General features: G+C 36.9%; 5 protein-coding genes across 13 annotated transcripts; 2 read left to right on the plus strand and 3 right to left on the minus strand.

The window, feature by feature from the left end:
- The first annotated feature begins 21,375 nt into the window (after positions 1-21,375).
- Positions 21,376-139,428, plus strand: NKAIN3 (sodium/potassium transporting ATPase interacting 3). Its single transcript, XM_026705896.2, has 6 exons — positions 21,376-21,802; positions 73,435-73,572; positions 75,455-75,535; positions 101,070-101,267; positions 126,983-127,090; positions 137,605-139,428. The coding sequence occupies exons 1-5, from the start codon at positions 21,749-21,751 to the stop codon at positions 127,052-127,054; spliced, it is 543 nt and encodes a 180-aa protein (XP_026561681.1). The 5' UTR covers positions 21,376-21,748; the 3' UTR covers positions 127,055-127,090; positions 137,605-139,428.
- A 6,831-nt stretch (positions 139,429-146,259) lies between these two features.
- Positions 146,260-160,285, minus strand: GGH (gamma-glutamyl hydrolase). The gene is made up of 9 exons (XM_026706158.2): positions 160,065-160,285; positions 156,740-156,851; positions 155,745-155,795; positions 155,044-155,128; positions 154,044-154,182; positions 151,957-152,063; positions 150,952-151,039; positions 149,555-149,692; positions 146,260-148,990 (listed from the first exon to the last, which is right to left on the minus strand). Exons 1-9 carry the CDS (start codon positions 160,189-160,191, stop codon positions 148,869-148,871), a joined length of 969 nt encoding a protein of 322 aa, XP_026561943.1. The 5' UTR covers positions 160,192-160,285; the 3' UTR covers positions 146,260-148,868.
- Positions 160,286-164,189: 3,904 nt separating this feature from the next.
- TTPA (alpha tocopherol transfer protein) lies at positions 164,190-186,867 on the minus strand. Of its 2 annotated transcripts, none has more exons than XM_026706159.2 (5): positions 184,432-186,867; positions 173,036-173,189; positions 169,768-169,961; positions 168,214-168,324; positions 164,190-166,110 (listed from the first exon to the last, which is right to left on the minus strand). In XM_026706159.2, exons 1-5 carry the CDS (start codon positions 184,630-184,632, stop codon positions 165,937-165,939), a joined length of 834 nt encoding a protein of 277 aa, XP_026561944.1. In that variant the 5' UTR covers positions 184,633-186,867; the 3' UTR covers positions 164,190-165,936. The 2 variants fall into 2 exon arrangements, with proteins under 2 accessions (XP_026561944.1, XP_087787433.1); XM_087931307.1 differs by lacking the exon at positions 184,432-186,867 and adding an exon at positions 175,842-176,041.
- Positions 186,868-191,759: 4,892 nt separating this feature from the next.
- On the minus strand, positions 191,760-204,445 carry RNF4 (ring finger protein 4). 5 transcript variants are annotated; one of them, XR_015743216.1, is made up of 3 exons: positions 204,182-204,319; positions 194,042-195,616; positions 192,141-193,125 (listed from the first exon to the last, which is right to left on the minus strand). XR_015743216.1 is itself a non-coding variant. In XM_087931306.1 (3 exons), the coding sequence occupies exon 3, from the start codon at positions 195,567-195,569 to the stop codon at positions 194,712-194,714; it is 858 nt and encodes a 285-aa protein (XP_087787432.1). In that variant the 5' UTR covers positions 195,570-195,616; positions 202,806-202,865; positions 203,698-203,852; the 3' UTR covers positions 192,141-194,711. The 5 variants fall into 5 exon arrangements, 3 of the variants coding, with proteins under 3 accessions (XP_026561939.1, XP_087787432.1, XP_026561940.1); XR_015743215.1 differs by lacking the exon at positions 204,182-204,319 and adding an exon at positions 203,698-203,852; XM_087931306.1 differs by lacking the exon at positions 204,182-204,319 and adding exons at positions 202,806-202,865; positions 203,698-203,852 and having other exon boundaries at positions 192,141-195,616.
- YTHDF3 (YTH N6-methyladenosine RNA binding protein F3) lies at positions 204,062-225,838 on the plus strand. 4 transcript variants are annotated; one of them, XM_087931302.1, is made up of 6 exons: positions 204,062-204,356; positions 205,606-205,630; positions 208,184-208,215; positions 210,387-210,472; positions 213,509-215,113; positions 224,668-225,838. In XM_087931302.1, exons 3-6 carry the CDS (start codon positions 208,197-208,199, stop codon positions 224,689-224,691), a joined length of 1,734 nt encoding a protein of 577 aa, XP_087787428.1. In that variant the 5' UTR covers positions 204,062-204,356; positions 205,606-205,630; positions 208,184-208,196; the 3' UTR covers positions 224,692-225,838. The 4 variants fall into 4 exon arrangements, with proteins under 4 accessions (XP_087787428.1, XP_087787429.1, XP_026561937.1 ...); XM_087931303.1 differs by having other exon boundaries at positions 204,062-204,134; XM_026706152.2 differs by lacking the exon at positions 208,184-208,215.
- Positions 225,839-288,358: the final 62,520 nt, after the last annotated feature.

Below are 288,358 nucleotides of genomic sequence, written 5' to 3' on the forward strand. Positions count from 1 at the left end.
GGATTCCCCTAGTTGTGCCTGTTACTATCCAAATAAAAGAGAACTTTTGAGCAATGTCTGTCTCGGAGTTATTGGTTGGAGTAGAGGTTTGCTGGAATGCTGACATATTGTACATTTAGGACTAGCACTATGTTTTAGATAGAGTTTTTAGATGTGTATATTAATGATTCTTCACAGTTAAAGATATTGCCTTATCATATAGGCATATTTAATATATCTTTTTGCCAATAAATAGCATCCTTTAGATGAACACTTAAGTCTATGTCAAAAAAAGCAAAAAGGGCATGGGATGACACAATTTTAAATATGAAAACAATTGGCAAGAAAATAAAAGGATGTTTGCCCTGTTACATGCCATTTTTGCCTTCACCACTTCCTTGCATTCTGTAGTGTCAAGCTATTGCTTGGATGCATTTGCTGTCATAAGTCACTTACCTATAAAACTTTGCTAAGTTCTTATCACTTCCACTATATGGAAGTATGCAGTGCTGAAGGGTCATCCTCAACAGCCAAGCATTTAAGTGTTGATTTAGTTGATCTGGAGATCTCCCAAAATAAATTATTTTGATGTGGCTACTAGCTTCCCAGTGACAGGAACCCCTGCACTGAGCCAGCTCCTCAATCTTTATTTTTAAAGTTAAGCACTATGACAGCAAGTAGCCAACCAAAAGAGAGAACTTATTCTTCTCACAGAAACTGACCAACTTTTTAAATAAAGAGCAGAGAAAGCACACAATATGGGTAAGGATGGACATTTGCATGCCTGATTTTATAGTCCCCTATTGGGTAGTTAGAAGGAGCGTTTGCCAAAACAACTGGTATAATGAGTATTTTGAAATTGCAGTGGTGAAAACACTTAAGGAAAGTCTAGAAGTATTTCTAAATCTTTGCATTATGTGAACTGTGTTGAGGTGGAAGTGTCCCAGAGAAAGCAGCAATACAAAAATAGGAAGCAGCATAAGATTTTGCATCATGATGCTTTAGCCACCATTCCTTTTTTGATTAGAGGAAATAATATTTGAACAAATATTTTCACTAAGCATGTAATAGAAAATAGAGGCGACTGTAAGATATGTATGTGCACAATAGGCAAAGAAACCACATTATTTGTCTAAGAAATAATTGGTAGAAATTATTGATTTTGTAATTAGAAGGAAAAGCTAACACAATTTTAGAAGCAAATTTTCCAGCAGAATATCTACGTTGTATGGAGCCAGTTAATCTAGGGGTTAAGGCACCAGGCTAGAATCCAAGTGACCATGAGCTCTCGTCTCACCTTATGCCTGACAGTCCAATGGGGTTAATACAAACATAACATTACAAATTGAAGACAATATATGGTAGATTTAGCAAATTGGCCTGACAAGAGTACAACAGTTATTCACTGTGCATGTCTATGAATATACAAGTGTGCATTTGCAAATATGCATACACACATACATGCAGAATGCTTAGGAACACACAGGCTGATACTCCTCATATTTTGGTTTACAAAGCCTATAAGCACCAGTGATATGAGGAGACATGGAAAATATATTTCAAAGTATTCAGAGAATATTGTATTTATATTCCTGATATAACATCCTTGTACTTCTACTTGTTCTCTGAAAGAACTTCCAAATTTTATTCTGGCTGCTCTTTCTAACACTTAGAGCAACATAAAGTGTACTGCACTTTCCTATAACATGGAATTAAAAGACAAAGAGTGTGAAATGACATCTTTTAACAATAGGTTTCTAGGTGATATGGGCACAGATACAAGTCAATAACATCTTCAAGCTTCTCTAGTATATGGAATTTGAACCAGAAAATCTATTTGTCACTAAAGTGTTAAAAGTAGAAGAACATTAGCACTTAAATAGATATATGAGAAGAATAGTATTGTGATGTAAATTATCACTAGCATTAATGGAGAAAATAGATTGAAGTAAAACTACATTGATTAAAAGTGAAAATAATTCTTTATTGCCACAAGGATGGTGATACTTTTCTGCCTGTATGATAAAGTTAACCACTGAATCTTTTTAGCAGTTTTGGAAAGATAAAGGAAAATAGTTGCACTAAATCACCTGTGCTTAGAATTATGACCTTTATTTTATATTTTTAACTGATCCAATTGTTCTGCATTTTATAGCTAGATGTAGAGGACAAAAATGAATTGTTTGTCATCATTGAGCTTAACAGTGAAAATGACTGCCTTATGCAATTGCATTCTTCCATATACTCACATTGTTGGAATAGAGTAACAAGTAGTTTCTTTACAAAAAGCCCAATTTTAGTGCCCAAATTTTATATGTAAAAGAATCCAAATCTTGGTGTCCAAGTAGGCCTGAAAAACATGAGCCATGATCACATAACACCAATGTAATATATAATTTAAGTTATTGGGCTTGGATTGGTGTGACACTGGCATTGAATATAATTGGGGAAAAAAGACCAGAATTATGGAATAGTTCTTTCTTTTTTAAACCTTTCTGTACCACATAGTATAGAACAGCAGATGGCTATAATTGCCCTGTCAACTGGGGAAGTTAATTTATCCCCTCCACCCCAAAATCTTAAAACATATCTATAGTCTCAGATTTCCTTGTGCAGACGCATCATAATAATAATCATGAACACTTATTCCTAAAACAACAAGAACATTAATGCAAGGATGTATTTAATATTTAAACCACTTCTTTATACATCAACTCAAAAATAACTTCCAATGAAATAAGCATGCATGGAATTGGGGTTTTAAAGTCTGATTCATATACCAGGTAAGTATAATTCTACCTGTGCTCAATTCAAGGTAAATGAACAGCACATTGAAAGGATGTTACTTATTCAACAAAGCATCAAACAATTATACTGAATAAACTATTAGTTTCTCCTCCTCTTTGTAGCTGTCTGCTGTTCTCTTCTTCACAAGTCTTTTTTTTAGGTCTTTTTTTTCTCCTAGTTGAGATTTTTCTCATCTTTCAGCCATATCTACAGCACTGTTTAATCCGTTGTCAGATATTATTTTGATCTTCTCAGAGACAATTTTAGCTATCAGTTGCCTGGCAGAAAATGCCACCACAAATTGGTGAATCCTGTCTCAATTCAGAACATGTACATGGTGTTTTTTTTTCATCCAGCAGAAGATAGAAGTGTATAATAATCTAATTTCCTGAAGTAGCAGACAGAACAGCATTGTTATTGATGGCCTCCTCTATTATTTAAGTAGTAGCCTATTACTCTCAAATCTGTTTTTTTCCTAAATGGAGGGTGGGGTGAAATCACCCTTCTTGTTAGTTCCAAATCACTGTATACCATGAGTGATTTTTTCCCATGAGGTACAAAAAGGGGGGAAAGAACAGATGTAACTATTCCATAATTCTGGTCTTTTTTCCAATTATCATCAATGCCAGTGTCACCTGTAAAAGGATGTTGCTTCATGTACAAGAGATGATTGTAGAGCCTGCCAATTACATTAGTAACCCAAGGATTCCTTGGAGTGAATCATGTAAAATGAATGTGAAAACTTCCTGCTTTTGCTCACACATTTGCTAATAGAATGTGTCATTGAGTGTACAAGGTACCTCAGTGTGGAGAAGGCCATGGGAAGGGGGCTAGTGATGGAACAAGCCACCTGCTTAAAACCACCCAAGGGCTTGCCCGACCCACTGAAATACTTCATGCTTCCCATAATTGCTTCTCCCCATCCTGCTGCACCGGGTCATTTTCCTTGTGAAGATCTAGTGAGCTGTGTCTTCTCCAGCTTTTCTGCCATGCAAGATCATAGCCCCCAGAAACTTCCAGTCTCAGTGTGCAAAATGTTTGTACCCTGATGGGGAAGCTGTGGCACAGCGAAATCACACTGCCTCAAAGCTTTCCATCAACATGCAATTATTGGTGTGTGGGACATTCCATTGTCCCATACACCAATAATTAAATTGAAATAAAGTCAACAGTACAGATCTTGTATTTGCATTAAAATATAATTAAAACAATTTTATTGTATTTTTATATTACTGATAATAGCATGCCATGGAATATATTATTTCAAATATTTTAGACTTTCTGCTTTAATACATTTACCAATGTGTACAGCAATCCCTGTTATCTTGACTTCAAATGTTCTTTAAGATTTCAGTACCCAAACTACAATGGGTGTTCTGTGTAATAGCTGTTTAGCCACCTGTCTAATAAATCACAACATTACTGGGCCTATGTTTGTTCTATGTTGACATCTGTAGAATACAAGAAAAAACTGATACATCTGCGCAGACTTTTTGTGTAATAAGAATAAGCTTTGTAATGTTGAGCTTAGCTTTTTCACTCTGAATCACAAAACATATAGCTGTTGAACAAGGACAAATAACCTGTTTTGTGGCGTACCCTCTAGAGTAGGCAATTATTACAGGAGTTAATAATTTTATTTTTCCCATACCAAACAATTCATGATAGTCCAAATCTTGAAGAAGTCAAAATCTGAGCTCAAACTTCCCATCAGACATGCTAACTATTCTTTATATATCTTTGTTCCCTTGTACATGTAATAGGACAAGTCATGCAATTTTACTATTAACCACCTGGAGTTGGAGATCTCATCCATACATTTGGATATTTATAAAAAATAATTCATTCTTCAACATTTAAAGACTAAATTTGCCCTAAGACATGCATGTGTGAAACTCAGATTTGGCCTTCAACCATACCAGGAGGCTTCATGAATACATCAAAAGCAATTGAAGTAAACTGAAGTTAATACTAGATCATATTCAAAGCTCTAATCCCTTAAAAAAAAACACATAAGAATAGAATTTCAAACAATGTGGAAATCAGCTTTTAAAGCAGCTATTGTTTCAATATATACAGACTACATCATATACTGGGCAAAGAAAAAGAAGAATAATTTAGGGTATTCTTATTCCGAATATAGTTTTGTTGCTAAATAGAACTTTGGCAAATATCTATCATAATATTCATGTGTTTTTATTGTTACCATCTGAAATACAACTATACCTTAGAACTCATATTTTAAGATCAATTATGCTGAAAGTTATTCACACAGAAAGCCAGTAATAGAGTAATATGCACTTGTTTTTAAGTCTACTACATTTGAGGAAACAAATATGTAAGGTAAATCCAATTCACATCTATTCTGAGAAGATAGGTATATGAACAAAATGAACTTGCAGCCTAAGCTTTCATGACTTAAAATTCAATCCAGAAGTTTATGAAACAGGCTGATTTTGTAAGATTTGATCAAATTTTCAGTTACAAATAGGAATGGAATTTTTAATATTAAAACAAGCTGATTTTTAACCTCTTGGCAAACTTACAGTCCGGTTCTCATTTCTCATCCCACTTATGTAGAATATCCAGAGTATTTTACAACACATGTAAACTATTGGTTTCTAGCCCTTTCTGTCCATGTAAACTATCATAATACTGGGCAATTTGACCCAATTACTAACCTTGGGTATTAACCTCTGCAAGCCCCTGTCAAAACTAGCTCTGAGGATGATGGAGAGGCTAGGGACCTGAAGCAATGGAATGGTGCTGAATGAGAGAAGGGTATGTTTTAACAAAACTATTGGTTTTTTCTTATTGCAAGTCCAATGTCTGTAACAAAGGAATGGATGAGAAAAAAAGGAATAGTTAGTATCTGTGGCATCTATTTTGAGGCTTCCATTCCCACCTCTTATTGCTTTTAATGGCCTTGAAATGACTATGTGACTCACTCTTGACATGAACTTATCACTAGTGGCTAAAATCCTATCTCAGTCTTGATTCTAGATATGTACCTTTCCCTTACCATTGTGCTGCTAATTTAAAATTTAAAATGTCCAAGATCATATATTTTGTTTTAAGAATGAGGCATTGTTACCCTAATCCTATGTAGCTTTTTCTCTGGTAATATCACACTACTAACTAGGGCATACAAAACATTTGCCAGACCAATACTCGAATACAGCTCATCAGTCTGGAACCCAAATTATGTATCTGATATTAACACAGTTGAGAAAGTCCAGAAATATTTCACAAGAAAAGTTCTATACTTCTCTACTCGTTGCAGAATACCTTATGCCACCAGACTCAAAATTCTAGACCTAGAAGACCTAGAACTATGCTATCTTTGGTTCGATCTAAGCATAGTATATAAAATCATACATTGCGATGTCCTGCTGGTCAATGAATACTTCAGCTTCAATAGAAATAGAATAGAATAGAATAGAATAGAATAGAATACCTTCATTGTCATTGCATTCTACAAATACAATGAAATTTGAAAGCTACTCCAGCACGGTATCCCAAACACCACATCACAATCACACTACAGAGTATTTAAAAATTAAAATAATTAAAATAATAATTAAAAACCTAGTCTAAAACCTATCTAAAACATATAGCAAGTTAGATAGTTTAAAAATGCCACTATATACATAGGGCTAAACCACATATGCATTGTTTGATTCAAGACAATTATTGCCTTGGAAAAGAAACTGTTTCTCAGTCTATTAGTCCTCATTTTAAGACACCTATAACACCTCCCTGATGGTAACAGTTCAAAATATGAAGGTCCAGGATGAGAACGGTCTGTGGAGATTTTTAGTGCTCTAGAGAGGAGTCTGGTCTTCGCAATCTCTTCCAAAGGAGAAAGAGAGCAACCGATGAGCAACCGATGTGCTGTATTTATAACTCTCTGGAGCATCTTCTTATCCACTACAGAGCATCCAGCATACCACACCATTACATAGTATGCCAAAATGCTCTTGATGGTAGAACGGTAAAAAGTAACCAGCAACTTCTCACCCAGATCACTCTTTTTCAGCAGCCTCAGAAAGTGCAGGCGCTGTTGGGCCTTCTTTGCAGTGCCCATAGTATGGACTAACCAAGGAAGGTTGTCAGAAATATGAGTTCCTAGAAATTTAAAACTATGAACTCTTTCCACACAGTCCCCATTGATATATAGTGGGAGAGGCTCTGCTTTGTATCTTCTGAAGTCTATAATCAATTCTTTGGTCTTTTTGATGTTCAGGATGAGGTTATGACTCTTGCACCACAAGACCAGTCTGAGAACCTCTGATCTATAGGCCGTGTCATCTTCTCCTGATATGAGTCCCACCAACGTGGTGTCGTCTGAAAATTTTATTATAGAGTTAGTGGGACAAGAGGGAGTGCAATCGTAGGTGTAGAGTGAATACAAAAGAGGGCTCAGCACACAACCCTGTGGAGAGCCAGTGCTGAGAGCAAGAGTGGAGAAAAAATAGCTGCCAATCCTAACAGTTTGGGGTCTGTTAGTAAGAAAGTCCTTTATCCAACAGCAGATTTGAGAGGAGAGGCCCATTTCCAGCAACTTCTTAATCAGTATATCCAGAATGATGGTATTAAAAGCTGAGCTGTAATCAACGAAAAGCATCCTTACATAGTTCCCACTATGGCCAGATGTTTCAGTGCAACATGGAGAGCCATGGCAATAGCATCCTCTGTGGATCTATTATTCCGATAGGCAAACTGGTATGGGTCAAGGTTTGATGGGAGGCAATCCTGCATATATTTTAAGACCAGTCTTTCAAAACACTTCATAATTATGGGTGTGAGAGCTACTGGTCTATAGTCATTTAAAGTATCAGGAGAGGGAACTGGAATAATAATGGAAGTTCTGAGACAAGATGGAACAATGGCTTGTGTAAGAGAAAGGTTAAAAATATTTGTAAACACACCTGCGAGCTGGTCAGCACATGCTTTGAGTACCTTCCCAGGTACCCCATCAGGGCCAGTGGTCTTTTTCACATTCACTGCTCTAAGCACCTGCTTCATATCATACTCTTGTACTGTGAACAGTTGTGTACCAGTGGTTTGTAGAGGCAGTGTGTTCAAAGACCTATAACATATAGGTAATAATAACATACCTATAACAATACAAGAGCAAACAATAGATACAAACTCAAGGTTAACTGCATCAAACATGATTTCAGGAAATACGACTTCAGTAACAGAGTGGTCCATGTCTGGAATACTCTACCTGACACTGTGGTTTCTTCCCCAAACCCCAAAAACTTTACCTCCTCCGTCCTCCCCCCCCCCCCAAAACTGTGGGGGGGGGCCCGGATCCCCCCCACCCCCCCCCCCCCCCCCCCCCTCCTCTTTTTCTTTATATGTACTCATTTCTTGTATTCATAGCTATGTTTATCCTTATACCTATTATCTTGTAAGCGATTGACAAATCAAATCAAATAAATAAATTAAATAAAATGTGGTTAATCTCACACATAATTATTTAATTATCAGGCTATCTCTAAATAGTTGCACTCGTATTTTGACAATGTTGTTATCTGTAATTATATATCAAATTTTGAGTTGTTACATTTATTTTCAATCAGCTTATATGTTGTTAGCCATTTGGGACACAACCTTGTGAAAAACAACATTCAAATCAGAGGTGGTATTCACCAGTTCTGACAGGTTCTGGAGAACCGCTAGCAGAAATTTTGAGTAGTTCAGAGAACCAGTAACTATCACCTCTGGTTGGCCCCGTTGCCATCTCTTTGCTGCCTTCCAAATCCCAGCTGATTGTCTGAGTCATCTTTTGTTGCCCTACACAGGAGAATGGAGGTGGAAAGCAGGTTAGTGGGGTGGGGACGGAATGGGTATATCCTTCCACTGGAGTGGGGTGGAAATGGGGATTTTATAGTATCCTTCCCTTGCCACACCCACTAAGCCATGCCCACCAAGCCATGCCACACCCATCAAGCCACACTAAGCCCACCAAGCCACGCCCACAGAACTGGTAGTAAAAAAATTGAATACCACCACTGATTCAAATGGTTGTTGTTGATAAGCATTAGCAAGTCTGACCTGAAGGTCAGTCATAACCACAGGACTGGCTTTGCCATAACAGTAAGGATAGCCCATTGTTGATCTGCCTTGTTTGCTTCCCATGTGCCCTACTTTATCCACACCAGAGATACGTGCATTTTGAGGTGGATAAAAGGCTACACTTGGCCTTTGAGTAGTGGGCTGCATCTTCCAAAGTGATCAGGGCAGCATACAGAAGTAAATTAGTGAAGAACAAAAATACATTTGATGTGAATGAATGTATTTACAATTAAAATGCACTTGAATATAGTTAAAATATTTACATTTTTGGTGTGGAACATTTCCAATTATTGAACTATCCAGCCATGACATACTACTCGATAATGGCTTACTGAGCTGGTCCCAGATGAACACCTTAATTCAGAATCTGCTACCAAATCTGCTTATTTGTACAAAGGATATTTCATATGGCTGTTCAAATCTTTGCTTCAAAGCTTCCAGTGAAATTTTTCCGCAAAACAATTGCTCCCTTTCTAACACCAAAGCAAAGGGACCATATTGCTCCCACTACTTTGGTATCCATATGCTTTGAAACTTCTTTTTACAGAGCTTTTACTACAGGATAAGACTGAGAGAAGTTTTCTCTTTTAACAATTCTGAATTACATGTTTATAGACTATGCAGATTTGGCAGAAATTTTAGGAGTTTCTTTAACATGCATTGAAGATAATCCAGCTAGGGTCTTTCTGTTTACTTACATGCTGTCCCTCAGAATATGCAAAGCTTCCCAGTTTTTGCATTATACACCAAAGATCTTACAATTGGACAACTATGTTGTGTGCTGAAGGTGAGAAGAACTGGCCAGTTTTGAAGACCTTTAGTTTACCCTGGAGAGTGTGGAAAGGAAGTTTTTTCCATAACATATACCCAAAGTAGTTCAAGACAAAGTGAATTACTTTCTCAGGGTATATTGTATTATCTTTTCAAGTTGATAAAAGGAATGATGTTGCCTCCATGCACAAATCTCTTAACTGAAGCAAATCTAAATTGTTTTTCAGAGGCCTAGTAATACATGGATAAGTTAACAATAGCTCAAAGTAATGCTGCATCATTTAGAACTGTTATAGTTGTAGAATAATCTATGCTGACAGGGAAAGAATGCAAAGTTTCCTTCAAAGGTTGACATTTAGATGCTAAATAAAAACATGACTTTACATATAGCATTATAAAAAAATTATCTGTAGTATTCCAATGACTTTGAAATAAAACATTTTTGTCGTGGGAGAAACGTTCAGATGGCATAAATTGTTTTCTTTTGTTTGAAAATCTGAGTATCATTTACATGGTTCATGATATACAGGATGAAGAGATACTCAGAGAAGAATTGTGATTATGCATCTTTTCATTTTGCTGCATGTTTACACACACCGCCTTGATGATAAAGCTCCAAAAGACAATAAATCACTAATTATAACTTGCTTTTATTATGGCACAGCCATATATCTACAAAGGGAATTAAATCTAAGTTGTTTAGCATTTTTCTTACACTCTACAAGATTCCACATGTGTCAGTCATATTTCCTTTGCAACAGTATTAGTATAATTAAACACTAATATTTCAGGGAGAAGTATTTAAGACATATATACAACAATTAATGGTCATTCCCCCCTTGCATTTATTTTGAACGTGGTAATTGAGGAATAAGAATTGATTAAGAAAACACTCCCATTTTTCCTGTATCTAATTTGGTACAGTTTATCTGTTAGAATTCAACGTAGGAATAAGGCATAATGCCAGCACTAAAAAAAATAGAGACAATAACTAATGAAAAGGTTAATTGTATCACTAATACATTACAGAATAATATTAAATGGGGATCAGCCCATTACAGACAATTAGGTATCTGTAACTAGGATAGGTTTTTTATCTATGAGTTGACTTGCCCTAGTGTGACTATAGGCCACTGACATTTACTTTGGGGCAGAACAACGACTTCATTCTTTCCCATCTCTCATGCACTGTGAAAGTAGTTTGCTACACACCAGAAGTAGTGTTTTCTGATTTGTGTTGGTTCAAGTGGTATTCTACTTCAGTGGTAGCAAAACTTTTGGACCTCAGAGACTACCAAACTCATAATTTTAAATCCATCGGACTAGAGGCCCTGGGAAAATCCCCCAAAAAGGCTGCAGGAAAATTCCCCACCCCGTTTTCCTACCGATCAATCATTATTTGGTATCACAGGATTCCGTCTCCAGCTCTGTTTTCAGGGGGAGAGAGAGAGAGAGAGAGAGACTTTTGGCAAGGAAAACAGCAGAAGTAGCAGAAGTCTTTCTTTCTCTCCCCCAAAGTCCACCAGAAATGAGTCTTTGTGAGACTTGTCACACTGGTGCAGCCTCTTAGAACAGGGTGCTTTACAGGGTCCCAGAAATTCATTTCTGGTGGACTTTGGGGGAGAGAAAGAAAGACTTTTGTTGCTTTCCTTGCGTGCAGCCAAAAGCAGAAGAAATAAGTGGAAAGAAGCAGCTCAGTGGCCAGGTGAGGCATGTGGGGTGAGTAAGGCAAGTTCTCCCCCTCCACCCTTTCCCCCCTCTCCTCACTACTCTTGTTGTTTGCAACGCAAGCGACTCAAGCCTTGTGTTCCCATGGGCCATGTGGGCAGCATAGCCTTGTGTTCCCGCTCAGCCTGGATTAATTGTTTTGGGGGGTGCTTTAGGGGTGACATTTCTCTGCGGACACCAACATTTTCTTGTGGACCACCAGTGGTCCCTGGCCCACTGGTTGGTGACCACTGTTCTAGTTCACCTGGAGTGCTTCTTTGCATTGGAGGTAAATACTTCCAATCTATTGGTTCTGGTGCATCTGCAGGGTGTCTCCCTCCTTACTTGTCTTTGCCTCTGCCTTCCAGGAGCATTTTATAAAAGTACTGAACTTCTTGTAGCAAATAAGAGGATTTGGTGTCATGTCAAATGACAAGAGGATTTGGTGTAATTCAATAACAACAACAACAACAACAACAACAACAACAACAACAATAATAATAATAATAATAATAGCACCAACAGCAGTGTATCTGTACTCTGATCTCTACTTCTTTCTCATGAGCAGGTCCTTGTTGGATATGGTGATTATTCTGTGTTTCTATGTCAAGTAAATATTGAAAGCCGTGTTCAGTGCTCAGTGTTCAGTTGATATTTTTGAACTTAAAAGATGCAGCAATTGAGTACCATTTAACCTACTTTAAGACACATCTTTCAATTTGAGGCACCATTTATGTTTTTTAAATTGTATCAAAGTAACAGTATTATAATGATACAGGACTGGAGTTACTTTATAAGTCCATATAAAATAAAAACTCCTCAAACATACCTGATATAACAGAAGAACAGGAGGCTGTTGAGTCTTTACTGATTGGCTAGCATTTTCCAGAGTTACAGATAGGAGGTCTTCTAGCACAATGTGGCAATACTAGGATTATATCTAGGACTTCCTGTGTCAAATAACAGACTTCATGGCCTTCCTTATGAAAAACTGAACATGCATGATCATATAAGCCACAAAGAAGTGTTGCAATATCTCAGGCATTGCCACAAAGAAGACGTTGTCAACCTATTCTCCAAAGCATTTGGAAGGAAAGACGAGAAACAATGGATGAAAACTAATCAAGAATAGAAGCAACCTAGAACTAAGAAGAAATTTCCTGACAGAACAATTAATTAATTCCATTAATCAGAGGATTAATTCCATTAATCAGAGGAACAACTTGCTTCTAGAAGCTGTGAATGGTCCAACACTGGAAGTTTTAAAGAAGAGATTGGATAACCATCTGTCTGAAATGGTAGGGTTTTCTCCTGCCTAAGCAGAAAGGACCACCAAGGTCTTTTTCAGCTCCGCTACTCCTGTTCTGTTCTGTTCATGGAAATATGAAATAAGTCTTTAATTAACAAGTAACCTAAACCTAAGTGTTGTGTAAAGGGTTATGCAATGGTTGATTGTCTCTTGGAAACTAGGACGTAAATATTGGCAATATGCAACATTTTAGTTAAGAGCTCTAAAAAGTACTTCAGAGAACAATGAATGCAAACTTAACTACTGCATTTTGTCTTGAGATTCTACAGTAGCTCTGGCAAATGCATCTACTGCAGAGGTATCCTTATGATAGGGAAAATTGGTTATTAACTAGGTTCTTTTGTGGGCTAGTTGAACAATGTAGTTTGGTGATTGTACATTCACTTATTGGTTTTAGTAATATTGATTTTGCAGTTCTTGAACTACAGAGTTCATTCTTTTGATTTAATTAGTTTTGAGACAGCAGAAAAAGAAAACTCTACAGGTTGGTACAGAACTCCTAAGGGCAAACAATATGTCATCATAAGAATGGTTTCTAACTTAACGTCTTTGGCAATAGTGTGGTTATTTTCAGTATTTTAGACTATAGCTAAGGAGCTATGAAAAGAAAAATTCAACAAATGTCATAGTTTCCAACATATAGTAGCAGTTTGACTTAAAAAAAACCTGGGCATAAACAATTAACAAGATGTGAGAAATTGATAGCTGATAAATTATTTAATAAGACCATCTTCTCCAATTTTGGTGCTAAGTTATATTGACTACAGTTCCCAGAATTCCTATCTAAAATGGCCAATGGAGTATATTGGAATTCTGAACATTGAAACATTAATGTATTTGGAAGGTACTAAGGTGGGAAGGAAAACCAAACTTAAAGAAAGCAGGATTTATATTACAAGTGAGGGACCTAATAAACAAGGAATCAGGTGAAAAAAAGAGGTATATAGAGAAACAGCCTACAAACAGATTAATGGTAAAGGGATAGACACCATTTTGGCCAATGAAGTCAATGAGATAAGGATCACTCTGATTATTGTAAAATAGGAATATAACCCATGTCTAAGTAAATAGACAAATCTGTATTTTCCCCCAATAACCACTTTAAAAAGATGTTAATATATCCAGCATAAATGCAAGTTAAATAACTTTTGATTAATTGTGGAATAGATTGTCAGTAAAGCTTTGTTTCTGGCCAGTAATTATTTCTACAATTATTGACTTCTAAGGGTACTGTGGTAGGAGCTTTGCAATAGAGAAGGGAAATTTAGTCCCCTCTTCTAAGCTAATTGCCCCAGGGACCAAACTGTTAGGAACCCCTTGGTCTCCAGTTGTTAGTAAATTATAGATCTCCAGGATGTGGTTGGTGAGCATGCAGACCAGGAATATATTACTGTGGCTTGGCTGAATAGCAGTAGGAATATGGTCCTGATGTAAATATGCCCTTAAAGGCTTCATTTTCCTGCAACAAGCATGATGCCAAGGAATGAAGTCTGCTGTGATTGTTCCTAAGAGTAGAAATTACAGAGATGACTGAATGAGAATGTCTATGCATCAAATTGGGCTACTGTGACCAGCTAGAGCTGCTGTTGGTATACTCATTGCTCCAGGATCTTTATCTCAGGTTGGGTGTTAGAAATCCCCCAACGGAGATATTGGAGTGGAAGCAACCAAAGGGTTGAGAGGACCAGAAGGAAAAAAGTATGCATTGTTAGAATGTTCAGAGGAGGCTTTTAGGTTAGAAATTCATTTTTAAGTCTATATTGGAACTGATCCTATAAGGAACTTAACTGTAAATAATGTTATTAGTTTTAAACAAATAAGTTTAATGAAGATAAACCTATATTTCCATTTCCAAGAAAAATGACAGGGGTTTTTCATTTCATAGTTACATTTCTCTAATCTAAATTATTATTATTTGTGATACAGCACCACAGATGCAGTTATTTATTGAAATAATGTTGCAAATCAGTGTAGTAGGTTGGCTGCATCTACTGCCTTTAATTAACTCATAATCAGGTTTTTGAGGAAAACAGGATAAAATACTAGAACATATATTATTTGCTGTAACATTTACTCAGAAACAAAACCTTACAAAGGGAAAAGGTTTAATGTCATTTGTTTAGTAAACAATCACATATCAAAATGAATGTTAGATGTTTTACTTCCAAATGCCAGTGTTTAATAGAAAATATCAGTTTTCCAGAACAGAATAAGAGATATGTAGTATCATAATGAAAGCTATGATTTGAAATGGGCCTCTAGCTATTTGCTGTTCTTGATAAATGGAGGGGTTTTTTTTATTCCAAGGAAGAGAGAAATAATGGTAAGTACAAATGTAGGCTAATCAAAAGTAATCCAGAATGCCTCAACTCCCTGTGCTGTGCTGTGAAATCTGGTTTCTTTTAGGTAGGCAAGAATGCAGGCATGCTGGAGAATACAAACTGACTGGGCTTGTGGAGAACTGAAATGATAAAAAGGAAATAAAACAAACCCAGTCCACTCAGAGTAACACTTATTATCTAAGCTATGGGTGAAAAGGTAGAGTAATGGAATTAAGGGTTCTGATAATTCTTCCAGCCAATTCTCATCTTTGCCAAGTTATGGCATCTTCTGCCATTTATGAAAAACACTCCTTGTTCTAAACCCCAAGGGAACAACAGAACCTTTGTTTGGTCCATCTGTAATTTCAGTGTTTATACTAAGTGCCAACAACTTTCAAAAAACAAAACAAAAAAACCCAAGATTCTTCTTGTGGGGAAAGTAGGAGGCATGAGTATTAGGTTTATTTGCCATCTTGACCTATATATAAAAAAGGTCGGATAAAAGTCTAATTATCTTCTCCTCGTTACTGTGCCAAATTAAAATTATTTTTGCAATGAATATTTTTAAAATTAAACATCCAATCCAATATTTCACTGCTGTAATAATAGGTGTCACTGAAACTTGATATGTATATATTTACTGAGACTTGGTATATATAACTTTTCAATTCTCAAATCAAGTTAGAGAGACCAAAATGAAGATAGATGCAGTAACTGTGAAGCCAGTTACTCCGTTATATTGCATTTGTTGGATCATTCAGCATTAGTCCAATTACCTTAAAAACAAACTCCATCTACGGCCTACCATATTTTCTACAGAACATTATGATTCAAATCCATTTAAGCAACAGTCTGAAATCTCTTTAATTGGTTTGGATGTTTCAATTGAAAATTATACATTCACAACAGATTGTGCACAGTTTAATATCATATATGTTTATATCTTTATAAATTAATGTTGGAAAACTAATCCAACATTTATTCTTCAAGAAATGCAGTGTGTGTGTGTGTGTGTCTGTACAGTATTTGTAAAATTTCACAGAAATAACTTGATATCTTAATGTTTGTATTTTTTTATCAAGAACATTATACAATAATATTTTTTTGTATTTATTCTCATTCTGGTGACTGTTTTTTGATTGCATGACTTTAGAGAATCACTCTCGTACTTAGAAAATAGATATAATAATCGCAAAAGATATTGAAATAAATGAAGCTCTTCCTTCTCAGGCATAATTTTAGAAAATGTAATGACTCCACATTTTTTAAATTTCCTGCAACTTCATTAAAAAGCTGGTATTCTTGTAAATGTATAGCCCTACATGGACAAATATGACAGATTGAAATAATTAACTTTTTAAGCATAATTTTCCCAATTTCTTGAGAAACCCTTCTCAAATTTTCCCAGACTGAAGAAGTACAGATTTTCTAGTAATCTTGACTATTTTTGTACCTAAACTACCATGTCTACAACAGATGTGTTCAGCAACTTTTCTTAAAGAGTTTGGCAATTTATTCAGTTTACTCATTACAAAACAATTGTTATTAATGTCTTCTCAGATAACCCACTGAATTCAGTAAAGTATTGGTGTAGCAAACAATGAATTGCTCATTAAGTTCCAGAAGTCTCACAGATTACAATTTCAGAGAAGATTCTCCCCCGCCCCCCCTCTCTCTCTAGTTATATAGACCTACACATATAAATACACATAAACATACCATCCATCCATAGAGAGAGAAAGAGAGGGAGACAGAAAGGGGGGGAGGGAAGGAGGGAGTATATATATGTGTGTGAGTGTGTCTGTATAGGATATATGTGTATTTAAATTTACATATATATTACACTTCAGTCCCAGTACCTCTCATCAACGATCCTTCTGAGGACCCGCTGGTAATTCAGCAATATCAGGAAGACTATAGACTTCCAATGATTAAAACAAAGAGCCATGGAAAAAGAAACAATATGATTCTTTTTCCCACATGTCTCTTTGATTTATAGAAATATAATGCTGAAAATATACTTATTTCAGAGTGACATATTGTGTATTACCAGTTTATATTGTCATTTTAAATTAGTGTACTCAAATCTCATTTCAAACTTTATTAAATCTTCAATATTATATAAGGAAAGTTTGAATTATTTTATGAATAATAATTTACATCCTAATAACAATTTGTGGATGCCTTGGAAAAAAATATTTGGCATTTCTGTATCTGTATCTGAATTTCTAAACTTTCAGGTTTTAGAGTTGAACAATTTATAGACAACCAATTCATATATAACAGGGAAAATCTATACTTTTCAAAGAGAACTAATTAATAGTTTTCAAAGATTATTGATAAATTACATTGAAATTTTATGTATTCTTGAAGCAAAATATTTTCATCCCAACAAATGTTCAGGTCATGAATTAAAATGTTTCTATCTCATTGGAGAAATTCCTGATACTTAAAGGGACAATGGCTTAGGCTTCAAGACTCTTATACTATAGGTGAAATTGTTCTCCTTTGTATGCTTAATACAAGTATCTGACCTGGTTGCACTTTGATTCATTTACCTTTGTCAAATTAAATGTGTCATTTAGCTAAGTCATTCTCCCCAGGGGTTTTTCCAAAACTAAATCTGTGAACCTATGATTGCATTAATCCTCCTGAGAGTGATTGCCATGAAAAAAACTATGCTTGCTTCTAATTAGTCAAATGAAGAAGCTAAAAAGAATCCAAATCTCAGACAATGAGAGCAAAGTAGAATAATCATTATTAATTAGGTTAATATTTGGGCAAAGAAATATTGCAGCATCTAATTCATACAATGCATTGAAAGCATAAAAGGAAGATGTAATGTAGAGCCAAAGGTCTACCACACCAGGCATCCTTAATCTGGTGTTCTTTATTTCATTTCCAACATGAAGATTGTTACTAGTCGGAGTGGTTATAGATTTTGTGTGTAAATAGGTCCATTTTACACTCCAAGAAAAAGGAGATATTCCAGACCTGTCTATTTCAGTGTGCTTGAAGAGCAAAGAGACCTTCTGCAGAGTTAAAGAGAAGGTGGTAAATGGTAATAATGAAGAGGGATAAAGCACGAACCGGATCAAACTCATATGACTCCTTTTCTTTTGAAATACTTTACAAAAAGAGCCAAGCTGTTATTTTCTAAACTTTTGATGTTGAGAATCATTTCTGGGAAATAAGCTTATTTAAATAACGTCATAGCTCAGTTTTTGGTGACTCCAATGTGATTGTATGATTTATTTCAATTTGTTGTATAGATATGTGTATAATAAGCAGCAGTCCAAAGCTGGCAGGATAGTGTGAATGTTCTTATTCTTTTCTATGTCCTTTGGATAAAATAGGTCATATGCCATGCTTGTCAGTACCTTACTAGTTCACAAATAATTCATTTGTACATAATTGAGCTGGATATCACGGAGGATTTTCTCCTAGATATATAGATTGGAACATTCAAATCTGATTGTAGCATTCAGCATCCTAATTAAATTACATTTAGAATACATTACTCATTTCCAGAAAGATTATATTTTTTATTAGAAAGAATTAGATTTTGACCTATTTGAAAATATTTCTGTTAACATATTATCTTGTGAGCAGGACATTGGTGACATAAATTATAGAGAGCCATTCTACACATGGTTTAAGATTCAGCATGATAGCAACTTTTGAGCAAATTATTTTCTTGACTGAACCTCTGTTACAAATTCACATGAATAAGGAAGACCTGGAAACAACTACTAACTTTAAGACTATTTAAATGAGAGCCAATATCACATGACTCTTCATAGAACATGCACATTCATGAAGATTTGTGCTTTAGATTTATGCCTTTGCCTTACAGTATGCGCGAGTTGTTGACTTTTTTTCACTATTGCTACTTGGATGTTGTGAGAGATGCCTTTTAATTTGATGATGTTTCCATGAAGAAGCCACATAAAATAATATGAAACAAATAAAATGCATGGTGGTATCCAAAATAATATATAATAATCATATATGATTATTAGGGTTCAGTATGATATGAATAAATACTGCTTAGGAAATATTCAATCAAGAGAGAGAAAGAGGAGCCTCCAAGGGCTTAACAGTCAGAGAAAGAAACTTAGGAAGGACCTGCCCTAATTGGTCAGACAGTTAAAAGTGGCAGTGGAACTTTATACTTTCAGACTGGTAATGACTCTGGTAACAGACTTATAATAAAGTAGAATTAACTCATCTACTTTTCTTTCCTGTCTGGTTTACCTGTAATAGCTGATATCAATCACTGTTTCCTAGGCAACATCTATTCCTGTCATTCCCCCAAGATCATCCACACGTTCTATTACCCAGCCTGTGACCTGTTGGGTCATTGTTTCAGATATATTTATTTAGCTAAATAGAGAAATAGAATGAACACAGGCAGGCATAGAAGCAGTGGGAGATAAGCAACTTCCAACATCCTATCAGTTACCCCATTGACTTTCCTATAGGAAGCCAGGAGACAGCATTGGAAATGGCCATCACATGACCGTGCCATACAATGATGCAGCAGCACTGAAACAACCAGAACTTTGCCCAATAACAAAATCCCATGGGAATCATGGGTCCTGGGCACATTCTATATATCAGCTCATTTGAGATATCTTAATTCAAAAATTGTTGCCCTGATGCATATTGTACAACATTGTATTTTATCATTAAACAGTGTGGTTCCTTTCCCTACCAGTTTGGTATAGTAGTTAAGGTGCTAGCTTACCAAGATATGGTGAGTTCTAGTTCTGCCTTAGGCATGAAAACTGACTGAGTTACTTTGGACCAGTCAAGCAATCTCTCAGCCAATCCCCTACATGGCTATTATGGGGAAAATAGGAAGGGGAAAGTGTATTAGACGTGTTTGCTGCTTGAATTTCTTTTAAGTAATAAAGGCAGAATAAAAATCTAATAAAAAATAATTTTAGCAAGTGAATTGTTGCTATTCAGCTATAGAGATGTCCCAAAAGGAGCAGCAAAGTCCCAAGTGTTCCATTGGCCTTAAGGACATTTTTAAGAGAGATAAAGAGGTCTATTGTCTTCTTGAGTTTGGAAGTATGAGCACTGGGTATACTACACATTTGAAGGAAGCATTTATTTGTTGAGAAAGAAAATCCGTTGCATATTGCTGATGAAAAGAAATTGATCCTGTTCACACACAACATCCCCAAATGTTCATTGTGATTTATTGAAAACATGGATGTGTAGCATACATAGTCTGAAGTATCCATGTGATATGACAAAAATATTTTCTCCTTTCCAACGATGTGTTTAAATTGGTTACTTAAATACAGTAATGCACATTTTGTAGAAATCACACTCTTTCTATTGTTTTGGCTTGACAGCTGGATTTTAGATCAATATGGGGTCAAAATGCTCAAGCAGCATTCAAAGTTGAACGCTTTGTTTTGGCTTTCTTTGCAACTTCAAGACTGCAAGATGGAATCTCAACTCTGCTCAGAGCCTCGATGTTTCTTTCCAAAGTTCTGTTTAAGGAACACACCTGTGATTTCACATTTAATGCAGTTCTGTGACTTTCAAGTTCTTTGTGGAAAAATTCGCTGTTTTCCTAAAATCAGATAAATAGTAAGGAAATAAAGAGATAGTCCTTGTTATTCCCTTACCAGTGAGTATATTTTGTTCCAAGAAAGTGTCTATATGGGCTTCATAGCAAAGATTTGCGCACTACCCTAGCCCCTGCATGGTGCTCTTTGGTTTGCGGTAAGCAAATGCGGTAGGAAATCAATGGCACGCGCGCTAATGTCTGCAAGCGTTGTTTTCCTTTACATTTTCACCGTAGTTCAAGCGGATGGAGAATAACTCTCAGCAAGCTTGTCTCCTTGAAAGCGCTGCTCCTTTGGTGCATCGCCTGAGTTTGGTTCCCGTTAGAATAGTCTGACCACTTGCTTTCACTGACTCATAGCTGCGATTGGCGAGTTCAAGACATTAGTTTGGGGGTTCAGCTTTTCGCCGGGGACTCGCGGAGACCCCGCGCGGCCTTTCGGGCTAGCCCTTTGCCTTCTTCGACTCTCTCCCCCTTTAACTCCCCCCGGCTCACTTTCCTCCAGTGCTAGGCGAGCCGTCGGAAGAAGCCCCTCCCTCTGGCCACGCCTCGGGTGGACTGTCTCGTCGCTCCCCCCTCCGCCGTGCCTCCTTTCAACAAAAGCCCTCTTTTCGCGCCCCCAACGGCACTGAGACGCGTCTCCGCTTTGCCGCTGAGCACGAGGGCGCCCTAAACCCGCCGCCCCTTTTACTTTTCGCTCTTCCCGCGGGAACACCTGCCGGCTGTTCGCAGTCGGGTTCCTGCCAAAGGTCCCTGCAGACCCATTCACGTTTCCTTTCTTCGGCCATTGACAATTCCGAAATCCCGCCCTCCCGCTTGCCGGTTTCACCATTCACAAGTCTCATTCATAGGTTCGCCTGACACCACACGCCGAGACCCACGCGCGCCCACTCCTCTCCCCCTCCCTCCAGCCACACGCCCACCCCTCAGCCTCCCCCTCCAGCTGAGGGACACTAAGCAAGCGGCTGGATGCCTCGCTCCGCTGCCAAGCTGGTCTCATCTCCTTCCCCGGGGCTGAGGCGAAGGAGATTTCCCCCTCCCCGCTTCTAAACAAAGGGGTTTTAACCGGCGCACGAGGCGAGAGCTGCGGGGAGTCGGGGGGCCGTCTGTCCGAATGTGGTGAGAGCTGTGCCTGGCTTGGGCTCGGAGGGAACTGCAGAAACGGGAAAACGGCGCCCCCGGCTCCGGCGAGCTTCTACCATGGGATGCTGCACTGGGCGCTGTACGTTGATCTTCCTTTGCACGCTGCAGCTGGTGAGTAGCAAGACTTGCCCTTCGCCGAGGCGTCGCTGGCTTGGGATCTTTTCCCTTCGCGTCAGCTGGGAGCGTTGCGGAAAGAAACCTCTCGGTTCTGTCCCCTTCCCCCCTGGGTTGGGAAGCGAATTCAAGCCGGTCGCTCTTTGGGATTGACTTGCCCAGGCGTAATGCGGATTGGTGAGCTAGTCCCCCTGGCGCTCCCTGGGCTTTGGAAACACTTCGCCGGGGGGGGGGGGTGTTTCTCTGCCACTGGCTGACAATAATGGGAATCGGTCCCGATTGCATGCAAAAGCGGTTTGCGTGTGTGTGTATGCGCGCGCGCGCGTTGGGGCGGGTGTAGGTGCGCGGGCGATTGCAGGCATGACCTTCTAAGTATGATCAACTTCTTGGAGGCAAAAGGATGTCCTGAAAGCGAGGCAGCGGGCAAGTCCCGTCTGCTCTCCTCCCAAGTCCCCTCTGCCTCTTGGGAGCATCTTCTTTTGGCGACCCATCTAACAGCACGAACCGGTTCCAAACCTTCAGCTAATATTGCTGTTCAGCTGCAGAGATACAGCCAGCTCAAGAGAAGCAAAGAAGACTCAAGTGTTCTGCTGGTCTTAGGGTTGCTTTCCTGGAAGGGAGGGAGCTGTTTGTTGAGCAGCTGCCATTGTCAAATAGACGCGCCCAATTGCTTCCCTCCTCCACCCCTCCTTAGGTCGGATGTGTCAACCTTCTGTGTGTGTGTTCTTATGTGGAGGAAAAGCTTATTTATGGAAAACGGGGCTCTGGCAAAAAGCATTGCACATTATCCAGGAAAGCAAGTTGATCCTTTTCAAATTGAACATATGTTCAAGTGCTCATTGTGACCCTTTGGAAAAGAACATGCATTCATATGATACAACGTATATTTGTGTTCTTTTTCTTTGGATGATGATACTGACCTCCAGGTGGAAGACAGAGTCCTGGGCAATTCCCTGCCCTTCCTCTGCCCCCTCCCATCTCTTGAGTATCACTGAATGTGTCCTACAGCTGCCAGTTGTTTGGATTTTGATCTTCATCCTAATTTAACTTGAAGGCAGCTAAGTATTGATGTGAAGAAGAGGTTTCTTTCCTTTCTAAATTGGTTATTTAAATATTGCACATTTCTGTGGGAATTTCATTCATTATATTTTCTCAGCTTTACAGCTGGGTTTTAGAAGCATTTTTGTGATCAGTATGAGGTCAAGATATTCAAACAGTATTCCAGGATCTAATAATGAATAAAATGACTCTCCGTTTTCTTTTCTTTTCTTTTCTTTTTAAAAGTTCCTTTGAGACTGCAAAGTGATATCTCAATTCTGCTGGTGCTGGAGATACTGAGCTCTGTTAAGAACAGAAGCGTGATTACAAAATATCTGTTGGAGTGTTAGTTTATTTTCCAATTATTTCAGTGTTTTGAGGAGTCTCTTTTGTTTTGTTCACATTTAGAAAAGCAATACAACCAAAGAAAATGAATGACATAATCCCTGTTACTTCATTAATAATAGTGGAGGGATATGAATGTTTTCCTCTGAGTAAAGTCCATTCTAACTACATAGCTTTATTTAAAATGTTGTTGGGTTTCTTCTGAATAAATGGGGCAGGGGCTTACATAGCAAATTTTTCTCATAGCAAATTTTATAAATTAGTGGATTTTCATTGCTTATTTCAACTGATATAAAAAAAATCAGTAAAATTCTTAGGATATAAGACTCCCTGTCATACCAAAAAACTCTAATTTTAAGTTGGTTGTTTGCTTTTAGTGTTTTTAGAATTTCTATTGATTCATAGTTTATGAGCATTTTATGATTTGCTTATTAGTTGTACACCAAAGAGTACAATCTTGAAATATTAGGTTTAGACTGTATGCATTTGGAATTAATTTGGAAAATAAAGAAGCAGGATATTGCAGAAAGCTTTCCTATGGGGATCTTCTAAATTAATATTGTCCAATCTACATCTCTGGAAAGTAAGTTGGTTGGAAAAGGCCTTAGGGGGATTTTGGCATCATACTTGGAACCGGAAGTGGACTTTGCAGTGAATGGCCATGTCCTCTCTTGATTGATCTTTATATATAAGTATACAATTAAGCAGGTGCTGAAGTTGCCTCAGGAGTAATAAAGGGAGATCACCACAATCATATTAAAACAACGGGTGTTCTTTAGCCACAATTTATTGAACAAGTCAAACAATTCCTAATCTTGAAGGAAACCACCATTCCCTTTTTTTGTCCTGTCCCCGCTTTTGACACTGTTCTTTCTTTACACATTTGTGGAGGGCTGGGCAACCAATCATATACCATATCTGATCCTCAGGCTAACTTCTTGTAATCCTGACTCTCATTTCTAAACTTTATTAAAAGGCATCACATTGCTAATAAAACCTATTTAGCTACTCCCTGTGGCCTGCAACTTGTAAGGGAGAAAAGAGGACGATGGGGAAAGAAGAGGGGAAGAAAGCTAATGTGAGAAGCTAACTTTTGACTCTACCTGGTGCTTGATTGTTTCTGTTTCCACACCACTCATATACCCCAAATTCCTGAATAATTTAGAACTAAGGCACTGTGGTCCTCAGCACAAAAAGGATGCCCATCTCTGGGTAAAAATAACCAGGAAGAAATCAGGACGCACACATGCCCTACATCACTATTAACAAATCCCACTAAACCACAATATGTTGTGTTGCATTTAGTAAGTTAACTTAGGCCTGCTATTTTAGCAGAGGAAAGTTTATTCATTAATGTATTAATGGGATTGGTGAACAAAATATAATTTGTTAAAGCAGCAGAAGGCCAGTCAAAAACAAACCATGTTATAGTTTTGTGACATAATATAGGGTTACTGCAAGTGTCAGCTCAGATAAAGGGCAAGTAATAATTATTACAATCATGGCATAAATACAAGATTTTATTAATACTTGCAATATAATCTTATGAATGTTTATTTGGAAATAAATATTTAGTGCATCCTAGTTGTAACTCTTTACATAGTCCAATGGCAGCTCAGTGTGCAATAACCTATTATATAAGTTACTGGATGCACTGAGCCTTATTTCCAAGTGAAGCTTTCCCAGATGGCTATTAATTTCCATGCAAGAAAAAGAGCAATATACTATTCTTATAACAGTTAAGTGTACCATCATGCCTACCGCCCCATCCTATTGTTCCCATTTATTCGTACCTATTTCCTGTATTCTTACTCATGTTTATACTTATACCTATTATCTTGTAAGCAATTGACAAATCAAATAAATCAAATAAATAAATAAAATATAAGTTACTGAATACACTGAGCCTTATTTCCAAGTTAAGCTTTCCCAGATGGCTATTAACTTCCATGCAAGAAAAAGAGCAATATACTATTCTTATAATAACAGTTAAGACTATTTCATGGGAGAGTATCAAAACTCTGAGAATATGACAGGAAGACAGCACAGAAAAACAACTAACTCTTCCTACCTGAACAAAAAATGGTGAACAAACTGTGTTCCTTTCCTTTTTGTGATAGTGTTAATGAGAGTAAAAAATAATTGCATCAACTCTAGGGCTGATATTGTTTCCCCTTTTCCCTTTGAAATCATTTTAATTAATTTATTGTTAATTATTTGGATCCCATACTTTCAAAATACCATCGAGATAAAAAAAAAAACCTATGAAGCAGATGGAACTTATTAATGCATTTTTAGAAGTTCTATTGCTCCACTTGGCAAATATGACCCATCTCAAAATGGTACATCTTACAGAACCGCCTGTGTGTTACTGCTCCTTATCCAAAGTTTTTTCTTTATACCGTAATCATCTGAGTTACCACTAATGATCCAATTATCATGAGAACATGAGGAGATGCTGTCAGGCAATGGTGGGTAGCATAGATGGCATAATAGTTTAAGATGCTCCACCACTATATTCCCATTAACCATGAGAGATTATAATCCTATGAAATGTGAGAAACAGCAGTGAAATCAGTTGTGTTTGGTGTTGCAGAGATGAGTGACAGAAGTAGTTATTTAATTACTATTCTAAATGAAAGCTCAAAGTAGAAGTCTCTAAGTATGTTTTCTTTTTCTTTTGTTTTTAAACAGCTCGTTCTTATAATAAAGCTAGCACACTTATCTGTTGAAAGGAGGCTGGTAGGAATATCTGGTTGGTTTGCAAAGGGTCCCTAACCTAAGAAAGAAACAGAGTACCCTCAGAGACCTTTATACTGCATGACTCCTGCTTGCTGGTAATGTTGGAGAGGGGGAGGAAGGCTGTGTGTGATCCAATGCTGATTTTCTAAAACAGTTATGTGACTTATGCAAACACTCTGTGCCAACTGTATCCTATTTGCATAGTTGACTTCTGAATCCTGATAAAATACTGACAGATATAGTAGGAAAACATCTGCATAGGCAATGCTTCCAAACCCTTACTTCTTGGGCAGTTCCTTCTGTTACTCAAATGAAGAAGCCAGATCTGTCTCAGAGCTATTAACTCCTCTGTTCTCCTTTGTTTAAGCCAAGAGGATAGGTTCTTACGACCTCTGCCTTTCAAATGTTCATTATAGTTCAGGAGTTACTCTAAATGTAATACAGTAGATGACAGAACTGCTAAAATAGTAACCAATTGGATATGGCAAGTTTGCTACTGTTCTCTCTGGTAGGTATTGATGTAAATCAGTTCAGTTTTAATTCTTTTTGCTGTTGAGTATTATGTCTGTCATCTGAAAGATATTTTATAATCAGTTTGAATGTTTTCATTTTATGGATCAGTAATTAAAAATATTAGAAAGCAGTCTAAAAGGTTTGATTCTAAAATTAGAAAGCAGAAGTAGCAAGGGTAGTTTGTAATGAAGCACTAGTTTATAAACAATGCCACATTTCATCAGCCTTTCTTCTAAGGTGATAAAACTGCTACTGCTTGCCTTTCCCAGTAATAGAAATGGTAACACGAAGCCCGGGTTTTTCACACATAGATTATTTTCCTTTTTCATTACTTCAGGATTTGATTGATTCACACATGCAAAATATTAAAACAACAATCAGACAATACCTCCAATAGCACTTTATAATACTTTTGCATTATTTATGCAAAGTGTAATTTCTGTTTATGAGAGTGTACCAATGCTGCATATCAGTATGGTGTTTTGTGTCTTTCTTTTGCTTAGATTATGAAAACAGCACTGAAAGAAGGCAACAATTTGCTTCTTCTAGCATTTCTATTCTGATAAAAATATTATATACTGCCTTAATTATTTCCTGGAATGCTCAGTATTTCTGGTATGATATTGGCAGGCTGTCAGGAATTTTAAGAGTTATCGGTAGAACTATGAAAAGACAGAGTATATATATAACCAATAGAACTGTTGTTGAAATAATTGTTACAACTAGATTTCTTCTAACAGGGTATGCATAAAACTCGATACAAAAGAGAAATTGCAACATATTGCTAAAATTCACAGCAAAATGAGATCTAAATAATATCCATAGTATGAATAAATTGCATTTCCTTTAATTTATATTGTGACATTCACCTGGTTTTAAATAGCAATCATAGGCTAAACATAAAAATACAGATAGTCCTCATTAGTGACTACTTCATACAACAACTCTTTGCAGTTACAATGGTAATGAAAAAGTAACTTTGCAACCAGTCATCACATTTATGACCTTTGCAGATCTTTAAAGCAAATGAAAGCTGAAGTAAAATCATTAACACAGTTGTGGTTTCACTTATCAACCTCTTCACTTAACAATCAAGTTGCCAGTCCCAACTGTGATCACTACACGAGAACTACCTATAGTTTTCAAACCATATGGGTCTTGGCTTGGACCCTCCGCCCGCCTCGGCCAGGTCGGGGAATGCACCATTCCCCCATACCTGCTTTACCCGAGCTTCTGCCTACTTGCCATTCACTTCAGCCGGTTCAGGGAATGCACCATTTTCCCGTTCCAGCCTTGCCTGGAGCCTCCACCCACCTTGGCCGGGTTGGGGAACACGCCATTCCCTGGCTCTGGCCTTTCCTTGGAGCCTCTGCCCACCTTGGCCAGGTCGAGGAACCACCATTCCCCTGCTCTGGTCTTGCCCTAGAGTCTCCACCTGGCTTGGCCAGGTTGAGGAACTGCCATTTCCTGGCTCCAGGCTTGCCCCAGAGCCTTCACCCACCTTGGCAGGTCAGGCAACGTGCCATTGACCAGCTCCAGCCTTGCCCTGGGTCTCTGACCACATGCCATCACTCCCCTCTGGCCTCAAACTATGCCCAAGCCAAAGCAGCTTATTCAGCCTGCGAGGAGGTAGCATGGGCGCAGGAGGCCCAAAGCAGTTTGGGAATGGCCCAGACAGTTCTTCTTACCTGTAAAATGTCCCATCCAGAAAATGCTGCAGTGGAGATCTTGAAGCTACTTCTTCCATCCCTTTCCGAGTCTAGGTCACTCACAGAGACGCTCCATGTGCTCTCTGGGTTGGCAACTTGTCTTCACTGCTGCTCTTGCTGTAGGAGTGTCTTGTGCAGTTCAGTAGCTGTGAGCCACTGCTTTCCTCTAAGTCCCATCTGGAAAGTGCTGCAGCTGAGAGAAATAGCATTCAACATGGCTGCTGCTTCTCTGTGCCATAGCGCTTTCTGAATGGGACTTAGAAGAAAGTGGCAGCTCACAGCTACTAAATTGCACAAGACGCTCTCCCAGTAGTGTGGAGAGAAGCAGCTACTACCCCAGAGTGCAGAGATAGAGGGGAGCAGGCCCTGAAAGGCAGCTTGGTCAGTCTCTCCTCATGTGCGGAAGCCACATTCTGGTGAACCAGTGTGAAATTTTTTGAAATCCACCCTGATTTTTTTGATTTTTTGAATCAAATTGAATCAAATTTTGAATCAAATTTTTTTGAAATCACCTAGAGTTGCTCTGTGAGTGAGATGGGCAATTTCCAAATTTGATAAATGAATAAATATAGACTGGAATACAAATAGCTTAATTTTCCAGTTTAAACAGGATGATACCCTAATAAATGTCTTTTCCTTCAAATCGTTGTGCATCAAATTAAATTAACTTGGAAACAAATTAATCATGTTAAATGGTTCTATGATTAAGCCTGGCATGAAATTGTGAATTTGAGATAAACAGTTAAAGTCTGCCTTTCCCAACGATCTTCCACTGAGCTTAGAAAATGTTCTGCTTTTATTACAGTGAGTTGAAATTCCTTAACACAAAACCGCTAGAGGCAAAAGTTTGTAGTATGAACTTGTTCCGCCTCTCTGCTGTTTATAGTCAAATGTTTGTGATTCTCTTAAGAATCTGTACCATACAGCAATGCCAAATCTTTCTGAAGAGCACCATAAAAATTTCTGCTATCCAGTATGAACTACAAATCTCTGCATAATTTTTAAATTCAAGAATATATTTAATGGCCAGCAACAGAGATAAAAGTCTAGTTTTATGAAACATTTTGAAGAAACAGGGAGATGGCTAAATTTGCTAATAATTTTTGGATTTGGATCATAGAAAGAAAATTAAATCTCTTATTTTTAGATAAATAAGAGATTATAGGCTCTTTTTGTTCTTGCTTACATTTACTTTTATTACATTACTTAAAAGTACTCTTTTGTGGTGTTAGCTATACTGAATGATACTATTTCAAAAATACCTTTTGAATCTTTAAAATGTTGCAACAATTCATTGATTTTACATTTCAGCATAAGAAAGAAGCTTATTGAAATGTGTGAAATCATTCTGCTAAGAGTGGTGTTACCGTTGACCATACGTATCATGCCATACTAGAAATATTCCTCAACTTAGTCCTCAACTTGTGATCACAATTGAGCCCAAAATTCCTAATGCTAAATGAGACAGTTAAGTGAATTTTGCCCCATTTTATAATCTTTCTTGCCACATTTGTTAATTGAATCACTCCAGTTGTAAAGTTAGTAACATGTTCTTTAAGTGAATCCGGCTTCCCCATTGATTTTGCGTAGCAAAAGGTGACCACATGACCAAGGACACTGCAACCATCCTAAATGTGAGTCAGTTGCCAAGCATCTGAATTTTGATCATGTCCCCATGGGAATGCTGCCAAGTGTGAAAAATAGCCGTAAGTCACTTTATTCAGAGCTGTTGTATCTTTGTATTGTCACCAAATATTGTATTGTCACCAAATGAACTGTTGTAAGCCGAGGACTATCAGTGTGTTTTTAAAATACTTTGGAATTGTTATTATTATAGAAAAAGAGAGATTGATATTTATAATTTATCTATCAAGAATGCATAAATAATATTTGCTACATGCAGTAATCCTTGCAATAAACAAATACAATAAAAATAAAACCCCATTCCTAAAGTCCCATATATTCACAATGTTTGGTAAGGTGGTTATTTTGCTAGAATTCTATTAAGTCATGTCAATGTACTATGAATGGGGAAAAATATATTCAAATATTTTGCCAAAATGTGACTAGAAGATAGATAGGCTCTACTTGAATATTTCTGAAGATTAAGTGCTCTCTTACCCAATATTTTCTAATCCTCAGTTATTTAACAATAGTAAACATTTGACTTTATTTTTTTAAAAAAAACCTAGCCTGAAGAAATCATGAATTTTTGAAGAAATGAGGCAAGGAAGCAGTGGACTTAGTTCTGACACTGAAAACATACCTTGCTATGTTCCAAAACTGGTGCTTTATAATATGTTGGATTATAATTCCTGTAATACTGACTTGTTATTCATGTTCGCTGGGAATAATGGGAATTATCAAAGTAGCCTACGAAGCACAGAAGCTATTAGAGTTAGAGAAGATGATTATTAGAAGGCACAAGGCAACCCATAACCCGTTAGGTCATAGTTTTAAGAGATATTTCCTTACCACATTCCTTAATGCCTTCAACAGTGACAGAGTTTGTAACGTGCTAGAAAATTTCTTAAAAATTCAAGGAGAAATTCAGATATGTATCTACCTTGGAAGTAGTCCAGGTGAGCTATTTATTACAGTCAAGCATGAGAGTTGATCTCCGCATTTGTTTTATGATATTTTGTATTATGTCATAAAATGCTTTACAATTATGTTTATGTTATAAAATGCCAAAAAAATATATCTAAATTTCAATTCCATGAGAATCTTGGATTTTGGACACATTTTTAAGTTGGCCCATTTGAAGTACAAAAAAGATTTGCTCTATAAAAAAGATTTGCTCATTTCACCCAGTTAAAGGTTACAGACACAAGAGTTTTAGTAGTACAGGTGGTCCTCAACATACAACAGTTCATTTAGTGACCGTTCAAAGTTACACAGGCACTGAAAAAAAAGTGACATTACCATTTTTCATCCTTATAACCCTTGCAGCATTCTCATGTGTTCAAAATTCACTTGGCAACTGACTCACATTTATGATCATTGCAGTCTTCTAGAAATCGTGTGATGATCATGTGATCATGTGAATCAGAAGGTTTTGCAACCTTCTGACAAACAAAGTCAATGGGGCAACTAGATTCAATTAACATCCATGTTACTAATTTAAGAACTGTAGTGATTCACTTAACAAATGTGGAGAGAAAAGTCATAAAATGGGGCAAAACTCATTTAACAAATTTCTCACTTAGCAATATAAATTTTGGACTCAATTGTCGTTGTAAGCTGAGGCCTACCTGTATATAGAAGCTATAGTTTAATTCTGTGTGAATGTATGCTTCCACTTTCCCCCATTGCCCAGTATTCATTTAACTGATTTACATTGAATAATTCCATTTTTTGAATGCCCAACATTTCAAAATTGTCTAAATTTAGAACTATTACTAATTATTTATTAAACAAAGGGAAAGTCTCCTAATTTAGACTTCTCATTTGATACACAAGTGACCACACTCAAATCATCATACTTCAGATACATTATACAAAGATCTCGCTTTTTGGAAAAGGCTGTAATGAAAGCTGGAAGTGGAAAAATAGAGGACAATTGGCATCAACTGGATAGACTTCATTATAGTTGCCATGATTGCCCCATTAGAAGACCCGGGCAAATATTAATGGAGAAAATATATCAATATGGTTGCTAGGAGTTGAAATCAACTTAATGATACATAGTTAATCAATGAAGCAATCAATCAATCAATAACAGTTACATTTACTCCTGCTGATTTTATGAACAGTCAGGTTGCTTGGCCAAATGACAGAAATAGTAGTCAGGTAATGGTATTTCCTAGTAGTCTTCAATCTAAGTAATAACCAGATCCAACTCTGCTTAACTTGTAAAGATCAGTCAAGATTGACTAGGTACTGCCACCTAACTGAATGTATTTATTATATATTAAAAATATTTATAAGACCATTCATATTGCATGCAGAATGATGTGCAGATGGTGCCTTTTATTGTATATTGCAAAGTTTATTATGGATTAGACTAACATGAGCTTTACAACTCAGTGGTGTGAATCAATATATATGAGGCAATGCATTATGCACCAATATTAAAGTTGCAATTTTATATGCCCACTGAAAATAAATCTACTGAACTGAATTATATTTATTTCAAATGGATATGTATAATACTGAACTGTAATCTTCTCAAGCTAGAGAATAATATTCAGTAGGGAGTTAAACTGAATCTTAATTGGATTTTCTACATTTTTTTCCTCTTGTCCTTTTGATTTTGATCAGAGAGGTAGGTTAAGTATTCTCAAACTAACTGGTTTATTCAGATAAATCCAGCTTAAAGATATAACACAGGAGAATGTAATAGCAGGACTTTTTAGATAATTTATTGAGGCTAAGAATTCAGACTGAAGCAGATCATTTTCTCGACAATTGGACAACTTTGGGTAACGTGCACATTATTTCTTGAGTATGATGGAAATATATTTAGATATTTAAAAAGCATGAATCAGAATCCCTGTGTCATCATGTAAACATCCCAATGCTTCCTGATCCATTTCGGCTCTTCACTTGGAAAAAAAGAGGAGCATATTGAACTTTCCAGGCTGAGAACTTAACTACTGCAACCATGCTGTTGGATAGGTTGTATTAAGTGCAGATACTGTTAGCCATTATGATTAGGTGAAGTCACTGAACCGCTAGGAGGCCAGGCGGAAACAATGCTTTGTCTAATCTAAAATGTTGCAGTTGAGCATTACACACAAAGAGAGAATCAACCTTGGGGGAAGACTTATTTCACACAGACTGAGCCTGCCATCATTTACTATCTAGTATTTCACTGCTATGAGGGTTCCATTTTGTAATGTTTCACATATATTGATGCTATGCTGAGTATCTCAGGTTATCTATTATTAACATGTCAGCAATTTTGCCTGACAGAAAATGTGTTTTTATTATTCATACTTCTTTTAACCCTCTCTTTGTCAGAAGAGGTTCGCAAGTCCCCGGGTGCTTTATTGATATGCTTGTCCAGCACAATAATGTTAAATACTCAAGATTTTTTGCTATGCATATAAGATTATTGGTTTTCTGACTGGATCCCAGATTCCAATCTCATCTAATCATATAATCCCAAATGCTTTTGGGATGAAATTGTACTTTGCATGTCTAATAGAAAAACAGGTTGAGAAGGGTTTTTTATGTCATCCCAAACAGGTAATGTACCTTGTCAACTCACACGTAGTCAATGTATTTATTAAATGGAGAATTCATATGTCATAACCCTGTAAGCTGCTTCATACAGCAGTTGTAATGTGAAAAATGCTATCTTGCTGACCAGTAAGATAGCCATAGTTGCAACCAAAATATATAGCACTTAAAGGGTCTACCTATGAACATACTTGTTAGACCTGAGACACAGAATAACAGCTATGGAAATATATTTCTGAAAACCTTTCTTATAATTACTGTAGCTAAGGAATGGTGTTTATGTTCTCCTTTTTTACAAAGTTGTTCAGATGGACTTTGCTAAGATTATATGTAAAGCTTTTTTCTAACATTTCAGAAAAAGCCATGTTAAAGTTTCTTTGGGGAACTCCTGATATGACTTATCAAAAGTCATTGCTGAACCATTGTACTTTTTCATTCTTAATGGATTTTCTAAATACAAATAAGCAATAGAAAAATGGAATGGCTATAAATGAAAATTATATTGACTGGACTTGTTTTACATTATAAAATTCAAGGGAATAATGGCAGGTGAGTTTGTCATAAAAGTCCACATTGTTTTTATTTTCATAAGCAATTTGTGCCATTTATTAGACATAGAGATATTTCTGGAACAGACACAGTAAAAAACTTTGTGATGACTTAAGGCAAAAAAAGTTAACCAGGCCTTTCAAATCCTGCTCAACTATAATTCCTAAGTATTTCTCTTAATTGGTCATGCTGTCTGAGGTTGCTTTTGTAGCTTATAGTGTATTGTATCGGAATAAATTGACATACATAAATGTGTGATTTTAGAGAAAAATATATGACTAGTGAAGTCAAAGAGAAGTGATACCTTCCCCTAATATTATTGCCCATAATGGTTATATTGAAGATTAAATGTGCGTAAATGTGTTCCAATGACCATTCACAAAGCATTGGAGATGGCAATACAACATTTCTTTCACAGTTAGTTTATTGAACACATGCAATTTTTCTTAAAGTCACTGGTGACAGAATTGGATTCCTTTATAAGATTGAATTTAGTGAAATTGCTAGACTTTTTAGAATCAGCATGGGCATAATGCCTACATATTGCTTATTTATGAAACTGCTGGAAAGTCAGGTTATAAACATCTGGAAATTGTATTTATTTTATTTCATTAAAATTGTACAGAAGTTTTCTCCAGTACCTGGAAGGAGAATGCTTAACTATTTCATGGGCTACATTTTACTTATGTCAGGCCAGGCCTCCCAAGATGATTTTCTTCCTCCAATGTTCAGAAAGTTTCAACTGATCATCACTGATCTTGGGAAGAATGATATGGAGCGGGAAACTGTTGGTCTGTAAAAGCAGCTGTGAGAAGAAGAGATTATTTCAGTTTTCCTCCTAGCAACCTATCAAGGTTTATTAGAAGAGTAAAGGGGATGGGAGCGGCTGAGTGTGTGCTTTGTATCTGATTCAATAATACAATTGATTTCTTTTATGGGATAGTGTAACTTATCTGGGTTGTCTGATATCAGGGTTAGCATAAATGTACAGCTCGTCCCAGAAAGGATTCCCTCAATACTAAAATTTAGGAATCAGTAGAATATCAGTTTGCTAATTGTTGGAAATATTCTGCATTAAGTAAATAATGGAGGTAAAGTAAGTAAATAAATTAAATAACAGGAGGCTGGCATAAAGATGGACAGATTATGTAGTAAGAGGCTGAAGTAGAACAAATGACATCTCTCTCTTCCAGCCTCAGTTCTTAAAAGAGTAAATGACCAATGCCTTTTGGTGTAAGTTTGGTCACATTTCGTTTATTGTAATGTGGAGAGATATAATAAACCTTCTCCAGTTTTGCAGAACATAACATGAATGGACTGGTCGGATCAAGAGTTATATTCAAAGAGACATTTATATTTTTAAAAGTAACATGCTTAAGAGAAAACCCTACCCTAATTTTGGAAGATTTGTAGAGTCTACAGTCATTGTCTACTCTTTTAAAAGAAATTAAATGCTTAGCATTTATAATTAACAACATTCATACCTTGCACTATTCCCTCCTTATTTAACAGTGATGAAACTTTTATACCTATATCATCAGGCAAACCAAAGAAATGTTTTTTTATTTAATTTATTTTTTAATACTGATCCTCATTTCTACCATAGGGATTCTAATTTGATAAGTTAGTTTCTCCTCTGGCCTCATCTCCAGAAGGTGCTGTATGAATTCTGGGCAGTAGATCTCCCTCAATTCACAAATTTGAGTTGGGAAGTGATTGATGAAATCTAAGTTAAACCATGTGGACCAACAGTATCATAAGCAGAGTAATCTACTCTGTAGATTCAGCTTGGGGAACCCTAGGATTTTTGCTTAAATATGCCATCCTCTGTACCATTTCAGATTACGAGAGATATGACTAGGTGTTTCAGCAATTGCCTGCTAAACACTTGTCACATGGAACCCTGCTGAAAGGCCATGGAAGGTGCCCCTGAAATACCATGGTCATATCATACCATTTTTAGCTTTGGGCTGCCCAATATTCCAGAGGTTGCTAACCACCTTCTTTGGTTCATTATTTGCATTAATTTGTTAATTTAATTATGGAAACAATGCAATTGAAACGATTGTTCAATATGAATGAGAAAATAGACCATATTCTACACATAGTAGCATGACTACAGATACATTCACCATCCCATTCCTACCAGTCTCTTTCATTTAATCAATGAAGAGAAGTAGAAGATAATAGGAATTGGGAGAGGGGAGCAGGAGGAGAGAGAAGCAGTTTGTTTTAATTTATGAGAATAGGGAAAATTAAAGGGAAGGGAAATGATAGGAAATCGTAAGGGGATGAAATAAGCAAGATTAGGTAAACACAAAGACATGCAAGAAGATTAAGTCAGAAATAAATAGGGTGGCATTAAAATGGATTTGGGAAAATGTACTGTAGATTCATACGCAAGAAGAAAATTAACTAGCAAGATCCAAAGCAACAAAAAGAATAATCTCTCTTCTTTCTCTCTCTTAAGCTGCTGAGCAAGCAAATAGACATGGTTAAAAATAATAAGACACCGATAAACATTAGAATATTCCACCCTAAATTTAATGAGATGGTAAAAGTTTAATTTTCACAGTCCAACATGCCACTCAACAGTCCATCATGGCATCCTTTTAGTATTTCAGAAAGAATAAAAAATGGTTCTAGTGATCATCCCTAAGAGAACATAATCTATAAATAAAGCAAAAAAGAAATATTTGTGATATTTTTATAGCTTATGTATATGCCCAGAGTTGTCAAAACTTGATTTCATTGAGGGCTGCATCTGGGTTGTGTTTGACCTCGGGGGGACAGCTTGAGGTCACTTGTGTCAGGGGCACCGATGGTGGCCTGGGTGGCCTGGGTGATCCATTGTCTCCAGTTCCGTTTTCAGCTGTGACAGCTTCCTGCAGCCCTCTGCCAGTGAAAATGGAACCAGTCCTTCACTGTTTTTAGAGTGGCCCTACAGGCCAGATTCAGGGGTGGGATTCTACCAGTTCTCACCTATTCGCTAGAACTGGTTGTTAACATTCTAAGCAGTTTGGAGAACCAGTTGTTAGAAGAAATTACTGGCCTAATCCTGTAAGGAAGGCAAGAAGGAAACATTCTGGTGTTGCTTATAGAAACTGCCTCTCCATTTACCCTTATTACATTCTTGGCAGGACTAGACTTCCTGTCTCAGGAATGTCTCTGGAGTTTTTTCTCCTTCTTTGCTGGTACTTTGCTTGTGTGGAGTGACCATTCAAAGTTACAATGGCACTGAAAAAAGTGACTTATGACCATTTTTCACATTTACAATTGTTGCAGCATCCCCACAGTCACGAGAGGCCAGATGAGAAGATGTATGCCTGAATGTGAGTGATGTTGAGTTGGCCATGCCCAGCCAGTTACATGACCACCAAGCCATGTCCACCCAGTCACATGACCGTCAAGCCACGCCAACCAACTAAGCCATGCCCACAGAACCGGTTGTTAAAAATTTGAATCCCACCCCTGGCCAGATCTAAGCACCCCACCGGCTGGATCTAGCCCCCAGACCTTGAGTTTGACACCCATGCCCAAAGGAGAGTCAATCTAATTAATGGTTAAGGTGTCAAGCTAGAAACCTGGTGACCATGAGTTCTAGTCTTGTTTAGGCACAAGGCCAGCTAGGTGGCCTTCAGCTAGTCATTTTCTTTCATCCTAGGAAAGTGCAAATGACAAATCGCTTCTGAAAAATCTTACCAAGAAAACTAAGGACTTTTCCAGCCAGGAAGTCTCCAAGAATCAGACATGATTGAAAGGAAGAAAAAAAATATGCCCCCAAAACATTTGTTATTTTAAAGGTTTTAACTTTCTAGCTCACATTTGGCTACAAAGGAAAGTAAGATATTTGAAAACCTTCAAACTTTAGTCTTTTTTAAGACTAAGAACTGAAATGGCAGGTTTTTAAAAGTTTTAAAACATAGCATATTAGGGATATAACTTATTGTGTCCCCAGATTTTGATATTAGTGGTTTTTGACAGGGATGTTACTATTTTCCCCTGGTGTCATCTCATGTTATTGAAGTGGATGAAAGATCCACATTAAAAAAAAAAAAACTAAGCAGCTATCCTGAGGTTCTGTTAGGGGATTATGTTATATAAAGGGAGTTGTAAGAAGTCCAGTTTCAAATGTCTTTGACTTTGAATTGTTCAGAGTCTCAAGTAAAGCTTTCAGTTAAGAGAGATTCCATTTAGTATTTTTATCCTGCAGCATACAAGTTGTCTAAATTAATTCTTTCAAGACTTTGCACAGATGCATAAGCTGTTGTATTCTTTAAAAAAAATAAAGAAGTAAACAGAGTAACAATATTCTAAGCAAATCTGCCACCCGGATGCAATGAAAACAGCCCTTATGGGCTTATTGTAAAAACTTCCTACTCTTTCAAAATTGTGCCATCATTTTTCTACTGATGTATTTTGGATTGAGAACTGCCTCCAAGTTCCCTTATATGACATTATCATCTCTTTCTCCTATTTTTTCCTCAAAGGCTTCAATTTCCAAGAATCCTCAGGATTTTTACAATTAACAGTTACGATGACAATGGCAATTGAAGCAATTGCACTTTTTTCAGTCTATATTTATTTATTTGTTAAATTTATTTGACTTGCTGTGTACTCTGACTGATTTACAACAGCAAAATGAAAAAATAATAAAAATGTAAACATAACAAATAGTAAAGCAATATAACAATAAAAATAAACAATGATCAATGGCTGCTGAGAGATCAAGGAGAGCCAGGTGGATGATCACCATCCCGTTCTTGCCAGAGGTCATCCACAGGTCAAGCAAGGTGGTCTCTGTCCCATAGCCGGACCTGAAACCTGACTGAAAGGGGTCAAAAAATATATAACCAGTGGTGGGGTTCAAAACTTTTTACTAGCGGTTCTGTGGGCGTGGCTTGGTGGGCATGGCAAGGGAAGGATACTGTAAAATCTCCAGTCAGAGGTGGTATTTGCCGGTTCTTCTAACTATTCAATACCACCTCTGCATCTAACCCCTAATTACTAACCCTGTGTTATTTCTTTTCTATCAAGTTTTAGATTACTAAATTGTCAGAACAGGGTTTGTTTTCATATATATTGATGATATTTAAATGAGCAATAATTAAGTAATTGCAAATAGGAAGCATATTTTGTTTGATTTGTTTGTATTTTACTGGAACAATTCAGGAATTTACCTCTGTGGTCAGAAGATGATGGGAAAAGATAAATTGGAAGGCAAAATGTATATATTTAGCAGATGACTTTATCATCATATTACTAACTTTGTAGGTTTTTCTTTTAGTTAAGAATATTGCATTGAAAAATAAATCTAATTGGCCCTTATCCGGAGTACTACAAATCTTTACCCCGGAACCCAGAATTTGATCAAATCTCATTCATATTTGTAGTAATAAAGTGGACAATCCTGATATAATGTCATCCAATAAAATCAGGGTACACAGAGTTTATTTTGTATATGGTAGAAATGTAAATTTTATAGAAGTAAGCACTCAGCAAGAAGAATAGGAGCTGGGTGTTAAAATCAGCAAGATAGCAATTAGAATATTCCAATGCAAGCTTCACCTGTTTTAAATGTGCATGTAAGCCACATATAAAACAGAGGAGGTGGCCATCATAATGCTGCGTCAACCATCTTGCTGATTTTAACAAACCCCCCACCTTATGGATGTTGTTAATTATACTGAAAAAAATCCACACTTAATTTATAGAGTTCAAACAGTTCCAAAGGGTTTTTTTTCAATTTAACACATAAGTGACATTCTTTGTCCTTTAAATTACCAACATGATTACTTTTTAAAAAAACCTCACCCCAAATTATGATACACACTAGCTTAGTTAAATGTAGGTGGAAAATAAATGCAGGGCATTTTTTGTTTTTAATTTGCTAAAATACCTCAGTTATAGATTTTAATGAATATATCATGCTTTATATTTGCTGAGTTTTTGGAAAAAAATATACAAGTCTGGATGGACAAAATAATAAAAAGGGATGGAACAATATACTGAATCCAGGAAAGTATGAAAATGCTTATTAGCTTTGCTGCCAGGAAAAAATTCAAGGAAACATCATTAACAACAATAAAACCCTCTTATGCAAGTTGTGTAAAATGCAAGGAGATTCAGTTTACTGAAGAGAAAAATGCTCTGCAGGATTTTGAAACGTCACCTCTTGAAATGATTCTTTTGGCCATTAATTGATAATAAATGGATATGTTGGCCATATACTAAGATACATACAATTTCTCTCATTGAATAATTGCAGATAGGCATACTACCAATTAATTTGCTTTGTTTTTATTATCTTTTTTAATTTGCACCTTGTCTCCTTGTCTTGATGTCTAGTTTGCTTCAATTAAAAATAAAATAAAATCTGGTAATATATTGTTTCACAGTGGAAAAAAAGACTTCTGGCTTATTCAGCAAAGAATAGTTTAAAGCAAAATGAGCATTTCAGTGTAAACTTTTCAGTTGGTTATATGTCACCTGTCTTGATTTGGTAATATAAAATTCTGATATTAACTAATTGGGATCCAAATTTTCTCCAAGAGAGCACTGAATTAAACAAATTACAGGTTGTATGCTCTATATGATTACTAAACCTAGGAAAAACCTAGGAAAATGATTATTGCTAATCATTGCAAGTATGCCTAGTTGGTATGTGTATTTTAAATTTCAAATTTGCATACGATTCTTTTTTCATTTGATAAAGTTTAGACTCCGTTGTTTATAAAGGTATATGTAACAGTTGTATAAATCTAAGGATTTCATTTCATGGATCTGATGAAATGTTCCTTGTATATGAAAATAACTCTACCAGTCCTTAAAAATATTATCAGGATTTTATTTTATTTTTTGCACTACGTCTAACAAAGGTTTTTTAGGATGAATAGAAAACATGGGTGATGGATAACTCTCACATTTAATAAAGCATACAATCAGTAGAAAACTGCAAGTGTTTGATAAGAGAGAACATTGACAATGCATTTATATTAAGAAATTGTAAATATTATTTTTCTGCAACCTCATATTGGTATGATTTTGCATTTATACAATTGCTTTATAAATATTTAATTAGTTTAATCTTCTCTGTTTATTAGGAAAGTAAATACAACTATTGTCTGTTTGTAAATGAGAGAAGTACATTTCTAAAGCCTGTTTTGGATAAAGGCCCAAATCTTTCACTGATTTTTGTTATCTCATAGCCACACTTTTTGGGGGTAATGTTTATTTTAGTCTTAAAATATAATATGATGAAAATGGCAGTGATATAGCTTCTTCTATAAGTAATCTTCTTACTAAATTTCAGGAACATATAATGAGGAATGTGTTATTCAATTAAAATAAATGTGTTAAGGAATGATAGTGGCTTATTTAGAATGAATGGAATTATTGTCATTGTGTTAAAAATGAAAGGTATGAATTTACCGATCTTGTATATAAAATAAATTAATTGTTGCTAGACTAGGTCAAGTTAATATTACTCAGATGACCTGGATAAGGAAGATGAAGTTGTGCAATAAACATGTTTGTAGCCAATATCTGCCAGATTTCATGACTTGAGCTACCAAGTTGCCAGGATTAAGCTCTCTTGGTGTTGCTGGTACTTAAGAGGTTTCAGTTTTATTTATCTGATAAGATCACATAAGATTTTCTCCATCTAGTATTTTCATTTCACTTTGATTAGCAGAAGTTCCTAAGGGCTTATTGTTGGTTCTCTCTTTTTTTTTTACACACAGTCCTACCCATTTTTTTTCTTCCCAGTTCAATTATGTTGTCAACTATATGCTTTATTTATCAGTCTCTGCTGTAAATAGGCATCTCTTTCCAACTATTTAAACAAAATTTCTGATTGGATATGGTCCAGTTGTCTTATAGTGAACAAGGACGTATTTTGTCTGGTGTTCTCATCCCTTCTCTTCATATTTATTTCTTTAGTTCTCAAGGCAGCCAGTTGTGGATTTCCCTGTTGTAAGGTATCTGAGAATCAAAACCAACGATAGACACTCTTTAAAATCTTTCATTAGGAACAGTTACAATCTATAATTTTCTTTTAATGAATGTTTGCAGGCTCCATTCTGTACCACTGTGATTGCTAAGCAATTAGTTGATTATTTGGTTGTGTCACACTTGGGTTATTGCAGCAGTCTGTTAGTTTTATTATCCAAGTCTTCACTTTTTGATTCATAAGTAGAATGCTGATGTTTATATCAATTCTGGGTTTCCCTTATTTTATCTTTCCATTTTTATCTCCAATCATTATATTAAATGAGTTTTTGTGAAAGATAACCAGTGGTGGGATTCAGCCAGTTCGCACCAGTTGCGGGATTCAGCCAGTTCGGGAGAACCAGTTGTTAACTTTCTGAGCAGTATGGTGAACTTGTTTTTGGAAGAAATCATTAGGGCAGAGAACCGGTTGTTAAATTATTTGAATCCCACCACAGCAGATAACTATGTAAATTTATGGTGTTAACATGTCATGCTTTGGATATGGACATACCTAACTATTAAAAAGACCGACTGGTGGGTCAAGAACCTGCAGATTTGATCCAAATAATTGATAATTTTAACTATATAGTATCTTTTTTTTATATCAAAAATTTCATTGAATAAATAATTTCTTTTATTTTATAGAGGCTGTACAATTCTATATCCTGCCTCTCTTCAAAATTAAACATGAAATATCCATATTATCTTCTAAGAACATATTTCGCAATATACCACATCTATGCTTGCTATTCTTATACTGCTTCTCATCTGTTTTCTCTCCAGAAATATTGTAGGGATTATTCCACTATAGGTTAATCCAAGCAGAGATAGTTCTTGGTTAATAGTAACAATTGGGACTTGAATAGCTGTTGTTAAGCAACATGGTTGTGAAATGCAGTTTCACATGACTGCACCACTTAGCAATGGCAGTTTGGTGTTCCATTTGCTATCATCAAACAAGGACCTCAAGTCATTGTTATTTCTGATTTCCTACTAGCTTCCCTACTGATTTTGCTTGTGGGAAGCTGGTAAAGAACATTAGAAATCACAATCACATGACCATGATGACATTCTGGAATTCCGAGAACTAGTCATAAGTACCACTTATTTTCAGTGTTGCTGAGGGTTTGAATGGTTACTGAATGAATGGACATAAGCCAAGGGATACCTGTTGCTTTTACAACCTGGGTTCAAAGTTATGATAACCACCTCAACCCCATGGTCACATGGCACATGGCAACCAAACTGCATTTATGGCTGTTTGCAGCATTCCATGATCATGTGACTACAATTTATATAACATTCTTCCCAGAAACTAGTGTTAGCTTCCACTTTCAAGCCAAAGATGCCTGATAACAAACAATGTGTTTGCTTAATGACTGCGATATTTGCTTAATGATCATGGTTCTTGCTTTACAACCACCTGATTTCTTTAATAAACACCACAAAAAGGCTGTAAAAATTGGCCATGATGATGTGATAATACATTTAACTACCATCATGATTTACATCCATAATTGTGGGCTTAATTACGGTCATAAGTCAAGGACTATCTCAATTGCGGTCATAAGTCAAGGACTACTTGGAAAATGTGGTTTTAGTCTTACACAATGCCTAAAAGTTTACAAGAAAAATGCTAGTGCTTTGCCAAGTGTTACATTTTTTAAAAAAGATTAATGTATCAGCTTCTTGAATATAGTGTGCTAACTGTAAAGAAGATTGCCAATTATGATCTCAGAAGACATGTCATAGTGAATAATAACTCTTCATTGTATGCTAGCCTTTTAACCATCAGAATGATGCCCAGAGATTAGCAGTGCTTATAATGGATGGAAGAAAGAAAGAGAAATGAAACTTCGGGCTTCTGATTTCATCACTGTAGGGGACAATTTCATGGCTAAGAGGACAAGAGCCAAACAATGAAAATAGAACTATCAGTAGAATGACAAAATATAAATAATGTGGCATTGCCCATTCTATAGCTTCAGTTGTATTATTTGTTTCTTCCTAATATTTCTTTTTTTTTAAAAATCTATTATTTTGATATGTTTGTTGTTCGGAATACATCATTGTTGTGTGTTATAAAATGTTATTTCTCTCTCCCTCTTCATACGAAGAAATTTATTTCATATGATTTTTGTCATGCATTACAATATTATTTTTTGTAATTTTGCAAGTTTTAAGGAATAGAAAAGGAAAGTCGTTAGAAAATATTTTAAAAAGCAACTTGGTAACACAGGAAAAGAACTGGAAAGGGAATTTGTGATGACCCAGAGGGTAACACAAATGCAACAAAATCCAAAACATAAATAAATGTCCTTTAATGCCTCCAATTTGGCCCCACTGTTCTATAATACTCAGCTGGAGATAAAACGTACTCAAAAATAGTCTTCAAAAGAAAGCAGTACAGTCCGAATTTAATGAGCAGATAGAGGTGAAATAAAAAAAATCAAACAAACTACAATGATGAAATGTCCACAAAGGAACAAGAGAAGTATTTACCAAATTCAAGGAGATTACAAGGCATAGACTGTTGGAAGGATGCCAACCAAGATAATTTCAGGCCAAAATAAAACACACATCATTTCCAACGTTTGCCAGTATGCAGGTCCAAACTCTTATTCAGTTCTCACACCTGCATCCCATGAAGAGGGTCAAGGCCCTCTCCTCCTGAGGAGACCATGTCTCTCCCTTATCCTCCCTGTGTGCCCTGGGATGGATAGGGGATGGGCCTGGGTCCTCCTCTGACTGCTCAGCCGGCCTCTGCCCTTCCCCAGCCTCCTCTACAACCTCCTGAGCCACACTTCCACTCCCTGTTGGTTGTTCGTCCTCTCACTCAAAGTCAGTCTCCACCAGGGGCATGACAGAATTCTTCCTTTGAACTTGTGATTGCTCACTGGGCAAAAAGACAAGTAAAGGACAGGTAGTCCTCAACTTACAACTATTCGTTTAGTGACTTTTCAAAGCTACAACCATGCTATTAAAAATGACACACAACTGGTACTTGCATTTACAGTCATTGCAGTGACACGATCAGAATTTGAAACTAGCATGGATTTATGATGCTTGCAGTGTCCTGGGGTTATGTGATCATCATTTATGACTTTCCCAGCTAGTAGTTACCAAGCAAAGGGGGAAGCCTGAGGGGGGAAAGCTTATTTCACTTAATGACCACATGATTTACTTAACTGTAGTTATTTACTCATGGCAAAAAATTAGATGTGACTTATCTAACTACCATCTTGTTTAGCAGTGGAAATTTGGATTCCAAATGTGGTTGGAAGTCAAGGACTACATGTATAGGCAATTTGATCTTTATGTGACTTGAAAAACAAACTAAAAACCCAGAAACCAGAATTCTAGGATTCCTGTTATATACGTAGTTTATTGGCATCTTTATGGCATCTCTATTTTGGAGCACATCAGTCCTTTTCCCATTCACCAAAGCACCATTCTCTACAATATGTTTATTTCCAGATATTGCGAAGGCTCACATTTAAGTGTTTGATTTTTTAATATGTTAAACTGCACTCCAACCTCCATCCCACCCCCAAAAGTGAAAAATACAAAAATTAGTTGGCTTTGTTGATGAATATCCTGTAGGGCTGGAGAGTGTGTCAGGAAACCTCTCTACTTGTAAATGGATTCTTGATGACTGGCCATGATTTTTTGCAAATAAGTAGGCCTTTTTTTGGCAGAAATGCTTTCAATGTTTTCCTTAATCCAAAGGGTTGGTTGCCTGATTCTCTAGTAATAGCTTAATTTTTAGAAAAGCAGGTTTTAGCTCTGTAATATGGTGGCAAACAATCGTTAATAGCGTATCTTATTTTATCACTCTGATTCTCATCTTTTCTCTCAGGAAGCAGAGAAATTATTCCAAATTATCCTCACTAGTCCTAGGAAGTTGGCTCTATTCTCCAATAGCAAGCTTGGAAGAGTTTGTATTAAGATAAAATGGCCGTGTGAGAAGCTTTTAAACTGCCTGCAGGTCTTGTAAACATTTAGCAGCCCCATGGACAGAAGAGGGAGTGGTTGCCTAGGATGAGCAGTGGGGATGACAGCCATAAGAAGCCTGACAAGCCGACCAATGGAAAAATGTACTGGGCTATTATATGCAAATATAGCAAAAGGCAAAAAGCCAGGCCAGTTTTGTGTACATAAAGGAGATGACCTTGAGAGAGCGAGCCCAGATCCATTACCAAAACAGTGAGCAATTTTTTTTTAAAGAGTCTGTCATTATAGACCAGGGGTGTCAAACTCATGTCGTCACGGTGTCATGTGTGGTATCATGACTTTTTTCCCCTTTGCTAAACTGGACATGGGTGTGGCCAGCGCGTGATGCATACAGCCCGTGGGCTGTGAGTTTGACACCCCTGTTATAGGCAATCTGAATTAAAAATAGCCTTAACTTTCCTATGGAGTTAATTCTTGTTCTGGTCAACCACGTGAGACTGACAAGTTGTTCTGCTGGTATCTTACATAGCAACATAGGTATTACTTTAAGACACATCTCTTATGTGACAGAAGATAAATGGACCTTAATGTTGAATAAGTGGAAGAAGGCTTTCCAAAAATGCTTTGTAAATTATATCTCTCTATCTGAAATGAGAAGATGGGATATGCTTTGTACTAGAACACATGACCACAAACAGTTTGACAATTTCTTGTAAAAAATTGCAAGGCACTAACTGAGCCACTTTTGGAAATACTGTAGCTACCGAAATAGTGGTCAAACCTTTAACATCTCCAAATAGATAGGTACTTTGTGAGATGGAATTCACAAAGAGTTGCTAATTAAAGGCTTGGCATGATAGGAAACACAAGACCTTAAATCTGCTTTTATGTGAGCTTATCACATAATTCTGAATTGTGCTTGATTTTTAAAATGTTTCAATTTTTTTTGACGTGGTAGGGCTTCAAGTCTTCTTCCCTCAGGAAAGAAGGATATATAAATAACCGTTGTACAGCAGTTCTCCCCATTCCAAGAAAAGGGGTAAATTCAGGTATCTTCTGGCTCTACACCTATGGTTCCTACTGCAAAGTGCTTATTTATTAAAGTTAGGAAGTGCCTCCCTATATCCAAGGCTTCAACAATCAAAATTTCTGCAGTGGGAGGTGGAAGTGTGGCAAACTTTTCATGTTTTAGTTTGTAGTCAAAAGAAAATCATAGAGAACTTAAAACTTGCATAAAATTGCACCAGTCTGCCTCTTTTGTGAATTAGGAACAATATAAAAATAAAATTATGGATGGAATATGCTTAACAGTTGGAATATGCTTAACCAATGGCAAGAGGCTGTATGGAGTTTTATATGATTTTCCCTCCCTTTCTAAATATGCATGTGATGTATGTACAAAAAGGATGAAGATTGCATCAAGATGTTCTGTCTGCTGCTATGATGGTTTTGTCCCCTTCCCTACAGATGCCTACCTTTCCAAAAGTTAACTCCAATGTCAGAGGGCATATTTATAATCCAACATTCTTTATTCAAAACAAAGGTTCTCTTCAGCTCCCCCTGTTTCAAAGATACCAGCAAAATCAGTATTTCTTTAGTAAAACAGAATGAATGGTTGGCTCAGTTGCAAGAAGGAAAGGAATTTGAAGACCTAAACACATAGAGCTTAATAATTATGTGATGTTGTAGTCCATTTTCAAAACATATGGAACATTCAAAGGCGAGATTCAATGAAATTGTAAGGTTTCCAGGTAGTCAGCGATAATGAGATTTAGGGGAACAGTTTAATCAGTGATTTAGGCCAAAATGTAAAAATCTTACTTTTCAACATTCATTAAATATGAACATATTCATAGAGAGTTAGAGGTAAGGAAAATAATGAAAGCAATTTCGTGCAATGATGACACTAGCTCTGGCACTTTTGCACGTGTAATATTGCACACACAAATATGAAAATATTGAATTTGTGTCACAATGGCACAATGCTTCTTTTCATTATTTTAACAAAAGCCTTCAATCCTGCAAACACCTTTGGATCTAGATGTTCAAGTATTCAAGTGAAAGAAGTGAATCACCACAAAATAATCTTGTTAATAAAAGTATCTGTTTCTCTTGAACTCAGTAAAGCAGAAGGTTGCTTACCAAAGCCAGCTTGATATATTGGTTCTTGACCTTGCATGTCTGTGTTCACCTTAGTCAGTGGTGGGATTCAACATTTTATACTATCAGCTCTGTGGGTGTGGCATGGTGGGCGTGGCATGGCTTGGTGGGCATAGCTTGGGGGCATGGCAGGGGAAGGATACTGTAAAGTCTCCATTCCCTCCCCACTTTGGGGGGAAGGTTACTGCAAAATCCCATTCCCTCCCTACCCCACTAACCTGCTTTCCAGCTCCATTCTCCTGTGAGGGAAACAAAAGAAGACCCAGCCAATCAGCTGGGACTCGGGAGGCAGAGAATAGATGGGGGCAAGGCCAGTCAGAGGTGGTATTTGCCAGTTCTCCAAACTACTCAAAATTTCTCCTACCAGTTCTCCAGAACTGGTCAGAACCTGCTGAATACCACCTCTGACCTTAGTTGCTTGATAGTCCCCTCTTAAGGTCTCATTTCTCCAACTATCACACCTGGGGCAAATGAAACATTTCTAACAACATGGCTTTGATTCTGTGTAAATAAGATAGTTCATATCTGATTCAGGACAAGAAAATTTAGTTGAGTGACTATCTATGGAGATTTAATAGAAAGAGCTTGTTTAAAATGTTTCGAATTGTTACAATAAAAAGATAAATCCTGTTGCATATACACTGTTTCTGTGTATCTAAGGGAGATATGGAGTAGTCTATTTGCTTTTAATTGTCCAGGTTTAATTCCAGAAATACCCAAAGAGTCAGAGGAGAAAGAGGAAACATAGGAAATGGAAATAGGAAGATATGATATTTCTATCTTTTCTCTTCCAAGGGTGGCTCAGCCTTTCCAGCTTTCCTTCTGTAAACACAAGCTATCAAAGCAACTCTGGTAAAAATTTCTGCTATGCTCAGGGGAACTAGCCAATCTTGCAATTCATTAGATAACCCTGCATTAAATTGAGAATGTCCTATATATACCATTATACTGCATTTACTTTTGTACAATATACACTTCTTAATTAGCTGTAGATTTTCTAGTACATAATCAAAAATATTGACCTTAATCACACGATAAATGTTATCCCTTTTAGCAGTGCTATCTGTCAAGCGTCCAAAGATTAGTGTTTGGCAGAAAACAATGGCAATTCATTTTAAAGAAATGTGTACTCATGATGAAGTTTCAGATTTGTCAAAGGATCCATTGTAGTTGTATAATAATGAATCCAGAAAACAAAATAATGTGGTCAGAAGAGCAGAAATGACAAGAGATGCAATTATGGTGGCTACAGCTGGTTCTGTGCTCGACGTAATCATTGCATTCTTTGAGTAAGATCATTGACCAATCAACAGGATGCTAAAGGGTTGTATTACTCTTCATTAAGAATATGAAATTTGGTAGTATCCTTTGTAAGATCAGTAGAAAATCTGATCTCAGATTCTTACTAGCCATCTTTATAGAAAATAAGATTCTTAACAAGTTATGACTGTATCACTACACATGGTAACAAAACTTTTTTTAAAAAAAATCCCGAGTAATTTTTTCGTATGCTTTCCCTTATTTTTCTTCTAAATTTTTATATAATTTATTTCACCATCAAAGGATTAGAAGCAGTATGACTCTTTTCTATATAAACGGGACTATGATAATCGATTTGAAGATGGAAATGAAAGGGAAAATAATATTCGTTGGAACGAAACTAAATTCCAGATTATTGTTTTTATTCAAATGAAGTGAATGTACAGTATATCATTCTCACAATATAAATATGAGACAAATAACCATGACCTATTTTGCACACTTGCTCTATGAGAAAATAGTCTGCTTCTCTTATTCAGTATTTTTAGTTAAATAAATCAATTCATAACAGTGAATAATGTATGTCTGTAGAATAAACTTTTTGATTCATTTCTAAAGTCATAGGAAAATGGGGGGGGGGGTTGCATTGATTCCTAGTGCTTAGAAAGAGTTCATAATTGCAGTTTGTTATGCCTATCTCACAAAACCAGCTGTTCCAAGACAAAAGTTAATAGCAAAAACAGATGTTGAAACTCTTAAAATTAGGCTTTATTTAATTTTAAAATATGGTGATTGCTTTTTTCCCCTAAGATTTTTCTCATATTTTACAGACTGAACAAGTAAAGAAACCCTCATAATAAGTTTAACGCTTGATGTCTACATAAAACAACTTGCAGATTTTTTTGACAATCCTACAAATATGATTTGTTGTTGTCATCTTCCAAGATTTTCAACTTCCAGTCCATCCTGCAGTGCTGGGATTTCCTGATGTACTATGAATCACAACCTTGCTCAAGATCAGAGCCCAAATAAAACCAGCCAAGTATTGTCAGAGGGCAGTTTTGTAATGGATGTTCTATGGCAAGGGGTGTCAAACTCGTGGCTTCATGTGACGTATCGGGACTTTTCCCCCTTTGCTAAACCAGGCGGGAATGGGGCCAGCACGAGATGCATCTGGCCCAAGGGCCATGAGTTTGAGACCCCTGTTCTATGGTTTAGAAATTAAAAAAAAATCATTAGAAAAGAGATCAGGGAGCTTGAGGGAAGCTTAACTGGAATTTTCTAGTTCTTTAACTGGAATCTATATTTAACCATACATGTGTCAGAGTCAAGTTCATTGTGTTTCTAAAGACAAATGCCTGATGTCCAAAGAGACACACAAGATTTATTAATAGAAACCTGCACCTCTGATGTTTTTTGTTCTGATGATGAACAAAAAATGTACTATATTCTTATTTCAGGCAACAGCAACAAAAATTATCTGTCTTCTAATTCACAAGAAACAGAGCAGAACAAAACGGAAGGAATAATATAGTTTTCAAAAGAAAATTCATATAAACATGGGAGCAGAGTGGACAGGTCACAAGGAGTTTAATGATTTTAAGGAGTGTTGTTTAAGAAACTATAATAAGGAATTTAAAAGTACAGAGTTTTAGCTGCAACTGGAAAATAATTCACTGAGTAACTTTGAAGAATAGACTTGGTTTTCTAACAATCTTCCTAAAGATCTTTAGTAATGATAGTAAAATTCCTGCTAAAATCTGTTCCTATATCTAATAGAGGTGATACAGCTGATCCCTGAATCCAGGGATAGACATAGATAGACATTATAGACATTCATGGATATAAAATCTTACCCTAAACAATAGCATGAGCGGGATCCTTGCATGGAGTCAAAAGCATTTTGTTAGATGTGGAATCTAAATTGGGACCTAGAGTGCCTTAGAGCACAAATTTCTAGAATCTTAGCAAACAACTATTTTTTACCCTAGAATACAGGAAAAGCAGATTATAGTTTATGTTAAGCATGGAAAAGATGGGAAGAAAAGACACCAGAAATAAACTGCAAAAGTCCAAAAAGAAAAACAGTCTTAATTACAAGTATCAGAATAATCAGTTGGAAATGGTTTCATTTCTGCTGCTACAGTAAAGTTTTATTCCTAGGTGCATTGTAAAAATGATTCAGGGAATATTCTTAAACTAGCCAAGGAATGGCAAGCAGATGGTTTTGAAAATCACAAATGTGTTAGCAGAATATGCTCACCTACTGTAAACTTAACTCTTAACTTTACCCATTTTTTTGGCATTTACATAACAATCATAAGCTAACCACATAAGCTGGGTTCATACTAGATATTAGTCTCAAATGTGTCTGGCTATTAGGTTTATTGTTTGTAAAATATTGATACAAAGTTTGGAATTAAAAGAATACAACTACTTCTAGCAGTCGGGCATATGTTGGAGTTCTATGTGCTTAACTTGCTTTGATACAAGCAACTTTCATAACCAAAACAAGATAAACAAAAATGTGTGTGTGTTTTTTAAAATCTGCTTAGAAATCTTTAGTTGAAAGCAACTGAATTGTGACAATATCAGTCCCTTTAAAAACTCATAAGGCCATAAGCAAAAGTTATGATACGTCTGGAAGCTCTTTAATACACTCATTTTTAATACAAACTTGTAAAAATTGTTGGAAACATTGAGAGTTTTTTAAAAAGTAATACTAGCAACTTTGTTTATGAATACTAATCTTTGAACATATTCATTCCAGTTTAGCAAACCTTATTTTTCCCATTTACAAATTAAAGTCTGATAATCACTCTTTTGAAATTTTAATAGGACAAAATGTTACCAGTATATTATGAATGAACTATTAACCCAAAATATCACTTTTATTAGTAATAATAAAACCATGTTGGTTCCTTTGCTAGCACATTTACTACTTGTTATGTTTTCACACTATTATTGATTCATCTTATTATGGTCACAATAGTTCAGGAAACTGCTTAGCAATTGTACCCATGAGCCTGAATTTATTGGAACAGTTAAACGACATTTAATAGACTGTATCTCGGAAGCAGTGCCAGCAGACAAACCTATTATTATACTAATGGAGTTTTTGAATTGCACTGCATTAAGCTCAGCATTATCTTCTAAAGAAAAAAAAGATAATTTCTAAATCTCTCAACAGTTAAATATCCCCTGAATTTTGTTTATTTCCGATTTGTTTGCTAAATAGGGACACATATTCAGACAATGTTTTCTTTCATTATCAACTCTGCCTAAATGCTTTAAAATAGTCATATACAAAACCAGTTATGCATTAAAATCCATTAAAATCTGGACAGAACATCTGTCTTTTGCCAATGTTTGCGTACATGTGAATTTTCAAAGATCTTGGCAATCAGTAATACATATTTTTGAAAATCAGCTGTAAGCAATTCTGAAATATCATGTTTAGCAAATTTTGGACTTTGAAATCATCAATTTGGTTTTCAAAACTTTGGTGCAATCTATTTTTCAAAAATAGGGTTTTAAGAAAAATAGAGATAATAGTAAGTTTTCTTTTGTATGACTCTTGGGTGCAGCATCGTTTGTCATTAGTTCATTTCACATGTAATGAGTTTGTAGTAATAACTTTGCAGAGCATCATGCTGAATGCTATTAGCTGATTTAGACATGCCATATGAAGATAATTGTGCACAGAAGGATTCTGTGTATAATTTTTAATTAGAATCCTCATATGCTGTTAACAATGGGTTCAGGTATCATTTTGAACCATGGTTTCTTATATAAATGCATTTGGTAAGCTTCAAACAATAATGTATGCTATCAAAATCTTGGGGGAGGAAACCCCAAGAATGTCCAGTTGCCTTTTGGCAGAGCATCTTTGGGACAACCTTGTCCTGGATAATTGAAAATCTCCATAGACAGTTATGCCATTAACCACAATGATTGGTTCACATATTACATGAAACTGTAATGAATTATTTTGGCTTTGACTTTGTAATTTGTATGAACAAATTTGTATGAACAAGTTTATAAATTCTGTTTTATTCAAGACATAATTAAACAAACCATGACAATGTGCAATATATGACCACAATCATAATAGACATGAGTGTTCCACATAATACTCCACATAACAGAAGTCTATAAAACCAGGAAGCTGTTGTAGAACAGAGATGAGAAAGGATGTATGGGCTCTGTTTAAGCAAATTTGCTGCTGTTGCCACTATAAAAACAGTTTAGCAAATAAGATAGAAGATGTTTCTGATATGTTATTTCTAATTTGCTGTTAAATACAATGCAATGAGATAGTCAAAAGAATTCATGTCAACCTGTATACAAATCCAGAACTCTCAATGATGAAACTGCCCCTCCCTGCATATGCATTTTGGCCTAGCACTTTCCATTTTGGGGAATTTATGTGGAGATGAAAGGTTAAACCAGAGGTCTCCAAATTTGGCAACTTTAAGACTTGTGGACTTCAATTCTTTGTTTGCTGGCTGAGGAATTCCGGGAGTTGAAGTCCACAAGTCTTAAAGTTGGCAAGTTTGGGGGCCCCTTGGTTAAACAAATAAGTCTTAATTTAGCTTATTCTATTTACCAGACTTTACATGCAATGGAGCAATTTTCTGCCTAGTCATACTTTCTGAAATAGAGCACAAATCCAATGCATCAAAAGTAATTTGGACAAGACACATAAATGATTGAATTTACATTATCTGGGTAAATTTACATGATATCCACAATGTACAGAAAGTATAAATGGAAAGTATTTTTCCTCTATTGCTTTTAATTCTGAAATTTTATTTATTATATATCTTCTGATAATTCTGGATTAATCATCTATCTAATTGGATCAGCTTTCTTATAGCGTCTCTCTACCAGAAATAAAAATAGCTAGGACCAGGATCTATTCACAGTCCTATTTAACTCTTTAACTGTTGAACTTTGAGTGTGGGACTACAATTATCTCCCTTCACTGCATATCCATTCCCGTTTTCTTTTGTTTATATATCAACCTTTGATTGCTGAGTGACTTGACCCTGTAGGAAGGAATTCATTTTGTTGTTCCAGAAAAATAGTTATCCATGTGCAGTTTAATAGGGGAGAATGTTGGAAACAGATAATGTAGAATTCAACTGCTCTATTTTAATTGTTCTATAGTTTTCACACCTTATTTCTAGGACTCAAAAGGAAATGGGTTTTTGAAATTAGAAAGCAGGAAGAATATGCCATTCATTGCTAGATTTCAGTATCTTTATCTGTGAGCCCAAAGAATATGGGCTTTTTTTTTTTGAAAACTCCCTTGAATTATTATCTTCTTAATTTAGGTTGTGAAGGTTATCAGAAAATGTTACATCTAAAAATGATTTCACACCTGATGTAGCAAAGATAATGACTGTGATGTGTTTATGATGATTATTTTTTTAAAAAAATCTATAAATAGGGCCTAAGTTACTGCAGGTAAAAATGGAACCAGGGATTTTCAAAACATAGTTGTTCAGAAGCATGTAGATACAGTCCTTATTTTGCATTAGGTATAAGAAACTTTTGAATATATATATATAAAGTACCTGTAATAGAAAATGTTTTCTGCCATCAAGAAATGGTGGAAGAGGATGTACAAATACATTGTAATGTTTTTAAAAATGCTCTGGCATATGTTTTTTAAAAAACGATAGTGTAATGAAAATGTGTAGGCTGTGCTTGGTATGAGGATTGTCAGAGAAGATGAGCACATGTCCTTCAGCAATTATTGGGAAAATTTCTAACAAGTGATGACAAACAAACTCAAAGCAAATTAAACATTAAGCAAATGTGCTTTAGCAAATGTGTTTCCCAAACATTGAGGTAAGTCCCATAAAAACAGCTGAGCAGCACTACGCAGCAACAGAGTGGTCAATGCCTGGAATGCACTATCTTACTCTGAGATTGTTACATTCTCTAACCCCCCCCCTCCTTTAACCTCAAACTAACCACTCACCCCATTCCTAAAAGGTCTGTAAGGGGCGTGCATAAGTGCACCATTGTGCCTACGATCCCTGTCCTATTGTCCCCATTTATTCATACCTATTTCCTGTATTCTTATTCATGTTTATACTTATATCTATGAACTTGTAAGCAATTGACAAATCAAATAAATAAATAAAAATAAAATATTGGCTAATGTTGTAATGAATGAAGATACCAGCAGTCCCCAGGCTAGAGAGAGACTCATTTTGTCAAGACAGATCAGGTGCCTTTCAAGGTTATCCAAAGAAATTCACTGATGTGGAAAAACAGGAAGGAAAACCATTTAAACCTTTGGGGCAGGGGTCCCCAAACTTGGCAACTTTAAGACTTGTGGACTTCAATTCCCAGAATCCTTCAGCTAGCTATGATGGCTAGAGAATTCTGGGAGTTGAAGTCCACAAGTCTTAAAGTTGCCAAGTTTGGAGACCTCTGCTTTGGACCATAGAGTTAAATAAAGGCACTGATTTTATGTACTTCTGCAAACAACATTTTAGTGTGCATATGGCTTCCTTCTTGTTTGCATTTAGGATACTAATTTTCTTGAGTTGTGTCTGCGAGCTCTCTCATGAATAAACCTACTCCTGAAAGTTGATGTGTTTGGAGCACAGAGGTTTACAAGTCATATCTGGTGTGAAGATAAATAGGCTAACCTGAAGAGGCCTGTCACGCAGAGAAAAGAGCATCAGCATAGAAATTTCACTTCAGTCTTAAAATTGAAGAGGCCACATTGTTTCATGAATTAGCTTTGAGAGGGTGTTTTAGTCAAATTTAATTGAAGCAAAGGGTCCCTTCAAAGATTTTCAAACACCTATTATATGGAACTGGTTCCTGTTAAGACCTTCATTTTATTTTATCAAGAATAGCATTTTATGTTTCTACTTTTTATTCTTCACTTCTCAAAACCCATAAGCATTTTACAATTAAATGGATTATGTCATGCTTAGAAAGTTTGTTGCTTATGCAGATATGCAAATATGGTGTTCTTACACTACACTACATTTTGTTCCTATTAAGTGAGAACATTAAAAGCAATTAGTACATTTATTAATGTGATACAAAAGAATTAGTATGCAAAAAGTCATTTGACAAGATAAAATTTTGCTGTAATGCCTTGAGAATAAGAACTTTTTTTTAAATGGCAGAAAATAAAGTATGTCAACTTATTTCCAGAACTGACACAACAGAATTTAGACAATGTCAGAACTTGCACCTGTAAGGTATATTATTTTGAGAAACGGTCCTTTCTTGTTTTATTGTCTTCCCCATTTTTTTAGTCACCCTTTTCCTTGCTTCCCAATAATTTCATTAAAGCTGGGTGCTTCTTTGGGTATGGCAGAAACTGCTGTAAATGATGGATAGAACGTTTATTTGAATGCAGAAATTTCCAAGTTGAATCCCAGCATCTTCAGGCAATACTGGGAAATCTACAAACCATTGATAATTAATATTAACAGATGGATCCCTGGTCTAAATTAGGTTAAAGCAGTCTTTTGTATTATTAAAACTGAAGCTGTGTTGTCAGAATGATGTGTTCTCTTGCATTTCTTTGACATTATTCTAAACATTGGTTAGTTTCTTATTAGCATGAAGTTGAAGGAAAAAGGTAGTGGTATCATATTTACCAAAACTGAAGCAACTCTTAAACTATAATGACAATAAGAACCAGTAAAAACTGATACTTAACATACTGTAAATTTTAAAATGCAGATTGTAACATTATGCTCCTTTTGGCTGTTTTAAGCTGCTATTAGCTTCTTTCCTATAAAAAAGTAACATAGTAATTCCTTTACTATCAATTTCATAAAGTACAGAGTTAAAACCAATATGAATGTTGTGTGCTGTTTGCTTTTTTAAAATGTAGTAGATCTCTTTTTAAAATCTGAAAGAAAGGTATTGCATTTGGTGTCAGCAAGTCATTAAAATTTTCTGTCTAAAATATTTAGATAAAATGCTTCCTTACTTTTTCCATTTTCCAGCAGAAATCAGTTCATCAGACTTGCTATGTAATGATGGCAATAGGCTAAAAGGAAAATAAAAAGGAATCAACAACATGGAACTCCTTCAGTTTATTTAAGATAAATCCTGTGAGTCCACTTATAACTAATGCCATTCTTTTCCTAGAAAATAGGATTGAGACATTTAATGAAAGAATGTGGATGAAAAATGTAGTGCCCCCTCCTGCCAAATGGTATAGAATTTGTATTTTAAAGCATTAAAGCGTTCCACAAAATAAATTTGATATTTTTCACAGGATCATCAAAGAGTATTTTAAACTAAAGAATAAAACATGCGAACTTTTGGGAGGGTGGAAATAGTAGATTGTGTGAACAAGGTTTTAACACCAAGAAAGGCAGATCCCCAGCCTTTCTGTTTGTGCCACCAGATCCACCCAGGGTTTAACATGGTCCAGGTCCCTTCCATTAAACAGTGTTATTTTGTTGGACACTAGAGCAGTGGTCACCAACCGATGGGCCGTGGCCCACTGGTGGTTCACGAGAAAATTTTGGTGGTCTGCAGAGAAATGTCACCCCCAGAGCACCCCCCCAAAGCAATTAATCCAGGCTGTGTGAGAACACAATGCTGCACCTCCCACATGACCCGCAGGGACGCTCCCCACCCACTCACTCCTTACCTGGCAAACTTGCCTGCTAAGTTGCTATTTTTCCTTTTTTCCCCTGGACCATCAGCTGTTCTGCTGTGCCGGGAGATTTGGATTAGCTAGAAAGCAGGTAATTGTTGGATTTCTTGCTTTCTAGCTTATCTTTAGATCTTTGGCTCGCAGAGTCGAACCTTCCTTAGGACTGAAGGTTCTATTATTCACGTGCAGACTCAGATAGCCGATGGCAGAACACAGATCTCTTAAGTGAATCTGTGATTCTGTGAGCAACTCAATCTGCCTGCCTGCTTTGCCTGCTTTGGGGTAAAAGTTGCTATATTTTAAATAAAAAATTCAATATTTACATACATGGTGTGTTGTGAGTTAATTTTGTGACTTTGCTTGCTAGCAAATTTTATGAGTTTGCTTGCAAGCAAATTTTATGTGACAGACTCAGCTAGCCAATGGCAGAAAGATAGATCTCTGAATCTGTGATTCTGTGAGCAACTCAATCTGCCTGCCTGCTTTGCCTGATTTGGGGTAAAAGTTGCTTTTTTTTAATAAAAAATCAATATTTACATCAATATTTATAATATTTACACACAAGCCATGCCCAGCCAGTCACATGACCACCAAGCCACACCCACTAATTAGGCCATGCCCAAGAACTGGTTGTTATGAAATTTGAATCTCAGCCCTGCCTCTGTGTTTGTGTGTGTGTGTGTGTGTGTGTGTGTGTGTACATATATGAGAGAGAGGGGGAGAAAGAGAGGTTAGATCAGATCTCTCTCTCTCTCCTACCAATGTCAGCAAGCCACTGTTAGTCAAAATTCATATTAGTGGTCCCTGGGATTTAAAATTATGAGTTTGGTGGTTTTTCCAATCCCAACTTGGAAAAAGACAAGCACGGTTTGTCTAAATGTCTGACTGAAATGTTTAGGGGAGCAGTCACTACACTTTCCTAGATAATTTTATCTGCCATTCTTCATTGAATGGGTTACCATATCCAAGGGTGGGATTCTACTAGTTCTATAGAACCCCTTGTTAACTTTCTTTTGTTTTTTTCCACCCTTACTACATTCCTGGCAGACAGCCTGGACTTCCTGTCTCCGGAGCTTCTGAGGCTTTCTTAAAGGGGAAGGGTTGTTTTAAGATTTTTACACTGCTGTTGGGAAGAAATACTTCTCTGGACAATCAGCACTTTGAACAAATAATTGAATAATGAAGCAAAGCTTTTAGTGACAGGGAACCAAGATGGGTGACATTCAGCAAGGCTTCTTGGCTAGCTAGAAGGATTGACATTCAAACGTGAGTTTACGTACTCTTTCTGAATTTGGGTCTAAAACTGTGTTTTGGTGAAGGTTAATTCTGTGCTTGGTGAAGGTTAATCCTGTGTTAATTGATGGGATAATTTTCCCTATTCAGCTTCAACAAGTAACAGCTTTTGTTATGATTTAATTATTTGTATTGTGTTTGAATTTTTTCTTGCCTCATGGTTTCTTTTTCTATTTGGGGAGGGGGTCTTCCTTCACTGCTTTAATACTATCTGGCACTGTCCTTTTGCAGTATACTTCCAAGAGGCAGGATGCAAGCTTGGCACTGATTTTTTTTTACTGTTTTTTTTTGGGGGGGATGTGACCTTTCCTTAAATCTGGGTGATTCCCTTAGGATATCTTGTGAGGTGAGTGAGACCAGCTGGTATTTTTAAGTGTTCAAATGGATCTAAGGATTGCTTTTCCTGGGTGTGCTTTTTCTGAAGAGCTTAAATGACTTCTCTGCTAAAGGGTTTCTCTTTATGAGCAAGAGTTGGCTGCTTGATAGTTACCTTTTTAAAAAAATCAATTTTATTAAGTTTCCAAATTTTAAAAAACATAAAACAAAACTTTATACATTGTTATCAACATCAAGACATCTTTTGCATTTCCTCACATTTTTCAGTATATGTATTTACTTATTCCTTTACCATTGCACCTTACTCTTACTATAAATCAATATCTTTTTTCCTTACATCTCAATCTTCTCTCAATCTTACATATTTACATATTCCTCATTCTTTTCCTAATTGCCATTTTATTTTCTTTTTATTTCTAAGCCACTCATACCAGGAATCCAGGCCCTATAATAAATTGAATCTTCTCTGTCTTTTATTTTCATTGTTAGCTTGGCCATCTCTATACAATCTATTATTTTTTTAATAACCATGCCTTCCGGTGGAACCCTTTTTTCCTTCCAGAGTTGTGCGTACGAAATTCTTGCAGCTGTTAATATATGTAACATAATATATCTATCTGTTTTATTGCATTTTTGTGTTATTATACCTAATAAAAAAGTTTCTGGATTAAATTCAGTTTTCAGATTCAGGATTTCTTCTATCCATTGTCTAATTGTATTCCAATATTTTTTCACTTCCTGGCATGTCCACCAGGTATGAAAATAAGTGCCTTTTTCTTTTCCACATTTCCAACAATTTGGGTCTGAGTTAAACATTTTTGCCAATCACTGCATTTTAAATATTTTATTTCCTCAAGGTGCTCTGGCACCCTGCCTGATTTGTAACTCCGGCTTGCAGGTATTTTTAATCTAATGATTGGTATTTAGGGCAGCTTTTTGCAAGCAAAGAAGGTTTTTTTATTTTTTGTACAGGTAATCCTTCACTTACAACAATTCATTTAGTGATCATTCAAAGTTACAATGGCACTGAAAAAAGTGACTTACGACTGTGTTTCACACTATGACCATTGCAGCATCCCCACTGTCATGAGAGGCCAGGCGAGCAGAAGCATCCCTTGACATGAATGATGTTGAGTTGGTCACACCCACCCAGTCACATGATCACCAAGCCATACCCACCAACTAAGCCATGCCCACAGAATCAGTTATTAAAAAAACTGAATCCCATCCCTGATCATACTGAATAACTCAGGGAGTCAATTTGTCATGGTAATATTTTTGCAAAATTGAACTAACAATCTTGATGTTTCAGTAGCATCTGTTTATTATTAAGCTGTATACAAAGACAGTACCCAAAGTATTAATTCTAAAGACATAATTAAAAAGAAACACCACTAGTATGATAAATATATTATGTATGCAAGACTCACTTATAATTTAAATGAGAGTTCCTAGAAATGTATTTCCTCTCAAATGTAGATTGGTTTAACATCAGTTATTCTACAACTGTTTTAAACTGTAATATAAGGAAATAAAATAGATCCAGTTTGTTATTGTCCTGTATTCTTCCAGACAAGACACCATTCTGATGAATTTGAATACCACTGTTTGGGGTTACTGTAGGTGATAGCTCTCGTTTTAAAATAAATTACTTATTGTTTATCTAAAGAAGATGACTTTAGTACTCTACAAAACTCTGTACCATGTCACTTGACTTGTTCTTCCTAATGTATATATAATATAAAAAGAATCTATTTCTCCACTCCTTTATAACAATTCATTTAGATATGAATTTAAATAAATATTCAAAATCAGCCCAGTTGGATTCGAAGAAACTTGGGGTTGATGGGAATTTTATGCCAATGCAAAAAAGTAGCTTTTTTGAATTTATACCATCAGGCTTACAAAAATAAAGGAGAGTATAAAATCCCATCTTTTTGCCTGCTGCAGTCCAGATAATTATCAAATGGTAGTATTTGAGGTAAATAATAATACACTTATTACATGCATATATATTCTTAATGCATGTTTTAGTTTTATTTAGTACTTTTTCATAATTTATTTGATCGAACTTTAGGATTACCTAACAAACAAGCACAAACTGATAATCAATGAACCACCACCCACCTTCATCACTAAGAAAGTATCATTTTTTCCTGATTACTTTTGGTTTCCAAACAAGTTTAGAAGTGTTTAAATAGCAAGAAACAAAGACTAGATTATTTAGAGAAATTCTTCTGAAATCTAACGTCAACAATATATTAAGGCTAAAGCTCCAAGAATTTCCAATACTGAAGGAGAAAGTGGTAAATTATAATCCCATCACATCTGTAGACAAAGCTACTATAATCCAAAATCAGCATGGCTAACCTCAAATCTTTTTGACAAACTTTTCAAGTAAAGAGTATGTCAAAGATATGTTTAAATAAAATAATGATTCAGTATCAAATAAAGATACTGTTGGGCTCCGGGAATTCACTCATGTCTGGCACTCGCTCAGAGCCCAACACATCGCTGGGGCTGAGAGACTGATGGATGTGTGGATGACTGTCATTTATGCTGAACTGTTGAGACAGCTAGACAGCTGAGAGGCACATGGACACTAATTAGTCATCAGGCTTATTTCTGGACCATGCGTTGATGTAAACCACAATGTGGGGCTTTGGGAATATCATTTGGTGGGGTGTTTATGATCCTGATTTAGATAGATGGGAGGGGAATGGGAGGCAGGTAAGGATACAGAAGGGATAGATAGCACGGGGAGACAAAGGAATACAAATAAAGATTAGGCACGGGGAGGAAGCCCAGAAGTAGATGATGCAGCAGTGGATGTCAAGTTGTTAGCTGGGAGGAACTAGAGCACAGCTTAAAAGGCACTGAGAGGCAGATGCTCTCAGCACTGACTTTATTCAGGAAATACCGTGTTTGTTTATCAGGACTGGAACTGCTGTAATAAATTTCACCATAGCAATTGTGAGTAGAGTGATTTATTAGCAAGATATTCCAGTACTCAGTTGGCTCTGAAAGAAAGTCCGTGCTCACTTTTTCTTCATATGTTGAGAGAGTGGAGAAAGAAAAAAGAATGGCAGAGGGAACGGAACCTGGATGGATGGTTGAAGTTGAGGCTGACATGGCAGAGGAGGTGGTTGAGGATGATAAGAAACAGGAGGATGATAAGGAAGAAAAGAAGCCAGAATCCAGTGTTTTGAATTCAGTGATAAAGCCTAAGACAGCCAAGTTGAGAAAGGAGGTTAGGCTGAGTGAACCATTCGGTCAAGCAAGCCCTGACATTGATACCAGAAAGCAGCAACCACACATCTGCAGGAACAGCCCCAAGACTGGAAGGTGAGGGTGTGGCCTGGATTAGACTACAGCAAGTAGGCAGCGCCTAGCAGTGATACCTTAAATGTATTACAAAGACAGTTTGGTGATGTGATGCTTGTAGAGCCACCCTCAAAGGACTTGTGGGATCGAAGACGTAGTGCTGTATCTGCCCGTGACCCGTTGTATAGTTCCAGTCCCCTGGGAATGCAGGATATAGATGTGAAACATGGGTCAGGGCGATCTGAGCTGTGAGTAAAAAGGTCTGATACAATATCAGGTGTACCTTGCTCTGATGGTCGGAAGAGAGAAACTGATTCAACTAGTACACATGATTGGTTGTTAGATTCTCCTAGAGATGGGAGTTGGTTTTCTGGTGTGTTATCATCTCTGGAACAAGGTCCTACCAGCTTGGTGACCCAAAGGCAAGGACCACAATCAGGGAGATGGAGATCCCCTCCTCTGAATGCCTTTTTTTAATGGAAATGCAGACAGGGTAGCTGTGTTTCTTGGACAAGTGATTAATCACTTAGATTTGTACAGACAATACTACCCCTCCCATTGGGCCATGGTAGTGGCAGTGACAGGTGTCCTGGAAGGAGAGGCTAGCGAATGGGCAGTGGATTTACATCCTGAATGTGCAATGGAACTAGGAAACATTGGTTTGTTCTTCGCTGCTTTACAAGCACATTTTGAGGATGGTTCCCGTGGACACCAAGCAGCAGATGACATATTGACATTAAAACAAAAAGGCAGGTCTGCTCGGAACTATGTACATGAATTTAGATGCATAGCTGGAAAACTCCCTTCCTGGCCAGAGAAATTAATGATTCATCTGTTGAAAGAGGGACTGGATCATGGTTTACCAAAAACATTACAGGAATGGTATCAGATGGCAATGGAATTGGATTCAGGGCTAAGATGGTTGGAGCCCAAAAGTGATTCCTTTGTGCGAAGTGGGGCTGGGAATTACAGTAGACCTTGAGTCAGGGGCTTATCTACTATCCTAATACAGCGGGTTAGAGCTACGTTTAGATGTTTCTGTTGTAATAAGCCAGGACACCATGCACTTAATTGCCTGATACCACCGCTGTCAGGATCACATATACCTCAAGTATCATCACCTATGGGCAGAGGGAGGCCTGGACCTCTGGTGTGGCAAACTCCTGACTGTTCTAGAAGATTGGTTAATGTAAGCACCGAGTTAGAAATAGAGAGATCGAAAGAGACCATCCCACTTCAGGATACACTGAACGATTATGGCACAGAAGAAGAACATGTTGGGGATCCAATGGTGAGTATTGTTATTCATCTATTAATGATTAGACATTATATAAGATATATCTAGAATATTGAATGTGAAGTCCCAGACTTCTCAAGAAGTCCATAATGTTGGGAAAACTGGAAGGACCCAGAAGAGAGTACTCAGCAGCAAGATGCAACAGTATTTATACTATTTGCAACAGTAGTAAATCAATTATTGAAACACCTTAAAGGCAATGTTGAGCAAATATCATTTTGAGAAAAGTATGTAGCTCTAAGAGTCAACATTGACTTGACAGCACTTAATGAAAGTAAGAATTCTACCGGGAAATGATGAAAAACAGGGTATTCAAGATTGAAGACTGAGATTGAAGGAATATCTATCCTTTAAATGATTTAAGGCCAAGAGCAGATAAATTGCATTGTGTAATATTGAGAGAACATGCTCATGATCTGGCTGAAATTTTATCACTTTGAGAAATTCTGAAGAACTGGTAAAATAATAGATGTCTGGAGGAGAAGAAATATTTTCACTATCTTCAAAATGGGAAAACATAAAATACAGCAACCAATTGACCATTCAAGTTGACACCGATACTTGACACTCATGGATTTCTATATTGGCAATATTATTCATCTCATATAGACATAGCTAGCCTACAAATTTGTCAAATAGACATAGCTAGCTTACAAATTTGCTAGATTGCTAATTAATGTGTCATTTTAAACATTATTTGGGCAGTATGAATATGTTTGAAGGATCCTCAGACAATCATTACTGGTGTAAGGATTTTCATGATACACAAGAGACTTGTGGTTTAGATTTACATTTCTTTATATTAATGACTATATCACTGAGATTAGCTCACAGTTAAATGTCAGTAATATTGATATATTGGACCAAGGTGCAAATAAATTATTCATATAAGAATAAATGCATCAATTAGGGGGTAACTTTATGTGCACAAGAGAGTGGAAGAATACGCCTGCATTGCAGGATATGATAATATTAGCAAGATTAAAAGAACCTCATGAAATCTTATTACAGACCACCATAATTATCAGTGGAATCACCAAAATGAAATTGTTATACAATATTTAATTCAGTAATAGGATGTAGTCAAGTTTCTATTACCATTCACTTCTAACTTGTAACAGTTATGTACAAATATCTTCCTTTAGTTAGAATAAATACCTGCTTAATCAATACAGTTAGTTAAGATGAAGTATCTTTGAATTGTGTGAAATTAGAATTACCTTGTTTATGACATAAATTTACTTACCAATCTTAAAAGTAAAATTTATTTCCTTTCTCATTTTTACTTTCTTAAAGGATTATTAACTTTAGAATAAAGACACTAGAATATGAACAGAGAGAAAATCCTACTTCTTATTAGCACTAATGATGTTACCTAATTTGGATAATGAAACATTTTCAAGAAAACGTTTTTGGTTGAACAAAAAAAAAAACTCACTGTAACAGTATTGCCAAAAAAGCATTAAGAGTTGTTAACCTTATTTTATGAAACTTCTTCTCCAGTAACATTGAATTGCTAACCAGGGCATACAAAACCTTTGCCAAACCAATTCTCAAATACAGCTCGTCCGCCTGGAACCCACACTGTATATCAAACATTAACATGATTGAGTGGCTTCAAAGGTATTTCTTGAGAAGAGTACTCCACTCCTCTACTCACAATAGTATTCCCTATGACTCCAGGCTTGGAATTTTGGGCTTAGACAGTCTTGAACTGCACCGCCTGCAGTCTCATCTAAACATCGTTCACAAAATTGTCTGCTATAACATCTTGCCTGTCAACAACTTCTTCAGCTTAAATCACAATATTACACGGGCAAACAAGTGATACAAATTCAAGGTAAACTGCTCCAAACTCGATTGCAGAAAATGCAACTTCAGCAACAGAGTGGTCAATGCCTGGAACACCTTAACCAACTCTATGGTTACAGCCTCAAACCCTCACATCTTCAACCTCAAACTGCCTACGGTGGACCTCATCCCATTCTTAAGAGGTCCTTAAAGGAGGCATGCATAAGTGCACCAGCGTGCCCACCATCCATGTCTTACTGTCCCCATTTATCTGTATTTACTTCCTTTGTTCATGTTTATGTACATACCAGTACTTGTTATCTTCTACATGTTTGACAAATAAAGAAATAAATAAAAATAAATAAAAACAACCAAACTCAGAGAGCACCAAGGACCCTCGTGAGACTCCAGTGACAAGAACTTTGTATGATATCCTCTACAAGTAGTTCATTTTCCAAGCAGTTTATGCCTGAGAGAAAAAAAAACCAGGCAAAAGATATTTATCCATATTCTTACACTCTTAGAATATATTTGTAGAGAAATTTAATATACCAAAAATATAATTTGGTCCTTTGGTAAATCTGGCAGCTGGTGTTATTCACTCATATTTAACTTGTGACTACCTTGTCCCATGAGAATTATCTGCTGTCTGATTTTAATGGACTGTTATTGTCATTAGATCCAGATTAGAAATTGCAGTTAGTTAAGCAATAGACTACAGTTGAGGTAGTCTTCAATTTATGATCACAATTGTGTCCAAAATTTCTGCTGCTAAGCAAGACATTTATTAACTGAGTTTTAAGTGAATCACTGCAGTTGTTAAGTTAGTAACACAGTTATTATGGCTTCCCCATTGCCTTCACTTGTCAGAAGGTTCAAAAGGTGATCACATGACCACATGACACTGCAACTGTCATATGAATCAGTTGCCAAGCATTCAAATTTTGATGACATGACCATGAGGTTGCTGCAATGGTCATGTGAAAACTGGTCGTAAGTTACTTTCTTCAGTGCCATTGTAACTTTGAACAGTCACTAAACAAACTGTTTTAAGTCAATGACTATGTGTAATTTGAAAGGCTCACTTACTGTATATAGCTTGTCCCACTGGATTCTCTGATTGGAAAAGATGTGAGTAGCTCCTAACTCAAGAAGAATTGGGAATGATAGAATTACCCAGTTACTTAAGAATTGGAAATGATACAATTACCCAGTTCAATTTTCCAGGTAACCACACAATTTCTTAAACAGGAATTTGTACCAAAAAGAATTAAAACTAATTTCAAATTTCAATTTGAATCCTTCAGATGGCAAGCATTTTTTAAAAAAATAAAGCTTTTGAAATATACGGAAGCTTCCTGATGGTATCATTTGTAACTACTGGTTCTTAATTCTTTTTTTTTTCATTTAAATTAAACCTCTCTAAGTTAATTCATACGATTAAAAAAAAAAGAGTTTCATTTTGTGCAGTTGTTATCATAGTTAATTAGCTCCTGTCATGCCTGAATATTTAAAGAGATTGCAGAAATTATTTGTAATTATTAACTGCAATACAGACATTTGAAAATATTTTAAAAGGTATTCAATTATTTGAGAAGGGTATTTTAATCCAATTTATATTTAATATTTCTCTAGATAGAGGTTATTGGAGAGATAGCAGGTGTACCTTACTTGCGGTTTTTCCATTGATCCCTCTGACAAAAGAATACTAGACTAGCTGATAAAAACATCCAATATAAGCTAGCTCCATAATTTCATATATGCAACTGCTTCTCAAATTTCTTTGTACTCTTCCAAAACAATTATGATTCCAATTATTCTGCTTTTGTGGCTATTTTGTGAAGGAGCACAAACTAATGAATTCATTTATGTAAGTCAGGTCATAGGGCTGATTAAAAATGTGCTGCCTTAGGAAAATAGCATTATGATTTTTCTTTCATTAGTAAATGAAAATTCACTATTTCCTCAGTGCTAGGAATGGAAGATCCTCCTCCTCCACAGAAGGCTTAGTGGAAATTGTTTGCAGAGCAGGCCACTTGGCCTCAACATTACCTCATAACAGTGTGTCACTATCTCCCAACACTTGCCATCTACTTAATGGAAAAACCATCCAGAAAAAGGCTTTCCTATTTTTTTTATGTTCAATGCAGTTTATAATGTATTTCAGAATATTTGGATCTTATTATGCTGAGGGTACTGGGTTGTTTTTTTCTATGTCTGATTCAGCAGCCTGGATGCTGTTGATTTGTCATACTTGAAAGACTTCCATATAGAAAAGTCTTCATGACAATCTTCCTTTGGGACAATTCATTATTTCAAGCATAGCAAGCTTCCGGCCGCTGAAGAGATGATGGACTCTCTGATGATAATGAAATTCCCTTTCTGGATGAATATCTGTACACTAGATAGCAGTGCTTTGGATAGATGGGTAATACATAACTATTACAGGAAGATGCAGATACATGAAAGTTGAGTTAAGTCTCTTAAGTCTCTTAGTCAGACCTTATCAATGCTTTATAACATTTGTGGAAATAAATATTGACAGGAAATTAACAAATCAAGGGGAAAACTGAGAAAGAAGGATGAAGGTAAGATGTGAATGTGGATTTCTTGGAGCAAAATGCCCCAAATTTATATAGAACTTATCAATCCTTTAAGACCAATTTTGATCACGTGCAAATATGGTGGAGCAGCTAACTTATTATCATAGGAATAGGGTTACTTAGCCATGGAAATGAATTTTGGGCTAATTGCTTTCTTATTCCAACAGAACGATGAGGCCACTGGGATAAAATAAGGGGGAAATGCCAATCTAAGCCACCTGCAGCTTCAAGAAAAAATGTAATGCATAATAATAAAAATAATTAAATAATAAACGAAAGGAAATATAGTAGCATATTTTATAGTAAGCATTACTGTTATGATAATAAAGTGGTTTGAATTTAATGCTCAGCTAGTGGGAATGATCAGGATTTCATTCAGCTTTTTCCATCCCATGATGCCTGTATTTTTTTCAAGGGCACTTAATTATTTTTCTATTGCCTGCTATTCTAGAAGGGAAATCTGCTTTAAGGGATGCTTAACATAAAATTTGTGCTAATTGGTAACTAAAGGTGCAGAAAACTTCTGCATACATGAGACGATAAGTTTCCAAATAGTGTCAACTAGTACATTCTGACCACATTATCAGGGATTGATCATTCCTCTAACTTTTTCATAAAACCATCAGAATGAATACAGCAAAATAATATTTTAATGAAGAAAATATGTATTTAGATTTATTTGTATACCATTTATTCAAACTATTCAGATAATATATAAACAGCACTTTTCAACACTCATAAATCCATAAGAATTACAATAATGTAAATATTTACATTTTTTTGCCAATTTCTTAAAATTCACTGACCTAAAGCTCTGCAGATGAGGATGCTTTTAAGCTGCGTCCTAAGAGATATGAAGATAAGAGTTATCCTGTCCTCAGAGGTTAAGCCATGTCAAAATGAGAGACCTCCCAAGTAGAAAGCCATTTTTGAGAGATTTTATTCCTTGATCTCTCTTGGGGCAAGTACCAGCAGGATGTTCCCCTGTCTCCTTCATTTATCTGATAAGGTGGTACAGTACATGGCTTTATAGGTAACAACCAACACCTTAAACTGTATCTGCAGCCAGAGCAGCTCTTGCCAAATGGAAAGCATTTTGCTTACCCAGCTGGCTCACATTTTGGGGTCATCTTCAAGGCAGCTTTTTCATAGTCTAGCTGAGAGATGATGAAGGCACAACTCATTTAGATACTGTTATTCTCCAGTGCAATGTCTAATTTGCCTTCATTGCTCTTATATTTTGATGCTGAGTTTTAATCAATTAAATTTTGATTCAATTAGATTAAATTAATTATTATGTTACTACTTAGAGATTTGTTTAAATTTGCAAACTGCAGACTAAAATAAATTTCATTTGCTGTAACAATGTCATTTGGTGAGCAATTCATTCCATTCTAATATTGTCCCAATGTAATCTTCTATACATATAAAAGTGAAATACCACTCATGCATCATCACAAAATCTCCAGAACCCTAAAGCCTACAAACTTGAAATTTGGCACATATGTTTCTCTTGGCTTCTGGGTGCTCACTAAGAAAGGATTTTTTGAAATGACCATCAGAGCATTAGTATTTCATATATTATTATTAAGATGCTCTAAACATGAACTAAACCACGCCTAGGCTTCTTGCTGTCTCCTTCTTGCTCACACAGCAAATATTGTTTCAGTTTCCAAACAGCCCTCAACTCTCTCACACACTGACAGGACACTAGCCAGATTAATACCTATGGACGCTGGTAAGCAGAGGCACAATTTCCCACCTTTGTTTTCCTCCTCCCCAAATAAGCCCAACCACATAGTTTTGTAGCAAAGCACAGGTATCGAGCTAGTATTGTATAAATCTTAGTAAAAATAGTCATTTCAAGTCCAAAATCCAAAACCTTCATTGCCAAAAATGAAGACTTGTCAACAAAGCCCATTATTTGGGTAGAATGCTCAAACTGTGATCAGTGGTCAATTAAATATTGGTAGTCCCTTCTGCCAGTGAGAATGTATGTCTTTAGGGAGAATAAATGTTGCAGTAGGCAGGAATGCCAAAATCTTGTGACTTAATGAGATGTTAGAATTATTTTTAAAAAGCAAATGTAAATTAATTTTGTTGAACTTTGAGGTAGCACAGATGCCATTTGGAAACATGTGATGTCCTCAGAAACTATAGTGCAATCCATTGTTTATGTGCTTATAGTTCTCAAAGCAATGTTCTAAACATTATTTTTCTGACTATGTTTTCTGTTTGCTTATACTTTTTTCTCAATGTATCCTATTATTTTAACAAATTATCAAAAGGTATTTTAAATTTGAAATGACTGTTTTAATAATAATGTGCTATTTATTGCAATAATTGTAAATATTAAGACTGATTTTCATAATTGCCACATACTTTTCAGAAGATCCATCCATTGTATTCTGTCACCAAATAATTTTTCAATTAACTCATTATTGACATATCTTTTTAGTTAATATTTTTAAGTGGTGCTTAAGCATATTAATATAAAAGTTATACAATCCCAAAGGACTCCTGGCAATTTACAGAAAGTACAATAAACAATTAAATTATCTATGGTTGATTTAAAAGTATAGTTGAGAATATGGTAGCATACAAACTTAATTTATTATTATTAGCACACCTACAACAATGTGAAATCACAGCTGCCAGTTCTTTAGCTGGTGGTAGCCTTCATTTACATCAAATTATTCCAAGGACCAAGGATATCATAATGTATCAGCATAATACATGTGTGAATCCAAGCAGTGTGGCCTTTTATAATTGATAAATGGAAATTTTGTCAATGCACAGATTTTCTAAGTGTTATCCAAGACTTTGTGGCATGGCTCCTTTGCCACCAGTAATTCTTTGATAGTACCTGAAAGACCATCAAACAACATCTGCTTCTCCTCGGAGTTTGGAAAGCACATAATAAGTGGATACAAATGCCAGATCCAATCTAAACAATATATAGTATTATTGTAAAATGAACTCATTTAATGTTATTCTTTTCAACCCTCCCCCTCACCCAAACTAAGTCATCTTGAAGACCTTCAATTTAAGCTGATTCTGGAAAACAGAAAACACTTAAAGTAGATCTAATCCACTGGGAGGACATTCCAGAGGCCCAGTGCTACTACTGATAAGCAGCATCAGCAAGCCTCAGCCTACCTCACCTCTCTAAAATGGGGATCTATATGTTGCTTTTCCCAGCAAGTTCAAATTTGTCAGCCTAATTCTAGAGTGACAATAGTAACTGAGTGCCAAGACATAAAAAGATGTTTAAGTCAAGACCAGCAGTTAATAATTTACTTTATATCTATTTACTCCTTTCTAGAGGAGAGGATATATATTGTATAAACAAATTTTGTTTCTAACTGCAAAATCAAGTGAAAATTCACTCCATCAATATTATTTGCTAGTTTAGATGTTCTTCTAATATTGTATTAACATCATCCTTTGCTTACATTTTAGTAGTTTCATGTAATTATACTTAAAATTATACTGTATAAAGAATACACAATATAATTCACAGCTCTGCACAAAGTTTGAAATATTTTATTTTGTTAAGCATGTTAAACTTTGGCAATTATTTAATCTAGAGCCTAAAGCAGCACAATTTATATGTTGAGATTAGAACTACAGAACAGGCAGAAGCCATTTATGCCATCAAGTGCTACTGTCTGCTTTGGGATGACCTCCATTTACATTTTAAATCAATATCAAAGAGCATGAAATTGTCACTTGAACTAGTGAAGATTGGTATGCTTTATAAATCACACATTAGTGATAACCCCAATTCACATTTGTTTAGAAACCAGTAAGAAAGCTTGTGCATGAACTTATTGTTATTGTTATTTATTTAGTCAACTGTCAATATGTGAAAATCATTGCCATTCAGTACAGATGTGAGCAAACATGTTTTTCCTATTAGAAATATGAAAATTAGACATACTGTTAGCAGTTTAAACGATAGTTCTTTTGTTATGCACTAAAGTCAAGGAATATATGTATAGTAGTATACATTTTGTGACTGATTATTGATTTTAGCAACACTCCTGTGGACTCACATTTAGCTTCACATGATTTAAAGGACTGCTGATTTACACTGTAGGATTATGTGACACAAATTTGCAGATGCAAAGAGGAAGGGAACAGGAGTGGATATCTGCTGACATGATTTTAGATATGACTGTTGAGGTATTCCCCATTAGGAGAATGAGTGTACTCAGGGAAACATAGTGAGAGTGGTGATGAATAACCAGCACAACCAGCACACAGATACACTGAATAGTAAAATGTAAGTTTTACTTCCAATAAACAGGTAAACGAAGTCCAACAAACAGTCCAAATCATACATGGTTAAAGCAGGTAGTATTCAATACAATCAGTCCAGGGATAATCCAAAAACAAAGTCCTTTTCTTTACCAGTATCATAAACAAAGTTCAGTAAACAGTAAACTGTTTGCGAACAGTTGCAAGACTCACAGCAATTCAATCAGAATGACGATCAAGCAGAAGGCAAAAAGGAAATGCAAAAAGAACAAACCAGGTTTCTGACTCCATCTTATGGCTGTTGGAAGAACTTCAGCCAATCACAATTACAACATTCTCTTAAAGCTACAACAATATTAAATGACTATCCAGGTTTATATATTGCCAACCCAACTGTTATGTGACTATCATTACTAATAATGACCCATATTTATTTTTGCTGCTATAATTAGTAACAATCTGATTTATTTGTGCAATAAAAAATAAAGGATCAAGAAATGAATATCAGTCCTTTTCAAAAGAATCAGCCCTTGTCAATAATCCTTTATCTATGAAGGAAAATGTGATTTAATTCTGATACATTAATTTATTCATTTGGTTTTTTTTAATTACAGCTAGCTGCGCTGGAGAGACAAATTTTTGACTTTCTGGGATTCCAGTGGGCTCCCATCCTTGGCAATTTCCTGCATATAATAGCTGTTATTTTGGGTTTGTTTGGAACCATCCAATACAGACCTCGGTATATAGTTCTGGTAAGTAGTCTTTCACTTTCTAAGTACATTCACAATTCTTTTTCCAATAGTTTTCTATATAAAAAGTATAACTTGTAAATACTTGTTTAATGTTCAGATTTTCAGTATGTTTTTTTAATATCATTGTTTTGTGATTAGTATCAGGATGTTCTATGAGAAATTGGACGTGTATGCTTGTGAATATGAATATGAAGAAGTATATGGCCTTCAATATAAGGGCAAGTGATTCTTGAAGTTTTCCTTTAAAATCTTTCCAGCAATTTTATAAAAGATATGGTAGTGTATTGCTGAAAAACAAGACCCTTGAAGTATAATTTAGTTTCTTTGTTTTGCCATATCTTATTTCCTTCATACTCTTTAATACATTTTACATGCAATTTTCCCATGTAGTTCACACTCCTGTGTTTATGGGAACCATCAGACACTTCTTTGAATTGATGCAGACTAGTAAATGACCCTGAAAACAATTGAAGATAGTGATCTTAAGAATAAATAACTCTTAAGTTATTTATTGCCAAGGGGTTTTACTTCAGCTATGTGAAATAACATAATTATAGGCATAGTTTTTTTTATAAGAACTATAAATACACTGGGGAACTCTGTAACTTAACATTAAACGAATCAGGAATTCTAAAACGATGTAAAAATCTATCTTTCTTCACAATTTGTTGAGCCTTAGCTGGATGGAAAGATTGAATATTTATGACTTCTCTCTCTGGAAATGTCAGCATTGGGGAACTTTCTGTAATTTTATGAGTAATGGATGTTGAGGTATACAGACAATCTTTTCTATTTTATTTTGTTAGGAATTTCGATTAAGGAATTTTATAAAAACTGCTATTAAAGTTTACATTGGTATTGATGTAAGCCTTTCATCCTTTTTCTCATCTTTTATTTCATCTCAAATTACTATGGCATTTTTAAAAGGTGCAGAAAAATAGTATTTTTTTATATTTGGGGAATTGAAATTAAGGTTTCATTTCAATGTGAAACTTTCTGTAAAAGTGGGTAACTTTATATAACTGTATTTCCTTGATCTTTGGATGTTTGAATTATCCATAGATAACATTTGCATCCTTAACATCTATTTAGTTCCATATATTTTGTTTTCTCATTCTAGACCATTTAATATATTGCTAAAAGGAAACAGCGAGTAAAATTACAATGTGAATGTTAATAAATCAACATTGAGATTTATTTCATATTACAGATAGTCCTTGATTTACAGCCAGAATTGAGCTCAACATTTCTGCTGCTAAGTAAAATAGTAGTAAATTTTATGCTAAATTACTACAATGAATACATGCAATGTCATTTCATTGCTCTCATCAATTTACCAATGATTTTCCAACAATATATTTTGTTCCTATTACTTTCTTTCCTTTATATGTGTTTGTATATGTGCTAGATAGATAGAGGGAAAATCTGAAGGTATTTATGCCATCATTTGATAATCTGGAAAAATTTAATTCATAACATTATTAATCACATATTTATTTATTTTAATTAACAGATTTCTTGGTTTTTGGTCATTTTTTTTAGAGACTTAGCAAAATAAGGCTGTGGTATAATCACTTCCATGTATTGCAGAAATATATCATGAGAAATGCATTGTTAGATCAATGTGTCAGAATTTATTGGTATCAATAGACTAAAATAGCACTATAAATAATTAATCTAACTTTCTTTGTGTGTAATCAGTGAAGAAAGAATATTGGATTTGCAGTTGGCTGCTGTTCTACAGATTTCGGAGTACAGAATTCTTTCTGGAAACTCCCTGCCTGGTGGTTCCCAGAAGTGTACTTATATATTTAATTTGCAGTATCCATGTGTATAATATTTTTAGCATAATCTTTTTATCTGTTTTTCTTTCTTTACTTAGTACTCCATTTGGACAGCTCTCTGGGTCACATGGAATGTTTTCATTATCTGCTTTTATTTGGAAGTAGGTGGTCTATCTAAGGTAGGTTGCATATTTTGACTGAATGGAATGGAACAATGATTCTTAATTAAAAGAATTACAGGCTGACTATTTTTTAAATATATTTCATTGGATTTTGAAAAAAAGATGACTACGGATCAATTGTGGGTCTTCTGAATTTCTGTTTCCACAATTGCTATAGCATTATTATATGTTTTGGAGCAATCCACTGATATGACGAGATACATCATACATAAATTTTTAAGAAAATCTTTATATGGTAGTTAGATAAACCTTACTTGTTCCATGTCTGCAAATCTTGAAATAAATAGTTTTATGATTAGTTTCTTCTGACTTGTCACAATTCAGACGTTTTGTTAGCAATAACATGGGATTCTTCCAAGCAGATATTTGCTGTTATTTTCCATATTATTTTGTTTGGCTGCCTGCTTGGCAAAACTTTAATAATTCATTATTTTTGAATTATTTTTGAGGCTATATTGTTGTTACTGTTTTTTATCTACTTTCCTGAAGTTGTTAGAGCTTGTTAATTGTTTTGTCATTCTATCTATTATGCAGCCAAAAGTAACTCACAGTAGGAACCACCAGTTTATGGAGCAGAAAATCTTGATAACCATCTTTTTCATAAATTCCTAGTATTTAAGAACAGTATAGCCTTAATACAAATATTAAAGCAAAGCAGTGTTAAATGGATGAAAGAATGGATTGTTTTGTGGAATACAAGATTATTGATTCTGGAGAGGCATGGTTTGCAATTGGGTTGCTATACTTTTCTATGTTATGGGAAAAGTAAGATACATGGTTACTTTCAAAGACATTATATAAGAAACACTTTATTGTTAACATAGGAGAAAAAACAGCCTTAGCTGAAAATTCCAGTTTGGCTTTCCACAATGGAAGCACTCCAAACATTAATATAGGAAATATTGTTAGATATAAAGATGTTTTAAATGAAAATGGTGAGCTCAAAACTAAGCAAGAACTAAATGAACAAGTGATAGTCATGTTTGGTATTCATATTTGAAAATACAGTCTAAATACAAAAAAGATGTTACATTAGATGGTTTCTATAAAGAACAGACAGAATTGGATAAAATATTATCAGGAACAGAAGAAAGATTGATAAAAAAAATTGTATAGCCATTTATTGGCTGTTAAATTGGAAGAAGAACAAGTGGGGAAACAATGATAGCATGGGCAATTTTTTTTGTTACACTATAGAATTATATAAATGGCAGAAATTGTGGAATAGAAACTATAAATTAACAATGTCAACTGCATACAAAGAAAATCTGTATAAGAAGTTTTATAGATGGTATTTTGCACCAGCAAGACTGGCAAGGATGTTTAAAGATAAATCAGCTAAATGCTGGAAATATTACCAGACACCAGGAACATATTACTATATGTGGTGGACATGTGTAGAAGCTAGAAGATACTGGACAAAAATACATACATGGTTGGAAAAGGTGATATAGCAACATATTGATTTAAAACCTGAAATATTTCTGTTGGGGATTATACCTGAAAAATTATAGCAAAGAGAATGTATATTTAATTATTCATGTATTAACTGCAGCTAGAATTGTATTTGCACAAAATTAGAAAAGTGAAGAGATCCCAAATGAAGAAAATGTGATTAGAAAAATATTAGTCTGTGCAGAAATGAATAGGTTAACATTAGAAATCCAAGAAAAAGAACAAGCTGAATATTATATGATATGGGATTTATTTTATCAATGGTTGGAAAATAAATATGGAAATTAGAAACTAGAGAAGACTAGCATAAAATAGTAAATATGTGGTAAGAATTAAAAATGTTAAGATGGGGAATTTTAGAAGAATTAGGTATATGGTGTAGATTAGTATGATGTAAGAATAGAGTATTAAAGTAAAAGCAATGAATATGTATAAGCTATAATGGTTATTGCACAAGATATATATACTCAGATAACACACTTTTCAAATGAAAGATGGAGTATTTGTATAAATAAAATAAAAAAATTAAATAAATAAAAAAGATATTGAAGCAAAGTTCCCTTCTATAGACTTTTCCATCTAATTTTTGTTAAACTGGTCTAAAGTCAAGCCCATGGAAACACAGGACAGGAATAGCCAAGCTGGTAACTGAAGATATACTGTTTATGAGACCAATAGAAGAGAACATACGTAGCTCAGAGTTGAACTGTCCTTGGTGCTATGTGCTTAATTGTTTGTGCAGACATTTTGTTATCAGACTAAGCAATCAGACTGTCTTCAGTACTAGAAGAGAATGGAGTCTCTACATATGTATAGAAGCTTGCTCAGGCAGAGCTGATGGGAGTGCTGTTGTTTTTTCCTTAATAGTTCCTTGATTAGGCTGTTTTTGCTACCTGATTGTCTTGGTATTAATCTTGGTGTTAATCCTTGTTTAGCTGGGTGGTGATTGCTGGCAAGGAGGTTTCTTTTTAGCATTTTGTTTTCTTTTGTTTTTCTTTTAACATTTTGGTTGTCCCTTTTAAATTTTGTGTAAATGTAATTGTTTATTTCTATGTGCCTGTTGTTAAAGGGTGAGGACAAGGGAACCTGGTTCCATTAATAAGGTGGTTCTGTCTGTCTGGAAAAATATTGACCAGATGCCCAAGTACCATGAATTTGTTAATTAAATTTAGAAATAAGCAATGATGATATTGGCTTAAATATAATTTGGAAAGAGAAATTAAGTATTATTGTTGATGTGTTACATTGAATAAGATTTAAAAATAAATGCACAAATACATACATACATTTTTAAAATATCCTCTTGCTTCGGTTTAAAATTATGACACATTTATGAGATTGCATATAAAAATTTATAATATAAGTAGTTTTCTGTTCTAATTTTCATAATGTATTATTTTATATCATGTTTACCTTTTTCTAATCTTCTCTAGTACGAAAGGTCTCCAAGAATAAAGTGAAGATCTCTGTATACAATCTGTTGGAAAATTTGTGTGTATTTTTCAGTTCAGTTTACTCTCATCATGCTGATATAGTCAATTCTTGTATCCAGATCAGGGCAAATTCACATGTCAGTTAGCAAAAGATGTAGTTTGATATTTATATGATAAACATCAATAAGAGTTAACAAGCAACAGGGAAGAGAGAGAGACAGAAACAGAGAGAGATACACACAGCGCAAGAGAGAGAGACAGAGACAGAAATGAACAGGCAAGAAATAAAAATTAAAGAAGCAGAAAACTTCATATCAACAATTTACATTATCTGCATCTATATATTGAAGGGGCAGAACCTTCCAAGACCACTGAAAATAGTACTGAGAATATTGGACAGTCTTAAAAAGAATGGCCTTTGGCTATTCCAGATTTAACCTGTTTCTAGACATAACTGCAGCACAAAGGAAGTAAGATAGGTTATTCCTTCCTCTGCTCTGCATCATAAAAAAATTGGTGGGCAGGAATGGTAGTCAACAGAACTGATAGTAATACATGCATTTCATTGACTGAAAATGTGGAAGCTATGTAACTTCAGATTGTGGAATATAAGGCATAATTTACATATGTTAAGTCGAAATGGAAGTGAAATTAGAGCAAGAGCAAATGCTGCTTAGCATAGCATTTCTATGATGTGCTTTGCTAACACATAGTAATTTTATTGATTATGATACTGTAGGTAAATGCAGTGCAAGCATAAAGTAAAATGATTGATACAGGAATATAATATGATCAGTATTATAAAATATATGAAATATATTTATATAAAAATTATGTATTTAAATTAAAATATATAAAATAAGGGGCTCTGAACTAAAATGTTAATGATATATTAACCTCTATTTATTTACTAAAAACAACTTCAAAAAGATTGACAAAAAAGAATTGCAGTGAGTGGGATGTGGGTTTTTTCCACCCAGTTCTTGTTTAACTTCAAGTAGCCTGATTCTAAGCATGCTGTGACTGTATTCCAAGGGAAAAATGAGAAAAGGCCATTTATAGAAAATGCTGCTTGCTATGATCCAGAGGGCAAATTCAATCAGGGGCTAATGTTTTGTTCTTATTACTTTACTCTTCCCCAAGTACGTTTTAGATCAGCTAAATCTTTACAAATATATTCTGTCATAATAGGATTCACTGATTGCAATTTCAAATATTCTCAGTTGATTTCGTGCTATCAAAATTGGAGTCATTTCTTAGTGACCACATAGGTAATGTTTATATGAGTACATTTGCATGATTTCAAATACTGCAGCCAAACTCTTTGGTTCTTTTTAACTCTCTTATATCAATTAATAATTTGTTTTATTTCCTCCCTAATTATTTTTTCTTCTTCATAACTGCAATTTCAATAAAAATCCAGGATGTTCTAAAAAGTGTTGGTATGATGACATGGTGAAAATCAGTAGAATCCTTAAAACAGTTAAATATTTTTTTATTTGTTGGCTATCAGGTTAATTTGATCCTTATAAAGAGGACAAAAAGAGATTGTAGTCTGGTGTGAAAGGAGGTCTCTGGATTTCAGAAATCAATGATTCTGATAATTGTCTAAGTGTTGAATACTATTCATGAATAATGTAAGTCAGTTTTATGTAAATGTGCAAAAGTCAAGTCAAACTATCCTTGTAGTGTGTCACATTGTCAATCGCAAGCAATTTCCGTGTTTTCAGAAACCACTAGCAGCAATTTACAGGAAAGATGAGAGATGTTGCCATACCCTATCTGACATTTTCTTGATTTAAGCTATCGTTATGAAACGCTGCTAACTCAGATAGGGAGTTTTAGTGAATATACAAAATTTAGAGGAATACTTTTTAAAGCTGGGCTTCATCTCTATGTTGTGATTGTTAAAAGCTCAGCACAAACATTGATGTATGCGTGCATAAAGATTTCCATTTTCAAGGAATATTCTACACAATTGTCTTTGCTATTTACATAATGTGATGATGTATGCTGACATTTTATACCGCATTAATATATTATTTAAATATCACCACTCAGAAAGACATGCCAAAAGTTTGATGGTAAATGTTTCTGACTGCTTGTAAGAAAATAACACATTAAATACGAACATATTTAAAAAATAATACATTGAGAATTTATTTTATTATCCTTCTAGAGTTAATATTCACAATTCATTTTAGAAGTTTAGAGGGTAAAGTTTATTTAAACGCCTTACATTAAGTTTTTTTTAGTTGTCTAGTTAAAGATAAGGTGCTAGTAACAATTACTATAAATAAATGGAACCACATAAGGACAATTTTCCCTTTGAACTGCAAACAGAAAAATAGATTTACCATGGAAGCATCTGCCTTTAACTTAGTGCAGGTCTTCCCATAATGTATCCATCACTGTTATAATTGAATTAATCCACAATGCTCTTCCTCATCTTTTCTTTCTTTCCACTTGTCCCAACATTATAGATTTCTCCAGAAGCTAGATCTTAATATTATGTCCAAAATATGATCATTTGAGTCTGTTTATTTATAACGAAACCTTGAGGTTGATTCGTCCAACATTTCATTTATTTACTTTTGTCTAACCATGGAATAATACTCAGGAATCTTCTTCAATATCAGCATTCAAAAGCACCAAAACTTTTTCTGTCCTGCTTCTTCAAAGTCCAAAGGACATGCATTCTGTCAAAAGCAATGAACAGAGATGTATGTAAAGAAACTACTACTGCTGTCATGTAAAATGAGATGTTCTTAGATGCTTATTTTGGGTCTTAAGAGGACTATATTTAAATGACATCTTTGAGGCTCATTTCCTATTGGATTGGCAGTGGCTTTTTTATTTTGACAACTGAGAATCCTACTTTCTTGAAGGAAATCATGTTATAGCAGCAATAACACTTGTTCTAGAAACATATTCTCTTAAATGCGGCAGTATATAGTAGGCATGAAAAAAGTCCCATTTTATTTTGGAACTCAGTGGGGCCCTTACCTCTTCCTTTAGAAAGAGTTTAGAAAGAGATGTGGTCAGATCCATCCCACAGGGCTATCCTGGAAAATGTAAGGGACTAGCCCGTGTCGCTTTGCCCCAGTCTACCCAATGCAAAGAGGAAACATCAGGCCAGCACGGCTTCGGCCCGGTCTACCCAGTGTGAAGGGGAAACATGCCAGCAGTTTGGGAAGTGGCATCAGGCTGGCCACGCCCACCCAGTTGGTCACACCCAGTGAGTGGCATCAAGCTGGCATGCCCACTCAATTGGCCACACTCACCCTGTCGGCCAAATCTGCCCAGCCTCCTGAGGTCAACCACAGCCCTAATGTGGCCCTCAGTGAAATTGAGTTTGACCTCCCTGTTCTAAACCATTACTCCACAGGGTTTAAAAAAATTAGTTGTCCAAGAATGCTGAAAAGAAACTCATCAACACGAATGCTTCTATCTTTATGCAATAATGATTTATGAGCATCAGTAATTATATTATAATTACTATATACTATAATAATATGTTATGTTATGTTATAATCACAAAAGTCTAACAGAACATTTTTACATTGTATTTCTACAATTGGATACATCATACTTTTTGACAGTTCTCTCCTTCCATGCCTCTGCCATTAGCACATTTTGAAAAATGATAAGACTTGTATCATTTTTTCTTGGCTGTAAGGAACATTTATCATCGGGAGCTGATAAAGAATGGCATTTTATAGACTTTCTGCCAGGAAATGGGAAGGGGCTTTTGTTAATAAAGTTAATCATTAACAGAATTGGAAACTAGGCTTTCTTAGCCATAGATGCCATCTTCAATTTACAATCTGTTTGGGAGAATGTGAGGAAATGTCATGATCACACTTGTTATTATATTGCACAGATCCATTTATATTGCACACTCCATAGCCAGAATTATAAACATAGCTAATAATTGAGGCATGTGTTCTATCTGTAGAATTGATTTAAATGAACTTTTAATGATTTAAAGTAGCACATACACCATACACCCTAACAGTTAGACAGATGTCACAGTTAAGAAAACCAGATTGGTTTTGTTTGGTTTTTACTTCCAAATGTTTTTTAAATAGGAAACTGTATTATTTTATATCAGATCCCTGGTTCATCAAGCTCAGTGATGTCAATAGCTGGCAAGGATTTTCCAACATTTCAGTCAGAACACTTTTCCACTGACCTGGAAGTTTGGCATACAAAGCATGTTTTTTGCTACTTTTGATATTTTCCCAAAAGCAGCCATCTCTTGGCATCTTAAAAATTACAAATTATGATGACATAATTTTTTCTCTCCATTACTTAGTTGAATTGTTGAATAAAAATAAAACATCTGTTGTCTCCTTTTTATATCTAAATAAGTAGCAAGAAACATAGGCCCTTTGATAACAGTTGCTGGATTTACTCACACATACACACACATAGGAGGGGAGAGAGAGAGAGAGAGATACTTTCATGTGATCCTATGATTGTTTCCCCTATTATAGTCCTCAGAATGTTACGGTTTTCCCCTCATAAGCTAGCAGTACATCTAACAGACCAACCAGCCAGGACCACATATTTGTATGGTGGTGGTGAAATAGAAACAAGGAGAAAGATCAGCAATCTGTTTGTTTTAAAAAAAAAAAAAAAAAAAGAAGAAAATCCCCCCAGTGTCTTGAAAAGTTAGTTTATGGTGAATGTTTCTGGGTGGACACACCCCACCCCAGCTAGTATATGCTATAATTGTCCACAAGTGGCTGAATAAATAAAATGAGGAATGAAAGTTTATTGATTTATATTGTACAGAATGATATTGATCTCTATTGACACTATAAAAAGCTATAGAATAGGCATTGTGTTGATGCAAACTTGTACAAAACTGGTTGCAGATTGCTTCAATATATTGTGATACTATACTAATTATTTTTCATGTTTCAATATTAAATTAAAAATCCTTTTCAGATATGACCTAGTTCTGTACTAAAGCTGTCCCAGGATTCCGGTTGAGTGTTAATCACCTAGAGGGCATTGTGCAAATACTTTGTCTGTCCTATTTGAAGTTTTATTATAGTAGAAAAAATACTGCACTTGAAAAATGGTGGAAAAACAGAGGAGAATTATGAATAGGAAAATTATACCTTCCTTTATATGTATTTTTCCATTACTGAGGTCCCAATAAAAACTTTCCAAGATACATTTTACTACTACAATTTGAGTCCCACTTTATAATCTACTTAATTTGTTTTAACTGCAAAATGAAATATAAAATGCCAACTCATTTGACAGTTGGAACATTATGTTTTTCATTTTTTTTTATTTCCAGTAAATTTGACATCCGAATGTTGAAATTGGCAAAATTTGCTTTTGATAAGGAATCCTCCCTTTAATTCTTTCTTATTGAATAGAACTTCTATTTTGATTGCATGCTGTCAGATTGTGTGTTGTCAATACCGTCATTCAAGATTTGGAGAGAGAAAAATGAATACACTATTAAAAGTTTGGTGTTCAATATACTGTATTATGAGTAAGTCCAAAGAGATTTCTTATACTTTTGAAGGCACTCAGAAATATTCATTGTTGGAAATAAAGCAATGTTATCTGTAATAACTACATAGCCTAGGGATGCTAAGTTGACTTTCGAGATGGTATACATTATTTATCATTGTGATCATTATTATCTGTTTCCCAAGCAAACTGAGATACAAAAATAAAGTTGGTAACAACTCTGTGCCTGATTGCATATGTATTAAAACATTGTAAATATTAACAAATGTTAGCTACTGTGAAAATACATTGAAACAACTATAAAATATGGAAGTGATTCATTTTCAAGGGAATTAGTTGTTAATATGTTTGGTTTTTTATTTGTATATATATTTATATATATAAAATGCCCCAAACACACAGAATAATATAGGGTCTCTTAAACTAAAATCAAATGCAAACATGAAATATAAAATGAAATTAAACCACCAATAACACGTGACATCGGTGGAACACAAACAAAAAGCAAGTAAGTTAAAATTTAAAAATTTTGGAAAATGAAACAAAATAGCCTTTAAATGCCAAAAGTAATCTCAAAATAAATGCAAGGTGAGCTTCATAATGATATCTCCAAAATACACTGGCTTTTAATAGTTAAAACATTAAACATGTTCAACAGAAGAAGAAAGTCTCAAAAGATATGCAAACCTTGAGATATATATTAGTATGGAGAAGACGATGGGTATTCCAGAGCAATATAATATCAGCATCTCTGTGTGAGTGAATTCCAAAATTTGTACATGCATAATAATATTACTTAGACAACTCAACAATCACAAATAGAAGTAACCTTTTGAAATTTCCAAGTTTCTACCCCAGGTGAAATATTACAGAATGCAAGTAGGGATACAGTGTTTGATGTTCATGTTTTAAAGTGTACACCCTGCAATTCCCTCTTAGAGGAATATGGGAAGTTTTAATAGGCATTAGGGTAGGTTGACGAAGCACTTACAGCTGCTAGAAGAAAGCAGCATTGATTTCTTATTTTGAAAACATAACATTCAATTGTTCTACTATTTTTTTTCACCCTTAGGCACAAAATAAAAGTGGGTGTTTGATAAGCAAAAGAGATAAAGAGCTTACAGAAATTTGAAAGGTTTATATTAATTGAATGGCAAATAGTTTTTAGCTTGCAAAATATTTGGGAAAATAAATTGAGAATTCAGTTAATTAAATTCATTAATTAGAAAGGGATTATATACGTACATATGTATGGGGTAGAACTCACATGCTGTGCCAAACCTTGACTTTAAGGAGCTTACATTAGTATAGTATCGTGCAAGGTAATATAATGAAAGAAGATTAAAACAAAAGACCCAAAAAGGGAAAAATAATCAAATATGTAATCATCTTACATATAATTGCCATAGTGATGTGACAAATTTTATGTGGAATAAAATCTTCCTTTGGCATAATATCCTACTGTTGAAAGCTTAAATTTCATACATGCTGATCATGCAAAAAAGTTGTTCGATCCATAATAACACAAATTCTGAAATTTGTATAAGTGCAATTTTTTTTTAATTAAAAGTCATTCAGTTGTGTAAATATTTAAGAGCTCTACCTCTCTTGATCAGGAAAAATATTACAGTGTACATCATGGCAATGGGAAGGAGATAAAGGGAAGTGAGAAAGATCTTTCTGGTACATTGGAAAGCTGTTATCAATGCAAATAGGCAGTCTTATAAAGAAGATTCCATTATTCTGTTCTTGGCAACAGCAACTTCCTGTGCTGGAACCAACTTTCTGATTTGCTATAGTACTAAGAGTAGATTTAATAATGAATAGTGAATTTAATTTTTCCACGTTAGTTTAAATCTGTGTTTGTCAACTTTGGCAATTTTAAGATTTGTAGATTCCAACACCCAGTGTTCATCAGCCAGCATGCTGATTGGGGAATTCTGGGAGTTGAAGTCCACTTATTTTAAATTTGCTAAGGTTGACAAACACTGGTTTAAATACCCATGAATTCTTCTATATTTTTCAGGTATAAAATAAGTAACCCACTGTACACTAAAATGGAAATAGCAATTCACAATCTAATTCATTTTAAAAAATGATAGGAAAATGATCCGGGCAATTTTTCATTTTCAGCTCATTGAGGAATTTAGCCTTAGTTACCTTTATGTCAAAGAAATAGTTGAGAAAGTAACCAGGAACTTGACCCTCATAGAGACCATAAAGTAAATTTTAAGAGCTCCAATGATCTGTACCATAGTATTAAATTTAAAGTTATAGGAACAACCGTGTTATCTGAGAAACCATTTATAAGAGGCTCTTGTGTTAAATGTCAAAACCGATTACTGGAACTGCCTGCTCTGGCCTTCCATGTTGATATAGTGGAAACATTGTTCCCATGTTAACAGATAAGAAATATCATTGGGTTTATCAAACTTGCGTTAACTGTGTTTATAAGACATAATAATGAGACACAAAAGAGACCATTAACCTGACTACAGAATAGAACAAAAAGAACTTTAGAAGTCTGTCAGGCATTGTTTTTTACATCATCCATCTCTGAGTAAGTCTAAGTGCAAGTGGGATTTGCGGCAGGAATCAGAGAACTGTTGTTCATGTAGATTTATATCAAAATGAAAATGAAACAATTAGAGAAACTGAACTAGGAATAGGTTAAGAGAATAGAACCTGCTTTTTTGTATTCCATAGATACATTGCTACACAGCATCCTGTATTTAACACATGAGAGAGATAAATGCTTTATTTGACACAAAACAGTTGTAAAGGTGGACTGATTAAGAAATAAGCTCAGAAAAATAGAACTTTCTTAGTATTATCAGAAAGATCACAGTGTGGTTAAAATGCCTGTACACATTGCCTCTGTGATCTCCCACACACTTATATTTAATATTCTAAAGTTTAGAACCTAAATCCTACCCAGAGGATCTTCTCTTTTCTGAACAAAATAATGACTGGTGAAACTGAAATAACAGAGCCTGCTATGATACTACCTTCTCTTCTTTTCTTCCCACTGTCAAAGACTTGTTTGTTAATTATTTAGTAATGGAATGTCTTGAAATCTTGGCATTTCTGTAGTAATAGTTTATTTAAAGCTTTAAAATTTACTCAGTGATATCGACTATCATGATTTCTACTTTTAAAAATAATATGTTCATATCTGGGCTTTAGAATCAAGAAAATGGCTGTGATGCAAAGCATCTATAATACTTTCAGGTACTACTTCTTTTCTTAAAGAGTCTCAGCAGATCTTCACTTGCTGCAAATTCTTGAACTAAACATGTCTTTTTAAGTTGTGCTGAAGTATTATCGAAGCCAGGAAAAGAGGTAGCTGCTTTAAACAATTGCAGGCATAAGGTTTGTGAATAATGTGAAACCCAAGCATAGTAATTAAACCTCCACAGAGCCAAAGGTTATGAACCAACTCTTCTAGTATGAAAATCTCATTTGTTTGGTTTTGGAGTTCATAAGAAACTCTTAAGAGACTCTTTGCAGTTCTTTACATTTCCATTCCAGAAAATACACTGGAATTAAATGATCTGCAGGAAACAACAATGTTTTCCCACTTCTATTTTTTTAACAATAGTGATAACAACCTCTTCTTATCAATTAGACTGCAGAAATCAAGAAATCATTTAGCAGATGATAAGGAATCTAAGTATCAAAGGATTTTTTTTCTCACAAGCCACATAGTAGGTACTTAAAGATATATTTTTAACAGTTTTTCTGACAGTTTTTTCTATCTTCTTGAGCAGATACAACTTTGTATCCAAACTTAAATTTTGTCCTGATAAAATAGAAAGTAAATTTATTTAGCTCAATTTTATCTCTAGAAGATTTGCAAGACAAAGTTGATATCAAATGCAAACGTGCAGAGATGTAATATACAGTATGTTGAGGTCTCCCTGAACATTTTAAAAGGTTTATTTTAAGTATTTGTTTTATGAACCCATAATATAAGTCTTTCTGATGCAGCCAGGCAGCTGCACAAACCTAAGGAACAAAGTATTACTGTGGCTGTTTGGCTTTGCACATGTATGTGAGTAAGACTAATACATTTACCACACTGGGCAAGCTTTATAATAAATGAAGCCTATCCAGTGTGGTAAATGTATTAATCTTGGTCACATACATGTAAATACCAACATACAGTATATTTACATGACTGTGACTCATACAGTATCAAAACAGACAATATTAGCTTTAATAAAATAAATGAATAAATATCTAAAATATGCATATAATTTAACATTACCCCACAATTTGGGAATATTTATAATTAGATTCCACAGACTGACATATATTTTCTTTGGTCATCACACAGAAACGTCTTACATAGTGCTGTACTAAGGGACTTTGTAACAAACAAGATGAGAATGTTCACAATATGCAACTTGTCATGTGTGAATTGTTTTAATTTTGTACATGACTGTAGATCTGTTTGGGGTGCACCATTAAAATTTTTAAAGATAAATTTATAATGTTTATTTGAATACTAGAGTGATATTATCCCTATAAAATAAGTGTTACAGTATAAGTGTACGTTTGGGGAAAATACAACTGATGCTTAGAGCTAGATATTAATATTTTTCTTAGGGATTGAAAAATGTGAAAGGGAACCTTGTTCCATTCCTGTTCCTGTTATCTGAAAGATTTACTAAAATAGAGTAGTGTATAGTATTCTGGGTGCCAATATGTTGAGTTGCTTTAGAACAGGGTTCCCTAAGCTGGTCAATATCAACCCCCAAGGTTGATAGTATTAGTATGTCCAAAGAGTCAATGTTGTTATTATTATTATGTTGGCTAAATAGTCACCTAGATGTTTAGATTGGGTTTGTCATTTTTATCCACCAATCAAATCATTTTCAAGGTACTAGGATACATTATTATTACATTAATATTCTGAGGTTTTTCTAGGATTTTTAGCTCTATGTTAGCTGCAGAAACAGAAAAGGAAAGGCAATATTTAATAGGCAATAATGTAGTGGAAAGAATAATGAATGGTTTAAATGGGAAAAAATTTTCAGTTAATATACTTCGACAGCCAAACAAAACAGAACATTAACAAAATCTTATGACTATGCCTATCCTATGACTATTTGTAACAGAAACATGCAGCGATAACAACAATAATATTTAGATCATGATAGAGAAAGTAATAAATGTAAAGCTTAAATATTCAAAAACCAAATAAATTTTAAAAAGGAATTTGTTATCAATCCCTATATTAACAAATGCAATGGTATTGGGTGAGACCTAGTAATTATTGTAGCTATCTAGTTGAGTAATAGCATTTCAGTATTTCGTGCATGCCTGAAACACGGCTAAGCTCCAAGAAACACAGTTATTTCACAAAACATGAAATGGTTCGTATTCTATTTTAACAGTTGCTTCTATTTTTCAATTTTACATTTTATTGGCATTACACTACTTCAGGATCAGTAATGGCAAAAGATGGTGTAGAATGTGACTCTAAATTAATATAATTTTGTCATGTTATATTATGTATCATATAATTAAATCCAATGCAGATTATCAAAATCAAGGAAAAAGAACTAGTAGATTTTATTGAGGTATCTATAATGCTAGTTCAGAATAAACACAGAATCCTGGAAACTAAAAGGAATTCCTCTTCTTCATTAATAGTAAGTTAATCAAGGTAGAATCTCTTTGGAAGTTTTGAAGCCTTCTTCCTCTTTCCACCTGAATAAGTTGCCATTTGTGAAACAAAATGTTAATTTATTGTTTTTCAAACTTGGCAAGTTCAAATGTGTGGATTTCAATTTCCACAATTACCCAAGCCAGTATGCATGTTAATTGATACAACTTCTGCCTCTTTATTGTTTATGTCTATTCTCTCTGTGGTTTCTCTTCCAGCCTACCCTCAATCTTTCATATATAAAATTATTAAGAGGTAATAGCAAAAAGCAATTTTGACTCCACAAAATTGAATGTTAGCAAGTGATTGAATGATGGTAACTGTCATAGAAAAATAGCTTGAAAATAGCAATATTAAATTAGAGTTAAGCCACCAATATAAAATTAATTATGTGCTCCATACACAGTTCTTTGTAAAATAGACTTCTTGACAAGAGAGAATAACATATGAAATGTTCACAGCAACACTTCTGAAAGATTCTATCTAGAGCCGCTTTGATATCCTTCTGCCAGCAAAAAAGGTACTATTACTAGAAGAAATTCCACTTCTCCTGCAGCTGCCACTCAGCTTCCTGGTTTAAAAGATTAGAAACAAGAGGCATGCAAGAAAAGGGATATTATATTTATCTTAGTCTAAAGATTAAAAATAGAAACATTGTCTGAATAGAATGGAATGGAATAGAATAGAATAGAATAGAATAGAATAGAATAGAATAGAATAGAATAGAATACTTTATTGGCCAAGTGTGATAGGACACACAAGGAATTTGTCATGGTGTAAATACTCTCAGTATACATAAAAGAAAAGAATAGTGATCAGGACATTAAAACAACTAGTTAGCATTCTGAATTTGAGGTTTTTGAGTCTAGACCAATGGTAGGATTCAAAATTTTTTACTATCGGTTCTGTGGGCTTGGCTTGGTGGGCATGGTGGGCATGGTGGGAAAGATACTGCAAAATCTCCATTCCCTCCCCACCCCACTAACCTGCTTTCAAGCTCCGTTCTTTGGTGCATGGCAACAAAAAAGACCCAGCCAATCAGCTAGGACTCAGGAGGCAGAGAATAGATGGGGACGGGGCCAGTCAGAGGCAGTATTCCGAACGACTTAAAATTTCCACTACCAGTTCTCCAAACTACTCAAAATTTCCAGTACCGGTTCTCCAGAACTGGTGAGAACCTGCTGAATACCACCTCTGGTCTAGACTGCCAAGTGTGGCTTCTTGCCCTAGTGGTGTAATATAAGAAATCACCCAACATGAGCCCCTGGAAAAATGCAAAGCCTTTAGGAGGAGGAATATTTAAAATAGGGAAGTCAGGTCTGGCTACTACAATTAATAAGGTTTCAACCTAGTCTAAGCTCATAATCAAAGCTATAAAGGAGTCCTTCTCCATTAGTCCTACTTTGCTGTTCTCATCACTTCTGGGCCAAAATAAAATAGGAATCCCTATATATGATATGTAAGGCATTGGATGTATCCCTACATTTTTTCCTTTCAATTTGTTTTCTAGATTATTAGCTAGAGGATTTGGGGAATTGGCAGGCTTGTCTCTGGTGCGCAGCAAAGACTTCTTCAGAAACTGAGAAGCTGAGCAATTAGTGATACCCTGAAGCTGAAATCTTTGAGATAGATGGTCTGCTGGGCCAAGATACAACAAGAGGTCACCTGACATAAGCTGCTGAAGAAAATAAGGCAATTTAAAGGTCTAGAACTCCCCCTGTTTATTTTCAAGAGTTTAAATTGCTACCCAAAAGTCAGGTTCTTTAGCCCACAAATTGGGCATCTTGGTCTGTAATAATGAAAAATGAGATCTTATGTTATAAGATCTTTTCTTCTTAATATGTTAGAACTGTACATTATACATACTATATAATGCAGACACAAATTATGTAAAATATGAACAAAAGACTTCTTGCACTGGTGATTAGGAAAATGGAAACAGACTGACATATAGATTTTTATATGCTGCTCAATAAATTTGGACATTTGGTGTTACCATGCTCTATTACATTGTTGATTTTAGGATGAAGGCTCTGAATAAGAAAACAGGCAAAGTTATTTTTTTTTTAAAATGTATTCGTTGACAGTTTACACTTTAAGTGTTTTTTTAATCTTCACCATCCACATCTAGATATTGCAAAATATAGACTTCGTTGGTTCTCTTATAACATTCAGGCTGTATACAGTATTGCATTCATTAAATTAATCATCCTCATTTTGTTCCTGTACCTGAAGTTCCCATTAAATGAGCTGTTCCTTTGTTTCTTTGCAGTTTCTTAAGTGAGCCTTTGTACTGATTTTAAGACCTTCCAATAGTTATAATCTGAATAAGTTTTTTTTTAATGAATCTGCATTTGAATACCCCCCCACCCCCCCCACCCACCCCCCTTTTTTTTACTTCCCGCAGCACCTGCCAAAAGAAAAAAGAATACATTTGCAATTTAATTTCCCTGGAGGGAAATGGGTTTTTCAGAGTAACTTTGGTATATTTTTTGTTTCTTTTCTTTTTCAGGGGGAGGGGCGAGAAGGAAAGGTTAATCAGTAGTTTAATTCCTCTTGCCGTTGCTCTTGCCATTCTGTGTTCCTATTTGCATGATAAAAGAGTATCACATATTTTTAAAAATCCCATTCTGAAGTCAGAATTATTTAACAAAATTCCAGAGAGCAAACTAGGAATATTTTTTTAGAAAATCCAAAAAATAAATTAACATAATCTTTAAAGACATCATTTTAAGATATCCTATTACCTTTTGAAAATACAGGAATAATCTGATTTGAATGTTTTCAAATGCATTGTTTCAGTGTGGTTCTGTAATTTCTTTCTTAATGGAATTATTTCAAGTGCTGAACTTTTTGGTATACAAAGCTGGTATTACCTATGACATTGGTGTTCAGTATGATCAACATGGCTTAAGCAGTGGAAAAATTTATTGCTTAAACCAAGACTATTGAAATGTAAAATAAAGTGCATATTATTTGTCCTTTCTTCTGTAATATTTATGTATTACAATAGATAAGTGCTTCTTATTTGTACCTCTATTTCAGAGGCATTCATTAAGCCAGTCTTAGCAACTTTAAGATTTGTGGACTTGATTTCAAAATGCTGATTTTCAGTATAAATTTACTTCTTTATTTACAAGGAAAAATGGATGTTTATGTGAGTTGTCTCTTGTGAGTGTTGCTTATCCTTGCCTACCCTCTCTCTATAGGTACACACAAGATCGGGTTTTCTACCCTATTCTTAAAATATTCACAATTATTAAAAATATTTTAAGCTTAATGTTTAATTGTATTATTACTTTTAACAACTGTGATTTAATATATTTTTTTCTAATCAGCTGTTTTAGTTCAACTGTTTGTGGGAGGGATGAACAATTTACAAAGACGCATCTGAGTTGGCAGTAATGGTGAGTTTTCCTGCTAGTTTTCTAATGATAGAAATAGACTGGGCCAATAGTTCTTGTCCACAGAAAATCCTCTACATACCCTTGATGTCTGGATGTAATACAGGTCTGTTCTGCTGTTTTGTATCTCTATTGTGCTTATTTGTGGAGTACTACCAGTAAATACAGGTAAGCTCACTGTCACTGCCAAATCAGATGAATTGTGTGAATCCTTCATTTGGTTGTCAAACTCTCATTGAGGGTTCTGTTTGATGTTGGGAGGCTGGGGGAGTGGCGAGGATGGGTGTGGCCAACTTGACATCAGTCATGTCGGGGGTGCCTGAGGTGGCCCAAAAGCTCTGCAAGCAAAAACAAACTGATGAGTTCCATTTTGGGCTGTGACAGCCTCCTGCAATCCTCTGCCAGCGAAAACAGCTTGGGAAGGCCACAGAGGCAACACAGGGTGGTCCTTCGTTGTTTCCAGGGTGGTCCCATGGTCCAGATCTAAGCATCCCGTGGGACAGATCTGGTCTGTGGGCCTTGAGCTTGATACCCCTGAGGTAGAGGATCCTTTAACAAAAGCAGAAAGCATGTAGCCAGGGAAACTTGTATTTATCAAGATTAGTGCACTGTTTCAGCTATCTTACATTTACAACTGTATTCTTCCTTTTTTATAGTTATTTGTTTATAGTGATGCATTATTACTTATGTAAAAAACTCTGTACACATTTTTTATTATACTTTTTGAAACAAATTCACCAAAGAATAACGATTTCAATGTGTGAACAGGGGACATTTTTTACAAAGAAAGTTTACTTCATATGCTCATACCAAACTGTCTCCAAAATGACAGTTAAAAGAATAATCGTTTTAAGACAGTTTTTCTCATATAGGAAAATGGACAGATTCATGGACATGTGACCAGAAATAGCCAAGAAATATAACATGTCTTTAGAGGCTGAAGCAAAGTATTACATTTATATAGGTTGCAGTGACAGGAGAGGGAAGTAATCATTTTCACTTTGAGTGCAAATAATTGTCAAGAATAGTAGGAACATCTGTTAATTTATTTTTTGTTTTAAAGGTGAAAAGAAATGTGGCTACCTCCCACCCATTTCTCTTCCTATTATAAACACAACAGTCGATTTGCCTCAACTCAAAGGTTTTGTCATACTAGTGGTGATTATGGAATCAGCTCAAGGCGTAGTGCTATGTGAAAGAGAGCAAGAGGTTCTGTTTTGCTTTAAGCTCTAAATAATTAGAGAACTTAGTCTTAAATATAATTTCATTTGTAGCAGAACCATCCAGAACTGAAAAAGGCATTGATTTCATGTCTATCTCTCACTTACTTTGTTCCAAAGTTTCTTTCCTGGATGGACTTGCCTTAAAAGTATTACACATTATTTGTTCTATTTTTTCCAAACATTAAGGTACAAAGTGCTCAAGGACTATCTGTTATTTGATCATCTGAAATAGAAAATTCCCATGGTGTCCTTTACCAACAAGACATAATTAACAATTTACTACTCCTTGCAATACCCAAACTGTACTGTTTAAGGCAGACTCCTCAGTCTGCATCAATAATTCAAATTGAACTGTTCAAGCATGTTATGTCTTCAACTAATTTTTGACTATAATTTTTCGAAGCATAAATTGTTAGCCTGAAGCCAAATGTTATAGTATGGAGCTATGTTGTTTTACACAATTTACTTTCAGCCACTTGAGTTCATTTTTACAGAAGAAATATGTCTCAACTATAAGGTTTATAATATTATTGCTGCTTAGTTTGGCAATATACTTATTTCTTCTAATGTAAAGAAAAGATATATTAAGCTTAATTACAAAGCTGGTTCAGTCTAACAAAAATATTTATGTTCCACAGAAAAACTGCTGAATAAAAGACATACTATACATACATATCTTGCATGAATTCCCTTTCATTGTAACAAGTAGATGAAAGTAATTAGACAATACCCAGGATCATGTCCAATCCTCCAAAACTGACAAAGAAATCCTTCGATCCCTTTGCCATATTTCTATATCAAAGTTTCAGTACAGGAAAAAAAAAATGATTTTAAGAACTTTTGCAGAAGTCAGGAGAATATTTCCTGAAGAAATAAAGCTGAAAAACTAGCATTTCCTCCTAAAATTCATGTTCAATTTTTTTTTATAGTTTTATCAGTATTATATACATCATACTGTCTTGGCAAGGTATTCTTGCAGCAAATTCTGTTTAATTTTACTGGAACAAGGTAAGACAGATACTGCTACCAGAATAAACATAGTTTACAAATATTGTAATATTACAATTATTCTTTAAAAAGTGGCAAGCAAACAATACCATAAGTTATTGGCTAAAGTATTAGTCAATATTTAAAGCTTTTAAAATTAATTGTAATAGTCCAGGTCAAAGATCCAAAATCTATTGTTGTTTAGTACTTTATTAGGATCAGCTGAAATAATTCATATTTGAAATAATTCAAGTTTATGAAAGTATTGAGTTCTTTAGAATTCTTCATCAACCGGGTGTCAGCATGTAAAGATTTGTAGAGTAAATAATATAAATGTGATAAATGGTTCTTGAATTATCATGACAACACTTTAAATCGATGGCATTGTATATGATGGTACTTTAGATATTGCTACATTTGACTATTTTAACAGCACAGAGTGTATCTGAGGATATTTGAGTATAAACATTTCTTCATCTGAGTTTAAAATAATCAAATGCGTTATTTTATTTTCCTGAAACCTCTGATGTGGAATCCATGAATACTGTAGTGCTATCAGAACTTATTTCTCCAATTTAGGAATACGGTATCATCATAATTTTGACTCTTTAGTTATAGTGTACAGCTAAAACAATACTTTTTGCATATACAGTAGATAATTGACTTTTCCTTTCAATTTTCTCAACATCAACATGAAAATTAAAAATTCAAGTCGGATGACAAACTTTATAGAAACAGAATGGACAGCAAGAGAGTGAAATAAAATCCTGAAATTGAATTAGGCCACATTTCTTTTTAGGAAACTCAAATCTAGAATTTTTAATATAACTGTACCTGACTTTATGCAAAAAAGACATTCTGGATTTATGATTTATGATTTGTTTAATATAGCAATTTTACTTTTGATGGGTTCTTTAATCCAGTGAAAGCAAGTTTTCTATCATGTTAACCAGAACAGTATCTCAATCCTTTTTATCTTTGCAATACACAAAATTATTAGCAATAATATGAATTGTTATTTTATTAACTATCTCCCAACTGAATTTCCTAAATTTTCTGCCAGAATGTGGGATCAACCCCTCTTCTAATTTCATAATTCTAAGGCATTAATAAACCTCATTGCAAACTAGATATTGGTTAACAGGCTGATACCCAAATCTATCCACAGATAACAGTTAGCATCCATTGTCATGCTGAAAATGCAAATCTGTGCAAATCTAGTCCACTTAGACAATGGTAATAAGTTTATATAAGAAAGTCCTTTTTCTTAGCTGTATGAGCAGCTTTCAGCAGAGGTATTGATGCTATATATATTGATCCCTGTAGATTTAGACTGAATGTATATAAATATATAACATCCTGGAATAATTTTATGCAAAAATAAAAGATAGGGTCAGACTTACATCATTATAATTCAAGCTACCATATAAATTATAGATCCGAAGGATCTTTTCCATGAGATGAATGCAAAGTGATACTGGTTAAAAGGCCATCCCAAAAATAGAGACGCCTCCAAGCTACTGACTGCTTTATGAGGAAAGTTAATGTCATGGTTTAGTTTTTTGAACTAGAGCAATCTTGTCATCAATCAGTCATTGCACATTAACTGCTGTATCATTATTTATTTGCATGATCTATTTTCTTTTTATTTGAGATTTTCTTCAAATATACAAACTTTTATAATATATCCTTCAGATCTTCTTCACTGTTAAATTAACCTAATGGTTAATTATTGGCTTCTCAGTAAAAAGATTAAATATCATAACTATATGAAGGAAGCATGCAGCGCGATACCCCAAGGTTATGTCTTAGGCCAGCACTCTTCATCATCTTCATAAGTGACTTAGAGGAGGAAAAGAAGGAGAACTCATCAAATTTGGAGACAATACCAAGCCAGGGGGGATAGCCAATTTCTTAGAAGGTAGGCTCAAAATTCAGAAAGATCTTGACCTACCTAACAAAATGCATTTCATTGGTGAGAAAAGTAAGATCTTTAGACAAGAAAAACCACATGCACAAGTACAGAAAAATGGTATTTGGCTCAACAGCAGCAACTGTGAAAGGGATCTATGTGTCCTAGTGGACAGCCACTTAAGTATGAGGCAGCAGTATGCGAAAAAAGCCAATGCAGTTCTCGGCTGCATCAATGGACAGATAATATCAAGATCATGTAAAGTACCGCTGTACATTGCACTTGTAAAACCATTCTTAGAATACTGCATCCAGTTTTGGTCACCACAACACAAAAAGATGTTGAGACTCTAGAAGGGTGCACAGAAGAGCAACAAAGGTGATTGGGGAATTGAGGGCTAAAGTGTATGATGAACAATTGTGGGAACTGGGTATGTCTAGTCTTAATGAAAGAAGGACTAGGGCTGACATGATAGTAGTTTTCCAATACTTGAGAGACTGTCACACATAAAGGGGGATTTACCTATTCCTCAGAGCATCTGAGGGCAGGAAAAGAAGTAATCAATGGAAGTTTATCGAAGAGAGATCCAATCTAGAATTAAGGAGAAATATCTGTAGAGAGAACAATTAATTGGTAGAAGGGCTTACCTTCAAAAGTTGTGGATGCTCCTTCACTAGAGATTTTCTAAGAAGAGATTGGAAAGCCATTGATTCAAAATGGTATATGGACTCATACTTGAGCAGGAGACTAAAGGATTCCAAAGTCTCTTCCAGTTCTATTATTCTGTTATCATGGATGTGCTCAATTTACCTTATAAGGCCTGAGGAAGTGGGTTGGGAATAGAATGTTTTGTAAGTCTACCTATGTACCTCTTAAGAATAAGTTCTAAGTTGTTTGCACATAATTGATTTAATCAAAATAATATTTTATTTCCATATTTTTATTTCCTTTGTCTGTTCCTGAGACTTTGTCTACAAATCTGAATAACCTCACTGCCAAGCACTCACATTTAAATATGTCCATCACTTTTAAAAAGTTCAGGTCTCCATTACTTTAAAAGCCTTCATAAATAAGAATAGTTATCTTCTAACCTTTTACAGTTCAAACTTCTGTGTAAATTAGCCTTTGGGAAACATGAACATTTATCTGATGTAATTGGTAAAGAGGTAATTGGATGTTCTCATTCGTAGATCCTCTGTGACAAACTATTTTTATTTGGCATTTGATAAATAAATGCCAAATAATAGAATATTTCTCCTGATGTGTCAATTGATAGATTTATTTGCAGTCCATTTATTTGCTCTGTAAAGGTACAGACATTTTATTTTATGTGAAATAGATTTCATCTATTCAAGAGCCGTGGAGATGCAGTGGTTAGAATGCTGCACTGCAGGCTAACTCATTGCTCACTCCAGGAGTTTGATACTGAACAGCTCAAGGTTGACTCAGCCTTCTACCCTTCTGGGATCAGTAAAATTGTTGTGGGCAATATGCTGGCTCTGTAAACCACTTAGAGAGGGCTGAAAAGCACTATGAAGCAGTTATAAGGTTAAATCCTATTTCAATATCCTGTTCTTCTGTCACTGTGCTTCAATATAATGTACCTTATGTTGAAACATTTATAGAATGTGAAAATAAAAACCATTTCCCATATAAATCTTCTGTATTGACCAAATGTCTGTGCTAGTTTGTATTCTGCCTTATTGTACAGAAAATTTATTTATTTATTGGTTTATATAATGCTCAACTCACAAAAAATGTAATTATGTATAGCTTTCAAGCATTAAAAAACAAAATTATAGAATCCCTAAGAACAAAACAACTAACAATCAGTCACATTGTAGACTTAAAATTGGAGATGGTGAGTTAAGTTAGCACAGTTTCAGGGAAGCTCAGAATAAATAAAACCCATGTGGTTTTGGGTTCATGAAAGCACCTGAAAGATAGTAGAAATGTTTGAATAGTTTCTTGGTCCTTGAAGAGCATCTCCAATTTATTTTCAAGTGCAAGTGACTAGAGTATTTTTAAATTTGATCTAAAACTGACTACATGGTCAAACTTAGAAGCTGAAGTACAATTTATATGTGATGTCATGTATATTCTTTGTCAAGTTCTAAAGAAGTCTCATGAGTATATGGAATAAATATATATATTTTAAAACATCTATTCCTGCTTAGAGTGGCAAATCCTAATCTCTGCTGAGCGTTAATAAAGAAACAAAAATGTCAGAACATTTTCAATCCTATCAATTCCTCCAGTGATTACTACATTATGACTATAGTTTTATGTAACTAAAATTATATTGCAGTCAGTAGGAACAACAGAGCCTATTTCCTGGGCTTTTACAATAACAACAACTTGAACATTGTAATTCATTGACATAAATTGATTCAACAAATTTGTTAGTAAAAATAACCATCATAAACTGGAATAGATGAACTGCAAGTGTTTTGCATATTAAATATCAACAATATATATTTTCCTTGAATCAATATTTTCCACATTGTTAGATAGATTACTGTATCTGTAAATTACTGGCACATCAATAATGACAGTTAAGTATAGTTTGATACTAGTCTTATCTAAACAAATGATGCTCTTATAAGGTGGGAGGACAAGATATTGTTAATGGAATTACCATGCAGTGTTAAATGATGGGCATCTAATGACTCAATCTATCATTCTAATGAGGTCATTTGATCTCAACATTATTTCTGAAAGACTCATTGAGCTTTATTCCAGCAGATCATCATGTTATATCCTTTGTATAACACCTATGGAACATTGAATATTGTAACATGTAAAAGCTATTCAAACAACCAGTTCATAAGAATGAGGGAAGAAAAATAGAGAGTAAAAAATAATGAACATTGCAAAGCCAAAGCTTAATATCCACATTAAAAGGCAAAGAAAAATACAAAATTGAGGATGGTGAGTAGTGTCCTGAGGAAGTTTATGAAGAAAGAATTAAAGGCTGCATACCAAGAATTGAAAAAAGAGAGCTTTTTCCTCTTGCTTATGGAGTATCTAAAATCAAAAGGAACTGAATCCAATTTACAGGCCTTGTAAGGCCTAGATTGCAGCATTATGCCAGTATGTAATGTCTCAGGTTCTTCTAAGCCAGTGGTTCCCAACCTTTTTTTCGCCCCGCACCCCTAAAGAAATTCGCACGGCCACTAAATAACAATACTTAACTCTAAAATGAAAACAAAGTTAATCCATTGCATAATAAATAAAAATGCCAACATATAGCCAATATCCTATTATTTACCTGGACTCTTCTCGCACCCCCTGGAATATCATCTCGCACCCCCAGGGGGTGCAAGCACCCCAGGTTGGGAACCCCTGTTCTAAGTGACTGGACATATACTGTATATTTTTTTCCCTGTCCCTTTGGTTTCCTGCTTTAATTATAGTATGATAGTGCTATGTCTGCACTGAGATTAATGCTAGGCAAAACGAGCTGTACATTAGAATTTGAAGCCATGAAATAATCTATTTGTAATTTTTTCTAAAAGCTAACCTTCCTTGATTTGTAGACAAAAGCATTGAGGTAGTAATGAATAATTGGAATTCTTTAGATGCTTTCAGTAATTCATGGGAAAAGAAAATTGTACATTTCTTCTCAGAATTATCTTGGATATTATGTACATTATCAAATTTGCTAAATGTTGGCGAAGCTCACTGTCTTTCAAAAAAAGGGATGAAATATTTTGCCTCAGCTAATACTTTATTGCCATGCTTGGAAATAGAGATTTAAATACCTGTCTAGGTTATAAGAACATGTGACATTTCCAAAAGGAGATTGATCAGATTCTTTTTACAGGCAATTTTCATCTCCATTGTTTTAAACTGGACTGTGGCTACTTCCTTTGGAATATATTTTTCATATTAAATGATTAAAATTCTATTTTAAAAATGCTTTCTTTTGTTTTGTTTACTAGGAAACAGATCTCATGACCTTTAACATCTCAATGCATCGATCTTGGTGGCGAGAACATGGGCCAGGCTGCATACGAAGAGTGGTGCGCCCTACAGCTCCTGGGATCATAGATGATATTTCCTATGTCTCTGTGACAGGTTGCATAATTGACTTTCAGTATCTAGAGGTCATTCATAGTGCCATCCAAATTCTACTCTCTGTAAGTCCACATTTACTTTAATAGATATTTTTATTTTGATGTATTTTTTCCATACTGCCACTGTTACTTTTTTTATGCCACTTTTACTTCTTCAGCCACTTAAAAAAAAATTAAAAAAAAGAATTTAAAAAGTTTTTGCATATATAATTTGATATGAAATGTCTTTTAAATTTTTGTGCTTTTTGATCAAAATTCATACATATTTTTGCAAGTTCTTTTTGTTTGTGCCTACACATCACACCCATCCACACCCACACACAGACATTATACATATGAATAATATATAGCACACTTGGGCATTTTATACTCCCCAGGCCATATCTCGCCCTTTGGCTGTCCCTATCTGGCCTGCATGAGGTAAATTGAAAATTACAAATCACATGTAAATTAATGTACACCATGCACACAATACAATTGCGTTGTTTTTATTTTGAAGGTAACTTTTTAAAATTTACTTATGTGCGTGCATGTGTGCCTACACACCTTCACAGCTGTATTGGTTCGACCCTCCAAAACAATCACAGTTTCTAATGTGGCCTCTAGGGAAAATTAATTGCCCACCCCCGGTATATAGATATAAAAATATGGCTCTATTTTTTAGATTCTTTCTCAATGCCAAAGATGCTCATAGAAAGGACTTCTTATTAACATAGATGCTTCTTAGTTTTTGTTTCATATGTGAAGAAAATATATTAAACTTGTTAGGAAACTTTTCCCTAGACACCAAATTTAAATATAATTTCATCATAGAACCTCTAAAGAATCTGCATATTGTACACACGTATCTGGTTGTCCAGTGATATAAAAAGGCATTGTTTCATGCATCTACAGAATAACCTGCACAATGCATTCTACTTAAATTATCCTTTGCCTCATCTACATATTAGCTATGCTGAGCTGTTTCAGGAATAAACCTGCTATTAGACTAATTAATAATAGACTATCTTATAATAGACTATTACTAATACCTAACACCACCTGCAGATAAAATTTTCTATGAAAGGTCTATGGAAATTCAACAAAGTTATAGTCATGACAGTGGGTAAAAGCCAGGGATAGGTACCAGTTCTGCTCGGTTTTATAGAACTGGCAGCTCTGAAGAGCAGCAGACACCAAACCAGTTCTGTGTCTGCTGCTGTTTGGCCCACCCACCCACCCCGGCTGTTACCTGACCTTTATTTCCTGCTTTTTCAGCTGCTTTGTGTGGCAAAACATAATCACTGAACCGGTAGTAACACTGGTTGAATCCCACCCCTGATAAAAGCTGTGTTAAAAGCAGCACTCTTAAAGGTGTTCTCGGGTGCAAGAAATCAAGATTTGACTCACAATATGAATATTTGGTATCTTCCCACAGTAATAGCTTTTGACTGTGCTAAATAAGATTCATAGCAATGCAGAAAATATTATTTTAAATGTGTTCATATTATTAAACTGTTAATTTAAATTTATAGACAGATTAATATTTGTGTTTTCATGTGATGTTCTGATCCTTCCTTATTTATACAGATTTGATATAATCTTTATTTGTTAATGAATTCCTCTCACTTGCAAGAGACAAGAAAATACTATTATAAGTAGTGTAGTAATTAAGAAAACATTATTAAAGGAGTCATTTGGAACATGTAGTTTGTGCAATATGGCAGTCCACTTTATCATGCAAATTAAAATAAAGTGTTATTTGATTTGCAAATCAAATCAGAAAATTGAATGAAAGAGAAGAATTAATGAACTTATCTAATTAGCTAGGAGCAGCTTATATGCCTGGGGTAAGCTTCAAAATATCAAGGGAAGTGATTTTTGCTAAAGTAAAAAGCATCTCCTTTAGATTTATCCATTACTTGCAATTTACCATTAACATCAGAAATTTATTTATTAGATTAATACAATGGTCACTTTGTTCTCTTTGTTCTTTTGATTTTATAATCCAGACAAATTGACTACCTTTTCTTTCCTTATAAACCCCATCACTGCAATAGAATATAGATATATTATACAGGAAGTTATCAATTAGGCTCTCCTATATGTTCTGTACATATAGACTTCAATCATATCAGAATCATACCTGATAATTTTGTATACTCTTGCTTTGTTCCAAGATTTTCAGTATGGCTCTAGTTCTCCACATATCTATTATTAATCACTACAATGGTAGGAAAATACAGATGAGGGAAGCATGGTAAAATATTGTCTTTTCTAAAATGGTTGGTTTTTATTCTTGACATAATGGTGAAGATGATGTTTATAATTAAAATGATATCATAACACATTCTCATTCTACAAGAACAGAAATATAACTTATGTTGTATATAGAAAGCATAAGGTAGCCACTATTCTCATAATATTAGACTACTTCAAAGAAACAAATCACTCAAATGAAAGACTATTCAATCCTATTTAATCTACCAATACATGTAAAATGCCCTTATAGTTCAGTATATTTCAAGCTCTGCACATTTAATATGCTAATATTTCTATGGATTTTTTACTTAAGTTTTAGGTGGTATCAGTATATCTTCATGTTTGGTATGGGAAGTCCATTGTTGAGTAGTTTCTAAAAATTCATTACACCTACCAGGTAAAAAAAGATTAGATTTCTTTTACATATAACTAAATTTAGGGATGATATTGTCCATGTATTATATTTGGAACATATATTCATTTTCTTTGAACCAGCAAATATCAACTTGAAGTTATTAAAACAATCAGTCCATAATTATTGTTTTAAACAAAAGGTCAAGAAAAAAGGCAGATAAATGTGGCAGGGCAATGTAAAAAGATTGATAAACAATCTATGAAAAAAAGGTGTTGAGAGCTGAGGAATTAAGAGATAAACAGGTACAACTTAATTTATGACTAAAATCTAAGTAATTGATAGTCTCCTGAGCATATAGCAGGACTAAATCAGAGGAGGAAACTGGTTCCTTAATAAAGAGATCCTGCAGACATAGTTGGAAGCAGTGAGTCAACAAACTAAGTTCAAGTTTACAGAGTTTTACAATCTACTGTGTATATGCATGAATTTTATTAAATATATTTCCATACAAGTTTAGATTCTACTTAATGTTATTCTACGTCATCACTCTAATTGGATTGTTCTTCATAGTATTCTATCATTAGCAGAGAAGTCAATGCCCTGGCCTATTTTTAATTCTACCCAGCTGGAAATCATTCTTGGATGTTAATACTCATCAATTCATTTATTCCTCTACATTCTACTTTGCTGGGTTGGAAGGGACGTTCCTATTTATGGGAGAAAGTTCAGAATTTAGATTATTAAGTGCAATATTGCTAACTCCCAGGGAAATATGGGAGGTGATTTCTAAAGCAAGTTTTTGAACTTATAATATGGTATTAGAGTGGAAAATTCATCTTTATTTATTTTTAAAGCAGCATCTACAAAAATCCAAGCTAAATCTCACATGTAAATCTTAAGAAAAAAAAAGATATTATTTTATTGGCTCCTAAAAAAATTCAGAAAAATATCTGAAATAATACATCTGCATTATTTTAAAAAATAACAAAATATTTCTCCAGTATCTCAGTATAATTGATTCTACTTCTCTACATTCCCAGGTACTAATTTGATCCAATATAGGGTACATCTTTGTTTGGAATTTTAATATGAATATGTCCACATGGATCCATTTCTCCTTAGCTACCATATCATTATTAACCTCTTTACAGCATCCTTGATTTAATTGATGATTTAAGCCTTACTATTTTCAACTTAGCTGTCAGCTGCTGATTATTTAATTTTAGGATGAACTATTACACTTTTGTGATTTTAAATACTACTTTATCAAAGGGAAAAAATAATTTAAGTAGCAGCCATTTGATTAGCCGTCTTCAGTGTAGCAGCTATTAAAACGAGGAACTTGTCAATTATTATAAAATGAAATATTTCTTCTATGCTCAGGTGACCTTTAGTATCTTTCCGAATACATGTTTTTAGGAAAAAGTTGCTTGTTCAATCTCCTATATTTAATAAATGATTTGAGAGTATATTGTATATTTTGTTACAGGGTTTTTAAAAAGTCCATAGTAAATATAGCAAGAATTAGAATTGAGAAAATGATTTCATTAATGTCTCAAATATCTCTTGGATTATGTCTAAGATTAAAAGATGCTGCTTTCCTGCCACTACTATGCCGCTGTAGGATTCTGATCAGTCACCCGTGTTTTGTACACAGGACTGCAATGAGAGAACACTCACAGGTACACTCTTAAGAACTATGAAAAGGAATATGAAACAATGAAATGAGCTCCATCATTTGGTCTTTTTTATTCATCCACCTGCAGAGCTTTATACGCTAGCATAATTATGCACAGTAAAGTAAAAAAAAATGATGCTGCTGACCTTTAATTCTGGAAGCCAGATCCAAAGTGCATTATTTATAAAATACTTGGCAAGTGCCTTATATTTATGCATAAACACATACTAAATTATTTTTAAGCCAGCTGGCATTTGCGCTTTCGCTAACTGCAAAAGTAATTTCAGTTTTATTTGAGGTGGCTTATTCAGGTTGAGCAAAAATGAGATGTGCAAAATAACAGACCTGTTGTGCAGTGATGCAGAAGATAAGACCGTCGTACTAAAAAAAAAGTTGAAAACAGAAAAGACCTTCCATTTTTATGGGACCAAGTAATTAGGATCCTGTATAGTAGAACGTAATCAAAAAATACTGTATTATATCATAACACATACTAAGACTTGAAACAGAGGTATGTAAGCCAACAATGGAGGAAAGGTAGGATAATGGAAGGAAAAGAAGAAAAAAATTAGAATGCACAACAATGAGAATGTGAACAGTTAACAGATTGCTATTTCAATCAAAACAAACACTAAACAATAAGATATGTTAACTATTAATTACAAATGGAATTGATATCATGTATTGCAATCATATATAAGAAGTTATTTAATATAAAAACTGATACTGAACATAAATATATTAATAGTATATTTGTCTGGGTGCATAGGACAGCCAGTTTGGTGCAGTGCAGAGTCAGTTTGGCAGCAGGCTGGAAACCAGGAGACTGAGAGTTCTAGTTCCATCTTGGGCACAAAGCCAACTAGGTGTCTTTGGGTAGGTGATTTCCTTTCAACCAATCCATCTCACAGAATTGCTGTTTTGGGGAAAATAAGAGGAGGAAGGTAAAATTAGGTATTCAAGGTTGCTGCCTTAGGTTAATTTTTATTAATATTTGTTAATATTTTTATAATATTGTAAAAATAGTAAAGGTGAGGTAAAATTCAAGACATAAATAAATCTGCTTATTGGTTATTATTACTATTATTGATCATCACACAGTCAGCCAGATATTCAGGCTGGCTTTGGCATTTTTGTCTATCTATTGTGTCCTCAGCAAGGATCTGAGATAGGCAGATCTGGATATTTGATGGTGTTACAGATATCATCATAGAATGGAAGTTGTTCCCAGTAAGTCACTTTTTACAATTGACTGTGGCAAATTTGTCAATGCTAGTGATGGGATACAATTAGTGCTCCAGTTGTTTTGAGATTGCACCCAAGGCTCCTATTGGTACTATCCTTGCTTGCCTCCGCCACAGTCATTCTATTTCTATTTGTAAGTCTTTGTATTCTGTTATCTTCTCCAGTTCTTTCTTTTCTATTCTGCTCTCTCCAGGCACTGCCATGTCCACTATCCAGGCTTTTTTGTCTTTCTTATCAACAATTGTTTAGTCCAGGGTGTTATGAGACAGGGGCCTGTCTGTTTAAATTCTAAAGTCCCAGAGCAATTTAATTTCTTCATTTTCTACTTTCTCTATGGTCTCACTAGTTTTTGCTTGCAGGCAAATGATATTTCTTCTTTTTTTTGGTCAAGTTTTTTATTTTAGATTGCTTATACTTATCAATGTGTGAAAAGTGTGATGCCTGGTGTATAATACATTTTAGTACAAATAAACATATCATTACTCATAGTTATTAGATTTCATTTTCATTATTTCATATTGTTTAAACATATCTGATACTACCGCCATTCAATTTCTAAACCTCCCCCTTATTATTACATATATCTTGTTATATAAAAATATGAATATTGTTGTTCCCCTTTATTTCTATTTCTATTCTAAATTTTATTCATGTCACCATAGTATTTAAAGATGTTTCTTTTCTGTCTTCCATCTTTCACCTGCTTTATTATTCTTATTTCCCTTATTTAACTCTTCACATCTGTATCTATATCCATATCCATATCCATATCCATATCCATATCCATATCCATATCCATATCTATCTATCTATCTATCTATCTATCTATCTATCTATCTATCTATCTATCTATCTATCTATCTATCTATCTAATATCTTCTTCACTCTCTTGATGTATTCTGTGTCTTCTATTGTGCCATCAATCTTTGTACAAAGTTTCTGATGTTTCTATCGATTCCTGTTATTTCTAGGCACTTGATTTTTCTAGTCATGTGGCAGAGAGTCAAATTGTTTTTGTAATCAATCCATACTAGGTTGGTCTTCCTTTTCTTGCAGTTTTCCAAAATTATTTTGTCAATTAGAAGTTGACCTTTTGTTCCTCTGCTATTGGGATGGTTTCCTTTCTGCTCTTGTGGAAAAATGTTGTTTTCAACTAGATGCTGTTGAATTGCATCAGCTACCATACCAGTTAGCAATTTGAAAGCTGGATCTTTCATTTTCAGGTAGGTTTTCCCATGTGTTAACCACTCTTCAATTTCACCTACTTGTAGTATGTTGTTAAACTGCTTGACAATGAATGGGTATAGACCAGTTAGATGTTTTAACCAAAAATCATGCAGTTCATCTTCATATGAAGTCAACTAATTCCTGATCTTCTTTGCTCTTTTTTTTCCACCATTTTTTGGTATTATTGGTTTTTTCATTTCAACTTCTTTTTTATTCTTATTCATCTCTTTTAACCAAGCTGCATCTTTGTTGTATTTCTTTGGGTTATCCCATATCTACTCCCAGAACTGCACTGTTTCTTCCTTATCAGGGACTGACTGATTCACTGCAGTTTCTCCATTGATGGATTGATAGAAATGTTTCAGAATGGATTGAAATTGGAGATTCTGCCTATAATTTGCAATTTGAGCCTCGAATCTGTTGATCTTGCCTATAGCTGTTATTTTCTGATTTATTATTTCTAGTTTCCTTGATCTTCCTTTTTTCTAAGTTGTATTTCCTGATTCTTTGGTCTTCTTGTTCTTCAGGTTCTCTTCTTTCAACTGTTCTAGCTTGTTTGCATCTGATCTCAACTTGCCGATCTTAATTTCCAATCTAATCTTCCATTTTTGTGGTGCACTGTTTGGTTTTTTCTTCTTTGTTAATTTTGCATCCTAGGTATTCAGTTATAACTGCAGCTGTGCTGTACATTAATTGGTTGCTGTTGTTATTGTTGTTGTTATTATTATTAGGCTGATGCAGGATCGGAACAGAACTGGAAACAAAATCTGGGAGGAGAGAGAGAGCTTAAAGGTCATGACATGCCAGATATAATTATCCCAAAGTTAATTACTCGTTGAACTTACTGTTCTCCAATTTAGGAAACTGCTATTGATAGCTGAATAGCTTTTGGGGCTTTGCAAAGAAAAAAGAAAAGAAAAACAAAAAATAAGCATGAATTCATATATTTAGCATGCCATACAATGTGTCCCTTTGTCAAACAGCTTTTATGAGACTGCTCCTCTGAAGCCAGTTTCTATTACCACAGAGTACTCATGTAATAAAACATATCTTGATTTGCAACTAATGTAATCACATATAAGCAGACTCCTAATTAGAACCTGCAAGTGTACAATGTGTATTTTGTCAAATGAGTAATGATGAGGAGAATACAAACAGATGGCTCTTTGTTTTGTCTGTAAAGTTAAAGTAAAAAAAAGAAACACTTTTTAAAATACCTTGGACATTGGAAATGATCAACACAAAAAGAAAATAGAAACATTATAGAAACATTAAAGATGACACATTAGTCATAGATGTGGGAATCAGTGCTCAGTCATGAATATCATCAGATATCATGGGTAAAGCAAGTTCCCCAAGTCTAAATTTCAATCAATCATCATTGAGTACCAGAATTAGTTTGAAAATAGGATTAGTAGAAGAGATGTTTAATGTTCTCTTTGCTCCATATCATCATCTTTGAAACTAGTATTCTTCCCCAAAAGGAAAATGTCATTAACTTCAGCATGTTACCCTGAACTCCATGAAAAAGGAATGAATACAAATCGGCACAGTAAATGTTCCAAGTACCATCGATATAAAAACTTTGTTCCAATTATGGGAATTTAAGCAGTTGACAATAAAATTTATTCTGCACTGGTAAAAATGGAAAAGTAATAAGAATGGAAGCCTGTTAAATCTAATAAATCTAATTTGTATGTTGATCTTTGGTTATTCTGTTTTTCTCCCATGTAAAATTGGAAGTATCTTGGCAATGTTTTGACGAAATCTCATTCGTCATCTTCAGGCTTGTGTCTTTGGCTTTGTGCTTCTCGGAGTAATGTGAGCTTGCAGCTGCTTCTTCCTTTTAACTGCTAGTGGGGGTGTGACTTGATTGGGTGGGGGCTTGGCTGTGTTCTGATTGGGTGGGGGTGTGTTCTCATTGGTTAGGGGGTTGGCTGAGTTCTGATTGGCTGGGGGAGTGTTCTGTTCAGGTGGGGATTTGAGCTGGTGAGCTGTGATCCCATACATGAAGCGAACGGACACCCACCATGAAGATGTAGTACGACCATGAACGTGAAGCCAAACAACAGGATCACAGCTCACCAGCTCAAATCCCGCAGCAACTAAGACTAACTTGAGCACAACCAAGCCCCCACTTGAACAGAGCACACCCCCAGCCAATCAGAACACAGCCAACCCCCAACCAATCAGAACACAGCCAAACCCCCAACCAATGAGAACACACCCCCACCCAATCAGAACACAGCCAAGCCCCCACTCAATCAAGTCACACCCCCACTAGCAGTTAAAAGGAAGCAGCAGCTGCAAGCTCTCATTGCTCCGAGAAGCACAAAGCTGAAGACACAAGCCTGAAGATGACGAATGAGATTTCATCAAAACGTTGCCAAGATACTTCCAATTTACGCAGGAGAAAACCCGAATAACCAAAGATCCATATATCTATATCTATCTATACACACACACACACACACACACATATACATATGCATTTTCAATTAGTACAATGTCAGATATTTGCTAAGTACCTTCTCCTCATCTATACTGAACATTTTTAATTATTTCTGACATTTCTGAAATAATACCAGAATATTAATAACCACTGTCATTTTTCACATGAACAAGAAGATATAACTAATGAAGTGCTTTCATTAAGAGATTGCTCAGGCCTCTTGATTGAACCATCCTATACCCATTGGGGGTCCTTTCATAGCTCCCACTTTAGATATTCCGCTTCTCCTTTTTTGAAAAATAAAAGTTAATGTAGAATTCTTGATCTTTATCTAAGTAATGCAAAGCCAATTATTATTTTTTTCCAAACTTTGTTCATCTGTTGCTGTTTTTCAGTTTGTGAATTTCTAACACATGCAAGTCTCAGCTTATGTGCAAATAAGTCTACTATAATCACATAATGCATTAGGTCATATGTAATTATACTGTATAATAATTTATTCTTTGATCTTGGCTTAGTGTGATGTAGCTATAATTTCCTTAATGCTATATGTGAATCTGGCAACTATGGCATCAACAAACAGGTTTAAAATCCTGTCTTAGTTCGCTGTATGCATACTCTTATAGTGTAGCAGATTCTGACAGTAAGAAAATGAAAGAATTCAAGTAATCAATTATTAGGACGATTTGTCCTGCCTTTTTACTATTTAGAATTACCCTGAATATTGAAATTTCTGTCAAGGATTACAGAAGAAACTATTTCTATATTAGTTTGTATAACAATATGGTTGATATACTTAAATTTTCGGTGGAGCAAGCCCAATTATGAAGGATGCAATACTGTTGAAGAACATTGCAACATATTTTTACTTGAAGTCAAAAGAGTCATTGAACTATATGTACCAACAACAACCCCCCCCCAAAAAAACAGATTACCCATAACAATAAGGAAACTTCAATCCAAAAAGAGATCACTCTGGCGGAAAAACAAATCTTGTCACGTTGCCAATTTCAAAAGCCGATACAAAAATTTATGCCACTAGATAAAGACTGAATGCACCAATTATCTCATTAAACAAGAGGAAAACCTTCTATGCACCAATTCCACCCACGCTTTTTACAATTTTGTAAACAACAAACTAAAAGAGTCAAGGTCCATCCCACCCCTGATAGGACCTAATGATAAAGACTGCAACAACGACACCATTAAAGCCAACATCTTTAACACATTCTTCGGCTCAGTATTTGTAAACAGCAATGGATCATGCCCAGTATTTCCTAGCCGAACCACAGACAACTACAATGATCTAATGCATATTGATTTTACAGAAGACAATGTTGAAAAAGCACTACGCAATCTAAAACCATCTCTATCTATTGGACCAGATGGAATATGTGCCTACTTCTTAAAAAAGCTATCCACTGCCATAGCAGAACCTCTAAGCATAATCTTTGAAAAATCTTTCAGCTCCTTGCCAGATCTATGGTCACAAGCCACAGTCATCCCCATCTTCAAAAAGGAAGACCCCAGCCGAGTTGAAAATTACAGACCAATCTCCTTATGCTGTGTCACCTGTAAAGTCATGGAATCAATTATTAACCAATCCATTATCCTCCACTTAGAGACAAACAACCTACTCTCCAATAAACAATTTGGTTTCAGGAAAAAACTATCCTGTAATCTGCAACTCTTACACTGCAAAAACATATGGGCTGCACAACTCAATCAGGGCAAAGCAATAGACGCAATCTACATAGACTTCTGTAAAGCCGTTGATTCAGTGGTACACGACAAACTAGTCTTAAAACTAAAATCTTATGGTATCTCTGGACAACTGCATAACTGGATAGAAGCATTCCTGTCAAACAGATAACAAATGGTCAAAATTGGGAGTGTCCTATCAAATTCTGTACCTGTCAATAGTGGTGTCCCCCAAGGCAGTGTTCTAGGACCAACTCTCTTCGTACTCTACATAAATGACCTCTGTGATCATATTAAGAGCATTCTTTTCGCTGATGATGTAAAGCTGTTCAGTACCACAGACAATACTGCTACCCTTCAAAAAGATCTTGACTATGTATCAGAATGGTCAAACAAATGGCAACTTCAAATCTCAACAAATAAATGCTCTGTCTTACATATTGCCCCCCCCCCCCCAAAAAAAAATCAGAAAATAAAATACAAGCTGAATAGTCAAGATCTTGTTGATGATCCAAGCTCTGTAAAGGACCTTGGAATACTCATCTCTAATGATCTAAGTGCTAGAGCCCACTGTAACTACATAGCCAAAAAGGCATTAAGAGTTGTTAACCTAATCTTACGTAGCTTTTTCTCTGGTAATATCACACTACTAACTAGAGCATACAAAACATTTGCTAGACCAATACTCAAATACAGTTCATCAGTCTGGAACCCACATTACGTATCTGATATTAGCACAGTTGAGAAAGTCCAGAAATATTTCACAAGAAGAATTTTCCATTCCTCTACTCGTTGTAGAATACCTTATGCCACCAGACTTGAAATTCTAGACTTAGAAAACCTTGAATTACGCCATCTTCAGTCTGATCTAAGCATGGTATATAAAATCATACATTGTAATGTCGTACCTGTCAATGAGTACTTCAGCTTCAACCATAACAACACAAAAGCACACAATAGATACAAACTCAAGGTTAACTGCACCAAACTTGATTGCAGGAAATATGACTTCAGCAACAGAGTGGTCAATGTCTGGAATACTCTACCTGACTCTGTGATTTCTTCCCCAAACCCCCAAAACTGTAGGGGGTGTGCATAAGCGCACCAATGTGCCTGTCCTATTGTTTCTTTTATTTTTTTTTATATGTACCCATTTCATGTATACATAACTATGCATATACTTATACCTATTATCTTGTAAGCAATTGACAAATCAAATAAATAAATAAAAATAAATAAATAGATTTTGCCAGGTGATGATTTCATGGAAAGAACATTCTTGATTGGCCTTGCAAATGATTATGGAACTTAAAGTATTACTCTTAACATTTAAACTAGATGGTCAGGCTGCAATCTAGATCTCAAAAGCTGCTTGAAATTCTTGATGATGAACCACTGAACAATAACAATGCAGTTTCCTTTCAGTTCCTAGAAAGGCATAAACTTCTTCTGTAAATGTAACAAAAAGTTACGCTTTGTCGTGGAACGTATACCTCCAGCAGTAGCAGTGGTGGACAGAGAGAGGTTACCTAGAGAGAGACCCAGATTAAAGTACAGCATAGTTAAAAGCTGAAGGGGAAAGGAGGAAGAAGTTCAGGGTAGCTACTCCCTAAAATCTTTCAGGAAAGATCTGGTGGTTAGAATATTACAGCTTTAGCTTGGCAAGATTCTGTTTATTAGGTAAAAGCAGAAAAAAATGGATTTTACTTGATTGGATTTTACTGTCTTGTCTCTGGGCTTGGGCTTGATAGTTATTTTACTTTAAAGGGTATATTAGGAAAGAAATGCCTTAGAGTCAAACAAACTCAGTCATATACTTTAAAAAAAATATTTGGAACCTGTTAACAATCAGTTTAATAATCATCATTTTGGGATAATGTCCTCTGCATAAGAAAAATCTTAATGCAAGAAAATTATTTATCTACTAAATTTTAAAAAATATACAGAAAAAGATAGCTCACTTGGCAATGCTTTCATTATATCTGCTTAAACAAGCAATTACAACAATGTGGCATTTAAAGCTGTTGGCAATTAAAATTAGTTTCATTCAAAAACTGAGGGATTGCTTAGTGGCGTCTTGAGCAATCAAGCCAACGTCATTATTACACTGTACTAATGAATGTCTTTTGGGTACTTACCACCACCTTGTTCAATGTTAACTTCCTATTGTACAACCATGGTTCTCTAATGATTCCATAGTGACTGTAGTATAGGGAATTGCCTTGAATACATTGTTACTGAAAATTAGCTGCTGATAATGTATGTGTCACTTATAATTAAAAGTTCACCTAAAAGTCAACCTAAATCACATTACCAGAAGGGGGAAATGGCTAATTTTATGATAACTGGAAACAAACTATTTAAATCTCCAGCGCCATTAGAAAATACATTTAATGGTAATTTTGTCTTCTAAATAATTACTGTAAATAAGATATTTTGTTGTCACATGAACCAATTCTATTTCAGTGTATGGGACATACTAAAATGCCCTGCCCCATCACAAGATAATTTCTAATAAAACTGCTTTGTTTCCTTTCATTTAAGGATGACTGTAATATTGGAACCTCTTCCCATGATAGCTGAGGACTACTGGGAGTTCAATTCCACACATCTTCAAGTTGCTAACATTGAAAAACACTGTTCTAATCTCTCTTTTAATGCACAACAGAGACAGAAAGCTACTCAGAACTCATTATATGCAATTAATACCCTATACCCATTGAGGCTACATTTATAAGCTTCTTTTCTTAAATCAATATAGGTCCCTACTAATTAATAGTCCCTATATTAATGAGAATATATATAGTCCCTATGTTAATGAGAATATATGAAATGAGAATGGGAAATCTCATTGCAGTGATATTGTCATATATTTTTGCATACATATTCAGTGCAATTATTTTGACTGTGTCAATATAGTTTGCTCTCTTACCTGATTCAGGATATATAAGGGAATTGCTGAATGAAAGTATAATATGAAAGGCAGTGTGTAGTGCAATGTGTATAACTTGAAAGCATTCTCTATCCTTGATGAATTGTCATAAGAAGGCCTCCAAAGAGTGTCAAGATTACATCATGGCTCATCTGACAGGAGAGCATATAATGGTATCATTTCAATCCATTTATTCACTGCTATGTCAAATCCTGAGGTAGTTCACAAAGAAGATTGTAACAGCATGCTTGAGGCAGGTAGTAATCTCAAATAAAGAAGGATATAGCTAGGTCTTTTAAGAACCACTGTCAATAGCTTTGTGGGGCAAAGAGCCTCATTTTTTTAATATCTTTTAAAAGGAATGACAGTATATCAAAGCGAGTGAGCTGTAATCTGTTCCTTTATATTGGGGTGTCAAAACTGACATCACGGTGGCATCACGTGACTTTTTCAGGACTTTTTTCTCCTTCACTAAACCAGGCATGGGTGTGGCCAGCATGTGATGCATCCGGCCCATGGGCTGAGAATTTGACAGCCCTGCTTTATATTCTTCTGGGCACAAGAGGTTCCTTGCTTTATTGAGACTCAGAATCCCATTGCTCCTTGTGAAAGATGGAATGAAGTAGTGAAGGATGAGAATGTTTGGGACACCCCATGAATCAAAGTGTGGAACTTGGAAAAAGTAGACAAGGAATAAAAAGAAAGAAACTGGAATAAAATAAGGCAACTACAGGAAGAGAATATATGGATTACGTTGAAAAAATATCAGAAAATAATTTGTCAACAGAACAAATGAAAATCCAACTTAAGGAAGTAGAATACAGATACTGTTTGGAAAACATTAAAAAGAATTATGTTACTGATTGCCAAAGAGGTGGGTGGAATTAAGCTAAAAGGAAATACGAAAAAAAATTTTTTGCAGAAATGCTGTCATTAGAAGGAGTAATTGGAATAAATCATACGTATCAACTTGATAAAAAAAGTGGCACTTAGAAAGTAATTTTCTCTTTTACAGAGTTAATTATTAACACCCTTTTAAGCATTTTCACATTAAGATGTTATCTGTGTTAAAAATAGCTGACATTTCCATTTCCATTTGCTTCTCCTTTAGTTTATTACGTTTACCAAAGCTGTCAAAAACACAATCACTATTTTTCAAATCTCACCTTTGATCTAGCCCTGATTGGAAGTGGACGTCCTCTAAATCTATGAAAGTGGTTTCAGTTTGTTTTTCTAATCATCCTGAGCTCACCCTTGCTTGACTAGATAACGGGTGAGGTATTTCCCTCTTGCCAACCTTCTTCCTGGTGGAACTGTGATAAAACAGAATGTATGCTTATCATTTGGAAATCTTTCAAGAAGAATCTGTCTATGTTGGATGTCACCAATGAACTACAGTTTATACCTCCAAAAAAATTTAAGTAAGGTTACTAAGTTACCAGCTAGAATTAGCTAGAATCTATCTTGAAATACCTCTGAAGATCAGAAATCCACCTAAAGAAATTGGAAAACAATGGTAACTCGTGTCCTGTGACACAAGTAATTAGTCCTTTTTATCATAATTGACAAGATAGACTGATGCTTCTGTGATAAAATATAGACTGGGAGGCGAGAGATGGTCTAGGATAGTGCTATTTATTGAAAATAGTAAAATTCAGGGAAAGCAAATATATAATGAAAATGGATTCACCCCTCCCCCAATGCTGTCTGGATAAAAGGAGTCTATTGCTAATCTGAGTCTAATACATTTTATTTGTATTTACATTCAGTGATTATCTTTTATCTAAATAAGGGTGATTCAGAAAACCACTTCTCCCTCTTTCCGATGAGCAAGCACTCTGAACAGTCCTCATGGGAGTTACTGCCCATTTCCCTAAAACAGGCTGTGCAATAATTAAGTTTTGGGTATTCTCGGTTGAAGTTTTCATCAGCTATAGATAGCAGGTGATTTGGGGATATATATCTCTGTCTCCATCTCCTTCCCTTCCCCTCCCTCTCATAAACCATTTATTTTTCTTCAAAATGGTTGGCTGCCTGCCTGATGTAGGTAGGTAGGTAAAAAATGCAGACAGATAATAATCACACAAATATAACTATAAACTTAGAATATAATCCTGCAGGGTCTCATATCCATTTTACCACCTAGGCCTTCTTGGACACATTCTATTTTGATGTATTTGAAAATTTTGAACATTATTTAAATTCTTTATATTTTGTGTACATATTGTTGCAAATTGATCTTATATTTGTTATTACTTGCAGGCTTGTCACCATGTTAATCATGTAGCCACTTAAATAGATCTTTGAGGATGGAATGTGTGTCTCTTTGAAAAATAAATACAAATATATCTGTATATACAAATAAATACATGGATTGGAGGGCACAGGCTAATATCAACAGGTTTTCTGGAAAATGATTGCTGTTAATTTATTACCTTGTTTAAACTCTGGAGAGGAGATGTACAATTAACTTTTGGTCAACTATGAAGCAGGAAAGATTGGCACTCCTTGATTAACATTATTTGCAAGAAATGCATTTGAGAAGAATAGACATACAATAATTATGGCTCTTTAAAGATTTGAGAAAAAAGAAGGCACCTTGATTTTATCATATATTGTAAAAGCTTAAGAAATTGACAGCCTTCCTACCAGGATCCTATCAACTAAGAAGGAGGCAGATGCTTCTATTTTCTGATGCTTACATACTCTGATGCATACTCTTCTTTCATGTTTTCTGGCTTCCAGTAAGAAGCTCTGCAATAACTGCTAAAACTGCTAAAACTTCTAAAGATGACCAGGTGGGATTTACTACTGTAGATGACACCCTAAAATCATAGTAACATATAGTTTTCTAGTAATATAAGATATAAAACATATGTGGCTATTTTAGGCAATGAATTCCTGTCAAAAGGACATTAAATATCAGTAGTAATTAGAACTGACTAGAAAAGGTCAGAAAACTCTCAAAAATTGCACAGTACCTAGTGATGATGTTAATAGAAATTTCAAATCAAAATACATTATCAATATCATTAAATCACTACAATTCATATTTTAATTGGACACAAAATAGATTAGCCCAGAGAGATCAGTAGAAGAAGGAAAACACAGCAATAAAACCTGATTCAGACATGGAAGTGAAAGGATGTCTCGAAAATATTCAGGCCTTTATTGTTTTAGAAAACCAGACAAGCCTTTTAAAGTAGGCAATATAGTTCTTTTGGGTTTTCTTCTGCTACCGCAATAATTAAAAGAGAGAGATGTGTCTTTCTTGTTTAAAGTTCAGAAAGATGGTTACTCTGCTCATTAGTGAGGACTAATATTTGAAAAATGTAGCATGGGTGAAGATGCCACAGCACTTTCATCTTCTAATGAACTACTGTGGCATTTGTGAGAGTCAGACTCATCCTTGGACAAAAAAATGCTTTTCTACATTATGTTTTTGTCACGTTTTTATGAGAAATAAGTTAAGTGGTTCTTCAGGCTAGAGTTGGCAGTTATATAAACACTCAACGGCCATTCAGTTTCTAGCACTGAAATTGCTGCATGAAGAGTCTATTAATTTGCATGAAGGGCAGGAAGAAAAAGCTACAGATTTGATTTACCATGGAAAACAAAGAGACCTATATGATCAATTGGTTTATTTGATTTTATGTTTGCAATTAAAATTCTTATTTGGCCAAACTTTAACTGTGAATTTTCTGTCAAGAAATTAAATTAGTTATACAGAAAGAGTAGATTCATGGTTTACCATCAAGTCTTAGTCTGGAGACCATAACAATTATTAAGAAGCAGACTGACATTTCTATTTTAACTATTCCTTAGTTAGAAAGTTGTCCAAAAGTTAGATAGTAATTTAACATTGCATAGTATTTGCAAGATGGATGAGTGTTTTTTATTTATATAAAAACATAAATAATAATATATTATTAATTTTGTTGAAGTCTCAGATTTCAGAATATACCTGTGTGTATGTGTGTGTTTGGGGACTATAATTATTCCTGTTGCTTACAAAACTACTTCATATCTGTCAATGGTAAGGAATCAAAAGCCCAAGTGCCCACCATTTTTTAAAAAAAAACAATAGAGAAAAATTATACGTATATAATCCGGTGCCCACCATTATGTGGGTGGAAAAGAAGGTGAAAGAGATACACTAGATAACATGAGTTGATATTCACATATTACAGCCTAAAAACATCATATTAAGAATGAAGTCCATCTAATACTCTCCAAAGTATATATGGGTGTATTAAAATATTGAGTATTTATCATGATAAAATGCAATGACCAGAAGAAGAAATATTCTATCTATCTATCTATCTATCTATCTATCTATCTATCTATCTATCTATCTATCTATCATCTATTATCTATCTATCTATCTATCTATCTATCTCACCTTTATTATTTTACAAATAATTCAAGGTGGTGAACATATCACAACACATTTTATTCCTTCTTTTTCCCCACAATAACAATTCTGTGAGGTATGATGAAACACCATTTTATCCTCAGAGCAACTCTCAGGATATTACCAGGGGTGGGATTCTACCAGTTCACACCTATTCGCTAGAACTGGTTGTTAACATTCTAAGCAGTTCAGAGAATCAGTTTTTAGAAGAAATTACTGGCCTAATCCTGTAAGGAAGGCAGGAAGGAAACATTATGGTGTTGCTTACAGAAACTGCCTTCCGTTAACCCTTATTACATTCTTGGCAGGACTAGACTTCCCGTCTCAGGTAAAAATTCCATCATCTCAAATAATTGAGATTTTCAGCTATTTTCATCCCACCTTTAATCACTGCTTGATGACAATCATTTTATTAATATTCAGGGATTTTGTAAGATATCCAAGTAGTTTTTCTTAAAGAGATTGACCTTTCATTTTCTACTGGTTTTGGATTGAAGGACAACAGAAAAATAATTTCCAGATAATTTTGTAGCTTCTTTTTAATATTGAATTTAAATCACTTTAACATAAAATATCTAACATAGCAGGAAAAAAGCCTTCCAGTAACTTAGGTTAAAACTTTCTTTGTTGATGAGATGTTAAAGTGAAACTTTATGTACAGTTATATAACTAAGGCATCTATTAGGAACTATCTAGATGCACTGAATTTTCAGTGACTTTCAGGGCTACACAGATATTTATTTGGTCCTAAGGCTGCTTCAGAAGCATTTTGATTTGCTCACATTTCTTGAAACCCCATTTGAAGATTTTTCAAGGGTGGATAATAAAATCAACTTGGGAAAAGTTGAGAGAAATAATACATCATAGAACATTTCTTGAAATAAATTGCTTGATACTGCTGAGGTTTCCTTTACCGAATCCTCTGAAATGTTTTCCTTAGAACTAGAATTAGCAATAATCATTGTTGAAGTTAACTGAGCATTTATTCTCTACAGTCCATTATGCATTGCTTGCAAATTAATGTTAGTTGAAATAGTAAACATTCTACCAGCTTGTTAAAACGAAAGGACAATTAAACATTTTTTTAAAAATTGAGATTGTAAAAAAAAAATACACTCAGTTAAAACAAACTGTTAAGGTTATATAGGCATTCCTTTGTTTCTTGAAAAACTATTTCTAAAATCATGTGGTTTCATGGATATAATAAAAGTTGAATCTGCCAGGCAACTAAAATGTCAACCATGTGTAACCTGCTTTAAATAATTTATTTGGTGTCTTATTCCTTATGGCATTTAATAGTATTTTATGCATACTATGGAAATTGTAAACTTCTAAATATGCTTTCATACATTTTGTAACACATCTATTTATCTACCAATCCGCACTTATTTGCATAGATTGCATATCCATTATGTTATTCTCTTTCAGAAAATTCAACACTATGCACAGGGCAGATGATTTTTAAAAAATGGAAAGAAAAAAAGTAATATTACAACATGCTATTCAATGCAGTTTCTGTAAAGTATTGGGTTTTCATTCTCCTTCCTGATTCATGTTAATATACTGATATATACTAATAGATATTTAGAATCTTCATCCCCATCCTTGAGGAGTTCAGCCTAACTATAAAGTCTTACGGCATGAAGCAAATTTATGTTGGCCAAAATAAGTTAGGTCTTCCTTTGAAAGCATCAGCAGAATTGTATATTTATATAGAAATAAATTATAGAGGTAGAGACAATATTTGTGCATGTATCCACTGATGCATCCTTTGGTGCCAACCAAGCTCCTAATCTCCTTCCAGCTTTTTTTCATCAAAAGCTAACATTGCAAAATGAATGTCCAGCCTCAGCATCATCTTTATGTACAAAAATGCACCCTGTAATCCCATAGACATTTTTAGAAGTAGAATATTGAACAGTGTCAGGGTTTATTTGGAAATGTATGTATCTGACCAGAAAAATGGGTAGTTGAGAAGATACTCTGGAACTGAAAGGGATGGTGTTAACCAACCTTCCCACCTTGACTTCTTCACGTGGAAGATATTTTGGGGGATAGACATGCCATGTAGCATTTTTGTAAAAGTCCCCATAGTCTCAGAATTCCAGGGTTTTCTTGTCCCTGAACTGCTTGCGTAAATTGGGACAGTTATGAATGTTATCCCAATTTATGTTTTTCTAGGTAAAGTCATGAAGGTAGTCGATGTGAGAAGTATGAAAGTACTTAAGGTTTTGGATCCATGCTTTATTCAATTTAAATTTCCTTTACATTATCTTCTTGAAATGTATCTCATATTCATAGTAGACGTGATCATAATTTTCCTTAAAATAACATGAAAGTCATGGTTTGGATTTTTAATTTTACTTTTATTATGTCTTGATAATGCCAATGATATAGTTACGGGATTCTATTTTAGAAGAATTGACAAAAAATAGTATAAACTTGAAAATGTTTCTCAGAGCCTCACATTTGTTTTACTCTTAAAACACAAGTAGGGGGTGTTGGTTTTTTTTGCCACGCCAAGGTTTGTTAAACTAATTATATTAAAATTGCATTGTTGGTTAGAGAAATAAACCTTTTGTGTTAAAAGGCATTGTGTCTTTAAACAATGGTTAAAGCAATGATGTGTTGTATCAACTAGAGCCTGAATTGTAGTCTGATCTAGAATGATGTCTGTAATTTCTTTTTCATTTTAACTTTTGAAAGGTTTTCATTCGCTAAATAAATAGTCAAGATAAGGAACAGTATTATCTGGACTACAGATTGCTATTAGGAGTAAGTCTAAATCTACATAAATATACAGCTTTACAGTATCAGATGATTTTGGAACTTTGCAGTTTATTACATTTCAAAAACTTAATATAGTGGTTATGGAATGAAATATTTCTACCATATAAGTAAACATATAATACAGTTGTTTTAGCAGGAACATTAAGGAACCATATTCATCTATTCGGGCAGATCCTGCTTCCAACTTAAAATCCTTCACAAGGCAGCAACTCCCCACCCCCATCCAACCCTGCTGCCTCCTCCAATGTGTAATATAGGAGCTCAGCATGCTGGAAAGAGAAGTCCTAATACCAAAGTTATTCTGAAAAACAAAATTCATGGAATGTATTCATATAAAACTTTTCGCAAAGAGGGAATCATACAAGAATTGACAGTTCTGTCTTCAAATCAACATGACTCTTTCAAACAGTTGCTCAAATTTTGGACAAGAAAACAAAGGCGTGACAGAGAAATCACACTTCATTGTTGCTCAGATTTTTGTTTTTGAGTGTTTGTGTGTGTGTGTGTGTGTGTGTGATGATGGTGCTCTCACCTTTAAATGACCGCTTTGTTAATTTCCACTTGTTGGATTATTCATATTTCAATTCCTATCCTTACTCTATATGATTTCCACCATTCCTTTCACAACATGTTATATATTATTCTAATATTCTGCTTAAAGAAAACGCATATTCAGTTCTATTAAGTTTTATTTAGTTGTTATTTCTCATGACATAATAAGTGAATGTTTGAAAAAAATTGTTATGGAAGGTGAGACTAAATAGCCTTTCCTGCTCATTTACAGAAATAAACAACTGGATATGACCACGATGCAGAATTTGGCCTATTATAATTATGCAAGCAAAATAATAAATCCACTTTAATCAATCTCACTTAAACTGTAAAAACATGAGCCAAATAATTTTGAATTTACTGCTAAAGTATATGTACTAGACATGGGAGAAGTATATATATAAAATATACTTTTATAAAATCAATTATATAATAAAATATAATATTATAAAATCAATTATATTTATTTTTTTGTTCAAAGCGACAAACATTCAACACAACTCCCTCCTCCTATTTTGCTCACAACAACCACCCTGGTGAGAGAGAATGACTTGCCCAAAATCACCCAGATGGCTTTTATGGCTAAGGCGAGAAACACCTGTTTAGATAAAACATGGCGTCTCATTTGTAGAACAATCAATATTCACCTTTCTGTGTTAAATTTTATACTCAAATTAAAACATATATCTCCATGCTGCACTTTTAAAAATCGTGCAAAGCATCCCTGCAGTTATGGCAAATTTTTCATAAGATTGTTTACTGTGTAGTTTATTGAGTCTTTAAATATCCCAAGGATTTTTCCCCCTGAGCCACAGAATACAGAAATTCAACATTTAGATATCACTATTAATAAAAGGTAACCTATGTGGATCTTCTGGGAGAGAGCTTTTCTCTAGGGATTTGCACTGTGTCCTATAAATTCTAAAATACTTTATTTGAGAAGCAGATAAATTCAGCTTACTCAAGCAAAGAGGAAATAAGTTCTTGCTCCCAGTTTGAAAATTATGGGAAAACAGAGATGACTACTACACACTGTATTTCAGATATGATCACCCTGCAACCTCTGAATTATTATTTTTTTGCATTTGTCAGAGCCCATCATCTTGTACTATGTGATGACAGAATTTTGGAGCCCAATTTCCAGCCATTTCATACTGAGAACATAGAATATCTGAAAAGAAATCTAAAAGATTTAACATATCGCTCAATTAAAAGGTAAAGGTTTCCCCTGTCCAGTCATATTTGACTCTAGGGAGTGGTGCTCATCTCTGTCTCTTAACTGAGGAAGCCACTGTTTTCTTAAAACCCTTTCTGTGGTCATGTGGCCAGCATTTACTGAGGTGCATAGAACACTGTTATCTTCCCACCAAAGTGGTACCTATTTATCTATTCATAGTTGCATGCTTTCAAACAAACAAAAAAATCCTAAAAGATTGAACATATCTCTCAATTATTCCCTTTCCTGACTTTCAAAGCTCTACCTCCAAACCAACATTTTTTTAATGATCAGCTTCAATAGGAAGCATGTATTTGGAATGCATAGATAGGACAATGTAAGATATCAAAGATTTAATATTTAACTCCAAAGCAGGGGACCAAGTCAGTAAGAAATATTAGGAGCAGAGTTTCAGCCATATCTGGGGGACCACAGAATTCCATTCATGTTTGATACGAAAAATTATGCAATGGTAATTGGGCACAGCAAGTTTTGCTTTCTTATCAGTACAAGTTAACTTGAGTCTGGGCAAGTTGCCAACAAATGCAATTTGCATTAAGATATTGGGAAGCCAAGCAATGCAAAGCAATGGTCCCATTGCAGATTAATTTTTAATCTGTTAGTTAGCTTTTGTGTCAATTAAATAACAATTGGGTTAATGAAGATAGTTAGCCAAAGTAATTTGTTGAAATAAATATTTTATTATAATGCCCATCAATCAAGGTAAGAAAATACTGTAATAATTCTCTTGCTGTTAAAAGCTACTATGGTAGTCCATTAATATATATTTAAAGATCACTCCATTTTCAGAGTTTTACATTTGCTATTGAATAGGAAGAATATTTTCAGTCATTCATCTAATTATTGATAGGTTTTCTTTATTTAAATTGTCCCAGATATGGGCAACAATTCCATCCACCAATTTAACTTTTTTAAACAATTTCTTTTGTATTCTTTAAAAAAAATACATTTGATTTAATATAATTTCATGATATATGTATTATTCATATTTGAAGAAGTTATACTGGACATACAAGACCAGTTATTTAAAACCTTAATCAATGTTGATGTCGGCCAACATATTTAAAGATTATCCTAGATTTCTACATGGTAGACCAAAAAGCTACTATCAATTGTGGGAAGTGACTGAAAATTATGTTAGCTTAAATGCTGACCACACTACCAACCACTACTACGCTTCAGCAGTGAAGCAGAGAAGGTTTTTTTTTTTTTGTATGGAAAGTGAGATGCACGTACTTGTGTGGACAGCTGGGTTATAGTCTGAGGCCATGTGAAACAGCAGAAGGCTAACTGCCACTTCTGGATCAAGTTTAAGACATACCTTGTATGAGTGCCACATTGCTTTTTAGAAGATTATTTCTTTTAAGCTCTGATTTAGTACTTTTGGTTTTAAAAAAATAAGTTATTTTCACCTCTTCTGGTGAAAGAAATCTGTGAGTAGAAGTGCTCTTTGGGGCCAAGAGGCTATTTTTGTAAGGCTCTACTGTACTTCCGTTCCTTTCCAGAGCCCCACTCCAAGCACCCATAGATGGCAAAAGAAGTTGGGGGGGAGGGCAGAGTTTTCTTCCCAACTTTATGATCCTACAGAATAATCATTCTAGAACCAAACGAGGTGTTTTGCTCCCATGTCCTGCTCTCATGTCCTGTCACCCATGGATGAAGAAATCTTTCTTCTCCCTTATTGCCCACTACTTCCCTTGACATGGGAGAGAAGACGGACACGGGTTTTATGGTCTCAGTTCTCTCATCTCCCATATAATCACTCTATAGGATCAGAGACCTGGCAGGGAAGGAGCCATTCTTTCTGCGTGACTGAAGGGAGGAGAAGAGGCGCCAATTCTCTCCACACCAAAAAGACTTGTTTTCCTCTCCAGAGAACTGGGTGGAATGCCTTTTCCCTCATTTCTTAACTGTCTCTGCTTTCACAGCAAGGGACTTCAGCTGAACTACAAACACTCCTGCCAAATGCATTTTAAGGCATTCTGTTAGGAATGTAAGTCACCTAATAGTTGGGTTGGAAAATATATAAACCAGGATAGACATTTTAATACTGTTTCTTTAAGAGAATGCTAAAACTGTAGTTGGGTGTGGTTCCTCAAATGGCCATAAGATGGAGCCAGAAACCTAGGTTTTTTAGTTCCTGTTCTGTTATTCTGCAGAGCGTTGCCATTCCTATTGACTATTGATTGTTTGCTGATCATAGTTCTTCTTACGTTTGATATAAGTTTGTTACTGAACTGTTTTTGTTATTAGATTATCCATGGACTGAAAACTGACTGCTTTAACTATGAATGACTTGGACTGCTTGTTTGAACTTTGCTTAACCATTTTACTGGAAATAAAAACCTACATTTTACTATACAGTGTAGCTGTGTGCTGTGTGTGTGTTATTCTACACTACTCTCACTACGTCTCCCTGTGTGTGCTCATTCTCCTAACGGGGAATTACCTCAACACATTCCCATTTGATGAAGCTGGCTGTGGATTCACTGTGTCACTGCCAACTGTAGTAGCTCACCACTGTAGGACGGAGTTGCACAATTGGAATATAGCTACAGAAAAGGTCTAACCCATCTAAATTCTGTAAGCAGTAGCATCTATAAAGAAAACTTACAATGCAATTATATATTCTGAATGGATTTATGGGGGGGGGGATTTTCAACTACTCTGATCCCAAAATCTTAATTTCACTGGAATTTTAGTTTGCATTATCATGAATTTGTAACCAAAATTGAATATTTAAAGCTGATTGTAACTCTTGAAAGTTTCTACAGTTCCAAAAAACTCAAAGGGCAGACTCAATGGACCACTGGGTCTTTTTCTGCCATCAATTTTATATGTTTTTACTTAGCTTGCATATATACTACATTTCTGAACTAGATGTAGTTTGGCACAAACATTTGGACATTTATAGGATGAAGTAACAGTTTTTCCATTTCTTTTTTCTCTCATAGTTGATTGGCTTTGTTTACGCCTGTTATGTGATTAGTGTTTTTATGGAAGAAGAGGACAGCAGTAAATACTGATATACACCTTCCGATCTCTGGAGCCACAACTTTGGGGTGAGACATGATATTGCTCTCATAGAAATTTTTGGAAATGGAAAGGTATATTTGGGGGGAAAAAGAACAACATTCTTTTCTCGAACACAAGTAGCTTTCTTTTAATTCTGCCTTTATAATATGGCCAATACACTTACTCAGTAAGATTAAGTATTTGTATTGCTTTTATTTGTTGTTCTTCTAATTCATGCTATACTAATATTAATCAATTTTATTTTTAATTGTATGTGATTTACAGTATTATATTACATTATGTTATTTCCTATAAAGGCTTCCTTAAAGCTTTTATATACATTCTAAAACATACTTTAGAACAGGGGTCCCCAATCCCCAGGGTTAGTAGTACTAGTACTACTAGTACTAGTACTGGTCCATAGACTCTTTTAAGAATCGGTCGCACAGCTGGAGATGAGTGGCAGGCAAGCTAGTGAAACCAAAACCATCCCCCTCCCCAGTCTGTAGAAAAATTGTCTTCCATGAAAAAAGTCCCGGGTGCCAAAAAGTTTGGGGACCATTGCTTTAAAATACAATAACATATAAAATGTAATATAATAATTCACAGCAGTTTATAATCTCTGGTTACTGTTAGTATTAGGCATGGAAGCTTGATTAGCAATTCTACTTTTACTGCTGCAGTAATTTCTGAAATATAATTTAATCTGGTATACGTATCAAAGCTATTGTGCAGTTGCTCTCTATGTTCCTGTTCAGTTTGAGGTGCATTTTATTGGTTCTGAAAAGATGAGATGTCTGACAGATGATGCCAAGTTCTTTTAAAAGAGACATAAATAATTTGGATAGATCATTTCCTTCTAATGGTACCAGTTCCTTCTGTTCTGTTTTGCTCTTATTTTACAATTCAGCCTGATTCTTGAAAAATATTATTATTTTCTAACATTCTTCATAATTTGTTAACTTCTACATTGTTAATGTCTACAACTTCAAACAGATATGTGTGTATTCATGTGTACAGTGCACACAAACACACAAAATTTTGCTTTGGAAACCATGAACGTGTTATATAAAACCTTTGTTTAATTTATCCTAAAGTAAACCCGCAGTTATTGGCCTTTAATATTTCATGAAGAGAAATATATTTGCCTAATTTTCAGCATCTTGGATTAAATCTGCCAGGAAGGCTTAAAATGTAATAACCGTCACTTCTTCTGCAAGGTTTAGGAAGGTATTGAGCAACCAATGACTATATTTCTAAGAGCAATAAACATATAAAGAAATGTTCTATCAAGGCATTCTTTTCTGGCTTTGATGTCATGCTGCTATTGAAATGGGAACATACTGCATTTCTCCTTTTAGAGGCTTTCAGGTACACAAGATTTTTTTTTTTGAGAAGTAAGATTTTAGTGGGAAAGGGAAGAGGCTGTTGCCATACAATCCCAGGAAAAGACACAGCTGCTTTCATGAATTGCTGAAAGATACAATGTTTGCATTCACTTCACCCTAAATCAGCTTTTTGGAATAAAATCCAAATCTGATTGAAGTTCGAAGTGCTTAACTTGTTTTTAAGAAATATAGCAAACCCAGTGCATTTCCAAACATCATTTTCTGCCTTTTTGCTTATTGCAGCTAGGCTGTTATCATTTAATAAATTTATTCAATCAATCTAGTATCATTTTGAGAACTCACTTCTTTCTGTTTCCAGCATAAAAGAATGTTATGTTAACAATGCAGACTTGTTTTCCATTCAGCACTCTTAATCAGATGGTAGTTACATCATGCAGTTATGTATGAAATAGAACAGATTATCAAGATAATAAATCAGATCCAACACCCTAATCATAAATTATCTTAATTATATACTTGGGATTTGCTTTAAATTTCCAACCTATTAAAAAAAACATTTTTCTTTATAATATGTGTTTAAGAATCATAAAAATGAAATTAGTTTATTATTCTGAGTATATTAGTTTTGTAGTGAGGGAAACATTGCTGTTTAGAACTCCAAATGTGAAATCTCACGCCCTTTATGGAAGAAAGGAAGATATTGTGGTTAAGGTATTGAATTAAGCCTGGGAAAATTCCCTTGATCATTTGGAACCATTTACTCTGTCCCAAAGGTGTTTTTTCAAGAGGTAACTGGACTTTCTGGTTTTTCTTTTTCTTCTTCAGCTCTGACTGGATGGTGGGAATGAAAGGATTTATATTCTTTGCAGACAGCTGGTCATTTGTATTTTTTTAGCAAGTCACTAAGGTCACCTGGAGGATTATCTGTGTCATCAGGGTCACAGGAGTGATGCAAATGTGTGCGGAGCCTTCTTGGAACTGTTGAAAAGGACTATGTTGTAGATTGGAGATAGATGCTGTCATATCTCTCCCCGTCTTATGAGAGAGGGCCGTTCAATTTTGACAGAGATGGCCTCTTTGACCCCTCTTTCAAACTAGCAGTCCTTTCTGTTTAAAATGTAGAGTTTGCTGTCTTCAAAAGAGTAGCCTGGTTCTTTTAAATGCACATGGACTGCTGGATCTAGTCATGATGTGTTTGTTCTCTTGTGTTGTGCCATGCACTTATGAAGTGGTTGTTTTGTTTCCCCAATGTACAGATCTGCACATGGCTCATTGTGTTGTACTGCATATACCATATTGCTCACTTTTTGTTTGGGTGTTTTATCTTTGGGGTGGACAAGCTTCTGTCTTAGTGTATTCTTGGATTTGAACTGTACATGTATGTTATGTTAGCTGAAGATCTTCTTGAGCTTTTCCGATATTCCTGCAACATATGAATGATCATATTGCTTTGTTTATTATTCTCTTTGTTATCTGTTATGGCGGAGCTCCTGTAGGGGTATTTTTTTTTTTTTTGGAGATTTGATGAAGGCCCACTTGGGATAGCCATACGTTCTGAGGGCTTCCTTGATGTGTTTTTGTTCTTTTTCTTTCCCATTTTTGTTGGTAAGCAGGCCTTTAGCTTGGTGATGTAGGGTTCTGATGACTCCCATTTTGAGCTCCAGTGGGTGGTGGGAATCAAAATGTAAATATTGATCTATGTGAGTGGATTTTTGTTAAACTTCAATATTAAGGGTTCTGTTTTCCTTAATGTGCACTGCACAGTCCAGGAAGGTTAGACTATTTATCTTAACATCTTCCCGCATTAATTTGGTATTTCTTTCCATAGTAAGTGGATACTTCCAATTCCCGTGTTTTGATCTTGATCCACATTTTGGATCAAGAGAGGACTGTTGGTTTGAAAGAGGTCAAAGAGGCAATCTATGTCAAAATCAAAAAGTCCACTCTCAACAGAAGGGTGGGATATGACATCATCTATCTCCAATCTACAACACAGTCCTTTCAACAGTTCCAAGAAGGGTCCATACACATTTGCACCACTCAGGTGACCCTGATGACACAGATAAACCTCCTGGTGACCTTAACAACTGCTAAAAGAATGCAAACGACCAGCTGTTTTCAAGGAGTATTAACCCTTCTATTCCTACCTTCCAATCATAGCTGAAGAAGCTTCTTGGATGGGAAGCAAAACGTCTTCAAAGAAAAACCAGAAAGTCCAGTTGCCTCGTGAAAAAGCACTTTTGGGACAACCATGACTTGGATGACAAGCACCTCCATAGACAGTTATTCTTTCTTTCAGAGTTATTGTTATTCCCATATAAACTGACATAAGCTCCTAGAGGAAAAATAGGTTATAACTAATAATAAATACAAGAGAAGAGAATATAGCTGATTCACAGACAACCGTCTTAATATATATCTGTAGCATCTTTTCCTGCCATAGGATATTTGAGCTGCCTGGAGAAAAATCTCAATATAAATGTGAAAAGGCATTGTTGTATTTTACTGAGGACACAAGACAATTTCACTTAGAAAAACATAACATGAATGTGTGTGTGTATAAAATAATAATGGCTCTTTCATAAAGAAAAAAACTAAAAATTCATAACAAGATAGGGAGATTTTTTTAAAAAAAAAATAGTTACATGCTTTCTAATCTGAAATGCACTTGTTATAGAAAATTGTTGATTGCCTCCATAGTTGACTGTATCTGTAACCAGTCACAGTTTTATTGTTCAGTGGAAGAAACTATTAAGTACTATATATTCCTTAGAAATGTAAAAGGCAGTGAAATTTAAAAGGAACATGGACATGAGCATTAGCTGACTCATTACATCCTTCTAATGAATAAATGAAAATATTTAGACTAGCTAGCATTCTTCAAGATGTTAAGAATTACAGGAAATAGCCAGAAATCCGTAGCCTATGCCACCCATTTTTCTCAGCAATCTGCCTTCCAAGAAAGGATACTGATGAACATTCTGCATTCATCAACTAATTTCCTTCTTTTAAATTTTTTTTTACAAAAATTGATAATCGTTGCATAACAGCAATTTCAAAGGCAATGTACAATAATAAATAGACACAGATAAATAGAGAAACAAGCCAATAAAACAGATGCTAAAAACATCAGCAGTAAGAAAAGCACTTACACAACTTCACACAATAGCAGAAAATGCAGATAATATTAAAAATTAAAAAAATTAAAAAGCCTGAAGAAGGGACAGAGGGTATGGCTGAAACCCATTGCCAATTATTGTATTTTCCAGGTATGGGGTCTCTCTCCAAGCATTTCTTCACTTTTTTCAGACCATATATCTGTAGAAACCATCAGTCCACAGTTCTGAATCCCATAGAATCACACAGTAGTTGACCAGTAGAAAATACATCAGATTGTGCAGTCAGTAAAGACTGAAAGGATACTGCATTTCTTGTGGCATAAACTTCAGTAAACTAGATCTAATGCTTGAGACAGCTTCTTTGTTTAAACAAAATTGGGGGGGAAATATGACTTGACCAAGATCCAGATTTTACAGACTGATTAACTGAAAGGGATACAAAACTACTGGAGAAATGGTTGCTGCATTTACATTAACCTGATCTACGCCCAAAGTAAAGCCAAATGGAAACATATCTTGTCAAAAAAGGCAAATAAATTGCAGAAAACTATTATGCAGAAAAATTATGTAACAGACACCTTCTGAAAATAGCCTTGTGGGAGAGATCATAAGCTGCCAAGACAATTTCTTATGAGTCACATTTTTAATGGCAATATATAATAATAGCTAGCTCTTCCTGATACCATTTTAATTGGGAGAACTGTCTGATGGAGAGTTAGGGGCAGGGTAGGGATATACAGCTTTTGGAGATGAGGGTTGCAATTGATTTTGAAATAATTTGTTGGGATCTGGTCCAACAAGTCAGTGCGACTTAAATAAAGAAATGATCAGAAACAGGACAAAAACTGAATATAAGACTCTGCTATTATATACATGCCTGAGACCCAATTCCTACCATTCATTACTTCTTGTAATAAAAAAATGAAATATTCTACAAAGGAACCAGAAGTACTATTTTATGTACACTAGTCCCAAAGATTGTAATGTGGTTCCAAATCTGACCACTTCCATACATTAAAATGTGAGTAAATATTTATGCTTTATATAAAAATCTATATCTCTTGTTTTTCCAAACAAAGCTTATCCTGGATCTATATCTTACATTAAATTGATAATATTCTGTATATTTTAAATGTCCACATGGTTCCTTAACATATTGCTTATGAATTATATTGTTTCCATTCAATTTGTACTTTACATTTTAATTTCCATAGAGCAGATATGTATATTTCAGCTGATAGTTCTCAGCTTTAATTCAACATATCCTCCTATCCCTGCTGGGACATATTGAATTAAAGCCTAGAAAACTTGTAGATAAGGTCTGATCACAAGAGCAACATTAATTTTACTACCGCAGTGAAATTTAACTTGCAACTGGCATTTGATTACTAATGATTTAAGTAGCAATTACACACAAACACAGTTATGAAAATGATTTAAAATGTACTGGTGTATCACTTTTCTTTAAGAAGCCTGTGTTTAATCTACCAATGACTGAAAAAAAAATCCCTGGTTTGTTCAAGCATTTCTATACTGTCCATTAGTATGCAAAATGTAGAAGAACATTTATATGTCCTCCATAAAGCAATTCTTAAACAGGTTGTTTTTATAGATCAGCTGTTCCAGTTGACATATGAAGGTCATTTTGAGTCCATTGGCCCTAAAGTAACTTCTAAGTCTTATGCCTTTCTGAAGCATGGTATCTTATATTCTTTACTTAGCCCCTACTGACAGCATGGAATATTCCCCTTTGGGCATAATGCACAGGGTTGGGATAAATATTGGGAGCTATTTATTGTTTATGATCCTTATTATTTTGAGTGGTCCACCACTGCAGAAAATGTGATAAAGTGGAACTGGATGTGACTAGCAATCCATGCTTTTGGAGGTCAGATAATAGAAACTCTGTGTATGTACATACACATAAACAGAACCTTCACTGTTTTTTTAATCTGTGCTGTTAAAATAAAAAATCAAAGCAGAATTAATTAAACAGTTGGACACCAAGCATTGACACCCAAATTGCTAATAGCTGTAACGAGCGATTACAAGTCTGGTAGGCTTGTATGAAGTGAACATACTCTGCAGTTACTCCACAGAATTGCAGCAACTTGCTCTATCTTGACAATTCAATTGGAAGCAACAGCCATAACAATACAAGAGCACACAATAGATACAAACTCAAGGTAAACAGCACCAAACTTGATTGCAGGAAATACAACTTCAGCAACAGAGTGGTCAATGTCTGGAATACTCTACCTGATCTGTGGTTTCTTCCCCAAACCCTAAAAACTTTAACCTTAGACTGTCTACTATTGACCTCATCCCTTTCCTAAGAGGTCTGTAAGGGGAAGTGCATAAGCGCACCAATGTGCCTATCGTCTCTGTCCTATTGACTCTTTTTATTTTTCTTATATGTATCCATTTCATGCATTATAACTGTTTATACTTACACCTGTTATCTTATAATTGCTTGACAAAATAAATAAAAAATAATAAAATAAAGGCAGGGGCAACTTGCCTCATTCAGCCACCTTCTTCAAGGAAAATGGCTCATGCACAAGTGTGAAAGCTGCTTGACTGAAACGGCTCAACCATTTCTGATCCTTTGGAATTGAGAAAGACAGTTTCTTCTCTTCAATGAGCTTTGTGATCAAAGCTTTGTCAAAGCGAGATGCTCCTTTGAAGCTTTGCACAAGCTTAGTTTGTGCCTCCATGACTACATTGCTCATTCCTTCTGTTATGTCATGTATGATTTTACAGAATGAGGGGACAGTTAAAATTCTGGCTACATTCCAAAATTATTTATACTATGCCTATGTACTATTTTATTCTGCATTTTAGAGTTTTAAAATGTTTATATATTAACCTGTCAAGAACATATGGAACAGCAATATTGAATCAATATTAAAAATCATTAAACATCAATCATCTAATTCTTTTAGAGAGAAGATTTTTTTATTTATCCTTAGTAGAGGATTTATCTTTTATTGAAATACTGAATTAAAAATGGAAACATTAGACCTTTCCAACAGTTAAAACATTTAGATGGTCAGGACTTTCGAACCATCTAGCTAGGTAGCTAACTATCCTTGGAAGCCAAGGGCACTATTCTTGTGGGATGTTAGGGATTATGTGGGAGAGTCGTTGCTTAGATACAAAACATTTTAGCTTTTATACCTAATGTTGCCATTCTAAACTGAATGAACAACAGAAAATATAAAATACTTCTGCCTCACACCTAAGTCAGCTTCTACATTCTTTTCTAGTCAGAAAAATATATGGGGTATAGATAAAGAAGCTGACCTGGTTTAAGATAGTCTCCTAGGTGTTTATCACTGCAGAATGTCTGGAGAGACGTACAATGCACAGGGAACTTTTTCTAAGGGCCTTACATCCCTGTACATCTCCATTCTAGAGTGCTGATGGACTCTAAAGAACAAAGAATTTCAGTGACCAAGGTTAAAAAAAAATTGAGAGCCAGGCTTCAGAAAACAAGTTAGTGATTTGTGCTATCCACCAACTTCTTGATGCTTATTTGTCTGAGGTGTGGCAGTCTGACCACTTGGCTTCACAATAAGATAATTGGTATAGTTTTTGATGCAAATGGACCAGGACAGCTGCTATTTTCAAAACTAATGGGCCTTTTACTATCTAAATTGTGAAAAACCCAACTATCTTTGAGCTAAAAGCTAGAAGAGAAAAAGAACTGTGTTTGCTACCTTTCATGGATGCCATGGCCTGGCCAAAGTCCTATCTTTAGAAACATTTGGCGACAAGCAGGAAAAAAGTGCCCCAAAACTCAGCTGCTCTCCTGCTAGAACGTATAGCTGACTAAGCCAGCATTTCTGCAGCCTGCAACTTTCTGACTTTGTACTTTCCAGAGTACTAAGTGGTCTAATTTCCAGATTGGGGTCTGAGCCAGACCGAGAAGTCCTTAGCGTAGAAAGTTCTAGCAAGATAGGAATTGGTTTCACAGTGTTAACTGTTTTATCCAGACATATCAGCAGAAGCATGACAATTAAGGCCTTGAAAGCATCTGTATATCCTTTAATGTTTCAGCACTTCAGCTGTTGAGTTATTCATTTAGTTTTCAATTACTTCCTATCTGTAAATCCCCAGGAGATGTAAAAGTAGAAGGAACAAATAAACTATTCTGATGAAAATGAATTGTGTATGCAATGTAAAGCATGGAGTTATAAGTTAATCCTTTCTCTTCATTATTATAAATTATTTGTCTCTGCACAGTGAACATGCAAGATTATGATTGCACAAAGTTAAATGTTTGTGCATTGCTTAGATCAGTTGTTAAACTTTAGGACTTGTGGACTTCAATTACCAGAATTTCTGAGCTAACATGACTGGAGGAGGAATTCTGGGAGTTGAAGTCCACAAGTCTTAAATCTGTCAAGTTTGAAGACCCCTGCTTTAGGAGATAAGTTCTGTTTACTTGTAGAAATCACATACCTCTTTAACCCAATTCAAGAAAATATTAAACTAATCATGGAGTACTCCAAACTAACAATAACATTGGTCTCTACTAATCCAAAATATGCATTAGATTGCTTTCAAAAATGTCTTATCCTGATACTCCTCTGTTAATGGGAAAAATGTATCCCAGCAGTTTTAGGGATGTCACAGTGCCTTTGTCTCATCTCTATCGCATATGAGATGAAGCAGCTTAATGTTGCCTTCAATTATTCCATTTTTATAGCACTGTTTTCTTTTTTCCTAACACATTTTCTGCTACAGATGCAATCCAACATGCTTCATTAACAGTGTGTATAATGAACTGACCCGGCTGAAATCTGCCCAGTTTCTACCAGTTTTTTATTGTATGCATGCTCCTCCCTCCATGGCCATTTAAGATCCAACCAGACCCCTGGTTCCTCAGAAGGCACTTGCCTGCATAATATGTAAGAAGATGATGGAGCAGTCGTAACTAAAGATAAAGCAGATACATAAGCAGAGAGGACAACAAGCCAGGAATCTTGTTAATCCCTTCATAGAGTAGATAAGAAGCAAACAAATAATTAAGGAGACCCAAGGAAAAATGTCATCTGAAGTAGATAAAGGATGTTGAGCATGAGCACATGGAAACCCAACCCCCAATCCTATCAACAACTACCCAACCTTTAACAAGGCTGACATTATGAATCAACAAAACAAGGTCTTTGGAGGTGGGGTGGATAAGCATCTCTTCCTTCATTCCCCAAAGCCATTCACACATTCCATTATATCTGCTTTCTGCTTATGTACTATAGCCTGCCCTGCTAAAAAGAACTGAAAAGTGAAGTACTTTAACACCTAATCTTTGAATTTGATCAGAAAATATGGTTTGAACAAGATGGCTATTCCCTCATCTCCCAGGGCTCAACACTAGCTTTTCATTCTTCACTGCAGTTGTCAGCTGCACTTTTCACAAAGCCATCTTCCATCCATCATTTCTTCCTCTGGAAACTGGGTTAGTGTGGTTGTATGCAGTTATTTCCTCTGCTCTGCTGAGGATATCCAGGAAGAGTGTTGTTATTTTCTTCTTTCCTTGCAAATTTTATTCCTTTGAAGATGCTGTTGATTGTTTTATGTGTCTTCCTTTTTTTATCATAACGAAGGTGTTGTCCACATACTGGATTCATGTTTTTGGTTGTATGTGTGGGAGTGCTAGAGTTTCTAGATGCTACACTGTGATCTCTGCTATGAGTCATGGAAGTAGTGATGTAATGGGTATTCCTTTGATTTGTTGCTATGTTTGACCATCAAACTGAGGTATTGTGACAGAAGTTAATGAGATCCACAATTCTGGATATTACAATTGATCAGTACCATTGCTCCCACTGATTATTTTAATAGTTCAGATCTATAATGATAACATTACCTAGTTGGGAAAGGAAAGCTTTGCAAGCATTCAATCAAATCCATAAATCATCAAGGACTCCACAGTCTCTGAATAGACACAGGCTTGGCACTTTTTCAGAAGAGCATTATATCCATGTTCAGAAGTAGCAATGCCTTCAGAAGTTAGCCAGGTTAACAAGTAGTTAAACTTCCTTCCCAACCTTTTCTTCTCAGGTAATTTGTGTACTCTCATTTCAGGTTGAAAGAAGGAATCCACACTGATGCCATGCTGATGTTTAGCAGTGTTATGAGGAGGAACCAGGCTTTGCAACAAAAGCCCAATTGTGCGAGACTGTCTCACGGAGGAAACATGGCTTCATTATGTTCAACCTGGACTATGGATTCCTCTCCTGACATATGGCTTCATTTCTCAGTCACCACCTTAGTGTTGTAAATGAAGCCTTCTTAGATAATCTTGAATTTTTCTTTACTCACTTTTATGACAACTTGTACATTGTAACTTTTTCCTTTTTGAAGTTTTTTAAAACAAAATATCTAGTGTTTAGGGCATGAAAACAGTGGAGCGTGTGAGAGTCCTCTTTTTCCAGAATTTTACCATAGTTTTGGAGTAAGATAACTGTACTGTATTTGCATGTGCTAGTAATTATATGCCATACACAGACCCACACAACTTCCTCCAAAAGCTCTCAGCTCTGTTGAAATGAGCAGGAGGGAAAGCAAGAATGATAAAATTGTAACATCCAATTAAATTAAACACTAGCCTTCTCTATAGAATCCCACTTAATTACAGACATACTGTAGGAATTGATCAGTAAAAGTGGTTTTCCAATTGTTACAATGATCAACATCATTGAGCTCAAGTCTATGCATGGTTGCTCCGATGTAAGTCTTATTTAGTTCAATTGTGTTTTTATCCCCAAGGACAATTGCATAAGGTTTGCAAGGTAATTTGCATATGGCTGATTCTCCCATATGCCTTTTTGATTCCAAGATGCATTCCTTGTACCTGTTGTAATTGACAAAGAAGTATTTCATTCTTCAAAATTCAGGGAAGATGTGTGTAATTTGCACATTTTTTTTTAAAAAAAATTCTCCTTAGAAGGAGACAAAAATGAATGTGTACAACACCGGGATCAAGGGGAGGCACCAACTACAGCCTTATAAGCCTTGGAAAATTCATGATGGCCTTAATGTAAAAGCTGAACAGAAGGCATTCATTATGAAGATATGTACAAAAAATGTAAATTTATCTGTAAATAACTTTAGAATATGTATTAATGTGGCATTTTGGTTTCTTCCAATTATATAAAAAGGGAGACATAAAAGTGATTTTTCTGTGGATATTAGGTGCTCTATGAATTAGGCCTTTATTCTTCATACTTTTCTGGATACTATATGAAAATATCTAGTCTTTATGCTGTACAAAATCATCCTGTCTCCTGGTGTTGTTATTTTGTTTCTGTGGTTCACCTTTGGGATCAGTTTGGGAAGGAACCCTGAACTATTCTGATCCTTTGGTGACATTTCTGTATGATTTTATAGTTCTTTATTTTAGAAAGTAGTTAGGATGTAGCATTTTGCATCCACAATATCATTTCTTATGTCCTAAAATGTGGGTGGTCCATGTGGAAATCACCAGATTTTGCATAATAGCAACCCCAGCTTCCTTCGTCATCTACCATATTTGCTAGAATTGATAGGAATCTGAGACCACACCTGAAGATGTGTGCATTTTTAGGCAGCCGGCACAATGAGGCCATGTGTATCATTATATCATGTAAATGAAGTCAGGATGCAAATGATGTTACTTGCTCTTCCACCCTCAGTTGTTCAATAGACATTGTTTATTCATAAATTCATTATATATGTGCAAAATTGTATTTGAGGACAGAGCCTTCCATAACATTTATTATTTTATACAATTTATGCGGTTCCCCCATCTCAACAAAGTGATTCTATGGGGCTAGCAATAAAAAAAATGGAGCAGATATAACGTTGGGTCCTAAAAGCAGCTTTATAAATTGGATCTACTACCTAAAATAAATACTCAGTTCCTATCCTTTTTTGCTCTTTGGATATGGAATCCTTATTCTTTTCTTTGATTGTTTTTAAGGGGAGTATTTTAAAATTCTGTCTATAGCATTGTCAACTGCTTTATTCCAAGCAAATATATCCTTCTAATCAGAATTTGCAATCAGGTTTGGAAATTAATTGTTTAGTCCTTGTTAATTCGCTTAAAAGCAAACATAATTTATGTTGTTGCACATGTGGTATAAGGAGTCAGTGAAAATGATTAATTTATTTGGAAGAGAGGTAATCTGAGCGGAAAACATTTTCTATACTAGTTCATAAGGAGTCAGAATTATATCTGCATTAAAACAATGTTGAATATGCACTATTTATTTCAAAAGCTATTCTGCTTATAGCAGTTGAGCACATTCTGCTATGTTGGGTTTCTGCATAACATTAAACTAAAAGAGATTGCCTTCACATTCTCGTTAACCAAAAAGGTGGATTTAGAGAAACTTCACATATTTTCAAAATACATCTGTAACAGATCACAGACATATGCTGTACCTAGATAATAGTAGGCTGTCATTTTACAACTTTATAAGTCAAATATATTTACACGGCAAACTTAAATATCGTTTGCTCAATTCAATTGGGCAGGATTCTTATGATACCTTGAATTATATCCATAGTAATTGTGTTCAAGCACCATACTAAGCTTAAAAGACAGTACCAAGCTTGTGGTCCTTTGTGGTGGTCTCTATACTGTTTTCTTAAGAATATGCATATAAAGTATTTCCAGAAAACATTTTTTTAAATAAAAGAAGTGCTTACACTTTGTCCCAAAGGTACTTTTTCAAGAGGCAATTGGACTTTCTGGTTTTTCTTTCAAGACGTTTTGCTTCTCATCCAAGAAGCTTCTTCAGCATTCTTTGCACTCTTTTTTATGTCCTTTTATAAAACAGAAGATTCAGATGATCTGTTGACAACTTGATATCCTGGTAATTTCACATTCTGGAAGCTCTTTCATCATTCAGTGAGGAAACTCTTTCTTCATTATCTTACAGTTCACCTACTCTTTAGCAATATTGTTGCCTATTTGTTTGATATAAAGTGCAGCTGGCATTGCCAGAAAGAAATTACCCAAAAAGTAAAAATAGTTTTATCTAGTTTTGAAACATGTGTGGAAAGTATTATGGTTTTAGGTACAACTTTTAGCAAGAGGTGCTTTGCATTGACATGAGCAACAGATCTTTAGCTGCATGAAGAGGTGCTGTACCCTTCAAGGTTCAACACAGTTGCTTCAATGGGTTTCTTACATCAACTTTTAAATGTGTTCATCTAGCATATTTCACTAGCAATTTTGTTTCTATGTGTAGAATTGTGAGAGAGAACTTCAAAAGAACTTTAACATTTCTATAAAACAGAGTTACTAGGATAACAGAGTTTGTGACTAACTGAATTGCAGAGTGCCCCGATGTTTCAGTTTGATTTCCTTCATTTGTACTAACTGGAGTAAGATTCTTATTTTATTCGGTTTATCCTATATCAGACCAACAAGGAATCCCTAAAGATATGGTTGTATGAATTTTTATTGTAGTCTCGGGAGCTTTTACTATAACCTCAAGGTTGTAAACCAATGAGTAAATATAAAGTCATAGTTACAGAGTAAATATTGGGGAATGGTTGCCTTTTTTTATTCATTTGAATTCTTTGATCTCATGTAAAGGTTACTTGGAATTTTGCATTCCATTTATAACTATATTAACTGTACACCTTGACATCACAATTTGGAACAGTACTTTCCAGTCTTTAATTTTTTCAGACTGTCACTAAAATCTTCTCAGGACCACTCATGAGCCAGAGATAAGATTACTGCATTCTTCATGTGGTTCTCCCTCATTCCCAAGTTAAAAGTGAATGTTAAAAAATAATCAGATTCTGCTGGGGCTCCACATTTCGTAAGGTATTGGTGTTCTCATTAGAAATCTAGCAAAACTTTAGGTGAGCATGTTAAAATCATGGGCAATTTGTGATGTTCCAATATTTTGACCATTTAAAATTATATTTTAGTTTGGTACAGCTTTTAGAGACTACTTTCATTTCCTTGTGAGTTGTCCATACATCATAGGAACCACTCTCGACTAAGTATGCAAAATATTGTGGGTCAGCGGGCACATTTAAATTTATTTATGTTTTTGTTTTAAACAAACAAAAACATAAATAAATCCTGCATTTATTATTTCATAACTAATACTCCTTCCTATTTTCTCCTCAAAATAATCCTGTGAGGTAGGTTGGGCTGCCTCAAAATCACCCAGTCAGTTTTCAGGCCTAAAAGTTGAACTTAAAACTTGGTATGTCACCTAACTATTAGACCACAAAATATTCATAATTTGGAAAGCAAATTACTGGACAATGTACAACAAACCATTTTATTTTCTAAAAATGGTTATGCAGTCTATTTGGAACCCAGAATCATAATTACAATGGCAATTTGCATTTGCAATTAAGTCCCTATCACTTTTTAAATTAAAAGCATGTTTTAAAACAACAATAAACATAATAGAATATGCTACTGAGACATCATTGTCCTTTTGCAGTGTTGGGGACCCAAGATTTAGATTATTTGATCTAATTTTGTTTACTTTATTTGGGATATTATGTAGTCATTGAAATAGCTACATGATTACATCTTAGTAAAGGGGATTCAGGATGGCATCAAAAAACTTCCTATACATTCTCATCTCTATTTTATTCATTTTTTGTTTGCAATAATTATGGGCAATGTTCTTAAGTAATTCACTCCATTCCAGTATATAATATCTATTTTCTCTGTGTGGGACATGGGAGTAACTGTGATATTATTCAACCAGCACAGAGGGAGCCCCATTATCTTCATCTTTAGATAGATTGGACTTTAATATTTCAGGTGTACAATTATGAACAGTAATAAGAAAGCTAAGACTTAATGCATAAAAAATTCATGCTGTAGATTTCTGTTGTCCAGCTGTGCAATGAATAAGCAAGAGGAAATAGCCTGCAGTCTGTTTTGTTTTTAAGTATATAGGGAAAGGTGGGAAATAAAAGCAATGTGCAGTAAGTAAAAAAGAATAGTCCAGATTTTGTTAGCATTCTTTGCTGTAGCTATTTTCTTCAGGTTCTGTTAGTTTGAGCTGTGAATCAACCTGAACAGGATTAGGTTTAGCACAATTATAATATGACTGTTTCTGCCTGTCTCTCCCCCAACTATCACCATCTTCTAATTTGTTATTGATTTAATTACTGGGTTTTGTTCTTTATTTGTGCATTGTTCTGAGCTGTAGTGTGTTGGCAGCCTTACACATGTAAATTATAAATAAATTATAGAATCCATAGAAAAACATTACATGAGCAAACTTCAAAGTACAAAAATGCTCAACATATAAGCTCCCTGGCATTAATGTTCACAATCTGGAACAGAAAATCACATTCAGTGAAAAAGCAATTTAAAACTGTTAATCTATGTCAAATATCATACATCATCACAATATATAAGCCAATTAAATTCTAATGACTAATAGGAAAACTATTCCTCTTTGTTTCAGGCAAATCCAAGGCAGAAGCCTTGGATTTTATATACAGGTGGTCCTCAACTTACAACTTACATTTATTCAGCTACTGGTTTGAAGTTACAACAACACTGGGGAAAATTACTTATAATCACTCCTCACAACTTTTGCAACATTCTGATAGTTGTGTGATCAAAATTGGGACAAACTGCATGTATTTACAGTTGTATTGTATTTACAGTTGCAGTGCCCTAGAGTCACATGATCACTATTTTCAACTTCCTGGCCAGCTTTTGACAAACAGTCAGTGGAGGAAGCATGATTCACTCTATAACTTAATACAATAATCTGCTTAACAACCATGTGCAAAAAAAATGGCTGGACTCATTTAACAACAGCTTTTCTTGGCAATGGAAATTCTACAATTGTGGTAACAAGTCAGGACTACCTGTGGTTCAACCTCATGTTGCACTCAGTATATGAAACTTGAAATATCAGTTCATCCACAGATTTAATCCTCCAGCTTTCTTTACTTCTGGCATGCAGAGAAAAACAAGTTTGAAACCAAATGCCGCATTCTGAAAGTGCCATCAAACAAAACTTGGAACCTATAGAGTTGTTCTGTGCTTTATCAAAGCAAAACTCATTTAGCATTTTGGCAATGAAAAACAGCTGTTGAATACCTGTAGCTCAGGGTTGAACTATGGAGTTCTTGGTGGTTTCTGAGCTTGTTTGCTTGCAGTGCTTTTCATTAAGTAAATAAGTAATAAATTCCTTGCATCATCAGTGTGAACTGATAAATAAACCACATTCCCACCAAGTGACATGGTAAGCTATTATATAACAGGGAGCAAACATCACACTCATCTGAATGGATGATGTTATTTAGTTGGGTAATGGAACTTCTAGTCTAGTGAAAATAACTAGATAGAAATGTCCCAATATTGGGCTGCACAAAGAAGAGAGGATCAACCTATTTCCCAAGGTACCTGAAGGCAGGAGAAGCAGTAATGGATGGAACCATATGGAACCAAGGAGTGCACCAACCTAGAACTAAGGAGAAATTTCCTGACAGAACAATTAACCAGTGGAACAGGTTACCTTCAGAAATTGTGGGTGCTCCATCACTGGAGGTTTTTAAGAAGAGATTGAACAGTCATTTGTCCAGAATGATAATAGGTCTCCTGGTTGTGCAGGGGATTGGACTAAAAGATCTCCGAAGTTCCTTTCAACTCTTGCTATTCTGTTCTGTTAATTAAGCAAGCAAACAACCAACTAAGATCAGCAAGCACCAAGGACTCTACAAACAAATCTGTATTTAAGTTAACCAGATATTTTAGTTTTATATTGACATGTGTGAATATTGATACAGCTCCATCCAAGCAGATGGACTCCAATGCCATTTTCAAAATTGCCATCGTTGCCTAACTCAGACTCCCACTTTTTCATATGAAAAGATCAAAGCAGTACAAAAATCACAAGGCACAAGTTGTTCCTATTCCAGAAAACTTTCCAATACTTGTGGAATGAGTTGGTGGAGATTTGAAAGACACAATCATACTAAAATAAGTCCTCATTAAAAACCTGGAGGGTGGGGAAGATAACTATAGATGATGGCTTGACTAAGATATGCATGCTCTGCATTGGGTTTTTTTTTCCTATCTAAAGGCATCCTATATATCAGGCCTGTCAAACTTGTACCCATGGGCCTGATGCATCATGTGCTGGCCCCATTCCCTCCTGTTTTAATGAAGGGGCAAAAAGTCCTGATACATCATGTGACGCTGTCATGATGACACAAGTTTGACACCCTTACTATATATCAATGCCAACATAACACAAAATTCACATGAGTCAGCCCTCCCAGGTGACCCAGATAGGAAACAACTAGATTAGCTAATTCTACTGTAACGCTTTATTAATGGAATCTTGCGAGTCTGACATTACAAACTTCCTGGTACCACTTTAGACTGCTTCGTCCATTAGGACAGGTCTTTCCCAAGCGCCTTCTCTGAGAAAAAGGAGGAGGAGGAGGAATAAGGGCATGTCTGTCAGCTTACTTTTAAATGGGAGACACATCCCTCCTAGAAAACTGCTTAAATAAATTATCCTTAAAGTAAATAAATTCAAAATAAAAACCATTTATATTCAGAAATCTACATTGCCTTCATTTTCTTTTCTTTTCCACTTCACTTAACTAGTCCTTAGTCACTGATGCATTGTCATGGTTACTTATTTTAGTAAGCTTGCCCTAATATTTCTCTTGCATAATCCATAATCACAAAATTTGTTAAACAGTATAATTTTGAATGCAGACTTATGTGAGATCAAATCCCAATAAAATTGCACCAAATTATTCTGAAATAAGCATGCAGGGGATTTGGATACATACCATATAGATCGGGCTAATTCGTATATCTGCATATCTGTGTGTATTATGCTTTCTTACTTTTTCATAGATTGTTTGAGCATCTTGAGGAACTTTTGTTTGACATAAAATATTGTGAACCCTTGCCTAAGGGCTCCGGGCTTTGGTTGCACATACAATACTAATCAAACAACATGGGTTATGCAAGCCCCCTAGTGCCAAGCATGTTACAGTACATGAAAGAAAAAGAGTTTTATCAGCTATTGTTCATAAAATGCTACAGCTTGTAGGGACTCAGGGAAAGCCACGCAGGTCCGAAAAACTCAAGAATTCAGTCCTTAATTTAAGCAGATTTTCAGATAAATCCGATCATGTTTTTACAAGCACTGTCTGGCCTAGCTTTCTTTCAGATAGAGGTGCTGGTAACTTGGTGAACTTCCAGCTGGCTGGGTTAAAGCTCCCATCAGCCACAGCCAATATGGGAAAGGAAGTTGTCTTCCAACATTTACTCCTTATTAGATGTGTAAACATAAATCTCAGTAAGGCAGTTTTAGAGGTGACATTCTTATGGTGATAATAAATATTCTAACCCAATCAAATATTCTAACCCAATAAGCAAACAAGAAAAATTGTGCCTCATTGCTTACTTAGGTGATTTACATTTTATGGCTAGTGAGAAATCCTGATCTTTCAGAGCCTTTCAAACATTTGACAGTTGAAATTGTCCAAAGAAACTTTACATTCCCTTTACAGATCTAGTAACAAGAGCTGAAAGGATCTGTTTTTTTAAAAAATAACTGACTTTTAAAACAAAGCTATAAGTACCATTTTTTAAACATCTATTTTTTCTTCTCTCTCTTTTTGATTATCAAAATTATCCATATGGAGTAGCAAGGGTACTTACCATGGAGACATACTGATAAGGTACAGTAGGAAAAAATGTATGCATTTCATTCTTAAAAGCACTATTAAGTTGCATTTCCTTTATTATTCAGCAATAAACATATTTCAGCAGAGAATACAAGGCCATATGTTCAAAGTCAAATATATTGTGAAAGAATAAAATTGAGTAACTATATTAAATTAAACAAATTATGTAACACTTAAAATACATTTACATCATTTAGTCATTCAGGTTTGGTCTCAGCATCCAGGGACCAAGATTTTTTCAAGACCATTCTAAAACTTAACATATTAACCTTTATGTCACATTTTAGAAAGCCTCATTAATTTTGAGTAATCATTATAATCAACAAGAAGAAAATAAATAAAAGCACAGGTTGTGAATCATGCCTGGTCCATAGACTATGGTGTGGATACTTTGGCTTATTACAATATATTAATGAAATGTATATACAAAAACTGCAATTATAAAAAGACAAAAAATAATCTTACATATTTTTGAAAAAGGCTGATCTTGAACTCACATTAATAGCATCATCAATATGATTTTTATATTCACTTACATAAAGAAAACTACAGGGAAAAATCTATGAGTCCCCCCCCACAATAGGCTACATTGGCAGACACCCATGTATTTATGATATTAGCATAATATTTTACCCAAGAAAGGAATTTCAATTACAAATACTTAATCTATATATCAAAACACAAATCCAGTTTTCCAAATTTGCATATTTGTTGTGCTATATGAAAACCCTGTTAATATTTGGTAAACTGAAATGTTTTATTTCAGTACTTAGGGTAATGTAGACTCCCCCTAAGCATAATTAGCACCTTGGATATTAAATACTTATGATAAATCTTAGAAAACCATACATCTTAATGCATTAATTGTAAATAAAGCCAAAACCTTTTATGGGGAAAATCTAGAATAAAATAAGATGACATCTTACACGGATTCTCTGAGCTTCAAATTTTTGTAGAAACAGTATTTAAAATAGAAAACCCTAAGCACCATTTGTCTAGACGAATGATATTGACAGAATCCTGGAATGGATTGGAAGTCACTTTCAAACAACCACTTTATGGCTTTCAGGTTGGGTCAACCTGAAATATCGAGCTTCTATTTTGAGAGGGTTGGGATGCAGCTGAAAGGCAAATGGAGTGCTTTTTTTCCTCATCATGGATGAGTTTTAGGAGATAAAATGCTATCTGAAACTTTATAAGTATCCTCAAATACAAAAATGCATCTGAAAATATTGGCCCTGTCTATTCAAGTGACTAATGAGCTTACCAACTGACAGAGCATAAGAGAAAGTGCTGCCTGAAGCCCCAGAAGCAAAGTTTAACTCAACCTTCCATAGGAAGATGCCTCTCAGATGTACCAAGGCTTCAGTTTTCCTGATCCTTAGAAGAGTCATGTATAAGATGGTTTTGGAAACAATGGCTGTACTTGGTATCAGTTATCTCCTCAGCATTATACAAATCCAATCAGTTTAAAGAGCTTGGACCATACAGGCAATATGGTCCGAGCACTTTAAACTGATTGGATTTGTATAATGCTGAGTAGAAAGCAAGGAAAGTGATTAAAACCTAGGGAAGAGAAACTAATGAGGCTCAGAATCATCTATCTGTATCATAATAATAAACCCTGTGTAAGAATTTGTGGCAATAGTTCCTTTTAAAAAAGAGCAAAAACATTTTAAAGTGCTACATTATTTCAAGAAAGATGTATAAAAGAAGGGAATCTCAAAAAAGGAGATTAAAAAATACAACATTGTTTGGGTGGATGAGGATGTCTACTCCAAACTCTGAAACATCATACAGGGAGATATAAGAAAAGGAAGGGACTTGAGAGCAATAGGCAGGCTGAAGATATGAGATTAAAAAGGCATTCCCATGGGAGGCTCAGAATGTGGAAAACTGTCTCCTTTGTGTGTCCAAGGACAAACTTTGTTCTTTATTCAAGAATGGGTTACCTGAGAATTTTTATATCACACTGTTCCTTAGTGGACAGAAACAACTATAGCAGAAGTTATTTGATCAGAGAGGAAAAGTCGTAATTCCCATTCACATTAAAGCCATCCTCTTCAACTTTTCCCATTAAATAAGAGTTTTAAACGAACACAAATAATTAAGTGCAATTTCTCAAATGAAACATGCGCAATTAATGCAAACATAAACCACATATAATGCTAGAGTGTTTACCGACTCCAGATATGATAAAAACCAGAACAATGTGAGTTCTACTGAGGGTTAGGGAAATACCTTTGCAGGACTTGTCCTCTCTTTGCCAAGCCCATAATAATACGAAATGGTAAATCAAATCCTGTGTAATTTACTGTAACCCCCAAACTAACAACTGCTGATCCATTCCTACTTATAGAACCCATAAGGGGGTCATATCCTTTGTGTTTCAATTGTACAGTTATTACTTAGAATTATTCCTGCACATGGTTCATGGAATTCAGGGCTTTCACAACAAGCCTTTTAGTCACCACTCTGGAACATAAAGAGTGATTCCACCAAAAGGAATGGAAAGGATGAGTTCTACAAAGAGCCACGCTCAATCTGAATGCTTGTCCTTACAGTACAATACACTATAGCAATTTAAACAGAAAGATTAAATCATTTTAAAATCTACTTATATTCTTCTTCAGGCTGGAAATTTAATCAAAAAAGTATGCTTGGTCAAAAGATGAAAAGATCCCAGTGTAGACAGGATTAAAATTATAAATTAGTGCATCAGTTTCAGCCTTTTTGCTGGAAAAATGGTGGTTGCTCTTCCGGGCTGCAAAATATTAGAGAATATGAATTGTTTTATATTATCATCTTGTACAATTCCAATTCTTTTATTAATTCCAATTCTTTTATTATTTTATGCTAAGAGACCCTAACTCTAAATATAATTCAGAAACTTCCAGAGTATTACAGTTTAGAGGTATGTACCAACTTAAAGCTTCTGTAAATCACTATATTTATAGAGAACAAGGGAAAGCATTTGGCTGAAATTGGCATTGGTAAAATCTCAGCTTTATATCGGGTAAAGATAGATGCCTTTTTCACAAGACACAAGGAACTGGTTGGAGGTTATTGTGAAATAAGTCTTTTATGTTCAGTGTAGTTGAAGTAAGAGTACATTTTTCAATATTACAGCCCCATGTTTAGCTATTCAGCCTAGTAATAAAAATACAGTATATGAAATATGCTATATTGTCAACCAATATTCCATTAATATGAATTTCATATTTGCAGTACAAACACTGGTAAAACATGATGCTTCTCTTTTTGCTCTCTTTTTTTAAAAAGAAATGTTTCATTATATCTACCATTATCCCTTACTAAGGTTACTTACCTTCATTGACAAAGAAGTCAGCTAGGAAAAATGTTACTTTTATAGATATTGAAGAATGTGGAATGCCAGTTGAATTTTTCCATTCAAATGGATTTTTTTCTGGATGCCACTGGACACCATAAATAGGGTACCTGTATGCTACAAAAACAGAAAAGCCTTATCCATCATAGAACACCAAAATTGCCCTTTTTATCACCTTCAGAGACAGTTATTTGAGGATCTTGAAACTATGAGTTGACTGATGGCAAGATGGGAAGCATGTAAATTTAATGAATAAAACTTAATAATTAAATACATAGGAACGAAGACTAGAATCTCAAAATTATCAACAATATATGTTCAATAAATGTTCATAAATTAAGAATCTATGTTGTCAAAATGGATATACTGAAGTGAATTCTTGTTACAGCAGCTTTCATGACAATGTCTCTTTTCAGTATTGATAGTAAAGACTAGCAGGTCTACTTTTTGAAGATTAGAATACACACCAGAGACCACTGTGCCATTTATCCCAGTATTGTCTGATTTGGCAGTAGCTTACTTCTTTGCTCACTTGATCACTTAACTATGATCAGTTTAACTAAAGGTATTAGAGTTAGTGCTCTATTGCTAAACTGTGATCCTACTGAGCTTTCAACAACTCTTTTAAAAGTGCAATTAAGAAATAGTAATATATACTACTAATTTAACTAACTAAACTAACATAAATTAAGAATACAATAATTCCAATTTGATAAGACTTTTTCATCTACCAATAATCCAAAAGCTAAAGAATAATATACTATCACTGAATATGAGAATATTTGTAACTGTCTTCTTCCAGTTGATGTTTACTTTGTGAAGTACAATTTACATTAACTTGCACTAACATAAGAAAGCTGTAAGAGCATAGTAAGAGTTTTAGTCAGACATATGAAAGTATAGAAATAAGGGAGAACAATAGATGACGCCTACAGAAAATTTAAGTCATGATTATTTCAGTCTAATTTCTCCACTAATGGAAAATCTCTAAAATGACATCATTCTGTTGTATGTTTCTTTGTTTTGTTTGTAAAAATAGAACAGTAGAATGCAATGACCTCACAAAACACATCTTGCAGTTTTAAATGTATAAGGAAAAGATAAGAGGCAGAATAAGCTCTGGAATTCATCCTATATTATTTGAACAAATGGGATTGCGTGTCCCACTTCTTTACTGTGACCACAGCAGTTTCTGTCCCACTTCTTTTCTGTGACTACAGCAGTTTCTTCAGCAGATGTTTTGAAAAAGGTAGAAAAGAAAATCTATTCCACCATTTTGTCAGTGCAAAAACTTTACCGGATTTCACCAATAGGCTGCCCATTCAGTAGCTACAATTTTTTAGTTCAAGACAGCATTTAGAGGTTAATTAGATTACCTTCCATGGTGGATATGAACTCCACATTATGAAAATTAGTTGTCAAAATCTTATAAAAGTTGCGCAGTTTCTCATTTTTGGTGTAGTTCTGTAAAAAAAAAGGTAAACATGATTTTTAAAATAGGACATTTTTATCTGCATTATTTTAATAAGGACAAGCCAACATCACAATTTCTCTGTAGTGCTCAGGTGGATCCTTTCTCCAACTTTGCACCATTAGAACTTATTCAGTCCAAATTCCTAAATTCAGCCTTTCAATGTGTCTCTAATGCACCTTGAGACCAGAGATAGGTCTCACAAAAGTAGAGGCTAGTGTATGGGCAACCATATTCAACTATTAGGCAAAGTACTCTTTTTCCCTCTTGGTCTTGCCCAAATAACTATGAGGGATGATTTTCAGTTCACATGGAAAAAAAACAGTGGCAAGTAAAATATCATCATTGGAATTCTTTCCTTCTATTCAGCATGTGATATGATCAGGCCAAAGCTCTCAATAAACGCCATTTATCAGATGCAGAGTACCAATTGGACCTAGCCAGGTTTACAACCTTTATCAGCAATGAGTTCAACAAGTACTCTGCCTCCTCCATGGCATACTTCACAAATCTTTAAGTACCTAAGAACCCAAGGGCCTTTATTCTGACAAAATGTCAGGCCTTCTCATCTTTACAATTTTACACCTTCCTGCTTTCTCAGATACCAATTCTGATACAATATACAGTGGTGCCAGATTCTTCACACTTAAAATTATGTCAGACCTGTGCCATGAATCAGGTTCAATGAGCAGCTAGAGCATTATTATAGAGTGCATTGTATTATGATGAATCTACTTTGGCAGGCTTTTTTATGCCCGTTTATTGGTCCTACCCCTCCTTTTAGACTTTTTTAGATTTTTTTTAGCTTTTTATGTAATTTTATTTTTGCATTTTATATTTTTATGCTTTTAAATTCCTTGTTCCCCAACCTTCTTATGTTGGTTTTTGACCGTGATTGACAAGAAATTACCTGCATGGATAGGCTCCAGAAATGAAAGTGTGAAGATACAGGCTCTGATGCTAACCGTTCATATATCTCTTCAGGAAAATCCTGGAACATCTTACTGTGTTTTGAAGCTTATGCCAAAAGCAAAACAAAATGAAACACCACTCATCAACATCAAGAGGAGCAATGATTGGGTTCAAATTCTAGACTAGGCTACATGCCACAATTTGTAAGCATAGTCATTATATTCACCAACTTGCTAAGTCAAAATGCAATATCTTACCCAATGCTTTACTGACTTGTGTCAACCAAAATTGCCAACTGACTGCTGGACACTCTTTTGCTTGCTCAGATTTGGACTGCCTCTGTCCTTCTTAGGCAGATGGCCCCATAACCCTTCAGCTGCAGAGATTTGTATCCAATGCTTGATTATGTCCAGCAGCCAATCCTGAGGGACTTATATGATATGCTCACATATGAAGATAGTGATAGATAATGAAAAATAGATAATGAGAGCCTGAATCGGACTCTAAATTTTCTTATTCTTGATTCAGGTTTTATACACTTAAAGTATTAGTGTCATGATTATTGAAATATATTGTCTTTAACACATATTTTAAAACAATTCCTTATAAACACTTTTTCAATTTAATCCAGAAAACGATTACCCATATATTTCTGGAGAAATGAGTGTTACAACAATGGGGAGCTAGGAATTACATTTCATTGTTCCTAACTCAGTACTCCTGTCATTAGATGGAATGTATGACGTAAGTGCCTTTTTCCTTTCTATTCTGAACAAGCAGAAACTTCTATTACTATAGCGAAAAGACATTGTCAGCACAGAGGTTGAGTACTTTTGAGCTGCACTAGATTTGGACTAGATCTTCAGGAGCTAGCCACAAGATAGAGGCAGAAAGACACTGGTCCCCCCAACTACAAATACACCCTTCTCTTCTTTACCTTTGAAAATGTTGTATTATTAGGAAAAACTATTGAATATGCTGAGCTCTGTCAAGAATTCTTATTGCATTTCTACTACAAACAGTTAAGAAAATGCAGCTATTCTGTTCGCTTCCATAAGGGGAAAAGTTAGCTGTCCTTTTTTTTGCATTCCTCAAACTGCTATTTCATTGATCTCCAGCATTCATTTATGCAGGGGTCGCCAACCTTTTGGACCTCAGGGACCACCGAATTCATAATTTTAGATCCCAGGGACCACTAACCGGTTCTGTGGGCATGGCCTAATTTGTGGGTCTGGCTTGGTGGTCATGTGATTGGCTGGGCATGGCTTGTTTGTAAATATTATAAATATTTATATAAATATTGATTTTTTTTTATAAAAAAGAGCAACTTTTACCCAAAATCAGGCAAAGCAGGCAGGCAGATTGAGTTGCTCACAGAATCACAGATTCATTCAGAGAGCTATCTATCTGCCATTGGCTAGCTCAGTCTGTCACATAAAATTTGTTTGCAAGCAAACTCACAAAATTAACTCACAACACACCATGCATGTAAATATTGATTTTTTTTTATAAAAAAAGAGCAACTTTTACCCAAAACCAGGCAAAGCAGGCAGATTGAGTTGTTCCCAGAATCATTCAGTGATCTATCTATCTGCCATCGGCTAACTCAGTCTCTCAAATTTGCTTGCCGTGAGGCTGCACTGAATTTGCTTGCAAGCAAACCTTCAGTCCTAAGGGAGGTTTGGCTGTGCTGAGCCGAAGATCTAAAGACTAGCTAGCAAGCAAGAAATCCAACCATTTCCTGCTCCTAGCTAATCTAAATCTCCCAGCACAGCAGAACAGATGATGGTTGGAAAAAGGGGAAATAGCAATTTAGCAGGCAAACTTACTGGGTAAGGAATGAGTGGGCGGGAAGGGTTCCCGCAGGCCATGTGGGTGGCGCAGCCTTGTATTTCTGCACAGCCTGAATTAATTGCTTTGTGGGGGTGCTCTGGGGGTGAAATTTCTCAGTAGTCCACCAATTTTCTCACAGCCCACCAGTGGGCCGTGGCCACAGTTGGCGACCGCTGCATTAATGCATCAATTCTATGACTCCCCAGAAGAACTTAAACCATGTTCTATTGGCTAAAACTTGTGAATTTTCACCTTGAGTAAAATTCAGTGGCATTGTGAAGCCATTTGTATTTGTCCGAATGAGCAAGTTTTCTCCACTCGTGAGATAGGTGAGCAATTGGTGTCCCAGGCATGTTCCCCAAATGGGAAAATAATCTTCTCTGTCATTGGCCTAGAAAATGGCAATAGAAAAAAATGGCTAGATCAATACACAAAACCATAGACAAGTCACTAAATGTTTTGAATTATAACATCCATCAATCCCAATCAGCAGTCATCACATTAGAACTATATTTGACTTCCAAAATCATCCAGCTAGGAAAACCTTTATTCTCTATTAAAATAACAAAGCAGTCTAGATATGACAGATTTTGCTTTGAGAGAGGAAAGGGGGGATATAAACTAAGCAAACAATCAAAATTAAATTAACACAATTAACTATAGCTTTGAGAACAGAGCAGGTGATTTTGGGCAATCATTCCACAAGTAGGTTTTGTTAATTAAATTGACATATTTTCTTTTCAAAGATCAATGTCCAGTTGTTTATATTTAGGAGAAACATAAGCATTGATTCACCCATATCCTGCATGAAGTATTCTGTTCAGTGATTAAACTAATACAAACTAAAAAGATGCTATGGACAAAGGGTATTTAATATGCTGTTTTAAGACAATAGGATTTATTTTTGAAACGCATCTATCAGAACTATTTAATTTACATGTATCACACACTCATCAAGATAATCCTGTTTTACACCGTCAATATATCAGTTGAAGCACACACACCCTATTGACTATTGAAGCACACATACCTCTTTGACAAGATTGAAAAAAACTGAAAAATGTGTAAACATGAAGCAGGGGTGTCAAACTCGTGTTGTCATAGAAGTGTCACTTGACGTATCAGTAATTTCCCCTCCTTTGCTAAACCAGGCATGGGCGTTTAATGCATTCGGGCCGCGGGCTGCGAGTTTGAGAGCCCGGACCATGTCTCAAACATTAATGCAGCTTGACTTGAATGATACAATGCTTACCTCTAGTGCTTTTGTATAGAATATTTTAGCCACTCTGGAAAATTCAGAAGTTGCAAGATCGACACCACCTCCTGGAAAAAGTAATCTAAGAAAATATGGTTATAACCATTTTATTATCAAGACCAACTTCCCAACTGATCTCAGTTAAATGAGGGTTATAATAGAAGTTTTAATATACACAACAGACTACCAATAAGTGCAACTTAAGCTTAATTTCAGCTTCTTCTTCAATAAGTCTGCAGTTTAAGTTGCTTTAAAAGTCCAGTGTCTAAAAGGTCTTCGCAGTTCTAGTCTGCACTTACTTTAAATGCAAACTATAATATTTTTCAGGAGCAATCAGTGTTACACTTATTAAAAGAACCAGCAAAACAGATGAACTACCATTCTGAATATATATTTAGCTTTGAGCTAAACAACATTTAGTCCTTCAGAAATCACACTTCCAAACTTTCTGCAACCTTAAAATGTTGCAAAACTCACTGATACACTATTTGCATTGCTACAATTTATTATGCTCAGTAACTTTTTCATTTACCAAGAACTTTACAAATTTTCTCAAATTTTGTTCCTTATAAGGTAAGCTGTTCTCTGTAATAGTCACCCGATGAATTTTCCTAGCTGAAAACTAAAATCAAGGTCTTCAGTATTATTTTCATATCCTGATACACCTTCCACTATAATTAACTTACTGTTAGACTTACCCATTTATAGAACGGAATATCTCATCATACTCTTCATTGGAACGATTCAATCTATAATAATTGAAATGAACATTTCTAGCATAAGTATATATCATTCCAATGTCAGATGAGAATTGTCTTAGTCACTAAATACAAATAAAATTCATCTTTAGTAACACCTGAATGGTTACTTTATATGAATCAACTACTCAAAATAAGATTTAATAACCTTCTCACAGTAGATTGACTAGAAAGTTATATGAATTACACATATTATGATAAAAGAAGCCTGAATTCAAACTGATCGCTGGATCACTTTGGGATACTTTTTATTGGCATTGTAATGTTTTTATTGTGATGTTTTTATTGGATTATTGTGATGGCAACTTTTTCGTCGAAGAATCTTTAGGCAACATATATGATTAGTCCTGGATTATCCATCTTATTTTCAGAACAATCTGATTAACCCCAGTGATATTTTGGGTGGGTGGGAGCATATATTCATATCCTTTTGTTTAGGAACTTAAAGTAGTATGTATTGATCTTCTTCCTCTATTCCCCTCCACAACAACTCTGTGAGAACAGCTGAACTAAGAGGAATCTGCTTCCAGGCCTGAGCCAGACCTAGGCATGAGTTTCCCCAATCATGGTCCACCATCTTAACCACTACACCACATTGGATCTCATAATGGTGAGTTTCTGAGTAGCAATTTGAATGCAGACATCCCCATTCCTAGTTTTAGACTCTAATTACTACATATGACATCATACATGAGTGCGATCACGCCAGTAAAGTATTACGGTATTTAATTCCAGTCCTGAAGTTATTATTATAAGAATATTACAGTTCTTAAGCAGTTTATTCACAACAGCTGCTTATAATTCCCCAACACTGAATATTAAGTCCTAAATATGTTTCTCTGTATTCAGTATTACATGGTATCTTGAAGACAAATTTAATTATATGTTTTTTATGACTGGCATATCATGTGAGCAGGTTGTTCTTAGCAGCTTACCTTACTGGTACTACTCTTGCTCCAGCTGATTCGATGAATTTCACGTAAGAAGCAGCAATATAAGAACTTCCAAACTTCTGCAAAGGTTTAAAAGCTTCCTGCGCTAATATTCCTAAACCATTCAGAAAAAGAGAATGTATATTATATATTTGTGCCACTCTAAGTCTAGTACGTAAGACTGATGATAAAATAGCTGAGCTGTACTGATTGATATATTCCACAGTATTCAATAATTGTCTGAATCTTTTCAAAAATAAATCTATCTCAGCATCACATGTCCTGTGCAAAAGAAAAGTCACCATGTTTCTACAGATATGTCCATATCTGTGGCTATCTGACAAAGCCATATCAGTATAATTTGCTATTCAAAACAGCATTTTAGTGAAATTCTGCAAAATGACAAATACATCTTCCCCTGAAACTTTCCATATGAGAAATGTGAAATGGCCTTAACAAAGACAGAAAATATGAGTCTATAATGCTGTCAGGATTCCGGCAGTTACCCCCATTTAAATCATGAGCCTCGAGTCAAACTTCCAAAACTTAAAAAGGATTTATTGGGAGTTAAACTGTCCAGCATTGCCTGGGTGTAGCCGACTCTGAGGCACATAATTCATTGTCACCCTTGACCCTGGTTTTCCCCCACGCCCTGCGTGTATCGTAATTCATATTCTCCAATGGGACACATTCATAGCCAAGAGTCATCAATCATGCTTCCCAGTTAGAATTTTGTGCAGCAGAAATTTCAGTCACCTAGTTACTATCTTTGAAAACATTTATGGAATGTAGTTTCGGTTTGCAAACTGCTGCACTGCTCCCCCCTCCCTTTCTGTTGGCAACTCTAAAAAGACCACAGAAATATTTTATGAGTTGACACATACATCAAACTATTTCTTGTAGAGGTGAGCAATGGAATGTATAGCATAAAACAAGGGACCATTTTAAGATAAGCACTTCATGCTATGGTTCAGGCTTCAGCTTGCAGCTTTTCAAAACCTTTTGGAATACCACTTTTAATTCCCAGCCAGGATGGATATCTGGGTCACGCTGGCTGGAGTTCTAGAAACTTTGGTCATACCACTTGGTTGCCATTAACCTTTAAATACTTTTTTAGAAATCCAGTTTGTTTAAACAGGAAATGCCTTTGTCTTTGACTCGGTTTACTCTTTAACATTTAGTATAAATTTTGCATATATGTTTGCTATATTGCTTCTAGGAAAGAAACTGAATGTCCTCATTTATTTCAGTTAGGGTGTGTTTGGGTGTGTACAAGGTGAAATCCTTTCAATATTTTCCAGTAAATTTTGCAATGTCTCAGCATGATCCACTGCACAACTTTTAGAGTCATTTGATCAAAACGTTCCAAAATGCTAGCTGAACAGTCCTCCACAAAATGCTGGATTTGATCTTTGTTCCAAGTTTTCAGTGACACAGTAAAGAGTAAAGACACAGTAAAGAGGTGATTAGAAATAAAATAGCAACTTTAAATAGGAACAGATTAAAATCACTAACAATTTTATAAATCCACTTGAAACTGTGGTCAACTTTGACCACAATTGAGCCCAAACGTTGCTAAAAAAGTTGTTAAATGAGTTTTGTCCCCATTTTATGATCTTTCTTGCCACAGTTGTTAAATGAATCACAGTAATTGTTAAATTAGTAACACAACTGTTAGGTGAAACTGGCTTTCTCATTGATTTTGCGTGTGAAAGGATCACAGTATCATACAAATATGAGGCAGTTACCAAGTATATGAATTTTGAGCATGTGACCATGGGGAACTTGCAATGGTCATAAGTCACTTTTTTCAGTGCCATTGTAACTTTGAACAGTCACTAAACACACTGTTGTAAGTCGAGGATATCTGTACTAAAAATCAACAGTATATAATACTTTTATTATACTATCTATGTCATATATTTGATATCAATACAATAAGAGCCAATACATTTATTGACTACAACTTCCATAATTCTCAGACAGTGTGGAATTAGTGTGATTATAGTTCAAAATATTTGAAGAGCAAGACGGTTGATGTGTAGAAATATAATACAATATTGAAATGACTTATATTTTGTATGTTATTGTTTTACAAGAATCACTTTGTACTTGAACTCCAAAACATAATTTGTAGAATCCTTGATGCTTGCAGCTATTTCATTATCCAAAATAGATAACATCATCAATGTTAGAAAGGAGTAGGGTTTGCTCTTATTTTAATATATTTGTATATATTAGTGGCTTGTCCTGTCAGTGTTGATAGGAGTCATTCCTCGATTGGGCTGTTTACTGTTAGCTTGTTAGTCTATGTCAGTAGCTCCTTGATTGGGGTATTGTTTACTTTTTGAGTTTGTTCTAGAGTTGTAGATCAATGTCTTTATAGCTGCTATGCATTTATATATTTATTTCAGGCCTTTGGTTGCAAGCTGCAAATCTTAATTTGCCATTTATCACTATCCCATTATATTCCTCATCAAGTTCCAAAAAAGCTTTGATGATGTAAAGTTGGAAACAAAATATTTGGACAATGAAATAATTTTGGATCAATTTAGTCAGATCAATGCAAGTACTTTCTCATTCTAGAAGATCAATGATTGAGTTCATTTTTTGTCATTTTTGCATGATCTTCATAATTTAGAGCACTCTAGTTATGCATATTACTAGTCCAACTGTCTCTGTGCCATCTCCCATTGCTTTTCCTTTCTACTGTTCTTTCTAGCAGCATCCTTTGTATATTGATGCATCTGATATGCTTTACATATTCCAATAAAGGTGGGTCTTTTATCACTTCAAGAGATTTTCAAAATCCAAGAATGACTCACAAATATTTCATTTCATGTTTGATTATGTATTATCTGGCTAATTATTCTTTTAAAAACCTCATTATTCTAACCTAGCTCCAACCACATTTGTTTGAGTTTATATTCCCTTTATTTTATATTGGCACTACAGGGGAAAACAGGTAGAGCAAGAACATCATCTATCCAGATTTCCTATTCACGCCTTAGGACTTCTTCCAATAAGCCAATGTAACGGATTTAGGTGGGAGGAATAAATTTACTAGCTGAAGTAAGGTTAACTTTAAGGGCAACCATTCAAAAGAAAAATCACAGCGAAGACTCAGAAGATGCTGTCATTTTAGCCACATAGCCGCGACGAAAACTATAAAGATTTGTCTCCCTCTCTGAGAGAGCGAGAGAGAAAGAGGCAGAAACACGACTCCTGCTCTTAATCTGACTTTCTCAACCCTGAATGGCTGATGAATGGCTGATGAAACTAATGGCTAACTGTCAGCTTCCTGCAATATCAACGCCCTTCTACTTACCAATAATCGGTCGCTCGTTCTCACTCCGCAGCACAAAGGAGACCGCGGAGCAGCAGCAGCAGCAGCAGAAGGCAAGAAGCCCCCAAGCCCCGCGAACTTGTTGCAGCCCCCTCGCCATGGTTGGCATTCGCCCAGCTCACTTGAACTCTGGTCAGTTCTCGAAATACGCCCGCTCTGCAAAAGCTGTTTCAACACCGCAGACGCGAGCCACCTTTTGCAACACCGCCCACTCTCCGCCGCCAATGGCATGCTGGGAAATGTAGTCTAGAGGGAACTGGTCTTTCCCCCTTCCGTCTAGAACTCTCATTTTGTTATTTCTCAAGTTGTTTTAAATGAAGAATAAATGAAAAAGATTTGTGTGAATGTAAGGGAGCTTCAAATATATATTAATAGTAATAAGTAAAAGAAGTAAAAAGTAAAGGTAGTAAAAAGGTAGTATAAGGTTTAGCGTAGATTCCTAAATTGGTTTGCATGTAGTACAAGTATGTGTGCATTACTTCGTACATTTAAGTAAACCACTCATTATGTGCATAATGTTTAACCTATTTTTGAATAGGTTAAATTTAAATGAATGGGAGAAGATATCCCTACCTAGTTTAGATGTGGATTTCACACACAGGATATGTGACAAACTAACATTTTTTGAAAGGTTGGAGTTAAACACCTCCACACTGACAAACTCTGTGTGCATGAACATGTGTTTTAAATGTAGGATGATACATAATAAGAGAAAGTTTCAGCACTATTCAAAGCCTCCTTCAGCTCTTGCTGCATTGCTATACTCTAGGATGATGGGCATCTTCATACACTGACTTCCTTGTCGCCTTCCCCTGCCCCCTCAATAGCAGAAATTGACCTTTGCTTAAATTGACCCACAGCACTCCTTATTGGCCTTATTACTTGGACAGATTAGATTTCACCTATTGGGACAAAGCAAATTATGGCAATATACTTTTGCGCCATTGTGTGGATTGTTGTGTGGAAAGTATGTTAAAGCGGCAGTCTGTATATCTTTCCCAAGCAGCAGTCTGTAGATCTTTCTCTTTTGGGCTGCAAAAATATTTGTTTTCTGAGTCTTTTTGTTGCCATCTAATGATAGGAAGATTGACTCAGCCTTCCATCCTTCCAAGATAAGGTAAAATGAGGACCAAGATTGTTGGGGGCAATATGCTGACTTTGCAAACTGCTTAGAGAGGGCTGTAAATAATTCTAAAGTGGTATATAAGTCTAAGTGCTATTGCTATATTCAGATTTTGGTAGCACAGACTTCACATTCTAGTGACATGTCATCCCGAATCATATCCTGACTGTTCATGTGAAAAGAAGGGAGAAGATGGGAAAGTATATTTTAGAATAATGGTACCAGTACCATGCATCCTTTCCATGTGTAACATAGTTGTCTCCCACATAAATCTATCAATGAGTAATAAAAACTGACCTGATCATATATCTATAAAAGGAGGGAAGAATCATACATAAATTTATATATTATGGCTTTGTGTGGTTTAAACACTTAAAATCTGTTCTTTGGTTAAAAAAAAGAGATTAACAACAGTGTTTGAAGCATTATTTTTGTTGTTTCCTATTCTACTGTATAGTATATATTCTGGATATCCTTGGTTCTTTTTCCCCCTACTTTATGGTTTTCTTACTTTTTAAACTGTAAGCTGCATAGTCTCATCTTCAGTTGGGTTGCCTTTGATTTTAATAAAATAAATAAATGCAGTGGTGACAAGCAAGCCAGTATGATCAACTTTGGGATTGCCAATTATTCATGTTCATGTCATAAACTGCTTCCAGAAAATTGCCACTGTCTCTGGAACCCTACCGTCACAGGGTGAAACTGCTGAAATACAAAGAATCATTCTCTCTGTGCAAGAATCAATGTTACATTATGAATGAATGCATAATGAAGCCTCATGACCATTGCAAATGAGAAATTGGAGGCATAAATAAGATTTGAGTCAATCAGAATGACGTACTTCCCTATGTCAACTATTAACTGGCACAAGCACCTGTCCTGCTCCATACTTAGTGTGTAAACATAGGATGTTGAATTATTTTAGAAAGTTACTTTACACAAGCACATACAATTAAATAGGAATGTAATGCACACATAGGAACTTGTATGCTGAACAAATGACAATAGCCATTTAGGGCAATTGCGAAGTTAGAAGCATACATGGAAGAATTTCAAAGTTCTTTGCTCATCTAGTTCTAAGATATTCAGCACTATATGAATATAACCCTTTTCATTGGATTTTTTTTCTGCTAAGAAATTACTTTGTATGCTTATCAGAGAGAAAATATCAGAACACCTTGGCAACATGTGTAGACTTTCATTCCAGAATTTTCCAGCCAGTATGGAAGTTGAAGTCTACATATCTTGAAATGGCCAGGCTTGAGAAACCTTGTTGTACATGACTTTGCTGTTACTTTCAATGTTTTCCATATTGTTGTCCATATTGTTGTACATGACTTTGCTGTTACTTTCAATGTTTTCCATATTGGTTGTTCCCACTGTGATTTTGGATCCTGCAGGTGAAGTGAGCAACATTTTGCTCAAACATTCCCCTGTAGGTTATTGATGGAAGTGGATCTGTGAATGCTATGCCATTCAAGGAATTCTAACTTGGGATATCTGAGAAGATTCACTGGAAATGCAGTCCAGTTACCCAATTCTGCCATGCTTCTGCATTAATTATTCAACTTCTCAGCTGGTAGCCACACATGCTGGCAGGCTTACTAGTACTCCAGGGCAGTTTGTCAACAATATTGCCCTCATGCCTTAAGCCCTCTTCTGTTTTTGCAGTAGTTATGCTTACTACAAGGCTACATAATCTTGGCCTTCTTGGAGTCACTATCCTTCTGCAAGCCATTTCTGTTTCTCTTTGTACTTTTTTTTCCAAAAGTAGGTACAGACACAGGAGCCCACTGAAAACTAGGGCCTGCTTTTTTAAAGACTGAAGTCTTTGTGCCTTTGAAATTAGCACTCACGAACAAAAAAAAAAAAGAGAGAGCAAAAACAAGGCACAGATGGAAAACAATCTGTGCAAAAGAAATGGGGTGGAGGTGGGACCCATTATGTAAAGAGAAAAGGTCAGAAAAAGGCTTGAATATTGTTGCCATATATACAACTTACTCACAAAATACAGACATTGCTAGATTTCTTTATGAGTTCCTAACTTTTTTTCAATAAAGATTTCTTTTCAAAACTTGTCTTTGTCAGTTTCAGTCCTACCTATTGGGTGAGGTTTGAAATTTAATCCTTTTCTTAATTCTTCAGTCTTCCTGGTGACTGAAAAAACTTCTTTGTTGTCAGTAGAAGGTGGGGCAGAATATAATTCAGTCTATTTCCTCAGTAAACGAGAAGGATTTGCAAATTGATCCTGATGCTTATTTCCCTGCCTCTCTCTTTCTTCCTTTCTTTTGTAAAAGGAAAGAACAAAACCTCAACAGTCTCAGGAAACTGAAATGAGAATTATTCTCAGTGTATGTAATGCTGCAGTCTTAAACTGATTTCCTTTAAAAAGGTTGTCCAACACAGACAGGGATGCTTAGATTTGTGTAGGTCTATAAACTGCCATCATATTATTTCAAACTGAGTACTTTATTAAATATTTCCTTTATAGTATCTGAAAAAGTATTTTAAAAAATGAAGAGTGTTTCTATTTCCTACCTCCATATCTATTGTGTCTAAATTGCTATAATAGTATGCCGTTTGTTAGAGATGCATTAGTGGTTTTCTACTATGAATATTATAAATTTTTTTCTTACAGCAATTGAAGCTCCCAAACCTATATTCCTGAGAATTATGTCAAGTACAGTTAAATTAGATGAACAAAAGCTAAGATTTAAAAAATCAGTAGTCAAAAACAATGATTGCTATACCAACTGATACATAACTGCTTATTAACCCCTTTTTGCATCATGAAATAACATCTAAGCTCACCTGAAAGAAAATCCCTTTAAAAGCTATTGTTATATTTACACAATATTTCAAAGCATACTGTAAGTGTTTTAGATTACAGTGACTAAGCACAAACCAAATAAATCATCCCTGTGTGAACCAGGCTATCACATTATACCTTAATAGTGTTTGTTTTGATAGAACATATTAGTAAATTTGGTTGGTAAATTTTTTTATTTATACCAACTAAAGAAATTTGTGTTGAGTAAAACAGTCTGTAGCACTTAATTCTAAGTAGGCACATATATTGCTGATAAACAACCCATTGAACATAGAGGCTTACTGCAGAGGAAACATGCACAAATTAATAGTCTGAATACAGCATCACTCAACAAGGAGTCCAAAATGAATAAAAGAAATACTTATTCCACAGAAGACATAAAAATTGGGGAAAAACTAAGTACCAGATATAAACACAGGAAACAGCTTATTAGTATTTCACCATACTTGTCAGCTTCTCTATGGCATATAGCTAGCTACTAGGAAAATACCGTATATACTCGAGTATAAGCCGAGTTTTTCAGCACATTTTTTGTGATCTCAGAAAACAACGCGAGCCGCTGCTGCCACCTCCTCCTCCCCCTCCTCCTCCCGAGTGGACTGAAAGCAGCTAGGGCTGAGGAAACGAAGCCACCTCGGCTCGCGTTGTTTTCTGAGCCTAGAGCCAGGGCACTTTCATTGCACGGCGGAGCTTCTTGTTTCAGGAAACACCGGGTGTCGTTGCTGCTCCCTGAGGGGAGGGCGATTCTGGGCTGCGCGATTGGGGGACTTCGTGGCTTTGGGTGGGTGGGAGCGAGGACGGATGGAGTCCGTGAAGTGGGGCTTGCCTGCCCTTGCTGGCTGCCTCTGCTTCCTTAGGGGCGGGGAAGGGGGCTCATCTGGACCAAGGGTGAGTCTCCCCCTCAGTTTCCCCTGAAGGATCTTCCGTCGCTTTTGCCTTCTCCCTATGTCTTCCCTCTGTTAAAATCCCCACACACACATACACACTTATTTTCAGGCGGATAGATTTCGTGTCTGAGCATTCTCACATGACGGTGGGTCTTTTCCCCTCCCTAAAAACAGTTAAATAAAGAAAAAACAATATATCCTCATGCAAGAACTTTTCTGCTTCCGATTACCCCCATGCTTACAAGTTGCAAAGGAAACACGGAAGCAGGGAAGCGGCTGCCCAGCTCCGGAGCTCCACACCATTTTTTTTTCAGAGGGAATCTCACTTGAGTATAAGCCGAGGGGGTTTTTTCAGCACAAAAAATGTGCTGAAAAACTCGGCTTATACTCGAGTCAATAAGTTTTCCCAGCTGTTTTGTGGCAAAATTAGGTGCCCCGGCTTATATTTGGGTCGACTTATACTCGAGTATATACGGTATTTGTTCTGATCTGGCAGAAGCTATTTTGGCAGGCTGAATTTCAGCAGGTGATACAATAAGTGTGTAACATCTTTTAGGGAGGAAACAATTTCCCTTCACATAAAAGACTTTCTCATTTTATTTTATATGTATTCTCAAATCATAACATCTGATATTGATCCATAAGTAATTTTGTATTATCTAAGTCAGGGTGTCAAACTCACATAGTCATGGTGGTGTCACATGACGTATTGGGACTTTCCCTCTTCACTAAACTATGCATAGACTCATCCAGCCCAAGACCTGTGACTTTGAAAGCCCTGATCTAAGTGTTCAGATGATTGAAAGCATTAAAAAGCATCTGTAATTTTTTTTAATGGAGTTAATTGTTTCTTTTGGGGATAGGGGTTCTGGGCCTATAGCTATTTAAAACAGCCAAAATTTTGCATCCTTTGCATCCTGCAACTTATAGCATTAGCTTCATCTGCACTTCATTCTGGTTAATAAGGAAGTATTTCTGAGCCTCCTAGATAATAGTTTATGTCCATGTCAGTGGTTATGCAGGAAGAGAAATACTTTGAAGATAGTCTGTAGATTCCATTAAAAGGTCAATCAAGTTTTTAGAAAATTCTTCAAAAGGGCCCGCTTCACCATTATATTCTTCTGGGAGAAGGCTGACTGGAAAATGTTTCTGGAGCCCATGTGTAAAGTTGTTCCCATGCAGATGGATCTGCAATTAGATAATATCTGGATTCATATACTATGCTACAGATCAGCTTATAAGATGACTGTTAACTTAAAATAGTGTTAAACCAAGTGTCTTGATTTATCAGCTGAAATTAAAAACAAATACATAAAAAGTCAAAAAAATCATAATTATATGAAATTAGAAATAAGATACAATGAAAATGGATTCCCCTACTGACCCATCTGAATGTCTAAATAGACATTTTCAAGATTACAATTCAATGAATACAAATCTATACAGAAAATGTATATAAAGTGATATGGAGTAAAATGTCATATATTTTAGGATAAGAGCTCTATTAGGATAAGAGCTCTATTCTCTCAGACAGGGGTGGGATTCAATTTTTTTAACAACCGGTTCTGTGGGTGTGGCTAGGTGGGCATGGCCATGTGACTGGATGGACGTGGACTTTTCTGTTATTTTTTGCAGCACCTCTCCTCCCCCATTTTTGGGCCTTCTGGGCCTCTGGAAGCCTCCTGGGGGACATTTTTGCTCCCAAAACACTTCCCTGGGGCTCAGGAAGGAAAAAAAATGGAGCAAGGGGGGCATGTAACACCCCCCCACACACACACACACACTCCATTTTGGGGCCTTCTGGGCCTCAGGGAAACCTTTGGGGGGGGCATTTTTGCTCCCAGAAGGCTTCCCTGAGGCTCAGGAGGAAAAAAACAGAACCTAGACTGGGCATGCAGCACCTACCCATGCTCCATTTTGGGGCTCAGGAAGAAAAAAACCAGAGCTGGAGGGGCAGGCAGCATCCCCCCCCCCCCATGCTCCATTTTGGGGCCTTCTGGGCCTCATGGAAGCTTCCTGGGAGAGTGTTTTTGCTCCCAAGAAGCTTTCCTGGGGCCCAGTAAGGCAAAAAATGGAGTGCAGGGATGTGTGTGTGCTATCCCTACTCCATTTTTTGCCTTCCTGAGCCTCAGGGAAGCTTCCTGGGCAAAGCAGTGAGACAGCGAGGGGAATCCCGGCACAGCTCATCATACAAACAGCTGATCATCAGGCAGGGGAAAAAAAGAAATACCTTAAGGAGTGACTGGGCAGGATAGAATGCAGCCAGTGATGTTGGACATGCATGTGATGTCACACATGCACGATAAAGGCAGGGAGGGGTGGGCAGGGAGGGGCAGGGCCATCCAGGGGCACGATTTGCCAGTTCTCCGAACTGCGCAGAATCATAAAAACCAGTTCTATAGAACCGGTCTGAACTGGTAAAATCCTACCCTTGATCAGATGTATATAAGATATAAATTTGTTGGTCCACTTAAGGCAGGGATGTCAAATTCATGGCCCTATACTAGCCATATACATACTAGCCATGCCACTCCCAATTTAGCAAACAGGGAAAAAGTCACAATATGTCATGTGGCAATGTGACGACACAAGTTTAACACCCCTGGCTTAATGGTAAAATTTTGAAAATATAAGAGATGGAAGAGAATGACCATGTAATTATGATCATCTTCAAGAATGATCATGTAATTATGTGGCATTAAATGATTACATAATTGTTCCAGGAAAATCTGGCTTTCAGAAAAAGTCCATAATGTTGCAAGCATATAGTATATTTTTATTATGAAAAGAAGGAAATAGGCAATAACAATATTTATCAACCTCAGCAACTTTAAGCTGTGTTGATTTCAGTTGCGGAAATCATTAGCTAGCCAAGTGGCTGAAGAGTAGAAACACTGGCCAAGAGACTGGGCTACTTTATACATTTTTAAAAGTGGGGGTTTTTTTGTGGGAAGAAATAAATATGAATAGATTACTTGGATTTTTTTAAAAAAGTCTTCCCAGCAATATTTGGGAGAAGAATCTTTTCCATTCCTATCATCAGGAAATAACAATTTCACCCAAAATTACTCAGCAGAATTCATACACTCAGCAATAACATGTTTATCTATGAACTTGCATCTTGCTTTGAACCCAAAATGGCAGCTTTAAATGTGGTTTCCTATTAATTAAAATAATAAAAGAGATGTTGAATCAGAATGGAATTGATGTATTTTTTCAAAAGAAAGAAGTGCTGGTGCTGAGGTAGTAAGGGATCAATTCCATAACAAATAAGAATTTGTGCTCACTTACCCGTGCTTTGACTTTTTCAGAGAGAAAATGCTTAATTAGATTAAAAACATGGTAAAAAATTAGAGGTTCTCTAATCAAGTGGATTCCACGAACTTTTACTGGGAAACCATCCTGCCAAAAAAGGGGAAAATAAGAAAACAAAGCAGAGGTGAATTTGCTGGTTTTTGTGTTGATTCCTGGAACTATCTGGAAAAGTCCCTTCCATTTTTTTTTAGCAAGGTTTTATGAGCCATGGTGGCACAGTAGTTAGAGTGCAGTACTACAGGCTACTTCTGTTGATTGATGACTGCCTGCAATTTGACAATTCAAATCTCAACAGGCTCAAAGTTGAGTCAGCTATCTATCCTTCTGAGGTGGGTAAAATGAGGACTCAAATTATTGGGGGCAATATGCTGATTCTGTAAACCACTTAGAGGGGGCTGTAAAGCACTGTAAAGTGGTATATAAGTCTAAGTACTATTGCTATTTGGATGTGGTTTGCCACTGCCTGCTTCGGGCTGAAAGGATGTGACTAGCCCAAGATCACTCAGCTGGCCTTAAGCTTAAGCAAGAATTTAATCACTACACCAAACTGGCTCTAAATATAAGAGTGCCGATATTCTAATGTATACAGTATACTTATATAAGCAACATATAGGAAATATGGAAGAGGTCAATATATAGGCTGTTGGTTTGACTTCTGCGCTTGGCAATGTGGTTGCAAACTTTTCATCACCACCCAAGAAGAAATTGTCAGTGTGTTTTGAGTTTAACTGTCTCCTCAAATGGTGATGAAATGTTTGCAACCAATTGCCAAGCTCGGAGCTCAAATTGCCAAGTTCAGAGCTCAAACCAGCAGCCTAACTACCAACCCAAGCTACTAATATTCAAACATATTTCAAGGTCAATATATTTAATATAGAAAACAATTTCTTTGAAAAGGTTTTAAACATAATTGTTTTATGCAAACAACCATACCTATGTTTTGAAGTATGTATGGACTGCATTTATAGAACAATTACTGAATACTCAATTGTAAGGTTAGAGAATTGACTTCAGAAGTGTATCTATTTCAGACATATCTCTCACATTATTAAGATCTTGATTATGGACTACCAAAAGATATGTTTAAATTAATTAAAACAGTTATCAACTGAAGTGCACTGAAAACTATGGAGACAATGTGAAGTTATTGGCTATAAGCCCAAGACAGTGCACATCTTTGTCTTATAAGCAAGTCACAGTGTCACACAATCCAAGGTGACCAAACTCTATCAGAGCCTATAATAATACAGGGCAAACCTGAAGAGTTTGTCTCTTGAAGTCAACAGTGTTTGTGTCCAAGCAAATCTCTGCACCATTCTTCTTAACACTTAGTTGCCTATATAGAAGATGGACAGAAACCAAGATGTGGACATCCAGGCAGACTATTCTTTACTCAGTTTGAAGAAGGTTTAATTTTGGATTGTAGCATAAAACTATATGGAAAAGGTGCTATCTATCTGCTTCAGTTCAATTTAGTCCTTGGAAATTAGCACAAAATTCCACAGTGGAATAAATAAGAATAAAGCTTACTGTAAGTACAAATGCTATTTTCCTGATCACTGCTGGAGTGATCTGAAATGCATGAGCAAATTTCCATCCTTGGAGATCGAAGATTGTCTTGACTCCATTCCGTTGAGTGTCTGGCTCTCTTATAACAAGCTCAGATACCATAATACTTACACGAAAGAGATCATATGCTGTAAATATCTTAGGGTCCCATTGTGCTAAATGCAATATATAGACATGAATTATTTAACAATAAGCCAATTTTTCTGCACAAAGTGAATATTTTGTCTTAAATAACATTCTGGACTGAGCAGCAGAAATAATGGGCAACAGTGGAAACGTTGTTTTCCAAAACTTGTGCATCATCAACTATTCCAGGCACTAGGTAGCCGTAACACAGGTAGTCCTCGACTTATGACCAAGATTAGACCCAAAATTCCTATTGCTAAGTGAAGCATTTGTTAAGTGAATTTGCCCCCATTTTACAATCTTTCTTGCCACAGTTGTTGCATGAATCGCTGCAGTTGTTAAGTTAGTAAGATGGTTGTCAAGTGAATCTGGTTTTCCCATTGACTTTGCTTGCCAGAAGGTTGCAGAAGCTGATCACATGACCCTGAGGCACTGCAACTGTCATAAATATGAATCAGTTGCCAAGCATCTGAATTTTGATTACATAATCACAGGGATGCTGCAATGGTCATAAGTATGAAAAATGATCATGTCACTTTTTTCAGTGCCGTTGTAACTTAGAACAATCACTAAATGAATTATTGTAAGCTGAGATCTACCTATAGCAATCATGATATAAAATATTTTTTTTCAATTGATATGACTTTCCTAGTAACAAGCAGCGCACAATCAATATTATGAAAGCCAATATATAAATGCAAATAAGAAACACCTGTAGTATCTATACTGTGAAAATGTATTACAATTAAGCCACAATTAGGAGTCACAATTTAAATACAACCTTACTTTATAGACCACTTCACAAAATCTATCATAATTATTCTTGCTAAGAAAACAATTACAACAAATAAAGATAAAAGAGTGATAAGCATTACTAGAAATGTGCACATCATTGATTTCAAAGACTAAGGATGAATGGATGAAACAAGGAATTGAAGTACTGGATTATTCTCCATCAACTCCAAATCTGTCAGTTCTTGATAGGGAAAAGAGGGGTTTTCTTAAAAGTTGTCTAACAGATCTTTGTTTTTCTTATTTTCCCATTGCTGAAATAGTAGGGCTTGGATAACCCAGGTTAAAAGGTACCATTGGATAGAAAAATCCCAACAGGCTTTCTTTACCTGTGAAATTCTACTCCAGCAGTAAAAGGGCACCGATGGTGCATTTAATCTTCTTTTGACAGCTATCAAACATAGTAATGCTCTCTGAACTGCATCTATTTTCTTGTATTTTCAAAAGAAGTCAAAACCGCTAAATTCTAATTGGATTGTATCTAAATTTCTTGGAACACTTGTAATATATCAGTGCGAGTGACATCTGAACAGATGTGCACCTAAATATTTAATTCAACATCATTAAAAGCATAGTCTCTGTGTTTTATAATCTACATTTTGCCTCCAAGTTGCTTGTTCAAACAGATTCTCTCTCTTCACTCCCTAGTCTTTATCTGATTATTGCTTTATGGTTACATTTATTTCAGGCTTTTTTCTCATGCCTTAATAATCAACAGCTCATGAAAATTATCTGTAAATTATCGTTCAGTTGGCCAAATATTACTGCTGATCTCAGTGTAGCATTTGCCTTAAAGTCTCCCCCTTTTCAAGTTGTTTGAAAATAAACTTAATAAAGGTGTACATACAGATGTAAGGTTCATTTAATATGCAAGCAAAACTTTCATGAAAGAGTTGTGGTGGTGCAGTAGTTAGAGTGCAGTTCTGCAGGCCACTTCTGCTGACTGCTGGCTGCCAGCAGTGTGGCAGTTCAGTTCTCATCAGGCTCAAAATTAACTCAGTCTTTCATCCTTCTGAGGTCAGTAAAATGAGAACCCAGATTGTTGGGGGCAATATGCTGATTCTGTAAACCACTTAGAGTGGGCTGTAAAGTACTGTGAAGCAGTATATAAGTCTAAGTGCTATTGCCATTGCTTTATGCACCATAATAATGAACTCAAAGGTGCAGGGAATAGAAAACAGAAACTATTTGGGGTGAGATTAAAAAAAGAAGAGAAAATAAAGAAGCTTCCAGACAAGATAATTATTTCTCAACCAATTAAGCTTCTACAGCAAAATTATCTGTTAGCATTAAATAAAATGGAAATAAAAACAAATTATGCAAAACAAAAAAATGAGTTTTCAAATAAAAAAGGGAAATTATAAAAAAAAAGATATTGAAAGGAAAGGAAAAGAAATTTCCCTGGAAGAAATAGATGAATTTTCAAAAAGCTTTACTGAAGATTACAGAGAAACCGATTATAAACAGGTCCACAACAATAACATAAGTTTGTGTAAGTTATAAAAAAAGACTAAAACAGGAAAGGAAGGAGGTCAATTGATCCCTATGAAAAAGGCAGAAAAGGAGAGAGAGGAGAAAAAAAACAATTCAGTTTAATTGTGTGTGTACGTGCACACATACATATTCAGCTTCAACCACAACAATACAAGAGCACACAACAGATACAAACTCAATGTAAACCACTTCATACTCGATTGAAGAAAGTACGTCTTCAGCAAGAGAGTGGTCAATGCCTGGAATGCACTACCTGACTCTGTTGTTACATCTTCTAACTCCCACTCCTTTAACCTCAAACTAAACTCTATTGACCTAACCCCATTCCTAAGAGAACTGTAAGGGGCATGCATAAGTGCACCATTGTACCTCCCGTCCCTGTCCTATTGTCTCAATTTATTCGTACCTATTTCTTATATTCTTACTCATGTTTATACTAAAACCTATTATCTTGTAAGCGATTGACAAATCAAATAAATAAATATTGGAAAGCCAGTTATCAAATATGGCTCAGTGTTTCTGCTCATCCTTCACTTCTCCAGCTGCTCAAATTTAGCTTCTTTTTGCAGGCATTCTTCTACCCTTGTTCACTAGCCAGGAGAACTTCAACTCTCTTCCCCTCAATCCCAGAACCACCAATTTCACAGAGTAAAGGGCAAGCAGTGAAAGGTGCAATGGATACGGCCATGGCCCCTGGTCCTGATCCTAAGGTTTTTAGGGCAATTTAGCAACTATTCCTGTATGCATCTTCCACCTTCATCATCCTTCACTTTGGTGTTAGACATTAGCTAAGATTATCAACATAAAAGTTACTTGCCAATTCTATAAAAGACAACTCTAGAACCACATGGATCTCTCTCTTTCAAAAGTCCAACATAGCGTGTTTGCAACAGGCTAAGAACAGAGGGTGGATGTAGATTTCCAGTTATTTCTGGGTATTCCTTTTTCCATTTGTGGTAGTTTTTGAAAACCTAAGAATAGAAATAACAGAGATGGAAATGAGATAACATAATAGCATAATTTCATGTATAATAATAGCCTGATATCTCCTACTAAAAATCTGAATGTTGCAAGCTTAGATTTATAACACTTTCCTGTGAGTTTGTCTTTAGATTCAATAGGGAATTCAATAGAAAACAGAACTCTCAGAAGAACCTATATACAACTGCAGTGATGGTGAATTTTATAATCAAATGACAAATTATCCTCAATTTACTCAAATGATAGATTATCCTCAATTTAAGAACAAAAGAATTTTAAACAAGAGAACGCAAAGCAAAGTGGGAAACGCTTGGCTTCCCTAGGTTGCCAATCTAACTAGAATTACTTTTAGCAATTCTTCCCCATCATAAATGTATTTTATGTTTCAAAATTAATTTGAATATTAATTTTCATATTCCAACCATTGTCTCTCTCACAACCATAAAATGTCCTCTCTCTTTTCAACAGTGGGAAAAAAGTGGAAAATAAAACAAGAACGAGGAACAAGTAATTGCACTGGGAAGAGAAAGGTAAAACTGAATGGAAATGAGAAAAGGAGAAGAGGAAACTGGCTAAGAAAAAATAGGAATAAGCCACTGATTGATTGTGATGATGATCCTCTTTGAAGTTGGGCTCAACTTTTACTGACTACCCAGATAGCTTTTCTCCATGATAATTATTCCCTATTTCAGAGGTCCCAACTTGTGGCCCATAGGCCACTACTGGGCCATGGCCTGTTCAGAACTGAGGCTGGCTTGCACAAGAGGCTGGCCAGCGCATACATATTGTGTGCAGCTTGACTTGTGTGAGTGTCATGCCAGTGTACATGTGTACCTTGACTTGTAGGACCAATGGACCAGCACACGCGTGCATGCACATACAGCTCAACTTGTACAACCAGGGAACCAGTTCTCCTCTCTCTCCCTTCCTGTCAGGCCACCCAGCTATATAAGTTGGTGACTGTTGCCTTGCCTGATCTTTCAGGTTTTCTAATAGTGTGCCCATTGTCATTATGAGACAACCTTGCTGCTTATCACACTCACCTTCCTTCCTTCTACCTTTCCCTGCCTACTCCAGAGAATTGGTTCTTTAGGTAATATGTCAGAAGCAGGATAATTTGAGCCTCTTCTTTATGCTTCCAATAAAAACTCAGGGTTGACTTGTTTAATAATCCATGTGTTTGCTTCCTTGGCTATCCAGGTATTCTCAGGAGTCTCCTTCAACACCAGACTTCAAAGTTGTTTATACAGAGTCTTTAACTTACAACCAGTCACTCAATGTCTGTTCAAAGTTCCAATGGATCAACGTGGGGTGCACTTACCATCTAGATTCTAAGCTCCAATGGTTATCCCTCCCTGCAGTCACATGACTGCATTTCAGACACTCTACAACCAGGCTGCATTTACAACCATTTGCAGGATCCTGTAGCCATGTAATCACATTTTATGACAGTTTTACAAAGTCTGCATTTACTTCTGATTTTCCACAAAATCATGTCCATAGCCATAGCCAAATCATGTCCATTAGTTTGTTTTACAACTATGGTGTTTACTTAACCACCATTGCAGGCTCTATTACGGTTGTTACCCCAAGACTATGAGAGAGAGAGGGAGAGAGAGAGATGTTGTGTATCTCCATGAAAGTTATCATAGCTGGTGTACAGCAATCTAAATGGCCACTAGTGTTTTCTGCAGTCCAAAGAATTATTTATATAGTCCTTTGCCCTGATTCTAATGCTATAGATACTTTCTTGTCTATGCCTATGTCTGTTTATGCCTGTATGAATGCTTATTCACCATGGACTTATTTGGCTTTACCTCCTAGTAAATGCATTTTACATTTTGCTTACTTTTCAAGTAAGATATTTTATAGAATCACTTAGCAGATATAATTGCCAAGTGCCCAAAATGCAATCACAGGACCATGTGGGTGGAGGACAGACAACAGAAACTTGAATCTGGGTTGTAAGTACCTTTTGGGGGATTTGTAACAACTATGGTCACTAAGTGAGGATTACCGGTATTACACACACACATATTAAGACATGAAATTTCCATAATCTAACATTCTAACTTAAAGCTATTCAAATTTAATGCATCAGAACAAATTAATTTTAATCTTTAAAGCCAGTATGGAAGTGGTCTATAGAATGGACCCAACTGCTTACAAACATCAAAATAGGAGATAAAAGCAAGAAGTTGTCCCAATATTGCCATTGGTTATTTTTTTCATTATAAGTTATAAATGAAGGAAACAAGTAATCTTTAATGACACTGACATCTAGTCTTCATTTTGGAAATAGATAGTTTTATCTTAGTGCCATGCATACTTTGTATTTCTAAGGCAAAACAATGCTTTGGAGCATGTTTGGTCAAGCACGTAGCATTCATTTGCTAAATGTATATTATTCCAGATTCACATGAGAAGGTGTAAGTAATGTAATCATGTAATCCTGAAAAAATATACAATTACTTTAATTAATTGTTGATGGATACTACTAGAGCACTTTGTACTACAACAACTTTTTGTCTTCAGGTTTAAAGCATTTCACAAACTTATTCTACCCAACTACAGTACCAACATGGAATATTGCATGTTGTGACTGGAAGGATTGACCCTGCTGGGAGTTTTGACTCTGATACCTCTGAAGATGGAAGGTTTGAGCCTGCTGTGAATGTGGAGTCTGAATTATCAGAGGACACAGAAGTGAGCCAGGAGGATGAGAGATTGTCGGAGAGAAAATCCTCTCCAGAACCTTTGACTTCGTTCATGCAAGCAGCTGATCCACAAAATGAGCCAGAGGTTTCTAGCGAGGAGGACACTGACGGATGTTGGCTTGACGCTAGAACTAGGAGAAGATTGAAATGTCAATCACAATCTGAAAGGAGGCATCAAGCCAGACATTGATTAGAGAGATTGACACGCCCATCCAGGGGATTTAAGGAGGCATGTTGACTCTCAATCTTTGCTTGGAGCAAAGTGCTTTGTGGATTCGAAAGGATACGTTTGAAGCGGCCGTTGTGATTTATGAATAATTCTGAATTGCCAGACAGATTCCGGAAGACTGCCAAGGACTGGAAAACAGTACAGTTAACTCTTTTGAGTCTGGTTTTGTTCTTGTTTGAATATTTTGAACTCTGGAACTTTGTATTCTCACCTGTGAATACAGGTGAGACATAACATTTTTGCTCCAAGCCAAGACTCCATCTTATAACCAAGATGGACCCAACACAACTGAAGCAACTGGTAGAGCAGCAGCAACAACAAATAGACCAACTGTTACAGAATAATCAAGTACTTCAACATCAGGTAACTCAATTGGTTAATCATGTAACACAATTACAGGCTCCAGTTGTTCCTCCAGCTCCTCCTCTTAGGAAAAGCCCGGTATCTGTGCCGGATAAATTCTCGGGACAGACTGATATGTTCCTGGAGTTTATGGGACAATGCCAATTATTCATGTCCTTATGACCTGAAGATTTTCCTAATGACTGGGCTAAGGTGGGGTTTATTATTAGCCTTTTATCTGGACCGGCTGCTAAATGGGCTACTCCTCTGCTGACACAAGATAGCCCTTTATTAAATAACTACCAGGGTTTCCAGCAACAATTACAGGTTATGTATGAAAATCCTATAAAGAGCCAAACTGTGGCTAGACATTTGAGGGACATTTGCCAGGGGAAATGTCCTTTGCAAGAATATATTGCAGAGTTTCGTCTGCTCTGCATGGACTCTACTTGGAACGAGTCAGCCCACATGGATGCATTTCAGGAGGGCTTGGCAGATGAAATCCAAGATGAATTGGTGCATGCGGAGTGGGCTTTAACCCTGGATGCTCTAGTGGTACAATGCTTGCGCATTGAAGCCTGGTTACAACAGTGCCAGACCACTCAGTTAGGGAACCGCCCTCTTACTCAAGGTCGCAACCTCCAGTACAACCCGCGCCATTGGTATCCTATAATACCATGACCAGGACCAAGGAGCCGATGGAGTTGGGTGCACTCCGCCCTCGGTTGATGGCGCAAGCACACTCGCGAAGGTTCCAGGGAGGTTTGTGCCTTTACTGTGGGGGACCGGGACATTTTGCAAATTCTTGCAAAAAGAGGGGAATGCGAAGACCAGTGCCAGAATCTACTCCTAGCCCATCGGGAAACAGGGTAGGCCCGACCTCGGGGAAACCCTAGGTCGGGCACGTTTCACACCCCCACCCCAAGCATCTGAAATGAACTCTGGCCCTCCCCGGCATTTACTTTTGGATACACAAGTTTTTCTACAGTCCCGGAAGGAGGGGATTCCTGCGGTTGCGTTGGTCGACTCTGGGGCTACTACTAGTTTTATGGACCGGGCCTTTGCAATGCACTTTGATGTCCCATTGGTTGCTGTGGAACCACCCATCTGGGTGGAAATCGTTGATGGGCATGAGCTTAGGTCTGGGCCCATTCGCTTTGCCACCCAGCCATTGCGTTTGGTTATCGGAGACCACGAGGAGGCGATTAGCTTCTATATCACCTCGGACCTCCATCTCCCCTTGGTTTTGGGCAGGGCCTGGCTACGGTTGCACGATCCTCTGGTGGCTTGGGTGCAGAACGCCATTTCGTTCCAGTCTCCAGCATGTGGATCATCTGAGACATATCTGCACTGGTCAGGACATTGTCGCCCCTGCTGTTTCCATTCCACTGGAGCTATCGGACTTCTCTGACGTTTTCAGTGAGAAGGAGGCAGATCAGTTACCACCGCATCGCGCATATGACTGTCCCGTGAACCTTCTACCTGATGCCCCACTGCCCAAAGGTCGCTTATATTCCATGTCTGAACCCGAATTGGCTGCTGTTCGGGATTTTCTGGATAAGAACTTGGCCCGGGGATTTATTAGACCATCATCGTCTCCTCTTTCTGCTCCCGTTCTTTTTGTGAAAAAGAAGATGGGGGAGTTACGTTTGTGCTGTGATTACCGCTGGTTGAACGCTATCATGGTGAGAAATAGTTACCCCTTGCCGCTCATTTCAGAATTAATGGAGTGATTGTGGGAAGCTACTATTTTCACCAAGCTCAATCTTCGAGGAGCCTACAACCTGATGCGTATGCGCAAAGGGGACGAGTGGAAGACGGCGTTTGGCACCTGCTATGGACATTTTGAATACAACGTAATGCCATTTGGTTTGACCAACGCCCCCGCGGTTTTCCAGCATTTAATGAATGACATTTTATGGGACATGCTTGACCGATTCGTGATGGTGTACCTGGACAACATTTTGATCTACTCTCGGTCCAGGGAGAGCCACCTTCGTCAAGTCCGTCAGGTATTACAACGTCTTCGGGAGCATAAACTCTATGCGAAACTGGAGAACTGCCTCTTTTTCCAGACTTCCATAGAGTTCTTGGGGCATATCATCTCTCTCGAGGGCATTGCTATGGACCCGAAGAAAATAGAGGCCTTGTGTAGTTGGGAACCCCCTCGTCGAGTAAAGGACGTGCAACGTCTCCTGGGGTTCGCCAATTACTACAGGACCTTCATCCCAGACTTTGCCAAGCTGATGGATCCCATCACCCAGCTCCTTCGCAAGAAGGTCCCGTTCAAGTGGGGGCCCCCGCAGCAAAAAGCTTTTGAGGCTCTAAAGAAAGCCTTCGTTGCTGAACCTATATTGAGGCATCCTGATCCGAATTGTCCATTTGTGGTCGAGACAGATGCCTTTAATGTAGCTATTGGGGTGGTGTTGTTGCAAGCTCCAATGGATGGCGCACCTCTTTTCCCATGCTCATGGGAATAATTCAAGGAAGCTCACAACTTCTGAGCGCAATTATACCACTTGGGAGAAGGAGTTGCTGGCCATTACGGCTGCATTTGAGACATGGCGACATCATCTGGAGGGGGCTCGGCACAAGGTGGAGGTTCGGGCAGATCACCGTAACCTGGAACATTTGTCCACTGCCAAGAAGTTGAACCAATGACAGATCCGACGGTCGTTGTTTTTCGCTAGGTTCAACTTTTCAGTCACATACGTTCCCAGTGGACAAAATCGGAGAGCGGACACCCTGTCTCATAAACCCGAGTATATTGGACCCGAGGACACTCCTCCTCCACGTACGGCGCTGCCACCGGACTCTTTGGCCATTATTCAGGATCTGGCGGATTTAAGGGCTCGAGTAAGAGAGGCACAGCACTTAGACGCTTGGTCACAGCAAAGAATAAGGGAAATTGAACCTGACTCCCCATGGACTCTAGAGGAGGGCTTGCTACATCATCGAGGACTATTATACGTACCCACCAGAACACTTAGAGCCCTCATCATGACTCAATGTCATGACAATCCTGCTGCTGGCCACTTTGGCTTCTTTAAAACTCTTCACTTGGTTACACAGACTTTTTGGTGGCCTCGAATCAGACATGACGTCTTTTCTTACGTTGCCTCTTGTATTACGTGTCGACAAGCGAAGGCTGCATCAGGTGCGCCTCCTGGACTTCTGCAACCACTTCCGACTCTGAACCGACCCTGGGAGGCGATATCCATGGACTTTTTAATGCACTTGCCCTCATTGTCAGGTTATACGATGGTACTTGTGGTGGTTGACATGCTCACTAAGATGGCCCATTTCATCCCATGTAGGAGATTACCCTTGGCTTGTGTTACTGCCCGGCTTTTCATACAACACGTGTTCCATTTACATGGCTTACCAGACAGAGTTGTTTCAGATCGCGGTGTTCAGTTCACCGCTCAATTCTGGAAAAGTCTAGTGAATGCACTATGAGTACAAGTATGTTTAGCATCGGCGCACCATCCGGAAACTGATGGTGGGACTGAGAAAGTAATTGACATCCTCGCCCAATACCTCAGATGTTTTGTAAATCAATGGCAAAATGACTGGGTGAGCTATCTTCCATTGGCAGACCTCTACCCACATGACGCCTTTTTACACAAATGTGGGTTTTTCCCCCTGTCGATCGCAGATTCTCCAGTTCTAGAGGCACAAGACTTTTTGTCGGAGTTATATGCCATGCATCAATTAATTTCCAGACAATTGGAACGAGCGAAAGCAGATTATAAGCGTTTCGCAGATCGTTCACGTCAAGCGACGCCTCCATTGGCTGTGGGTGACAAGGTGTGGTTGTCAATGAAACATCTTTGGGTCGATCGTCCGATTAGGAAGTTGGATCATCGCTTTATTGGTTCCTTCCCTATTGAGGTGGTTATTAATCCTGTGGCTTATCGGCTCACCCTACTGCGCTCCATGCACATTCACCCTGTTTTTCACCGCTCCCTGTTAGTACCTGACACCCCATCGTGTACTCTCCATCTCCAGAAGATACGGGTTCTCCATTTAGGCCCAGCACTGAACCTGTTACGGATACTACAGTGGTCGGAATTTATGATTCACGATGGCTGAAGGGACGATTCCAGTACTTCGTGGGGAGACTGGAAAATGAAACGGAGATTCATTCTTGGCAGGATGTGTCCAAGGTGCATGCCCCAGACCTTATTCAGATATATCATGCACAATTCCCTTCAAAACCACATCCTGATCGTCAGACTAGGGGGAAGGGCCCTGCGGTGAGGGATAGTGTTGTGACTGGAAGGATTGACCCTGCTGGGAGTTTTGACTCTGATACCTCTGAAGATGGAAGGTTTGAGCCTGCTGTGAATTATCTGCTGTCTGAATTATCAGAGGACACAGATGTGAGGCAGGAGGATGAGAGATTGTCAGAGAGACAATCCTTTCCAGAAACGTCAACTTCGTTCATGCAAGCAGCTGATCCACAAAATGAGCCAGAGGTTTCTAGCGAGGAGGACACTGACGGATGTTGGCTTGACGCTAGAACTAGGAGAAGATTGAAATGTCAATCACAATCTGAAAGGCGGCGTCAAGCCAGACATTGATTAGAGAGATTGACATGCCCATCCAGGAGATTTAAGGAGGCGTGTTGACTCTCAATCTTTGCTTGGAACAAAGTGCTTTGTGGATTCAAAAGGATATGTTTGAAGCGGCCGTTGTGATTTATGAACAATTCTGAATTGCCAGACAGATTCCGGGAAGACTGCCAAGGACTGGAAAACAGTACAGGTAACTCTTTTGAGTGTGGTTTTGTTCTTGAATATTTTGAACTCTGGAACTTTGTATTCTCTCCTGTGGATACAGGTGAGACATAACAATTGCATATTCATGACAGCTGTATGGAAAGATCAGAAGGAACATTTGAATGAAGCACAATGAGTGAGGATTGGATTTTAATAAAAAATAAGCTATTATCATTGCTAAAACTGACAATCAATATGCACAGCTGCATATCACTTTCATAGACTGCAGTATATTTTCTGTCTCTGCACTTTTACAAATAGGCCAGGGAAAGCTATTGGATGCAATAGTAACAACAAATTGCCTGTTCCAGAAATAGTAATAAAAATGCCAATACACATAAATTTCTTAGCGAACAAAATGAGTTAGGCTTGAACCAAATAGGTGCTTAGCATGGATTGAAATCTCAATATAAATAAATGTTGCCCTGTGTAGCAATATTAGTTGCAGTTTGATCTGATCTGAGTGAAAGTTACAGGAAGATTTTGCAAAAGGTGAGTTGGAACACAAATTAATAGTGCAAAGCTCCATACTATCTGTTAATGCATGCATCCACAATCCCTGGTCCACAAATCAGCACTGGTCTACAGCCTGCAGGAACCACACCATGCAAGCGAGCAAAACCCTAGTTGCTCAGGTGCGGGACCTAAAGCAGTGCACATTCTTCAGTCCATGGAAAACCCACCTTTTATGGAACCAGGCCTGGCACTGATAATGTTTGGGATCACTGTGTTAATGGATTCCAAGGTTATTTATTAAATTTACACGCATGCTCACATTATGACAATAAACTCAGATAGTGAAGTTGAATAGTATTTGGACTAAAGCTTTAAAGGGGTAAATAAAAATATTTTGAACTGCCTCATATATCTGACACAGAATTCTTCTCAAACAGAGCCAAAACTGTATCCTAGAAACATCCACAATAAAAAATATATATAATAAATTCCTCCAACGTCATTGTCCACTTCATATACATTTTAAAATTCCCAACATTCTGAGGAAGTTTCAGATTTCAAATACATTTTTGTTATAGGTTTCTGAAGCCTATTGTTAGAAAGTTTTATTTTTGAAACAGCAGTAAGAAAATGAAAGATGAGAGCAAAACTTTGAAAAACATATAAAAGGTCAGAGAAGTGACAGAATATTAAATAATAACTGTATAACTAAGTAGCAACAATAAACAAAACAAAGGTTTTGGAAACAGAATATTTGTCTTTCCTTATTCCCTCTTCTCTTGTGTCTGCTTTCCCACAACTGTTATGAAAATAGGAATTTGTATTTGTGTGTTGTAGATTTATTTCTATTTCTTTGAAATATGGTAATCTAGCTGGGTATAATGTCTGGTTTGTGCAAACTCAACATTGCACTTTGAATTAAGATAACACAGGAAAACAAAAGCAGAAGAAATAAAAACAGGCAAATAGGGAAAACATGCACTGGATGAAAACATGAACCCTATCACTATTTGCATAATTATAGTATACAGTATATAGTATATAGTATACTATATAGTATACTGTATACTATAGTATAGTATAGTATAGTATAGTATAGTATAGTATAGTATAGTATAGTATAGTATAGTATAGTATAGTATACAGGAGCTGAGAGATTGCTCAGTGCCTTGACTAATTGTGTGTCCAGATTTTTAAATTCTTCTTTCAGCTTTTTATTGTCTTTTCTGTGTTCCTTATTGCTCTGAGGTACAAAGGCGATAGAAGTCTTTAACAACATAAGCTGTTTTTAACAACATAAAAAGCTAGAAGAAAAACAAACTAAATCCTTCTGGATGAGTGATGCTTTAAAAAAGCAGAGATATGCTTAAAGAAATCTGAACTGGAAAAACAATGATTGGTACCCACAAGTGAAGAATGGCTTCCAACTGATACAAAAGCCACCACAATCTTGTATAGAGGAATTCAGCTCTGGTTATTGAGAAAGAAGTGAAGAAGTTAAATGGTTGCTAAGTACTGGGAGAGCAGAAAACATGAAAAAGAGGCTTTAAAACGTTCCTGACTTCAACAATGCTATCCTTAAAAAGGAGGGCAATGAAAGTTTTGGAAAGCCTTTCAAAGTTCTCTTAATGTGTCCTGTAAAATAAACTAGCATTCCTGGAATCCCTGCAGTAAATAGCTCATGACCTGGTATATCCTCAAGGGCTAAAGATTAAGAGTTCAATAACAGTTTGACAACAGTTCAATAATAATGTCTATGGAGATTCTCCATCATCCAGTCCTGGTTGTCCCAAAGGTGCTTTTTTTTCAAGAGGCAACTGGACTTTCTGTTTTTTCTTTGAAGATATTTTGCTTCTCTTCCAAAAAGCTTCTTCAGTTCTGACTGGATGATGGGGAATGCAAAAGAATGTAAAATGACCAACTGTCTGCAAGGAATATAAATCCTTCCATTCCCCACCATCCCATCAGAACTGAAGAAGCTTCTTGGATGAGAAGCAAAACGTCTTCAACGAAAAACCAGAAAGTACAGTTGCCTCTTGAAAAAGCACTTTTGGTTCAACAATAATGGGTTTCTGGGCATCCAAGATTTTGCAATTCAATATTCTGTCAAAAGGAAAGAGCAATTTGAAAAAGATGAAGGGTAACCATTATGAAGCAAAAACCAGGCAGAGCTTAACTCCTGGTTAGGTGAGGTGTGTTTTGCCATTGTTGTCCTTTTGCCACTGTCTTTTTCTGACGGGCTTCAACTTCCCAATCTGTTTCCTAACGGCATTTCCCCTGCAGTCTCCCATTGAAGTAATAAATCAGTCGGGGCCTTGCTTAGCTTCAACCAGGTGTGGCCACCTCCTGAGCTCGTTCACCGAATGATTAAACAATTACAGAATCCCCGCATTCCAATTCGTGGAAGTTTCGGGAAAGAGAAGAGTTTGCCTTCCTGGTTTCAAGTGAAGGAGGTGTAGACACTCGGCCTCGAAGGTAGCCGAGGATAAAGAAGGAAATTAGAAGGTCTATAAGCTGGTGACCTTCCAGCACTTTAGCATGGAAGGCCCTGTGAGAGGATGGGGAGAAGGAAGAGTCCGAGCCAGACAGCAAAGCAAAGTTACCTGAAGAAACCCGCGCGCCAGTCTTGAGCTAGGAGGGGAGGAAGCAGGGAGGGAGGGCGCTCGTGTTCCTGTTCTTCTGCTGGGGACCGGGATCCCTTTACCTTCCAGGCCAGGTTGCTGTCGAAGTCTCGACACCGCAAAAATTGGATCAGACGGGCGTCAGAAAGGTCAGACTGGCGGACCTCTAGGTTCTCTTCTACAGCTCTGCACCTCAGCGCTGCAATAGCGGCCCTCACGTGGGGCGAGTCGTCTGGCAGCTCGTTGAAGTTCACCGGCGGGGAATTCGGCGGGTCTTGGTCCATGGCGCGGCCCTAATAACTACTGGGAGAAGAGGCGAAGGGAAAGGAGAGCCCGTGACAACTGGCACTGCCAAAAAAGCGCTCTCAGGTCCATTGCGAAAATAGGGATCGTCGACGCTCCTCCCCATGGCAAATAATAATGGCAGCGTTAAGGACGATCCACGCTCCGTTACTCCCCTACCAACCGCCCGAGCAAGAAAGACGGCTCGGGAGGAGCACCCTGAGTAACCCGAATAACACGGGGGTGGGGAAGCTCAGTTGGGACGGTCGAGCCCGGCTGCCGGCGATCCCCCAAGCCACAGCTAGGATGGGCGCGGAAACCGAAGCCAGCTTCTTAGTCAACTTTTCTCCGAGTAGTTAAACAGATTAAGGCAGCGTAAAGTCGCTCTCCCCGTGTTACAGAAGTCTTCGGTATTCGGCTGGATTCACTAAATGCTATCTAGGGGAACAAAGCTAGAATGCAAGAATGTTTAATTTTGGCTTAAGCTGTTATCGGCTTCTTTATGTCTATCTTATATTTAAGATCTCTTTGAGTGGGACTCGTGGCTTAATTATTGTTGAGGTATCAAGATTTAATTCTTCTTCTTGCTGTATCAGATCCTGTGACAATCTTGGAACCTGACTTATATCAAGGCAGTTTTTTGGCGGGGTGCTCCTGTTTTTCTCCTACCACCTACCATAAAACAATGAAGTCCTATGTTTAGAGCAGGGGAGAAAAAATATGTGTGAGAGAACTCTGATTTAACAGACTAAGCCACCCAAACCAGGATCATCTTTTGGCTTAGTACAATTTAGTGAAGCCCAGAAATGTGCCACTCTTCCAACACATATATTTCCAAGCAAAAAAAATAGGTGCATATTTGCAAATAATGCAGATTTTCATGGTCTTTGTTTTTGATAAGGTCAGAATCACAGTCTGATACTATAAGGCAAAATAAGAAAAATGTATTTGTGAACTGCCAGGGGGGTCAACCCAGATGATCTCTTTCAATCCTATACATTCATTCGATGGATGTCTCTGTACACAAAGTCTTGTTATAATATAGTTCCTACTTTCTTTCCAGCAGTTTAATAACCACAACCTATATGTATAACCCATGCTATTGGCTCTCCAAATAAGCTTTCCAAATAACACTTGAGGAATTCTTATTAGAAAATCCAAATTAATGCTCAAGCATTTCCACATATGTTCTTTTCATTATGTGTTTAGATGGTAAAAGCAATGAAGCCCCAGAATAAAAAGCTTTCACATTGGAAAACATGTATCTGATCCTACCTTTGGAAGGATGGTGGGCAGAGCAACATAGCCATAGAATGACAGCTTTTGGTGACCTTTTAATTTTTCTATTTCAGTACTCTTTTAGTTTTAAAATAGCTTACTTGTTTTATTTACATCAATTTGCAGTTTTAGTTCCTATATTGGGATTAGTAATTTAAGAACTTTAGAATTCAGATTAGTTCATGCTTTATAGTCTAGAATTCAATAGCTTTAGACACCTGCTGATATGAGGCAGAGATGGCTACAGGAAAGTAATGAAAAAGAATTCAGAGGGAAAGACCAAAGGAAGGACAAGTTTAAAATGATGCAAAGAGAAAGTTCCAAGCATTCTGAACACTAAGGTTCCAGACAGCTAAATCTGAACTATTTGTTCCAGCATAAGGACACAGTATGTAATTTCTCTTGTCCTTCCTCTCTGCCCTCACAATCATTGCTAATAAATCCTATACCCTATTTGATTAGGAGATGATTTTTCTTCTGTAGGAGTTAGATGGGAGGACACTTTGAAAACCACAAGTAATTTGAATGTGACTGTAAGACTTGATTGCTAAGAACAGTTGCAAAGTTTACAGATAGCCCTCAACTTATGACTACAAGTGGAACTGGAACGTCTAAGTTATTAAGGAAGTCACACCCAATTTTATGACTTTTTAAAAAAAATCTGGGTTGTTAAGTGATTCATGGAGTTTTTAAATGCATATGGCTTTTCCCATGGATTTTGCTTGTCAGAAGTCCCCTAGGAAGGGAGCAAATGGCAACTGCGTGACCCCAGGACACTAAAATGGTTTTAAATTCATGTCAGTCGCTCCACATGACTGGGGCGACACTGCAATAGTCGTAAGTGCAAGGGCCAGTGGTAAGTCACTTTTTCAACATTGTCATAACTTTGGTCAATAAATCAAATGATTGTTAACTTGAGGATTACCTGGATTTGAATTTTCAATCAGCTGCTACATACCAATCAGAAAATAAATGAATTTAAGATTATAATGAAAAGTATAGAACCAAACTTGTTGAAGATTCAGCCACAAACCCACTTGCTGAACTTACTCAAAAAGCACAAGACTGTACATCAAGGGTCTTCAAACTTGGCAAATTAAAGACTTGTGGACTTCAACTCCCAAAATTCTGAGCTAACATGACTGGAGGAGGAATTCTTGAAGTCCACAAGTCTTAAAGCTGTCAAGTTTGAAGACCCCTGTTCTACATGTATGAAAATTGTCAGGGATGAGGTATTTGTTCAGGGACACAGGATTCTGTTCCAGGCTGCTATCAATCCTCTTAATGGAGGTAGGTGTTGTGGACTGCCAGCGGCCTGCGGAGCTGGTAGCAAAGTTGGACAATGAGGAGGAAAATGGGCCAGTTCTGGAGTCTGGGGAGGGCTCGGATGAGGGATCTGCATCTGACACAGAGATGGGGCCAGGGCCATCTGAGAGTTATGTGCTGACTCCAGAGCCTCCAGAATTTGACATCAGTGAAGGCAGAGGAACAGGGGGACCTGTTCCCAGTGCGCACTTGCGCAGACTTGCCAGAAGGCAAAAACAGTTAAGACATAAGGGGCTTAGAGATGATTGGCCCCTCCCATAAGACATAAAGGAAGAGCAAAGGGACATGAGCCTTTGCAGGAAGCAACTTTGTTCTTTTTTCGGTTTAAAATCTGAAGCTTTGTGTTGACTTTGTGCTCCGTTTGGCCTTGTACAGTTAATTGGCAATTTAGTCGTTGGCAGCATTTCATAGGACATATGGATAGATGCTTATCAGCCTTATCCCGAAAGACTGTGGCAGACGTCTATTGGACTATTCAAAAACAGTTTGGGACTCATTGTGGGATGTGAATGGATATAATTCACAGCTGTTGAAATAAGTAAAAAAAAAAGGTTTTGGGGAAGAGTGTGTGATTGTTACTGTCTCAGGATACCTTGGTCAGAACAGTAGGTGGCACAAGAGGCAAGGTACTACACTCCTAAGTCTTCAGTGCAGAATATTAGTTAATGTCAATCCCCAGCTTCCCAGGGACACGAAAGAATATTGGCTTTTAGGCATTATGCACTGCCCTCAATATTTTTTCAACTTAAAAAATACTTTATAAGGGTTTTCAAATTCTATGTGTGCTTCTATGTGTGTTTCACAATAGCAATGCACAAGCTCTGCTAAATTCTGGGAGGAGAGCCAAGCCTGCAAGGGAGGATGGCATAAGTCCCAGAGTTCATAATCTCAGCCAGCAATTTCCCACACCGCAGCTCCACCAACTCCAAATTCAGGCCCAGATAAGCACAGGAGATACAACACCCTCAATTTAATTAAGGGGAAGATACATCAGTCAACCTATGAAGAACTAGCTCAGTTGTTTGGAACGAACAATTGTACACAAACTCAAAACAGTTAAATCAATGCTGTGGTCCATGACTGCTGCCACTGAGTTGTCTCTCAACATGTCATCACTGCCCTCCAGTTGTCCTCCTGTTGAAATGCTACATTTTCTGAGTGCTTAACAGCCTCCAAAACAGTAACAAAATATAAGGTTTTCCAATGTAAATTTATTTAGACAAATCAATCAGTTCAATGTAATGCAATCTTTTTATAACCTTCTAGATGATCAGTTCACAGGCGACAAGCCCTTACAACCGGATTCTCAAGAACTGACTAATCAAAGTGCAGGTCCATTCCCACTGACCTCCCCCTGAATAAATCTAGATTTTATTCATCCAATGACTGCCCCTTTATAATTTGATATTCCTCCTTGCAAGATAATTCTTTCCATAGGACCACTGAACATGGTCAGCTCTCTGAACTCTGACCCCTTATTTGCTCTATCCATGAAACTTATATGGAATTACTCCAGCTTCAGGACACCACCCACCTAAATTGGCAAAAGGGAGCCTAAAGTCTCGTCCCCTTCACCAATTTCTTCAAGCCAAGTGTTTTTTTCCTTCTGAACAATTATTTAGCATCCAAGAAAGCTAGCAAATTGAAACTACATCCTGTTAACGATCTTTCTGCTCTCACTTGGAAAGTATCTGGTTAGGCCCTGAAACAAGTAGACTTTCTATATATATGCAATTCCATCACAGGTCACCCAGACTTGAAACTAGGTTGATATCTTTCTCGCTCTTCATTACGTTTCCAGGTACATGTATATTAATAGGTGGGGATTTCAATGCAATAATAGCTTATAATAAAGGTCTTATGAAATGCCTGACTCTCTGAAAAACTGAACCACCATTTATAAGGAGAGAACAAATAAAAATTCAAATGGATTGCACGGCTGTTTGTTATTTTTTTTAAAAAAATCCCTATATCTGTATATTTTCTGCTACTCTAGGACTATGTGCTGAATTTGGCAGTCCTTAGTCTACTCTATAACCTTAAGGATCATACGCAATTTTTTTTTTGCAACACTCAGGGTTTTTTGTTGTTGTTGTTGTATAAGCTGCACCATGTTGACAATATAGATATTAACAGAACCTGGAAGAAAATGATAACATAAAGAATACTGGTTTTTGTTTTAAAGATAGTATTGTACAGTATATTAATGTGCATATTCTGTTGTAAAAAAAACAGCAGCAGAGAAAAAACAGCAAGTATGTTCATTCCTATGAGCATTGTCAAAAGAACATGTTGATTGGATCTCTTCTGGAAATTTTTAACTAGATTGGTAATGTTGGTAAATATAGGTTCATTTGTTTGCTTAACTGAAAAAAGTATTTTAACTATAGCCCATTCTAATCTAAGGTTGGGTTTACAAATATGAAGTCATGATAATTTATGAAATTTTGCACTCAAAACCAAGCAAAACACAATTTATAGCAATTCATGCATTCTGAACTTGGTTATTAGCCCTTTCCCCAATACTCAATGTTTATAGAAGGGATGACAGAAGAAGGTAGCAACTATTTCAGAAAGTAGGGGGTAAAATATTTACTTGGCAAAACTGCATGCATGCACCAGAATACCAGGGATTAAGTTCTAGTTTTCACACCAAACTCCACTATTTTTAAGATGTAACAATTGCCTGAAAACCCACCAATTTTAATGGTCTGGCTGAATATTGGGGAGAAGGCCAATTTTATATTCCTTTTATTTATAACAACCTTGTTTTTAGTCCTTTCATATAACTACCTAGAATTCTTTACAATTCTTTGTCCTTTCTCACAAAATTATTCAAAGCTTTAACAAGTCTTTTTTGTAAATCGAAAATAGCAAAATTATTGAAGTCTTTCTTGGTTTATCATTTGTATTGCCCTTTTAATTAAGCTATCAATTAGTTCCATTTGTATGTCCAGTGTAGCTACTTTTTCTGTATCATTCTTGTAACCTTTCAAATGAGTCCGATCTTGTTCCTCTTTCATAACATTTTTGAAACAGTCTATAGACAATCTTAACTTCCAAATGACTTAAGAAGTATCTTTTAATATATTGTTAATTTTTTTCCTTCATTCTGAATTAGTGCAATTTAAATGCTACCCTTTGTAATCTTTATAGGGAGTCCTTGCCTTATGACCATAACTGGAACTGGAACTTTAGATGCTAAGCTTGAGTTACACCCTATTTTACTCTGTTGCCAAGATATTCATTGGCTAATGGAGTCATAGTTGCAGTGTGTTTAAAATGCAATATTGCAGGCTAATTCACTGCCAGTAGCTTGATTCTGACTGGCTCAAGGTTGACTCAGACTTCGATCCTTCTGAGGTTGGTAAAATGAGGACCCAGATTGTTTGGGGGGGCAATTTGTTGAGTCTGTAAACCGCTTAGAGACTGAAAAGAACAATGAAGCGATCTATAAGTAAGAGAAATTACTAATAACTACTGAAATTCACTTAACAGTGGAAATGCGGAGTGCTGGGATTACCATCACTTAGTGTGCTTTACATGACATTTGTATTATCTGGACAATACCAAATTGGGGAAAACTAAAGGGTGGACCATTAAATAAACAATTATATTTCAGATGGCACTTGCCCATATCCTTGATTTATAAGTTATGATAGATTGAGTAGAAATTGAATAAAACTTGAACTTTTTTTAAAAAGAAAGTCTTTTAGTAGTTATGCACTTTCAATCCCCAGCTTGTACTGCATGGATACTGAATCAATGGTGTGATCCAACAGACAGCTATGGTGACATGAGGAAGGATGCTCCTGGCTAAATAGCTTGTATCTAGATGGGAGAAAACTCCAGAATTCAGTGGGGTTGCGTGTTTACACTCATACAGAATTGCTTTATATCAAGTAACCTTTGCAGTGAACACGCTTGAATAATAAATACAGATGGTCTTTAATTTACAATCACAATTAGGATCTCAACTCCCAATACTAAAGTTAAATGAGGCATCATGTGACTGTGCCCAATTTATAACTTTTTGTTGTAGTCGACTTTCCCCATTGATTTTGCTTACTGAAAGCTGTTTGGAAAAGTCACAAGTGGCAACCATCAGAAATACATGCTGGTAACCATGCACCCAGATGACCTTGGGGATGCTGCAACAGTCAGGTGTGCATGAACTTGTCATAATCCATTTTTTTATGCTGATCCATTATTCTATATATTATAACCAGGTTTAGCAACTTCTTGGAATTGTGAAAGTGACCAAACACTTATTACAGTGATTTTTAAACATTTATAATCTTCTCAGCTGAAAACTTAATATATTCAAACACCTGCCCTTCTGATGTAGTTTGATGTGGTACCTTATTTTACTGTTTTTGAATTTTGCTTATTTAATTTATAGTCATCATGTACAAAGAAGTCTTTATTTCTTGATTTGTATCTTTGAAAATTAAACCTTGTCTAAAGTCCTGTCAAAGAAACTGGCCGAGTTCTTATTAAAATGTATTCCTCAATCAGCCAAGACTCTTTTTGTGGTGTGCATTTATTCAAATTATGGTGCTCAGTACAATAATTGATTACATGACAGCATTCTTACCATTTTTTTTAAATAAATAGCACCTGTTTCATTAAATATTCAGATTCTCCCTATATATGTTCTTGCATAATAAATGTGTGAACGAGTCAAGTATGTAAAAAGCTTTACTTTTATCTATAATAAAATTTGTCTAATATGCTAACACAAACATGATATAGATACATATAAATAAATAAAAAGTATGGATTCTAATATTTAGAGATGAAAGGGAATTCAGGTATTTGCCATTTTTTAAAATTATGCATATTTGTATAAATCAATGATTACATGAATCATGAATCAATGATTACATGATTACTTGAAAACAAATTCAGAATGGTGTTTAGCTTTTATTTTGAAAATGCTAAAAAGCATAGGCTATAATGTTAATTATGTTTAACCATTTTTTTGCACTTTCCCTTCCCTAGCAAAAAGACTGATTTTGGGAAAACAATAGAAGCGAAAGCCTTCAATATAGATTTTAATTGAGAAAGAAATAACACATTCTCTGAGGCTCATGTATGAACTACTGAATAATTGTCTAATATTACATTATAGTTCAAACCTATTTAACAACTGCAACAGTTGATGTGCTTGCTAACTAGAACTTTCAAAAGCTAGCAATAAAAAAATCACTCTAGACCAAGCAGACTTGAACGACAAATTATAATAGAATAACAATTAACAAATTGTACTGCTTTTTTGTTAGACTAGATTAATTGGTTTGAATTCTGATTGTAACATATTTAATCAAAAGGAACCTGCTGTTTAAAAGCAATGGGTAGAATTCAACCTAGCTTTCTTAAAGGGTCTAGATTTTTAATTAGCATTCTAGATTCACCAATATGTGAGCTGAAATAAAGGAAACTTTAAAAAGTGCTCCTAGGATAGTGAAATTTTTTACAAGTAAAACTGGATCCGACTAATATAAAAACTTATTTTTATATTAAGTTTCAGCAAATAGCTCTTATTGCATCTAATATGAGCCAATTACATGGATTCAGTTGATTATATAGCAACCTCTAAGCATGTGGGAATTGCTCGTGGATAAGCAGGCCTCTTAACTCCCAAAGGAAATTCCCAATAAGGTTTCATATTTTATGTAAATCATTCTGAAATGGTTGGTCCAAAATATGTGTCTCTAAACTGAGACACACATTTTATTTGCTGTATACCAAAGAAATGGAGCTACTCCATTTCAAGCAGAAGTGATTTCAGGATTGAATATCAGTAGCTGAGAGAAAATAGTGAAAGAAGGTGCCAGGAAGTTTAGGGCACAGGTCAGCAACGTTTGCTGGATCATCAGCAGTGGTGACTGAAAGGAAGGAGGGAAGGGGGAAACAGAACATTAGAGCATGTCATTCTATCAATATCAATAAAGCTGCTGAGAGGGGGGAAAATACAGACTTTTATTTATTCTTTACTGGGAGCTGCAGTGTAGAAACAGAGAAAGGGGCGATATGTACTAATCTTACCCTATTCAGGATTAATCCAAAACCTAGAATAAATAAAGCTAAAGCTGAACTATGAAGGACCTAAGAAAGTTTGCCGCAACCTCCAAAATGAAATGGTTTAATTCTGTGTTGGAAACAAAATATTCTTTCTGATTTATACACGTCTCTAATTTTTACTGCCCTAATATAAACAGATAGGGAAATCCATATCATTTTTAACATTTAAAAATGGAAAAATATTCAATTGTATATTGAAATTCCTAATACTGAGATAGATTGTTTCTATGCTGTTTATTTGTAATAATTTGTAAATATAACTTTCATTTAGAAGGTAGCTGCTAAGAAACCCTTCATTATACAATAAGCAAACATCAGTAATATAGTAATCTATCCAAACTGCATGGCTCACTTCCTTCTACCTATGCAGAAACTATATGTTCTACTATTTTCATCAGTGTAGCATACAGCAAAAATATGAAACTCCAAACTAAAATTCTTAATAACTTACTGTTGCATTTTTCATGCTATATCATTCTAATTATTTGTTAATGGGAACCAGGTTAATAAAGGCTTAGTATTTTCAAAATGCACATATTTAGTTCAATAATGACAGTATAGGGATTAAAAATGTTGTCTGCACTTTATGACTATATGAAGAGAATTGAAAGAACCATTAGGACTTCAATACAATATGAAAATGTATTTACTGAAAGACAGCATTCATTATCTTCACTCTGTCAAATATTTGAACTATAAGCTTCTTACGCCAGAACTCACATTTCTTTTTGCCTTGTTCTGTGATGGTGATGAAGTAGGTTTCAATTTATTCTTCTGTTAAGTTAGGTGCATGGAGGAAATCTTTCTTTATGATTATACCTTAGAGTCAAAGATTTTCTAGTTATGGTCTTACTACTGTCTTCCAGTACTTGCCTCCAAATAAAAATGTAAACATTTAATGTTAGAAATGTGGTGCACCTTGGCTACAAAATATAGTCACCTTGGAAATGAAGAAGTTCACGCAAAAGGTAGAATTTAATCAGGAAACAAACATGGGTTCAATTTTTTTGAGAATGAAATGCAGAAAGAAAAATGTAGGCTGTAGACCTACAATATCATAAGCATGACTTGTATCTTCGGCAAATTAAACAGATTTTCATCCTGTCACTTGAAGTAAAAAAATGTTAACTTGAAGAGGTGTCATTTTTCAAAAAGAGCATAGCAATACCATTTTGCTTTCATTGTAGCTAACTGTCCTTCAAACATCTACATACTTTGGTGGACTATACTTCATACAATTAACCTTTTTTAAAAAAGCTAATAAAAGTCCATAATGGTCTGCACATTAACTGTTGCATCTGGGAAATAGTATTCTATTGTTGCTGAAAATATAGATATATGAAGCATTCAGAAGAGTACAGTTTAGATTCTTTATAGAAGGATCTAAGTTTCATATATAAATTGGATGATACTGTTTGTAACCAAGTTTCTTCCTACAAGTTGGACAAGAATTAGAATTTCTTAGAGAATCCCGGAGACACTGGCTACAGAAGACATGACCACATTTCGTTGATACAATGAGCCGTCCACTCCGAATAATCTCTGAATAACCATCCATGCAAATTGGGCAACTCACAGTACCTGAACGGTGTGAACTTGGAATATCATCTTCTAATAATTCCAATTCTTTAGTTAGTGTACTAGTTAAAATCACTTCATCTCTTGGTTCATCATCATCACTGCTTAATATACAGCTGTCAGGGAGCTGATTTCTAAATTCTTGATTTTGTGGTTGACAAACATTTTCTTCAACGATCACAACCGAATCATTGTGTGTCAGATCAACTACTACTGGTTCTGAAGATTCACAAGTCAGGTCAACTACTTCTTCACATGTGTTAACTTCAACGTCAATTGGTTCTTGGGAAGTTGTTTCAGGACCTGTGTTACTAACTGTGTTTCTTTTACAAGTTTGTCTAGAATTAATTGTTCCTCCACAGCGCTTTTTCTGAAACTCGGCCTTCTTTATTCTTTCACTAGGAATCAAGTTGGGAGCTGTGGCAGCTACTGCCAGAAGCCCATTTTCAGTGCTAGAAGAAGCTGTGTTGGTACTGGGAGACTGCAGGAAGGCTACGGTAGAAGTAGATGGGGTTGAGGAGGAGCAAGAGGAGCAGGAAGGGGCAATATTGGAAGATGGTCCTATAGATTTGACCTCAAAGACTCCAGCTAGGTTTGATGGGCTAAGGCCACCTCCTTTTTTATTTTTCCGACGCTTGGTCCCACAGCGCTTGGCATCAGCTGGGCTCATGGTTGGCTATAGGCAGGGAAAACCAAACTTCCAAATAAACAAGTAGTCTAGGAGTAAAAAAAAAACATATGAGTAAAACACATGAAAATAAAAGTCCACCGCATGTGCTTCCAACTGATGAACCACAGAACAAGGAAGAGTGCTAACCACACTACTATGCAAATTCTTTTTAAACAACACTGATTTTCTTTGGATAATTGTCATCAATTTTATTTTTGTTGTATCTGAATTACACCTTTTGACCAGGAGCAAAGATACTGTGTATTGCATGCCCTCCCCCATTTTTCCCCACAATAACAAACTTCTGACGTAGGCTGAGCCGAGAGATAATGACTGAACCAAAGTTACCCAGTGAGTATTTAAGGCTAAAGTTGGATCTTAACCACCACACTACTGGCTCTAATTCAAGCTCAAAGTTCAAATGTAGTCATCAAATCCAAACAGGATGACTAGAATTACAAAACTGGAATAAGGTTACCCCAGTTCAACACATTGTTCAGTCCAAGAATGCAAATTACAAGAAACCCAATGTGTCCACCTTTTATTTGAATTCATTCAGGGAAGGGGGGGACCACCTCTGAATAATTGATTTGCTTGTCAAAACTATGGTATTAAGAAATCTTTTTTACAGTATATTAAACCAGATTCAGATGAAAGTATTAATTCAACTTTCTGTAGAGTTGGCTACAGTGTTTAACTGTTTATAAATATTAACAGAATGTCCTGTAGCTTACTGACCAAATAATGAATAGACCAGATGACTAATTTAACATTTTTATATTATTTCATTGCTTAAGCTAAATCTACTTTAGCAATCAAGAAAAATAAACTGGGACTTTTTTGTTGACTTTATTTGATAGATCATTGGATTTGGAAATACAGCATTCCCACCACTAAAGAAGTGCAAGACAATTAGCTAGATCAGGGGTCGCCAACCTTTTGGACCTCAGGGATCACCAAACTCATAATTTTAAATCCCAGGGACCACTAACCGCTTCTGTGGGCATGGCCTAATTTGTGGGTGTGGCTTGGTGGTCATGTGACTGGCTGGGCATGGCTTGTATGTAAATATTATATTTATTTAAATATTTTTTTTATAAAAAAAGAGCAACTTTTGCCCAAAATCAGGCAAAGCAGGCAGGCAGATTAAGTTGCTCCCAGAATCATTCAGTGATCTATATCTATCTGCCATCGGCTAGCTCAGTCTGTCACATAAAATTTGCTAGCTGTGAGGCTGCACTGAATAATAGAACCTTCAGTACTAAGGGAGGTTCGACAGTGCTTAAAAGCAGAGACAAGATCTAAAGATTAGCTAGAAAGCAAGAAATGCAACCATTTCCTGCTTCCTAGCTAATCTAAATCTCCCAGCACAGCAGAACAACTGATGGTTGGAAAAAGGAAAAATAGCAACTTAGCAGGCAAGTTTGCCTGGTAAGGAATGAGTGGGCAGGGAGGGTTCCCATGGGCCATGTGGGTGGTGTAGCCTTGTGTTTCTGCGCAGCCTGGATTAATTGCTTTGCGGGGGTGCTCTGGGGGTGAGATTTCTCTGTGGCCCACCAAAATTTTCTCGCAGCCCACCAGTTGGTGAACGCTGAGCTAGATGACATAACAACTGGCACATGAAACTGGACATTCTTTATAATCTTTATAATTCTATACACTAATTGATCAAAACTAAAGTATATTTTCAGTAAGTTCTCCTTTGATAGCAGATTTATCCATCAGATGTCCCAAAGGAAAAATGAAAGTAGAGGCATATTCTCTATCGGATACAATTTTTGCAGCAGTTAGAAAAGAATATGATGCAGGTCTAGATAGATCAGTGGTCAACCTTTTCTTCACCATGGACTCTTCCTTTAAATAACTCAAGACTGAAGATTTACATTATTTCTTTAAGCCTTTGTGGATTCCCTGTGATGACACTGCAGTACCCCAGCCGGAATCCACAGACCACAGGTTGAGAACCATTGAGATAGACTATTGATAGAGATCATTAGAAATATTTGCAGTGTGAAGAGAAATTGGCAATTTTGAATATACACTACTCAAAAAAATAAAGTGAACACAAAAATAAGACATCCTAGATCTGAATGAATAAAATATTCTTATTACTTTGTTCATTACATAGTTGAATGTGCTGACAACAAACTCACATAAAAATTATCAATAGAAATCAAATTGAGCAACCCACGGAGGTCTGGATTTGGACTTACACTCAAAATTAAAGTGGAAAAAAACACTACAGGCTGATCCAACTTTGATGTAATGTCCTTAAAACAAGTCAAAATGAAGCTCAGTAGTGTGTGTGGCCTCCATGTGCCTGTATGACCTCCCTACAACGCCTGGGCATGCTCCTGATGAGGTGGAGGATAGTCTCCTGAGGGATCTCCTCCCACACCTGGAGTAATCCCCCAACTCCTGGACAGTCTGTGGTGCAATGTGGCATTGGTGGATGGAGTGAGACATGATGTCCCAGATGTGCTCAATTGGATTCAGGTCTGGGGAATGGATGGGCCAGTCCGTAGCATCAATGCCTTCATCTTGTAGGAACTGTTGACACACTCCAGCCCTCTTGCATAGAAGGAACCCAGGCCCAACTGCACCAACATATGGTCTCACAAGGGGTCTGAGGACCTCATCTCAGTACCTAATGGCACTCAGTACCTCTGGTGAGCACATGGAGGGCTGTAAAGCCCCCTAAAGAAATGCCACCCCACAACATTACTGACCCACTGCCAAACTGGTCATGCTGGAGGATGTTGCAGGCAGCAGAACGTTCTCCACGGCATCTCCAGACCCTGTCACGTCTGTCACATGTGCTCAGTGTGAACCTGCTTTCATCTGTGAAGAGCACAAGGCGCCAATGGCAAATTTGCCAATCTTGGAGTTCTCTGGCAAATGGAGTCTGTTTCTGACCGTTTGAGCAGCCACATGCACATTTGTGGCCAGCTGGAGGTCATTTTGCAGGGCTCTGGCAGTGCTCCTCCTGTCCCTCCTTGCACAAAGGTGGAGGTGGTGGTCCTGATGCTGGGTTGTTGCCCTCCTACAGCCTCTTCCACGTCTCCTGATGTTCCGGCCTGTCTCCTGGTAGCGCCTCCATGCTCTGGACACTACGCTGACAGACACAGCAAACCTTCTTGCCACAGCTCGCATTGATGTGCCATTCTGGATGAGCTGCACTACCTGAGCCACTTGTGTGGGTTGTAGACTCTGTCTCATGCTACCACTAGAGTGAAAGCACCGCCAGCATTCAAGAGTGACCAAACCATCAGCCCGAAAGCATAGGAACTGAGAAGTGGTCTATGGTCACCACCTGCAGAACTACTCCTTTACTGGGGATGTCTTGCTAACTGCCTATGCTTTCCACCTGTTGTCTATCCCATTTGCACAATAGCATGTGAAATTGATTGTCAATCAGTGTTGCTATCTAAGTGGACAGTTTGATTTCACAGAAGTGTGATTGACTTGGAGTTACATTGTGTTGTTTAAGTGTTCCCTTTATTTTTTTGAGCAGTGTATAATTGTCATCTATTCATTATTATCATGAGCATATGAAATAAAAAACTACTAAACATTAAACTGGCAAACAAAAAATAGGTTCAATAATACTATTATCAAAATGATTATATAACCATCCATAGAAAAACAACATACCTGTTTAAAAAAACCAAGATACTTTAATGGCTGTATTTTACAAAACAGCATAGCATCCAATAGGAATAACAAATCCATATAAAAATTTAAATTATTATTGTTAAAATATCAGCACATTTTTTTACTCTAAGAATACTTTCATTTTCTGTTTGTGACAATAAAATCACCTTAAAAGGCAATTGTGAGCTACTCACAATGTAAGACAGCTGCCTCAGAAACAGAAGCAAATACTAATTTGCTTTATCTGCTATCTCTATGACTGTTTTCAGTTACTGCCAGATGGTGGTGTCCTGATTTGAGTATACCATAATGTTTCACCACCACCACATCCAATTTTGTTGTCTTCATTAACCAATAGGCAAAATATCCGGAACAGTTTGCAGAAGGAATCAGGTGGGAGAAGAGGGTAGATTATGGTTTTATAATCCTACATGGATTTTTTAGGCTAAAAAGTCTTCCCTTCCTGGTATGTCTTATTTGCACAGTATAAAAATTAAAATAGAAATATATTGGAAGACACAAGGATAGAACAGCTCCAGAAATGAGGGAGGCAGATTTAGCCATGATGATAATTAGTCACGGAGAATTAAACATGCAAGGTACCTTGCTTGAGAATTAGATCTCTTGCTTAGAATGTGAGAGTAGCGGGATGAGAAGAACAAAATAGACCAGAGAAATCCATGGGGGGGGAGAAAACTGAAAACAGGAGAAAATGTTTATTAGGCTACAGACCAAAATACAATAGAAATGAAATAATTGCTTTGGCAAATGAAGGGGCTAATAAATTAACTAAACAAGTAAATAAATAATTTATATCTATAATTTACTATAGACTTAAAAAAAAATTAATCTCAGCCATGGTGATTTTTCCCTCAACCAAATTCTTTACTATAAAAACTGGAGGTAGGGCAGGGGTGTCAAACTCACAGCTGGATGCATTGATGACATGCTGGCCATGCCCAAGCCCGGTTTAGGAAGAGGGAAAAAAGTTGCAATACATCACATAATATGACACCATGAGTTTGACACCCCTGAGCTAGGGGCTCCTTTTTGTTGCTTTCAATAATCTACATTGGTTTTAATTTTATATCATCCTATTAATATATATGAACCAATTCCAATGAATAGGAATAGTAGGAAATTTTCATTTCTTTAACACATACCCTACCAGGGTTTAAAAGAGGGGGGGGGAGAGTGAAATTTAATATGGTTAGCTGAAGTTAGTTAATAAATCTGTATGTGTTCCTTGTAATCAATCTATGTTAACTTGGTTTGCAGTAGTGAATGCAGAAAGGTATTGTGGTATTCATAACATTTGTAAAAAAGGTGATTTTTCTCAGCCTACTTATATAAGAAATTCTAACATCTACCTTTAACTTAATTGAAATAATTTTCTCTTGAGATAATTGAGAAACATTTTAAAGCTAGCGTAAAGTCTTATTTACCGATTAGTTCTGAAGCTACCCAAGAACGGAGCCAGTGACATAAGATATATAACTGATAATAGTTATATTATTTTTCTTCTATTCCATTGTATCCAACTCTCAGATTCTGCCTAGACAAGTCCCTCAGTTTTCTTGGCAAGGTTTTTCAGAAGTGGTCTGCCATTGTCTCCTTCCTAGGGATGAGACAAAATGACTGGCTCAAGATCATCCAACTGCTTTGTTCCTCGTGTAGAATTAGAACTGTGTCTCTGATGTCTTAACCTCTACATCAAACTGGCTCTCATATCCCTATATGCAAATTCTTCAGGACAGCAGCCATTGATCTACTCCTTTTAGTTTATTTTAATGGAGATTTTGCTTCGCTAGCATGTCTCTTAAGCTATTTATTGCTTTGTATTTTATGCCTGCTATACTTAACATTTTATCTTAATAGCAGACTCCGGGTCAAAATGAGAAAGTAAGCCACAAGGGATAGTCTTATCCTGAAAAATGTTATCTAAAATCTGTGCAGCTATCCTCAGGAACACCTGGGGCAAGTATGCTTTTTCTTGGTCTAAAACAGCACAGCAGTCATTTTGTTTTTTAAACCAGCATAAAAACAGCAGACGTGTTGCCTAAAGATCCTTCCCCTTTACTATTGCTAGTATTTAAGTGGAGTTCAGTGGCTAGAATGCAATACTGCAGGCTAATTCTCAGCCTGCAATACTAATTCTGCTGACTGATTCTCATGCTCTCAAGACTGACTCAGCCTTTTGAGGTCAGTAAAATGAGGATCCAGACAGTTGAAGGTAATATGCTGAGTCAGTAAACTGCTTAGAGAGGGTTGTAAAGCATTGTGTAGCAGTATATAAGTCTAAGTACTATTTTTCTACCTAAAGAATCATTCAATTTGGTGGGAGAGAGTATATTCATTAAAAGTTATTCTTTGGAATAATTAAAATGTGATTCTATGTATTTCTTCCATTGGTTATCCCTCCCATCAATATATTATTTAGTTGTATATTTTGTTCCAGCTTTCAGACTATTTTCCTCAAAAACTTGGTGCAAATTATTAAAAAGCATTTCTAGTTTATCAGTCTGCTTCCAGTTAATTATACTGTCAACAATTTACTGTGCAGTAACCTTGGAAAATGTAAGATCATGGTTTTATCTTGGAATGGCATTTGGCATTCTTCTATGTCTAGATGGTTAATATATCTGACCTTGTCCTTTCTGTTTAGTACAAGAAGTCCTCAACTTAAGATCACAACTGAGCCCAAAGCAAGACAGTTAGCTTTGCCCCGTTTCACCACTTCCTTGCCACAATAAATTGAATCACTGCAGCTGTTAAGTTAGCAACACGTTCTTAATTGAATCTGGCTTTCCCATTAACTTTGCTTGTCGGAAGGTCACAAAAAATAATCACATGGCCCTGGGACACTGCAACCATCATAAATACATGCCAGTTGTCAAGTATCCAAATTATGATCACATGATGTGGGTATGCTGCAACAGTTGCAAGTATGAAAACCGGCCACTCTTTTCAATACACTTATAATTCTGAATGGCCACTAAACAAATTGTTGTCAATTGAGGACTACCTGAATTTCCGGTAGGCAAAGCAGCACTCAAAATGGAAAAAAGTGGAATTATTTCATTTACATATGGAAATTGATTTTTTAAAACTGTTTTGTCCCGCTAATGAACATTCATAGACTAGGAGTTATTTTGTGATAATTTTTAACTTCTCTACCATTTCAAATGTCTGGTTCCTGTGTTTAAAATTACTGGCCATTTTAAAAAGTAATTTAAAGGATGTGTCCCATTCTTCTTAGTTGTTCTGGAATAGTAAAAATAATTATTTTAAAAATAAAATAGCAACAATCTGGTAATTTCAGAATACATTAATAGAGCTATTAACCAGTCTTCTCTCCTAAATACTTTAGTAAAGCTGTCCTCTTCTCTAAGCTGTAGAAAGCCTGGAGATGTTGGTGCTAAACAAGAAAGGGGGAGTGGAGGTAAAGGAAGAAATGAGTGAAAAAAAAAAAACAGAATTCGGAAAAACAAAGTGCTGATGAGAGTAAAGGATGAGATTAGTTGTTGATCAGGGAGGAGCTGGCTGGCCATATAAATATATAATCAATTAATAAATACAGACGTTTGCCTCCCAAAATCCAAAACATCTTCAATCGCTCCAACAGTTCATCTGATTTCGGCTCTAAAATAACAACTAGTAAAGCAAAACAAATTTAACATATACCGAAGCAATGATGAGCTTAAGGAGGAAAATAAAACTTGTATAGGGGGGCCAGGGACAGATATTCTCAGAAAAAAAGATTAAAAATGCAAATGGAAACAAAGCCAACCTTGTTTTTTTCATGCTATGTCAAAGTTCAGCAATAAAAAATGAATCCCCAAATAAATGACTCGTGAAATTCAGTTCTCCATTAATCTATGAATAACTAATTATGCTAGGATGAAGGTGAAGACTGTATATATGCAAATATTCCCTAAACACTTCCTGCCCCTCCTGAACTACAGCGAGTACCTCCCTTTCATTAAGCCTAAATTAGAGGCCCTCCAGACAAAGCCTATTTTTAAGATCCTGGCTGTCCGCCCTAATCCCAACTCCATCGTCAATCTGTCCAAATGCCTCTTTTGTCACAGACTCAGTTTTGGGAAGAAGCCTCTGCGGGCTCTCCTGTTCTTACAGTAGGCATGTTGTCCGTACCTCGCTCGCATCCAGGTTCTTTCGTCCGATCTCCTTTCAACAATGGGAGAGGGGCCAGAAAAGGCTCGGAATACAAAGCAAGGGCACACCTTCCTTCCCCACCTTCTTTGTCCCACTTCGGCCTTGCCCTGAAAGGCCGCTTCGAAGTCCACAGCCAGACGAGTCACAATCACAACCAGGACAATGTTCGTCCCCAACCCGAACACGCACCCTTTTCTCAAAGGCGACCCCCACCCCCACCCCAACCCACCGGCCAGGAAGCTGTACGGCTCCAACCCTTCAACCACACCCTGAAAAAGAGCCCTTGTTCTGTACGTACAGGCGGCTGGAGAACTGAAGGCCGCAGGTGACCCTTCTTCCCAACAGCCTCCTTTCGAAAAGCAACTGCCCAGCTCCTGCCAGCCTCGCAGACGGCTCAAAACCCCAAACGCTAGCCTCACTTCCTCCTCAGTCCAGCCAGCTCTTCCTGCGCCTGCGCCTGCGCCAGCGGCCCATTTTCCCCTAAAGGGGCGCTTCCTCTATACGGGACCTCGAGCGCGCCTTTGACGCACGCGCGAAAATCCGTTCCCTGTTACTTTTTTTTTCCCCTCACGTGACTTGAAGCGGAAAAGGAAAGGGAAAGGTCAGGCGGCAACGTCGTCAGCAGTGGGGGGGGGGGAGGGGGGAGGGAAGAACGGAAGGTCAGGGTGCCGCGGAGCGGAAGTAGGAGCCGGAGCGCGTCCGCCATTGTGGAAAAGCCCGGAGCCCGGAGTAGAGGTGGGAAGTCGTGCTGCGACCGGCGGGTGGCTTTGGGAGGCACTGACCAGGACAGGAGGGTCCGGGCTGCGGAGACAATCAGCCAGCGGCGGAGGGGAGAGTAGAGGAGGCGGAAAACAGCGACCACGACGACCTGAGGGAGAGAAGGAGGAGGCCCAAGCGGAGCGGGGTGAGGGGGATTGCGGCTCCCCGTGAAGAATGTCAGCCACCAGCGTCGACCAGGTACCGCCTTCTTGCGGCTTCGTGGTTCCCGAGTGGAGGATCCCCTCGTCCCGCCTTCCTTCCGTTGGTCATAGCGGGGATCCGAGCCCGCTACATCCGAGACCGTGGGACTCCTCCCCTGCTCCCAGGACCGCCCCTTCTGCAGGCCTGGAGGCCGCTCGGCCTGGGGCCTTCTTGCCGAGGCTCAACGATTCCATTGCTTGTGTTCACGGGAGGGCAGCTTATTCGTTACTCTCCTAACATCTACGAGCTCCGGTCCTTTCCTTGTTCGGCCTGGCCTCTGGCCAAATATTCTGCCCTCCCTGACTGTAGTTGGACGTGGCTCTGAGGAATTCTTAATAGTCGTTGCCGTTTGCTCTCCATTATACAGTATTATCTGCTGGCCTTTTGTTGCCCCGCTTCTTTTCTTCTCTCTGCTCCCCCCCCCCTCCCATTTATTTTTCTTGCTCATTTGTCGCCTTAGGGTGATATCGCTATTTTTGTAGATAGTATGGCTTTGTTTAATAACGGTGCTCTGTTTTTCATAACACTTTTTCTTGTTTGCTTATTTTTTTCCTTTCCTAATTTTGTTGTTTTCACTCTTATATGCTTTTAACATTCTACCTTTTATCTTTATCTTCTTGGGCTGTTCTTCCCATTGTGCTCCTTGCAACCATTTAATGGACTTCTCTCTCCCTCTGTGTACACATTACCTTTAAAAAAAAAATTGATAGTGGAGGTCTGTAATGAATAGCCAATTTAATAGACATCAAAACCAGGCACAACAGAGTCAGTATTAACAATCTCAGATTTGAATTAAAATACCTTAGTATTGGCCAAAGTTAGGCAAGTATAGATTTTTCTGCATTGATTATTTTGCTTCACCAATATAAGAAAATGATTACAATTCCAAAGTCACTAAGTTTAATGGGATAGAGGAGAAAACAGGAATAACATACAGTGGAGTGTTTATAATCATGTTATAGTGGAATGTTAATTTTTAGCTATGCTTTAATGATAAATCTAGCACTTAAATAAAGTTCTAATATGTTTATGTCTTATTGCTTATGCTGCTAATAATGTACTTTTTCTTTTATGTTTAAATATTAAACTATTATCTTTTAAAGTGTGTAGTTCTTGCGATATTTCACGAACTAACCTGTTTAGAATTCATTAGATGCTTACGTCTTTGTATTTACCTGTTTTAAAATATGAAGGCTTATTTTATACATTTAATTCATCTATTGTTATTTTATTTCATTGCTAACAGAGACCTAAAGGACAGGGAAATAAAGGTAAGATGATTTTTCTTTTCTTATAATCCCAGTTAAGCAGAGTATAATTAATTAATCTGAGACTATAGGGACTGAGGATATTCATTTGTTTGACAACTTTTATTATATAGTATATGATTCATTAGACTACAATGAAATTCTGCAATTTTGTTTGTATTTCTAATAAAATTGAATTACCTAAATATTTTGCCATTTTCTTTATTTCTGCCATCAGAACAAATAGGACTAATCAACACTTCAAATGACATAGGTTCTTTATTATTTTCTTTTGCTTATTGATTATCCAGTTCAGATATTAAGTGTCTCAAGTACCATTCAACTTTAATTATATTTGCTATAAATACATATTTTTGCAGTTCATTTTAGCATCTAAAAGTTTATCTTAGATGCTAAAATGGATTAATTTAAGGAAATTCATAAAAATATTTTCATTTCCTTTTCATTCCATTCCTTGAAAGCTCAGGAGGAAGGCCTTTAGATTTGAGGTAGAGTTTTTAAATTTCAAAAGAAGTGGGAAAAGTAGCCTAGATACATAGGCTGGATTTCTGCTTGGCTTGGACACTTTTTCTCCAGCATCCCCTTTATTCATTTCACATTGATCAGGATATATCTAAATATGGATGTTTTGAGGAAAAATGATGGAGTTTTTGTGGGAAAGCTGTTTAAATCTATTTTTAAGCTAACTTACAATTAAAAACTTTTGTTTTTAAAAATAGCATTCCAAAGACTTCTCTGGTGATTTGGTACAGTTGTCAATTTTCTCTCTGATAGCTTCTTAAGCAAGCCATTTTTGTTCTTTTTATTTGTTTGCGAATGACCACTGTCAGCTTTTATACCTGGATTCCAGTAACTAAAGCCTGTGCATGGGTTTGGCCTTGTGTAGATAAAAAGGAAGGTGTACAAGGCTTGCAAAACCTTGCATCAACATGTAAGGTTATATTCACAGTGTACTGTGTTAACAAAAACTGTGTGATATCAGTATCGACATTATTGAAATGATAAATCCAACAGGGTTTGTTATTTGTGACATTTCGTACAGTTCTTTGCCAATAGTTCTTTAGAACTATTAAAATTGATAGCATCCATAACAATGAACACTTTCAAGTTTGAAGGATGAAATGAAGAAATGACTGTGATACTTTTTTTCTGGAATATACTCAGTCATCTCAGTTTGGCTTATTTCTCAGCAAAAGGATATATAAATGTATTGTTTAAACATTTCCACATCTGAGAAATATACAGAAATAATTTGTATAACTGCCCTACAGTCCATACTTCTTGTTTTAAAGATTATTCCCCAGAGGATTTACATGTTTAAAAAACACCATAAAATGTAAAAAAAATCATTAAAATAACATCAAATAGTAAGAAAGGTGTGATGCCTAAAAGTGTTACAAAACAGACAGTTGAAAGATTTATAAATTTATTTATGCAAAAGATGCATATGCTGATAGTATTTTAGGGAATATTTTGGATATGGATTAAACTACAGGGATAGAGGCAATGAGCTGAAAGCAAAGCTGTGTATTTTCTTTTCAGACACTGGTAATTGAACTGAATAAATTAAAACACTGGTAGTAATATGGTTACACACAGTCCATAATATAAATTAAGATGGCAAATAGTAATGTTCTAGTTTTAATCATTCATGGCTTATGACAAGATCTTGGCAGTTTATTATTATTATGACTCTAAACATATGTGTTCAGCTCATTTACAAGTAAAAGATCTAAATATATTAAAATGAGTTACTAGTTTCATTATACTTTATATAATTATTAGTATTTAATAATTGATAAAAATGTATCTATAGAATAAATGTCAGATTGCTCATATTAGAATTCTCAATAAAATCCAAAAGTGTTACTCTGATATTGCATTGCGCAGAACATTGTATTTTAATTTTTAAAATAAATTGTTAATAGAAGTAAAGCCCATTATTTATTTAGTATTTATTCAGTTTATAAGCCACTTCAATTATTGAGGTAACTATGGTTGATTACAATATATTAAAGCAATAAATCAAGGAAAAAACAAGATTTTTTAAAAATTATATTTTAATATATGGAAAGAAATACCAAGAACTAAGGAATACACTGTTTTTATTTGTATTTGTAATTCTTTTAAATTATTTTTAAATAGCTATGACCGAACTTCATGATGATAGTTAAAATGTCCTTCAGTGAAACAGAGTGCCAATCCTTTAAATTCTATATGTATTCATTTTTAACCACTGAATATTGAATTAATAGTAATTGTGGTTTCTACTTTGTGGTTTAGATTTTTAACAGCTAAATTTCAGTTAGGGAGTAAATTAATCTTTTGTTCAAAATTTGTTCTGAGACATAACTGTTACTGATTTGATATTTTTAAAAAATATGTTTTAGTTCTTATGAGCTAGTAGCATATGTTTATGTTCCTGTTGATTTCTTGTAAGGTGAATCACAGGATAAACTGCTGTTGTCTTTTTCTGAAATACGTGGTAGAGAATTTTGCCTTTCTCTAAAAATTGTATCGCACATTTACATCTTTTTCTTTTGCTTACTCTGTCAGATATTCTATTAGAATGAATTGTACCAATTTTGGTATGTACTTGTTTTGAATATTATTAATTTTAAAGTTAGTGTTTGCACTTGCAATATTATATGACTTATATTTTTGGCTTGTGGTTTTTAACAAGCCCATTTCTCCCCCCCCCAGCCCTCAGTATAGGAGTTGTGCAAAGGGATATAAATCATGATAAAAGATTCAATGCTTTGAGCAGAGAAATAGCTTTTAGCCTGTAGTTTACAAAAATGTGTGTAGAAAGAATTCAAGAAAAAAAGTCCAATGAAGAAAAGATGAAATTGAAAGTATGTTAGAAATAGAATTTTAAAGAAACCAATGAAATGAAAATGTCATTCTTGAGCGTCATATAGGACTGCAATAAAGCTTATTGTGGAATCTTTGGTGCCGTCTGAACTTGGTTGTTTGTTTCATTGCCCAATTGGGTAAAACCATCAATGCACTAGGTACTGACACTGATAATGTTACCTAATTGGTTAATGAGACATCTGCAAACAAACAACCAAGCTCAGAGAGCATTAAAGACTGCAGTTCAACCCTGAGCTAGGTATATTCTCTTGATATCCGTATTTATATCTATTTTGCAACCTGGATTTTTGGCAAATTTTTCTCTTCTCCAAAATTGACTATTTGTGGCAGAAAAGAAAATACTTATCACTGATGTATATTAAATGTTTGAGTAACTATTACAGACCAAAAAGCTTATCAGAACAAAAGGTGAGATACTTTGGATATATAGCTGAACAATCTTCTTTCAATTAGAGCAGAGTCTAAATCTCTCAGCATAATCGTTGTAATATGGGGACACAATACCTAATATGAAAGCTAGATGCTCAGTGGAGTTAGAGTTATATATTTGTGAGTTGTTTTATTAGAAAGTTAAATTATAAAGCTTAATATCCATTCTAGTTACCAGGAATGCACCAAGCACTACCTTTTGAAAACATTTATTCCCCCACACCTTTTAATTTTAAGATTGGAATTAAAACTTTTTATAAGGATTTGGCAGGTTGCTATCTAATCCCTATCTATACCTTTAGGGTGCATCCAGTGTAATTTCACTTCTTACAAAATTCATTGCTGCTTGTTGCTAGAAGAAACCAAGTAGATCACTTGGAAATATTGTGAATATATGATATATTTGTCTTGAAATTCTTGCTTATCCATTGTGATATCTTTGTAGAGAACAGACAGACATGGAACAATACACAGGCAGATTATAAAAGCCACATTTGTAGGACCAGTTCCTTTTATATTACGGTTTTGGTTGAAATTGGTATTGGCTTTTACAAAATAATTTTTGTCAGACCCCTGAATCTGGTTAAAAAGCTACATTTGACATAATATATAGGAGATCTGGCCATTTGTCCATAGGTCAATATTATATCACTGAATTTCAGTTGGAAATTTTTACTAAGTATATTTACATAGTGATTGTGTGATTGAGTCTGAGATTCCTTACATATAAAGCAAGTAGAAATAACTATTTTTATTTAATACAAGCATTTGCAGATTTCATTTTTTAAATAAAGCTATTGTAGATATATGTTGGGATGTCACTGTACCAGAAAGAGAATTATAACAGCAAAGCTGGGGTTTTTGCTGTTATTCAATCTATTTCAGTATAGAAAAATTAAATTGGCCACTTCCAGTAAGCCATTCATCTATTCTTTCTCTCATGAACTTAAGGGAAAAATTTCTTGTCATGGAATACTATACAAGGTAATTAGATAACTTAGTATACATATAAGGTGCTGTATAACACTAATAACACTTTAACTGTTTAAAGACAGATCAGTGCTGTATTTGCAGTTCTGTATGAATCCGTTGAAGTTCTCTTGTTCTGATGTACATACTTCTCCAAATTAGTTTGTTTTCATTAGGACCTTCCTACAAATAATATTTCAGGCTTACCTGTTTTTTTTCTTGCTTTATATTCTAATCTGTGGCCATAGAATGTATAAAGCTCACCCTTCACCTTCTATTTATGTAATATTTTCCCATTTTCATCTCTTTTCTGGATGATCCTGCAAATACAGAGTGCCAATCCTTTGCGGCTTTTTGATTTAAGGATTCCACAATATATGCATGTTACCTATTATGATTTACCTTAAAATGTTATGATTTCCATTAGATGTTCAGAGTCATGCACAATGCTTTTATGTTATTTCTAATTTTAGTTGCATTTCAGTTTCAGTGCAAAACGGTTCGATTCATCAAAAGGATGCAGTAAATGATGATGATTTTGAGCCATATCTGAGTAGCCAGACAAATCAGGCAAGTATTTACAAAGTTATTACATGTTTTTGGTACTCTGTAATAAGTAATAAAATAAATTGCTTTAATTATCCAATAACAAAATACAACCTTTCAAAGATTTCATATCCCATTTACTTATAAAACATTGCTGCCTTTGGAACATGTCAGTGAGTTAACTTTATTTTTCTTAAATTCTTTTGCTTAGGATCTAAATACCAAGGGTATTCACCTTGCAGTGGATATGGATGGGAAATGTTAACTAACAAGCTTAGTTAATACACATTTCTTTTGGTCATTTTCATTCATTTAATGCTAAGCAGAAGATGTATTTTTAAAGTTATACATTCTCTTTTCAAAGAGCATAATTAAATTAGTTTTTTAATGAGAAATAAAAACAATGGCAGGGAGGGGAGTTTGAAGCCTTGGTTAATCCTTGCCTGAATTATTAACTAGAGCTGTCTAGCTAGTCTTAATTAATCTCATGGGATGCTTCTGTTTTCTTCTTGCTCTACAATGGTGGCTATTTAACAAAGGCCATAGGCAAAGTTAAGGATAATGAACCAGGATTTGCATATTTATCTCTGTTTAGTTATTCGATTCTAGCTCAACCCTATTGTCTTAGAAGTTTGGCTGATACAGATTTTTTTTTCTCAAGCAGTTGCAACAAATTAATTTAAGGCCTTGTTTTTCCCTGAAAAAGTCTTAATTTGCTTCTACTGGGGTTCTGGGTGTTTCAATGTGGCAGAAGTCAAGGAAGTTTTTTTCATCCAGGTTTGCTTAAGCAGAGTAGGAGCAAAACTATATGTGTACAATAGAGAATTTGATGGCATTATCCTCTGGATGTCTTCTCCAATTGAGTGGCCTTGCAACTACCAAGATAATCGTGAATGATACACCATTGCTGTGATTGCCTCCACTGCCTTCTGTAGTTTCCAGCTTGGGGTTGCAGTTTGATTGCTTATTATTGCTAGTTGAGCATCATAGCAAGCAGAATATATACAATTATTATAGTGACTTTTGAAACTAAACAAGTGCCAAATTAAATGTTATTTAATATGATAGAATATTTCGATAATTCTGACAAACAGAATTATAATTTTCATCTGATGATATGATATGTGGGCACTCTTTCAGTTGCAGCCAAGTTTTCTGTCAGTAGTTTTTGTATCCAACTTCACCAGGACTTATAGCATGGTATCAGTAATACAGATAGTCCTTAAATTTGGGATTGGCAATTTCGTTGCTGAGCAACATGTCATTCAGTGAGACATCACATGACCATGTTTTGCGACTTTACTATTGGTGTCCCTTTTAACTCTGGTTGTCAGAAGCCAGCTGTAAAGCCCCCAAATGGTGATCACATAATTACTGCAATGCCACTGGTTTACAAACAGCCACTGGTTGTGAAGAACCCATGGTGATCAGATGACCACAGGGATGCTGCAGTGGTCAACTGTAAAGTTAATTTTCAGTGTTGTTGAGATCTATTGGACACAGTTCCTCCATTTTTAAATGAAACTAGAAATCAAACCTGGAATCTTGTGCAACAATGCTGATACCTCACAAGGGTTTGGTATAACAGCATTTCAGACATTGTGGGAACTTCACATGTCTTGTTGTGTGTGATTAACTTTTGGCTTAATGTCTTCTTGGTGAAAGTCATAGTTAAGCTGAAAAATGTTGAAATGTTAAAATATAATGTTGAATTTTTTTCAATGCAAAAAAGTTCTTTTGATGTGTGCTTGTGACAAGAGACAACTATATGTGTGTTTCTGCTCAGGGAGTGGGTGATTTTCAGGTCGTATTTGCACTAGAAAACAAGATACATAAATTCACTATGATAGTTTTTAATATATAGCAATAGCACTTTAACTTATATACCACTTTATAGTGCTTTACTGCCCTCTCTAAGCAGTTTACAGAGTCAGCATATTGTCCCCAACAATCTGGGTCCTCATTTTACGCACCTCGGAAGGATGGAAGGCTGAGTCAATCTTGAGCCTGGTGGGATTTGAACTGCCAAACTGTAGGCTATAGATGTAGCTTGCAGTACTGCACTCTAACCACTGCGCCACAGAAGCTAGCTGTCTGTCTGTCTATATATGATGGTTTGAGTAGTCAAATAAAATGGCCTTACATATTATTTCCAATTAAACAAGAATAGTCTAGACCTGAAATTGCTCCCTCCATCCTAAGATAGATAGATAGATAGATAGATAGATAGATAGATAGATAGATAGATAGATAGATAGATGTGTATAGGTGAGATTATTTATTATTTATACTTCAGTCAATGTTGATTTAGCAAATTTTTAGTTTATACAAATCCCTGCCATATGGGTTCAAAAATGTCTGATTAACACAAATATTACCTTTCCCAACTTGTTTTCCTGTAAGTTGGTAAATATTGAAAATAAAACAGGTAAAATAAACGATTGTGCTTGTTTTATACTTTGTGCCATTCTACAATAAAATATTTAGGGTACATAAATTCAGAAGTTTGTGGGTCAATGAAGCTTGAAAAAAATTCTGTCCTGCCTATGCATTTTACTGATGTATGCTCTTGGAATCTCAAATTTTGTTTCCTCAGGATAAGAAATAAACGGTGTTCCATACCTTGATCTCTTATTGCTGTCTTTCCGTAGTGAACTTAGTAGTATCTTGATTCTTGTGTATAGCCTGATTTAAGACGAAGAAAACCACAGGAAGAAGGCAGGAGCCCAGTTAGAAGGAATAAAATAAAATGGCATCTGGAATATTTTTAGATGATTGGAGGCACATCAGTGTCAGAAGATATGCAAGTTCTTTCTTTAGAAAGCCATATATATGTAATTAAAATTGTGCCACTGTGGAGCAGTTTTAAACTATTCAGTGATTATATTAACCACTATTATTTATTTGGTTTTATTCCAGGTCTTTTAATGTGAAAATATTTTTTCTATATTTAAATTTTTGGACATGAATAGTATTAAATATTCTTAAATTTAGATTTGTAACAAATGATCATTATAAATGCAGCATTAAAAGTTAATTATTATTTTTCTTCTTCTGCAGAGTAATAGCTATCCACCAATGTCAGACCCATACATGCCTAGTTATTATGCTCCCTCCATTGGTTTTCCATATTCTCTGGGTGAAGCAGCATGGTCCACAGCTGGAGATCCTCCAATGCCATACTTGACAACTTATGGGCAGATGAGCAATGGTGAACACCACTATATCCCCGATGGTGTATTCAGTCAACCTGGGGCTTTAGGGAATACTCCTCCATTTCTTGGTCAGCACGGATTTAATTTTTTTCCTGGGAATGCAGATTTCTCTACATGGGGGACAAGTGGATCTCAGGGGCAATCAACCCAAAGCTCTGCTTATAGCAGCAGCTATGGCTACCCACCCAGCTCTCTCGGTAGAGCTATAGCCGATGGACAGGCTGGATTTGGCAATGATACTTTAAGCAAGGTACCTGGAATTAGCAGCATTGAACAAGGTATGACTGGATTGAAAATTGGTGGTGAAATGACAGTTGCTGTGACAAAAACAGTTGGATCAGCTCTAACCAGTACAGGTATGACGAGCATTGCAGCAAATAATGTCCCTGCAGTTAGCAGTTCAGCACCTAAACCAACCTCATGGGCTGCCATTGCAAGAAAGCCTGCTAAGCCTCAGCCAAAACTTAAGCCTAAAGGTAATGTGGGAATTGGGGGCCCTGCGGTACCACCACCACCTATAAAACATAACATGAATATTGGCACTTGGGATGACAAAGGGTCGGTGGTAAAAGCTCCTCCAACCCAACCAGTACTGCCTCCTCAGACTATAATTCAACAGCCTCAGCCTTTAATTCAGCCACCTCCTATGGTGCAAAGCCAGCTGCCTCAGCAACAGCAGCAACAGCAGCCGCCGCCACAGTCACAACAGCCTCAAGGACCTCAGCAACAGGCTCAGCCTCATCAGCTGCAGCAGCAGCAACAACTGCAAAATCGCTGGGTGGCTCCTCGCAATAGAGGTGTAGGCTTCAATCAGAGCAATGGAGCTGGAAATGAAAACTATGGTATAGGTGTTATACCAGTTAGCTCTTCACCATCTGGTGTAGAAGTACACCCAGTTTTGGAGAAATTAAAGGCCATAAACAACTATAATCCCAAAGACTTTGACTGGAATCTGAAGAATGGTCGCGTGTTTATAATCAAAAGCTATTCAGAGGATGATATACATCGTTCCATTAAATATTCTATCTGGTGTAGTACTGAACATGGTAATAAACGCTTGGATGCTGCATATCGTTCACTGAATGGAAAAGGCCCACTCTATTTACTTTTCAGTGTGAATGGCAGTGGACACTTCTGTGGAGTGGCTGAGATGAAGTCGGTGGTGGACTACAATGCGTATGCTGGAGTCTGGTCTCAGGATAAATGGAAGGGGAAGTTTGATGTTAAATGGATCTTTGTTAAAGACGTTCCGAACAACCAGCTGCGGCACATTCGCTTGGAAAATAATGACAACAAACCAGTTACCAATTCAAGGGACACTCAAGAAGTACCACTAGAAAAAGCCAAGCAAGTGCTTAAAATAATTGCTACTTTCAAGCATACCACCTCAATCTTTGATGACTTTGCACATTATGAAAAGCGTCAAGAGGAGGAGGAAGCCATGCGTAGGGTAAGATATCATACTATTTTTTCCTGGATTGGAAGCTTGATTACTAAAAATGGCGTTGCTTCTGATCTTAACTAATAGAAATCGAGATGTAATACCACCTTACCAGATTTAGGTGAGAGTTATCGAATATTCTGGATAACATGTTTGTTACTGTCTGCATTAAAATTTAAATATCCTAATTTTAATTTAGATCTCTATGAATAAACTGCAAGGTTAAATAATAGTTATGAGGTTCTTCATGTAAAGTATTTAAGTTGTAATAGACACTGAGGTGTGCAAAAAAATAATTCCTTTACTAGCATTATTGCTGGTTAAAAAATAATTCAAAATAAGAATTTATCAGAAAAATCAAAAGAACAGTTTTGAACTGTTCGCTTTCTCCCTCAGAAGCTTGTAGTTTGTGTCCAAATTCATTGCAGACCAGGAGCAGACAATCTATAGCTCACTAAAGTAATTAATGGAGTCTGAGTTCACACTGGCAGAATTCAGCAGGCAGTAAGGAAACCATAATTTTGAGATGCTTAAGGCCCATTTTTATCCTTTAAATGTCTTGAATTACACAAAATCTTGAGATTTAGTTTTGCAATTGGAAGGAAACAGTTCTGGTGAAATCACACCAGTTGGAGGCAGTGCTTGCGAGTTAGAAAACTGTTCTCTGTCTTGTGTTTTTCCATTCTTGGATTGTTCTGAGAAGGCTAAAGGAATCAAACTGGGTAAAGCAATAAAAGCCTTTCTTATGATTTGGAGTTAAAGCCTCTTAGCCATCTGAATTTAACTTGTTCTTCCTTGGATTATTGTCAAGTAAGAATGTTGATTCAGACACATGGCTTATTATCAAAACACTTTGTCTTTGTGGAGACAAAAACAGTTTTTTTCTTTTAGTTTCTAAAAAGACTGAACTTCTGTATTCATTTATTTGACAGTAAGCCAAGACTATTTAAACGGTTATTAAAAAATTCTTAGTCTGTCTTATTTAAAAAGAAAATTCTTGCAGGTTTGTGGACAAAATTTCTCAGATTTGAAAGAAGCTGGATTTCTAGTGCACACTGGTAGTAGAGGTGATTGAAGTCTTGTGAAATGATCTGGGATACTTTTGAGTTTATGTCGCTGGGAAAGCAGATTCTGTACACCAGGGGTGTCAAACTCAATTTCATTGTGGGACACATCAGAGTTGTCTTTGATCTTGGGGAGCTGGGATAGACATGGCCAGTGCGATGTCACTTGTGGTGGCCTTTGTGGTGGCTTGACAAACGTGCTCCTGAGTGCCATTTTTGGCTGTGATGGCCTCCTGAAACCCTCTGCCAGTGAAAACGGAGCACGGGAGGACCACACTTGGCCCTTGTGAGCTCCATTTTCAACTATGATGGCTTCCTGCAACACTGCCAGTGAAAACGCAGCCCTTCCGAACTCTGTTTTCACTGGCAGAGGCATCGCAGGCCAGTCCTTTGCTGTTTCTATGTTGGCCGCACAGGCCAGACCTAAGCACCCTGCGGGCCAGATTAGGCCCGCAGGCCTTGAATTGGACACCCCTGCTCTACAGTGTTATTTCCATCACTTTTTAATAAGAACACTACTCCTGGTAATTAAGACTTCCTGTGAAATGGCAGAAAATTTGATCTGGACATGGTTGTAGCATACCTTCTATTCAAGAAACTTTGGCTTAGTCCTACTCTATACCTATTTCCCCTAGATAAAAGTGGTGATCTTACGATTTCTCCTAGAGAAAGTAGATTATTTATATCTTGGTAGTCAGGATTCACTTTGTGCTACAGTAAGTAAATTGCACTGGATATGCTTGCCGATGATGGCTTTTAGAGTGTCCTCCTTGAACGTGGGAATTTTGGAGTTTTCCTACCTTCACAATTCTTGCTTGAAGAGCAAGTAGCAGCGGCTTGAAGAGCAAGTGCAAGTAGCATAGCTTTTGCACAATTAAATATTCTGAACTGATTGCAACCGTTCCTAGACTGAGAAGCCCTACTTATATATAGGGGGGTCTACAGGGGGCTACTGTTGTAGAGCATTCAGAGGCAACAGTTAATACAGAATATGGTGGCTCAGCAGTGATGGTATATGCTGGTATACTTAGATAACACCTGTTTCTGGAACTACATTGGTTGCCAATTGGTTCCTGGTCTTCTGTTTACAGTTGGGCCGCAAATTACATCCAGAGGCCATGTGGCAGCACACCACATCCTTGTGTGGTCTCTGCAGCATCCAAAAAGCACACAAAAGCAAGTCCAGTTCTTGTGCATTTTTCAGAGGCTGCAGAAGGTGTGTGAGAATGGAGCATGCTCATGTGGCTTCCAGATCATATAGAAATGGTCTTGCTCTTGTGTAGCCTCTGGACTGGAGCTTCTGAAAATCATACAAGAATGAGGGTGTGCTTGCTTGCAGTTTTGGATAGTTCAGAGGCCATGTAAGAGCATGCTCTGAAGCCGCTTCAAGAATAAAGTCTTCGTGTAAGGTGTAGCTGTTACCAGGGCCTATTACAAAAAGAGAATACCATCTGAAGTTAAAGAGGCAGATTTTGGGAAGTGTTAGGCTGCAGGGACATCACACCCTTCCCCAAGATACAAGACTTGCATGCCCTTGAGGTAGTGAGGTGTGGTCTTTTTAGGCCTTGATATTGGCAGTAGGGCTGAAGTCGATACTTGGGGGTTGCTGACAAGTTCTTCAAGGTGGCCTAGATGGGGAGGTAGGCAAGTGGTGGGGGAATTGCAGTATCCCCATGGTTATAAGAGCAGGCTCACTGACAAGCAATCAAATTTTGATCATGTGATTGCATGGACGCCTCAATAGTCATAACTTTAGACACAGTTTGTAACTTTGTTCAGCGCTTTCACAATGTTGAACAGCTCCTGAACAACCATTCGTTAAGAGAGAACTGGTGTTGTTTTCATCTGCAGCTCCTATATTACTACAGATCGGGTTACCTGGAGTACTGATTTTTCTTGTACTCATCTGTCTATCAAACCAGATGAAATACAATATATTCCCTCCCAGTCCCATCCCTATGAGATTGTCACCTGATGGGGCCTTGGAAATGGGTGTCTTGAATAGTCTAGCCTATGCTGTGGAACTCCATCCCAACAGGATATGACCCACTTTGTTGCTTTGGGCCTTTAGAAATTTGTAAAGGTCTACCTATTCCATTTTGCACAAGAGGAAGGTACACCGCCGTAATTGAAGGTCGGGTTCATGGGTGTATGAAATTTTTATTTTTGAGATTTTTTGCCTTTGTATTTTTAAATGTGCTTCAGAGTTATTTATAACCACCTGGAGCCCCTTGGGAATGGATAACATGTAAAAAAATGAATAAGAAATAAACAATTTAGTGGATCTATCTTCTAAATATGTATCATATTTTAAAGTATTAAACTATTAGTAAATTACGTATGCATAAAGTAGTGTAATCGAATTTTGAAGATATAGTTTAAATATTTGCACATTTATGTTAATTGCTACATTGCGAAATATTCCTTATAAAATGAGTTCTGGTGTGTTAAACCAAAGCTTATATTGTGTGTGCTTAATTAAATCCAACCCAATGCTGGTTCTTATTACATGACGTAACCATTGTAAGCTAGTGTAGAACAAGACTTAATTTTCTGTATTGTGTTTTGCAATGAAAAGTGAGTAAAGGATTGTTGTCCATTAGGAACTTTGAACGAAATTTGAATATAAGCCACAGGTAGGACTTGAATCTTCTTGCCAAACTTGGTATTCCCCCTCCCCCTCCATTTTATATGCTTTTAAAAGCTTGGAAAAATATTAGAGAAATAATAGAGAAATTGCTGAGACTTTATAATGCTTTAACTACTGTAAGTCTGTTTACTACTGAAAAGTAGTGAAGTAGAAAAGTAACAATAATAAGCTAACCTATTGAGAAATATTGTATTCATTAGATGGAAAAATGAGTTTTGAGTTTGGTAATACTAGATAAATATTTAACCGGAATACGTTTCACAAATTTTAGTTAGCTATGACTTGGATCATTTTTGGAAGAAAATCTGGAACATCAAGCGCACCTGGAAAATATTAGAGTGGGATATTCTCTTAAACTAGGTATAGTTTAAAAGATAAGTATCCCAATTTCTTAGCTAAAAATAGTCACAGCAAGTAGAAATTCTGAACAAACCCTATATTGCCTTGTAATTATATTTGTCAGTTGAAAGGCTTGATAGAAGCTATTCACATGCTGATAGTTATTAACTGGAGTTATTTTACAGAACACCATTATTCACAGGGGAAGTGAGGGAAGTGAAGAATGGCAAGATGATACTAGTAGCAATGTGATCAAAGCTCTCTTTTGTATGTGTCAGCATTGCATACATGACAAAAGAAAGAGGGACTTCAATTATCCTGCTGCAACTGCTATTAAGCCTGTTTTGATTTGCTGTCTCCTCATGGATACCAGTGATTGCAGATCATCATTGTAAAAGCCAACCACTGTTAAGTTGGGATTCTTATTACTATTCTAAATGAATTAACAATATTAAGTATTTTATACTTTACAAGATTTTTAGAACAGCCTAATAAAAGCTTGAACTTTTAACTAAATTGTTACTTTTCTTTAGACACCTTCCATATGCATTAGGTAGAATATATACTGTGTTTTATTTGTTAATTTAAACAAATATTTAGTTGTTGAAGATCAAACCAATCATGTTGTCATGTATTTGTTTTTGAAAAACTGACCAGTCTGGTTTATTAGTAGTGGAAACAGAACTTTTTGCAGTTGGTTATGCTAAATACTGTGTTGTAAATTAAATAAAAGACTGAATCCAGATTTGACATACTGAATTAAAGGGGTCCTTGTACTGGCAGAGGAAATTCCTCATTGTAGATAAGGAGCAGATCATTGATTATTTTTTGTGGATTCCTTCTTCTCCATGTACCTTATTTTCATAGATGATCCCTGCATTTCCAGATTTTAGGAGGCTAGAGGGGAAGGAGGTTGTTTTGCCTTCCAACTATGAGGTATTTCAGTTTGCAGATAAGTGCTCTGAATAATTTTGATGCATAATGAAAATAAGAATTCAGGGCTCTGAGAAAATAAAACCGATCTTGAAAAGAAATCTTGTGCAAATAGTTTTTTCTGAATATGTGGATGAGATTTTTCACATTGTTTTGCAAGCTCACAAATGGCCTTTTGGAATGAGAAGCTTTTTTATAGAATGCCATCTTTTGAATCCCAATTTGTTAACACATATACCTTTTAATAAGCTTCTAAATTGCTATCTAAAAATATTTTATATTTGGTATCGTCTGTATCTGTGTTGCTGAGTAAAAAATTAACAGCGCCATATCTATGTATATATAATTGAAATAAACCCATATTCATGATTGAAAAATGTTTAATACAAATTGGTTTCAACTAGATACTTGGTTAACAGTTGCAATCTAGGCAACGTTTACTGAAAAATTATGTATTGACTATGTTTTATGTTCAATATGGGTAAATTATGCAATAAGTAACATAAAATTTGGTTGATCTACTGAAATTATAAACCTAAACAGATTGCACTATGTGAACGTCCGTATGAAGATATCGATTTTTATTTGACATTCTGTAACCATGTTTTATATATTTAAATAGATCATAGGATTAGATGTTCACACAGTAGCATACTTGTTTCCCTACTGTATTTTTGCAGCATGTATTAGGATAGAATTTACTATTGAAGGGTTTTTTTCCCCTCCAAAAACATTAATGTTATGAAAAACTCTTGACAGTGCTTCATATTATGAATTATGTTGTAAGATATTCAGTATCTACAGGAAACATACTACCCTATTAGAAAGACTCCAAAATGGTATTTATCACAGAGGGAATCCCAAAGCTTATCTCTGGAAGTTTCCCCGTTAACTTTGCAACTGAAAAACATGGAGTTGTATCTAATAGACTAATTCCATTTACCACAGAATAAATCCTGGTCCCCTCTTACCTTGCTGAATAGCTTTATTTGGGGATTGAATTGGTTCTTTTTATTTATTTAGTCCATTGATATAATTGGTCATCTCACTTTACAAACAGCTTACAATGAAACAAACAAAACCACAAACTATATAATATCACTTAGCAATCAGACATTTAAGTTATCATCATTACGACCAGGAGATAGGCTCTAAACTATGCCCAGAAGTCTAGCCTCAGGAGCAAATCCAAGTTTTCAAGGCCTTACAAAAAGCCAACAGTTAGGGCCTTTTTGTCTATCTTAGGGGGAATGATGTTCCAAAGGGCAGGTTCCCAAAGGGCAGGTGCCACAGCCGAAAAGGTTTCCTTCTGGGGTCCACATAGCTGACAATATTTTGAGCTAACAGATTCTTCAGACAGAAACAGTGAAAACAATTGGGAAGAGATGGTCTCATAAGTAACCCTAAGTCCTTAGGCATGAAGAGCTTTAAAGGTGATAACCAGAACCTTGGATTGCAAGAGAACATTGGAAGCTGATGCAGCTTACAGAGCAATGGTATCACATGTGCCAAGTAACTGATACCAGTAGCTGCCTGTGATGTTGCATTTTGCACCAGTTGAATCTTCCAAATATTCTTCAAAGGCAGTCCCACATTAAACACATTGTAGTAGTCCAATCTGGAGATAAAAACAGCATGAGTGACCATGGGCAGCCACATCTCTGGTGCAGGAATGTGTGCAACTAGTAACGACCTTTAAGCTGTGCAAAGGCCCTGTTAACCATGGCTGACTGCTCTTCAAGCAGGAACTGTGAGTCCAGGAGACCCCCCCCACCCTTTGGCACAGAACCAAAGATGGAAGGAGATCAACTAGGAGATCCAAAATATCAGAGCTATTCAGTCTTACTTGAATTGAGCTGAAGCCTGTTGTGTCCCATCCAGACCGCCACATCTTCCAGGCCCTGAGACAGAGCTTCCATGGCATTACTTAGTCATCCTTGGATAGAGATATAAAGCTCATCTGAAACTATCAGGTGATCTCATCCAGTTTCATAGATGTTAAACAAGAGAAGAAATGGTATCTGAACCCTGAGGTGTTCCACAAAGGAGGGAACACCACCACTGGATCTTTTCCTCCTACCAATACCAACTGAGACTGACCCTGGAGGAAGGGAGAGAACCAACATCTTCCATCTCCTCTGAACTACCAGCATAACCACCAGGAGTGGGTTTCTACCGGTTCTGTCCACCTCTGTAGAACCAGTTGCTCCAAAGAGCAGCAGACACAGAACCAGTTCTGTGTCTGCTGCTGTTATGGCCCACTCCCCCACCCGGGCTCTTACCTGTTCTTTATTTCCTGCTTTTTCAACTGCAGCTGCTTTGCGCGACACAGCTGCAGTTGAAAAAGCAGGAAAAAAGGGCTTTTCCAACCGCTGCGCACTTGCATGCAGTGCTGCTCAGCTGTCCGGGCAGCTCAACAGATTGTAAATTGCATGCGCGCGATGCTAATTGACAGAACCAATAGTTATACCAGTCAGATCCCATCCCTGATAACCACTTTCTCTACAACCTTCCCTAGAAAGTGAAGTATGAAAACTAGACAAAAATTATTCAGAATGGTAGGGTTTAATGATACACCCTCCCTTTTAATATAATTTTTTGAAAGTTTTAATACAAATAGAGAAAGAAAAAGAAGAAATAAAGAAAGCTAACATGCAAAAAGAAAAAACACAAAAGTGTGAAAAAAAGATATAAAATAGCGATTTTCTATTTTCTTTAAAGCAGTTATAAGTATAATTGTAGATTTCCCTCTTTTCTAAGCTTACATCGTGCCTCTTTTCTTTCTATAATCTATTCTTGTGGTCAAAAACATAGATAACACAAAAGTCCATAAGGGATTTTCAATCTGCAATAAAGATAGGTATTATCTTTTCTCTAATCAAACAGATCAAATTGACCATCTCAACAAGTTTTTATCATCTTCGCCAACCACTTCTCAACTGTAGGTATTGCCAGATCTTTCCATCTATGTGTATACAATAAATAATCTTGCTGCGGTTGGGTTTAGTGATGGCCCCTTGAGACAGAACTATCCACCTCCCTCAAAGAGAAATTAACTACTGCCAGAACCAAACCACATGTCCCCTCTCTGGAGGTTGTAACCAACCAAGAGGAACATAGATCTAACACAGAAGTGCTGCATAATAACCCCAAGGACAGTGTCCATTTCCTCAGGCCTAATGTCAGCTCCTACGGGAGGTCGCTGAAACTGGTTCAATAAAACACTTTATTCACAGTCCTGGTGTAGCAATGTGTGTTTATTTTGGCTTCCTCCAACAGCAGCAACAAACGGTAAGTCCGAGCAAAGCCAGCGCTGAGTGTCTGCCTCTCAGCGCTTTTATAATCCCTTTCCACCCCCAATCATTAGCTAACACCTGCCCCTGATAACTACCCAACATCCGTCATCCACCTGCATTCTACCTATGGTGCAAAAGCCCCCAGATAATACCTCTCCTTTCTCTACCCCAATCCCCCATATGACATGCCGACCAGCTGATACTATATTTTGAAATGTTCCCTGGCTGGGCGCGTTGAAAAAAAGAGGCGTTTTGCTGAGAGAGTTGCAAAACGCCGAACAGTTGACAAGGCAACCCTGCAGCCGGTCATGCCGAACAGCTGATCCATTAGTCTCCTGACTGGTGGCTACGATGATGTATCTAGCTTCATTTCGTCGGTAGCGTTGGTTACACCCAACGGGGGAAAGAGATTGCGTTTGGTGTCATCAGCTGTCATCAACCCGGGGTCGTCAGGAAGGATCACTTGCCCCAATCTGGAGAATGTGACTGTGTGTTGGGCTTCATTTTGGCAGCAGTGTTGTTGAAGCCCGACACCTAATGAACTCAAATTTGCTTCAGATATTCAAGCTGGACCCAACCGCAATAACTTCCACATTACCGGATGAAGGACAAGAGTCTACCTTAGACTAGACTCTTAACATTAATATAAAGAGAAGTACCTTTGGTTAAAATATGCAACCTTATATTGGATTGGTTGAGCCACTGTGTTATATGAAAAAAATAATGTCTGAATTTAAAAGCCCCCTTCACCCAAAAAGAATCAGACTATTAACATAATTAAGATGATTTTGCTATTTTAAGGATTCAGATTAAAATTAATGGTTATAGCAAAGAGTTTTTCCTTGTGCTCTGACTTTCTGTTTAAGTTGAAAGAGAACATCAATAAATATTCTATTCATTGTATGATTCATGGTCCTACTTTGATGAATAACACTTATAATAATAAATACCATCATGGTTCTTAGGCCTATACAGAAAATTAAAGAGATATAAAATATAAATTACTATGAGAGTGTGTTTATGGCTTTGATAAAATACTATGGCATGCTCATTTTTCTTAAAATACTGTGTAGAATTTTCTAAACAACTAATATAAGTTCAAACTTATGGTTGAGAAATGGTTTTTTTACCAAGGTAATTGCTTTCATGTTTTGATAAAGGTTACATTTTGTTTTTATGAATCACTTATAATTGAAGAGTTGGTGGTGTCCTTCACTGCATAGAACTTAAGTATTTTATGACAATGCTTTAATGGTTTTCCTTTTTTTTTCTGTCCTGCAGGAGAGGAATAGAAACAAACAATAACTATATGGAGATGATCCTGCTAGAATTACAACACTAATGATGTAGACTCTGGAAATGCCTAATATGTCTAAGAAGACGTTATTAAAGCTTTGTTCCTGCTTAAGGTGACATCTTTGAACACTTTAACACAAATGACTCTTCTTGTAATGGTTCTCATCAGTGCATCTGCCCTTATACTCTCTCACCAAACACACTTGAGAACTGTAACTTCGTCAAGCACTTTCTGTCCTGAAGCTTTTACCAGTATCTGCTGTCTTTTGTAATTATGCATCCTAGCTAAGGCACGGGAGATGGAACGAATGCAAGGATTCATTAACTCTTTGAATTTGTTAAATACTAACAATTAACCATCATAAGTGGTTCAATGATGTGAGATTCACATTGCTTCAATTTATTTTTCTTTGATGTAGTTTTTTTAATTGTCAGGGTTTTTTTAGCTATTCAGCAGAATTTAAAGCAAAATCATGCCATATTTAGTCCTGGAGTAAAATTCAAGTCTAAATGTTCATGTGAAAATTATTGTAGTAAACTTTTAATATGGCAAAGCAACTTTGAGCTACAGTTTAGCCAAAAGAATTATAACATGAAATTATATTAGAATGTCATTTCCCTTGTTTCAAACTGTTTGGTGTAGAGAATATTAATATATGCAGCTTGGTGGGCCGCACCAGTTAATGCACATTTCTTCTTCTCTCCCCCCCCTCCCCCCCCCAAATAACATGTATACCAGAAGAAGTGTGTTTGTCTGAGGAACTAACTGTTTGTTTGCTACACTCAATCTCAATTTTGAGTACATGTACCTCAGTCTAAATCAGACTTTTTATGACCTTTATAACAACACTTAAAATCTTTAATTCCTATTTCTGGGTGTTTGCAAGCCTGAAAAGATTGCTATCATGAAAGTGAAAATTTATTCCTCTTAAGTGATTCACTAGCTAAATAAACATTATTCTTGTTTTAGCAAGCATATATTCAGTTTCTCAGATTTTGTTTGTTCCCAATTCTGAATATAATAGTCTGCTATTTTTTCAGTTCAAAATACTTTGGGAAATAAAACGTTTATTCATGGTTTCAGTTTGTATGCTCTCATGGCTGTGTTTACATGTTACTTATTAGTACTATATAATAAAAGCCTAGGAATCATAAATCACCTGAATATTTTCTATGCTACTTTTTAAAATTTATTTTAAAAGTTTACTTGTGCATCAATGTGAATAGTTCTGTTTGAAAACACAATAGCTACCGTATATTTACATAAAAAACAGCTGCATCAAGCTGTGTTATGTTTAGAAGAGTAGAGGTTGAAACAGGTATAGAGGGATCTTTAAAAATCTATTTGTATATTATTATGACTGTAAATCATAAATGTTTACATCATCTTTGGAACTCTTCATTAGTTTTAAAACATGCTGTGGTAGTTAGAATTATATTAGAATATTATTTTTGTTCCATGCACACATATATAAGTTGGGTAGATTAAAAAGGCTTTATTTTCTGCCCTTTATGCTTGTATAGGTAGTTCTCAGCTTACAACCGTTTATTTAGCAACTGTCTGAAGTTAAAACAGCAGTGAAAAAACTGACTTACAAGCAGTCCTCATACTTACAGCCATTGCAACATCCCCACAGTAACATGACCAAAATCCAGGCATTGGCAACTGACAGCAGGTATTTTATAACAGTTGCAGTTTCCTGAGGTCGTCATTTGCAACCTCCGACCAGCCTCCGACAGCAAAGTCAATGGGAAACAAGAGATTAATGAGAGCGACCACTGCATGATTTACTTAACTGCAGTGATTTGCTTAACAGCTATGGCCAAAGATCATAAAATCATGTGCAACTCACTTAACAGTTTTCTTGTTCAGCAATAGAAATTATAGTCATAGGTTGCAGACTACTTGTACATGTTAAATGTATCATCTGAGTCAATAGCTTTACTAGATTTAGAAGAATCTTACGGGAGAAAGGGAAAGAGAAATCATGTCATTCCAACTGGTTCCTCTCTGCTTAGTGCTGCCAAAGTTTCTGCTGAATTGAGCTTGCCTTAGTAGAAGAAATGATAATTAAGGAAAAAAATAAAAAATCACCTGGGATGGCATATATTGGATGGTATATTACATGGGTGAATCTAAAGCTTATTCCAGTGTGCCCCTGACATCACAGTTCCTGTCACAATCCAAATGGATCCATTCTGAAGAAAACTTCCACCACAACTTCATAGATGAGAACTGCAATATTTTATTGCTCCCAGGATATCTTCCCATGGGATTGTATCTACATGCATGGATTTATAGTAGTTTGAATTCTATGGGACTTCCTTTCTTCTAATAAAGTATATTTAGGAAATTTAGTTGTTAGATATGTATTTCCAAATTTAATTTGAAATAAGTTACATACTCTTTAAATTGCATGAATATATTTTAGATGCATACAGAGGTCTAGTCCAGTGGTTCCCAACCTTTTTGGCACCAGGATCTGGTTTTGTGGAAGACAATTTTTCCACAGATCTGGAGGCAGGGGGAGAGAAGGAGGCGTGTGCAATCTAGATCCCATGCACGTGCAGTTTCACTTCAGGTGTGTGGTCTGGTTCTGAACAGGCCGGGGACCGATACTGGTCCATGGCCTGGGAGTTGGGGACCTCTGGTCTAGTTTACAAAATACATTTAATCATAGTGTAAATTAATTGGTGAATCCAGCCAGTGTAATTGTATCCAGCCCTACTTTATCTTCACATTACGAAGTCTACATTTTTCATTGAACCATAGTTAAAGTTTATTATATGAACAGAGATAATGCTTGCTGCTTGAATTAGAAAAAACAATGCTTCTGTATTTCTTTTGATATTCCTACAAATGGCTTTTTCCTCATTTTAATAACATTGCAGAATGTACTGATAGAACCTTGGAGAATCACATTTTTTTGTTTTGCAGTTAACATAGTGACTTTAGAAAACTTACAGTAATTTGAAATGAACTATCCTAAGGTACAGTGTACAATGTGAATATAGTAACTGTTTTGAATTATGGAAATTACTGTAAAATTATCCAATTTTCTCAACTAAGGGTGTATCAAACAATGAGTGCCTGAAATGGATTGTTCTAATCATTTAAATATTTTTTCTATTCTGGGTTCAGAATACCCCCGTTTTCAGTTTGGAAGTTGGAACAATTTGTTTCAAATTAAAATCAACTTTGGAATTTGAAGCATTTAACGTTCCACTTTTATTCACTATTTCATTAGTTGAATATTGGTGTGATTTTGATAAATCTGAAATCAAGTTTCTTAGCCTTATGTAGCAGGACATACAGACCTGAGAAGAGTTTAGATTTTTATCCTTAGAATATGTGTACTGGGTGTGAATTTTAACAAAATCATATACTATAATCACATAGTAAAATCTTCTACCCTTATACTTAAGACTTAAATTAACCTTTTATAATTAAGGGAGAAATTGCAGAAATTTTTAATGCTGAACTGCATTAGAAAACATGAACACTCCCCCCCCCTTACTAAAACAAAATAAACATGTATTTACCAGCAGATGGCAGTAGAGTAGGGCTTTCGAATTTTGTTAACAATAAAGTTGAAATATATATTCAGCATCAGGTAAGCCATTTTGCTGCCACATGTTGTCAAAATTAGCAGTATCTGCAAGACAAAGAAGAAAGCTCCCAACAATTTTTTGAACATCGTGGCATTTAAAAGAATTAAATATTCACTGTGGAAGAAATGACACGACTCATGATGATAGCTAGGCACACACTGTTTCTGAAGAAATCCAAACAGATTTCATAAGCTGCAGAGTTAATTGACCTAGCTAAGTTGTTATTCACTGCCCTTCTTGCCTGTCCATGGATTTGCCCAACTCCCTTTAAAGCTGCCTTTATCTTGTCAAATATCTCAACAATATAAAACTGTCTCGTATCCAACATATTTATCCATCATATAAAACTTGGCATCTTGCTGTGAGTTGTTGGCTGGACGCTTGGAAAGCAACATAGTCAATTTCTTCATGAGTTTACTGTTCTAGTGGTTAAATCGGAAGATATGCTCAAGACTATCTGGTCAGGTTTCTTTGGATGAGTTTCTTATTTTAAGGACTAATGATGTACGTGTAGCTTGGCGAGTTCAGCCAACCACATGTGTACTTTCCCCTTGCTCTATTCTTTGTTACATCTAATTGGAAGGAATTGTTCAACTGGACCAAAGAATTCTAGATTTCTCTTTACAAAATGGTATGATCCCATTATCATTAAATAAACCTATATTGAGAACAGTGAGTGTGTGAGAGAGAACTTGACTATAAAATCCAAATACTTTTAGTTCAGAGGTCAACATTTGTTTCAGGTTATATGGCATTCAGGGCTCTGACATTAATATCTTGGAATTTAAAAGATAAAATAAAAGCACTGGCAAAACAGAACAGTATCTGAAAAACAGACCAACAGAACTATTCCAGCTAGGATGAGGCATAGTAGGTGGAGTGGTTGCTTTAGTGGTTACCTCTTGTACATTGGACTCCCCAGTTTTTTTTATCATTGGCAAAGGCATTGTAATTGTTCTCAGACTTTGCAGGAACTGGCAAAATAACATCTCACTACTTTGAATGATTTTAAGTATTTGAGACAGTATACATTACATCCCAGAGTACTAAAGAAATTGAAGAATGTGATTTCAGAATCACTGGTTTCTGAGTATTTCTGGAGTTCATGGAAAATGCAACAAGAGCTAATGTTTTCATTTTTTTAAAAAAAGAAAAGAACTGACCTAAGAAACTACTGACTAGTCAGCTTGACATTACTAAAAAAGCCTAGAAAAATAATAATCAAGAATAATAATCATTACTAAAATAATTATTACTAAATAATCATTACTAGAATAATCGTTACTAAAAAATCCTAGAAAAATAATAATCAAGAATTGGGTGTGCAAGTCCTTGAAAAGGAACAAAATTACCAGAAGCCAGCATGGATTTGTTAAAAATAGGCAATGCAAGATAAATCTACTTTTGGTGGGACTGTGTAACCAAATTAATAGATCAGGGGAATATCATACATATTGTACACTTAGACTTCAATAAGACACGTGTAAAATAGATCATAGCCTCCTTCATAAAGTGGTATGTTAGTTTTATGATTTCACTATCAGATGGATTCCCAGAAGGTTCAGTAATCATACCTGATATATACATCTAATGGATATGTGTCTACCTATGGGAATACAATGGAGCGCTTTTGTTCATTTCTGTTCAATATTTTAATAAATGACTTAAATATGGGGATAAAATGGATGACACAAAGCTGGGGCGGGGGGTGTTGCTGAGATGAAAAGCAGAAGAAGAAAAGAGGAAGAAGATTCAACAATCAAAATATAAAATAGAACATTGAGCTCTATTTAACAACAATGAGAAGTGAAGATTATGAACTTAGATAAGGGGCAAAAAATGCAATATTGGGTTGCACTAACAAAGGTAATAGTGTGACATCACTGGAAGCAATATTTTTGCTGTACTCTGCAAAAATTGATCACACTGTCCCTGGAACAATGTCCAGTACTAGTTGTCACAATTTAAGAAGGAAACTGACGAGATGGAAAGAGAGAACAACAAAGGTAATGGCTGTAAAACTGGGTAGGTTCAGACTAAAGAGGAGCAGATTAAGAGCAGACATGAGACCTGTCTTTAAAAACTTAAAGGCTTTTAAAACTTAAATGCTGTCAGAAGGTATAGATTTTTCTGCATAGAAATAGGGCAAGAATCAATGGTGGAAGCTCTAAAGAGGGAAAACCAAACTTGAAATGGGATTTCCTAATCCTGAGAGCTATTAGCAAAACACCCAGCTACTTTTAACTGCATACTTCATTATGGGTTGAAGCCAAGGTTGTATGTCTGCAATGATATCAGGATGTCTTCCTAGGATAAAGGATTGGACCAGAAGAACTCCAAGGTTCCTTCCAGCTCTTTGATTCTATTATTCAGTTATCCTATCGTCATTTGTAGTGGGGACATCTTTGGCTAATAACATGGGCTATCCTATTAATAAAAAGCTATTTGACACAACCCACACCATCTCCAATCCATGGCTATCCAATCTCAAAAATAGCTTCTGCAAAAGATTTTCCTGCACCTTCCCCTATGATTAAGTCCATTCTATAACCAAATACTTGCTCTTATCCTAATATTTATCTAATATAGGCTTTCTTAGACATTCAATCCCCTTGGAGGAAAACAGACCAGGTCAGCTTATCTTCTCACTAAGCTTTTGTTATGTTTAGGTTGACCTTAACAATCTACTACAGCATAAGTAAGTCATGCTTGTGTCTCATCTCCCAGAAAAATCATACTCCCCCACAAAAAAACAGCGCTTGCCATAAGCACAAAACTTTGATTCCTAGAATACTCCAAACCCTTAGATCTCAAAAAGTATTGTTCAGTGTACCAGAGCCCTATAGCTTTAGATTTTATTAGAGAACAATATAGCTTTAGGAATTATTCTTTTCTACCATACGACAATTATTGCACTAGCTAGATTGTCCTTTAGATTACTTAGAACAGGGGTCGACCAACCTTTTGGATGTCAGGGACCACCAAATTCATAATTTAAATCCCGTGGACCAGAGGCCCTGGGAAAATCCCCCAAAAAGTCTGCAGAAAAATTCCCCATCCCATTTTTCTACCATTCTTTATTTGAGATCGCAGGATACTGTCTCCAGCTCCCGTCTCAGGGGGAGAGAGAGAGAGACTTTTGGCTTCATGCAAGGAAAGCAGCAGAAGCCGCAGAAGCCTTTCTCCACCAAACTCCACCAGAAATGAGTCTTTGTGAGACTTGTCACACTGGCGCAGCCTCTTGGAGCAGGATGCCTCGCAGGGTCCCAAAGACTCATTTCTGGCAGAGTTTGGGGGAGAGAAAGAAAGACTTTGGCTGCTTTCCTTGTGTGCAGCCAAAAGCAGAAGAAGAAAGAAGCGGAAAGAAGCAGCCTGGTGGCCTGACCAGGCACATGGGACAAGTTGGGCAAGTTACTCTCCTCTGCCCTTTCCCCCCTGCCCTGACTACCTTGCGTTCGCAATGCAAGTGACGCAAGACTTGTGCTCTCACGGGCATGTGGGTGGCACAGCCTTGTGTTCCCGCATAGCCTGGATTAATTGCTTTGGGGGTGACATTTCTCTGCAGACCATCAAAATTTTCTTGCGGACCACCAGTGGTCCCCAGCCCACTGGTTGGCGACCATTGACTTAGAAATTCTTTCCTGTCGTTTTAGGCCACTCTGCTATATGATGGGGAAGAATCTCATGATTTCTGATGCCCTATGCAACAAGACTTGAGTTGAATTATTTTGAAGATCACTTCCTCTCCTTCTCCTTTTCCTTCCCCACCTCCTCCTGCTGCTGCTGCTGCCCTTGTGGTTTTTAAAGTTTTCTAAGTACTGTAAACAACTGAAACAACGAGTACATACCAGAGCAGTATAAAAACCCAGGAAACAAATCTTAGCACCTGAACAAAGACCTTTACATTATTAAAGCAATGTCACCTATACTTGTCCAGGGAGAACAGACTACAGATTTATGCAAGTATTTAATAGTGGCTTGCCAAGAATGTCGGCAAGCTTTTCAAAAGGAATCTTCTTTTGTGTCTTTTGATATTTAAAGAGCTGTAATTACAATGGCATAGCTTTGAATTTTCCTCTTCTTCCCCACCCCCATTCCCCACCCCCATCTCCTTTAGTCCCTTATGCAAATTAATTTATGGACCAATACATGTTACAGACAAGTTAATGAAAGAACTACACATTTCTTTTATATTTTGTTTCTTTGATGGTTTCATTTGTGTGGATAAATGCAAAATAGGGAATGCTATAAATAAGCATAATGAGATATCTTTCTCCAATTGTTGGTTGTTAGTGCTGAAGTCCTACATAATAGAGAGGGGGGGAAAGAAGAATTTAAATATTCATCTCCATTTTTTATACTTTCATTTCACAACATTAATTTGATCAATGTTAAATTTTACTCTTAGTTTTTTTTCCTCTTGTTCTTTTCCTAAAGACTTATAGCACTTTTTTTGTTCTTCTTGGTAACTTATTAAACACAAACTTATAAAACAGATAACTCTGTTTTTTCCCACTGCAAATTGTGAAACTAGAATACCCTACAAAACATTTTATTGCTACACTGCTTAGGCTGGCCAAGTTTTGGCATGGAAAATCAATTCTGTCACAGGAAAGGAATTCCTGTTTTGAAACCATAGATTAGAATATCAACAACTTATTTGATGAAAGTTAATTTTTATCTCATGAACACTTTTTATGGGCTACCTATCTACACATGATTGGATCAACTTACTATTTTTTACTGTAAATGTTTGGCAAGTAATTATAGAGAAACCCACTAAAGAGAACCAGATTTGTTTCTAACTTGGATGTTTAAGAATTTGTCATTCTTTTTGGATTAAAAACAATCCTTCCAAAATCTTTTCTGTTAGTATCCTTGTGTGTGCTTCTATTTTCCCTCTAATAACCATATTGACAACTTCAATATACGTGTTTATGTCTATATATACATGCACAAAAAATGGAATAACAAAGGAGAGATGAATTAAAATCTTTAACAAAGTCACTATTAAGTCATTTCTTGGATACAGAAATTCACTGGGTTCACACAAAGCAGTAAATGTAAAATATTCCAAATTTCCTAAAAGGGAATTAATATGTCTTCTTTTCAGGCAAAGCTAATTCAGATGTCATCTTCACGATGAATTTAATACTAGAATATATTTTTCCTACATGTACTGTAACCTCTTTCTCCAGGAATTTTGCAATATATACTGTACAGGTACATACTAAATATTGGATAATTATACAGACAGTCCTTGACTTATGACCATTGGTTTAATATGATTGTCTTTAAAAAAGTATTTTCAAGACATGACACAAAGTTATAATTGTCGCTCCATTCCTATGGTCATGGGATCACAATGTAGGCAGTTACCACAATGTGTCTCAGTTTTATGACCAGGTAGAATGGTCATACACATAATATGATCACAATTTGCAATTTTCCTAGCTGGTTTCAACAAGCAATATCAATTGGGGATGTCATATTTGAGGAAAGACCACCTGATTTGCAACCAAAATTCCAGTTCCAATTGTCATACATTAAGGACCACCTGTACCTACACACTATATTAGCTGTTGGAAAGTCCCTTCCTTTCACCTATGAAATAAATTGCCTCTTCCCAAGAAGAAATGTTTGAAATGAAGTTTTCATCATTTCAGAGCATGGAGTTACAGGCAATGGTTTCTATAAAAAATAAACAGCTCATTATTCTTGCATGACACAAAACAAGTTTATTTCTTATCAATATTTTGGCCATGCAGACTCTGGATGGTGGGTTAAAGTGCAGCACTTACAGAGGAACACTGTGTAACCAGATGGCAGCTTTAATCTTTTTGCATTCAGATGCAACACTCTCTTATATTCTCTAGGTCACGTTGCCCCTTGGATCATTAGATATGGGCTGTAAAAGTCTACATGTTCACTTGATAACAGTACAAGATTTAGGTTTTTAATAACTCTTTGTTTCCCTCTAATGATTGAATTTCTGCAGTCCAGAACTGGTAGCCTTTATATTATATTACACATGACTTTCAAATAAGCAAAAGGAGGGTGAAGAAAGTAATTGAGATCTTCATAAAGCCTCTTTATTCAGGGTCAGAACTAGAAGCCAGGGAAACCAGGAAAGTTGCTTGAGACTCTCTTGGTTGGATAGCAGGATTTCCTATGCAGCTTTACTTTAGTTGTCCTTTTTATGGACAGAACTATAGATGAAGTATCCAGTTGCTGAGGAAAATTATAAGTTCTAATGTGCAACTGGGGAAGGCTCAGCCCACCTGCATACTTAATAACTGTATTGCTTACCAAAGTATGACTAATTTTAGAAGGTCTAAAAAGCAGTTTGTATTGCTTTTCATGCCATGCATTGACTGAGTTGCTGAACTTTTTTTTCAGGTTAATGGATGGAATCTTATCCATACCCTATTTGCTGTTGCAGATTTAAATAATTCTGTAATAGTTCAATTGATCTGAGCATTAGTGTTTACAAATTCCTTGAGATTGGTCTCATCACCCAGTTGCCCATATTTTGGAAGATTCGTTTCAGGGATCTTCCTCACAGTTTCATTAAGGTCCACTCCTTGAGTTCTTGAGTTGCCAGTGAAACATGTATTCTGGCATAAATTATTTTCTGCTGAGAGAGTTCACGAATCATTCCGCAGAGTGGTGCTGTCCAGAATGGAGTTTTAATGTGAAGTCAATTAAATAACATAAGTGGTAGAGGCCCATAGCTTTGTTTCTCCTCGCAACGGCATCTTCCAGCAGGAAAAATTAACATCAATTTCTCTGCTGGATGTGTGGTGAGATGGGATTGGGTGAGAATTTGCAGGTGTTTTGGAAAGAGGCTTGAGCTACCTTTCAAATTGTCCTAGTGATCAGTTGTGGGTGTGGTAAAAGTCTGTCATGTCTGACACCTATCAATCAGACTTTTTTTGGACATGCCTATAGTGCTTTTCTGGAAAATCATTAGAGCTGTGTTCAAAAACAGCCTGACTGACAAGTCCCAGGCCTGGGGCTAAAAGGGGAAACAGAAATCTGGTTAATTTCCCTCTGGATCCTTTCCCTGGACTCCTCTTGCACTCATTAGAATCATTGCAAGGACCTACAAGAAAAAATCAGAGATGGGAGAGTGACTCAAGGGTAATATTTCAGATGGAATTAACTGAGATTCCAAAACAAATGAAGCTGGAAAGCAGTATGAGTAGCAGGTTCTGCAAGTGAAAGGCAGGACTGGTGTGGTTAGCCGGCAGCAGGTGCAGATGGCTGAGGAGAGCAAGGACTCAGATGAGGGCCAGGACCATTAAGGAGTGGACTGCTGCCTTCAGAGATTGTGGGGGCTGGCAGCAGTGATGAGGAGGTTCCCTAGGAGCCTGTGCCCAGTGCGTGTGCGCGAAGGATTGCTCGGAGGAAAGAGCAGTTACAACAGCACAGGTGACTTGGGAGTAAGTTTGCAAGGTAATGGCCCCTCCTTCAAGAAGATAAAAGCCAGCTGTGAAACGAACATACTTTGCAGAAGGAAAGACATTTTGAACTCAGCCTCATGGACATTACAGTTGGTATTTGAAGACTCTTGTATTGTAAACTATTTCTTATCTGTTGTTTTTTGGCAGACTTGATAAAACTTGGCAATGCTCTTTCTTGTCGGAGCTAATTAGTTGGAAGCAGCCTTTTATCTGTGAAGAAACAGGATTCTTAGCTGAAACATAAAAAGATTGTACTGCTGCCTTTGTCTTGTGTTTTCTCTCTTGGAATCAGGTTTGGGTCAGAACAGTTGGCAAGCAAATGGTAGGGGCTGGCAGCATCCAGAGGAGGCCAAAGAGTAGCAAATTGTGCTGCACCTGCCCTACTGGTAATAAAATCAGGAATCCATATGGCCATACAAAACATAATTTTTGGATAGAACCAGCAATAAACAGCTGGTAGAACCTCCTTTTTCCTAGGCTATGAGTGCCAAACAGGTCTAGAACTTTGTTTTTAAAAAGTTACAGCCATTTGAAAATTTGGGCTAGTACTCATTCCACGGAGGACTAAACATATGCCTAGAAGAATCCCTCTATGGAAGCCAGGTGTTTGGTCTGTTTGGCCACTGAAGCGAAAAGAGCCAGGGAGTGCCGGAAATGGAAGAGATGTTCCAAAGTGGCCTAATCAGTGGTGGTATTCAAAAATTTTTTACTACTGGTTCTGTGGGTGTGGCTTGGTGGGCATAGCTTGGTGGGCATGGCAGGGGAAGATTACTGCAAAATCCCCATTCCTTCCCCACCCCACTAACCTGCTTTCCAGCTCCGTTCTCCTATGCAGGGCAACAAAATAAGACCCAGCCAATCAGCTGGGACTCAGGAAGCAGACAATAGATGGGGCGGGGCCAGTCAGAGGTGGTATTTGCCGGTTCTCTGAACTACTCAAAATTTCCACTGCCGGTTCTCCAGAACTGGTCAGAACCTGCTGAATACCACCTCTGGTCCTAATGTGTCCAGCAGAAACTGAGATGATTCCACCCACAGTCATATCTATAACCATATTATTAAGGACTATAAATCACGTCCATGGGATAAATTGTTGTGAGAAATAGGGAAGCACTATTTCCAAAGCGGAAGAGCAAAATATGCCTTTAAACTGTCTGTGCTCTAGGCTGGGGATTAGATGAGCAAATGTAGTTCATAAATTATGCCATATTTAGAAGGGAGAATAGGGTGAGTCCTGAGAAGGCATTTGGAACATACAATAGTAGGCTTGGAAGGGACGTTCCAAAACAACAGTAGAGTTGGAAGTCTTATTTTTGTGCATTCACAAAAGTAGCTGCCTGTTCATGAAATGGCTGCTACCATTCATTCATTCATTCATTCATTTTCTACAGCACCCATCTCAGTCAATGGCTCTAGGTGGCTTACAGTTCAAAAAAGATATTACAGATAAAAACAGTAAAAACATTTTAAAATAATAAAAATACTGGGCTGGGAAACATCCAGATTAAATATACATAGAAGCAAGATACTGGGTATGGCCAATCACAAAATACACATTTACCAATAGGCAAATAGCTTCTTCTGTTTGATTCCACTGGGCCTTTTGTGTGGGGTTAAAGCAAATAAATAATAGAACTATCAAGTCTGTATGTCTATGGAGATTTTCAATTATCCAGGCCATGGTTGTCCCAAAGATGCTGTTCAAAAGGCAACTGGACCTTGTTTTTAATTTGAAAATATTTCGCTTCTCATCAAAGAAGCTTCTGCAGTTCTGATGAGTTCTTCTGGGAGTACAAAGCCCGCCTTGCAAAATGCATATGACCACTAGATGGCAGAAGAGAGTTACCTGCAACTCTGGTGGTATTTTAAGTTATCCAGATATAGCAGTCAGGAAAGCTGTTGTTTAATTGAGTTAAAAGTTATCAAACAGGATCTATACCACACACATCTTAACTAGATAAAGATGTCATGTTATATTCTTTAGAGTACAATTTTATCTTCAATCCAGTACTAGAATAATTATTTTTCTTTGCTTAAAATAATCAGCCTATAGTTTCAGCATTTTAAAAGTCTTTGATTAATTAGCAATAGCTCAATATTGCACTTCAAATGAAAGATTTTCAGGTGGATTATATTCTGCAGTTTCTAGAAGTAATAAGGATTTATTTATTTATTATCATTATAAAATATAAGATCTCAGTAAAATATACAAAAATATAACGTGCATAGTTTTGCACAAAAACATAAGATTAAAATATAATATTTCAGGCCATAAAACTGAATTACAAAGTATTTAAAGCAATTCCTAAATGACATTTTCTTAGATCTAATTATGTAATTACTTCTAGAAAGCTGTATTGTATTTTAGTATAACTAATACAATATTTGATTGATTGATTGATTATGTAGCATCAAGTAGGTGACAACTCTTACTGACTACTAAGATGTCAATGTATAGTTCATTCATTTCATCATTCACTAAGTTGAGTTTCCCCATGTTCATCTATTTTATGTTTCAAATTCCCATGCTAATTTTGTCTTCACAGGTTTGAATTTCCTTTTCCTGCATGGCAACTTCAGAAACTAGATTTCTGAATATTTTAATATATTTGGGTCACAAACATCATTGGCACTTACAAATATAATTACATTTTGCTTGGTAGCATGTTGAGTGCCATCCAACCTGAGGGGTTTTCTTAATGCATATATAGGGATGGTATACTGTTGCCTTCTCCTGTGCAATATGAAATTATGGTTTTGCCCTTGTCACCAAAGTGATCTTCTATCTTGAACAATTTCCTTTATTGCTGCTGCCTTTTTGCTTTAGCTAGACAGCTGAGACCTTCAGACATTCTCTTTTGGGAATATATTCACTTGGTCTACATTCCTAGTAGTCTTTGTTTATCCCTCCCAGGAACTCTCTGCTGCCATGATAAAGATTTAGAAGGACTACAACAATTAATTAATTAATGGAATCACACAATAAATATTAAAATGATTTAATTGACATTTAATTAATGGATAATAATAACAGTATTTATTACCTATAAATTATCATAAAATGAAATACAAAACCTTGAAGGATACTTTAGCATTTAGAAATTAAATAGAAAGTTTGATAACTCAGCAGTCAGTCAGATAAACTTTTACGCATATATCATGCTTGGGAATTCTCCATCTCTTAAATAACCTCTTGATTAAAGATTTTATCTCAGCATTCTTTCTAGTCATCTAGATCATTTTGCTTATTAATTTTTCATATCAGTTATTCAGAATTTGTTATGGTTGCTTTGCAACTTTACCTTTGATCTTTGACCTCTTTAACAGAACCAGTTTATCAGAATCACATTTTTCAAAATATTATTTTCCATTATCAGGCTAGTCCTTAGGTAGTTTCTTAACAATTCTAATAAAGCTGATTGTTGATTTAAAAGTCAAAGTTTGATAAGAATCAATTCTTTATATCTAGTTCCTTTTAATCAAGGCATGAAAAAAATGTAGTACAGGCATGATATTATGAAAAGTTAAATGCATATCATTTTTCTCAACCACTACATTGATGTGTAATTATGTAATTGGTTTATGGGGGGGAAAACTTATTTTTTATAACCTTTTTTCTAACATTAGTGATAGGTTTCATGTGGTATCATATGATAGAGTGTTTAGTTTCATGATATTACATAAAATATTTTATTGCAACATATATTTTTTTCTGAGTTTTTAATAATTTTTAAACTGCCCAGAATTTTTTTTAAAATTGAAGTTGTATATAACACATAAAGAAATATTCTTTTTAAAAGTGTCCACTTAGTTGTGAGTGAAATAATTCTCTGCCATCTTTGTTATTTCTTTGTTAGGTAGTATTAGTATTTTCATTACTATAAATTAGCATTTCAAAGGTCTTATTATTACAACTGAACAGTTTTAGCTTTGAAACGATCAGAAAGAAATATCTTTAGTCTACTATTCAGAGTCCTCATTTCTGGTACAAAATGTAAGAAATGGAGAATAGTAAATAGCAAAAGACACAAGGCAGACAAATTGCCTTATATTGAATCAGGCTTCCATATCTGAGGCAGTGATGTTCCTTTTTATCATCCACAAGGATGTTATGCAGCTATTCCAACTATAGGTGGCACTGTGGCTCAACTGAGGCAAGATATAGTATCCTTTCAGACCAGCAGGCTTCAATCTTGTGTCTCTTAAGTGTATGTACACCATTTGCTCATGAACCAGTTTCCGGCTTAGCATTATGTGAAGATGTTTCGTTTATATAGTTCTTTTACTGAAGGATAGATGTATGTAGGACACTACATGGGACAGAGGGCTTGAATTGTCCTCTCAGATACTATACTTCATTTCCAAATTGTTTTCTTCTCAGAACATGGGAAAGCTCTAATCACAAATCCTATTATAGATTCTGACACATCCAAGTCCAATCAATAATTTACTTCTTTGTGATGGTGATAATAAATGAATCATCATCAGTTCTGAGTTCCTTCTTTTTCTTTAAAAAATTTTTTTATCTGCAAGACATCCTTTTTTCCCCTCGTCTAGTTTAGAACCCAACAGAACCCACCCAATTTTAAAACAAGGCGTCTAAGCTACTTTTATGATCTTTATTTTGAATCTTTTCCGATGTGACAATATTGTAATTGAGCTGTGGTGGCATAAAATATGGTCTTTAAAGGTGCAAAGTATAAAACTTTTATCTCCCACAAATATTGTTGCTAGAACACAACATGACCTTACAAAACTATCATAAGAGTTCATTTATTTATTTATATGATTTATATGGCCACCCATTTTAGTACTACTCTGGGTGGCTTAAAACAACAATAAACTCGATAAACAGAACAATAGTAAAAACAATAAAACAATAAGCAAAAACCCTGTGCCATAATCTCTTTGTGATGCCCCACAGCAGGCTCAGTTACCTTCCTTCCATGTCTTTTACCTTACAATAGCAATAGCACTTAGTTTTATATACCACTTCACAGTGCTTTATAGCCCTCTATAAGCAGTTTACAGAGGCAGCATATTGCTCCCAACAATCTGAGTCCTCATTTTACCAACCTTGGAAGGTTGGAAAGCTGAGTCAACCTTGAGCCAGTGAGAATCGAACTATCAGCAGAAGAAGCCTGTAGTACTGCATTTGAGCCACTGTGCCACCATGGCTCATGCTAGTGCTTCAGTAAAAAGCCAGGTTTTAATGGCCTTCTAAAAGGCTAGAACAGGGGTACCAAATTCGATTTCCTTGAGCAGCATTGGGCTGCATCAGGGTTGACCTCAGGGGGACAGAGTAAGTGAGGCCAGAATGGGTGTAGAAAAATTGACGTCACTCATGTTGGGGGTACCTGTGATGGCCCGAGCACTCTACCAGCAAAAATGGGCTCATGAGCTCCATTTTTGGCCAGGATGGCTGCCCGCAAACCTCTGCCAGAAAAAATGGGGCTCAGGAGGGCTGCACATGGCTCTCTTCAGCTCCATTTTCACTGACAGAGGCATTGTGAGGCACCTGCTGTTTCCAGGTGGCTGTTGAGCTCCATTAGTGCTGATAGATAAACTGAGTCCTTCAGCACTTTTGCAAGAGCCACTGAAGCATGACACTATATACTTCCGGGATTGTTTAGCTGTGTCAGACGCATCCTCAGCAGAGCGGGATGGTCGATGGTGATGAGAGGGAGAATCCAGGAGCCCCCCTGTCCTTATGTGAGAGAGCAGGGTCCCTCCTCATCAGTTGTGGGATTCAATTTTTTTACTACTGGTTCTATGGGCGTGGCTTGGTGGGCATGGCACGAGGACTGTAAAATTTCCAGTCAGAGGTGGTATTTGCCGGTTCTCCGAATAACTCAAAATTTCTGCTACTGGTTCTCCACAACTGGTCAGAACCTGCTGAATACTACCTCTGCTCTTCATGATAGATAAATATGGGAAATGGCAGAGTTTCTGTTTCAAATAACATCTGTGTCATTCCCAAGCCGTAACTACTTACTTTTTAAACATTGCTGGGCCTGCCTAACTCACCCAAACCACAGCAGCCACAAGTGCCAAGTTAAGCCACATTGTGTCTACCATGCACAGGATTATATTTTCCTCTGAATTACTTGGTGGTAGTGGAAACTTTCTTTGTGTCTGAGTTTGATTGTTTATATATGTATGGGTAGTACATATAAAGGAAATCAAATATTATATCTGTCTCTTTTTGCCTGCCAGTAAGAAGATCTTTCGTATTGCACACTCCATACACAAATGTACTAGAAATAGGCAGATAAACACATATACATATACACTATACGGAGTGGAGGTAGAGAGAAAGATATTTGGATTCTCTTGGTTAGATTTTTCTATAATTTATTTTCTCCCCTCTGTTTTGGAAATAATTTCAGTGAAAAAGAATTAAGAACTCTCGAAATCAGTTTTGATAAAGACCTATGATTTGCCTCATCTTGAATTTTGACTAGAATATAAAGCTGCTTAAGTGGGAACAGAGTGATAACTGAAATCTGACCAAACGTTTTAGTGAGGTCACTGAAATGTACACTTTCTATTCATCTTTTAAGGACTAAAGAGAGATATGTTTATTGTCAATAATTAGAAGTGAAGTGATTACCATTTCAAGATAATTTCTACTTCTGATTGAAATTTAAATTAATTTTAGAATGGCATTCTGGAATTCCTGAAGATCTTTGTTTGCTATGAAATATTGCCCTGCGAGAGTGTTGTAAACAACCACGTACATCTTCAATGTGTGAGCTTCTCAATTTCCTACAGCCGATGGTCCTTTACATTCATAATGGGGTATTCATTGTGTGGGCAATAAATGAGACAGTTTGGAATAATTTAGGAAAGCATCATTAGCTGTGTAAGATAGATGGCCACGTCAGGCCCAGCAGATTCTTTGAAAACAGTATCTGTTGAAGCAGGACTTACTATGAACCACTACTTGCAGTTAGCTTGAAACTCAAATCCAGTTGTTCAGTTCAAGAGCGAAGTACTGCATTGCAGCTCTCTCTGTTTTGTACAAATTGTTGTTGGCACTGACCATCCAGAGTGACTCCGCACTAGCAAGCTATTTTCAGCTTCTTCATGCAATTCTATTATCAACTCTTTTTAAAATAATAAATGAATAAACAAATATATATCAACAACTTTCTTTTGGAAATTAAAGCTATCAGATGGCTCATGTGTTGAATTCCTATTGTCCTCAAAGCTCCCAATTGGGTAGTATTTACTTTTTACATAAGTGTAGTGCTTTCTGACATAGATGTTTCTTAATTTGAAAAACTGCCTACCTTTAGTCTTTAGTTCTGGACTCCACTGAAGCTTCATGCAGAGTTTCAGATAAAGGAATAGTAGGATATGTTGGAATTGTTTATATTCTGAGAAGATGAGAATGTGTTAAAGGAATTTGTGACCTTGAGAAATGCTTGATATTGCACTGTTAGACAACCATGGAGACATTTGTTCTGGTTTTTTTAAAAGTTATAATACAAAATAAAAAGAGGATTTTGCAGCAAAATATCATTCCTTTCTATATATCTATGTGCTTTTATTTTTATTTTTTATTATGTATTTTGTGCTTTTACTAATTCTATTGTAATCTACCTAGGGTCACACAAAAGTAAGATGGGCAGCTATATAAACTGAGTAAGCAAATAAATAAATAATAGCCAGCCAGCCAGCAACTAGCCATCATACATTCTTCAAGAATGTTTTTCAATCTCAGTATTACGCAACTAGTATAAATCTATGGACAGTTGGGAATGAAACTATGATAACACATTGCCTCCAATTCCCAACCCTTTGAATTACAAAGAATTACATTAAAAATGTCACGGGCCACTAAGAATAGAATAATCTCTATATTAGCAGTTTTTCCATGTCTTATGTACATATAGAGCACTGCAGCTGCAATCAACTCGTCTCTGTGACTACAGAGGCCACCTCGGTATTCAGCAGGTTCTGACCAGTCCTGGAGAACTGGTAGCAGAAATTTTGAGTAATTCGCAGAACCAGCAAATGCCACCTCTGACTGGAGATTTTACAGCACCTTTCCCCTGCCACACCCACCAAGCCACACCCACAGAACCGGTAGTAAAAAAATTTGAATCCCACCACAATGTGGCTACCTTCTTATCTGCAATATAGTTTCTAATCTGCAGTTGAGTTGGAGTCTTCTGCCAAAAGGACAGTTGAATTTAGGGTTAAGTGCGAGTTCAAATTTGTATTTTAAGTCTAACACTGAATCTATTTTAAAAAATCTTCAGTGGTTTTGTTCTAAAAATCAGGCATTTAAAAAAAAGATGATACCCATCTATATTATTTACAGATGTTAACATTGTTTTAATTAAGCAAATTGTCTTCAGGTTTGACAAAAAATCATTTTGACAATGATTTTATACATTGTTGATATTTCCAGGATAGGAGAACTATAGTTATTCCCATTTATATTCAGATAATATTGGCAGGTTCAATATTTCCCTTGCAAACTTGATCTAAAGGAAATAGCGAACACTATACGAGTCTTAGTATTCTAAGAAATGGTGCTGTAGTGGAAATACTCTCATCTGGACAGTTAATTATCTGAAGATTCAAGTAAGTCAAGGAACACAGGAAGTTGCTTTATGGTTTGTCAGCCTCCCCCACCCCATTTTGGCTGGTAAGCTGCTGCAGGAGGCCATCCAGGTCAAAAATGAAGCATGCGGGGGCTGCCCCAGCGCACCCTGTTTTGGCCAGCAGAGTACTGCATAAGGCTGTCCAGGCTGAAAATGAGACATGGGGGACCACGTGTGGCCCCCATGGTCTGTTTTGGCTGCCAGAGGCATTACGGACTGGTCCTTTACTATTTCCAGACCAGCCCCATGGGCCAGATCTAAGCACCCTGCAGGCCAGATCTGGCCCATGGGCCTTGAGTTTGACACCTCTGATCTAGTCCAATATTTTTCATTCAGTTTCTCCCTGTTGATTGGGAGTTAGTGGCCTGCACAGTTAAATAGTCGTCAAAACTTGCAACAAGATAACGGTTAGTCTAAATCTGTCTGGATATAGTTCTTCTAGGGAAACTGTAAGTTTCCTGGAGGGACAGGTAAAAAGAAGTGCCTGACCACTTGCAAATAGTTACACCCTGACCTCTTCTTCAGTTGTAAAATAAAGAAATACATGTATTGTAATTCCAGGTGAGGATTTTTTTTTAAACTGTGGTTGCATGATTTATTGATTGATTGGTAAAATTGATACAGAAGCAAATCAAAAAGGACTTGACACAAGACTGATTCCAGGAAAGTTGGGCTATTTCCAGAGTCAAAGATGTGATAATAATAATTTGGGCAGTTTCCCTCACAGCTCTAGCTCTGATATCTGACTATGGGTCAGCTGTATTCATTTAGTATTTAAGATAATAGCTGTTATGTCTTGGGGACCGGTTGGGGTTTCCAACCAGGTCCGTTCTTTAAGCGGGAGCATGAGCAGCTCCCATTGGCTGGCTCCGTTTGACAGTCGGCTATAAAAGCCGGCTGTCGGGCTGAGCCAGTTGTCGTTCACTAGCCAGGTCTGCCTGTTAGTAAGCAGACGCGACGACCCTTTATTCCCTGAATAAAGCCTGTTCCACTTATGCTCTGGTCTAAGCCTCTCATTACCTCGATCCACAACAATAGCTACACTGAAGTGTTCAATATTCTTACAGAACCTCCCATGAGAGAGTTGTGGTTTGTCTGATGATTTAGCATATTCTTCCAGGATACGAAGAAACCTTCACAAGCCTAACATGCTCCTTATTCTGTTTGTTAAAGGTTTTCCTCAGTCTTCTGCATGAATTTGCCAATTACTTATACAGCACTGAGCATTTGCATTCCAATAGCTTTAATTAAGTCATCTGTTCATATTACCAATTTGTTAACACCAGAAAGGCAAGGTTTTGCTGATATAGATGCTGGTATGCTGAGCAACATGGTAATTAGTGGATGCTCTAAGGTCACAGGGAAATGATGCAACGGACCTATAGATTTCCAATAGTTAGTATTCTATGGCGACCCTTGAGACACTATATTTATAAAAATGCAGGTACTAGCCTTATATATTGAAAGAATTTGGAGCATTCACATGGGGGAGAGAATGGCTTATATAGCATGTATTTAGTGATATTCAAAGGAATACTTTCCTTATGTAATACAGCTAGTCCTTAACTTACAATAGCAATAGTTTAGACTTATATACTGCTTCATGGTGCTTTACCGCCCAATCTAAGTAGTTTACAGAGTCAGATTGCCCAAAACAATCTGGGTCCGCATTTTACCTCATTTTGGAAGGATGGAATTGAGACCAAAATTTCTGTTGCTAAGTGAAACAGTTGTTGTGAAATTTTCCAATTTTATGACCTTTCTTGTCAGAGTTATTAAGTGAATCGAGGATGTTGTTAGGTTGATAACATGGTTGTTAAGTGAATCTGGCTTCCCCATTAGATTTTCTTATCAGAAGACCATAAAAGATGATCACGAGTTTCTGGGATACTACAATTTTCCTGGATATAAGTCAAGAGTCTAAATTTTGTTCATGTGACCATAGAGATGCTGCATGGTCATAAGTGTGAAATGGTCATAAATCACTTTTTTCAGTACCATTGTAGCTTTGAATGGTCACTAACTAAACTGTTGTAAATCAAGGACTACCTGTGCTTGTATACTAATGCTTTAGCTAATGAATTCTTGGGTGAGTCATCAGCATATTGTTAACTTACATATAATTTCATCTTCAAATAATGAAAAAGCTTTTAGATACCTATATTTACCCAGAGTTCAGTTTACCTGGAAGGTGATCACTTGAAAGTCAGGACAATTCTATGCCATGAACTTTGCTTTACTGGGTGGGATGCTGCTGGTGTAACAACCGGTTCAATGATCGCGTGCTTTACTGTGTGTGCATGAACAGCTTTCAGAAAAAAACTTACCTGCTATGTTACTACTGGGGAATAACACAGCTGAGGATCAGCAATCCACTCTGCCTCATGAATCAGCTGAGAGGATATAGGTAAACCCAGCACAGGGGTGGGTGGGCGGCTGAGTCCACATGATCGTTGGAGCGAACCGGTTTTCTGCTAGCTGATCGTCGGAGCTAGGGGTTCACCCGAACTGGTCCAAACAGGGAGAATTCCCACCCCTGTTTACTGGCATATACAAGCTGAACATCTGATCATGGTTTATAGTTAAGAGACTACCATCAGATCTCTATGTTTTTAGTCTAAAATAGTTTCACAGACCTTCTTCTTCTTCTTCTTCTTCTTCTTCTTCTTCTTCTTCTTCTTCTTCTTCTTCTTCTTCTTCTTCTTCTTCTTCTTCTTCTTCTTCTTCTTCTTCTTCTTCTTCTTCTTCTTCTTCTTCTTCTTCTTCTTCTTCTTCTTCTTCTTCTTCTTCTTCTTCTTCTTCCACATCCTTGATTGGATTGACTGATACGAGAAAATATGACAGAACTCAGTCCACCAGTTATGTCTCTAGAGTCATCCTGGTTCTCATTAAAGCACATAGGCAGAATTCTACTGGCTATCTCATGCTGAAAACTGCACAGGAGGGGAATTAAGGGGAAATAGTCCTCTATTGGCACTAATGCATATTTTTTTAATTATTGCTGTTATGCAGAGATATTTTTTAAAAAATCAAGACATAAATGGTTAGAAGCAGTCTCCCCATCGCTGACAGTAGTAGTCACAGTTCAGAATAGGCCACTATCTGCTTATAGTTGACTAAAAAATATGTATAATTTAGTTTCCATTCCTATTAAACTGGGACATTTGAAATATGGCTCAACACATATCTAGCATATCTATAGTCAGTCCATTCCCAATAATTACAGAATTAGAGAATAACAGAATTGGAAGGGACCTTGGAGGTCCTCTAGTCTAGACTCTGCTCACTTAATGACAATATATTCATTAAATATATATATTAAATATATTTATGTGATTATCATTACATGATTAGCTTAACAACCACAGCAAAAAAGTTCATAAAATTGAGTGTGACTCACTTATGATCACATCACTTAGCAACAAAAAATCCGGTTCAAGTTATGATTGTAAGTCAAGGACTACCTGTAGTTGTAACTAATAGGATGGTGGGCTGATCTTCATGAAAAACTTCATGATAGATTTTAAATCAGGGAAAGAATAGGTTACAAACATCCATTCCATCCTGGGTCAGTGATTCAGATTATCTCAGATTTAGACTTCTCAATTTAGAGCATTAGAGCAGGATATTTTTAGGCTTTGACTTCATTTGCAGTTTGACAGCAGTTGACGCAAAATGTGTTGTAAAAAGGTAACTGCATTCAATAAAATACATTAAGCTGGTATTTAATGCTGGCATCCTACTTGTGGGAAAGCTTTGATCAAGACAATGTCTCTACTAAGAGAAGAAGCAATTTTTGCAGATTCTTCTGCTTTTTAAATAAATTTCTTATGCAGTGTTGCAGAGAGTTGGAGAAACTAAGAAGAGGAAGAGAAGAGGAAACCACAGAACACTGTATCATCTTTATATAGCTTCCTTCACATCCTCATTTGTGTACCCTGCCCAAGCCTCTCTGAGCTTGTGTCACGCCTTTCCCACCAGAGGTGGTATTCAGCAGATTCTGGCCAGTTCTGGGGAACCGGTCGCGGGAATTTTGAGTAGTTCGGAGAACCAGCAAATACCACCTCTGACTGGCCTTGCCTCCATCTATTCTCTACCTCCCGAGTCCCAGCTGATCGGCTGGGTCTTCTTTTGTTGCCCTGAACAGGAGAACAGAGCTGGAAAGCAGGTTAGTGGGGTGGGGAGGGAATGGGATTTTGCAGTAACCTTCCCCCAGGAGTGGGGAGGGAATGGAGATTTTGCAGTATATCCTTTCCCTGCCACACCCACCATGCCATGCCATGCCCACCAAGCCAGGCCCACAGAACCGGTAGTAAATTTTTTTGAATCCGACCACTGTTCCCCACCTTCTTTGGGTTGATACCATAACTTTGTTTCTGCATACAGTGTTGTTAATGGTTTGATTGTTAAACTATTGACAAGTCAAACAAACTGCAGCTTAATTCAAAGGAAGATGTGATTTCTGGCTGTTAAATGGGAAAAAAGAAAATTGAGATTGGCAGTCATGGGTTCACACTTGAACATATTAATATGAGCTCGGGCTAATGAACAAGGTACATCCATTTCTGAAGACATTGGAACTAGCTAGGCAACCTGCCATAGTGTATTTTGAGTGGATAGTAAGATACTTTAAATGTGTTTAACTTTCAAAGTGGGGCCTTCAGTCGGCATCCCAAAAAGTAGCTTTGCTATTGACTAGAATGAATTGTAGAGGATGTTAACTAATCTTGTTAACATGGCTCCACTTATAAGGCTTCCTGGTACTGAAGACAATTTAAAATAGTTGTGGCCTATATGTCCCCCATCATTTGAAAGCTGAAGGGATGAAAGAGCAAATTCGCCACTACTTGTCTGCCCAGATTCTTAGTTGGAGGCGCCTGACATCTGAAATGAATACAAGAGAAGGTCTTCTCAGTGGCTGCACCAAGAATGGAGAATTTCCTGACAAAATGGGTCCCTCTATTCTTAATCTATTACCAGGTTAAAAAAAATAGTTTTCTTAAGCTGGACAACAATTCATTTATTTCTGAGCCAAGAAGATGCAGTTTCATTATTGATTTTTAAATGATGTTTTAATAGAGTCTTCAATTTGTTGAGGCTTTTATTTTTCCTTTTTAATTATTAGTCATACTGAGTGCTACTCTTACAGTAAGTAGAAAGAAGTGTGATGGTATAAAATAAATAAGGAACACTTTCATTAAGAAGCATTAAATAATAAAAGCAGACAGTTTAGTGTGAATGGAAATGGGAACAGCCAAGTCCCAGGCTTTGAACTTTATAGTAATTTCAAATGGTCATTCTAAAACTCAGTCTCTAACTGCATTATCCACAGACTGACACAAGGGGGAGACTCCAGAATGCTATCTATTTAGAAACTAGACTTATTTGGGCATCTTTATAAACAAACCAGAGGAGTCATACATTGGATCACCAATAACAAATATCCTTCACAAGAACGTGCATGCTGTGGAAATGGAAAGAAGGGACGGAGGGAGGGAGGGAGGGAGGGAGGAGTTGGCATTTTGCAGATTTGTTGGGAATTGATTTCGTCATGCTGGCTGAAAATTGTAGGAGTATAAATTTCAACATTTCTAGAGGATGTCCAGTGGAGAAAGAATGGCATAGTGATATTAGGTGATATTTTATTTTTGCCTTAGAAGACCCCAGTTATACAATTAATAAAGATTTTTTAAAATGGTCCCTATATTCAGGGGTGGATGATACCGGTTCTGCCCGGTTCTATAGAACCAGTAGCTCTGAAGAGCAAGCAGACACTGAACCAGTTCTGTGTTTGCTGCTGTTTGGACCACCTGCCCACCCGGGCTCTTACTTGTCCTTTATTTCCTGCTTTTTCAACCTCAACTGTTTTGTGCAGCAAAGCTGAGGTTGAGAAAGCAGGAAAAAAGAGGCTTTTCAAATGCTGCGCCCCTGCGCGGAACACTTTTCAGCACAGCTGATTTTTTTTTTTATACATGCGTGTAAAAAAAGCACGCAGAATGTAGTTACAAAACCAGTAGTAACACAGATTGAATCCCACCCCTGCCTATATTTATATCAGCCCCTCCAAGCATTGTGGTGAGTCAGGATTGTGGTGAGGTAGGTGTGACTCACAAAGGTATTTGCTTTCATTAGGCAAATTTTGCTACCTTTCTCCCTCAGCCCCCAGAGTTGCTTAGTTAGGTATCGATAAAAGAAAACTACATATTGGTGAGGATTAAATGTCTAGCAGATATTGATGGTGTTAAGTTTGAGCAATGAGAGGCTGAACCAGAGCATGAGTGCAACAGTACTTTATTTTACAAATAAAGGGCTGACCGTGCTTGCCAAGCCTGGAACTGGCTCGCAGCAATCAGCGGCCAGTTGGACCCCGCAGCCTGCTTTTATAGCTGGCTGCTGGGGAGAACCGACCAATGGGAATGGGGGAATAACGCCCACACAAAGTGAGTGGACCTGAGTGAGAACTCCTTGAGTCCTCAGGACATAACACCCCTTCCCCCCAGATGCGAACACGCATAGTCCTTGAGGTAGATGGGGGGTTTGTGTTGGCGCCCGGGGCGGCGCAACTCGGGAACATTGTCTGACTGTTCGGTATCAGTCTGTGACGGTTGAGCTGGCATAGTGTCGCCAACACTCTCTCTGGACTGGGCATCCTCGGAAACCACCGGGTTGGTTTCTGGAGTCAAACTCTCGTGGGTTGGATCCGGTTGGTCAACTCTCTGGGCGCTGTTGTCCGAGTTTGGGCTGACCGGAACGACCGCTGGCGCAGACTGGTCACTGGGTGCGGTGTGGCTGGGTGGCGGATGGGACGGTTCCCCTTCGACTGGAGACTCTGGATTCTTGTTTGCGAGGTTGCTGAGGCGCCTTCTGAGTTGGTCTATGTGTCTCCTCCAGACGCGACCATCCTCCAGCCTGACTCTATACGATCTCGGCCCGGTGACGGTGATGACCTCGCCCGGAATCCAAAGTGGGTCCCCAGCGAAATTCCTTGCGAATATCGGCTCCTGTAACATAAAATGTCTAACCCCCGAAGTGGAAGCGAGGGGAGAGTCAGGCAGTATTGTGGGTGCAGTCTATCTAATACAGTCCTCAGGCGCCGGCCCATCAGAAGTTCCGCTGGGGACTTATTGGTGACTGCACAGGGGGTTGAGTGCTGGCTCATCAGGAACCGTGAGAGTTTGTGGTGCCAGTCATCTCTGCCAAACCTAGCGAGGGCCTCTTTGGTGGTCCTGACGGCCCTTTCAGCCAACCCATTACTCGCAGGGTGAAATGGGGCTGTGAAAATGTGGCGAATGCCTAGGTTGGCTGCAAAACGGCTGAATTCTACTGATGCGAACTGTGGGCCATTATCGGAGACCAAGGAGTCGGGTAGTCCATGGGTAACGAACAGGCGCGTTAACACGTTGGTGATTGCTAGTGTGGTGGTCGTGGATAGCTGCGCCACGTCTATCCACTTGGAATAAGCGTCCACGACCACTAGGAACATCTTTCCATGCACGGGCCGGCCAGATCGATATGGATTCTAGACCAAGGGCGCTGGCGCTCTCCCATCTGGTAGGGGTTGCGATGGGGGGAGCAGGACGGGATTCCTGGCAAATGCTGCAGGAACTTACCCAATTGACAATGTCCTCGTCTGAGACCCGGCCACCACACGTAGCTGCGTGCTAATGCCTTCATTCTCACGATGCCGGGTGTCCTCGTGCAACGCCTCCAGGACTCGGACGCAGCGAGGTCGGGATGACCACTCGAGTGCCCCACAGTAGACAACCCTGCAAACTGGACAGCTCCTGCATGCGAGTCTTAAAGGGTGCGAATTTGTTATCAACATTGCCTCCCGGCCACCCCTCCTCACCCAGTCGAGCACCTGGGCGAGTGTTTGGTCTGCCTTGGTTTTGGCGGCGATGTCAAGGGCGGTGATGGGCAGGTCCAACTGGGTGATTTCAAAAATGGCATTGACAGGAGCTGGGTCTTCAGCCGGAGCGGGTAAGGGGCAGCGACTGAGCGCGTCAGCGTGGGATAGAGTTTTGCCCGGGCGGTGGATAAGTTTGTATGAGTAGGCCGCTAGGAAAAGTGTCCACCTTGTCATCCGAGGGGAGAGGACTTGAGGTGTCTGTTTGTCGCCGGCCAGTAGGCCCAGGAGGGGCTTATGGTCGGTGACCAGTTCAAGAAGTGGCCAAAAGGAATTCGTGAAACTTTTTCACGGCTGCAACAGCTGCTAGGGCTTCCTTGTCTATTTGGCTGTAATTTCGCTCCGTGGCCGAGAGCGTCCTGGAGAAAAAAGGCGATGGGGGCCTCGGCGCCATTGGCGAGTCGGTGACTAAGGACCGCCCCAATTCCAAAAGGGGATGCGTCTGCTGCCAGTACTAAAGGAAGGTTGGGGTCGAATTGGATGAGCACTGCCTCTGGACGTAAGTAGTGATTTGACGGCGTTAAACGCCTGGTCTTCTTTGTGCCCCCAGTGCCACGGTGACTTTTTGTCTAGTAATCTGTGTAGGGGTTCGGCTACTGAGGCTTTATGGGGCAAAAAGGATGCATAAAAGTTTAGGAGTCCCAAGAAAGCTTGTAGCTCCGTTTTGGAGGTCGGTGTGGGAGCTTCGTGGATCGCCCTGACCTTGGACTCCAGGGGGTGAATGCCAGAGGCGTCAATTTTATAACCCAGAAAGTCCACCTGTCTAGTGGCAATGGCGCATTTTTCTTTTTTTAACTTGAGGCCATGCTGTCTGAACCTCTCTAACACTGCTCGCACTCTCTGGAAGAGTTGGGGTCTGTCCCTGGCCGAGACCAAGATGTCGTCAGTAGGGTACTACACCAGGAGGCCCTGTAAAATCCGCTCCATGAGGGATTGAAAAATACCCGGGGCAACACTTACGCCAAATTGGAGACGCTTGCATCGGAAGGCACCCCTGTGAGTGACGATGGTCTGAAGTTCCACTGTTTGGTTATCAACAGGGAACTGTTGATATGCTTGAGACATGTCCAATTTAGCAAAAATACTGCCCGGTTCGAATGTGTGCAATAAGTGCTGAATGACGGGCACGGGGTAGGCGCTAACTTGTAAATATTTATTGATTGTTGTCTTGTAGTCCGAGCAAATTCTCAGGCTACCATCTTTTTTGAGGGGTGTGACAATGGGCGTCTCCCACTTGGCGAAATCTGTTGGCTCAATGACCCCTTGTTTTAGTAGTTTATCCAATTCAGCGTCTAGTTTTGGTCAAATAGCAAATGGAACTCTACGTGATTTTAATCTGATTGGGACTGCCTGGGGGTCAACGGTGAACGAGATGGGGTTCCATTATAACACCCCAGCTCCTCGCTGAACACATCTGCGTAGTCAGCGAATAAGGAGTCAGTGTCTGAGGTTGAGACAGCATGGACTCCTGTTAACCCTAGGCCGAGGTGGGAAACCAATCGAGCCCCAATAAGGTGGGTAGATTGCCGTTAACTACCACTAGAGGTAGGTGGCCTTTAAAAGCTCTAAAACTGACAAAGAACTTGCCTCTGCCGATCACGGGAATGGCCTTCCCCTGGTAGTCCTTCAGACCGAACTGGCATCTCTGAAGCCGGGTAGTAGATAGGCTGGGGTGGAGTCTCTTGAGGGTGTTCCACGAGATTATTGAGAGCGCTGACCCTGTGTCAACCTCCATGTGGCACGGTTTACCTTCTAGGGAAACGGAGAGAGAAATTTTACTAACAGAGTGGCAAGTACGCCTGGCAAGGCGGTGCGTGCGACAGTTTAATACTTGCCTCTGTGGTCCCGAGTGCGAGGACGGGGGTCTTTGTGCAGCGCTTTGGGGGCTTGGCAGACTCTCGCAATGTGCCCCCTCTTATGGCAGTTGTTGCAAACGGCTCCTTTAAATTTGCAGGTGGCCCTTTGATGTGATCCCCCACAGGCTAGGCACAGGGTGATGTGCTTGGGTGGACCGGTGTATTCTTGTTTGGCCCCTACCTGCGACCGTCTGTCATTGGTGAGGCGATGGACATCGTTCTCATCGTTGTGGCCTTCCTCCGCTTCCACCTCTTCGGAATGGACTGGGAACGCTGCTAGCTTGGCGCTTGGGCCCTGAATTTCGGTGGCTGAGTTCGTTGCTAGCTCGGCTGCTAGGGCCTCCTCTACCGCTTGCGCGAGGTTGAGGTCTTTTTTAGCTAGCAGTCGCCTCTGTAGGTTGAGATCCTTGACCCCACAAACCAATTGATCAAGGAGCATGTCCTCCAGGTATGTTCCAAACCCGCAGTGCAGGGCTGCTGTTCTGAGGGCGGCCATATATTGGTTGATGGTCTCCTTACTTGATTGCTTCCTCATTCGGAACGTGAACCTCCTGGCGATTTGTGAAGGCCTGGGAGCGTAGTGGTTTGTGAGGATCTCAAGCAACTCGGACCACGGAACGTTTTTAATTCTCTCGGCGCCACGAGTGCTGCAGCGGTATCGTAAACGGTGGCTCCGCAGTAGATTAGGAAATAGGATTTTTTCCGATGCTCTCCCGCATCCGACAGGCCGACCGCATCGATGTAATGATTGAAACGGTTCTTATATGATTCCCACTTCTCTTCGTCTGGTTTAAACGCCGGGAATACTGGATTGGAACTCATGGTGCTGGAACGGCTGGGCTACCTGCGGGAAAAATCTCTCTGGGACTACGAACGCTTGTGAGTTACTAGTGATATCAGCTCTGGAGAGGTTTTTTTGCTACCCTCTCTTTCTCTCTCTCTGGGTTACCACGTTGGCTGCTAGCCGTTGGAGGTGTCTTGATTCGTGCCCAAAAAAGTGGGCGTTAGTGACTCTCTACAGCGCTGTGCTGTGATTCCTACTGGCTCGAAATTCAAATGACACCCGTTTGAATTTCGCGCCAAATGCAGAGCGGCTGCGGCTCGCAGCGCTTCACTTTCCCCGTAGCAAGGCTAACAAGCGGCTACAGACGCTTCTAACTATTTGACTCAGACCGCTTTCTCTGGCTGCGGATCTGCGTTTGCTCTTTTTGATCGCTCGTTTCGCTAGCTGACCGCTCTCTCTGGCTGCGGATCAGCGTTTCCTTGTCGCCAGCCGATCGCTCTCTCTGGGCTGTAGATCGGTGGCTAGTGACTCAGCGGTTGCAAGGTGCTTCTGGTAGCCATCCCATCCTCGTCGCCAGTGTTAAGTTTGAGCAATGAGAGGCTGAACCAGAGCATGAGTGCAACAGTACTTTATTTTACAAATAAAGGGCTGACCGTGCTTGCCAAGCCTGGAACTGGCTCGCAGCAATCAGCGGCCAGTTGGACCCCGCAGCCTGCTTTTATAGCTGGCTGCTGGGGAGAACCGACCAATGGGAATGGGGGAATAACGCCCACACAAAGTGAGTGGACCTGAGTGAGAACTCCTTGAGTCCTCAGGACATAACAGATGGCCTGCAAGGACAAAAGACAAAATTACTTGGTTGGGACTTCAACAGAAAATGTGTTATCTTACAACTTGCAAGAATAAATAGGAAGAGCTAGCCTCTCTTTTAAGTGATAATTTAAAAATGTGGGTTAATCACAGAACATTCTCTTCCTGACAACATTAGAACCTGACGTCATAATTTTAAACTAAATGAAGTGAGATTTTATTTCTCAGGTTAACCATTTTGTTTCACACAGTGTATATTTACAAACCTCTACTCCAAGAGTCCTCACTTCCCGTCTTGCAACTCCAGCACCCATAGCTGCTTTTTTCTAGGTTTTTTGGGGTGGGGGTGTGGGTGAGGTGGTAGGACTTCAATTATAATATATAGCCCTTGGATTCATTGCAATTTTCTATCCAAGCATTGCTTAGCTTTCAAGATCAGCCAAGACCAGTTATATCTCTCTATCTACCATTAGCTATATGTTATTATTATGTAATTATTATAATATACTGTATGGCCTATATGGCCCATATAGCCTAAGGCAATTTCCTTGTCCACACATTTTGGTCTAAACTATCTGGAATAACTAGATTGCTTCTTTTTGTATATACTGCTATCAGAATCAATAGAGTTAAATAAATATAGCTATTTATTTATCAGATTTTTATGGTAGCTCAGTTGTGTTTGGCTTAATTATCTCCATAATTGCCTCCAAGAGGTGATTCCAGGTAGCAATGTGTTGTCGTATGGAATTGATGGAATTGTCAGAATGAAAAGCAGCACTGAGGTATTGAGTTACAAACTCTATCCCTTTGGGCATGAGTTCTACATGGGACTTGCATGTTCTTTCCTCAGTCATTCCTCCTTTGTCTCTGCATGCACACCACTATATCCACATATTGTTTTTTCTTTACTATTTTGAAAAGATCTGCTAACCTAGATATTGGCTATTTAGTGAGAATTTATAAATTAAATGGGGATGCAGTGGCACAGAGACTTAATGATACTGGATGTGCAAGCAATTGCCAACACTCCAGTGGTTCAAGTCCAGCTTTGCAGAACAGGGTGAGCTCCCATGTCTTGTGTCTAGCTCCTGACTACCTAGCAATTTGAAAGCATTGTTTGCGAGTAGATAAATAGGTACCACTATTTTAGTTCATGTGTTCTGCCTGAGGAACTGGAACCATTGCTGTATTTAGCCAGATGTGATTAGTGGAGGAGTGGTAGAAGAAAGTCCAGGATGAGCCAACTTCATCTGAGAACACTGCAGGCAGCCGATTTGAAGCAAGTTAGCCTCTTGTGGTATACCAGTGCAACAAGCAGACTAGCGACTGTTGGCTTCAAGAACTTCTACTCTGGGCATAACATTGTAGCCTCCCTGGCCTTGTATGCCCCACACTAAATAAATAAATAAATAAAAATTAAATATTTTGCTCACATTGCAAATTTCAGGTATATTCTGTGAGAATGGGCATCCTATAAAAATGCACATTTTACATGAGGTTATATTCAGATTTGTTTGTTTAGACAGTTGAATAGCAAAATAAATTAGTGTTTACTACTTTTTGCTTTTCTTGACAGGTAGAGATAAATGATGCTCTGCTTCAACATCTTTGTATCAAGGTACTCCTGTACCAAATCGTGTTTTTTTGACTCTCCTTGTGGCAGAGAGACATTGTGAGGAAATGCTGATGATCCATTATTTGTATTTGAATAGAAAATCCAATTTAGCCCATTAGAGTAGGGAAATTTTCACCATAATTGCTCAATGAAGCATTAATTTGTCACTGAATTGCAACAGCACTTGGTTTTCTCAGAGGTTCTTTCTCAAGCCCTGTTCAGGCATTTATTAAATGGAGAATAAATATACTGGATAAGGGGAGAAAAAAAGTGTCGTATTTACTAATCCAATCTGTGATTGTCAAGCCTTTAAAGCCATTGTGTCCATAAGGCCTATAAATATGAAACTCTAAACATAGGGAGATTCTTGGGGGCACAAATCCTCTAAAGCAGGAGTGGAGAATGATGGCCCTTTTATGCCTTGTGGACTTCAATTTCCAGGATTCTTAAGGCAGCCTAAGCCAGCCTGTTTCCTCACCTCTGTTCTAGAAGGTAGATGTTCCTCTAGAGCAGGGGTGTCCAACCTTGGCAACTTTAGAGCTTTTGAATATTCCCATTTTGTCATTATATCACACTGCCTTTTATTGGGATTGACAAACATGTAATCAAAATGGGTGGAGTTAATTTCTTGATCTCAAAGCTTTGTGGAGGAAGGTTTAAGAGGCAAGTTGGGTGCATGTGGCTTTATAGAGGATTGAATGTCTTATTTTCCCCTTTATTATAAACAAATAATATTGAAAATCAGAAACTCTTGGCTGAATAACTTTTGGGAGCTGTAAAATGGGAGCAGGAGACTGACATGTGGCCCATAGCCATCACTTTTCGCATCTTGCCTTTCATTCTCTGTAACAAGGAAGGAAGGAATGAAAAAGGAAGGAAGGAAGGTTTCCATGTGATTTTAAAGAAGGACAGAACAACAATATTGTAACTGGTTTAGCATTTTACAAGTTGGAGTCCAAGAATCTCATTAGAAAATTGCCAATTATTGATAAAGCTGAAAAATTATAATGCAGTTTAAAACAATTGATAAAATTTAATTTTTTATTTGGACAAAAATAAAAGTACCCCAATCAAAACCTTTTTTGAAAGGTGTTTTAATAGAGATATTTTAATTTAATTAATGAAAAAAATCTTTAGGTTAATTGCATCACATTAATGTGAGGATATTATGCATCCAGGCATCTTTTACTTATATCTCAACGGTTTGATCTATATAATTCAAAAAGGGATAATAAAGAAATGTTACATCACGTGTTGAATAATATAGAGATTTTAGCATGTTTTTTTTCCTAGACTGTACACCACTATAACAATATTTGACATTATACCCACAAAAGTATTTGTCACATTTTATAACTCTCTGAAATCTGGCTTGTTTTCCTAGTCATTAAAAAAAGAAAAGGAAATAGAAAAAAACATTGTAGGACATTAACCTAGACAATTCTATCTACTTCAGGAAATGCAAGCAGTGAAATGATACTAGAGGAAAACCTGGTCCTAAGTATCTTAATTAACAATTTAAATATATGATATTCTAAACATTTTGAATATTTTATTTTTATCGAGGTTTTCTCCGCTTGACATTCTTTGGTCAGGTTAATTTTAGGTCTGAAGTAGAAGGCTGTTAGCAAAGGGTCTTCGGTGTACATTTTCCCTCTTTCATGTGTGAGTGGATCCTAGTCAGCTCAAGTAGCCATAGTGGACAATGACAGAGGTGGGGTCCTTGGGGTGGGAGTGTCAAAAAATCAAGACCCATCAATGTCATTGTTCTCTGAACTATGGATGAGAAATAGCATCAGTAAATTATTAGTCTACATGTATGCTGTCTCTTTCTTCTGAATAAATAGGAAAGAAAAAAATGTGATGATAATTTCTGGTAGCAAACATAATAACCGGCTTTCATAATAATGATGCCATAGAATGTAATGGACCTTGAAGATCATTTTATCCAAGCCCTTGCAGAGTGCAGGAATCCATTATTCTAGTATCCCTGACAGATGGCCATTCAGCCTCTCCAGAGTGAATAACCTCCTGAAGATGTATCATTGTTGAATAGCTCTGACCAATAGAAACTTTTATTTGTGCAACTGGACACTATTTCTTTGTAGTGTATCCTACAGTATTTCTTGTCCTGTCTTTTGCATCGATTTTAACTGGGTTTTTTGTCTTTTACATCATAATCTTTTAGATACTTGAAAACATCTCCCATATCTCCCTGCCTTAATTATTATTCATACTTTCCCCCCACTCCTTTTCTTATTTATCATCTTGATAGCTCTCCTCTGAACATGTGTTGGTTTGCAAATGGCCTCCCTAAATTGTGATACCCAGAAAGGGGGAAGCAATATTCTTGGCATGACCAAGGCACAGAGAAAGGAAAGATGGCAGTTCCTGATCTTTGCACTGCAATTCTGTTGATTCAGCCTAGGATTGTATTGCTTTTTTAGTAAACATATCATCCTTTGTCTCACATTCAGTTTCTGATCCTTTGAGACATAGAGATCATTCACCCTGCCCTGCCCCACCAAATTATTACTGAGCAGTATGATTCTCCCATTCCCTGCTCATTCTTTTGATTGTTCCTATGAAAATGTTGGAATTTGTATTTATTTATTTATATAAATAAGTGTTTATGTATTTATTTATTTATCCACCCAATTCACAAAAATATAACTCTGGGCAGCCTACAGTTATAAAAACCAATCAATGCCATAACAAGACAGCAGTAATGAAAAAAAAATCAGAACACAACCACATAAACAGCATGTCCCAGAATAAACACACTTAATGTCAATGATCATATGCCTTAGGAAACCTCCGGGTCTTGAACCTTTCTTGAAGGCTGACAGGGTTGGAACCAGTCAAATATTTTTGGGAGCTCATTCAATAAAGGAGGCAATATGATCCTGTTGAAATTAATCTTGAATAATTTCTGCCCATTCTTGTAGCTTGTCAAGATCCTCTTGCATCTGGATGGTAACCTCTAAAGTGTTAGCTACATCTTCTTCTTTTATAATATCTGAAAATAATCATATTTTTATAGACCTCATCAAATCATTTATTAAACAATACAGGCCTAGAATGTAATCAGGCCATATGCAAATTTTAGCAATAATCTTTTATTTGCCTTTTTAAATATCTGATTACTTGTTTTAAAAATGTAAAGGGAAAAATGTGGAATATTTTTAGAGGCTTTATGTGAGTAGAGCATGGAGCAAAGCTGAAAGTTATATAGAATAAAACGTGATGATTTTTTTCTCTCACTTCAAACATTTTTAGCCTTGAAAGTATATTTAATATGAATATATTTATCAAAAATCAGTAGGGAAAAGAAAAGGCTAAGTAAGCACCTCTTAAGAATTCTTGTGGATTATATGCTTTCTCAAACTATAGGATTGCTACCTAACTTTAATTTTTCATCTAAAAAAAAATCAAGTTGTGCATAATTTGTTTTGCTTTATATATTGACAAAGAAATGCAAGAGGAAAAAAGAGCAGGTCTATTTGCATTATCAGCAAATTAAATGAATATTCATGTTGCAATCTGGCTTTTTTTTTGAAAGACACAATTTGCTTTGCATTAATTGATTCTATATATTTCTGTTATGTCTTATTTGCCTTCTTGTTATTTTGTCTTTTTTATTCTATTTTGTTAATGATTTATGGTCAGAAAATAATACTCTGTAAATAAAATGGATATTAAAAGATGTCAAAAGTCATACATCAATCTTTAGTTTTTAGTTAGTTTTCATATATAATATCCAAAATCTCCATATAATAAGGAGACTGACCTTGATCCAGTTCCTACTCTGGAATAATTAGGAAAAAGTAGTGCTAGCTAGAAAGAAACCTATATCCCGATCTTATGAAAATGATTATGTGGAATTCCATTCCATTTTCAATTATATTATATGATTTATCTGCCAGTATCAACTTGTCAGATTTACATACAGTTATTTATTTTGTATTATGAAAATCATTTTGGTCTAATAGTTAAGACACCAGGCTAGAAATCAGGACATTGTGAATTCTAGTCTCATTTTAGGCATAAAAGCCATCTAGGTGACTTTGAACCAGTCACACTCTCTCATCCTACAACATTAGGCTTGAATGATAAATTGGTTGGTCAATTCCTGTGGCAACCAATGGATCAATACTAGGTTGATGAAAATCAAAAAAGGCAAACCCTGCATTTGTGTGAAAACATTAAGAGAAAAAAAATGTATTAATTATACTGTACTTTCCCAGTGATACCAACTGAAATTTTTCACTCATGGAAATAAGTGGCTTGGCTTCCACCTTGAAAAAGTCCAGAACCAGGTTTTGATCAAGGCCTGTTTAATTTGGTTTAAAAGCTGGTTTTATTGTGTTTATCCATAAAATATATACTAACTGCTATCCCAACACGTTTCTTCTAGTTTCATTCCCACCCACCCACCCACCCTTTTAAATATCTGTGGCAGGAAATACAAGTGCTGCTGTTATCTGATGCTGCTATTGTCAGAAGTCCCTAGTTATGGCTACCAAAGAAATTTCAGAAGAAACAGCTGTGTTTTTCATCCAGAATACATAGAGAGAAACCAGAGCACCAGGGCTCCCATCCTTCCAATGTTTTGTTGATCATGCAAAGAGCCCAGTTGGCCAATCCATCAGGGGCAAAAAAGATGGAAATTGGCAGTGGGAAAATAGTGAAACTTATGAGTTCAGAAGGCTGTGTTAATTGTTTGGGGAAGGGGAAGAGAATTCATGTGCAAACTATGGCTGCTGGGGTAATTAGATAGGTTCAGTAGACTTTATGAGGGGCTTACATTTCCTGATTAATGTCCCACTTGTGCACAGATGTGATTTAGCCTGCTGCTGAATAAACACAACATGGGAAAGGCAAGGTGATAACTACCCAGCTCAGCAAAATGCAGCAACCTATAAATATGCCAGTGGGTCAATAGAAGTGATTTCATTCTTCCTTCACGGGATTGCTGATGAAGTCTGACAAGGCAGCTCAACTTCATTAATGCATCACAATGGCAAATAAAGCCTGAAAAAAAAAGGGGGGGAGAAGAAGAGAAGGTGTGTGTGTGTGTGTGTGTGTGTGGTGGTGGTATTGAGGGCGACTCTTGCAGCAGATTTCAGCTGGGTTTACAGTTGCCAAGAATAGCTAGATTGAAAGAGCTATAACAATGGAATAAGGAAGATGCTATCTTACATTGAATGTAAACTATTTCCACTCTCCTACAATGTTTTAATTTGGATTGGACCAATTTATTTAAAATCGAGAACAGAAGAAAAGACCAAATGATCTGAGTAGTTTAATTTACTTATCAAAGGTAAAAGATGGTTCCATGGTAAATCTAACTGGGAATAGTACCATCAGACCATTATTTTACACACTTGTGAAAATAAATAAAGTCCTTGAAATTCCCTATTTCTTATTTTAGCTCCATAAAAATTTGTTTCCATGTAGTTTTTTTTTTCTGAAGTAGCAAACATTATATATCTGCTATCTGAGAAACGCCCCTTATTTTCATTTTCAAAAGTTACATATCAAAGAGAATATTCATATTCTTTCTTTCTGTGTATATATGTTTAATGGCAACATAGAGATTGATCTCAAGTTTGTTGAGGTAATTGTCTTCTTATTCACAGATAGTGCCTGCACTCAATTTGCTGTTGTAAGAGACACCATGTTTCAAGCTATGGGTCAGAATAATATCAACTCGTGGTTTATCTGGCAATGCTATGCTATGTCCTATTCAGGGCAAACATATTATATAGCATAACCAAAAACATGGATTTGGAGGCCTTCAATATGGTTAGGAAGCTGCATACTTTTTGTGCCTACCTTATCTAGGTTTCCTGGGACAATACATGGAAAAATCCCATTCAGATATAATCCACCTGGGGTTGGGTCTCTAAGAAATCAAAGGGGAAAATGGATATCACCAGTGGATTTGCAGCCCTTTGGTTAGGTTAGGAGCAGGCGTACTTTTCGTGCCTGCCTTATATAGGCTTCCTGGAAAAAAAATGTGGAAAAATGCTATTGGGGTAAAATCCACTTAGTAACCCTATGAATTCATAGGGGAAACCCAACATTGCCAATGGATTCAGAGCTGATGGATATGGTTAGGCGGGTGCATACTTTTCTAGCATGCCTTATGTACATTGGATAGTAAAATACATGGGAAAATCCCATTCGCAAAAAATCCACTTAGGGTTAGGGTTAGGGTTAGGTCTTTATGAAGTCATAGAGGAAAATGGACATCGCCAATGGTTTTGCAGCCCTTGGTCAGGGGTGGGATTCAACTGGTGTTGTTACTGGTTTGGTGATTATGTTTTGCCTGAGGCGTGCTGTGCGCATGTGTAAAAAACCTTAAGCTGTGTCGCCCAGACAGCTGAAAAGTGTTGCGCATGGGTGCTCAGCGTTTGAAAGGCCTCTTTTTTTCCTGCTTTTTCAACCTCAGCTGTGCCACGCAAAACAGCTGAGGTTGAAAAAGCAGGAAATAAAGGACAGGTAAGAGCCTGGGCAGGCGGGTGGGCCAAACAGCAGCAAACACAGAACCGGTTTGGTGTCTGCTGTTCTTCAGAGCTACCAGTTCTATAGAGCCAGGCAGAACCGGTAGCATCCCACCCCTGGGTATGGTTAGGAGTGACTCAAAAAGTATGCACACTCCTATCCATGCCCATGGGCTGCGAATCCATTGGCAATGTCCATTTTCTTATCTCTAAATTTTTGGGGACCTAACCCTAAGTGGATTTTACCCAAATAGTATTTTTCCATGTATTTTCCCAGGAAACCTAGATAAGGCAGGCGCAAAAAGTATGCACACACCTAACCATACTTATTGGCTGATAATCAATTGGTGATTTCAATTTTTCTCTCTAAATTCTGGGGTTAAATTCTTAGATAAGGCAGGCTCAAAAAGAACGCGCACTTCAAATCATACCCATCAGCTCCGAATCCATTGGTGATCTCCATTTCTCTCTCCAAATTCATGGAAATGTAACCCTAACCCTAGGTGGATTTTATCTGAATGGGATTTACCCATGTATTTTCCCAGGAAACCTAGGTAAGGCAAGCATGAAAAGTATGCCTGCTCCTAACCATACCTGAGGGCTGCAAATTTATGTCCAGTTTCCTCTACATATTGATGGGGACCTAACCCTAATGAATGGGATTTTCCCATGTATTTTACTATGCAATGCACATATGCCAGGCAAGAAAAGTATGCACCCTCCTAACCATACCCATCAGCTCCGAATCCATTGGCAATATTGATTTTCCATTCTGAATTCATAGAGAACTAACCCCAACTTTAGGTGGATTTTACCCAAATTGTATCATATTTGCAGAAAATCTACTTAGGGTTAGGGTTAGGTCCTATCATCTCCTATGATTAGAAGTGTGTGTTCTTTTTGAACCTGCCTTATCTCCCTACATGGGGAAACTACATGGGAAAATCCAATTTTGAAAAATCCACTTAGGGCCTATTTCTTTTTCCCATGTCTTCCCCAGGCAATTTGGATGAGGCAGTCTCGAAAAGTATGTATGCTCTAACCATAGCAATGGGCTCTGAATCCGATGTCCATTTTCTTCCCCAAGTTCAAAGAGACCTAACTCTAACCCTAAGTGGATTTTCTGCAAATGAGATTTTTACATGTATTTTCCAAGGAAACCTAGTTAAGGCAGGCTCAAAAAGTAAGCATACTCCCAACCATACTCATGGGCTCCCAGTCCATTGGCAATGTCCATTTTCCTCTATGAATTCACAGAGGCCTAACCCTAATGCTAAGTGGATTTTCTGTGAATGGGATCTTTCCATGTATTTTCTCAGGAAACCTAGAAAAGGCAGAAAAATCCCATTTGGATAAAATCTAACGGGTTAGGGTTACACCTCCATGAATTTGGAGAGACAAATGGAGATCACCAATGGGTATGCTTAGGAGTATGCATTCTTTTTGAGCCCGCCTTATCTCCTTACCCAGGGAAACTACACAGTAAAATCCAATTTGCGATATATACTTAGGGCCTATATGGACTTTCTACCTATTTCATTTACCCATGTCTTTCCTAAGCAATTTAGATGAGGCAGGCTCAGAAAATATGCATGCTTCTACCCATAGCCATGGGCTATGAATCCATTGACAATGTCAGTTTTTCACTCTGAATTCATAGAGAACTAACCCTAATCCTAGGTGAATGGGATTTTTCCATGTATTTTCCCAGGAAACCGACATAAGGCAGGCTCGAAAAGTAAGCATGCTCCTTAACCATAGCCATGGGCTCCAAATCTATTGGCAATATCAATTTTCCTCTCTGAATTCACAGAGATCTAACTTTAACTTCTAGGTGGCTTTTATCCAAATTGGATTTTTCCGTATATTTTTTCAGGAAACATGGATAAGTCAGGAGCAAAAGTATGCACACACCTAACCAGACCTATTGGCTTCAAATCCATTGGCGATTTCAATTTTTCTCTCTAAATTCTGCGGTTAAATTCTTAGATAAAGAAAGCTCAGAAAGAATGCACACTCCTAATCATATCTATGGGCTCCGATTCAATTGGTGATCTCCATTTCTCTTTCCAAATTCATGGAAATGTAACCCTATTCCTAGGTGGATTTTATCTGAATGGGATTTTTCCATGTATTCTCCTAGGAAAACTAGGTAAGTCAGGTGTAAAAAGTATGCATGCGCCTAACCAGACCCATTGGCTTCAAATCCATTGGCGATGTCCATTTTCCTCTATGAATTCATGGGGAACTAACTCTAACCCTAAATGGATTTTCTGCTAATAGGATTTTCCCATGTATTTTACTATCCAATGTACATAAGGCAGCAAGAAAAGTATGCACCCTCCTAACCATACCCATCAGTTCTGAATCCATTGGCGATGTCGGTTCTCCACTGTGAGTTCACAGAGACCTGACCCTAACCCTGGGTGGCTTTTATCCGAATGGGATTTTCCCATGTATTTCTCCAGGAAACCTAGCTAAGGCAAGTGCAAAAAGTATGTCCGCTTCTAACCATACAAAAGGGCCATGAATTCATTGGTGATGTGCAGAACTATGTTGAACAAAAAAACATTTTTAAGTTTGGCATTGTTTTCTACTTAATTGATATTAACAAAATCAACATAGTTTAGGTACAGTATTTGAATTTTTACTTTTGGACAAAATATTTGGAAATATATCACAAAAACACTATGAAAGGGTATGAAACTGGAACTTCTGGTGAAGATTTATTGCAAATTAGATATTACTGAAGGAGCGGGGATGAAATTGTGATGGTGATTGGCACCAAATGGAAGCTCTGGCTGGCAAAATCTCTCCAGAGAAATGAGAGATCATGAGATCAGCCACCTGTACACTGTACAGCTGCTTTTTGTGGGTAGACTGCAGGAATTTTGATTTTGCTGTTGGCTCATCAGTTGATTGGGTTGTGATGTGAAATTCCGGGAGTTCATTCCTGGCAAACTACTTTAGGCCTACCATAAATGGTCTAAAAATATCTTGACATGCACAGCCCAGACATTGTAATTCTAAATAATAATTGTAACACTCCACTTTACTAAGTTGTATAACCTGGTTTCAATAAATGTCCTCCAACTTGCAGTCTTTCAGGTATTTTGGTCTACAACTTCAATCAGTTTCACACAGCATGAACAATGACAAAAAGCGATAGGAATAGTACTCCAAATCATTTGATAGCAATGGTTATAGGAGAAGTGAGGCTTTAAAAAGTTTCCTTGCTTAATGACCCTAATTGGAACTACAATTTTATTGCCAAGCAAAGCAATTGTTAAATGAAACATCATGTGACCACAGCTTCTGACCTTCTGCTGGCTTCCACCTTGGAAGCCATTGGGGAAGTCGCAAATGTGATGCTGCAACTGTTGTAAATGTGTCATGATTGCCAAGTGCTCGAATCATAAATTAGTGATTACAGGAAGTTACCAAAATTGTAAGTGTGAGGACTGGTCATACACCACATTTTTCAGTATTGTCGTAACTTCAAATAATCATTAAATGAAGGATTGTTATGCAAGGACTGCCTGTATGTACCATTCCATCATGTGTCTTAAGAACTTGGACTTCTTCTGATAACTGTCTGATGATACTTGCAGCTTCACTTCTAGCTGAAATTAGTCCCCCCACATTTTATGATCAAAAGTTTGGCACCTGAATCTTTTAATAAAACTTGTCTCAGTAGCAGTTAGGAAATTTCTTTTGTGCCTTGATAATTGTACTAAGGTGTTAAAGAGGCCGAGAGATTTATTTCAGTGTAATTGGCAATACATGGCATACTTTTAGCTTAGATTTGCTCATTTAAAGTTCACATTAAGTCTCTAAATAATCAGATTCCTTGTTCCAAGTGATCAAAAAGTTTAGGGTTACTAGAATGAAAAAACTGGAACTGTGAAAATCGCTCTGTAATGCCACAGCATTCGAAAATTAAATTTCTGCAGTAACGAATTACAATATAATGAGGTCACATTAGAGGAATAAGAGGCCCAGATGCCTCAGTGATTTAATCTATCTTTTCTTGTAGGCCTGCACCTAATTTTAATGAGTATTTTGATAGATAACATATTTAGTTCAAAATAGGTCTTTGAAGATGGTAGTGAGTGTATTACATTTTAAAGATGCTGTGATAGAAATTCATTTCATTAACTAGCTGATAAGGAAAAATGACTCCATGAATGCATTGGTATCTGACATACTATTATGACCCATCTGCTTCAGTAGAGTAAAGTGACAGTAATGTATCTTTATTGGGCTGTTTCCTTGATGCTGTAGAGGCTCATTTTCCAGGGATAATGAAAAACCAAGCGACATTAATGAAACAGGTATCTATGGTATGAATCTTAACTTCTGAGAAGGATTTGGACAACACCAAAAATACAATGTTCCAAGTAAGGTCCCTAAGAGACATCCATTTGTGGAAAAGCATATCAAAGGAAAATTAAACTGAACACTGTTTTTCTGTAAGAAATGAAACAAGTATCTGTGGCCTTTAAACACAGGGGATGAAACAAAAACCTACATAATTTATTATTATTAAAGATTCTCCATCTTTGCATTTTAAAAGACATAGGCTATAATTTGATCCAAAATTCTGTCTCAGTTTAAGTATCTGTTTTCAGTGAAAAGAGCTTATCAAGCCAAGAAAAGAATGTGTTCCCCTGTCACAAGGCGAACTGTGCCAAAAACTAGATTTAATGAGCATCTAGTTTGCCTTTCTAGAGTACTTTGTAATTTGATAGTCTTCCACATAATAACCTTTATGCTTCCCTATGCCCATCTAATGCTGCTATTTCTTTTAGATTCTTTTAGAATCTTGTTTCTTATATATACTTTCTGTTTTATTTTTATATCTTCTAGCTTTTCATATTTTTCAGACTCTAATATATCTTCTATGCTTTTTAAATGAATAATCCCTCACCCTTCTTATGCTAATCTTATAACAAAGATTTAATTTCATTTGAATGGCCTTCTCTGCATGGAAGAGAAATTTAACAAAGCTGACACCTATCTAATAATACATGTTATCACAGCAGCAAGAATGATATTTGCCCAAAATCGGAAGGCAAGATAAATTCCTAGGGAAGATGATACGATTGATAACATACTACAATGTGCCGAAATGGATAGGTTGACATTAGAACTGAAGGATAAAGATGAGTCAGAATACCACAAAATATGGAATAAATTCTACTTTTGGAGGGAAATGAAAGGGAGTTCATACAATTGGAATAAGAATTAAAGATGAAACAGGGAGGATGTGAGGGACCACTTATTTGAGGAATAATGAGAAAGAATTAAAAACTATACAGTTCAAAAGTGTGTATGTATGTATCTGTGTATACATACATACATACATACATACATACATACATACATAATTTCTTTCTGAACGTAATATGCATTGACAAAAATGTGTGTCAAAGAAGACCACTATGTTCAATGTTTTTAATGTGTATACTCAATAAATTTTGTTTTCTTAAGTTTTCGCAGGTACTTACATGTATGGTATTCAGCTTTGTTCGGGTATTTTCCCACGTCATTATAGTTGTGCTTTTAAAGTTGTAGCAACATTTCGGCAGAATCTCATCTGACATCATCAGGCTTCTGTATTGTGTTCATCTGTTCTTCAATAAATTTTATATATATGAAAGAAGTGTTCAGTTGCCACTAAATGTCTCATCATAGTTTTATAATTTAATTTAATAATACCATTTACACTTTCTCAGTTCAATTAAACTCTAGGCAAAACTATATATAAAACTATGTATAAAACTATACATCTTATGTTGATGGCTCCAGGATTTGGAAAAACTAGCTCTTTAGGACTTTCTTGAAGGCCATAAGAATTGGAGAAACATCTTACACAGAATGCTTGCTCTTGTGCCACATCCCATCAAAACTTCTGATAACTGAAGGTCCTAAGCAAGTGTCCAGGGTGGACAGGATTTTTTTCTAGTAAGGGTAGTCTCTTAGATTTCCAGGTTCAGACATTAAGGGCTTTAAAAATGTAGTACGCAACAACTTGAATGATAAATATACCTGTAACTGTAGCAATTATAGTAGACTGATTAGACTGACAATAAGCATGTGGTACACTGGATTTTGGATTGCCTGAAGTTTCTGGGTGGTTCTTAGGGGCAGCCCCAGGGGTGGGATTCAATCTTTTTAACAAATGGTCCTGTGGGCATGGCTTAATTAGTGGGAGTGGCTTGGTGGTCATGTGACTGGCTGGACGTGGCGTGCTGCCTGGACATGGCTTGGTCACATGACTGGCTGGATATGGCTTGGTGGTCATGTGACTGGTGTGTGTGGCCATGTGGCCATGTGACTGGTCCTTGCTTATGGCCGATTACTTAGCAAGTGTTCTAATTTATGACTGTTTTTGGAGTTTTGACAGCCATGCACACACACACCTACACACACCCCCACACACTCCCTTCTAACTCTGCTGGAGCAGGGGATTGGACTAGAAGTTGACCTCCAAGATCCCTTGCAGGCCAGCCCTAGATTGCTGTACTGTTTCAGAGTCTTCTGAAGCCAGGATTTGTGTCCTTCCTTCCTCTCCTTTTTTTCTCTCTCTCCCTCCCTCCTTCCATGTATCTATCTATCCATCCATATATCTCATTCTCTTTCTTTCTTTCTTTCTTTCTTTCTTTCTTTCTTTCTTTCTTTCTTTCTTTCTTTCTTTCTTTCTTTCTTTCTTTCTTTCTCTCTCTCTCTCTCTCTCTCTCTCTCTCTCTCTCTCTTTTTTTTTCTTTCTCTCTCTTTCTTTCTTTCCCTTCCTTCCATCCCTCCTCTTTCTTTGTCTGTCCCTTTTCTTCCTTTCTCTTCCTTTCTCTCCCCACTTTTCTTTCTTGTTCCCTCTCTTTCTTTCCCTCTCTCTCTTTCTGTCTTTTTCTTTCTGTCCCTTCCTTCCATCACCCTCTTTCTTTGTCTATCCCCTTTCTTCCTTTTTCTCTCCTTTTTCCTTTCTTTACTTTTCTTTTTTTACTTTCTTTTCTGCTCCTTCTCTCTTTCTCTCTCTCTTTCTCTGTCTTTCTCTCTTTCCCTTTCTCTCTTTCCCCCTCTCTCTATCCCTTCCCTAACCTATCTACCTATTTTCTGCCCAGGCAGGCCTGGCCTAATCTGTCAAAGGCCTGGGATAATCTTGCATGCCACCCACTCTCCCTTCACCAGTCACACATGCCAACCCATTTCCCCTTTCAGAGGCCCCGGCCTTTAATCTCCCCATTTCCTCCCCCATGACTGCCTCGTTCGTCATCCCACGGCCACAACTTTACCTTCTTCCTGTGGCTGACAGCCAGGGAAGGCAAGCCAGGGCTGAGCCATTATTGTTACTGGGCTCTCCACCAGCCCACATAGCCCTTGTCACAAATGCCTGCAGCTGCCACATGTTTTTTTCGGTGTGGCTGAACTTCAGCTGTACACACACACAAAAAGACATGGCATCTGGAGTCTTCTTGCAGTGAAAATTACTGACCTCCAGCTTTGCTTGCTCTACACCTCCAACGCACCATCGCAGCCACATTCTAGGCACTCTGAGGGACTTGCCCAAGCAAGTCTGAGCTGAGTGGTGCAGCAGTCAATGGGGTGAAACTGCCTGGCCAGTGCTTAGAACACAGTGGTGGTGGCACGTTGGAGAAGCAGACCAAAGCCGGAGATTGGTAATTTTCACTGCAAGGAGACTCCCGATGCTGTGTCTTTTGCCACTTCTTTGCTGGCTGGAACTGAGCCAGGAGCAGCGGCTGGAGGATTCTCCTGCCAATAAAGAGGTGGCTGTTGGAGGCTTCTTGGTGGAGGGAGGGGGACATGGCAAGACTCAGCCGGGAGTCAGAAGGCAGCTCCTGCACTCTGCCTGTCTCTTTTTGGTCCCTCCCTCTGCATTGAGGTACCTTAAAGGGACAGGCTGGGGCAGCTGCCTTCCAGCAGCAGCAGAGCAAAGTGAAGGAGGCAGAAAAGTTCACCCAAGTCTTCTCCTTCTTCTCGGGCATACACAGAGCAATGCATCTCATGGTGCCACAGGGACATGCCCATGTGTATGGTCATGGCCTCACATGTGCACATGTGAGGTCCTGGGCCCTTCTGATAGGACATGGCACTTGAGCTACCAGTTCGGTTCCAGCTGGAAAAAAAAGCAGCAGCTGGAACTCACCAACCTGTTCTTTGCACCAGGGTGCATCCCATTGCCTGCTGTGCTAGAGTGCAGCAGGCAAAGAGATGCACATGCACAGCCAGTGCAAAGAACAGGGCGGCGATGGTGGTGGGACTGAAGTTCTTTTTTGGCGAGTTCAAAAAGTGGAGGCCAGTAGTTTTTGAGGCAAGAAGCCTCCAGCCAGCCAGCTCAGTTCTGGCTGGTAAAGAGGCATCAGCCTGGAAGGGTTCTTGCACCAAAAAAAGAGGCAGTGACTGCAGGCATCTCATGACAAGGGGGGTGAGATGTGGGCTGGTGGGGAGCCCAGTGGCTCTCAACCCTGGCTTGCCTTCCCTGGCAGGCAAAGGGGTGACACGGGCTTGGGCAGCATAGCATCGTGCTCCCTGGTCGCCCACCACTCATAGAAGGCAAGGTCCAGCAGCTGCAGAGAATCCAGGTGGGACCCAAGCAGCGACAGGTCAACCCTGGACCACCTTCCTCTTGGCCACCAGCAAGCCAGGCAAGTGGGGTGGGGGGAATCTTGCTAGGCCACGAGTGCCGCATGGAGCCTTGGTGTTGGTGGCTAAACAAGCCTGGCAAGTAGGGTGGGGTGGGGTGGGGTAAGCTTGCTAGGACTTGAGTGTTTAGGGCAATGGTGGCATGGCAGTGGTGGCCTATGCCAGCCAAGAGTCAGGACTCAGGTGGGGCTTGTGGCAGCAAGGGTGAGGATGGCATCAGCATGGCAGTGGTGGCCTAGGCTGGCCCAGGAGTCATGACTCAACTGAGGCTGGTGCAGCAGTGGCACGTAGGTGACCAGGGCTTTCAGAGCCTCACTCACCTAGGGAGATCAAATGGTGGATGGCACGTAGCGATGGCTGGCTGGCAATGGCTGCTGCTGCTGGAAACGATGGCGGCAGGCAGGAAAATGTAGGAAGTGATATAGCACACATGCACTATAAGGAGTAACTGGGCGGGGGAAGAATGCCATCAGTGATTGTCACGCATGTGGAATAAGGACTGACTGGGCAGGGAACACAGGAGTGGGTGGAGAGAGGCGGGACCAGCCAGGGCTCCATTTTACCAGTTCTCCAAACTACTGGGAATCGTAACAACCAGTTCTACTGAACCAGTGCGAACTGATAGAATCCACCCCTGGGCAGCCCCATGTTCAGGACATTACAGCAATATAATAAGAGTTGACAAGAGTTTGAGTTCTCGAACCATCCTCAATTGATCCTATTCCAGGTAAGAACACAACTAATATTCAGTTTTGCATACAGTTTTGAATGCTGGCTCATTCCAGTTCTAAAGGTAAAGTTAAACATGAAATAATCTAGCATATACCTGTATCAAATCTAACTAAAATAACATAGCTTTGAAATAATGGAATCACACATTTGAAGCAGCAGAATATTTTAAAATGTGTAGTGACTTTTCTACGAGATTATTTTTAAGTAGCTCGATACCCATGCTTCGCTACCAAACTATGTGGCTGGGCTTAGTTTTTGTGGAAGAAAATAAGGGGAAAAAAATCTGCCTTTGCCTACCAGCATCCATCAGTATTCATCTGGCTAGCATCCTGTCAGTGTGTGAGAGAGTTGAGTTGGAGTTCAGTTTGGAAACTGAAACAGTACTTGCTATGTGAGCAAGAAGGAGACAGCAAAGACCCTGGGCGTGGCTTAGCTCAACTGTTCTGTACTAAAACTGCCTGGTGCTGTGAAACTAAAACTGAAACTGAAACTGAAACTCTTCTCCTGCTTGTGTTTTGCATTTGGAACATATTTCTTTTCAGCTGGGGAGGGGGAGTAGAACTCATTAGCATCAGAGTGTGTTAATAATAATATACTACTGACTTCCGGTTTGTGTCTCTTCAGCGACTGAAATCCGCGATCATGCACAGTTTTGATCCATGTTCGCCACTGGAGTGCCCTGATCCTTTGGATTCAGGGCTGAAGCCACCCAGTAGAGGTGGTGAAGAGGGGGGAGATTGCTAGCCGAGTGGAGGGGAGCCGCATCTCTCCTCCTTGGCTGGTCTAAACTCCCTTCCCTGAAGGCGGTTGCAGCGGTGGTCAGAAATGGCCACCTCAAAGAAGAACCCGACTGGATAATAAGTTTGTGCAGGAGGAAGACAAAGAGGAAAGCAGGACAGACCAGGCTAAACAACAGAGAACATCTAAGCAAGGTACCCTGAATCTAAAAGTACCTAGAGGGATACTTCTGAAAGAAGATCTTTAAGTGGTGAAGGACAGAGAACAGGAGGTTAAAAACTCTTTTTTTAACCTTTATATTGACAATTACAAATGGTATGGAAAGAAATTTATATTAATCTATTTTGACACTAATAGGCAACCTTAAGCTGAAATCTAAGTGTCAAAAGGAGAATAAAGATTTTTTCTTGGCCATTTTAAAGCCCTAAAAAGGAGAAGAGTGGAGGCAAAAGGGTGGGACTTGGAATAATGGAAAAATGGAGTGCCACCACATGAGTGGTATTTTGCTTTTATATAGAGAGAGATTATTTGGGCCATCTTTTCCTGTTGAGTTTTTATTGTTCTTTCCGGCTGCTGTTTCAAATACTGAACATTAGGGTACAACATAGCCCTCACCAATCTCCAGCTCTTCAATTATGATCATCTCTCATAATTCCCAGCAGATACAGTTAATCATTACATTATAGTCCCTGAATTTAGAGTTTTTCAGGTTGGGAAAAGATGATGCTGTACCTCCAATATTTGAGAAATATCCCAGAATGCCATATGACTAGATTAACCATTATTAGAGCCATTTGCAATAATTATGAAAGGAAAGATGCTTTGAAAATACAGGTACTCCTCAACTTATGACCACAATTGAGCCCAAAATTTATGTTGCTAAGCGAGACAATCGTAAAATGAATTTTGTGCCATTTTATGACTTTTCTTGCCATAGGTGTTAAGTGAATCACTGCAGTTGTTAAGTTAGTTACGTGGTTGAATTTGCTTGTCAGAAGGTTGCAAAAGGTGCTCATGTGACCTCAAGACACTGCAACCATCAGTCAGTTGCCAGATATCTGGATTTTGGATCATCTGACCTTGGGGATGCTATAATGGTTGTAAGTGTGAAAAATGATCATAAGTCACTTTTTTCAGTGCTGTTGTAACTTTGAATGGTCACTAAATAAATTGTTTTAAGTTGAGGACTACCTGTATTGCATACTTTATTCAATCCCTGAAAGAATGATTGAACCCTTTAAGAGTTTAAATTGGTTCTTTTACTCAAACATCAGTATATAATTGAAGACGGAATCTTAAAGTGAGCCTTTAAGAACTGGATAAAACAGTGGGACTAGGATACATCTTAACAATAAAAATGATTCTATTACAGTGACTTAATCTTCCATGCTTATTTATATAATGCCAATACACTCATTTGTTTCACATTCAAAACTCTTGGCAGAAGAGCCAAGAATGATTTTATCTTTGAACTTATGTAATTATAATTAGAGTTTTTTTTCTTTTCCCAAAGTGAAAACAAAACACAGTCGATGTCTAATTCTGAATGTAGCCTTGTTCTATATGAAACAACTAAATCAGGACAAAAGCCAATAAACATCTAACTAGCACTTGAAAGCATGTGATCAATGTCATTTTTCCCAGTTTTTTTTAATCTTCTGGAAGAAATAGTTTTAGAAAAACAAAATAATTCCACAAGATCAAGCAAGGTTACATTTCCTGAATTATACAGGCTAAACATCTATAGAAATACACAAGGAAGCTATGAGACAACTTCTGATCTGATTTATATAAAATGAGTATGTTTTTGTGAGCCCAGCTATTTCTACCATAAACGATGAGCTCTCTGCATCTGTAAACATTTTGATCCTTAGGGACAATAGATGTAGAGATAGCAGATCAGCCCTGCATCTTATGTCCTTTGCTTGTCTAAAAGATGTGGCATGTTTCCATATATAACATGTTTCCCGCTCAATTAAGAAAAATTCTCAGAACATTCCTTCCTTCTCTCAATTCAGTCTTCTTCCCCTTCTGAGCTATGAGGTTTGGCTATTTTACCTAACTCACTAAAATGAAAGTCCTCCATGAATGTGAAGGGTCTTAAGGGTAAGAGCCACTAACAAGTTAATGGTCAACTGGTTCGTAAGTATAGATAGAATTTCTTATAGCCATGTTATTTCCTAAATAATGTTTTTTTTATGCAAAAACCAGCCTTAAGGGTATTAATTATGCTCCTAATTTTAATGCTTTTCTTTCCAGATATTTTCCTACTTTATAAAGCTATTGGCTATCCCACAGATTTATGATTTATTATGCTGCACATACCCACCCAATTACATTACATTAAATAAATATGTATTTCAATAATTGTTTCCTAACAAATCATACTAAGAAATTGACTGCGATGATTTTTGAGGCTAAAATTGTGTTCATTGTGATAATTAGTTACTCTGAACCGAAAGCAGGGAGGTGGACAATTAGATGACATTTTTAGTGGCTGAATTGAAACTACTCACGTTATGCAAAACTCTGTGCCTGATCATGTTTATGACTTTCAACAAAAGATATAAACATTTGTAGACACTGTATATTGAATTGTAAAGAAGTACAAGGATGATAATCTTTGCTACTGATAAATAAACTGAAAAAAATGTGCTTTGAACTGAATCTGACTATATAGTTAGCATGTATACATTTTTAGTCAACGTGTGGAAGAAATCTAAAGATTGTTTCCTGGTGTGATTTTTGCTTTACCAACTGAGGCAAAACGTTAATGTCTGACCATTTCAGATCTATTTAAATAAAGCTGCATTTAAAACTGGGCCTTGGTGCCTGTCCAATGGCATTGCTATAATATTCTCTTTAATTAAAATTGTGAAGAACAAAAATAAGTTCATGGACATAAATTTAAAATCCAGAAGAAAAGATCCGTCAGACTTTAAGAACAATGTGGCAATAATATTCCCCACAGCACAGCTGTTTTCCTATTTCCCTGTATGTAGAAGATAGCAAGTTGTGTAAACCTTGGTCTAGTAGGAATCATCGCAGAGGGTAATTTGGCTTACATATTTTATTATGTTGCATATTACAAATCTAATTTACATTGTGCCTATCTGCCATAATGTGTCTGAGACTTCCATTCATATGATAATGCTGGAAGATCAGGTTGCCAGATGACTTAGGTTTGTGCTTGCTATTTGTGTATGACTGTTTGCTTGATGAAATAGTATGTACTTGTTTATGGCTGGAAAACTATGTTATCTAACTCATTGTTTGCAAAGTAGGTTGTAAGACCAAACACTTGCCAATTTGGTGCTTCCAGATGTGTTAGACTGCAGTGCCCATTGCCAGCTGCCCCAGATTACTGTTGTAGCATCGTATTAGCTCTTCTATTCAACAAAGCTAAAAGTGGGAAGATTTTCTAACATTATCAGTGTGGAATACATTTCTACTTTGTAGTGCCAAACAGTTTTTTTCTAACACTTTATCTTAAAGTTATTTAAGAATCATTTATCTTAAAATCTGATGGAAGTCCAGCTCTGGATTTAAGAATCTGAAGTCATCATTGTCGGAGAGTGACATGTTCCATGTGTGGACACAAGTGTAATTGTTCAGTTTTAAATGGAAAAAGGAGAAAATAACTTTTGGAAAACATATTTTTTTCTTTAACAAAAGTGCCTTTGAAAATAGTAAATTTAACAAAATAAACAGATTATACCCTTGTAGGAATGTTGATTATTTATTATTAAGGGAAGTAGATAATTGGTGGATTTTACAAAATAAGAAGATAAGAATAATACGGTGATTGTAGCTATGGAGAGCTCATTGGGGTTAAAGTGTTAAAGTCAGAAAATTAAAACAGAAAAGAAAGCTTACCTTTTACTTTCACCCTGATATTTGATAAAGTTTCCCTTTGAGGGTCATAAATATTACAATGGCTACCACAGGAAAACCAGTAAAATAAGCAGAAGTAAGGACACATAAGTCTAAGTGCTATTGTTCTCTGGAATAATAGCATTTAAACTTATAATCCACTTTATAGTGCTTTACAGCACTTTATGCGTGGTTTACAAATATTAGCATATTGCTGCAACAATCTGGGTCCTCATTTTATTGACCTCAAAAAGATGAAAGGACGAGTTAACCTTGAACTGTCAGGATTGAACTCCAGACTGTGACCAGAGTTAGTCTGCAATACAGCATTCTAACCACTGCGTCACCACAGCTCTTGGCACACAGTTTATAGATAAGAGCATCACACCAGATTTTTTAAAGAAAATGTTTGAGGAATTTGGCAAGATGATGACCGAAACAGTTGCCAATAGTTCTGGTGCTTTTAAAAAGAAAATGGAAAAAGAATTTGCAGAGATAACAAAAGGAAATGAAAGAGTTTAAGAAGATTGAAAAATCTGTAGGACAATTGGCTAAAGGTGTAAAACAAATTAATGACAAAATGAAGTCTTAGAAAGTAAGTCAGTAATAGTTATAAATAAAAAGAAGGAGAAAGATTTAGATAATTTGGCCTTACTGGAACTGAGAGAAAAAGAATTTTGTTTAAGATTTGGAGCAATTTCAGAAGACCTTGAAGAGATTGTTAAGTCCCAAAATTTTTGGATTCAGATGAAGATGAAAAGGAGTCAGAGATTCATAAAATTTATAGGAATAATACACAATTTTCAAAATTAAGAATTTTTTCAAGGTATGTCCTGTGCTTTTTGTAAGAAAGAAAAATAGAGATCAAGTTCTGTAGGAGCAATTTAATACTAGATTGAGAACTGATAATACAGACGTAATTGTGCTTAGAAATTGCAAGTAGAATACTGCACTACAGAAAAGGGTGTTATTTTCTGACAAATTCCAACTGAACAAGATTCCATTTAGATGGCATAAGATGAAAGTATTTCTACTTTTAAATAGCAGAGATTCAGACTAAATTCTGTGCAGAAATAAAAAAATCTTTGTGTGAAAAGTTAAAGAAAAATTGGAGGCAATGCAAATGGAAATGACAAGGATAGATGTGACTAAATAAATGCTACAACAGAAATCACAGGACAATGAATGTATCACATTGAGTGCTACATGTACTGATTTTTCTAAAATCTTTGTGTAACTATGGTTTATAATATTTAACTTGGAATATAAATAGGGCAAATGCTCTTCAAAAGAGGGGGGAGATAAAATAAGATATGATTTGTTTACAAGAAATATATATTAGGAAAAAGAGTATAAAATATTTGAATCCCAAAAATGTGGGTGAAGAATTAATTTCAGCAGGAATGAAAAAATGGAGATTTTTGTATATAAATTCTCAACTATATCCAAAGCTTATGTTGACTGATCCAGGGGCTTCCTCTGACCTTAATTAGTTGATTAATACCTTCTAGCCAGCTTCTGCTGCTGTCTATAATTGGCAAGGCTTTAATCAGTTACTTTCTGAAGGCTTTCATCTTTCACAGTAATTTTTATTGGTGATGTCAAGTTAAAGTTTGCATCCCTTCCCCATTTGTCCTCTTTTCTAATTATCTGTATCTTCCTTTGCCTGTTATCTCTGAGAACCCTAATTTAGGCCCAATTCAGTGGTTAGAAAAATGATGTTATTGCAACAAATCAAAGACTGCAAAGACACATTGATTTGGGGCTAATTTGAAAATTCAAAACAAATTTCATGTCTCTCTTTAACTTCTGAGGACATGCAAATGTATTGAGGGATACAGTATACCTTTTCACTTCTTTTATACCAAATTAAAATTTGCTGATCATTATGTATTTGTGAAATTTTCTTTCTGCTATTAGGTCTTCTATTGTGACACAGTGGCTCAGTGGCTAAGAGCTCAGTGATCAGAAAGGTCGCAGTTTGGCAGTTCAAATCCCTAACACCGTGTAACAGAGTGACTCCCATTACTTGTCCCAGCTTCTGCCAAACTAGGAGTTTGAAAGCATATAAAAATGCAAGTAGAAAAATAGGGACCACTTTGGTGGGAAGGTAACAGCGTTCGTTGTGCCTTCGGCATTTAGTGAGCTGGCCAAATGACCATGGAGACGTCTTCAGACAATGCTGGCTCTTCGGCTTTGTAATGGAGAAGAGCAGAGCCCCCTAAATCTGGAAATAACTAGCACTTATGTGTGAGGGGAACCTTTACCTTAATAGTTGTACTCTTGCAATCTTACAAAGTTCTTTAGTTTTAAATATCCAGTTCTTTCCACTTTTCTTACCAAACAAAAAATAATTAAAAACAGCCTTGTAGGAATTTAAATATGAATAATATTTAATGTCATGGACTACAATCCATTTTATCATATCCTTGCAGTATTTTGTGTTTGAATGAATGTACACCTATAATAAGAGGATAATTGCAAGGTCAATTATCATCCATATTTTCTGCTTTTCATTCCTCTCTGGTTTTCTAGAGTTATTATTATTTCTAGTTTTTCTTCTGGCAATTTGTATTTGTTTGCACAAGCATTAAGACAATTTAGGGGCCATTTCATGCTTATGATGTATAGGATGCAGTTGAACACACCAAAATGTATACAAGATCTGGATGAAGACATTGGTGAAATGGTAGAAAAAATAAATTTGGTTTATTTTAATTTATACGCTGTTGTTAAGTTTGGGCAATGAGAGGCTGAACCAGAGCATGAGTGCAACAAATACTTTATTATAGCAATAAAGGACTGACCGTGCTTGCCAAGCCTGGAACTGGCTCGCAGCGATCAGCAACTGGTTGGACCCCGCAGCCTGCTTTTATAGCTGGCTGCTGGGGAGAACCAACCAATGAGCGAGGGGGAAAACCGCCCCCGCAATGTGAACGGACCTGAGTGGGAACTCCTAGAGTTCCAGGGACATAACACCCCTTCCCCCCAGATGCGAACACGCATAGTCTTTGAGGTAGGTAGGAGGTTTATGCTGGCGCCCGGAACGGCGCAGCTCTGGTGGGTTGTCTGTCAGTTCAGAGTCTGTAGGGGAAGGCAGAATCGGTAGAGTGTCACTAACGCGCCCCTCGGTTCGGGTTGGCCCGGGACTCGTAGGGCTGGTCACTGGGGACGTGCTCCCGTTGACTGGTTCGGACTGGTCAGCCATCTGGACGCCGCTGTCCGTGTTCGGATTCTCTGGAACGGCTGCTGGTGTAAGCAGGTCACTGGGATTGATGCTGATGTGGGGTTGATGCTGAGGCCTCGCTCCGGTTTGTAATTCTGGGTCACTGCTGATGAGGGTGCTGTGATGCCTTCGCAGCTGGTCCAGGTGCCTTCTCCATATTCGGCCGTCCTCCAGTCTGACTCGATATGACCTGGGTCCGGTGATGGCCACGATCTCGCCCGGGATCCACAGAGGGTCTCCTGCGAAGTTCCTTGCGAATACGGGTTCCTGTAAGATAAAATGTCTAACCCCCGATGTGGAAGCGAGGGGAGAGTCAGGGCAGTAATGTGGGTGAAGTCTGTCCAATACAGTCCTCAGGCGCCTGCCCATCAGGAGCTCAGCTGGGGACTTATTGGTGACTGAGCACGGAGTTGAATGCTGGCTCATCAGGAAACGCGAGAGTTTGTGGTGCCAGTCATCCTTGCTGAACCTATCTAGGGCTTCTTTAGTGGTCCTGACGGCTCTTTCAGCCAATCCATTACTGGCAGGATGAAATGGGGCCGTGAAAATGTGGCGGATGCCCAGGTTGGCAGCGAAACGGCTGAACTCGGCTGATGCGAACTGAGGGCCATTGTCGGAAACAATGGAGTCAGGCAGCCCGTGTGTTACAAACAAGCGAGTTAATACCTTGGTAATTGCTAGTGTGGTGGTCGTGGATAGCTGTGCCACGTCAATCCATTTAGAGTAGGAGTCCACGACCACTAGGAACATTTTCCCATGCAATGGGCCGGCTAGGTCGATGTGAATTCTGGACCACGGAGCGCTGGCGCTTTCCCACTTAGTAGGGGTGGCAATAGGAGGAGCTGGACGGGATTCCTGGCAGGGGTTGCAGGAGCTTACCCATCTGATGATGTCCTCGTCGAGGCCCGGCCACCATACGTAGCTGCGTGCTAACGCCTTCATTCTGACGATGCCAGGGTGCCCCTCGTGCAACTCCTCCAGAACTCGGGTACGCAGTGAGGTCGGGATGACCACTCGGGTGCCCCACAGCAGACAGCCCTGCAAACTGGATAATTCCTGCAGGCGGGTCTTGAAAGGTGTAAATTTGTTTTCAACATCACCGCCCGGCCACCCCCTCCTCACCCAGTCCAGTACCTGGGCAATTGTTTTGTCTGCCTTGGTTTTAGCAGCAATGTCAAGGGCAGTGATGGGGAGGTCCAATTGGGTGACCTCAAAAATAGCGTGGACTGGAGCAGGGTCTTCAGCTGGGGCCGGCAAGGGGCAGTGGCTGAGAGCGTCAGCGTGGGTCAATGTTTTACCTGGGCGGTGTATGAGTCTATGCGAGTATGCCGCTAGGAAAAGGGTCCATCTCGTCATTCTAGGAGAAAGGACTTGAGGGGTCTGTTTGTCCCCAGCTAGTAGACCCAGGAGAGGCTTGTGATCCGTGACCAGCTCGAAAAAGTGGCCAAAAAGAAATTCGTGAAATTTCTTCACTGCTGCAACAGCTGCTAGAGCTTCCTTATCGATCTGGCTATAATTTCGCTCTGTTGCAGAGAGCGTCCTGGAGAAAAAAGCGATGGGAGCCTCGGAGCCATTGGGGAGCCTGTGGCTTAATACTGCCCCAATTCCAAAAGGGGATGCGTCTGCTGCTAGCACTAATGGAAGGTTGGGGTCGAACTGAATAAGGACCGCCTCTGACGTGAGTAGTGATTTGACGGCGCGAAAAGCGGAGTCTTCTTTGTGACCCCAGTGCCAAGGCGATTTTTTATCCAACAGTCTGTGTAGGGGTTCTGCCACTGATGCTTTATGGGGCAGGAATGACGCGTAAAAGTTCAATAGCCCCAAGAAGGCCTGCAGTTCAGTTTTGGAGGTTGGAGTGGGTGCCTCATGAATTGCCTTAACCTTGGACTCCAGGGGGTGAATGCCTGAGGCGTCAATTTTATAACCCAGAAAGTCCACCTGTCTAGTGGCAATGGCACATTTTTCTTTTTTTAATTTGAGGCCATGCTGTCTGAACCTCTCTAACACTGCTCGAACTCTCTGGAAGAGTTGGGGTCTGTCCCTGGCCGAGACTAAGATGTCGTCGAAGTAGGGTACTACACCAGGGAGGCCCTGCAAAATCCGCTCCATGAGGGATTAAAAAATGCCTGGGGCAACACTTACGCCAAATTGGAGATGCTTGCACCGGAAGGCACCCCTGTGGGTGACAATGGTCTGGAGTTCCGCTGTTTGGCTGTCAACAGGGAACTGTTGATACGCTTGAGACATGTCCAATTTGGCAAAAATGCTGCCAGGTTCAAAAGTGTGTAATAAATGCTGAATGACGGGCACTGGGTAAGCGCTCACTTGTAAAAACTTATTAATTGTGGTCTTGTAGTCCGAGCAAATTCTCAGGCTACCGTCTTTTTTGAGGGGTGTGACAATGGGCGTCTCCCATTTGGTGAAATCTGTTGGCTCGATGACCCCTTGTTTTAATAATTTATCCAATTCAGCATCTAGTTTTGGCCGAATAGCGAATGGGACTCTACGTGGTTTTAGCCTGATTGGGACTGCCTGGGGGTCGACTGAGAATGAGATAGGGGTACCGTTATAACACCCCAGCTCATCGCTGAATACATCTGAGTAATCAGCGAATAAGGAGTCAGTGTCAGAGGTTGAGACAGCATGGACTCCTGTTAGCCCTAGGCCGAGATGGGGAAACCAATCGAGCCCCAAGAGTGTGGGGAGATTGCCGTTAACTACCACTAGAGGTAGGTGACCTTTGAAAGCTTTAAAATTGACAAGGAACTTACCTCTGCCGATTACAGGAATGACCTTCCCCTGGTAGTCCTTCAGGCTAAACTGGCACTTCTGGAGCCGGCTTGTTGATAGGCTGGGTTGTAGCCTCTTGAGGGTGCTCCACGAGATAATTGAGAGCGCTGACCCTGTGTCAACCTCCATGCGGCACGGTTTACCTTCTAACAAAACGGAGAGAGAGATTTTACTAATGGTATGGCAAGTGTGCTTGGCATGGTGGTGAGTGCGACAGTTCAATACTTGCCTCTGAGGTCCAGAGTGTGAGAAGGGGGGTGCCTTTGTGCTGAGTTTTGAGAGGCTTGGCAGACTCTCGCGATGTGCCCCTTTGTGGCAGGTGTTGCATGTGGCTCCTTTGAATTTGCAGGCGGCCTCGGATGAGATCCACCACAGGATAGGCACAGGGTGATGTGCTTGGGTGGACCGATGTTTTCTTGCTTGGCTCCTACCTGCGGATGCCTGGCGTTGGTGAGGCGGTGGATGTCGTTTTCATCACTAGGGGCTTCCTCTGCTACCACCTCCTCTGAGTGGACTGGAACTGTTGTTAGCTTGGAAGTTGGACCATGGATTTCGGTGGCTGAGTGTGCTGCCAGTTCTGCTGCCAGGGCCTCCTCGACGGCTTGTGCGAGGTTGAGGTCCTTCTTAGCGAGTAGGCGCCTTTGGAGGTGGAGATCCTTGACCCCGCAGACTAGTTGATCGAGGAGCATGTCCTCCAGGTAGGTTCCAAACCCACAATGGAGTGCTGCTGTCCTGAGGGCGGCCATGTACTGGTTGATGGTCTCTTTGTCTGATTGCTTCCTCATACGGAAGGTGAATCGCCTGGCAATCTGTGAAGGTCTGGGAGAATAGTGGTTAGTAAGGACTTCTAATAGTTCAGACCATGGAACGTTTTTTAACTCACGTGGAGCCACGAGAGCTGTGGCAGTGTCAAAGACGATGGCTCCACAGTAGATCAGGAAATATGATTTTTTCCGGTGCTCCCCAGCATCAGCCAGCCCAATTGCGTCGATGTAATGGTTAAAGCGGTTCTTGTATGATTCCCACTTCTCCTCATCCGGTTTGAATGCTGGGAAGACTGGACTGGAATTCATAGTGAGGAATTCGGTTGTACAATCTGTGGACAAAATCTCTCTGGGGCAGCAGCAAAAGGTTTCTAGTGCCTGTGGCAGGCAAGTGATTTCAGCTCTGGAGAGGCTTTTTCACAATCCTCTCTCTCTCTCTGGGTTAAGCACGAGGTTAGGCTGTCAGCCGTTGGCAGCGCTTTGAAATTCGCGCCTACGTGGGCGTCAGTGACTTGACTACAGCACCGCGCTGTACCTTTTAGGTTTGAAATTCAAATGACAGCCGTTTGAATTTCGCGCCTAAAACAACGAGCGGCTGCAGCTCGCAGCGCTTCACTTTTCCTGTAGCTGGGCTAACAAGCGGCTACAGACGCTTCTCACTTTCGTTTCTGGCTGACCGCTTTCTCTGGCTGCGGATCAGCGTTCGCTTCTCGTTGCTTGCTGACCGCTTTCTCTGGCAGCGGATCAGCGTTCGCTCTCGTTGCTTGCTGACCGCTCTCTCTGGCTGCGGATCAGCGTTGCTCTTATCGCCGGCCGATCGCTCTCTCTGGCTGCGGATCGGCGGCTAGTGACTCAGCGGTTGCATGGTGCTTCTGGTAGCCATCCCACCCTCGTCGCCAGTGTTAAGTTTGGGCAATGAGAGGCTGAACCAGAGCATGAGTGCAACAAATACTTTATTATAGCAATAAAGGACTGACCGTGCTTGCCAAGCCTGGAACTGGCTCGCAGCGATCAGCAACTGGTTGGACCCCGCAGCCTGCTTTTATAGCTGGCTGCTGGGGAGAACCAACCAATGAGCGAGGGGGAAAACCGCCCCCGCAATGTGAACGGACCTGAGTGGGAACTCCTAGAGTTCCAGGGACATAACAGCCGTCATTATTTTCTATGTATTTAATAAGTTTCTCCTTTTGTAATATTAAAAAGACAATATCATCTTTACACTAATCTTGACTCCAGTAGACCACATAGATGCGTCTGAAGTTTCACTGATAATATATAAATGTGATTTTCCCATTCCACAGCCTCTTTATGGGTTTGTTGTTGGTTTTCCAGTTTAGATCTTGGACTTTCTAATAATCTCCGTTAGAGTTCTAAATAGACTTGAACTTGTTTAGTTTTTCAACATTAGCCACAATTGCTATTTACTATAATCTGTGGGGATTCTGCAACAGCAGCCCCAAATCTGTATGTAACTCCCAAATTTTGGATCCATCTCACATATCCTGAACAGCAATTTGAACAACAAAAACAGCACCATATTTTTTAAAATTGTGGCAGTAGTATGCATGGAGAGGGATGGGCTATACCCAGATCTTTGAGGATCCACGGATGTTGTTCTTCTTTTCCAAGGCTCCATTGAAACTTCTGCCATAATGAATATACTATTAATGTAGTATGATAACTTTTTTTAACTTCAATAGAATAAATAACTGTCTTGTTGGAAGATGTTGTAAATCAGAACCCTTTCCTCCTCGGCTGCAACATACACTCTTTTTATCTCCCTTCTCCAGCCCCCACCCAACAATGAATGACATCTGTAATTGTCCCTAAATGTCCATTATTTAATATTCTTTGTTAGTGGTCAAGCTGGGCAGAAGCTCCAAGAAAAGAAGGTTTTAAGTAGCAGGATGGAATAGCCTCCATTTAATTAGCAGGCACCAGAGAAGGTTTATGACTTTAAAAGTCTTTGGGGTGACTTACCTGCTAAAAGATATATGAATCAAGTGGAGTATATCCCAGGGGATTTGTTGAGCATTTCCTGAATAATGATGTGGTTGTTTCCTGCCCTTGTAATGGCTGTTGTCCCAGAGCACCTTAGCATCACAGCTACTAATGCTTGTGTTCCCTGAAAGCTACTAAAGTACCAGCAGTTGCTGTAAGTGGCAAGAGTGCCATGTAGCATATCCAGCACAATCTAATGGAGATTAAGAGCCATTAAGAGCTCTTTGCTGCAATACAGTTGCTATTGATCAGGCTAACTCAGTAGTTCTAGCCAATGATCTGTTTACAAATGTTGTCTCTTTTCTGAATTTTACTGACAGAAAAAACCCTATAAATGTCCACTAAGCCACTTGGACCTTCTGTTTCCTTTTCAGCCACTCTTAGCATCTTGCGTTCCTACTGTTTGTAACCATTAATAATTGTTCTTACCCAAGTTTTCCAACTGTGCAAACATATTTCACTCTACATATGCAAAGACATATGTAAAGTGCATGTGTGATATCACATCAGGCCACATCATGCAACTCCATTTTCAGTGAGAAGCTTAGCCCATAGAGAAACTCAGTAGCCATTGGGCATAACAATAATTTCAGGGATGCCATTAATTCTCTGCAGCAAGAAAATTAAAAACATAAAACTAACACTGCTGTTTTTGGCCAATCTTCTGTGATAAATGCCTGCATCTGAGAATTCGCCACCTAGTCATAGGGTGATAGTTCTTCTATTGCATTTAAAAATCAGGTTTATAACAAATGAATGCATTTATATTGGCAAATATTTGAAGAATTGAACCAAAGGGGTTTTGATAGAACTGGACATAAACAGTCTTTCTTCATTAAATCTTGGGTTTTATATGTTTGGATGATAAAAGAGTTTTTAGGCAAGACATCCCATTACTAGTGTGTTTTTCATTAGTACTACTTAAAATAAAAAGAAATTCCTTATTTTGCCTTGGATTTAATTGAAGCATGAGAACACTGGAAAGCTGCAGGTTGTTTCTCAGATAGTCCCTCCTCAGTTTATATCATTTCTAAAGCAAACTATCCTTCATGAATAAGAACTGTACCAAATAAATAAGTAAAATAGAATACATAAAAATTCAGAAAGATTTCTCTATTCAGCATCAGTTTCCATAGAAATGAGTCTTGCTTTGGATGTTATCCCAGTCCTCACAAAGGTGTAAACTATAAAAAGGCAGCAGCCTGTGATCAGAACCAGCAACACCTCAGAAAGGAAATAAAAACATTGTCCAGAAGACACACTAGAGTCAGAGGTAAAGAAGAAGGATTATTTCTGGCTACTTATTTATTACTCACCATAGAAGCAAATTAATAAAGAAGTTCATTGTCTTTTATTCAACATTTGACAAAAAAGAAAATGCCTGGAGATATTTTTATATAACAACCCCCTAGGCACACACACTCAAATGCCCACTTTCATTTAAAATCTGACCTATAATGCAGAAAGCAGATTCTAGGCTTGTTTCATAGATGGATCATCAGTTCCCTAAATAATCTTGCAGAATTTTCTGGTAGCTAGCTAGGTCTACCAACATGAATGTTCTAACTCTGCTATCTATATAGTTAAAAGTAACAATTTGAAGGGACAGCGTGCTGACTTTCCTAGGAGTTTCTATGTCTTTTTCAGGGTAAATTGTGCCAGGTAAGCCTAAAGCCAGGGATCCCATACAGGAAGTTCCCAATAATGGATAC

The sequence above is a fragment of the Pseudonaja textilis genome, chromosome 3 (assembly GCF_049901715.1).
Source record: "Pseudonaja textilis isolate UNSWEBS1 chromosome 3, rPseTex1.2, whole genome shotgun sequence".
NCBI classification, from domain to species: Eukaryota; Metazoa; Chordata; class Lepidosauria; order Squamata; family Elapidae; genus Pseudonaja; species Pseudonaja textilis.

Excerpts from the sequence above, each read along its gene's own strand:
- NKAIN3 (XM_026705896.2), top strand. The coding sequence starts at position 21,749 with ATGGGATGCTGCACTGGGCGCTGTACGTTGATCTTCCTTTGCACGCTG. Across the intron at positions 75,536-101,069 it reads AAGTAGGTGGTCTATCTAAG|GAAACAGATCTCATGACCTT; the intron begins GTAGGTTGCATA and ends TTTGTTTACTAG. Across the intron at positions 101,268-126,982 it reads CCATCCAAATTCTACTCTCT|TTGATTGGCTTTGTTTACGC; the intron begins GTAAGTCCACAT and ends TTTCTCTCATAG.
- GGH (XM_026706158.2), bottom strand. The coding sequence starts at position 160,191 with ATGCCAACCATGGCGAGGGGGCTGCAACAAGTTCGCGGGGCTTGGGGG. Across the intron at positions 156,852-160,064 it reads GAACGAGCGACCGATTATTG|GAATATTAGCGCAGGAAGCT; the intron begins GTAAGTAGAAGG and ends TGAATGGTTTAG. Across the intron at positions 151,040-151,956 it reads TCTGGAGCCTATCCATGCAG|AACTACACCAAAAATGAGAA; the intron begins GTAATTTCTTGT and ends TTTTTTTTACAG.
- TTPA (XM_026706159.2), bottom strand. The coding sequence starts at position 184,632 with ATGGACCAAGACCCGCCGAATTCCCCGCCGGTGAACTTCAACGAGCTG. Across the intron at positions 173,190-184,431 it reads ACAGCAACCTGGCCTGGAAG|GTTTTCAAAAACTACCACAA; the intron begins GTAAAGGGATCC and ends TTCTATTCTTAG. Across the intron at positions 169,962-173,035 it reads AGTTGTCTTTTATAGAATTG|CACAATGGGACCCTAAGATA; the intron begins GCAAGTAACTTT and ends TATTGCATTTAG.
- RNF4 (XM_026706154.2), bottom strand. The coding sequence starts at position 195,569 with ATGAGCCCAGCTGATGCCAAGCGCTGTGGGACCAAGCGTCGGAAAAAT.
- YTHDF3 (XM_026706152.2), top strand. The coding sequence starts at position 204,333 with ATGTCAGCCACCAGCGTCGACCAG. Across the intron at positions 210,473-213,508 it reads TGAGTAGCCAGACAAATCAG|AGTAATAGCTATCCACCAAT; the intron begins GCAAGTATTTAC and ends CTTCTTCTGCAG. Across the intron at positions 215,114-224,667 it reads AGGAGGAAGCCATGCGTAGG|GAGAGGAATAGAAACAAACA; the intron begins GTAAGATATCAT and ends TCTGTCCTGCAG.